Raw genomic sequence first — 284,775 nt, 5'->3', positions numbered from 1 at the left:
ATATATATATATATATATATATATATATATATATATATATATATATAAAGATGGATGACATCTTCAATGTCCAAAAACAGATAAATGGAGATGGTATATGTACACATTCTGTCTTTGCTGTGGGTCTGATCCACAGCTACCAGGAACCTCATTTCCTTCAGCTTTCACATGATGCCATTGCTGAAAAAAATTCAGTTATTAATACACACAGAGGCAAACTAACAATGACATGCTTGGAGGTGGCCTGTGAGCCAAGACAGAAGGAAGGCACGCACACAGCTTCCTCTGCAACTGCTGAGCAATTTCAGCTTCTTGCTTGCAGGTGGTTTAGTCAGAGGTGATTCACATTTGTCCATGCCTGAATCCTTCACAGTGACTCAGGCCCTCTTACCTTTAATGCAGTGAAAATACCAAACATACAACAGCCAGCTTCAGTTCTAGTAGATCAGCATGATGAACAAACTTTTCTGAAGGTTTGAGTGGTTCCTGCCTCCTTGCTATCCTGCAATACCTTTTTCCTGTCTTGTAATGTTTTTTGTTACCATAAAGTCAATGTTTCCAATCATTCTATTGCATTCTAGAATTAGCTATCATCCTCTGCAAACAAATAAATATATCTACAGCTGGTGCACAGGGAATCCAATTTTATTTAACCTTTAAGTTAAATGCACTCACAAACTTGCACAACCTTTGGAACAGCAGCTTAATGAGACCAGTTTATTTGAACAGTGTCAATCACACATCTCATTAGAATTACACATTAAAATATGGACTGATGCCCAAAACTCAGACTCTGTAAGCTGACAAAAGATAGAGTTAGCACTGATGTTAATAATATCTATCTAGTGAACTTGTAAATCAAATCAAATCAAGTCTTATAAATATTTGAATACTTTTACATATGGAGAACATGGGGAAGAGGCTCACAAACATCTATTTATTAGTCCCCTTTTGCTAGAAATAAAACCGAGTGACTTCTCTGTTTAAAACAGCCAACCTGATCTGCATTTAACAACATCAGGGTGTCAACGTCAGTGTGAGATTACTCACCCAACTGTTCCTGAGTATAAACTGGAACATTATTCATTGTAAAAATAAATTACAGCATGTCCTAGCCAATCAATTCTATTCAGGTAGAGAGATGAGAGAATGAGAAGAACAAGAGACTGCGGTTTTGTCTGTCTACTCTGCGTCAAGTATTATAGGCCTCTCCTCTGTTAATACCCATTCTCTATTTCCAGCAGGGGAATTGTTTTGGAAAAGGTAACAATTTTCTCCATAAAACAAGGGGCTCTGCAGTATGAGAGCATCATGACAGTCTTCAAAGCAGACTGGTTTGTTCCTGAAATAAGCAACCTGCCCTTTGATGGGGACAACAATTTATCAGAATTCAGAAGGTTGTGCCCCCATCAGCAGCCTTTGTTCAGCTATCACTTGGTGTGACTTGGGCAATGCTCTCCTGAAAGGAATGACTCTTGGCTGTAAAAGCTGCTGCTAAGTGTCACTCAGTCTCAACCCTGGTGCTGCTTACTGCAAAGACATCCTAAACCCAGGACTCATGCAGTTGAAAACACAACAGTAGGGAGCAGCCTGATCCTGAAGCCTCCAGGAAGTCAGAGGAGTCCCAGCCCAGTACTGCCCAAGAATCACATTTATCAAAATGCTCCTTTGTGCTGGGCTCACTGCCTGCCCGAACATCATCCAAAATTATATTACCTCAGCAGGCAGTTTAACTACAGGTACTTAATTTAGTATTCCTTTCCACTATTTCTCTTCCCTCATAGCGTATTAGTCATTTCAACTCCTTTTCTTTATTAATGACAAGAAAAAAGCCTGTGCTTGCGTAGCTGGATCTTCCCTTGCACTGCGTAAAGGTATCTGTTAGGACTGTGTAAGTTCATATCCGTCTCTCGGTAGGAGTGTGGATGCATCGATTTTTTTTTTTAGCTCCTCTTGTCACTCCTCTTTGTAGTACTATTGTTTTTTATTGGAAGAGATTGGAGGTATTCCTTGGATCTTTCAAGCTAGGCCCTAGTGATGGCAATCTTTGAATTTCTTTCCATACCTCTTACTCAAACCATACATTACTTACAATTATTCTCTTCCTGCAGCAAGAACTTGCAGTGACCACCTGACGTGAGCTTGCGCAGACCTAACAAATACCTTTACATGGAGCAAGGGAAGATCCAATTAAGCAATCACAGGCCATGCAACAGGCTGCACATCCCACTCTGTATGGAGTGGAAATCCTCAGAGCCTGAATCCTGTGCTGTGCTATCAAAAGCACAAAGTCAAGTCTCTGTAGATGGAGACGATGCTGATTGGCATCACCCGAGGAATACTGTCTGCATATAAATACTTATTTAAAAATGTTCCTTTTGAAAGTACATTAACACAACAACACTAAAGATTCATGAATTAGGAAGTGTTAAGCTAAAGCTACTTATATGGATTTTAGTTCCTTCCAATAATATTGTCTCTACATACACAGCCATACATTTTTTTTCAACAGAATCCACTGTTTTATTCAGGACACAGAATAGAGGAAGATAATTTAATGTGAAATTATTCATCCTTACTACTGTGAAATGTCAAATCATATTTAAGCAGAGTGAATCAAGTCTATATCAAATACAGCATTTTCTGATTTGTATGGTCCATTCAAAGACTACCAACAATTCAGCTCCCCAGTGAACACTAAGGGCTATTATCTTGTATGTGTACAGAGATGACGCAAAAAATAAAGAGCATATTTTAGTCACATTAAAAAAGTCAGATTTATACAATAAAGATAATTATGCAGCCCCAAAATTTGTTCTGCATGGACATATTCAGTTCACCTAGTGCAGAGATCATCCTTGTCAGCTCTGTAATATCTTGCTTCACTCAAAACAAACTTCCTCAGTTAATGAGGCAATGATCCTGCAGAGAAGAGCCCCCTTTACTACATATCTCACATGTAAACCCATTCTTCATAGCGAAGGAATAAAATCTGTAAAAAAAAAATATACAGAGACTACAGCCAATAAAGGTTGTGTGAGCAAACAGAACTATGCCAAATCATAAAGCATTCATTAAGTTGCAAAGTTATACATCATTGGGTAGAACTTGATATCTCATAAAAATTAAAATAGCTTTCTGAAAAACAATACTGTTTTTGAAACACAGAGCATTACCTTAAAAGGAGTTATACCCTCCAAGCATTTAATTAGAGTAACTTCGAGGCTGTATTACCAATGCTAGACCACACTGACACCTAATAATTTTTTGAAATATACTTAAAAAAAAAAAAAGCATGCATGTATGTGTGCATCAGGTTTTTAATAAAGAGTGTTTATGAGCTATAAAAGATACGTGACTTAATGTAATAAAGGGAGGTGATTTATGAAAAACATGTATTTATGATAACGGTACAGATTTGTCAAGGTTTGGTAATGTACCAAAAAGCACCATTAAAAGTTTTGTTCAGAATAAATACAATAAATTTATTGCAACAATAAACGTGATTTGTAGCTTAAAGTAAAATAAACTTGGAAAAACAGTGCTAAGAGGTTTTGTGTTTTAAAGTTATTGGATCGGTTAATGTAGTTAATAGAAGTCATCTCAGAGACATTAAAATGAAGCAACAAAGTTATGCAATAAAAAGTTTACTTGAAAGGATGCAAGAGACACAACTGAAGTCTTCGCAGGGCAGAGGAAGGGATCTGTTTCACTATGCCCATGCCCTAAGGCCTTATAAAAATAAACAAAAACACTCCTAAATAAAAAAACAAACAGGCAGACAGCGAAAGGAAAAACAAGCTAAAAGGAAAGGAAACAACTAGACAAATCCTTGGCATAATGCTTGCTGAGCTAAAGCTAGGAAAAACACCTTTGAGAAAAACCAACAGACAACTAGTATGTTAAATATGCGCAGCTAGGAGGGAGAGGGAAGTAAACATGCAAATAAACATCAGTTGGTTGATGCTGCTTCTGCACGAAAGAAGAAGCACCAGAACATGAAGGCTAAAACCAATGCCAGGTGCTGCAAACAAACAGCCTATTTTCGGCAAGAAGGAAATCAGTGGTATTTAGTTATCCTCAAAAACAATGGTATACAGAACTAATGATTCAATAATCCTAAATTTACCATGTCTCACAGGACAGTTATAAAGATAGTCCAAAAAAATCCTAAAGAATGGCACGCTTTCAGCACAGACCCTTGCAAAACATATCATAAAAAGGAACTCAAACCATCAAACTTCATTTAGAGCTGACTATAATTCCACAAGTATTACCCACTACCTACAGAAGGTAAAAAATGTGGATACTTCAAAGCAGAACAAATACAATGAAGCAACTCATGCATTTCAAAGACTGAAGAGAGATGTTTTTATTGAGCAAGCTGTGCACTCTGGCATTGGTTAAAAGCTTATTACCTCTGTATACATGAGCTAAAGCATCTGAAGCTCTAAAGAGAAATTGTATCAACCGCTAAAGGAGTTCCTCAAACATCACTCTTACACGCTCTGAAGACCTTGTGTTACAGATATAAGCTGCATCCTCATAGAATCATAGAATGTTAAGGGGTTAGAATGGACCTTAAAAATCACCTAGTTTCAACCCCTCCTGGCATGGGCAAGGACACCTCCCACTAGACCAGGTTAGTCAAGGCCTTATTCAACCTGGTTTTGAACACCGCCGCAGTTGGGGCATCCACAATGCCCCTCGGCAACCTGTTCCAGTGTCTAAACACTCTCACAGTAAAAAACTTCTTCCTAATATCTAACCTAAATTTCCCCTCTTTCAATTTGTACCCATTATTCCTTGTCCTATCACTGCAGTTCCTGATGAAGAGCCCCTCTCCGGCTTCCCTGTAGATCCCCTTCAGATACTGGAAGGTTGCTATAAGGTCTCCATGCAACCTTCTCTTCTCCAGTTTGAATAGCCCCAACTTTCTCAGCCTCTCTTTGTAGGGCAGGTGCTCCAATCCTCTCATCAACTCCATGGCACTCCTCTGGACTTGCTCCAACCGTTCCACTTTCTTCTGATATTGGGGGCAGCAGAACTGTACGCAGTACTCCATGTGGGATCTTCTCAAGAGCAGAGTAGAAGGGGAGAATCAACTCCTTCAACCTGCTGGCCATGCTCCTTTTGGTGCAGCCTGGGACATGGTTGGCTTTCTGGACTGTGAGTTCACATTGCTGGCTCATGTTGAGTTTTTCCACCTCAAGTCCTTCTCTGTAGAGCTCCTCTCATTCATGTCTCTCCCCTGTCGGTAGTATTATGCAATAAAACCCCAAATACACCGAGCTCAAATATAAAAAGAAATACAGTTCTTACTTTATCACTCAGGACTCTGCCCTGGGCCACATCAAAATATCCCCATGCTTGGCCAATGGATTTCTCTGCTATACAACAAGGGAAAACCGATAATCGAATTTCAAGCTCTGTTACATTTCTCTTCCTTCCTGTCCTGAACTGTTCCTCTTTTCTCTGCCTCTTTTGCCCCACTCCTTTCAGCTACTGTCACACTATTCTTCTCTCCCCTAATTCCATTCCCCTCCTTGATTCTCTTCAGCTAATTTCTCCAGCCCTTCCTGTTGCTGCAATGCTTACTTCTATGCTGTATTACAATGTATGAAAGCATTAAACACTTTCCTATTTCTCTCTCAGCTCCTACTCGGGCTTGCCTTTCTCCAAAACCACCGTAATTAAAATTGCAACTTCACTCCAGCCTCTCACATCTCCTTTCTCACCAGTCTGTTCCTCAGCCTTCCTCATCGCACCCCAGCAGCATCTCCTCCTCCAGTCAAGCAGTGAGGTGGGGTGAAGTCAATTAAGAGCTTCTGCTCTCAGATCTGGAGTCTACTGCAGCTGACAAGAGCACAAGAAGTCCCGCTCAGCCCATGTGCCAAAAGCACATCTGGCCCCAACAGTTGCACAATATTTAAAGAGAAAGGAACACTGCTCCACACTGACGTATCCTCTGGAGACAGTAGGTACAAACTCAAGGAAGTCCAGGGAGCATACATAAGGAATTCATCCCCATGAACAGCAAGAGTCAATCTATCACCAATAGCATAGGAGCCATATTACTCTTCCTCATCCACATGCTGAAATACAGAATAAGGTTTTGAAAAAAAATGTTCTTGAAAAACATCAGCCTTAAAACAGAGTTTGATTTTGTTGAATCTCATCAAGCAGAGTTCTACAAACCTGTAAGCTACTAAATATAAGCTCTTACAAATAATGAAGAAAGCACCAAGTCATTTTTATTATGAAAAACACCATCTTTTCTGTCAATAGTGACTGGAGACCACTAAAGCTGCAGGTATGTCTGGATTTACCTTTCCATTACAAAGCCAATCTTTATATTAATCTCACTGATTCTTACCCTCCAACCCAAAGTTGGGACCTACCCAACCCAAAATTGGGACCTACCCAACCCAAAATTGGGATCTCTTACACCATTTTATTGGTAATCTTCCCCAAGAGTTCTCCACTCATTTTTGTTTCCACTCAATTTTCATTGCTTGAAAGGTACTTGGATGGACATAAAATCCTTTTGACTTAAACTTTTCTTTTCCTGCCAAGGCACAATCCTTTCCTTGAATATCCACTGCCAACGTTACCTCACATTTTTAAAAGATTAGAGGCCCACTATCATTCATCAGCCACACCAACACATTTTCCACATTTTACCCATGCTTTCATTCTGCTTAAAGGAAATTGTTGATGCCCTGCTTCATTAAGCTCCAGGACAATTATCAGGCAGGTTTTGTGTGTGAAAGCCAGTTTTTTGCCTTCAGAGGAAATACGCTGATGAACACTTGATCCTTTTTTTGCCTAACTCATTTCTGCCCATTCCAATTGTCAAAAAGTAAATTAGAACCAGAAGGGTCAGACGACTCTGCCCAGGCACCAACCATAATTATTATTGTCAAACAAGTCATGTACCCAGGTCCTCTCATAAACATATTGTCCAGAAAAACTTTGTTCTTATTCAAAGGAAAAATAAAGTTATGCATGGGAATCCTGACAGTTAACATTTGGAGCATGTTTGAGGAGGATTAGACACACTTTCTAAATTCATAGCAGGGTCCTAGGTCTCTCAGGGGAAAAATCTAGTGTATGACAGAAAACTGTCAAGGCAAAAGTTACCAACAAAACACACAAATGGGAAAGGATAATACTGCTAAACAAATAAAACCAGGTGCATGATTAGGAAGTGCAATCATTGTATAGGTTAGCACATTTTCAAGTTAAAGTTGCATTTGCAAAATAGCATGAAAGGGAGGATGTTCTGTAATTGGACTACTTACATGCAGACACCTTTTAAGGCAGTACAAATTTTTTGCATGACTACCCTGTCAAATGAAAATACTATTAAAAATTCAAAGAGTTAATAACTTCAAGAGGCAAAGACTGAGTCGTCTTTACACTTACTTTTATATAAAACTATAAGCAGACTAAGTTGTATCTTCACCATAATTTAACTAAGGGTATTGGGAAAAAGAAGTGCCAGGGATTCCTGACAAAGGGAGGAAGAAGTGAGTTGCAGGCCATATGGCTCTTGAAGCAAGTTGCTCTCCACCTACACTGTTTTAAGATCAGACATTCATATTTTATCCCATCTTTTGGGACTTCAAGGGGGGAGGGGAGGGGAAAATCAGTAATTTACTAATTAGCAACATTTAAGTAAGCCAGATAATTAATAAGCTGCTTTCAGCAAGGCATTTAATTATGTAGCACACACAAGCGCTATGTTTATCTAGGCCGTTAATTAGTTCAGTTTACTCCTTGTCCACTGCAATTAAAAGCTGCAAGTTCTTAAGTGCAAGTAATGTGAAGAAAGGTTTGAGGTCCCTCCATTTAAGAATATACTGGTACTGCAAACAAATAAAAGTGAGTAGATAATATATACTTCAGTTATGCAAGTGTGTACTGAGAGCATAGAAGAAGTCTAAGGTAATTGGTAAGCTCAAACATGTCTAGCTACCTGCTAGACTAGCATGGGCAAGGCATAGAGGCAGTCCAGTAACTTCCTTGCAGCTGGATCTAATGGTGCTCATTTCTCATATCCTACTCATGGTCAGATCAGCTGAGGGAAACTTCTCAAGCAGTCGCAGGATGAGGCTCAGCTAAGTCTCTGCTGAGGTGTGCCTTGACATCCTTGACAGTACTTTTCAAGGAACTACTTTAAAAGAAACAAAAACATGATACAGTTATAACTGAAAAATTGCTGGAAAACATGAAGTCCTGCCAGCTGCTCTAAATATCATAGCAAGCTGATATCCTACAGCAAGGCTGTCCAGCATTAATATAATGTCCAGCAATACAGAAAACTTAATTCGTCCTAGAAGGCCTCAGGTGACCAGATGAACCTGACATATGAACAACATGCAGCTGCTCCCATCACCCACTCACGCACTTCAGTGTCTGATCACATGCAAAGTCTCCTTGTGTTCCTATAACACATCTGATGTATTTTGTTTGCAGTAGAAGAGGAATCAGTAGATAGCTTTTCACTGTCCCTGAAGGACAGTCACATCTCAGCCCAGCTGAAAGGTCATAAACCACTGCTCTATTGCATGTAGCTCAATCTGAAGTTCACCAGCAATTTATTTAAAAATATATTTCATTTGCTTAAAGAAAATTGATAAAATGGAGAATGGCATTGCCACATGGCCCAAAATAAATGCATGTTAATAATATCTATCTGTTAGTTACTTCAAAAATTATTTCTGCCAACAATCCCTACATCTACTCTTGAGATAAACAACATATGTTAGAGTTCTCTGGTGTACTACCAGATGGAGACTGGCAAACACAGGCAGAGGTGAACTTGAAAGGCTAAGATTTTATTATTACTTTAAGCAAACTGAAATTGCCAATTAGCTTGAGACAGCTTACAGTGCAAGGAAGTATAAATTTTGAATTGCTTATGGGTTAGCAAATGCAAAGCAACATCTTTTTCACTGAAAAAAGGTCACATCCCTCTTCAGCATTATGGAGAGCTTTCTGGAAGCTTAGTTTTATTAATGCAAAGAATGAAAGAAGTTTAATAAATGTCTAATCATCTTCACCTTATCCAATATTTGAAGTGAAATTTATTTTCTTGCATGTAAAAAGACAAGCAGGTACTTTAACTATTCACTCACATAGCCATCTGCTACCTTGGTTTTTAGACTATCTCAAACTGTGAAACTGGATGATTAAACAAAAAATGAGAGAGATTAAACCAGACAAGGTCTAACTTGGTACCTTAAACAAAATGTTCCTGCCATGCACATACTTCAAAAACAGTCTGAAAGAAAACTCACACAAATGTCTGCTTCCTTGCCTGTAGGGCTTTCCATAAATCCCTCTAGAAAACAACATATATTGTTTCCTTTGGTCTGCTTTTCACAGGCAACAGTAGAGTTTCACCACTGCAGCATCACTACCCACAGGAGGTCTCACAAGCAAAAGCAAGCATCTTTTTGTTTGTTTGTTTTTGCTGGCACTCTGTCCCCAAACTCCCTCCCACTCTGCGTTTGAACCGTGCCCAAACACAGGCAACTCAGGGAAAGGGAAGAGGACCAAGAGAGTGGATTTAATCCTGCGACACAGCAGACGCCCCTGGAGTGCAGCAGTTTGAACATCAACCCTCAATAACCACATTTGATAGCAAGGGGATGTGGGGAGCACTAAACCACGTTTAGGAAAAGGTTAGCTTCAGAAGCTTTTCCAATGGCCCACAGATGGTTTGCCTAGGACACCAGTGGCACCACATTGCTCATGGGACAACATTTGAGCAAGACATACAGATACATGAAGTCAGTTATATTACACTTCCAACCCCAAACCAGTGCTTACCACCAGCCTTCTCCCCACCATGCTGCCACCTGTCCAGCCCAGAGCACTCTGCTGTGGGGAGGGCATTGTGCTACTGGCCACCCCATCTGCAGTCAATAACAAAATCCCTGCTGAGGCAGAAGTCTACTTGAAAATTTCTCTCACATGGGTCATGATTGAGCATGCCATAGACACAAAGCACTTGTGGTAACACCTTGACAAACACAACAAGGTTCTGTTTCCTTTCCTTGGTGGGCACAACAATCACAGATTAAACTATCTGATCCCAAACGAAATCCATTTCAACATTTACATTTTGGCTGCTTGTATAGCAGGGAATAGGATCTGCAATATTGCTGTATATGATGTGATTACAATTGTGTAAGTCTATAATTACAGCTTTTGGGTAGAGGAAGACACCACACAAGAAGGAAAGTATTAGTTTACAATCCAAACAACAGCCAGGACTAAGCTAGAGACTAATGCTGGGTGCGGACTGTGCAGACAATTTCCCTCATCTCTGCTGCACCACAAGGTTTGTCTATCTCATAGCCCCAGGGAAATCACTTTAAAAAAGCATAAAATCCTCAGGGGCAAACTGCTAACCTCTGGCACTTTGGAGTTCCAAGGTAATGCCCCACTTCCACCCAAGGCCTCATGCAGCGTCCACACCTACCTAAAGACACATCAGGTAAAGAAGTTCTGCCACTGGAGAGCACCAGGGAGTGCTGGAAAGAGGATCTCAAATGTAGATTACAGCAGGGGAAAGTGAGAAGAAGCTGACCTGGATGTATTCTTGCAACTAAAGGTACTCTGAAGCAGCAACCTGGTCTCTAATCTCTGCATTACCACAGCCCCACACGAAGCTTGGTTCATGCTCTGTGACCAGGCAAAATTATTGTGTGAAGTACAGCTGTGGTACCAGATCTCCACTATTTCATCAGACTGACTGCACCTCTAGCAGCCAGAGGCAGCCACAAGGTTACTATCAGAGATCATCTGATATTACTGTTGGGTTATTCTCCCACCAGAGAGACTTTCAGGTCTTTCACGTCACAGGCTGAACAGCAATGTTGTTTCCAGGGGTCCCCAGCCTGTACTTTGCCTGATGATCTGGGAGAACAAAGGAGCAGGTGTCAGTATTGTAACACATAATGTAGTGAAAAGAGGATAATATAGATAATAAAGTGAATTATAGGAGACAAGTGATTCAAGCAAAGGTGAATGACAACAAAGTTATTAGTTAAACAAAGAAAAGGATTTCAAACTAGGAGAAAAGTGAATCTAGAGAATATAAGGAATCACAAAGCATTGAAGCTTCACGGACAACATCATTAAAAGGCGTACAAGCCACCTGGCCCTTTACCTGGCACAAGAAACATTCATGATTTAATAAGAGTTTGGTAGTTCAGAAGTTCTCCAATGGCCCATGTATGGTCATACTGGAAGACTTCATAGTAGTACAGATAAATCATTAGGTCCTGGACTGAAAAGAATCCAATGCACTCCTGGGGCACAGCTTCTGGTTTCATTTACTCCAAAGAAACAGACACCAAAACTGCTCAAACTAACTCAGTCACAGCAAGCAAGACAATCAGGATGGTGCTTCAAAATTCACTACAATGCCATAACATGATGCCAATATAGAGACAGATCAGTAGTCAAGCCAATTTTGGTGTCAGACACCTCAAAACTATAGACAGGCCCTAAACTGAGAAAAAAGCATTCAAAGAGTTTAGAAGATTTTGAGTGGAGATCCCAGCAACATCCACATCTGGGTTGATGCAAGTCTGCAGCCAGACTCTGTGCAGCTCAGTGCATATAGGAGCAACTGATGTGGTTACTGTTCACATAACTCTTGTCTGAAACTACTACCTCTGGAAGGTTTTTTAATTAAAAAGGATTTAGTGCTATTAAACAATAAAATATCAGAACCCCAGAGGAGGCATAATTGCAAGATGAATTGTGCAGCTCCACAGTTTCCAAATCCACATGGTGTTACTGGCAGCCAGCCTTCAATTATAAGAAGGTAACAAGAAAAAGCACACAGCCAGTGACAGTGAGGCAAGGTGCCCACCATCCCTTAAAGGAATACTGCTCTCCTTGGAGCTTCTGCACTGACTGAACTTTGAGACATCTGCGTCCCTAGGATTTGCCATAATCTCACTGGTTACAATGTGGATAGCAACACCACTTGTGGAAATCAAGTTTACCTGGTGTAACTTCAATGCTACTATAACCTAAGTAGGCTTCACATACGGGAGCAAAAGCTTCAACTCTGTCAGCCACAAGTAAGTGACATTTGCCTTCAACAAGCTTTGGCTGTGGTCCAAGATGTGTGCTGGCAACTTTACAGAACAATTCATTTAACAATAACCTCTCTCTTGCTACTCAGTATCTCCCTGTAAAGACCTGCCCACAGTGGGAGTTGCATAAGAACAAATGAAAGCCAAAGAGAAATGGAGTAAAATTGCTCATATGGGTTTGAAACTTCTGTAGTTTGCTATTTCAAAGATTTATAGGCAAAAGCTTTGCTTTGGTTCTGGGGGCTTTTGGGGGTTAAGGAAGCAAAGCAGGGCATAAGTCAAGCATGTGGATGTTCTGATAGTCCAGATATTTTGCTTCATATTTTCAAAGCATTTTGAAACAATACTTAAAAACTAAGAAGTCTTCCCAAAGAGAAAACTTAAGAATTTCACTACAGAGCACTGATCAGAATGCTTTGTTTGACCAGAATTAGATTCCCTTCCATCTTCCATTTGCCCCAATGACACTGCTTCTCACTGTCCCAAATGGCTTCCTCACTAGAGGCACAAAGGCATTTTATATGGCACTCAAGGGGCACAGGTGACTTTATGAACTCTTACTCTTAGTTGTGAATTCTTATTTCACAATTTCCCATTAAGAAAATAATATAACCACCAATACACTTGAAGCATATGAATACTAATACAGCTGCAATCACACCAATCAGAAAACTGATCCACGTGAGAGAAAAGAGACAAGACTCAAAGGAATGAGGAGAAAAACCCACATTTCAGTTTGGTGAAATTCCTGATCTAGTTTGCTGCACAACTACAGACGGAAAAAAGACAGCAGTGCAGTGCCACTGAAGAAACACATAATAAGCCAACCTTCAGGTCACATCTCAAAGCCGCACCCACAAATGAATACCAAGTATTTCAGTGCAACCTATAAGCCAAAAAATCCTCTAAAAATTCAGGCTTAATTTACTTGCCTGTCACAAGCAGTACAGGGATACATGGCTTCAAGCACAAAATCTGGGTCTAATGTGATCTTTCTTCTATTCAATTATCACAAACATATTCCCAACCCTTGGAGTCCATCCTTGCAGACAGCACACCAATACTGAGTCTGGCAGGGATGCTGATACACCTGCTATGTAATACTACAAAAAAAAGAAGTCTCAGTCTCAGCATTTCTAAAGAGATCTGACACATGAGTAGAACAGTATTGATTGTCTCTGCTGTACTTTATAGGCTGCCTTAGCAAGCAGCACTTTCAAAAAGGACAGAAGATGAATGTTGCAATCATAAGGTAAGTGGTACTGTAAGAAAAAAAACCTTGCAAGTGCACGCATTGCTTAGCACAGAAGACCTGCAGACCCATCCTCCATGGATTTGTCTTGTGAAAGGCTGGTCTTGAGTGTCTGTATACACATAAGCCTGAACAGGCATACAGCACTGAACACCAGTTTAACTCCCAAGTTTTTCAGTGAACAGATTCCCATCTCCCTGCAATTGCTCTTGTACTTGGAGATAAATGAGCGATTCAAAGACCCGGAGAAAGCATTACTGCTGAACTGTGCCCACAATGCAAGCAGGGATTCAGAAGCTGGCCCATTAAGCAGCTTCTTCATGAGCAAGAAGAAAGTTACACCTCAGTGAGCACCTCTGTGGCAGCAAGTAAAGACAAGAACCTACTAACATCATGTGCAGTTGGATTAGTGACACAGCACATACCTGCTCAGCAGGTAAAAAGTTCTTCACATTTTCAGCTTGCCCCTTTGCTAGGCAACATGCTGAGCCACATCTGCTGTTGAGATGTGCAGAAGGGCAGGCTCAAGACTGACAGTCACTAGGACAAGAGCGGTACACAGAGTAAGAGATATTAAAGCATCAAGTTTGCAAAACCTGTAATTCACCAAGGAACACTCCAGCTTTTCAAACATTTACCATACAAATTCTTTTCCTCATCTCATATTCTAGCTGACACACAGAGAAATTCGTAACACCTGACAGTAACTAGTTACCAAGAGTTAATGTACTTTTTTAATAAGATGATAATGGACAATTACAAAACAGAAAACAGACAAGGACTCTGGAGATTTCCTAATACAATACCCTGCTCAAAGCAGGGTGAACTAGGGCAAGTTGCTCACATCCATGTCCAGTCAGACTGTCATCATCTTCTTCAAGGACAGACTCCAAAACCTCTCCAGGTCACCTATCCGAGGTGTTTGACCAACCTCACAGTAAAATAATTATCTTAAAAGGAAATTTCCTGTATTTCAGTTTGTAAACATATAGCTTGGTAAAATTTTCCCTGAGGCTTCTCCTCTCCAGGCTGAAGAATACCAGCTCCCAAAGTCTCATCTCATAAGAGAGACACTCCCATCCCTTACTGATCTTCATGATCATTTGCTGGACTTGCTGCAGTATGCCCATGTCTCTCTGGGGAGCCCAGAACTGGATGTGTCATGCGCTACAGGGTAGAGGGGAAGGATCATCCTCTTGAGCTGCCAGTGATGCTCTTCCTAATACAACTACTACCAAGCTGTAGGGTACGCTACTAGGGTACTGATTTCCAACTGGACTTTGTTCTGCTGACCACAACCCCATATGCCCATCAGCTCAGCTCAGTTTTCAGTTCATCTCATTGTTCTTTTGTCTAACCCAAACTTCATCAGTTTAGCCATGAGGATGTTATGGGAGCCTGCGTCAAAAGCCTTACTAAAGTCAAGATAAACACATCCATTGCTCTTCCCTTATCTACCAGACTAGTCATCTCATCAGGTTCATCAAGCATGATTTCACCTTCATAAATCCATGCTGACTACTCCCAATCACCTTCTTGTCCTCTATATGCTTGCAAACAGTTTCCACGATTATTTGCTCCATTAACCTGCCTGGGGACTGACAGAAGGCAAATCTTCTGTAGGTCCACAGACTTGTCTCCTTGCACTTTTTGAAGAGACTGGTGACAATTGCAGCAATCTCTCTCAGTTGCTATGACATTTCCAAGATAATAAAGAGTGGCCTCACACTGGCATCAATCAGCTCATTCAGCACTTGTTACTATATCTCACCAAGTGCTGTGGACATGTGTATGTCCTGTTAAAGTATTCTATATTCTAAGCCTCATCCTGTAAGAATAACTCTTCATTGCTCCTGACTTCACCACCGATCTCAGTGGGATTGCTGAAGGCAAGTTTTAGCGGTAAGGTAATGGTAAAGAAGGCAGTGAATACTTCAGTCATTTCCCCATCCCTTGCCACAAGATCCTCCTGCCCCACTCAGCAGTGGATCCAAATTTTCTCTCATATCTGTTTAGAAGCCCTTCCTGTTGCTCTTCACATCACTTGTCAGATTCTGGGTGGGCTATGGCTTTCCTAATGCTGTCCTTGAACAATCAGTGTCTCTATATGCTTCCTGGGTCACCTTTCCCTGCTTCCAGCTCTTCTATGCTTTTTTCACAGAAGTGGTCAGATCATAGGGACTTGCACTCAATGCTACCTTCATTTCAGTACCCCGTCATAAACAGCATTCAGTTTCAAGTCACTCAATTCAATCCCCAGAGGACTTCTGGGGATATGGCATGAAGTCCCCCAGCAAGGTTTTTATGAAAACCTGACTCTTAATCAAAGGAACAGTCTTAAATGAGTACACTTGGCCAAAGCACTTCATACTTAATGATGACCTTCACTGAAGGTTTGAAGGTGCTCCTCAAACAAGGTCTCATCTTTTCATTTTCTCTGTTTTCATTAGGTGATGAGATGGAAACCCTGCCGTGCTAGAATCTATTTCAAATTCCAAGTCGGGGCCAAGCAAGAACAAGTAATAAGCATGCTTTAGTGGCCACTTTAAAGCACAGGGTGTTCAATTTCCTCTTGCTCTAGATCTTCTATTATAAAGACATTAGCTCTTCATCATGGCAGCTCATTAGCATTCACTTCGAACACAACTCCACAAGATGTCACAGAATACTGTCAGGTAATTCAGGTTCCTAAATTGCACAGATGGCACCAATACAAACTTCTTGTTTTATATTAGACAATGAAAGGCCTCTTTGTTCCATTCTTATTCCTCGTTGATAAAACAGAGGTTGAGGTTTATGCGCAATACATACAACAAGGGAACACATCCAGAAGTTGAATGAATTTCTGAAGTATTTCACAGTCCTCCCTAGCAAAGAGTTTACAAAATGCTGCTATTCTTTTCACTGAAACAAACACTGTTTTCAGGATAATTAATTTAAAAAAAACCCTTATTTCCAAAAGTATGAAAGATATTGCACATTCCAATAATTTATTAATCTGCAGTACTGTGTTAAACCTTGGCTCTTTCCAGCAGTGATGTTTCAAGAGCAGTTGGAAGTCAAATAACTGTGTCCAGGGTCTTAAAAACTGAAAGTAAACAGGTTAAAAGGAAAGTTAAATTCTGTGAAGAGTTTTGGGTATCCAGAAAGAAAAGCACTATTGGAAAGAAATTCTGCAGCATCGAATCATTTTATGTTAATGAGATATAAAGTAAATATCAATTTAATACATTTGTAAAAGCTTGTTTACCGATTCTTAAAGCATAACACCTTTAATAGTAATCTGAAGAAGATTAGCAAACAGCATTTTAACTTCTGAGGTCACTTAGAAAGCAGGCAAGGCTGAAGAGGTAATTCAGGGTGGCCTCTGCAAGGAGAGGCTGGAGCTGCCCCATGCTTGACATGACTGGCTCCAAAGACCCACTGCGGGGCACAGCTGAGCGCCTCAGCCACGATGGTGCCACCTCAGGGAAAACATATGCAAGGAAGGGCCAAACACTGCCTGGCAGTGAGGGGTGAGAAAATAAGTGTGAGAAACAGCCCTACAAGCACTATGATCAGAAGGTGGAAGTGATGAGATGCTGCAGGCACCAGAGCAGAGACTTCTTCACAGCCCCTGGAGCTACCATGGTGGAAACGACGAATTTACTTTGGTTGGCTGACAAACACCCATCCAGCCACTTTCCCTCCTCAACAGGATGGGAGAGAAAGTAAGATGGAAAAATCTTATAGGTCAAGATAAATAAGTAACTGGGAGAGGTAGTGGGAAAAACTGGGACTAGATGTTGCCACATAGTTATTTCTCCATGGAGAATCTTTCGTGGTTAGCAGTGAAGGGATAAGGAGTGCAGTATTACTGTGTGTGTAAACTTTTAACCTTTGTTGTGATGATATTCTGATATTAGTGTAGAGATTTTCACCTGTACATACCACCAACCCTTCAGTAAAACAAGGAATTTATTCACTGCTTCCCATCAGCAGGCAGATGTCCAGCTGCTTCTTGAAAAGCAGGGCCTCAGCATGTAAAACCATTACTTGGGAAGACAAAACACCACCATGAATGCCTCTACCCTTTTCTTCCCCCTTTCCTTGAGCTTTTATTGCCAACCACAACATCCTGTGGTAGGGAATCTCCCTTTGGTCAGATGAGGGTTCAGCAACAGCCACTGGTGCATTATCAACACTTTCAGCTGTAAAATGGGCCCCTGCAAAGGAAGTTGTCTTCAATGCAGCCAGACCCAAAACAATCTTCACCCCTTATTTCATACCACTTGTATTATGCCCAGGTCCCACATTATCCAACACATCTAAGTAACCTCTGACCAGACCATCCCATCCCTTTTCTTTGTCATTCCTGAGGTCCTTCTATAGCAACACTTACATGTTCTCCACACTTACACCATCTTTATGTCCATCAGTCAGATTTATACATACTCATCAACCAATATCCTCTGTCCAAAGCCAAAGCCAATCTCCTCACCAAGGTAGCTAGCTAAAAAACTGTTTCATTTAGGCTTCAAAACATGGAAGTGTGTTTACAAAGAACTAGCTATACAAGTCACTGGTTTCAAGGACAGAATACAAGACAAAGTGATATAGTACATATTGCCTTCAAGTATACAGGTACATAAGGGTGTAAAATCTAAAGGCAACATTCAGTCCCTCACAGACAAAAAGTCTTTGCAACCACTGACAGTGCCTTAATCTCGCAGCATTCTGAGAAATAAGTTTTTGCGCAGGAAGTAGCATAAAACACTTTCGCTTTAGACTTGTTTGTCTGTATCTACTACAGGATGACCTACCAGTTAGCTTTGTTACTTTTATCTCAGTTTTCTATTTCTATCTCAGCCATTATCATGGTGAGATAGCCTTCAACAAGCACCACAGAGCTATTTTATTAATATTCACCACTACTCAAGCAGCAAAACCAGATGAGAGCAAAAAAAAATCCAAACTAAATGCAACCTTTAAGAACCATCTCTTCTCTCATTTTCATTTTTTCTGGCTAAACAGGGATAGAGTGTATCATACTAATCCCCATTCCTACTTTTATGTCACAGAAAACTGCCTGCACTCACAGCCATTTAAGCCAATCTTATCCCTGCTAAGACTGTGCAAGGAAAACAGTGTTAGTTTAAAGCTCTGCCTAAAAGGAAAGGTTCTTACCTGCATTAGCCCAGGGGAGATACCAGGGGCAGCTGACATTCACATAGGTGCCAGGCAGTCCATCTGGCCAGCAGGCATAGTCATCAAATGTTCTGTTGCAAAACTTGCCTTCTGCAGAGAGAGAAGAGAGGGTTGTGCCACTGACTTGTATTAATACTGCAAGAAGGAAAAGACTAAAGAGCAGAGTATAAAAGAAAATACAGACACATGCATTTAAGCCATAACAGCATTATGCATTTAAGCTTTGATGTGCAATTAAATGATATTTAGTTTTCTGAGAGTTTATTCCCACACAGGAAATTGTTGTTTCAGGGAGGAACTCAAGAGCAGATCAGGGTCTTAGACTAAAACAATAGGCAAGAAAGATAAATTAATACTAATCCATTACCATCTTTTCTCTTTTACACACTTCTGTGTCTCAGTTTAATTAAAATAATTTTTGCTATGAATACTAAATAAATTCCTCAGAATGGTTCACAGTCATGCAGTTGGAAAGTCTAGCCTAATATATAGATCCATCAACAAAATACACACACACAACTATAACTTTGCATTACAGCTTAATCAACATGATAATATTTCAACTTCAGATTTATTAAGCTGTCATTCTTAGAGGGCAGCACTCAACTGCTCAACAGGATAATGGAGCAGAGGGAGATGAATGTGTCCCTGCCATTGCTGTCATCAGCTCCTGCTCTCATTCTGCCATAATAACATAGTTAAGACAAGGAATATTGACAGTTTTTAAATAATTCTTTACAGACACAACTTTAGACCCATCTTATCTTTCTTGAGTGTGTCACAAATGCACTGAAGCACAGGAGAGGTTACATGATGTCCAGTTGTGAGTATCACTGACAAGGCACCAGTGTCCTCTAAACACCATGATGCTGGCACATCACAGATGTTCTCAGCACATTACAGTAGCCCAAAAACTACATTCTCATTTTCTTAAGCCACTTGTTTTTTTCCAAAGCCATTTCAGCATTTTACAATGCTCAAAATAATTTATACCAACTTTACAACCCACAAAATCCTAGTTCAATTGGAACAGCAGGGTTCCAGATTTTTTAATACCTTGACCCCCTATAAAAGTTACAGGGGTATTACATTAGTGGGTTGCTTGATGTGCTACAGCCACCACTTGCCACTGCAAAACACTCTGGACCTAAGGACAAACATCTTTACAATGAAATTTTTCTATGAAATGCTTCCTCAGCAGAGGGAAGAGTACCCCAGAGAGCAGGCAGAAGCAAATGAGATAAAGAAGCAATGGACCAGAAAGTAAGCTGGAGAAGTATTTTCAAGTTCATAATCACTACCTTGCTACTGTTATCATGCATTTCAAAAACTAATATATCCTATCCTGACCAAACTAGCTTACCTGCCACAATAGGGGGTGTCTCATATAAGTATTTTTGGCATTGGAGCTGATATTCCTTCCACTTCTGCAAAACTTCAGAGAGAGACCCATCTGAACTCTGAAAGAGAAACCATGAGTCTCAGACATTGCAGGAATTTAAACCATATGGCTTTTCATGTAGACTGAGTAGGTGAGTGTGAAAATGACTACAAAAAGACAAAACAGCATTGCTTCTCATCCCTTTCTATTTGTATAGAAATCCCTTTCTATTTGTACCACGAGGAACTGAAAAACCCACAAACTATATCCTCATACATCCATACCCTTGCTGAAACCCAAACTGAGTTAGCCTTGCTCTCTTGAACATGCCCCAACTGTGTGATTTATCATCTCAAGAAAAGACAGGGACAGCAGTAAGCCCTTTATTAGTAGAGATTCTCTTTCCAAAAGCAGTATTTCTGCTTTCCCATAAATGAAACCAAATTAGTTCACTATATTCAGCAGATATTCCTCAAGCATTCTTCCAGAATGCGGATGAAAGCTTTTGCAACTCATCTTTTCTTCCATAAGCAGCTTTTCTCTGCATCCAGCATATTTTTCCTGAAACTGCAGAAAGAACAGGGACCTCCTTTTTGCACATTTCAACAGGCTGCAGGTTCCACCATCAGCTAACCCAAGTAGTGAGGGGGCAGGGGAAAAGTCTGTACAAACTTCCACTGAGGACAAAGGAAATTAGCTGTTATTAGAATGAGCAGCTAACTCAGCGCTGGCTGCTCACTCAACCCTAGCAGATGTCCCACCTGCTTCACAGAGATCCAGCTTACTCACTGCATTTAAGTAGAAACTTAATCAGTTTCTAGAAATCAGTCCTTCTCTCCTCTCTTCACATTCGTATAAACCAAATTACTAATGTAATGTACAGGATTAGCAGGCTGGAAGTGATTAACAGTGCAGCTAACTCAACCTTCTTTTTCCAGAGAAAGGCCCAGCATGGATGTCTCAGACATACAACCAACAGCATGAACGTAGTGGTACAACACACTAACACTGAGTGAGGGTACATTCATTTAATCCCAGATGTCCATCAGTTTATTTAGTGAAGCATGAGAGTAAATAATCCTTGCAGTTTTACCCTCTCAGCTTCAACTGCTAATTTTTATTTTCCGCTTGTGTGTCTAAACCTTTCTCAGATGGTTAGAATAAAACCAGGGCACAGGAAGAATTGTTTTAAAATGAAGAAGTAATTTTAAAACTATATTGCCCTTCAGGAAAGCCAAACCAAATGCTGTCTTCTACAACCAATGTGACCAAAATTTAGACACTAGTGGAATCACCTTGGTATAAAAGAACAGAAGTAGAACTGATATTTTTGGACTACAGCCACCTCAAGTTCTCTTCATTTGTATCCTTCCAATTAAAAAAGTGTTAGAAAAGAAAAAACCCCAAACACCATATGCATAATGCTTTTGCCTGGATTAAGCCACCACATTTACTTACAAATATGCTCTTGTACATGTGATAAGTACAACACTTAGTAGATACCTGTGTTGTGCTTCAAGAATAACTACCTATAACTTACCTGTAGCTAGGGCCTCATGGCCATAATTTAGAATTCAGCCAGCTCTCCCTGAAGTCAAAACAAGTACAAGTCTGTGGATCTTGGAAACTCTGACCCTGTGTGCCTGATTTTATTAATCTGATCTATGCCAATAAATGCTGCAAAGCCTGTCTGGGCTAAAGTCCCTATCATAAAATGAATGGATTCCACTGAATTTTAATTCCTTGTGCCTATGGAAACACAAACCTCTAATGTAGTGATCTATGCTCAATATACCTGAATGGGAAAGAAAACGTCACCTAAATTAGGTCGACAGGTGTGTGTAGAGAAAGAGATAATCAGTAACTAAAACTAAAATGCCATTTACAGATCCACGTAGGCCAAAAAAGGATAGATGACCAGAGTACAGGGAGAAGAACAGCTTTCAAAGTGTAGTTGCTCTCAGGCAGTCTTTAAAAAGTGACTTTCAGGTTATATGTAATTTAGAACCATAGAATCATTTAAAGGTCTTCATCTTACAAAGGTGGTTATTGAAGTTACACAGGACTGTTTCACTGTCCTCTCATCACACGATTAACACTAATAAAGGAATCAGAAGGACATTTTCTGGATGAACTCTTAAATTACAATTCAGAATAATTTCAGAAGTCACTAAATGTCACACATCTTCCAAAAAGTAACTATTGATCAAGCATGTTGATGACTACTACATCAAGTTAATCCAAATTCAGCTTTTAAAATCATTACAAGATAAAGATGCATACAGAATTTCATTTAGAAATGAGACTCTATCTTTTAAAATATCCTGACAATACCCTAAAACTGCTTGCATTAAGAAAATTTGCTCTTTTGGAGTCAGCAAGCCTTAAAGTATCTTTTGCTAAATCAAGTTTTCATCTATTGCCTTCACAAATGCAGGAATAACCAGCTTTAATTACAGCTGAGGAAAAAGCAAGCCTCTATCCCTTCATTTAATGAAAAAGTAAAAACATTCTACTTATATTGGTTTTTCATAATGTGAGAAGAAACTCTAACAGGAAGATTAGCAAACTGAAAGAGTAAAATTAATTAGACATGCCTTTCTGCGGATATGACGAATTTGGTAGACAGTTTTCTGTTATCTATAGTTGCAATAAGACAATCAAATACAAATTCCAAGACCACATCATTTGTTCTCCCTATGCAACAGTTCACTCTGGTTCAGCTAAATACCATGCTTTCTTACCAGACAAATTGACTTAAACTTGCTTTTAATATATGCTAATCTCTATTTCCAAGGGCTTTTGGCCCACATGAATGAGAATCACATTACACAGTGCCACAGATTTACCATGTGAGTAGTTACTCAAATAAGAGATACTGTATTTTCTTGAAAAGTTATTTAATTCCTTCTGCAACAAAGCACTAAAGGAACATATAAAAGCCAAAGGTTAATCGGTCAGCACCTAAAATTTGGAGCAAATGGAAAAAACATAGCTTTGTTAAACTCAGAACTATATTTTTTGTTGCTAAAAGCATGTAGTTGTGGCTTTGTTTGGGATTTTTTTCCTAGTTATACTCAACCACAGGAGGAAAAACAGCAGTAGTTTTGCTGTGGTGAAAATATATCACAGAAGGATAGCGGAGGAGAAGATAGAAGCACAGCTGATTGGTTAAGGTGGAGGAGTCAAAAGGCATGAATGGGTGAAGGACATTAGGGAGGTGAGTAATGGTGCAGCCAAAGGAGCTTAAAACAGATGGAGAAAAATTAGGATGGGCAAGAGGAGAGAGACTGGGAGTCTCTCAGTGTATGTATACAATTAAGTGTAATTAATCTCTAGAGAGCACACTTTAAATTAGCACATTGAACAGTCTGAAGACAGAATTCCTTAAAAACCCTTAAAAACTTCATAGGAAAGCCTCTTTCCATAGCCATCATTTGTCTTCATAGGACCTACTGAAACAAAGCATTTTAATCACTTTTCAACATCTTTGAAACGATTCCTGCTGAAACAAAAACAATATCCATACAGACCCAAGGTGCTCAATGCCACAAAAGCAATATTCTAATACAGTGAAATCTGAGCACACAGAATATAAACCTGCAGGAAAAATACACCATGAAATGGCATCAAAGTGGAAGGGAGAGTTCTCAGAGCTTCATAAGCAGCTGGTGACTCCTGGGGTTGTCTTGTTTCCTCTTCTCCCATCATCACATATAAGGTCTCACATGCAATAGAATGAGAAATTCCTCCTTACATTTGTATTTCTTTTGTCTTTGTTTGTCTGTTTTTAAATGGGAACACTTATGTTACAATATTTTCATACTTCTAATATTTCAGAATAACAAGCAAGACTTCACCTTGCCTTTAAAGGCTCACATCAAGTTGAATATGAGACAGCAATGTGCCCTGTCAGCCAGGAGGGCCAACCATGTCCTGGGGGGCATCAGGGAAAGCAACACCAGCCAGTCGAGGGAGGGGATTGTCCCGCTCTGCTCTGCACTGGGGCAGCTTCACCTTGAATATTGTGTGCAGCTTTGGGCAGCACAATACAAGAAAGATATTAAGCTCTTAGAGAGCATCCAAAGCAGGACAACAAAGATGGTGAAGGGCCTTGAGGGGAAGCCGCATGAGGAGTGGCTGAGGTGACTTGGTCTGTTCAATCTGGAGAAGAGGAGACTGAGGGGAGACCATCGCAGTCTACAACTTCCTCATGAGGGGAAAAGGAGGGGCAGGCACTGATCTCTTCTCTGTGGTGACCAGTGACAGGACCTGAGGGAATGGCTTGAAGTCGTGTCAGGAGAGGTTTAGGTTGGATATAAGAAAGAGGTTTTTCACCCAGAGGGTGGTTGGGCACTGAACAGGCTCCCCAGGGAAGTGGTCACAGCACCAAGCGTGACAGAGTTCAAGAAGCATTTGGACAATGCTCTCAGGCACATGGTGTGACTCTTGGGGATGGTCCTGTGCAGGGCCAGGAGATGGACTTGATGATCCTTGTGGGTCCCTTCCAACTCAGCATACTCTGCAATGTAATCTTCGAACCACTGGAACCTCCAAATTGCTAATCATAGTGTTCAAAAGCAAAAGATAACCAACTTGGTACTAAACAACACTTTGGCATGGCCTTGGTATTCTTCCCTTGGATAGTAACTATGACATACCTACCTTGTAAGAAGAGGATTCAGATCATATTTCCTGCCTTTTATCTCAGCGGCACCAGCAAGTAACTTTTAAATTTCACTGCCCTTTTTGAAAAGTCCAACGCAACATTATTTCAAGGCTATTTTGCTCAGGATCAGCACAGCAACTAAGTCCAAGATAGGTGAAGATTACACATTACCAGATTTATGCTCATTCTGACTTAAGATTCTTTCCTGTATAATATAGATCTTTTAAATCATCTGTTATGTAACATAAGATATAGGTTTCCATCAATAAAAGCCAATCCAGCAGTCAGCTAATTGAATTGTTTATTCAATTCATAGCATGGACATAAGCTGCAATTTACAGTTTTGTCCTCATATCACAGCCCAAATGGGGCAAAACACAACATGGCTACCCCACAACAATCTGCTGGGACCCAATAGCATCTTTCATTTATTGGGATGAGATTCCTCCTGTCCAAGAAAGAATTATTTTCAGGTTTCAAACTTAAATAAATTAATTTGTGTGGGGCTTAAATATAGTCACCCTCCTGATAGTGCTTTCCCACCTAACAAGATATTTCAGCCTGCCACAACAGCCCTCTATAAGCAGAAGTTTGAAAACAGGGGCTGTAGCACAGCACAACACTGCAACAGGACCAGCTGTTCACAGAACAAATTCACCTTCCCCTGGAATTAGTCATCACATTTATCCACTTCTAACTTGAAGTAAATATGAAAGCATATGACTGGCAAGATGCTACTACTACCTCCCCGAGCCCATCAGCCAAGATCCAATTTCTCTAGAGTTACTACAAATTTGTAAAAAAAATTCTACAAATCTTGCTGCTACAATCACCAGTTTGTAGGGTTGATTACATTTCCTTAATTGTTGCAGAAAAAAAGGCAAACTCAACACTAAGCCAAAATACCCAACACCAGTTGACACTAGCAGAGTCCTTTGACCCACTGTTTACCACACGACAAAGCAATCCTATTGAAGATTAGTCCTTCAAGTACAATGCTTTTTGAAAACCAAAAGAGGTTCTAGAAAGACGTTATTATGGAAGCAGGGTTTATTGTTCAGCTCTCACTCTAATCCAAGAGAAGATATTCAACCCAGTATTATAACTGCTTAGTTCAACTTCTATGTAATAAGTGAACCTAAACCCACTATAGGCAACATCTGACAGTCCAGTTACTCTCCTTTATGTACTGAAGGTATGCCAAAGGACAAGGAGGTACATCAAAAATTACACTGTTGTCTCTATTATAGATAGTTCAAAAGACATCATTAAGCATACTCAAGTTATACCTTTTCCAGAAATCATAAAATAAGATCATACTTTAGGACATCTGACATTCCCCCGATTTCTGTATTTATCAAATTCTCTTCCCATATTATGCTGCCCAGTATTGAGTTTAATGTAGTTATCTGACATTACACAGCACTAAGTGACCCTCTGAGGTAAAGTCATTTATTCTTGGTCCCTTCTGTAGGGCTGTTTGACTGATCAGATGATATAATACTAATTTTGCTTCCCAAGTAATATTTTACAAGATACTTACTTCATCAGCAGTTGGATCACTCTGCACAAATTCCTCACCCTTCATGAAAAACAAACGGGATCAAAACAACTTTTCTTTCAGAGGGAAGGCTATTGCCAGCTTCTAGGAGCTTCTCCTGTAAATGCTTCTGCTCCTTGGTTACTAATGAACCAATGGCTTCAGTAGCTCAAGAGCACCAGAAAAAGAAACCTTTCAGTGTCCTTCCTGATAGTGAAACAGCAACAAATGAGCTCTCTCAAAAGTAGCTACCAGATTCAGGGAGAAACTCCCTGATGCCACCTGCCAGCTGTTCTTTCTCTTAGGCTGCAGCAGCTTAGTACTTTACAATAAATCCTTCAAGATAAACAAAAAGTCTCAGGACTTTGATAAAGGCAAATCTTGAGAACAGTGTTCCATCAGCTGCCAATGCATGGATACCCTTCTATTCTGCAACTGCTTCAAGTTTCATGATATCAACCTTCTGAAATCAAAGCTGCAAGAGCAAGCTCTCAGACACCTACATTTGATCAATGCACAGAAGAGACATTCCTCTCCCTCACTCATCAGAGCCTCTCAGCCCAGGCTGATGGCAGACTTCCAGTACTGAACAGTAACATAGGGCTTTCAATAACTTCCCAAAACACACAATATTCCCCCCGTTGCAGTTCATCCTCTGCCTGAGCAGCTTCAAAACAGTATTTCAGATAATTTAGAGAGCATCCTGAAAGAACAAACACCACTCCTGTCAAAGACAAAGAGTACGTATAAAAATACCTGGGTGGAGGTTTTAGCTTGATTTCTTTCTTCTTGATTATTTTTCTTTTGGTGGTGTTTGCTGCTGTTGTTCTTTCTGTTTGTTTTAAACCAGAGGCCGAATGTCAGCATTCCTCTCTCTCTCAGCTGAAAATAACCACTGGACCACATGGTCCATCATCCTGGCCTGCCTGCCCTCATGCATTTTTCTTTCTCTTCTACACACCTGCACAGCTTCAAAAGGAAGATTTGGCTGGGCTCAGTCCCATGGCAGCCTATAATAGCACAGGGCACTTATCACCACCACCACCCCTCCCCCACTCTTAAAACCTGTTCTTTCTGGATTGAGGACAAGAGAATAGGCATATGCATCTCCTAAAGGTTTGAAAATGCAGAATGTTTCTGTCCAGTCTCAGATAAGGCATTTTAAAGAACAAATTCAAAACTGATTTAAGGCACATTCCTGTTTCTCAGTACTTCTGCGCAGGCAGCTCCACTTCAGCTGACTTACTGCTTCAAAAATCATTCCAAATATGTAAACTGTCTGAGCAGGCAGCAGAATTCAGCTGTGACCACAAGGGTTTCCACTCCAGGACTAAACGCTCCAGCTCTGTCCTGGGATCCTTCATTGGTGCTTTGAAAAGAACCAGTTTTCCCAACACTGAAATTTTTGTTTTTACAAGGTGCCTTTCAACAAGAAAAATTTCCTTTGGCCCCTATAATTTTCTGGATCAAGACAAAGTATTCAGCATTCAGAGACAGATATCAAAGCAAGCTTTTTTAAGACATAAATCAACTTGCATGGTATACAGTCCCAAAATAAAGGGAATAAAGTAAAGCCTAATATTTCAGCATGCTACAGAATTTACCATTATCTTTAAGGGACATAAATAAATAAAATCAAACTCCTATAGTCAAGTAAGATAATCTGAAAATGTGGTGCAAACCTGTGGGGTACAAGGTTCTAATGTTTCTGTGTTCAGTGGTGGACAGACCTGGGACAAGAACCTGCAGAGTTTTTCTGTCCCATGAAGGACTCTCCCAGCCCAGAAAGATGTTTCCTCTTTGATGACTGTAGGACTCATGAATCCTTATGCTTACAGTTGAAGCAGATACACATTTAGACTGGCAGCTGCCAGAAAATGTTATTTTCATTACAATGTCTTTCATCTGTTCTGGTAAGTGTTCCTGTCAAGGATGTATTACATGAGTCACTCAAAAATGCCAGAAGAAACTATAAGCAACTACACAGAGGCACAGAAAAAAAAACAAACAGCAAAATTCAAAAGCAACTATAACTCACAAACTCTTGGAGAGAAGATCAAAATCCAACAATTTTAGCGGGAGACAGAGTGCAGCACTCATGAGAATTATGTTATACAAGGAGATTTTACTATGCATTGCAAATCTAGACAAATACTTTGTGAAGTGCTCTTTAGAAGAGGACTTTATTGATGCAGTCATACAACAAAGCAGGCAAAAGAACAGAATAGCTTAAATGCGTTTTTAGGCAGATAAACAAGGCATAGCTCTAGAAACATTATGGAAGGAACAAAGGCAAAGTTCAGGAACATTGTGGGAACAGGGAAAGCTAAAAAGCTGAAGATGAGAAGAGCACTACACATCTAGCAACAAAATACGGTCTATGCTATTGGAACGGAAACTCAGCGTTTCACTAAAAATGTTGTAATAATATAGAATCATTGAATGGTTTGAGTTGGAAAAGACTTCTAAGAATCATCTAGTTCTAATACCACTGCTGTGGGCAGAGACATCTTTTACATAGATCAGGTTGCTCACAGCCCCATCTAACCCGGCTTTGAACACTTCTGGGGATGGACATCCGCAACTACTCTGAGCAACCTCAGTAGCTCACCACTGCCATACTAATTCTCATACCAAATAGTTTCTTCCTTCTATCTAATATAATTCTGCCCTCCTTAAGTTTAAAACCATTACCCCTTGTCCTACTACACTACAAGGCCTGGTAAAAAGTCTCTCTCCACCTTTCTTATGTCTCCTTTAATTACTGAAAGGCCACAATAAGGTGTCTCCAGAGCTTTCTCTCCTCTAGGCTGAACTGCATCTGAGTGCTCTCAGCCTTTTTTTGCAGGAGAGGTCATCCAGCTCTCAGGTCACTTTCACAGCGCTCTTCCAGACTCAGCCTAACAGGTCCGTTTCTTCCTTGTACTGTGGGCCCCAGAGCTGGATGGCGGGATATCATGAGAACAGAGTAGGGGGCAGAATCACCTCCCTCAACCTGCTGGCCATTCTGCCTTTAATGCAGCCCAGGATATGGTTGGTTTCTGGGCTGCAAGTGCACATTGTCAGCTCATATCCAGTCTTCCATCCACCAGAATCTTTAAGTCCTTATCTGCAAGGTTGCTCCTGATCTATTCTCCACCCAGCCCGTACTGACACTGATGATTCCCCTGTGATTCAGGTGTCAGACCTTGCACTCAACTCCGTTGTACTTCATGAAGTTCACACAGGTTCACTTCTCAAGCCTGTTGAGGTTCCTCTGGGTGGCACTCCTTCCCTCCACTGAATCAACTGTACCACTCAGCTTAGCATCACCTGCAAACTTGCAAGGGTTCGCCAAGGGTGCATTCAATCCCACTGTCTATGTCTATTAATAAAGATATTTAAGAGTACTGGTTCCAGTACAGACCCATGGGACATTGTAATCATGTACTATCAAATGGAGTAGAGGAGCAGTGAGGGATATATAGGGCTGAAAAAGCAAAGGAGATTTAGGGTGGAATTCAGATGACTAATCACAGGTACCTACACTTCCCCTCAGCACAGACAAATTCTGTGTTTTGTCACAGCTACAGAGAGGTGAAGGATTCCCCTAGATCCGGCATCATACCCGTTGGTCCCATATAGGGTCTTGAATACTGAGAAGTTTTGAGCAGCGCTAGATGCCTACATTTGGGCAACTGACTTATCATCATCGCTGAGCTGCTGAAGCAAAACAAAGCAAAGAACATCTGTCAAAACTGGACTTCTGGCTCCTCTTGCTGAGGTTTAAAATGCAATTAGTTAAGCTGGTTCTTGAGGACATACTGAGCCAAGCACATTTAAAAGGATCTTTATTTTATGCTTATAACTGACTGGTTTCTCTGCACCAGCCGGCAATTGTCCAGTCCCAGAGCTGGCTGGGCAGAGAGGCAGACTGAGCCGGCAGTTCCACAGAGCCATGGAATTGCAACATTCAAGTTTCCAAGTAAAAAAAAAATTTTTCACAAAAAAATCCAAAAGTAATCTTCACCACAACCTCAGGGACTGAATGAGCAACACTTCATTGTAAATAACCTGTATTTTCACTAGGCAGGAAAAACTCTAAATCTTTTCACTTTCCATACCAAAACAACCCAAGGGAGTTAAGCTCCCCCAACTTTTGAAATTACTATTTAACAGTCATTCTTCTTAAAGAGCTGTGGTGCAAGGTGTAGAGAGCCCACAAATCCTGTAGCAACTTAACCAGTTTGTTACTCCATCACTGCAATCCCTGCAATAAGCTTAACAACAAGAAAAAAACAAACAATAAATCACACACATTAACCTTCACAAACCTTGAATTCACATTTACACTTTAATTTGTAAACAAACTTAGTTCTCCAGTTAAAAAATTTATTTCATAGGAAAGCAATCACCACAAAGCTATTTAAAAAAAACACCATCACACAAACCCCAAAACTTCAGTATACAATTTCATGGGTTCTGCATACCCCAAAACTTCAGTATACAATTTCATGGGTTCTGCATCTACTATTAGAGATTGCTAGGGAAGAATGCAATCAAATCTGTACTGCTTTTGCAGTTCTAGTTGAAGGCAGTAGCTTATTTTGGTTTTAGGGACCCCTGGTGGTCTAGTGGTTAGGATGCGGCGCTCTCACCGCCGCGGCCCGGGTTTGATTCCCGGTCAGGGATACTCCCCTGGGCAGATGGAGCTCGTCAGCCCTGTGAGGCCATCCATCTATGAGAAGGTCACTCTAAACAAACCTACGTCCTGAGGACCTCACTGCCATTGTCCAAGCTCGCTTGGCCCCGGCAGATGAACCTTAGGATTAAAGGGTGGGCTCAGTTCAGCACATGCTGTGTCTCACCTAAAAAAAATCCATTGCGCAGGCTTGAAAGGTAAAAGACCTTTCCCAAAATCTTCGTTAGCGAAGACTGGCCATATGTTTTGGTTTTAACAAATGCAAATTAACTCCCTCAGCAGCTCAAGGTCCACTGTCTCGCTATCTGCCATATTGCCTTGTCCCTGCCAAGGCAGTTATATGTAGCACCTTCGCAAACTGCCAGTGTTTCCATCAATAGTTACAACACATTTGAGAACAGAGCATACAAGAGAAGTTCTGCCAGCAAAGCTCATTCTCCAGACATCATCTGTTTGCCTTCCAAATCCTAAATAAAAGGCAATGCAGAGGTACACCTTTGCATTACAGAATGACAGGACAGAACCTCTAAAACAATATCCTTGCAGTATCATATCGTATATAGCAGAGTTCACATTTACGTGGTCGGATGCAGTGTGGTGTTTTACAGCCTGCATATAATCTTATACTTTCCAGCATTCAACCCAGAAGCCTGCCAAGTGTTATATTCCAAGGGCTTGATTTGTCAAAACCAAGACAGGAGCAATGTTGCATAAAGACTACAGTCTTAACTCAGTCCAACATGGAGAAACATTTAAATTAACAAAAAAATGTAGTAAGACAAATGAAAATGGTGTATCACAATGCTACCTAGGGACTGCAGTCTGATCATGGGAAACACCAAAGTAACACAGGTTGACAAACAAGGACAAAATCAGCATGCCTGAAGTTAAACTTACATTGAATGACCATATTATTCTATCCAAAGTTTGGGGAGAAGATCTTGCAGTCTCTTGACATCAAAATCAGAGGGCACAAGTTAGAAGAAAAAAATCTGGCACCACAATCAGTAGCAGCATCCTCAGAGCTGTGTTCTCAGGCAGAGTGGGCCAGATGACATTACCACCTCCAGAGGCTACCCAAACATGGAACTTGTATTCCCACCATCATCCCACTGCCCATGTCCTTCCTGTCCTTTTCCTTCTTTAAAACAGAAGAGTTAGCTCCCTGGTGGTTTTTTTTTTTGTTGTTTGGTTTTGGGGGTTTTTGTTTGTTTGTTTTTTGGCTATGCTTCTGAAAGCCTCTCAGCAGAAAGGTTCTTTAAAGCATCATCTTAACTTGACAACAACCTGCTGTATTCGTGAGGTCTTGGTAGCTAAGGCTGCATGATCATCTTTACCCAGAAGTGATGGCACAAGAGTCAACAGCAGATATGAATGCACTACAGTGTTTGCTTTCACTTCTGCACAGTTCTACATTAGCTTTTATTTGCAGAGGCCAAATCAGCTTTCTTGAAGGCAGAAATAAAACAGCTCAAAACTGAAACCTAAATTTTCTGATTTCTCATTTTCTGAGGACAGTCATCACCATCTTCTACAATATTTAAAATTACAATCAAGCAGAAGTCATTTAGTTGCTGGATACACAAATGAAAGCCATTAAAACTAGAAGCTTTCATTAATACATTAATTGCCATTAGCTTTTTATTCTTTTGTGTTTTGGGTTTTTTTGTTTGGTTGGTTTTGGTATCTGTAAAATAGGGCTGAAGCTTTCAGAGCTTTCAATTGGAATGAGCAGGCTGAAGACTTTGAAATCAAGGAATTCCAAACAAGTCTTAGCTCCTCGGTGTTTCACTCTGCTACCACCTTTGACTCAAATTATTTGGAAGGTAAATAACACTGTCCCCTCCTCCACCTTTACACTTGTAAAAGTACTTGACAAACTCATCCAGCATAGATTTACTTTTCAGTTTTCCTGCAATCCTTCTCAGGCAGAGAAGCTGACTACGGACATAGAGGCAAGTCAAGTTGAATCACAGACTTCGCTTACTCTAGGATTGCAAAGCAACTTACGAACCACACTATCACTACAAGAATCAGATCAGTTTTTTCTTCAAGTCTGAATTAATCTACTCCAATGCCTCTTTCAAGAAGATGGCCATAGTTCCTACATTTCAGAAACACAGTAGAGTGAAAATATGAGATGCCAAGTGTGACAGCAAGCAAATGGATGACCAAAACCATACAGACCCTGGGAGTTTTCTGTCTTCTAGTTCCCCAAAGAGATGATGATAGTTAGTACACAACACCAGCATGTGTAGATCAGACAGTAGTAAAATTAAAAATCCTTCTGTATGCTTAATCCTGAGACCTTGTTTTAGTATACCATTTCCTCGAGCTTAGAGATTTTGTAGTGTAAGAGTTTTAATAAAAAACAATCCTCAAACATTTCTTTCTGTAGTCAATATTGGGCCATTTTATCAGACATTCTACACTGCAAGTCTCTCAAACACACAAACTAGTAATTTTCCCCAATTCTCTCTCCAAGTATTTTAATTAGGTAAGAAATAAAATGAGTGAGCAACCTCCAACCCATTTCAGGATCATGTTCACAGCAGCTCACTGTTCTCCCCATACCTCTACATTCTTACTTCTGCTGCATTAACCTTGCATACATAATATTCAGATACTTGGTCCCTCTTGTGCCCACAGATCCTGGCACTGACTGCACAAGTTGAATCAGTAACAAAGGATCTATGCATTAATTCTGCAAGGTAATCCCACATGCTACCATGCTTCTGTCCCCAAATAGTAGCACAAGAGAGGAACTCAAATGCAAGATTTAACTTCTACTTTTCCAAAAGTTTATCCCTACCCCATCCTCAGGCCACTTCTAGCAGACTTTGATCTTCATCACTGGAAACTCACAACATTTTCCACTATGTGGGAAATCTGTTTATTTTCTTCATTCAGAATCCTTACCAGCTCCAGGACTGGATCTTACTTCTTTACTTCAGTCAGGTAGCACAGCCTTCAGCCCTGCAGGTCTGCTATGGCAACAGCCAGTCTGAAAGACAGTCATAACTCTCCACAGAAATCAGCCTGCCTCCTCCTCAGCCCTTCTTTCCTTTCCATACTCTCACAGAGGTATATGTAGCTAAAGAGGTTTGTGGTTTAAGCTACAGAATTGAAATGTGATTGTGTTGATGTTAAAGCTGAGGGGACTTCCACTTTTCCCCGCTCTTCCTTGGTGGCACCTTCAAAAGAAAGGGGAAACTGAGCAAGAGGAAGATTGCTGTTAAGGCAACAAGTACACTGGTTTTCAGAAAGCAAGATATAGGATAAAGCCTAAGGGAGAAAGAACTTCATAAGACAAGCAAAGAAAAACATGCAGAGAACTTGAAGTAAGCTGCCTAGGCTGGATAAATGGAAACATGGAAGAGAGAGCTGCCTCTCCAGTCAAGTCCCTAAATTATTCATTTTGAGGAAGGTCAAGTTGTGCACAAAGCTTCTCCTCCCTCAGCTCCAATTTTAAAAGCACTGAAGGAAGCAGTGACCATGCAGTAATAAAGCCGAGAATGGATAGGTCACTTAAAGGAATTAAACTCATTCCATGTTAGTAGTTTCACAGCTACATATTTCCCTTTCTGACATTTACTTTAAATCAAGCAGCACTTGTAGGAACAGAATAGATTCACAGAGAAGATGCTAGAGAAAAAACACAGGAATTTAAGTAGCAGAGGCTTGACATGTTGCCTTTTTAGAGGAAAAATCTGCTCTCTGAGCTAACCTGCTCTGCAAAGGACTTATGTTTTACATCTTAGTTCATCTTTAAGATGTACTTCTGGAGTATTGAGTCATCTTACAGCATAACTACTTGTATTTAAAGTAGCATAAACCAGCACTACTGTTGAAAGCAGTGTTTTCTCTGTCCCCAGAGAAAGGTGATTTTTCTCCCCCACACCTCACTCCCCTCTTCTCCTTATGCCACCATAAGCACTCATAACATCAACACTGTAAGCAACACAACCAAACTCTCCAAGGAAAAATTAAAGAGGAAAAAAAATGTTTGAGAGAATAAGTTACTGTGAAGAAGAGACAAATGCAGCACAGATCACAGCAAGGCATAAGAATAATCTTAATTATCCACCACATTAGAAGTAAGAGGAGCCTGAAGTAAAGTCCTCATAGCATTTAAAATGAACTACCTGTATAAAAATGTTAAGCTAGGAGTTCAACGTATTACTCAAAGAAGCAAAGATTTGAGGACTTTGGCAACTGGAGAAATAGCCTTTACATTTTCCTCATCTATGCTCCCACTATGCAGGTCATGATTTTTCACCTTTTGCAACTATGGTGACCTTGATAACAAACCCATCGATTTCCCCCATAGCGCCTTCTAGAACCTCACAGCAACTGCCCCACCCATCTCACACACGCCAGCTTAACCAGAAGATACCATTTAGAAACAGTTCTAATCTTGACTTGAAGACTCCAAGTGATGGAGAATCCACTGCACCCTTAGGTAAGCTGCTACTGTGGTTGATCACCCTCAGTATTGAATTCTCCACTTATCACTGGTCTGAGTTGAAATTCTCAAGCAAATAACTCTCTTTAAAAGCAACAACTTTGCAAAACATGAAGTATGGCACAATAGTTTTAATTAATAAGATAGAAATAACATAATTATGTTATACTTGACTGAATTTTCCTTAGATAACAGGTTGGTTAATATTTACGAAGTTAGATAATTTTTCAGTTTTTTCACAACACTGTTGGATGAGTATCAGATTAAACACCTAATAGTTACTACCAAAAGCAAACCCAAATGGAATTTTTCATAGATTGCAGGGCTCTAGAGCAGAGTGTTAGCATGGTACTGAACGGTAGCAAAGGAGAGTCCGGGCTCCTCCACCCCACCACCATTATGGCTGAATTGGTTTCCGACAAAGGAGCCAGTTGTCCTTTAGCCCCAGAGCCACAGACTTGTCAGATACTTTAACCTTCACTAGCATTTTTGAAATGGTTGGTTTGTATTTGTTGCCACCAGCTTCCTTACCTTTTTGTTATACATAATTGCGGGAGTTATTTTAGCCAGCACTTCAATTTCTTACAAGAATGGTTTAAGTTATTACAGAAGACAACTACACAGCTGGAGGTACTGGGGACACTATCGGCATCATTATCACCTCAGAGTTACAAATATTTGTGCTTTTATTTGATAATATTTTCTTTTCACGCAATTTTCACTCTTTCAATTTTGCAGCTGAAGATGGTAGCTTACATTATTTTCCTGCTTTTTCAATTAGGAGGAATGAATTGGGTAAACAAGTCAAAATCTGTAGATGAAATTCTGCAGTATCAGGGCTGTGGATCACATCTGCTTCTAGAGATTGGTAAAAGCTTTCATGCCTGACTACCTTGCCAAAAAAAGTAAGTCTGTTCCTCACAGCTACCAAAAGTAGCACACTGTTATACTACAGACAACAGTCCCTCTTCTGCCTCAAGTCTTTTTTTCTTTTTCAGTGTAGATTTTGAGGGCAGAAAGTTCACTGAAACATTTAGGTTTAAAATAGGTAAATAAGCCACTGTATGTGAAATTTCTGCTCAAACATTACCCCAGTCACACACACATGTGCATACACACTCCCCTCTCACATCCTTCCAAAGCACACAGAAAATAATCATTACATGTCCCATTGCCTTTTTCCTCTCTTATTGTCTTCTTCTCTCCCTCTTACAGAGTGCATGTGGAGTCAAGAAGATATGACTCAAAGCACAGGAGCTTCAGAGGATTCACAGTATAAAACAATAATAGCCTCTATTCACTTTCTGACTTCAATTACTGAATCCTGCCCACATTTCTCAGCTGTTTTATCCACCTTTCTTACACATACACCCACATATAATACTCAAAATTATATTTACATTATATCTTGCAGAACGCAGCAAACGTCAATCCAAGATTAATATCTCCAAAGCTGTTGAGATGCTCTTGCACTTTAGTTAGGAGAGCACATTTTAAAAGAAACTCACTACACAGCTTCTCTCTCCACATCTTATTACACTTTCACCTAGCTCTCAACAGGCTGAAAGCAATCATCAATACTCCATAAAAATAATAACAAAAAAGATAAAATAAAAACTAAACCACAAAATAAACCAAGTTATTCTTCATCACTAAGTAAAAAATCACAAATTTTAAAACCATATGAAGGACTAGTTAGGAGATCAGACAGACCTTTAGGATTGACATGGTACATAAACACCACAGAATATGCTGCAATTAAGATTTTACCAAGTGAGCAAAATATTCTTATTACCCACGTAGAATTAAACGCACTAAGTGGAAAAGAAAGGAAAGGTCAATTCTGATCATATTCTTAAAGCCCATAGCCAAAACCAGGCTAGAAATGGCAGGTAAATGAAAAACCCTGTGTTCCAACAACTTGCAGGAACAGCTTCTGTTCAGGTCACGGTAAGATGCATCCTCCTCCTTTACGGCAACCAAAATTTATTTAGATTCAGTGAGTAAGTGTTTGTGCATGCAAATCTTCCACAAAATCCTTTATTGAACAGTCTCCAACTATTAAAATGAGCAAGTCACAAATTCATTAAGTTACATCCTTTACAATTCCTGTCTCCAAAATGAAGGCTCATTTAGCTACACAGTGTTTAAAAACGAAGGGGGGAAATAGAAAAAAAGACATTTTTATCAGCTTTTCAAAAGAAAAAAAAAATACAAATGGTCATCACTACAACTTCATGAGACTCCAGCTGAGCCCAGAATCTCTCTAGGCTGATCACTATATAAACAAGTGTTGGGCTTTTTCTTTTTTTGGGGGGGTGGGGAGGAATAAAAATCCTAAAAGTCTTGGTCTTAACTGGAGTTGTTCAGAAGCGTCCACTTCATGGAATTCAAGGGAGGAAACAACACAACCAAAAAAGGCAGTAACTCACTACATGGAGGACAGGAAGACAACACTGGCCAGAGCTGGGACATGCTCCCTGGAGAAGCCCATTAGACGAGCAGCTTGGGCAACCGTACAAACATACAGCAGACAGGACAGCTCGTCTGCTTTGTTTCTACCACAACTTTTAATGGAAAGGACACTAACCCACAGAACATCTCTCTTGTCAGATTACTTGGACCAGAAATAGTCAAAAACTTAAGAAGGCGCCAGGGTGGAGGAAGAGACAGATGAGAGGGAAAAGAAGGTTAAAGAGAAAATGATTTAGTCAAAACCAAAGTAAGCTGACACTTTCCATTCCCTACTGTTCAAATAGTTTCTTTTCCAGTTTGGATCATAAAACTAAATAAAAGATAAGCATTGCAAAATAAGCGCAAAGGAGTTAGATCACAAAGGTAGTGGAAGTTGAACATTTCCACGTCTGCTGCTTGTCATCCTGTACTTGACAGTGTTCCAAGCTTGCTACAAATTTGCTATGAAACTATCTTCTTCTTTCCCAATGACATAGTCTGCTGTCCATGCTGTCTTTCACAAAATACTTTTCTTCTGTGATGATCACAGCTGTCCATTGAGCAGGATACAGATACTTTGAGCAACGTAATAAATCTGTTTTTTACCAGAATTTGATTTTGCTCCAAATATTTCCAGCATGACAAAACTAGGCGAAAGAGGGAAGAACAGTTATAAATTAAAAACAAACCAAAAAACTCCAGAGACCATAAAGCAGCATCAAAATAAAGATCAGCATCTCAGATGTAATTTGGGGACAAAATAAAGTATTTGGAATTCAGGATTTTTAAGCAAGTTCTTTCTAGCACACTAACTGGAAATTCAGTTTCTCCTTGATCAGTCAGTAAAGGCTCTCTCTCCTTCCCCTTCTTTAAGTACAGGCATATTCATGAATTACTTGAGCGTGTGAATTTTCTTTAAACCTTTACTTAAGCATTATGTCAAGCAGCTCAGATTGAATGGCAAAGCCAAGATCAAAGAAGACTGTAAGTCTTTTGGTTGAAGAAAAACTGTTGAGTATTTTCAAAGAAAACAGGAGACACCACCCAGCAATGATTAAAGCCAGGCTGTGAAACAAGCTGCTGAACCTGAGAACTCTACATGTAAGGGGCAATACAAAAGACAGATATGAAGGAAACTAATCATTGAAAGCTTGAGCAAGTAAGAAGTTAAACTCATGAACTATAGATGATGTTTACATTAGCTTCATTCTCCCAATATTACAGCCTATAAGTTCCCTAAATAGGATGTGTAGCACCAACAATGAAGACGTCTACTGTGCAGCTCTAGCCCCTCCTCCCCCGGCAATCAATTATACAGGAACTGAGAACATTTTCAGACAAACAGTCCTTCAACCCCAGCTCAATATAAAAAGCAATTCATACTCCACTTTCATACTTATATACTACTTTCTTTAGTTATTAGGTATTTCCAAGGCACACAGACTTGGTGAATTAAGTGCACACAGAAAAAAGCACTACCAGTCCTTCCCCATAATAGGTATTTGGAAGGGGTCTTTTTACTCAATGGATTATAGCAACATGCACATGTGGTCATCCTAACTTATTATTAAAAGCAAGAGTGACAACAGCTCCTACTTTCTATGCAAAATGGAGGATAACACAGTAAACCTTTTCCATATTCAAAAATTAAAACATAAACCCATAGGAATGTTACTCACCTGACTCAATCTCCCCAAAATGAAGAGAATAATATATTAAAAGTCTGCAACTTTAAATATTTCCGTGTCAGACAGTCAAAGAAAAAAGCAAACACTCCCCCTAAGCCCAAACCTGGACATTTTTCGTCATCTATCAGCCACAAGATGTTCCACCAGACTTGCATAGAGGCCACGGAGACACATTTCAACACAGATCTTGAGACACCTCTGTTTCTTTTCTCACCTGACTATTCCATTTGCTATTTCTGGAAGAAAGCCTTTGTCTGCAAGTGCAGGCACCATATAAGCTAAAATAAAAATTCTAACAAAGAACAACAGCTTTTGAGTGAGCCACAAGTTACAGTTTGGCCAGATTCCACACCACCAACAGCCATTGTCTTGGATGGCACATCTCCCTTGACTGCTCAGACTAACCACGACTACTACAGCAACAAGATAGACATCTAGTTATCCACCTTCTCTTTTTTCCTGTGTAAAGAAGTCAGAGCCCCAGCCTCAAAGAGGGCCCTAATTGCTTTCTGTAGCTGAAAGCACGTGCTTCCCACCCACCCAGCCACAGAAATTACAGTTTTCTGTTGAAAACAAGAAACATTTTATCCTGAACAGGTTTTGAAAGAATTTCCCCACAATACACCATACAAACCCCTCAAAACAAACCAGCAATGACAAAAAAACCCAAGCCTCTTGCTATCTTCCTTCTAGGAAAGGAAAAAGCATCCTGGAAGATCATCATAAAGATCCAAAGAAGAGAATGCTGTTCACATTTGACACCCTTTTGCTAAAACCAAGCAGAAGTAATCAAAGCTGCACTAACTCAAGGCTTCTTTTACAGAAAATTAACAGTCTGCAACTGTAACAGCTTCCTCTAGAATTATATGTAGGGGAAGAGATTATTTGCCCATTTCCCTACTCACAATGTTTAATTGCTGGTGTGATCATGTAAAGGCCTATTTGAGTCCAATCAGCTGATTATAAGTCTACTGTATGGAGATTTATTAGACCTTTACACCTCGAAAAAAGCTTTGATTGGTGAAATACCACATGCAAATTCAGTTTATAGTTAATTAAGAAAGATGAACAGTGGCAGAGGGCAAAAGAAGGCAGGAGTGAGGAGCAAGATGAAAGCTTCCTTCAACCATTAGAGGATGTCCCAACACTTATTTACTCTAAGAAGCAAGTAGCAAAACAGATTCGGAAGTACACGAGTAAATAACTAGGAGGCTCTGCTTGAGCAAGAAGGTTGGACCAGATTACCTCCAGAGGTTCCTTCCAACCTCAGCCATTCTGTGGTTCCAGCCCTGAGATACCAATATTATTTAAACATAAAAAAGGGGGGGGGGGGGGAAATGCAGCTTTCAACTCCAGCTTTGTTTCCTGCAGCAAGGCCAATAAGTTAAGAGTTCAAACTATTAAACCGGCATTCCTTTATCATTACATCTCATTAGTAATAAAATCAGTTTTATTCTACAAAGCTTTAATAGCCTCATTCATTACCACCAGGTGTCTTAATCCCCAAAGAGCAATGAACAAATACAGAGCATACTGAATAGTTATAGAATAATTATTCTAAAGGTATCTTCTAATGCAAGTTTATCCTTTAACTAACTAAGTTAGTTAAAAGATAAAATTGCTGCCCCTTGGATGCCCGTAGAGAGCAAAGCTGAGTGCAACTGAATGCAGGTTTTTGAAGTTTCCAGTGTCAACTTTTAGCTCAATTCAACTAATAAACAGAATTGCCAAGATGGAGACTTAAAGCACATCTATCACAACAATAAATGTGTTGGAACTTAGTTTTCTGAAATACCGTTTGAACAGGATATTTGTCACCATCTTTATATCTGAAACCCATCTGTGCCATCTCTGTGATGCTCCGTGTTTCCTTTAGAGAAAGGAACATATTAATATATAAACATAATAAACACACATATTAAGAATTTAGGGCTTTTTGAAAGATGTCCACTACAAACACATCCTAATTTACTTGATGTGCAATTCATAACTACACAGTGTCACTGTAAACAGAACATAATGTCTTGTCTTTTTTTCCAGAGTGTACTCTGCCTGCAGCGCCACCAAGTTTAAAAGGAGTGGTATCTTTTTGTTATTCTTAGAGTGATGCATTTCAAATGGGACTTGATGAATTTGTCTTCATTAAGAAACAGTAACAGAAAGAGCAGTATATTACAGGGCATCACAGCATCTGACAAAAGCAAAGACCAATTGCTATTTCAAATAATTTAGACTAAATACTACACGCTTAATTTTCCCATTTCAAGGAATAAAAACTAAAAGCTTCATTCATTCTGCATGACTAGCTTTTTACAGCAGAACATTTTTATTTGGCAGGAATGAGACTGAAGAAAGCAGATGCAGATTGACCTAACTGAGTATCATTGATCCAGCGATACACAGCTGTATATCTTATTTGTAACCCAATATCCACAAAACATTTAGAGGTGACTTAGGTGAAAGTGTAGGTGTTTTTACAGGGTCTGGCTCCTTCCAAAACAGCAGTAGCAACTCTAGTGATACTAGGGCATATGAGGCAAGCTGTTACCTTCCTAGATGTTGGGGCTTCCCCCCCACTTTTCACATACTGAGAGAGAGGGAAAAATTCAAGCACTGATCCTCTTTGAAAGGCACAAAATTTGGATTTCTATGTACAGAACATCCCAGCACAATGATCAGTCTGTAGAGAAGTCACAGCCAGCCATAAAGGCAACAGGTTTCTGTACTTTGCAAACTTGACAGGTACTTTGCTCTGACACTCTATTCTAGCTTTCAAGGTGCTCACTCAGTCTGAACAACACAAAGGTCATACTGGGATGAGTAAATTAGTAATTTCATAAAGTAGTACTTAAATACAGCATTCTCTAACCTATAAACCAAGACTTTTGAGTTTCCTGGTTTCCCCCTCCAATTACGCATAAAGACATCCGATATTTGTCAATGCTTCTCTACACCCAACCCTTTCTGCATATCAAAATGAATTGCAGCAACTCTTCTGTAGCCTTTGTACAACATTCTAGACATGCCAAAGGAGCAAACAAAGTTATCAATTTCCATCCTGAAGAAAACCTATGAAGAGTCTACTGCATTGCCAGGAGTCTGTGCATATCAGGAAATTAATCTTATGATAGAAGCCTGCAGATATCAGGCAGGTCAGTCTCTCCCAGAAGGCTCACCAGGCAATAATTACTACTTTTTCACACTGCAGCGTAATAGTTACATTAACTCCATACTTCAGAATTTCTTCCAGGCACCTGCAGAAGGAGAAAACTAAACCAGAAACACCATCCAAAGGGAGTAAGTTTTCTGCAATTACTTTATCTGCCATAGTCCAGAGTTAGCCTCTTTTACAGGAGGGGGCAAAAAAAATCTGCTGTGTTGCTGACAACACACACGGCACACTGTGCCTAGGATTTATCTTCCACTCAACAAAAAGCAAAGAAAGAGTCAAATATCATAGAAGGGTGCTAGTCAAAAGTCAAGAGAAAGTTAGTCTAATGACTGCAACCCTTTCCCAGAGATAGGGCTTTAGAGATGAACGGCAGCACAGAATACAAGATTTAGCCACATCCACCAAGGCTCCTGCTAACACAGACATCAAATGTTTTCTTGTATGCATTGTGCATACAAGGCCTTGAATCTAACAACTAGGTTAGAAACAGTCTCCCCATGTAACTCAGCACAAACCCTTCACCCTTTCTTCTCTCCATTAAAAGCTGACTATGTCATCTTGGAAAAAAACTAAAGACTTGGTCGTAAGATCCCTGCAATTGCAGGGACATACCATACCCCCTCACCTACTATCCTTCTAATGACTTATACAGTCACAGGAAACATCAAAGAAAAAAAAAAAGTTCTAGAATGCTTTTGAAGTTCAGTTCTGTTTTAGGGTGGTTTTCTGTTGTTTTTTTTTTTTTTTTTAAGGTGGTCACAGGTCTTTACACCCATCAAGGTAATAAGGTATTCCTCTGATTTATTTGCTCTAAGAGGTTCTTAGAGGACTGGATCCCCCTTGCTGCAGTTGACAAGTCACCCACTTGTCATCTGTACTTTATATTCCCCAATCGCACTCTATATTGTCATGCAGTCCAATTACACTCATTACACTCAGGGCTCTTTCAGATGTCAAGAAAGACTGAGTTGATAAAAGACACGAGACATTCAACATTTGACTCAGTTTGGTCATATGAAAAACTCTTTGAAACTCAGTTGCAAAAAAGTTGAGCTGCAATGAAACAATTGGAATACGCTTTAAACAAACAAACAAAAATTTCAGTTTTCATAACGAAATAATACATAAGAATGAATTGCATCCAGGAGATGTTGGTCAATACCATGAGCAGTGAGTGCTTTTAACTATGGAGCAGAAAGGGACCTGGGGATCCTGGTCAATGGCAAGTTGAATATGAATCAGCAGTGCCCTGGCAGCCAGGAGGGCCAACCATGTCCTGGGGGGCATCAGGCAAAGCATCGTGAGTTGGTCGAGGGAGGTGATTGTCCCGTTCTGCTCTTCACTAGGGCAGCCTCACCTTAAATATTGTGTGCAGTTTTGGGCACTACAATATAAGAAGGACAATGAGAAAGCACAATGAGAAAGCAGGTTTGTTTTCCTAAACTTCTCCCACAGTGCAGCAGAGAACACATAAGAGCAGCAACAGAGCAATGGAAAGGGCAGCAACAAACAACAGCTAAAACCACACTTCAAGACTAGAATGCAAGTTTCAAAAATTGTTCTGAAGGTAAAGAAGGCACTGGAAGACTAGCAGGGCATGTGCGCAAGCAAGATCAGAACAGGCGAATGCAGATGAGCGCAAGGGACAGATGAGCACAAGACGAAAATACAGTAATTGGAAATGCCAGCATAAAACAATTGAGGAAAAAGATGGCGAGACAGTGAACTAACAATGAAATGCAATCAATTTCAAGAAAAATAGTAGTCAATACCAGACTGCAATAAGGCAGCAATCCATTATCAATCAATTATGGTGAAACAGCAATAAAATGTAGTCAGTAAAATGACCAGCTGAAGGAACTATTCTTTTCCACATGTATAAATTACAATTTCCCCTGCCCAGTTACCATTTTTTGATTGTTCATTCGATTAAATTAAGCCCATGTCTTTTCTATACATAACTGCAGTATTTATAAGGCTATTAAGAAGACATACTTGAACACGCTGTGGGGGCTGCTCACAAGGTTTCATGTAAGCATTTGTGAAAGAGTTGCTTATGTTATCACTGTATCGATTCATTCACAAGCATCATAGGGCAGCGGGAGTTGCTTGTCTCTTTAAGACTAGAAGACCATAAAGATTAAGAGGAAGTCAACTGGTGCAAATCCACTCATTCTCCACAAAGACGTGCCACACTGTACCCCAGAAACACTGGCAGGCTTACTGAAGTCCCAGTAAAACTGCAGGGGGTTCTTTGCATGGATCCATATCCATAGCAGTTAAGAGTACAGTCATCTACTTTCCTCCAGCAGTGGAAGAGGTGGGGTTTCCATTTCTATGCTTACAAACCACAGATTATGATGATGATGCAACTTTGCCTGGAGATTCTCCTCCTGCTTGTGAAGACCAACATGCATTTCATAAACATTCACCCCAAAGGATCACCGCAATGCAGCGATCACAGGCCAGTGTGGCTGAAATTTATAAATACCAGTTTCCAACGCTGAAAAAAAAGAGGCATCAAAGAGCAGTATTCAGCCACCAACAGCAAACTTTCTTCTCCCGTTATAAGTTCTACTTTGCTGCATATAAAACTAGGACATTTGAAGGGGTTACCTTCCATTTGACAAGCTAGAGAACCCTAGCTACTGTTCTCCCTATTCCTCTTCTAATAGGAAGCATTGGATAGAAGCAATAAACTTGGTCTTTTTTTTTTTTTTTTTTGTAGGTAAGTTAGGAAGATTTATTTATTTAAAGGAGTTCCTGTCTGATGTTTTAATTCAGGCTCACAAGAAAATAATATTGTAGAGGTTAAATAAAAGGTCTCTTATCTACTGAGCTGACAACTTTTTTTTCCAGAAACAGAGACATACCTGCAATTGTGTACACTTACTTTTGTTAAGACACAAACTAATAGAACTGATGTACTGCACCAAGGAAACGTCAGCAGGCAGCCTTGGCGGCAGTACCTACACTGGTTTACCACAGAGAAAGAAACACAAAAGCCTTTATTGAAAGAAGCCAAACAAAAACATAACAGCTTTAATTTCTCTACAGCATCACAGAAGGAAACAATCAGTTTTGAAAAGGACTTTTCCAAATTATAAACTAGCGAAGGCCCTGTGATTTCAGAGATAACAGCTCCTCCTGGTGTGTCCTCTCAAGTAACTGGCAATCAATCAATGCAGCAAATTAAAGCCCTGTTTAGTCTGACAGACTAACAGAAACAGGATATGATACAATACCTTTAAAAATCTGTTTGACAGCCAGCAGACAACTGTTTATGCTTTGTATATCAGGCCCAGTTTCACTGAACTTTATCCCAGCTATAGAGCTACAACTTTTGGAGGGCAGGAGTTTTAGTTTTGCAAAGCTCTATCACTTCCATCATGTTGAGAATACAAGTTTTCTTCTCACAGAAGACAGCTACATGCACTTGTACAGCCATGAAACATGTCGTTCCATGCCCAGATGTATCTGCCTACACTTTACCTCAAATACTTTTCTCCAAACTCTTTCAGACTGCTGCCTAGTCTGGGCAGGAGGCAGGATGGTGCATGTGGAGTGGTGCTGGTGCAGTAACAGTGAGAGAATTATGGGTAAGGTGGCAGGATTTAAGAGCTGTTTCACTAACTTAAACTTTCCTGGAAAAGACATCAGAGCTTTAAAACAATGCCAAGGGCCAAGTCATTTTGCTGTGTGAAATACAGTCTATTCCTTTGGCCTGGGCTGGAAGAGACCTTAAAGATGATTTAATTCCAAGCCCTCTGCCATGGGCAGGGATGCCACACACTACACCAGGTTGCTCAGAGCTCCATTCAGTCTGGTTTTGAACATTGCCAGGGATGGGGCATCCACAGCTTCTCTGAGCAACCTGTTCCAGTGCCTCACCACCCTCACATCTCCCTAATATCTAACCTAAACCCACCCTCTTTTGGTTTGGAACCAATCCCCTTGTCCTGTCACTGCATGCTCTTGCCCTAGGCTCCTTAAGCCTGAAATGTCATATGCCATCCCTTGTCCTCCCCAATGTAGTTATGTTTGGGATATTATAACAAGTATCTCCTTTATAGTAAGTATATCCTTTTTAGCTTGTATAACCAGATTTGCTATGTTAGGCCATCTGTCTTTGTAGCAAACACAGTCACTAGCTTTATAAAACTTCCAGAAAACTAGAGTTGTTTCTAAAAAAAAAAAAAAAAAAGTAAAAGCAAACAACAACCCCCTCCACACATATTGTTTTATGAATACATAAAGATTTTAGTCATTTGGGATAGCAATTTAATCTGTATTGAATTACTTAATAGGACAATCATCTAATTTAAGTTTTACACCATACTTATACAGTCATGAATTTAAGTAGCCTACAAATATTAAGTTTTTAAGAATCTGGCCATATTCCTGGGAAAGAAGCCCATTACCTAGAAGCCAGCCAACTATCCTTGAATAATTACTACAGCAAGGTGGCCCAGTGTCAGACCTTGTCTGTTAAGCCTTTCCTCCACTGCTTTCTATACCTCTGCCAGTACATGCTGCTGAGACTGGTTTGACATATTTTGATTTGCAGAGAGCAGGCAACAGCTTTATGCAAGCTTTAGGGAACAGAAAATGAGGAAAGAAAAGGAGTAACTCAGAACTTCCAGCCAACCTAAGTATGAAGGGGTTTGACCCTATTAATCAAGATGTAGTTCAACTCCCCATCTTTGCTTCTGAAAGGAGTCGCTAGCTTCCACATCACTTTTCTATTTGCAACATCCACATACCCTTACACTCTAATTACTGTTGATATTGATGCGAGTGCTCTTCTATTCTCATACCAGAGCACTTCAGAAATAAGAGGTGAGGAGATCAAAAGATGTGTAACCTTTCCACTGAATTCATCTGTTTGTACTTCCATCCAGTTGCCTGTATTAGTCACATTTAGGCTCTGGAACAGAAACATCAGGGTAGTCTGAAGAACAGAACCCCCAGCTAAGAATTGTGGCACAGCTCCTTTCTGCTCTTCACTGACATTTAAACTACTTTCTTCAAGATTATCTTATCAAACCTTTGAGCATAAGTACTACATAGAAAACCAGGATGCAAAATCCAAATCCAGTAGAGAAGTGGATGGTAGGGAACCAGTGGCCAGCTGTATGTCAGCTCTCTCAGCATCAGGGCATCGCTGTTCAAGGCCAAGCAGGTAAAGGACATAGGCTTGTCATTAGTAGTAAAATTCTGCAATGCAGCCATGTGCTACCAGCTCTCAGTCATTTTATTATCCTCAATGCTGTAAGGAAGATCTAGACACTTATTAAGGAATTTCCAGTCACCCTGCATTTAAGATGATGGCATGTAAGCAGCACAAGCTCAGATAAAAACGCTGGACTTAAATTTTTCTTCCTTCTACAAACATTCTCAGCTTACTCTTCTTCCCTTTCTCACTTTTTTGAGGAGTTGATGGGAGAGAGAGGGAAGGCCAAAGTAAAACAGCAGTCACAGCACCAATAAAATACTTCCTCCCCAACTCTGTATCAAATTATTCTACCTTCCTCTCACATCTGTCTTGTGTATTTAAACCAGAAGACCTTGCAACTGACTGTCTTTTAACCAAGATTTTACTACCCACTACTGGGTTTCAGTTTCCCTTAAATATTACCTCTAATGCTATTCTAAATGGAATTAGAACAAAGAAACTGAGTAGCCAAGATCTCGTGCTTTTGTACAGTCAGGATTGAGCAGAGTACTTTGTATAGTTTCTCAGAATACAACAAGCACCACTACTCTGGAGAAGTTGTCAGATAAGACCCTCTAGTGTCAGAAAAGGCTATAAAAGTACACATTTTATTGCATGACTGAAGTCATAGTGTTGAGGGCAGAGAAGACTCTTTCTTCTCACCTGCCCCCAGTTCTGCATCCAGCTAAAGGAGACTCCTTTGCCAGAAAAGGTACTGCACTTTGATTCTCTACCACTGGTATCCCTACCATTAGTTTACTCTGTGGTACAAGTTCAGGTTGCTCAGTGCCTTATCCTGTCAAATACCAAACACCTCCCCAGATGGAGTCTCCCTGGGCCTCTCTGGGCTCCCGTTTCAGTCTGATCATCTTCATGACGAAGAGATTTTCCTGGCTAGAATCTTCTCTCATGCAAATTGTGCCTGTTGCTCCTTTAAGGGCCTGAAGTAGATAGCATGGAAAACAAATCCACCAAAAAAAAGAAACAAAAAACAACCCAGAAGCCAATACATAAGACAACCCTACAGACTTAGATCTAGTTGGGTATTAAACAGATCCTTAGTGCTGTTCTGTGTAAATCTGTAACCTCAAAAACTTTTAGCAACTGAAAAGGAACAACATAGGCAGTACATTTGGTTTATCATCAGCTACACTGTCCTTTCCTTCACCTCTGGAGCCCACAACCTCCACTTCGAGCCTGTCCTTGTTCTCTCTATAGCAGTAGCCTCCTGCTGCCACCTCCAACGCTGTAATCTCCATCCCTCCGAACCAGTCTCTTGTCTCTCTCTGTCCCCAATCCACCAAATCACAGTCAGCTTTCTCCGTTGATCACCCCTTGCTTCATCCCCCCCTCTTACCCATCGCCTCCCCTTGCTCTTCACACAGATTATACTTTGTTTTCCCAGCCTCGCGCTGTGTCACAGCCGACCCTACAATCGCCCGCCACGACCCTGCTCTGGTTTTCCCACGGCACTACATTTGTTTGACAAAACAGACACGCGTGTTATTTCCTGTCGGTAACGGGGGGAGCGTTACCTCGAGGGCAATGCCCTCGCAGCAGCAGCATCTCATCTTCTTTCCTCACTCCGTTCGCTTTAAACCCAATCTCGCCTCCCTCCCATCCCCGATCCCCCGGCGGGGGCGCGCGCGACGGGCGCGGGACCCGCGCAGGGACCCACGCGCGGAGAAATCCCCGCGCTCCAGCGGCCGCTCCTTGTGCCGCAGTTGTTGGCGCGAGCATCCAAAAAGTCACGCGTTTAAACTTCCCACTTCTCTTCGAGGTGCGCCCGGACCCGCGGCCACATGCCGCAGCCCTCCCGCCGCTCCCGCGTTCCGCTCCACGGGGCGGAGCGCAGCCCCCACCCCAGCATCGACGGGGGGCGCGAGATCCCTTTGGGGCTCCGGGCGGGGCAGCGGCGGGGCAGGGGCAGCACCCCCCGGGCAGGGGCAGGGGCAGAGGCTGGGGCCAGGGCGGGCGCCGGCGCAGCCCCCGCCGCTCAGCGCGGCACTCACTCACCCGCCTCGCCGGGAGGGACCTTCCCGCGGCCGCCAGCAGCAGGAGAGCGAAGCCGAGCGGCGAGAAGGGCATGTCCGGGGCGGCCCCCCATGCGCGGGGGCCCGGCGAGGCTCCGCTGCGGGCACGGTGGCGACGGCGGCCGCTTTTGTATCGGCGGCGGAGGCGGGGAGGGGCCGGCCCAGGTACAGCCCGGCCCGGCCCGGCCCGGCGCCGCCCGGCGGGGATGGGGAGCCGCGGCCGCCGCCGCCGTGGGGGGGTCGCTCCGCGGGGCGCGGGCGGGTGTCGGGAGTCGGCAGCGCAAAGGGCTGTTTCGGCGAGGGGAAGGGAAGGGAAAGGAAAGAAAAAAGCCGAGAAAGCGCCTTTGCGACGACGCCATCCCATCCACCTTCGCAACTTCTTATTTTCTTTTATTTGACTCTGAATCTTTTCACGCTTGTGCATCTTGGTGACCTTCATGCTGTTCGTGACGTCCGAGTTTTATTAGGTTTTAATAACAGTAAATGCAATTACCCATTTATAACATGAATTTGCAGAGCTGCACGTCAGATCAGAGCTTGGTTTTTAAGCTGAGGACGGGGCACAGGTCAGTCCTGGCAGAAGTATGATGTGTAAATTTGGAGGATTTAGAATACTTACTTGCCAAGCTCTGCAAGTGCTTTTTGCTAGATTCGTATTATTATTCTTATTTACTCACTTTGCGCTGACTCGTAAAACTAAGCTTCCACTAAATCACCTATATTTTATGAAATTATACACCAGAATCCAGAAGAAGAAATCGTACAGAGCCATCAGAGTTAGAAGTAAAGCTAAAAATTGAACCAGGAAGTGGGGAAAATATTTCGTGTTGGTCTGTTAGATGCTGCTGGAATATAAAAAAGTTAATAGTTTAAATATTAATGATGTGTATTAATTTCAAATACAACACAGCATCATGCTGGGAGTGTAACTAGTCAGAGCGTCGATGCTGTGAGATCATGAAGTCATGACATTGGCCAGAGTGTGAATTGCCAGGGCAATTACATCTCAACAGCTAACTCCAGAAGAAAGAATTTCTCATGGTAGTTTGGTTGACAGAAGACTGAAAAGATATTTCTTTCAACTTTTCTAAAGTGAGAGAAAAAAAAAGATTGAAGGAAAAAAATTGTTACTACCTTCAGGCCAGGCAAAGGAAACCTTTAATAAAGAGAAAGAGACCTCTTCCACCCGGATAGCACTGTCAGCCTTAACAGGGTGCACCTATTTCACATGGAAATCTTTACTGCTCTCTATTGTTTCTGCACCAGGCTTATTAATTAAGTTTTTCAATTAGGACTTCTGCTCCCAAGACGTCTCCCAGCATTTGTGCATAGCAGAGGTCCAGCTGCTTTTGCAAGACCTTAGTAGGCTCACCTCTCTGTTGAAAAGCCTTATCAGGGCTACAAGGGTGACACATATCAGGTTGGAAGCAGCAGTTTTACTTTGAAATAATTCTGTTTTCCAGAAATAATCAAAGTAACTCTTCAGGGATGATGACATCATAACATGGGATAATGACCAAGGAACCAGGCAAGAGTTAAGGCTTACTACCTGCAGCCTACACTGTGTACCCTCTGTGTTATCTTTGTGGGGGGTGGTCTGCATGGCTGATGTCAAGAAAGGATGAGTTGGCTGAAAAAGGAAGTCCTGTGGAAATAAGATGGTCCTTTTTAGGCTAACAGCACAGGACAGAACAAAGTCATATTACCAGAATGTTGAAGGACACCATGGCCAAAAGAGAAACTTTCCTAATTAAGGTGCACTTAAATATTAAAATGAAAACTCAGTATATGCTAATAAGCTCAGTGAAGTACATGCTACCACATATATGACTGTATTACTCAATTCTCCCCTTAAGTCATGCTATACATAAGCAGGAGGGAAAGTATAAAACTGGGCTAAGCAGGGTAGAAATATCACCTAGTTAGGGGGAAGACCCAAAAGGACCTTGTAGACAGACTCTGGAGACAGACTCTTCTCTCCTGTTCCTCCTCCCAAGCAGGAATGCCTTCTTGGCAAGCTTCTGCATACAATTATTATTACCTGGGTTATCATAATAGTAGTATTATTGGAGCTCTATTGCAGCAAATGCAATTCCAAATTTGTATTTCTGTTGCTTCACTAAACCACACTAGTTGTGAATCTGTGATTGCACAAGTTCCAGTGAACATGGACAGACGTACCATGTTGAAACCAGTATTCATGAAATCTGTGCTTGTGGAAGTTCCTATTGAACAAGACCAGACTTACAGTGCCAAATTGGCTATAAGCAGAAATTAAGCCCAGCCACACCCAGCCCCTGTGGTCTCTGAGGAGCAGCTGGAGCACAAGGGGGTTTATTTTTGTGCTAAATTTCTATACTCTTAACACAACAATACACTAGTGTTATCTACATGACAGGAGGAAAAAATCAAAACTGATTGGAGTAAACTCTGAACATGCACATTTTCACTGTGCCATTAAGAAACTGTTAGTAAATTTCAGAAGACTGAGCAAATCCTTTTGACCTAAATCACTGTATTAAAAGACAGGTCATTTTCCTAGAGATGGAAAGGTGTTTATTCAATAAATTCAATTTTTTTTTTTGGAAATGCTGTTGAAATTTGTCTCTCAAACCTGGGTCTGCTAGATTTTTGTTATATTTATTCATTATTTTATTTATACTAAAATTTAACTTGATATTTCATTAGTGTTTATGCAAGAAAAGAACAGTTTGAAAATAACCAAGTGCAGCATTAAATTGACACAACTTGAATTTGAAATTTGAAAAGAAGCTGGGGTCCTTTCAGTTTGAAAAATAAAATGCAATGAGTTGACAAAGCTTTGTTCAACTTCAGAATTCTGTTTGTTTAGGCAAGCACTTCTTTTGCTGTAGCTGAGACTGTAGATGTTATTTAAAATGCAGAACTTTGTAATTTTTCTCTTGTTCCTTTACCTACCGGCTGGACCATAGCTCTCATGTATTAAGGAGGAGCTGCCTTGCAGTTACACTGCAACACAGGCATTATTGTATGCCTATAACCAATAAGCATTATTAATGCTGTTTACTTTTCATAGGGGGCAAAACTGCATTTTGAAAAAAGCTCAGTGTCTGTTTTACTAATCTCCTCTGATAATCCCTTTCTATGGAGGCTGCATAACCAGTCGCTTGCCATGGGAGGTTTCTGCAGGCAAGTGACAAAGCCTTCACAAGGGTTCAGGTGCTCTGCTACCTAAAAATTGTCACCACTGGACTTTTATATGCAGCAAGTAACACCTGTCCCATGAGAGACTGAATGCTTTGTCTCTTGAAATTTTCTAAAGAGAAAAATCTGTTGTGGAGAAACTGCATGTTTCTGCTTTGACATTTGCTGGGTAACAGACATTTTCCTAAGCTGCCATAGGCAGTATCATAAGGAATGTTGTCAGTTTTCACTGCAAGTCACCCACTTTGTGCTTCTCTGTGACCAGTAACTACTATCTTCTATAAACATCCTCTTTTATAGCAACTTTTTTGGGGACAGAGACATACAACTCTCGGAAAAAACCTCAGTGCAAATAGATCTAAACTCTTAGTTAAATTTTATTCCTTTCTATCTTGTACGTGTGTATTTAAAGTTGCAGGGTACACAGCTGCTGAGATTTGGAGAATTTTACCGAGACTCAGGATTTATATGAAAACTGGAGGGAGTGGCTGCCCTGTACAGGGGTTGTGCAACTGTTGCCCATGTGCCTGAAAGTCTGTTAACCATTTGCTCTTGTGTTTTGTACCTGTAGTGTGCTGCAGCAGTAAATATGGTTTGGCTCATTTTTTTCTTTACAAACCCAAGAGGAACTGTCAGTAAAGATCTTTCCAAGCTCAACAGAAGCTAAGGTGTCTGAGCTGAGCACTAGCACCTATGAAGTTGTTCAAAAAAATCCCTCAGGCGTTTGAAATATGTGCCTAGGAAAGGAAGCAGAAGAATGTTAGTGTTGAATCATTGGATTTAAATGGTGTTTGGAGAATTGTAATTCATATCGATACCTATTTAACTGAAATAAAAGTTTATCTAAGCTGAATCCTTCTCTAGGCCTCCTAGGGAAAAAAAAGGTATCTCTGAGCAGGATTATGCAAATGAGAGTTACAAACATATAAGCCACAACTGTGATTACAAGCATCTATTGGTGTTTAGAAAGTACATCATCTTGCCTTGGAGCTATATATACTCCTACATATTTGGAGAAACTAAATCATATAAATTACACCTTGAAACTTGAACTTTGGGTAAAACTCAAAATGATCTTAGAGTATTCTGTATCAGAACATGGCTACAGCAAATAGTTACGTGACAGATCCATGTACAAAACTTTTCAGTGTTTTAAAAGAGCATTAGGAAGCAGGAGCATTTCTTCTGGTTACTGGCCATAAGTACACATTTTGCATTGAATCTCATTATTTTTAATTTAGTGCTCATAAGCATTAATTATTCTTGTTACTTAAGTCACGTGCCCACATGCGGGACACTGTGCTCAGTACATGAAATGTCTCATGGTGGCTGCACGGGGCTGGAATGCAGGTGTTGAAATTACCCACCCTTCCATAATTGTAGATGCAGACTCAGAATGAATGAACATAAAGAGTTGCTAGATTGCAGTACCAGACATAAGAGACTGGGTTTATGTAAATATATGAGAACAGTGCTTGATCGAAATGGACAGCTCCATTTTTCAGCTGTCAGATAATATGGCTTGTACACTTTGGGCTATATATTTCTTGATGACAACAAAGAAATGGGTGCAAATATATTTTTTTTTAAACTAAAGTTTGTAAACTATATAATGAACTGAAATAGTTGTACTTACTTTTGGAACCCAGCTGCCTTCTGGAATTTATTCTGTGTAATGATTATATGGAGGGAATTATTTAGATAGGTATTTAATTTCAATACAAAGCTTAGATTCTCTGTCTTATAAAGAAGAAATTGATTTCAGTCTTTTCCATAAGGTGTTGTTGAAGGATTTGTATGTCTCTGTGTCTGAATGTGACCCAACATTCCTATATTTAAGATTCTTAGAAGTATAGAAGTGTCAAGGCTATTTGCAGTCATGTAATATAATAGAAAATAACTTTATTACAGTTCGAATTTTCTACCAAAATCCCCAACTCCTAATTAAAATTTCCTGATTAAAAATCCTGTGTTCAAAAAGGTTTGTTAAGAATTGTATTTTGGACTATAGGACTGCTAGGATGAACTAATGAAAAGATGCTAGCACAAAGGAAATGATTGTAAGAAATTCTCTTTCTCTCTTCATTTTTCACAAGAAAGTAGGAAGCTATGAATCACAGAAAAAAGGAGGAAAAGAGAAGTCAAATTATTCTTTATTAAGTAAAACTGACAGAAGTATTACTCTCCCATCTCCTTCTTTTTGTAGTGGTAACTTTTTCCTGTGAGGAAGTTATTTGGAAATCACTCCATTCAATATTTTCCCACCAAAGGAAACATCAATACAGAAAAGGAAAACTTCCTTGTACAGCTTGATATGCATCTCGTGCAGTGATCATAATATTGGCCTTTTCCAAAGAAAGAGATATAACTTCTGTCTACTCTGCTGCTAGATTCCTAGCAGATAGGACCTGTATCCCCTTGGTAAAATGCTTCCCAAATGCTGAGATGAGCATTTAGTTGCTTGTCTGCAGTATTTGATAGATTTTTGAGAAAAATAACATTTGAAGAGGGACAGGATGTGTCTCTTGAGAAACAAACCTTCATAGTCTAGCATTCCATATCAAAATATTCCCCAGATGAATGAGATTGGGAACCTGTTTCTTGTGTTTCCCACGTGCTATCGTGGCTATGACTAAAGAGAGAGAGAAGAGTACTGTTTGGATTAAGTTCTGTAGACCGTAAATATGCAGGTTTAATAGTTTTTATTTACGTTTATATGGCTATTTGCATTTACTTTTTGTACTCATGTGCCCAGTGAGGAGATCACAAACTGCTAATCACGGTGTCTTTGAGGCTTCAGCTTGTCACATCATAAATATCTCCCCAAAAAGAGAGGGTGACCCTAACCATCATTCATTTCCATTGCTATACAGCAGCCTGCTCATAAGTCATCTGAAGCTGCAAGGATGAAGGGCAGTTATCTGTAATTACTGTGTCTGTAAGGCAAATAATCATTCTGCCTTTGACCGTCCGGTCACAGAAATCCTGCTTTGCCATTTTGCCAAAGACTTTGAGAAACTAATATTAGGAGTTTTAATTAACTAACCTTTTGAGCAACCACTTGACTAATCTGAATATCAAACATAAACATATAAACACTGGTAGGGGGAATTACTGATTAGTGAATATATACAAGAAGCTGCAGACAGTTTACCTGTTAAGACATGCTGCCATGATTGCTTTGGAAAACAAAGCGTAAGGTGAATTGAGGGAGACAGCCTGTTGATATTGTAAGGCATTTGAAGTTGCAAATCCACAAGGAAAGTCCAGGAGTTGGGACACGAATGGGGGGAAAGGCAAGGAGTCAAAGAGGAAATTCTTTAACTTCAGGTGTGTCATTTTGTCCTGGAAAGAATAAAAGGTAGTGTTTTCCTAATGTCCAGAGAGTGGAATGACATATGCCTGGTGCTGAATAAGACTTAGGAAGAAAATACAGCTAACTATATGTTAATTAAGGTAAATGTTGGCACTGACATTGAGCATGAATTTTGGATGAGAAATCAGTATTTGTGAGAAATTACAAAATAATTTTGATAAAGATTGAAACTCACAGGAAAGCTGAGAAGAGTATCTTGTTTAATAATAAAGGATACAAAAACATAAGGTAAATTTTCAGATCTATCAGCAAGATAAGAATTAGATTAAATTCCCAAAACTAGAGTTTTTAACTGGCAGAACACAACTACTAGTCCTTTTTGACATCTGGGAATGTGAAGATAGTGAACATTGGTTAACTGGGTCTTATATTTCTGGATATTACTTAATTGCTAGTCATCAAACTACCGAATACCTTGGTTGAGTCATTCCTTTGTTAAATAGTCAATGCAGTGTCAGAGACTGTTCAGATGTCCCCAGTGACATTATTAGCATATATTTATATTGAATAAATTAGAAATTGTAATGGAAATAAAGAGGCATAGAAGTAAGTCATACATGTTAGCAGTGCCTTATTTCCCCATCATAATATTTCCTACGTAAGAATTATGTGATATTTCTATTTCCAAAGTCTGTTTCTCGATTTGACCTTTATCATGGACTGTTGCTAAGTTAAAAAAAAATTTCCTGGATGTCTAAGAGTTAATGTATGCATGCCTCTTTGTGCTCTGAATGCAGTGTTAATCATTAGAAAAGGCATGAGGGTTTGGCTTTTATACAACTGGACCTGCCTCAGAAATACCCTGCTTGTGTCGTGCATATACAGGCATCAAATCTTACAATGTTTGGTATAGTATTTGTAATGTCTGCACTAGGAGTATAAATAATACTAGTGGCTTCTAAAGAAATATGAATGAGAGACTGGTCATAGCTATGCAATTACACTCAAGTATTTAAAAAATAAGCAAAAATATTTCCATACATTTGATATTTGCATTGACAGAAATACACTTATATACTGCTGACAGATGTTTTTCCAGACTATCAAAATACAATGAATTAGTTTAAATATTAAGAATAGATATGATCAATGAATGAGATTACTGATTAGGAAAATGGTAGGGGTTTCCATAAACTGTGAATATTCTCAACAAATTTTAGTTAATACTGACCAGAATCTAGAGGCAGAAACAGGGACTATAGATGAAGAAAATTATTCTATGGAATTAACAAATCTTTTAGGTTAAAGCTTAGCTGAAATGTTACCTTCTTGGAACAAGCTCATTCCAATCAGTGGTTTTATGAGATTTAGAAACCTGAACAGAAGACAAATCCCCCCCTCCCACCATTTGCCAGCTCTTTTCTATAGGTTTTAATTCTTAGCCATTTTTACATAAGACCTTATCGCACAGCCATGCTCCAGGCTTTTTATGAATCATCACCCAAGAACAAACACTTCTGTTAAAAGTGAGTATCCTGACATACCAGCAGATCAATGACTCCCAATTAATGTGTCCACTCTAAAGCAGCAGGAAAGAGTGTGCCTTCTCTTGTCTCACCTGCTTGAACTTACCTCTGAAAATCAGAGGAAATGGGTAGGAAAGTCCTTCTGTGTGACAGTTCCACCAAGGGAGGAAAGAAAAATATACACTGTGGATGCTAGTTCTGGACATGTTCTTTACATTCTCAAACACAGATCTTCCTGAGTTAGGTTTTCTCTCATAGAGACTAGTTAAATATCATATTTCAAGTATTTCTCTTTTTTTATCATCTTGTGTTTTACTGACATGGTATTCCTGTCTTTGTCAATTCAGGCAGCACAATACTGTCTCACAACTTGAACAGCAGTAACTAGAATGGCAAGTGAGCATAAAAAAGTTCAGAAAGTTAACTTGTTTGGTTACTTGCACAAAACCCCCTGTGTTAGAGTAATTTAGGAATTTGAATGCTTATCACAACATCCTGAAGGTATAGAGAATTCCTGGGAGTGAAGTCTTGACTGGAGGTCTTTAATTCCTATGGATTATGACAACTGGAAAGAATGACTTGTGGAGATTCAACTAATTAACTGCACCTCACTAAATGTTTGAAGAGCTGGCTGTAAACAAATTAAGTGTAAGAATACTATCCTACATATAACCAGCATATGAAAATACTTCATAAATATTCTTAAAGCATGCAGAAAAAAAGAAGAGCTTTCTAATATATAGTAGTAGATTGTGTTGTCACAAAACACAGATTATTTCCATAAATTAACTGCAAAGCTATCTGGAAATTAATAATAATAATGGCCCATCTTCGCGAACGAAGATTTGGGGAAAGGTCTTTTTACCTTTCCAGCCTGCGCAATGGATTTTTTAGGTGAGACACAGCCTGCGCTGAACTGAGCCCACCCTTTAATCCTAAGGTTCATCTGCCGGGGCCAAGCAAGCTTGGACAATGGCAGTGAGGTCCTCAGGACGTAGCTTTGTTTAGAGTGTCCTTCTCATAGATGGATGGCCACACAGGGCTAACGACCTCCATCAGGCCAGGAGACCGGGGAATCGAACCTGTGGTCGCAGCAGTGAAAGTCCTGCACGCTATCTGGAAATTAACATTCACTGTAACCTGGGAGTAGTGAGCTACTACATGGTATTGAGGAAAGAGAATGGAACAAGCCCCTAGATAGGCTCAGAAAAGATGGGAAGTGGTGACTGGACTCTGACAAACGTAAGAAACAGATGCTCTCAAGAATCTGCTGCCATATATGATATAGCTGAGATAACAATATACTATTCATCTCTATTCTTGATACTATATTAGTTGGAGAATAAAATCATCTTCCGTGTAAGTTGTATAACCTCAGCACATTAATTTGCACTTTCCCTGCTATTTTCCTCTACAGACTTTCACTTGTAAATGTGACAGTGCACATTTTCCACATGTGCTTCACAGGGTTTCCCCATTGTAATTAAGCTGAAAGGCTAGACCAGGAAAAAACTTCAGGCATGAATACGTTATAGTTATTGTGCTGGTTTTGGGATGTGAACCTTTTCCCCCTCAGCCCCCACAGTGATTAGACTGGGAATGTGAAAGAATATGGGAGAGGAAAAAGTCAGGGCAACTGACCCAAACTGTCCAAAGGGATATTTCATGCAATTTGATGCCATGTTCAGCACCAGAGACTTGGGAAAGGGAGAAGGTTGGGAGATACATTTGTTCTTATTGAATCTTACCAAGTAACCATTATGTGTGCAGAGGCTCTTCCCAGAAAGTGGCTAAACATCAGCTGCCAGTGGGAAGCAGTAAATAAATTCCTTAATTTGATTTGCTTGTGTGTGCAGCTTTCCTTCACTTATTAAACTGTCTTCATCTTGATGCCCATGTTTTCAGCTTCTGCTCTTGCAATTCTTTCCCCTGTCCTCTGGGGCAGGACAGCAAGGGGCAAGAAACTGGACAGGTACTTAGCTGCTGGTCAACTCACCACAAGAACTGTCATCAATATTTTGATTACTTGGAGCAAAATCTCTTGCAGTTGCAAACTTAGATTTTTTTTTCCTTCTTTGCAGGTGTAGTTCTGTGGTACAACTTTTAAAAATACAAAGAAATCATAAAAGTTATCTAACACCTTAGCTGGTTTCTTGTATGTGGACCTAAGTCTAGAGAGAAGAAATGATTTGCTTAATTGCATTTGGAGATCTTCCTTTTTCTTACTCTGCTCATGATTTTGTGTCTTTGTATTGTAATTTTCTGTATGCCGTAGACTTTCTGCAAGTGGATATCCTGGGATGGTGACCTCTAGCAGATAGCCACAGGATTCTAACTTGAGGAAGAAACTTTTACCATCCCACCAGATGACCAGGAATTCAAGTAGTAGCTGCACTTTGCCACAGCAGATGCATTTGAACACTCTTGAACAGTAAAAGGAAGAACAGAGTCCAGTCATGGGGTGTAAGTGAAAAACCATATTGCCAAATAAAGCTGTCTGAAGGAAGAAACTTTTCTCAGATTATTAAAGAGAGAGTGTAGACTGCATATCTTGTTAAGTATTAGATAAGTAGAATTAGTTTATTATTAACTATGTCTGGAAAATTCATGGTTAGGATCATCACAGAATAATGCTGTGATAGCCATTTCAAGTATTTTATAGCTAAAATGAAATGCAGACAAAATTGTAGATAATCTGGTTCTCTATTTTAATTTTAAAACATCCATGTTAAGTAGTTGGAACTGTTCTACTTCTGTAGCTGTTCCCATGCAGCTAAACTTGACAGAGAACATACTGGTGGTCTCTGTCAGATATTCCAGGCACAAACATTTCTAGTGTATTTTTGCTTAATCTAGATAGTGTAACAAGAACAAGTAAGCCCTGAGAAAGCCCAAGTGAAAAATATGGATCAAATATATTTTTCTGTCCTAAAGTTTCCTCAAGGCTCAAAGAAGATAATGTGTGTATCATGCAGAATCCAGGAATTTAAATTTGCATCTAGGAGATTTTAAATTTTGTTATGTTTTATTGTCTTCTGTTGTCATCATATGTCACTGAAACACAAGCTAAAAGTTGTATGTGTGAAAGAATGTGAAAAATCAAAGTTTTTCTTTTTTAAGGTTTAACACCATTTTATTTGACATTAATTATATTATTTCCTTTTTAAGTAATACAATAGAAATATCAAAGACTACAATCAGTGAACTTATTTGGAAAACTTTAAGACTATCAACAAATAGCCAAGGCAAACTGAATTTACAGAAAGCAGAGAAAAAAATCAGTAAGCCAAGACTGAAATGAAATTTCTAGTATAATGACAAATAGCCACTAAAACAAAGCAGTAGAAGAATTACACATATAATTTGTGACCTGTGTCATATATTCCATTTCTGTTCTGGTATGAAGAACAGCTTACTTGATGTCACACAGAAGAGCCACTCCTCTCAATATCCAGTGGTCTGGAGACTTTACTGTCTTTAAATAGACCTCTGTAATGTAGTTCAAATCTGTCCTCATGGGCTTTTTGTAAAGAGGACAAACATAGAGCCTGGGATCCCTGGGTTTGGTTGAATCAACAGCAAACATATGCAGCACAGGCAGCTGGACAAAAAGAACCTTTGGTGTAGATTCAACGAGAATGCTTCTTCGTTTCTCCCAGCCTGCACCTTCCAAGTAGAGCCCATAGATATATACTCCTTCCTGTGTGAAGGGTAAGCAGACACACCACGTTAAATAAAATATCTGTTTTCTAAAATGAGGTATTGTCTTAAACCATTAAAAGGAATATATGTTTTATAGTAAAAAATATCTAACATTGAATCTTTTCTAACTATTTAATCTTAAACTATAATATCATCCTTTTTCAGAAAATAATGCTACTGAAATGGATGGCAATAAAAGTTGTTTAATAAAGTCTATATCCTACCAAATTTCATCTAAAGCTTACTATAAAGAAAAAAATTAACAAGTGGTACAATTAGATAGTTGTTTTTTTAAAAAAATATTTTTCTAGCTTAAGAAAATAAAATCTTCATACTTAGTATTTGTCTTCTATGCAAAAACAGCAAGATGAAGGCAAGAGTAACTTTGTCCTCTGTCAATCCAAAACGACTCAATGATGCATAATATAAACTAAATACCAAAATTAATACTGAAACATCTCTGCATAGCATACATACAGGAGGAGGTGCTGTGATTTCTTCTCTGGTTTGCTTTAGCACTTCATTATGTACTGCGACTTTATCTAGAGCCCAGTCTTTATGTGCTCGAGTTGCTTCTTGTTTCATTGCTGTCAGGAATCCTTGAGAAATTAAGCCAGAGATTTAGTATTTATCTCACGTGACCAAAAAAAATTATCTTATTTGGTTACAAGCATGGTTCTGCACTGAACTTAGAGTTCTACTGAAAAAAAGCACCCTGGTTAAGATAGAAATATTGCTTTGGGACCAAAATAGGAACAAATGACAAAAGTGGTACAGAATGCATTACACCGAGAAAAAGATTTTTAAATGGCACATACTTCTGTGGAGTTTTTTCCCTTTTTTCAAATTAAATTAGTCTTTAGAGGTAAAGGGCTGAATAGTTTAAGCACAAGGTGACAAAAAACTGGACAGCAAAGAGGTTTGGGTGTGTTGTAAAAGAAAAAGCTACAAAAATAGAAACACTAGTAGCAAATACCTAGTTGTTTCTATGTGTGTCAGAAGATGTCAATGGAGTCACTAAAAATTTAGTAGCTGCTATTTTATGCTACCAGATGAAGTACTACTTGGAATTGTCGTAAAGAGATTGAGACAAAGAAAGAGAAGTTAAAATAGAGAACTGTACACTTTAGAGTGAATTTCCTGGTGAGCGGTATTATGATTACAATAACTATATTTACTTCAACCCTACCCATAGCACACCTTTTGCACTTAGACCTCTCTCCAGCTGCAGGACTACTCTTTTTTTTGAACACAGATGTTGAAGCAATAGTAAAATTCAAGACTCTCTGTGTCTCAGGTTTGTTGGCTATTAGGCTAAATGTTTCCTTTGGTCAAAAGAATTTGGTCCATTATCTTACAGCATGAGTGCTGCTCTCGAATCACCAGAGATCAGTGTGCTTACCAGCTGTGCCATTTATGATACAAATGGAGTGATGTTTTGACTGGCATCTCAATACCATCTTTTAATGATAATTTGGATGTGCTCCAGGCGCCTCAACTGTTTATGAGAGTGACTCTAAAAAAACCTTTGATATTAGTACTTTCTACAGTCCTGGTCACAGGAAGCCCGGTAGGAACAAAAGCATCACAAAGCAAAGGTAACTCATAAAATATTCAAGAATTTCAGAGGTTAATCCTAGTTAAAAAACCACCTCATAGCTGTTACACAGAAGTTTCTCACAAGAATTTTGTATAGACAGTTGTGTAGGATAAATGAGATTCTTCTATGAATACACACCTAATAAAGTAATGGAGTTTTTTACTCATGGAGATGGTTAAAATTTATTTTTCTTCCTCCTTCCTCTAAATGATAAATATATCAAGTTATAACAAATAATGACAGATAATGTTTACTTGTACTTTGCAGCATATCTTTGATGAATTTGAATAAACTATTCATGAAATAACCTGTGAAATGGGAACATTGAAAACTACATTTTGATGATTCCCTGTGAAAGATAGATAACGGCTATAAATGCTGGTATTGTTGCACATTCATAGAATCACAGAACAGTCCATGTTGAGAGACCACCTGGTCCAACCTTTCACAGGAAAGGGAGACTAGGTAAGATTATCTAGCACTCTGTCCAATTACATCTTGAGAACCTTCAGCAATGGGGATTCGACCATGTCCCCGATGAGGTTGTTTGTTGTTCCTCTGCTCTTACTGTACTGTAAAAAGTCATTTTGTTGCTACTGTAACATCTTGTTCTAGATTAAAGCTCTTGCAACTTACAGTTTGGAATAAGTTAAACAGTTTGAACCAAAAATAATATTTTCTTTAAAAGCTGGATAATTATCACAGAATCAAAGAGTCACTGAATATTCTGAGTTGGAAGGGACCCACAAGGATCATGGAGTCCAACTCCTTATCATTAAGTATACTTTCTTTAGAAGCTGTATATCATGATACAATGTCAACAAGATAAATTATTTTATTTATTAACTACATGTTTTCCTTCTTGTAATATAAAACCTGCATTTGTGGGTCTGATTAAAATACCATAGAATCACATAGCATGGTTTGGGTTGAAAGGCACCTTAAAGATCATCAAGTTCCAACTCCTCTGCCAAGGGCAGAGCCACCAAAAAAAACCCCAAACAAACCAACAAAACCCCAAAAAAACCCCAAAAAACAAAACCACAAACAAACAAAACACAAACAACCAAAAAACCCAAACAAACAAAATCCAGAATTCCTCTAGGCCAGGTCCCATCCAACCTGGCCTTGAATACTGCCAGGAATGGGGCATCCACACTTCTCTGGGCAAGCTGTTTCAGTGTCTCACTCCCATCGCAGTAAAGAATTTTGTCATATCTATTCTAAACTTACCATTTTTCAGTTTAAATCAGTTCCCCCTTGTCCTATGTAGTTGTGAAAAGTCCCTTTCCATCTCTCTTGTAGCCCCATTTAGGTACCAGAAGGTGCTATAAAGGTTGCCCCCAGAGCCTTCTCCTCCAGGCTGAACGGCCCCAACTCTCTTAGCCTCCAGCCCTCCGATCATCTTTGTGGCCCTCCTCTGGACTTGCTCCAACAGATCCACATCCTTTCTATGTTGGGGCCCCCACAGCTGGATGCAGCACTCTAGGTGGGGATTCACAAGAGTAGAGTAGAGGAGCAGAATCACCTCCCTTGATCTGCTGGCCATGTTTATTTTGATGCAGCCCAGGACATGGTTGGCCTTCTGGGCTGCAAGTGCACATTGCCAAGTCATGTTGAACTTCTCATCAACCAACACCCCCAAGTCCATCTCCTCAGGGTTGGTCTCAGTACCTTCTCCACCCAGCCTGTACTTGTGCTTGTGCTTGCCCCAACCTTGCACTTGGCCTTGTTAACTTCACAGTGTTCACACAGGCCCACCTCTCCAGCCTGTCCAGGTCCCTCTGACTGGCATCCCTTCCCTCCAGCATGTCAACTGCATCACAGAGCTTGGTGTTGTCAGCAAACTTGCTGAGGATGCACTCAATCTCATGTCCATGTTGCTGACAAAGATGTTACACAGCACCAGTCCCAATTCCAACCCCAGAGGAATGCCACTGTCACTGCTCTCCACTTGGAGACCACCTGTACAAGCATTCTGTCTCTGATACTAGACATAGGCAGATGCTTAGTGAAATAATATTACATCAGGCAAAATGACACATAAATCCTTTCCCTTCTATGTTCTTCCAGATTCTGGCAATCTGGAGCTTAGGGACCTCACAACTCAAAGGTCAAGTTTGGACAATCATGTTTATGGCTACCATTGGACCTGTTCCCCAGGACTTTATCTAATCTCTTTTTTGAACCCATTTGTCTTTTGGCTTCTATGACATATTCTGGCAGCAATAAAAATATCTTTTCTACATATAATATTAAATGAGATATGTAGTATAATCATTAAATTATTATTACATACATTACTACTCAAGTCCTTTCAGTAACCTTACCTTGTGGATTAAAGAATCCAGTTATCCAAAACACATTTGGTCTTCCTTGAAATATCCAAGTAGACAATTGAGCATTTCTTTCCAAAAGTTCAGTAAACCAGAAGCCAAGTGTGGAAGAATCCCAAGATACTCTTTTCCATACTTGAGGAATTCGAGCATCATACATGTTGTCAAGTGCATCTCTTAAATTCTAAAGCAATGAAACAATAATATCCAAAGTAAAGCAATCAAGGTAATAGTTTAAAACACAATATTCCATATGTAGTAAATATGCTTTACTTGCCTCACTCATAACAATTGTTCCTTCTATGGCTAATTTCAGATCATTCAAACTGTTGCGGACAATGGTGATCACTTTCTGCATGCGGTCAATTTCTTGACGAAGAAAAATATTCATAGAGTTAAGGTGCCCCATTTTAACTAAACGAGCTTTTACCTAAAATATAAAAGCACAGAAGGAATTTAATTAAGTCTAAATTGTTGAAATGCTGTTGTCGTATACAACATCCTAACTTTCAGTGTGTTCAGAAAAATAAATATTAGCTCTGTATATTATTCAATTAAAATTTATCCCCTTAAAACTGTTGCAGTTTTTATTTTTTGTCAGATACTACCTAATTACACATGATTTTGCTAGAATAGGACTTCACCCAGAAGGCCCAGGAGACTGCTGCACAAAAAATGAAGACTGATTTTATTCTATGTTTTCACAAGTAGATTTGGAAGTCCAAGCATAGTATCCATGACATATCTGCATGACCAATTGTTAGATGCCTTGATTTTAAATAGCAAAGCCTCATACCAGTTCATACTGACAGAAATAATATTGTTGGTTCCTTACTTGAATCTGCTACTAGCTATATGACCTTTTGTTACAGTTCAGTGTTTCTTTTTTGGGATATCTTATGTGAAAACTCAGCAGAGAGAACAGTAAGACAAAACTAAAATTAGCTTGCCTCATGAGGTATGTAATCTGGAGGGAGTTTCTCTAGCATGTCTTCAGCTAAACGATAAACAACTGATTCACGAGTTTCTCCAGATCCTGCACCACTTTCTTTAGGCTGAATGTTGGTAATAGTATCTAGAACATCAGCTGATGTATTTCTTTGGTATCTGAGAGGATAAGAAATATGTTATAAATTACATAAGATTTTTTAATAGGTAGTCATAACTTTGTAGAACACACAACCTGCAAGTTGAGAAAAAACACAGTGTCATCAAGTCAAATCAAAACTCGCACAAAATTGTTTTCCTTGGCATCCTGCAACAAGTTTAACACACTAATCATGAACAGTGTTTGGTTTTCCATGGTTGTAAATGGTATGAGCTTCCCTCTACACACCTTGTTATACAGTTGATGTTTTCCTAATTGAGGGATAAGAAGGAGGTCTGCAAACTGAGATTGTGAGGTGGCAGAAAAACCTATCACAGCATTTCTAGAGATTCTGAGGGAAGGGAAGAAAATGGCATATTTCTGATAAGAACTTCTAAATAGCTATTTGTTGGGAAGAAGCAACAAAAATTTCATAAAAAGAAACAATATTTCCCTCAGCTACTTCTTAAAAGTGAAATACAGAAGAAGGAAAAGGTGGAGGTATAACTCTGCAAGCTGCCCCTTTATTAATTAGTAAATTCATTCTGCTTTGAGGTATTTCCAGATTAATGATAAGAGTTGCTAGATTTACAGCACTCCAGGTTGAAATGTTGTGTTCCATAATGAAGCTTGGGCAGGGCTAATGTAAATTTATGTTCTGAGTCAGTACAAAAAAAGTGAACTAAATTTGTGTGGCATTGGATGATAAAAAATAGTAGACCACGTCAATCCTTCAATACAAGCAGAATTATAGGAGTATTTTTGTTACAATGCTATCCAGTGGTGTAGAGCTATGAGAGGCAATAAGAAAGAAAACAGATACTGGAGTACTAGCAATACCTACCTTTACCTTATAGAATCAGGTATACAAGGAACATACATCCCGAGTCTGACATAGGACATAAATTTACACTGATTCAAAGCATAGTTTTGCATGTCAGTTTTACTTTTCAACTTTCATGCAACACCCATTCCTTCTATTACTTTGTCATACCTAATTATATAAGACATGAAACCAAGGATAGAACATGTGAACTTCTAAAGCATCTAAGCTTTGGAGATAGTATCACCAAACTAAAGAAGCTACATACCACAGTAGTTAAACTAATTTTTTTTGTGAATGCAATTATAAAAACTATAAATCAGAAATATAGAAGAAATACTAGTGGGTGTTTGCTTCTCAGAGAATATAATTTCCGCTTCTAAATATAGGAATGGTGGGGCTTTCACAGTTTTTAACAACTCTTGACTTTAGACTCAAAACTCTCAATCTTTTTTTCAATTTATGGCCCCATTTAAAGAATGAAAGATTTATTCAAGACCACATATGAGCAGCAAAGATAAAATAAAATTTCTTTTGGACTCGTGACTTCATTGCTAATTTGGATGACATACTGGTGCCTGTGACCTTTGTCTGTGTCTTGCTTATTTAACAAGTAGTGATAAGAGAGATGTGAAACTTCCTCTTCACACTGTGAGTACTGTTCTTCCAATACTGCTGTTGACTATTTTATGTAGAAGGAATAGATTCCCCGATTATTACATCAATTAAATTATAATATATTACAGAATTATAAAAATAGTCTTTCCCTGAGTCTAAACAAAAGTAGAAGCAATTTTAAAAAGAAAAACTTTGGGGACAAGGAGAGAACAGCTTTTGAAAAATAACATTGAAGTAACAGAATCAAAGGTTAGCAATACTTCTTTGTTGAACGACACAAGGTAAGAATCTTCTGAAGAGGAGAAATTATGTGAATATTGTAAAAATAAAAATTACAGCTTGAAGAAGAATAATTTTGTTGTAAATAAAAATAGAAAAGACAAAAATATGTATCTCAATGTGAACATAATTAAAAATAATGTTCCAGTGTGAAAGTGAGATTAAAATAAAAAGAAGAAAATTCATTCACATACCACTGGGACTCATTGAACATAAAAACCACTCTGAAAGAAAATTTTTCTGGGCTTTGGAAAACCATTAGAAACTTTCCTTTAGATTGCAAATAAAATGTTGAAATATAGATGCAAACAATAATGAAAAAAACCCATCTCATAGGTTTGTAGAGGAAGTACCATATTCCTGAGAAGAAAATCAGTTATACATGATGGGGTGACCCTCATCACATGTAGACATCTAAGTGTAGATGCCTACAAAACAGATTTTGTCTAGATAGCCCAATTCAGCTCATGTATTTTAGATGTCTGCTTTGTGACCAGAGAAATTGCACTTTACAAGGATTTATTTTTCTCTGTTACAGTAAAGGAAGTCTTGGGTAACCATGAATGAAGCTACAGCAACATTAAGTTAATATCATTTATAGTGTCAGTGTTGCCTAAAAGTAGGTATGTAAGATGAAGCACTCAATACCTGTTTATATTGTTTTTCCCTGAAATAGTATTGTAAAGCAAATTGTGTCATAAGAAGAAAAAAATAATTAATTTTCTATGAATTTTGATTTACTCCAAAAAGCATTATTAAGAATATTTTTCTAAGAGTTTGGATGTGAAAACCTAGCACAGTTAGATAGCTGGAGTCAGTGCCATCAGGAATTTTCTGTACTGGAAGTTAAAATTGAGAAAAAGTGCAGTGTGACAGGAACATTGCCTCAGCTTTGTGTAGAAAACAGCAATATCTATTGCAGCAGGGTGTTCAAAACCTTGCATTCACCAAGGGACAATGGGAGATTCTTCTCTATCTTCAGTTGGTTATAGCAGCTTGCAGTATCTTTACAAAAATTCAGTCACATTTAAGGCTTCAGTATAGAACCAACTGGGACGGGGTTTTCACAGAAGATTGTCAGAATATTCCCTTCCCACTCAGGTACCTGTTAATGATGTTGGTTTTGCAGAGCCTATGATTCACATAGCAAGTTAAAATCATTCTCTGACTTCAGGTGTTAAAATAAGTGAAAGCATTGAAATTCAGTGAAGCTTTACAGTTAGAACCAACAGATCGAGCTTTTGGCTGAACTGTAAAACTGTCACAGTAAATTGGTGAGAGATAACATCCTGTCCTCAGTAATAGGAACTTGGAGAGGTCCTGGCTCTCTCAGGATTCCAGTTCTAGCAGTTAGCCTTTTGCATACAATGAGATGACTTGATAGGATATTTTAAGGAGAATTTGAACTTTTTGTACAGTATGGGATGCTAATCCATTTGGTTTGTATCAAAAATGAAATTCAGACACAGTATCTGTGCATAGTTGCCTATAAGAGATTAAACATGTGATTAAACATGGAAAAAAAGCATGAAACTGTTGAACATTTTCTCCAAACTCTAAAAAAATACCTATAAAGGAAAATTAAAAAAAAAATAAAATAAAAGAACTAAAGTAGCAGGAATATGCTGAGGTACCAAATGGAAGAAAAAAACTCAGTAGTAAAGAGAAATCAAAGCACTGTTCCTATTCACAAAAGCTCCACCAACAGTGTTAGTCCCAAGTTTCCTCCTGTAAATTAGCTCTCCTATAAGCCTAATTTTGGATCTAAAGCAGGTATCTTTTCAAGACTTTGTTTAGTTCTCTGTAAAATCTTGGCTCTTCTTTAATCAATTCTGCAAGGGAGGTCTTGCAAGTACCAGAGAATGACTTGAAACAGAATCCACTCTTAGATTCTTTTCTTCACAAGTATATATTAACAATGGTATGTACTAGGCAGAGCTGACAATAAAACTATGTACTGTTCTCACAGCATGCTTAGAATACTGGGTTCTTGATATGGCATCAGCCTCTCAACTTTGAGGCTGAAAAATTGTGGGAAATTATTGTTTTGTCCAAAAATGTTATATTAGGTTTTCACAGCAGCTCTGCATTTGAGTAACATTAGTTTTGTTTAAAGTACAAAAAAAGCTATGTTAAGAAACAGTGAATGTGGACATAATGAAAAGGCAATAATTCATGGCAGAATCATTGTGAACTTCAGTGAAAAAAGTATGATGATGCTTATATCCTTTCACAGGGCATGTAATATTAGAAGGAAATAAAAGTTAAGCTGTTACACAGATTATTTGGAATGAAAGTGAATCAAGCCAAAGTTTAAACGGAGTTAGTAGTTGGTGCAGTTGAAAAGTCTTCCTTAAATAATGGAAATGGCAGGACTGACGGCAACAACAGTTTGTAGTTACATCCAAAGACGTGCTTGTAAAGCAAATGACAGTCCAAAGAACCATTTAACAAGTGTGCACAGAAAAATAATATACTACTTCGGAACAGAAGGCAAATATTAGAAACTTTCTCTAATTGAACTGTATAGAACTTTGTATCATATGTTCATTATAATTATTTTATCTAAAAAAAATTGTAAAACCATGAAGACTAAGTAGCAAAAATTCCAACTGCTTCAAAACAACATGTAAAATGTAGCTGAAGATACTGCATTCATAACCACGTGCATACACAGAAAGTGTTCCACTTCAATAGTGAAATTCACATGAATCCTAAGTTTCCTATGAAAAATATACTTTACTTGAACATTTGATAGGGACTTGTTTCCAAACACTAAAAGAAAGGTTCTCTTTTTTCAATATGTTGAGACATACTTACGTAATATCAGCATTAGGATGGAGACCAAAGACCTCTGGGCTGTCCATGGCAGGGAGTAACTGGATGTATTCAAAGTACTGTTCCAGGGTTTTGCACACTGGAATTTTATATCCAGTGTAAAAACAGAAATCGCTCTCAAACATATTTTCATTAAACCATACCTGTGAAAAATCCAGGGGAGAAAAAAAACCAACAATTACTTTGCTACTTAGAGAGGTTTTTTAATTTCATTTTTGTTCTTGGACAATTAGGGTTCTTGTTTCAGCTACTACATCTAATTTTACTTGAATACAGAAGTAAAACATTTAGAATTCTGTCTCGGAAGTTTGAATTCCAGCTAAGTCTTTTAAGTTTCTGCTCCTCACTAAGGAGGAACCTCACTGCCAAAGAATGATGTTTTGAAAAATTCATTTTACTTTGAACTGTCTTATAAACTGGTGAAATGGATATTCAGCAGAAAGAAGGTATTTTGATTTCTGTATTGCAACTGCTAATAAAAATGACAAATAACTATTTCCAAGGTCTCCTACCCTTGCAAAGCAGTTAAGAAGACGCTTATCATAGTCATCTGTGACTCGGCCTCCATATTGTACTTCTCCAATCATGTAGCGTACTGTGTTCCATGATATCCCCTGGATTAAAGTAAAGTAAATGAAAGGCTGTAGTTATAATATGTAAGAAGAAGGTGTCCAGTAATTTCAATATCATCTGAAGCTCATAAGGCTCTGAAATGCAACCTGAAAAGATCATATGAAAATAATATTTTCCAATGTATTTTTTGAACTCAACTCTGTAATTTAATAGAAGAGTTGGGCTTGATCCTGCTAATACAAATATATAATCACAGAATCATTTAGGTTGGAAAAGACCTCTAAGATCATCTAGTCCAACCTTTGACCAAACACCAACTTGTCAACTAGACCACAGCATTAAGGGCCAAGTCCAGTAATTTCTTTAACACCTTCAGGGATGGTGACTCCACCACCTCCCTAGGCAGCCCATTCCAATGCCTAACTACCCCTTCTGATGCAGCTTGGGGCTATGTCCTCTCATCCTGTCTCTAGTTCCCTGGGAGAAGAGGCTGACCCCACCTGGCTACAACCTCCTTTAGGTTGTAGAAGTCTCCCCTGAGCCTCCTCTTCTCCAGACTGAACAACCCCAGCTCCTTCAGCCTCTCCTCGTAGGGGTTACTGTCTAGAAGCAATATGTCATATTGCATATCTAAAATATATATAATTTATTTCATTATTTCTTGCGTGACCTGAAATCACTCTCAGCTGCTACTGCCTCTCCCCTTTCTCTCCACCTTTCTGTACCCCACCCCACCCCTTCTCCCTATTTCTCATCTTTCTCTATTAGCCAAGAGCTGCTTCGCAAGGAATGGCTATTCCTTGCTAAGTAGAAGACCAAATGGTAGCCCTTTCCAAAACAGATAATGTATAGACTTGGTAATTTTAGATATAGGAGTAAGAAAAAACAATATCAAATTCTTAAGTTCTTAAAAGCTACGTATTTTTACACGGATAACAACACACAAAATATTTAAGCTTGATTGTCTTGCAAAGAACTTGAAACTTTGATCATTAGAAGTTGCACTGAAAGGATAGCAATGAATAAACTATGACAAATAGTAACATGAGGAAAAAACAATTGCTGATGCCATACAAAGCAATTAAATATACTGTATGCAAATTGTAGTAGTATATACCTTCCTGATGTCACATTTTTTTAGGTGATTTTGTATAAACTGAACACTGGCTGTAAAGTCTGCTGAGTTAAATTCATACGGAATATTCCAACCCAAAGGCCCAAACTTGCGTCGCTCCTTAGGAATAAAATTAAAACCAAATATATTTATGAAACAACTTATAATTTTCTTTCCTTATTAAAGTTCAATAATAATAGTAACAGTGGAGTAAAGAATTGAACTGGTGAAGAAAGGTAGCATAGAAAATGGTTTTCATACATGTCAATAATATAGAAAAATTTATAGAAAAAGCAACAAAACAATTTATTGTTAGCTTTACTAATCAATCTATCAGTCATAGGTTTGCAATGTCTCATGTCTATTTGGATGATGAGATTTTTATACTAAGTAATTAATTAATTTCGAATTTTACAGTTTTCAACTTCTTTTTACATATACTGCCTACTAATGATAGGTGCAAATTTTCGAGCTCCTATATTTATGTTCAGTCATGCAAAGGCTTCTAGGTTGCTTCTTATGTCTTGTTGTATCAATGTATGGTTTCAAAATTCACAACTTTATTATAGCACTGCCACCATTACATTACTTAAATTTATTATTTCATATCTCCTTGAAAATAAAATTATAACAGTTGTAGTAACAGAAAAATAGTTGACTATAAAAGTAAGAGAATATGTTCTGTAGCCCAAACATTTTAAACATTCAACACTATTAGATTTCTCACAACTTTGTTACAGTCACCTTAGTTAAATTGCTCAATGACTTTTTTTCAGAAGGTAGAACAAATTAATACAAGAAATTAAGAACTAAATTGCTAAATAGTGCTGACATTTATTAAATGCATAAATGACATTTTAAAATTAACTAAGTGATAACATAATTATCAGAGTATATATTACCAGGTCACCAATGACTGACAGTCTTTGACATCTGAAGTAACATTTAGGTACCCTAGCTACAATATTTAAAAAGATCTAGAATTGGGAAAAAAAGCCCTTTTATTATTTTTCAAAATCAAATATTGCTTATAAGCAGATGAGACAGCATTAACAATAACACCCTGCAGAAAGGTAAAATGATTTTCTGCCAAATTTTATGAATTACTTCTTAAGCTACATTTATCATAATGATCTTGTCACCAAAGGATATTAAGAATTGGTCAGTTTAAAGGCAGAACAATGTATATTTTGCTTATTGATTGGCAATTCATAAATAAAATTTCTTAACAGATGAATAGCTGTCATAGTTTTAAAAATACTGATGGGTTGAAGAAGCTTAGATCTTCTAGTTCCAAAAGAACAGTATAATCCTGAGGCAGTACACAGAACAAATTTTTCACTGTTTAAAAGGTAGAGGAGGAAAATTATGCAGAATACTGTATCTTAATAGAGAACATCAACAAATTGTCCTTCTCTCACCATCTCCCTGTAGTGAAAATACAAGCTGCTCAGTGGAGCTCAAGGCTCAAACAGTGGTTTAAAACTATTTTGAGATCCTTGATGAAAAGAAGGTGCATTCAAAGAGCTCAAATTTTTGGTATGTATTATGAACTCAAAACTTATATATCTTGAAAATACAAAGTATAGATATCATTGTTCTCACATTGGAATTAATGTAGAAAACACATTGACACAGATAAGATAAAAACTAGATGCAGAGTGATAGAATTTTATTTAAATATAGCCATCTAGAAAGTAGACAGCTACTCTAAGCTAGGCATCTGGATTGCCTTTAAAATCAGTGGACAGAAAGAGTGATATACCTCTAGAAAAATATTAATTCTTAGGGAAAGACAGCTGCAACAGATCAGCTAATTTTCTGTTTCAGAGGGCTTATCTATTTCTATTGACTACAGAAAGAGAAATTTTTCCCTTACGCCAAATGACTAACTTTTGGTCAGACAAAGTTAGATGAAAAAACCAAATTCTAAGTGCTCGTAGTATGAAAATTGTTTAAAATTTAAAAATAAAAAATAAAAAGAGAATAAGGAACCTTGAAATACAGATTATAGAAATTAAAGCTTCAGCCCTGCAGCATACTACAAGAAATATCAGAATGTGTTTTTTCAGGAACCTCTATTAAAGTGACTCCATATACTATAACACTATTTGCAAACTTTTTAAGAAATACCTGAACAGTAGAATGCAGGAAAGCTACAGTGTAAAGCAAAGGTTTCCACATAGGCAGGTTGCTTGCATTTAACAGATCCTGACTAATTCCAGAAAATGTTCTTTTCAATCCGGCACGCATACCTTGGGGAGGTTCATTTGTGAACTTTATAGCAATCTGTCATGTGAAAAAGATAAAGGATTTGCTTTGTTTACTGAAACACAAGTAGCAACACATGAAAATGTCAAAACTATTAGTTATAAATAAAATGTAAATAGCTGAAGCATTGTAGAGATGAAGTAGATATGTAGCTATAAACTGCATAAAATGAGTACATAGAATCATAGAATAGTTTGAGTTGGAAAGGTCCTTTTAAGGGGGGGGCATCTGATCTGAACCCCCTGCAGCGACATCTTCAACTAGATCAGGTCAGTTAGAGCCCTGTCCAACCTGACCTTGAATGTTTCCTTTCTGGGTGACCTGCCTTACTGCCCCTATTGTAAATAACTTCTTTCCTATATCTAATTTAAATCAAACCTTCTTCAGTTTAAAACCAGAACCCCTCGTCCTATTGCAACAGGCCCTGATAAAATGTGAGTTCTCATCTTCTTTAGAGGCCCCATTGAGTACTGGAAGGCCACAATAAGGTCTTCCCAGAGCCTTCTCTTCTCCAGTCATACCAGATTAGGCCACAAAAGGTTTTGAACATAGACCTTTAACTTATGTGGATCAGAACCATCACTGACACTTGGCCATGGATCTGAGAATTTTCATCTGAGAATTTTCATCATTCTGAGAATTTTCAGACTGCTTCATCAGGAAGCAGTCACCATGTTTCTCAGAAGGTAAAGGTTCTCTATCCCTAATTCAATGACTGAATGATGGAAGAGAACTATCCAGCATATATGACAAAAACCAGGTTGTATTTCTGGTCCCAGAACTTCACAGTAAGTACTAAGAAATCTCACCTTTTCTCGGATCAAATCTTTGTGTTCCAGTGGCTACTCTCGACTCTGTGGCTATATCTACAGCAGTAAATTAGATTTACCAGAGAATATTCCCGAGGACTCTGGTCAGCAGGCATTGAATCCATGTTTATGACACTAAATTGCCACAGCCCCTTAGTTCATTCAAACTGCCTAATGGGAATAGTGGCTACAAAATTTTAATCATCAAACCATACCTGGAAATTATTTGGAAGAGTGCTAGTAAGCACAGGTTTTCATGTCAGAGAATGTTGTAACTATTTACCCCATGTGCTATGGCATTCCAGTGCTGGATAATGTTCATGGGACACACTTCAATCTATTAGTTCAGACACAGACTGGCCTTACCAGAATCTCTATTCCTTGAGACACTAACAAATGCTGGAGGAACCAAATAAAAACTAAGAATTTTTTTTCTCCAACAGTATGTACTTGTCTGTCTGGCTTGGGTAACATGGTAGTGTGGACAGAAAAGGTAGTAAATGTCAGGCAGCCCAGGGGCAAAGACCTGTCTGCACATATGTACAACGTGTTGTGTTCATGTGACTGTTGGACTGAATGGGAACACTCAAAAATCAGTGTTTCCACATTTCAAAGGAAATCCTGTTCACTTTTTGATGAACACTATATTAAAAAAAATCAAAAAAAGTTATTATCTCCCTTCTTCTGAGAACGAGCTTTGGTTTGCCAGTTATGCATTTTCTGGAACCCCTGAATATGCTAACATTTTAACAGGTAATGTGACACTATAGATTGGGAAATCACATTTGAAACATTTGAGATAAATACAGTGAAGATTCATCTAGCAACCCTCTCCGTTCTCTAGTCTCACTTTTAGCAAACTATATGTTTATATACCTCATTGTTCATAAAACCCTTGAAGATGCAGGATGAGTTCATTTTCTGTTGAGAGAATATAAGAGGTCCATATGACTACCTTTCTATACACAGTCCATGGTGACAAGACACTTGTTACTGGAGGTTGTCTCTAGATTCATTCAAGAAAGGAACACTTCTTCCCTTCTCATCCTAGATATCAGGTATGGTATCTATTTTTATTCAGACATAATGAGAAACACTAAGGAGACTTCCACTGCTTTTAAGAGGAAAGGGAACACAGAAGTGTCAACATACAGATATTACAGTACATATTAGGTAGCATTATCCCCCACTGTGAGAGTGCTGGGAACCACCATCAGTGACTTAAATGTACTTTGTAACAGTTTAGGCAATTTTCCTGGTACTGATGAAAAATATATCCTTGAGATCTACAGAACAGCCATTTATAGTTCATCCAAAGAAAAACAGGTTACTTTCTGGTATATGATGTTCTCTGAGATGTGCTATCCATGTGTGTTCTGTCCCATTTATACTTTATTTCAGATAAGGGAATCTGGAATATCTCTCTGTAAGAGACTAAGAGCAGTTGTGGGCATTAATCTGTTCACAAGGCATCTGGTTGGGCAAAAAGGGATACAAGTAAAGCCAAATAGTTTTTGTTCAAGTGTTTCTGTGTAACCTTCCTGTTTAAAGTGACATTTTCGTGGCAAGATAAGTCCATTTTTTCTTGGGTTTTGGTTTTTTCCCCCTCCATTTATTTGACTGCCATTTACAGGATTAATTTGAATAATATTGATGGCATGAAGTATCTGAATTAAATATTTGAACAAACCTGTAGCAGTGTAATTGGGAATTTAGGATGTTGTTCAGTAGTTATCCAAACTCGAAATGTTTCATTCTGGATCTCTGCAGTAAGAAGTGTCTCCAGTAGTTCATCCATGAAATCCAGTCCAAGATGACAATTCTGGAGTAGCACCCAGCCTCCCTAAATAATAATATCAACTATTACCATATACAATTTAGAACAAGTTATTCATAACACTAAACCCAACGGTCTATAGAAGAATAAATTTGATTTTCCATGTAACTTTTTTTTTACTTTTGTTCTGTTCCCGAATATGTATTATCATTTGATATGCTGGGATATTGGCACAGTTAAATCAAATAGGAAAAGTTAGTGCTAAAGTTATTTCCACCAGACTCAATATTCTAAGCAAAGTATCAGTGCTATCTAGTGGCAAAAAGAAGTAGTTCCTGTATGCTCCCAGCAAAACACCAGTGATAAGCAATCCTTCATCAGATCCAAAAGAATGTGAGTGGAAAAGTGACAGCTGAAATTTCTGGAATACATATTTCTTTAAAAGTGATTTGTTCATAACATAATCTAAAGTAAGTGTAAAGAGGTGGTAATAAGACTCTGAAAGTTTTTAACTGCAATTAGTTTATCTGCAATAAAGGCATTTGCATGAAATTCAACCTCAGCTTATTTTGATCTCATTCAGCTCTCAAATTCCATGAAAGCTTTAGTTTGATTATTATCTCTCTGAACTTCTGCTTATGAATTTAAATTCAATCAGCTTTTATAGCATCACTTTTGAAGCCTGATGAATCAGAAGCCCGATATTAAAATGGAACATGATTTAATCTGTTCTAAACAGTGATGTGTGGATTTCATTACAGCTTGTAATTTCATTTCAGCAATTTTGTTTTAGCTCATTTAAAAAGAAATCAGTAACTTTTGGTGACAAAATATAATTGAAATATTTATGGTGAATTGATGGATACAAAAAAAAGGAGGTTTTTTTGTTTCTTTTATGGGGATCCACTTTTTTGAGCTCTTTAATCAATTTCTTACATTTACAAATGAATCAGACCTAGTTTTTGAAAATATGAAAAATTTGAAAAAATCTGTAACACAGCACAGCAGTTTTAGTCATATTATATATTCTTGGCTAAAGATACAAAAACACCCAGACAGATATTTGTCTTCATATTCACTATTCTGTTTTGTAATTTCAAATCTGATGTTCACATAACTCCTTCCTCCATAAAATCTTTGCAGCACTTAGGCATGTAGTTCAGAAATTGTTACTAGTAGCTCTACTGGAATGCTGTTTAGAGTATTCTTATGTTTTTAATTAAGGGCAAAAGAAAGGAAGGGATGACCCAGTTTTCACCATTGCAATGAACTGGAAGTTGAAAATGACATTCTAGACATACAAACAAAGAAATATGAGATGCATGAGTGCATTTACACATAATAAAAAATGCCATTTGCAATAGAGATTTCTTTTTTCTCTTTTTGCAAAGTGGTGTACATCTATATTCCAATACTCATGTTCTGCTCTCTATTAGTGGAGATACTCTAGGCCTCCAAAATACAGGCCATATTTTGAGTTTGCAGGCAACTATGGCTGTATGTCTTCATTTGCAACACTGTCCACAACTCTTTGAAGTGTCCAGCTAACCAGAAGGTCCCACCTGTACACCATAACTTTTACATCATATTTGAGGTTTCAATTACCATCTTTCTCTAGCTGCTACTTAGGTTTTTCGTGTTTTTACTGTTTGAGCATATCATCTGCCATAACAAAATACAATATCACATTTAAGAGAAAAATTCTTATATATTGATTGGAAAGTCTTAGATATCCTTGAGACTAAAAGCCAAAGGATTGACAATTAAAGAAACAAATAATGGACACCAAATGGTGGTGAGGAAGAGGTGCTCTCACTAGCACAGGTGTGAGGAAAATATGAAGCATTATTAGGAGGAGGCATATCCTTCTGTATCTACAACTTCAAACTTTGTGCGCACTCATTTTATCTAGTAGAAGCTATGCAACATCTAGGTATTTCTTACAGGAGAGGGGAAAAATGAAAAAAATATTCCAGTAAAGAGGTGGGATGTGCAGGATAGGACTAGGACTCAATGTCATTTTACTCTTGGATAACAGTATAGTGATAAGTAAGGAATGTGCTGCTTTTGAAATGCTGCTCAGTAGCACTGCTGCCAGAAGTATTGACTTGGACTTCACTGTCACATACACATCCCCCAGGGGAATGTTTTTCAACTTCAGCATTTAAAAAGACGTGTTCACCCTGAGATATGCCTGACAGTAAGATGAAAATATTAAAGAGATTGCATGCTAAAGTTTTTTCCCCACCTGTTCTTTTGACACCTCTATGATTTTGCGTGCATGAACTTCTTGTCCTTGACCCATAGAGATGGTCCTACATTCTACAACATATTTGACAATAAAATTAATGAACTTACATTATTGCGAAAAAGTAAGAATTCCAAAAAACAGTGATACAAATACATCATAATTAAATACATTTTATGCAAAAATATGTATGTACAAAAGTAGAATCCCTTCATCATCATATTATGCTATAATGTATAAATTTTCTAAATACTGAAATTTTGTAAAATAACATTGAAATATACATCCACAATATTTACAGAAGTGAAAAACTGTGACTAATATTACTATTGTCAATGTGAATTTGTGCCAAATTTTAATGATACTAGAGCATTTGAAATATGAACAGAGATTTTTCTCAACATGTACATAATGAAGCCACGTAAATGGGCACAATGCATAGTTGTAAAATTGCATTTGTGAACATAATATTGTGACTAATATAAAGAATATATCTATTTACTTCCAACTCAGTTTGTATGCACAACTTTTCAAAACTTCCATATAATATAAAGTCCAGAATATACAAATGCAGATCTTGTGGCTATTTTTTTTTTTTTGCAAAGTAATCTTGCAAGCAGATTGCTGATTTTACATGACCTGCAGTTTAGAGTTAAAACAAGAAAATACTGTTGTCACCCTAACAAAATTTTTTAAAAAATGAGCTGTTGGGCAGATAGGGATTTAAAAATTTATCACCACTGGGAAGAATGATAACAATTTATAAAAAAAATAGAACTGAAAACATTACTGTCCAACTTTACACAGAATGATGCTCAGCATATTGTCTTTTATTTAAAATATTATTTATCTCTAAGATAATAAGGAACAAAAAGGAGTACAAAAGAGTTTAAGAAATACCTCTCAGAAAAAAATATTACTGAAATTACTTACATTACCCCTCTTTATCTTAATATATGACAATGAATAATTACTTTCATACCCAAATTAAGCTTCCTAGACAAGGAATCAATCTGCATAGTTGGGTCAGATCCCATAGACAAAAAACAGATGAGAGGTGTTCGTGGGTCACTTTCTTCCCAAGTTTTTTTTAAATTCAAAATAACTGGCTCTGTATATTTCTCATCCAAGGAACTTGCAATATATTTCCTGGCTTGGGAAAGTGTTCGGTCTGGACACCAAGACCTAGAAATTAAAAAATATACAAAGATAAAAATTCTCTACCTCTTTCTATTGCAAAGACCAGACTTAAATTATAAATTCTATTTCTATCAACTAGAGGGTTTTTTTTCATAGCATACATATATATGTATATGTATATATACATACACACATTCATATATATGTTTGTAGGTTTGTCTTTACAGATATTGTAATAGACAGAGCTGATAGTCTTCCCTTTACTTATGACTGTTCAATACTTTTCAGTTGCTTACAATTTTGCATTGGAATTTTCTGTTCTAGGTACCATTATAAGGTTGGGACAGTCTCCATTTTAAACAGAACTTTTGTATCTGAGAACACAAGTAGGGAAATGTAAGGGATTGTTTTTGCCCTTTAGTAAAATTCTGCAGAATGATTCATTAAGTCTGTTAGTCTTTTAGGGTACAGACTCAAATCTTTTGCACTATATTGCATTTGTGTTGGGGATGAGTATTTTTCCCATGGAAAAAACAAACAAACAACTACTTTTGGATAAAATATATGACTTCAAAAAACTTCAATTCATAAACTTATTATTTAAATACTTAAGACTTAGGTGCTTGCCTCCCCCTTTAGGGTGTGGAGCATACAACAATATGGTATTTCCATCAGATTCTAGTCTTTTTTACTGCACAGGTTGAATCTCCTCCAAAAACAAATCATGGTCTAGTAAATAATGTTGCTGGGGGTTTTTGTAGTGTCTCTGATTTATTTGTTGCAGCACTTGGAAAGTATACAATGAATGTAGGAAGATATGATCTCATGCACAAGGCAGCTGAATGCTGCTTTGTGGAAATCCATTTTATCCCAAGCTCTGCCACAGAGATCTTACATGATGCAAAAGAAGTCATTTATAGCACACTTTTCACATGGGGCTTTGGAATACCTGTTTCCCATTTTCACAATCTTTCTTTCTTTTTTTTTTTTTAATTACTTGTTTAAAGCTATTTAAAATAGTTAATTTAAAAAGAAATTAAATTGAAAACTATTTGAATGATTCAACTTTTCCATGTGCTTCTCGCAGGAGGCTGCAATGTGGTTCCCAGTTTCCATTTATCATGACATAAAAGCAAAGCTATAAAAAATATTTTCTATAAATAACTCTAGATGGCAGAGGATAGCTCTGAAGTGAATAAAATCATATTTCATGTGAGCGAATTAAATAATATTTAATGTCAGAGATAATTAAAATTACACTGTTATGGTAATAGCATACCAATAGATTGAGACACATAATGCAACTGTGTAATTTCCCAAAATTTCTGAAGATGCTCACCTGATGAGTAAAAGCTTGCGAAAGGTATCAAGTGAATCACTGTATCCATCAGGTATAATTTCTTCCTCAGGAGCATCTTTATCAAACCAGTGTTTCCATGCCTTATCGTTTTTTGCTACCTAAATTTATTACATTAACACACATATGAATATATTTCGGCTGCACTAAAGTCCCCTCGTAAATGTATTATTAATGAGAGGTTATTATATTAGGATATATTACAAGTAACATTGTCTATAGCATTTAAGACATATGCCACATGAATTGCTATTAAAATATTACAGATAGTATTAATTAAAATATTACAATTAGTATTAAGATGTGGGCTTTAAAGCCAATCAGTTATCCATGGATTTCTTTCTCAAACACATGCAGCTACTTGAGAAAAATCAATAATTAGCAGAAGGTTCTATACTACAAGAGGAACATACTGTGATTAATTCATTCCTTTTGGTCACAAAGTATGAGGAGGACCAGAAAAATCTGTCCCAGTACAGTCTAGCCAGCCAAGAATCACAAATTAAAAGTAACATTCTAGTATGCTTTTGACTTGACAAAGAATAAATTTGACCACAAATATGATCACAATTTTAGGCACCTCTTAGAATCCATGACCTACCAGTGGATGCCAGCGGACAGAACATAGTGAAAATGCAATTGAGCATATAATGAAGTGACTGAGAAGAGTCAACTACTACAGTATTCTCAGATCACTGGAAAGAGAACAAGGAATGCACTGATAAATGTTTAAAAAAGAAGATGTCTATATTAAATTAAGTCAGGCATCTGCAAATGGAGGACTTATTTTTTAGAGGAGAAAAAAAACGAAAATACCAAGAAAAAAAGAAAAGCACAGGCAAGCTTTTGAGACCTGGGCATACCATTCTTAGGCTCTTTTTTCTTACTTTAACTAATTTTCTCTTTGTATCTAAGTGAATAATGATACAGTTGTATTTAATATGATAAGTCAAATAGAACAGCATATCTACTTGATGCAAAGAAATATTAAAAATATTATTTCCATATTTGCATTTTTATTGATATCCTAGTTGGGTTCCTCCCATATTCCATCCCTATCTATTACTAAAATCACCTAAGTGTAACTTTTCAACTTGCAACTATATGAAAAATGTAAGATAGTGGTAAAAAATTACTTTAAAACAGAGGCCTTTGGGGGTAACATGGTCACCTAAATATTTTGGAGTCTAAAATTTTGTTTGCACCAATTCAAGGAAAGTCCTAGTGAAAGGACCTTTCTAGAAAGGGTTCTGGTGTCCCAACAACCCAGAGTGAACAACCGAACTAAAGTTTCTCCAACTTTCTTCTAATTCAATATCCTAGTTTGATACCTCCAGAAACCAAAAACTGGAGGAATTGGGCTGGTATGTGTCTAGATCTTGCCTTGATACAGAGCTAGGAAACAGCCAAGATCACTTCCAGATAACCATTTAGCTAAAATCTCTGCTACTCTTCAGGGCAAGAAATGCTATCACAAAATGGACTTGGCTGACCAATGCTGTAACAGCAAGAAGAACTTACTGTCCTGGCTATCAGCCTGATTAACAAGGAGTGCTTAGGAGTTACAGAACACGAAATGCTTAGGAAGTGTTTTAACTACACTGAAAAGAAGATAAATGTACCAAATTGAACATGTCATAAGCTTATGTGCATGTAAGTTCATGTATGTCTCAATAAAATAAATAATACGTTTATGGCTAGCTCATCGTATCTGAATGACATGTTAACCTTGGAATGGAAATGAGTATTTAAAAACAAGCAGCAAACAATTTACTTGGAAAAATATACCAGACTTAAGACAGAAGACATTGTAACTTAGAACATGACACTCAGATAAATTTTATGAACCATTTTGATACCTCCACCTTTTTATCCTTTCTACTTATTTCTCTTTCACTGCCTTCCCTTTTTACTAGTTATTTGCTCCTGTTCCTTCTCTCCTCTTTCTACCTCAATTACTATAATACAAAATACAGTAAAGCAGATAAAAGATGTAGAGCAAATAAACATGCTCCCACTCATGCTACCTAATTGCTGATCCCTGTGCCATTACTCTGCATCCTCTCTGGCCTTGTTTTTAACTACATCTCTGGTGCATTCCAAATGTAAAATATGGGAGTACAGTTATGATGATGAAAGTGGTTATTAACATTAAAACAATAACTAGCAAATATCACCTGATCCATAATTTCTGCAAACTGTGGAAGTTTGTTCAATTCCACTAGGTTTAGCCATATCATGTCAAGAATCCAGCGGGATGGTTTGGGTGGGCAAGCCTGTAGATCCAAAGCAGCACCTCCTGTGGATAAAAATATTCTGATGAAGTACATGTGATATTCCAGGGGTCAAGATATATTTGATATTTCTTTTTAAATTATGTTTTCTGACTAGTGGGACCCCTGGTGGCCTAGTGGTTAGCATGCAGGACTCTCACCGCCGCGACCCAGGTTCGAATCTAGCCAGTCCCCCGGGCAGATGGAGCCTGTTAGCCCTGTGAGGCCATCCATCTATGAGAAGGTCACTCTAAACAAACCTACGTCCTGAGGACCTCACTGCCATTGTCCAAGCTTGCTTGGCCCCGGCAGATGAACCTTAGGATTAAAGGGTGGGCTCAGTTCAGCGCAGGCTGTGTCTCACCTAAAAAATCCATTGTGCAGGCTGGAAAGGTAAAAGACCTTTCCCAAAATCTTCGTTCGCGAAGACTGGCCATTATTATTATTACTATTATTATGTTTTCTGACTTAAGTATTTTTTTTCTGGAATACTAATTGTACTCTTGTGTAATTAACATTTATTTCATATCAAAGGATAATTCAGTCTTCTTAATAGACCTCTCATAATTGTTGGAAGGCTACTATTTGGTCTCCTCTAAGGCTTTTCTTTGCCAAGCTGAACAACTCCCGTTCTCTCAGCCTCTCATCTTAGATCACAAGTTCTCTACAGTTTGTTCTTGTAAGTTTATACTATGATACTGATTGTATTTCACGTATTGGAAATTTTAATAGTCTCTGTTCCTTTTCATTTGTGCTGAAAATATGCTAGAGATAATTTTGTATTTATCTGAAAGATAAAAATATTCCTCTGAAGACCTTCCCTTAGCTGGTCTATTTTTATCTCACTATTCCTAAAAAAGAAAAGAAATTGAAGTGAAAGTCTTATCTTCTCAACTGCAAACTTCTACTTCTTTTCTAATGAAACACATAGCTATAATATCTAAAGAATATCATAGATATTAGCACAGTATTCTCCTGAGATCATTGGAAAAAAAAATCCCGTGCACCACAAGAAAAGAAAAAGTCTGGAGTAATGGAATCAATCGATCCTAGACCAGTACGAATTATTTTAAATAGCTGAACAGCCAGTAGGACAGTAGAGGATGTTTTATATCCTCTGATATGCAAAAGAAGAGGAAATAGAAAGGAATGCCTCTAGGATTAAGACTGCAATCCAATTTTAAACAGACAAACTTTTAACTTTTTATCATGATTAATTTTGTATCATAATCTTTTTCTTCTTGTAGGTGTCTCTTTCTCTGTCCTCCACAAATTAGTTAATGCTACTTCTTGGAAAAACTAGAGGATGGTGTTACAGTGGCCCCCAGAACTAAGATCAATTATTCATTTTATTAACTACTATAACAAATTTCACCAACTTGTAACAAACAGACTAAAAACCCACCTTGGAATAAGTGCTATTATTTTTAAGCATGTGGAGGAATATACATATTCTATATATATATGAGCTATAATTATTTCAATACTTTCAAAATATACATACATAAATATATTTGTAGTTCTTTTTCAATTAATATAATAATACTTCTTACAAACTGTTTATTTATTCCACAGAATAATAGAATAATAATCATTATTTAATTAATTTAATTATTATTTAAACACAGAGATCCTTCTAATCCTGCACCCACCTCCATGAACAGGATGTAGACAAAATGAATCATGAAAGGAAGAAGGAAAAGAATGGAGAAACATCATTGAAATGACAAGGAGTTAGAATATTAATTTCTTAGACACTAATTTTGTTATTTAAAAAATTATTGAGAAAGACTAAACATTTTCCTAGTTACCTGTATATCTTTGAGTAGAAACACAAGAATCACTTTGTTGAACTGGACATTAGTATGCCAGTGGGGAGAAGCAGAGCTCAGGGAAGTTTTTCCTTTTGGGGAAATTCTTAAACCTTAACTTTTTGAGGCAGAGTTATTTAATAGAGAATGAGAATTACAAAATTCTAAACAATGTGTTTCTCATTGTAGTACTTTATATTCTTGTTATTAATATACATACATAATATTTTGATAAATCCTGTTAAAATCTTATGGTTAATAATTTTTTTATTGATAAGTTAAATATACGATGCCAGAAAAATTATTTCTTTGTTTTAACTTTCACTTTGCCAATCATAGGCATATGAGAAAAGTTTCATCATCTATAAAAATTTATGCAATGCTTTCTTCCACAGATGAATAGAGTGAGATATAACCAGGAAACCGAATTTTATATGATTAATATATTATATTAATGTTTGCATGAACTATTGAAGTAGTTTCAGTCCTGGTGCCCAGCTAAAGGCCAAAACTCTTGTTCAAGAATCTGGAGTCCGTACAAACAAATCCAAATTATTTATGTAATCTAAAAATGTAAAGCTACTTAATTTGCTTTTATGACAAAGTTTTCCTTCTGTTGCAATCTTTCTTCTTCTTCCCTTCACCTCAGGGATGACAAGCTTCAGTAACCTGAAGTAACCACAGAGAGAAAGGCTGCTTCATGATACCTGAGATGTAAATAGTGATTTTCCTTAATTTCTTGTTTAACTACCTGTTAAAAGTTCCTTCATACATCCTCTTATGTCTTTGTCATTAGGATATATAGTTTGAAATAACTGCCTGGGATCCATGTATGGATCCCAGAACTTCCTCTTAGTCTCTGCAAACTGAAATAATGGAAATTGAAGAGAGGTAACAGAAAGTGTTAACACAAAACTGTAACCTATTATTGGCATTTTTATAGCAAAATGATACCCTATACCAGAATCACGTCTTTCTCAAATTTAGTACAATAGGCCAACAGGAATACTTTTGCAAATTTTTGAATTCTGTGAGAGAATCGTAATCACTTTACCCAAAAAGACTTGCCTTAATTTTAAGACTTAATCATGAATTGTCCACGAAGTACCATACTTGGCAATATTTCTGCCTTTTATTTAGGTCAACAGAGTCAAAGATGTTTTGCAGTTCCACTGTACCATGCTCTCTAATATTTATAGACCTTCTTGGTAAAATACATCTGCTAGAGAACTTGGTATTATTCACTCGTGGCGGTCCCTCGCTTTCTACTGGTGAAGGACACAGCTTATCTACGTGTCAAGATACCTACAAAATCATCAATTAACTCCTTAGATATTATCATATTTTTGGATTTTGTTCCTTCCTAATGCTTTAATAAAAATTCTACACCATTGTCTTGGGATGCTATTTGCCTATAATTTGGGGATCTGCTTTTTTAGTCTTGCTGACTTAAATTTACCTCCAAGCTATAGCTTAGAATATTCAGGAAGGGTCTAGTGATTAGCTTTGATGGAACACAGCAAATAGAAGGAAATTCAATTTATGTACTTTAGCAGAATGAAAGACTTAAAGTTGATAATCTCTTGAGACTGGCTGAACAATGTGTTTTAGAGACCTTTTCATTTCAAATAGCAATGCTTATTTCACTGAGACATCCCCTGATAATAAGCAATGAAATCTCTTGGAAAAGAAATGGAAAGAAGAGGAATAGAGATTGATTTTCCAAATAAATCCTTTCTTCAGCTGCTGTTTGGTAACACGATGTTCATTTTGCACAAAGAACTGTTCATCCAAAGAGGACAAATGAAGAATTCATTCATTTGATAAGATACCTAAGAGTCCAGGACAAATTGGCTGGGTATCTGCCTACTTCCCAATCTTATTTAATATAACGTGAATAATTAAAGAAAATATGGTGCTATTTTGGTGTCATTTTATACATCAGAAAAATTTCTCACTATCAGATCACCTGTGCTAAAGCTTGGCAGGAAACTGCAATCGTATGTTCTAGACAAAAATTGCCAAAAGTATTTTTATTACAGATTCTCATCAGCTAAAAAGGGGTGACCCCATTCTGCTTCAGATGTCCAAGGTATGTTTTCCTCTGCAAAAGAAGAATCCATGAGCTGAGAAGCCAAGAAATATGATTCCTTGCCTAATGCCTCACTAAAGCAGTCTGTTAATTTTGAAAAAATTTCCAAGCATGCCTGACATCAGTGGTAAATTGGTAGGTGGATACCATTCTCAAAGGATAAAACCATTATGACAAACTGAAAGGTAAAACAGAAAGTGAATTTAAGGTTGTTTCCTATCCATTTCATTGCTTAAAGACAGATAATTATCTTCAAATCTAGTTTCACTACTTTGACATTAGACTTTTGCAGGATTCATTTGAACACTGTAAAATTCATATAGGTTTCTTATGGACCTCCACATAAGCAATCCTGATCACATTTTTCAGGGGAGGCACAAACCCGCAGAGTACAGAGGAGGCAGACCTGGCCAGCTGGGCCACAGAAACACCTTATGTTCTTTAAAAGTCAAGGTCAGGTGCTTGGCAAAAGTCAGAGAAAGCTCAAGCTGAAACTGATAAAAGACTGTTTGCAGCACGTCCTCAACTTTATGTGGAACAATTCTGGCAACTGAGGAGATAGCTTTATTCAGCTCTATCAAAGCAGAGAAGCAAAGGACCAAAAAGGACCACCTAATTTATAAAAATAGGGATACAAATATAATACAAAAATTTACAATAAACCAGTTGATGAAGAAAACCAGAACTATCATCTTGATCTCAGGACAGAACACAGGCTGGTTAAATGGCAGAAGTAGAAGTGAGACATAGAACTGCATCTATCTTTACAGGACCACAGCAGGCGTAAGGACAGAGGCAGCTCTCACAGAACTGTTGGGAGAAACAATGTAGCCAAAAAAATCACACTTTGAAATGGCACAAAAATTAAAAAAGTTGAATTAGCTCTACACATAACACAATTTTTAAAAATTACCTCTAATGAGTGTTTGGAACTCTCTGTTTTCCACATGTCCTCTCTCAAGATCAATTTTTAATGCCAAGAGGAGGGTAAAGAGGAATTTGTGGTTTTCATGCAAGCCTCTAACTGAATATGCGTGAATTTCAAAGGTAAGATGTTCAATAATATTTGAGATTCTTTTCTGAGGTACAGGAGACTTCTTAGATCTGAATCATGAAAACAAAGCACAGAGAAAGCCGTGTTAATAGCAGCAAATACATTGGAAAGGCAAACATCTGAATAGTAGGAAAAATCTGTGTCTTCCTACTTGGCTATGGATTGATCAAATAGCTTCAAGAACTGAGCCAGAGAAGTTTGATACATATTATTGACCATGCTCATTGCTGTAAGAAGAAAATAAAGAATGCTTCCACGGGTAGCAACAGGTCGATATTCCTCCTGCGCAGTGTTAATCTTCACTTCAGTTTCTGCTGCCACAGACAACTTTTCAGCTATTTCAGCAGCTGTTTGCTTAGTTGTTTGCAGGACACCAATTAAGGATTCATCATCTACTAATGAACCTAAAAAGTAAAATAATGGATGTTTAGGTCATTTTTATAATAATTTTTTCATTTCATATATATATAAAACAAAGGGCTAAGTTACAGGAAATATTAATAACAATAGAAATTATCTACTGAATTACAGAAAACTTTTAAAATTGAAATCAAACAGGATATGTAACACTAAAAATTATTTTTATATTCAACATATTAAACAAATATATTCAAAATATATCAAATGTATTTATACCAACAGCTTTGCAGAGAAGTCAGCCATCTTATTAACATAAAACACATACGCATACATAGTACTTCAGTTATTTTGAAGTCTATTCACTGGTACACTCAAAGTAAAGAAGACCTAGGGTCCTAAAGGAAATGGTCACTCAACAGTACTCATGCATCTCAAGCAGTTACTGATCAATTTACTATTACCAGATTCTTTTTCCACCTGAGATAGTAATGGATCATGTTCAGGCTCCTAATGTGTTGTGAAAGACTTTCAACATCATTTTAAATTAGTCCATTTTACTTTGCATTTTCAATGGGTTAAGAGTTTGCCCACTATCAGATACCTTATGTCATTTGAGGGGCAGAAATCTCTCAAAAATGGATTTATTTCACAAAACTTGTTTAGATGTTAAACTTAAGTATCTAGAATTGTATTCAGCCGCATGCTATAGTACTAAATTCCTCATACCCCTCATTCTCCTACCATTGGATGTTCTTTTATTGTATCTTAGGTGGATAAATCAATTTCTGTATGGAAAGGTTCTAGTGTGAATCAGTTTAATCTGCCTAATCTGAATAATCCTTTGATACAGTACCTTTGGTTGCACTTAGTTTGTAAAGGAGATTGTCTTCCAGTTCTTTCATCTTCCTCTTATTAGAAGTTACATCTTCCATGAGTTTAATTCGTTCTGCCTCTAGTTCCTATTATTAAAACCCAAGAAAATGACATGACACTTTATGGACTGCAACTATGAGGGATACTTAAAATTCAGTTCTGATTTTTCAAGTTCATGAATTGCGATTGAAGATACAGGTGAAGAGTTGGTTCCAGTCACGAAACGTGCAGTTTTCTGTTTTGGGTATCTAAAATGTCGCTTTAATAACAATTTTTTTTAAGCAGTGCTTATTCAGTATCTTGTGACATATCTTATCCATGAGAAATACTTAATTGTTTGTGTCATACTGACAGTCATATGTAGAACAGCCTCCAGATGTACTTTTGTTATTTGGAAATGTCCATACTGAATCTGAATAGAATTTTAGAAAATGGCTGATATCTTTTGCCCATTTGAACATTTCGTCTTCCCTACATACCAAAACCTGTTGAGTGAAAAAAAAGAATAAAATTAAGCATCACTATAGTTTATGTGTACTGTTAACTTACCTGTTTTTCAGTAAGTATTACTCTTCTCAGTAACTGATTCTCAAGTCCTTTCATTGTAACAGTAAAATCAATAATTGATGTTTTTGCATTAATTTCAGGCGTGAAAGCAGGATTAGGTAGCTTTGTAGTAATGTAGAGTCTAAATGAATTCATAAGATCTACTTCCTTATCACCAACTCTCACCTGTGGAGTAAGTTCAAATAATATTAAACAGAGGAAAAGGAGCTTTATTAAACACAGTAATATTGACAAGAAAAAAAATTAACCTTATTTGAAATGCCAAAGAGAGGAATTTTATTTTATAATTCAAATTTGTCATGAAAATATCAGTCAATGACCAAACATAGAGTATATTATAAATGCAGCATTCCCCTCTAGCTAAATATAGGGATTACTTTCACTGTGGGTTCTGATAAACAGCTTAAGAACTATGTGGTTTAGGCTTTGGGTTTCTAATTACACATCAAATGAAGATGGTAGAAACTGCTGACCCTTGTAGAAATCATTATTCTCTTGTGTTCAAGAAAAAAGAGGAATTGCATGATCCAACAATGTAACATAAATTATTGGAGATAAATTCTATCTTTATCAAGATTAAGCAGATTTCAAAGAATTTTTCCAAAGCAATTCAAAATTTATTCAGAGTTTTCCAAAGAAATTTTTACAGAGTTAAGATATTCCAAAATAGCAGTCTAACTCGAAAGCTGCATGTGCACATGGAAATCTGATTACTGTATATCATAATATGAATCATAGAATTGTTAGTGTTGGAAAAGACCATCCAGTTCCAACTCCACTGCCATGGGGCGGTGGAGGGACATAGGCAGCTCCAACATATGAGCCTCCAAAGCCACTTCAAATACCTGCCTTACAAAGGAGTAGGACCAAACTACTCCCTTAAGCATATTTGCACTAACATTCAAAATAAAACTACTGCACAAAAATAGCAACCATTTTACTTCATTATTATCAGCAATCTGGTCTACCATCTCTCTCATATCCCAGGCACTTAATTAAGATTATTTGATAAAAATAAATTACATTATTATACATATATGTACATTTTATATATATATATATATACACACATACATTACAACACGTTATTTGGAAATAATACAGCATTTGCATTCATTTTATTTCAGAATGTTTGAAGGGGGTCTGCTGTTAAGATTTGGGAGTGATTTATTTATCTATTGAAGGTCAGAAAGATTCATGATTTTTCAAGGCTGGGAATAAATAATATTAATAAATCTTTGTGCTTTTTGGCTTGTTCCATCAGAAAACAGTTAAAACTGATTAAAGATTTTTGCAGTTGCCACAATCAGTGCTTCACACTAAGAAGAAATCTTTTCAATTCTATTAATTCTGTTAAAGTGTGAAAATCAATAGAAAATATTTTAAGCGTTCAATAGGATAAAACTAATTGGTTCCAGTTTGGAATCTTCAGTGATAACTTTAGCAGTTAAACTCAAATTATAGACTCATCAACTTACTATACAGCTGAGGCTCTGTCTCCTATATTTTATTAGTTCTGTTTTATTCTTTAGACTTTACTGAATACAAAGTTTACCTGATTCAGCAGAGGTTTGGAATAATGGTAAAATATCATTTTTTACAAAACTACCTATTCCACTTCTTTTGTTTGATTACTAACTTTAAATGCAGATCCAGATTTCATGAAATTCTTTTCTAATACATTATCAAGGACTGGATCCAACTCTTCCTCTATATCTTCAATCAGGAGTGATCGGCCCAGTGAAAGACTGTCTTCTAGGTGCTGTCGGAAATACTTGTCATTCAGAGTTGTTACCTCAAAAAGTAAATTATAAATTGGTGTAAGGGCAAAAACATTTCCTGAAAGTTTTACATGAAAATCACAGATCTAACTATGGAAACTTTTTCCATTGTTTCTGTTAATTGCATTTTAAAGAAAATAATATAAATGTTGACTACGCAGCAGTTTATGCAGAAATACTTCTTGTGTGTACAATGAAAAGTACCATAAAAAAGTTGGCTGTAATCGAATCCTCAAAACTTAATTGTGAGAGTAATAATGTACCAAATAAAACTGGTACAGCTTTTTGTATATTGAAGATGTTATGTATGTTTTTGAAATCAGAGACACCTAACCTTAAATTTTCTGTTCTATGTCCTAAGGACTAGATTTTCTGATTTTAGCTTTGAAGTTTTGAGAAATTCTTTCTGGAAATATGAATTCAGTCTAACAAATGAATTGCTCTTACAATATTTTGAACCCAGACTGACATTTCATGAAGTGGGATTCATAAAACCTGCATAAATAAACTATATATAATTAACTAATACTAAATCCTCCAAAATTTATTTATATTCAGGACATAAGAGTTTTTGCAACATTTAGGTTAAGGGTTTTAAAATGCAAATTCCCTTCTTCATGCTATATCACTTGGGAAAATTCATTTGTGATGCAAATGGTGACACATGAACTTTTTTATATTATACTTCATGAGCAGACATTTTACCCTGTTGGATTAAGCTATAAAAGAGCTATGAGGATTGCAGTAATGTTAGGACAGGCAAATTTTTATTAGGTTTGGTTTCAGTTGGTTGTCCTCAATTTATTTTTGTAGCAATAACTTCATGTATGAATATCCTCTCAGGTTCTAAATTCTGGACAGCATCAGTTGGAACTGCTTTGCTTACATTTTCAGAGCTGTAACTTATCCTGCCTTTGTCTGTAATGTTACTAATAGTTGCCCAATTTACTCTCATTTAATGATTTCATATTTTACTCTTTTGCTGTATTTATCACATCTTTGCCCTCTTTTGTGTAGGGAATATACTCACCAATTTTGAACAAAAGGCTACATCCTTTTCTTTTATGCTTCTTGATAGATTTTATACCAGTTATATGGTCTTTTTCAAGTCCTTGAGTGGGATTTACAGCTCTTGTCAAGTTTCCTGCTGATGCATCTACATAATTGTCAGTCTCTATATATGTTAAAGTTACCTCAGATTACACTGACTCAAATGCAAACCTCCTCTAAAGTAATAATGTTTGAAGGACTATAATAGAGCACGTTATTTCTTTGAAATCCTGTTTACCTGCAATTCATTATCCTGTTCTTTATTTTTAACCCATGTTTTCCCTTGAGTTTGTGGGTCTACCAAAAGTGGGTATCTAGATGCCTTAGTGACAATGATACCATTCTGAATCGAGAGATTATCTCCAGGTAGTCCTTGAAGATTCCACTCACTAATCTAAAGAACAAAGTAAAAAAAAAAGAATTAAAAAAGGTAGTTTGGAATAAAATATCACCGGAATTATCCTTCAATTACAACTGTTCTAAGAGCAGGGACATCAAGCCAAAGGAGATGCATATCTAAACCTGCTGGAAAATTAGTAATGTAGATGTAAAAATATTTCCAGGAATTTATTTTTATCAATCTTTTTAACTACATAGAATCATAAAAAATATATTTTAAAAGTGTAAAGATGTCAAAAGACAGCTTGACAGACAAATGAAACATTGGGATTAATTAAAAGAAAACCAGGCTAAGAGAGTTTTTGAGGATTAATATTTACTGAAGGAAACTTTAAGATTCTGGCATCTCTGTTTGATTTCTCATACATTCACATTAAATGAAAAGACTTTATGCATTCTTTTTTAAAATTACAACCAAACCCACTGTTTTAGAAGTATCCTGGTTTTGGCTGAGACAGAGTTCAATCCCTTCCTATCAGATGGTACAGTGCTGTGGTTTTTTTGATTTAGTATGATAATAATGTTGATAATACTGATATTTTGGCTGCTGCTCAGTAGCACTTGCCCAAAGTCAAGGACTTTTCAGTGTCTCATGTGCTACTAGTGAGGAGGTGCACAAAAAACTGGGAGGGAGCATGGCCAGGACAGCTGACCCAAACTGGCCATAGAATGCCAGTGAGGAATTACCCAAAAAAAGCTTGACTGTGGTTTGAGGATGGGCTGGGTGTTGGTCAGCAGGTAGTGAGAAATTCTACTGTGCATCACTTGTTCCTCTTGGGTTGCATTATTAATATTATTAGTAGTATCAACATTATTATTGATATATATATTTTCAATTATTAAATTGATCTTATCTCAGCCCAAGAAGTTTATCTTTTCTTTCCAATTTTATTTTCCAGTGGCACTTAGATGCTGATTGGGGTTAAACCACAACAAGATATGCATAGCTGTGGTGATGGGCTCTCAAAATAAGGTACTCAAAAGTGTGCTTACTGGGAATGGTCTCATTTTATATGTCACTTATTTATAACTTTCTTACCTATCTAACCCATTGCTCAACACTCCAATGTTTAGTGAAAATTGCCAAGAGCATTTGGAACTACATAGCACAGCAATATTGAGAATATTGGGGATTCTGCTCAAAGCAAGCATAATTTCTGCTAACATTCACAGAATATGCTAATAGAAATTCAACCCTCCAAGCACCAAGAACTTACTGTAGGTTGATCTACCAACATAGAAATGAGGTTCAAATCTTCAGAAAAGGGGATTTTATGAGCTTTCAACTCTGCTTCCCATAAATCTTTAAGCAAAAGATTCCTGAAGTCTTGATTAAAAGGTCCACAGTATGAAAGAAAGCCTGTGCAGAGCAGTATATCTCCCACAAGTCTAGAAAAGGAACAAAATCATAATTAAAAGGTGATTTACAAATTCAATTCCTATTGATTTAGACAACCAGCTTTTGAAATATAAGAAGATTTCAAACAAACAGTTTCTTTGTGTTTGCAAAGTATTTTTGTGGCAAAACTTAAGAGTGGTATCATATGAAAACACCACAAAACAATAAAACCCTGATGACGACTATTTCTTCTCTCATAACTGAAGCAAGAAAACTGTTTATTTCTTAAAAATATATACAATATATGCATATATACAATATATATGCAATATATATGCAATAAAATATTTATCAAGGATACAAACCTAGTTCTATCAGAATGAGTAGACCTCACCAGAAATGCCCAATTTCCCCACAGGAAATTTTTGGTGATATAAGTGTTCTACAGAAGCTGAGCCTATCTGAAGGTTTTACTTCCCCAGTGACATTGGAATGATGTGCAATATTAGGGGGCTGGAGAAGCAGCTCTTATACAGGCACATAACAGCACAAGTAATAATCTCTTTGGAAGTAAATTCCAAAATCAGAGATATTGTTCTTAACTGAAATACAAGCACTCAGCACTCATTTATTCACTTATGGGAGGAAAATTCAGACTTCATGATAGTTCATTTGATTGTGTTGCTATATTACAATTTCCAGGAAGAAAATTATGTACGACCATTAAAGCTACTAAATTGCTTACTAGCACTTCAATTTTTACATGTATTTTCTTTTTTTTTTTCTGTAATGAATTCGATACCTTTTAATCTGAGCTTTAAATTCCTTGCTTTGCTGAGTCCACCTAACTTTCTCTCCACTCAGTCCATCTATAAGCGCAGAGGCTGCTTGCATCTTTCTTTTGCATGTTTCTGCATCATTCTCCAAGTCCTAAAATTGAAAAAATGTCCTACATAAATTAATCATAAAATGGAAAACTTTAGAGTTACTTTATATTTTTTCATCCTCTTATATTTATTATTGCTATTTTATTTATTTAAAACTCATTCATGAGAACTCTTATTGTGTATCATGCTCCTATTCACCAAAATAAGGGAATAGGAGAGAATATAGATTTAAATCTCTTACTTTTATACCTGAATCTCATCTATACCATGCTATTCAAGGTAGCTGGTGAATATGTGTTTGCAGCAAATCCTGCCAGTATTGTATGTAAGTATTTTTCATAGGACTAAAATACTTTTATCTCACCATTTTCTCCTTCATTGCTGCATCAAACTTTGCTTGCACTTTATCCAGTTCAGCTTGCTTTTCATCTAATTCTGCCTGAGCCTTATCTTTTTCTGCATTAGCTACTTTCAGGCGGCCTTCCTGTTTTGCCAGATTAGCCTGCAAAGAGAAGAAATATTAAAACAACGATCATATAAGATTTGAATATAAATCAATGAACTATTTAAGCCTGCTTAGCTGGTAATAATGAGACAATAATACGTCAAAGTAACTTTTATATAAATATCAAAAACATTTAATCTGAAAACTATATCACATATGGACTGCAGATAAGATTTTTTGTTAAATAGCAATAGAGTTCCTACTGTATGTTGTCAACATTCTTTAGAAAAATTTACATTTCAAGAAGCTGGTTAAGAAGGCAAAGTTTCTGATCTGTATATATTGATTAGACTAGAGGAACAATCACTCAGTCTTCTTGCTTGACTATATGTTTTATTTTCTTTTTTATTTGTACATTCTGTAGTGACCAGCAATCACAATAGGAGATTGGTCCTTTATCATGTAACAATATTGCTTTGAACCACTAGAAAATAATAGTCCTAAAACAGTGAATCTTCCCATTGCTCCTAAAGTCATATTTACAGTAAATGCAGGAAATTGATGAAATAATTTTTGAATCATTCATCTGTATTATTGTTGCTTCTGTAAATAACACTTCTACCAGAGACAAAAATGTGCAAAAAATTTGGAATCAACTTATGCTTTGCTCTTTTTTTTTTTTTAAAGTGTGCTACATTTAGGGAATAATCTTTCTTTAGAACCAAAAATCACTGCCTTTGAGTTTCATAAACATGAAAAAGAACACCCACAACAAAGTAAAATTTATTCTTAAAAATGTTTTACTTGATTTGCTTCCTACTATTGCAACATAGCTCCTTTATTGATGTGAGCTCTGAATCTCTTCAGAAAGCCAATGTTTGGGCAAGATATCAGTCCTCCACTGCATTTAAGTTACTGTGTGAAAGCAAAGAAGGTAAAATAGCTGCAAAGCTCTGTTTGCAGGACTCTTTAGAGAAGGAATGAAGATCCTGGTACAACCTTTTGAAAACAATTATAAAGTAATTATAACATTATAAAAACAGAGACTGTAAACACCTTTCCTATACACAGTAAACCAGAGCACATAAATTCAATCTAGGCTAATTTTTTGTTCTGCGTTCTGCCTAGAATCAAGAGGAGAATACAGTTTTTTTCTGTTCTTATCATCTTTAGCCACTAACATCACAGGCTATTATGTCTGAATAAAATTATCTATATCTATATTTGTAGAATCCTATTAAACTAAACTAAACTAAATTACATGGTAAGCAAACACAAAGCAAGAGATGTTGTATTACCTTAAGAGGTAAGACTTCTCTGTTAACACCATAAAATACCACCATGGCTTGTGTCCAAGAGAGGAGTCCTGCCACATTGCCACACACCTTTTTAGCATTCATCAGTGTGTAGTCTTCCATTTCAAAGTAAGGTTGGACTAATTCTACTGTCTCATCATTGATTGTATCCCTAGCAAAGTTCTGTAGATTGCTCAAGAATGGGCCACTCATAAGCTGCAAAACCCAACATATTTATGAGTTATTTAAACATTTTACATTCAAAATCTTGTTTACAGATGACTATTTTAAAAAGTGTTCCCAAAATTCTTCTGCAAACAAAGATAATTCACATAGTAAATATTACAACTGTGTTAGTCAGTTGTAAATCCTCCCACACGTCTTTGATTATTTTGGAGTTTTAAGGAGGTACACTCCAGTAACTAGGTTGGAAAGTTATTGATATACTTTCCATCTTCCATATTCCTGTGTTGACATTTTGAAAGCATTTAAGAAACACCATGTAATTAAAAAAAAAGAACCAAAATAAAGCCTCAGAGATATAATTGCAACTTACCTGAAGAATGCAAAAAACTTATGCATTTGGAAATGCTATTTAAATTCTGAAAAGTGAAATCATTGGATTTAACTTTTTCTAACAAGTGTTTAAGCATTTTAAAGACAATTCATGGAAAAACTGCTTAACCCATTTTATTATGTCAGTGGAAAACAAAAGATTTTGATGATTTCTTAGTTACTGTAAAAGCATAAATAAAAAGCAAGAGCACTATTTGTATCCAATATACATAATTTTTCATCATTTGCATGAAAAAATATCAAGGTAATAATATTGGCATATTAATACACTAAGAGACATAGAGAACAGAATTTAAAGAATGGCAAGAGAAGCCATGGAAATCAAGGTGTATCCTGAGAGAAGGTCAAAGTCTGGGAGGAAAAGATGGCTGGCTAACCAAGGAATTTGGGCCAGGAATATTGAAACACAGAATGGGAAAAGCTACTATCTCTTAGTCGTTTAATTAATCTTTCAAACAAACAAGGAGCTTGAATGGCTCAGAAAGGACTTTAAATGTGAAGATACAAGTTCTCAAAGAGAAAGAGGGCTTTTCCAGAATGTCTTTAGCTCATGTATGGTTAGCATGACTGGTTTGATTTCTTTATTTGCTATCAGGCCATGTGCTAGGAACAGGGCAAAGAAACTCTAAAGCTCCTACTGCAAAAGTCTCTAAGCAATTCACCTGCTATTTGTACCAGATGAACTTCATCTATATACTATCTATGTCCATCTTGAAACTATATGTTTGCCTTTTTACAAAATTCTGTCATGTTTTCGGTAAACAGCATAAGTTCTCTGATATGCAAATTGCTATTTCTGATGTTTAAGAAACACTGTTTGAAAACTCTACTTACTTTTAATGATTCCGCCCACGATGGCTTGCAGCAAGGCTTTTCTGGATCCAGGGTGACTGCATCCAGTTTCTTTTGGAATAGTAGCAGACAACAGTCCATGATCCTCATAATCAGGTGAGGAGGTTTTGCAAGTTTTCTAACAGTAGCAATATCCTCTGGCTTGATAGTCTATTTGAAGAAAGATGCAACAGAATACTTCATCAATACCATTATTCTGTTTTCCTATTCAATATCTTGATTTTAATATTTGTTTGCAATGCTTTTCTCTGAGTTAGATTTGTACTAAGTACATACCAAAAAATGCAAGAAACTTGGCTTAGTTTAACAAACTTCATAGGTTCATGAAACTTTAATAATTGTAATGAATATTAGACAAGAATATCTTCCCAATACTGAAAACATCACTCAAAAATAAAATTTACATGCAGCAGCATTAACTTAACTCATCAGTCTAAGTGTTTGAAGAAAAGTACATTGTAATATTGCATAGAACCTAATTAAAATCAGTTTCCTTGATAAAATAGTATTTCAGATTTTTGAGCGTTAAGTATTATCATTTATTCTGAGATGGATTTGGTTATTTGTGTTGAGTTTTAAATTATTATAAGTATGAGATACCACTTTTAACTTAATTTCCTAGAAGAATCACTGTCACACTTTGCTTAGTTCAACCATTACAAAATTATTAAATTATTAAAAAATAAAAAAATAATATATTAATTTTTGTATAAAAATACAGGTATAGCACTACCTGTCTAGAAGGAGTAGTTACAGACACATTACAGAAACCATTCTATAAGCCCACACATTTTATAAGTGAACTTTGCAACCATTTTTGGAAGTTTCATTCATCTCATTATCTAAATGACAATGTAAGAGCAAACATTGCTCCTTTTTTTTGCTTTTTCCACTCAATCATTTCTGTCACATAAATTCTGGTAACTGGAACAGAAGGTCTTAAGGATATAATACATCATTGATTTCTGATTCCAGAGTTCTTTACTGTTTAATTTTTCAGGGCAGAATAATGAAATTATGTACCACAGCAATGCCTCCAAATTTCTGAACCCTGATTCTGATCCTGTTTCCTGTTTCTCTCAAAATAAAATGTGGCTTTTTGGTGAAGAGACAGCCTTTTATTTGTCTTAAAAGACAGGTAAAACTACTTAAGTGTAAATTAACATTCTGTTAGCACAAGGAGTATTCTCTTGAATTCAGAATAACAGATCCTCTAAAGGCATCTGTAGCTTTTACAAAGATTTACACCTTCATAATGATCAATTATTAGGGTGGAAGCAAAAAATAGTACAAAATAGTTTCTATGTGTTTAAGGTAAAATGTGAGTGCCATAAATATTCATGAGAGACATGTCCACCAACAGGGAAGAGCTGATGACAGCAGTCAAAACCAAGTGACAAATGTATGTTGGTGGCTCCAGCCTTTCATTGGTGATGCAAATAGTACTATACTAATAACAATGTAAGACTTTTATTCACTTTCAGTGCTTCTTCTGCTGCTTCTAATGCTGGTTTAGCTGCCTCCAATTTTTTCTCTGCTTCCTGTTTTTCCAAATCAATTGCATCTACGATTCTTTGTGCTTTATCTTTCACACCCTGGACTTCCTGTTTTACTTTAGATGCAGCTTCAGCACTTTCTTTGACTTCTTCCAGTACCTGTAATTGATAATAAACACAAAAAATGCATAAATCAAAATGGTGGAACAAGTGATTATCAGACACAAGATAAAACAGGTATATAACAACTACTAAAAATATAAAGCTAACCCTAACTAACTACAGCTAACTATATATGGCATAATATAACTATGGAATAAAAATTAAATATGAGAAGTTTAATTTCATCCCTTTCTATTATACATTTCTCTCTTACGAGATTAAAGGCCTTGAGGAATGGAGGCAGTCCCTTAGCAATCACCAGCCAAAAGTTTGCTCTCCATATTAAATATGCACCATCATAGCATTATGGTATCTGCCAGAAAACAGAAGGTCTACATTAATCCATTCCCTAGCACACCTTCCCAAAGAGTAATTTTGGCAACCAGATTTCTGCCAGACCACAAATCCCATGAACACATGGATACCTTGTTAACGGAAAAGACAAAATCTGAAACTGAAGTGTGATGAACGTTTTTCTAAGGAATTTTGAAATAAGTAAAGGCCATTATCACGTTAACTTCTTATCTGCTTGTAAGTGCACATATAACCCCAAATTTAACAAATGTTAACCAAGCACACACACACACAAAAAAAAGCCATGGAAAAAAGGGAACATGATACTTATATGAGTGGGTAAGAAATGGTAGAAGAACAAGGAAAGCACTCAATCTCTGTTGGTTGAGTGAGGTGAGGCAGTCTTAAAGCGCCCCACTTTCAGAAGCAAATGCTGTATCAACAGGCTACAGAGAGAGGACTGAAACCATAGAGAGAAGACTGAAGCCTCATTTTAGACAACAAGACAAATTTTTTGCATTGTGCAAATTATGAGAAAATTCTGCAATAGCATTTTACCCCACTTTATATTCTGATACTACTTAATACTCAAGTACTTACTTTATCTGCCTTAGCAGATGTCACAGCCAGTTCCTTCTCCTTAACAGCCAACTCCTTAGAGAGCTTAGCAACAGATTCACTGGCCTCCATTAGCTTGGAAAGACCTATTAAGAAAAAGACAAAATTCAGAAAAATTGAAACATCTTTTTTTCCTAGTTAGATAATACAATCTAGCTCCAGATCTCACATGCCTTGCACCTTGTGCTCTCATTTAACTTTATGCAAATTTAAATTTATGTCTCATTTAATTTATATAAAAGAGAGAAAGTATGTGTAAGCAGTCATATTATCATGATTATGTCTATATTTTATATTGTGTCTATTTATGTCCTATGGATATAAATTATTTCACAGGCACAAAATTATTATAAACAACCTTAATTCTCCAAAGGAGAAATCCATACTACTTAGTTTTAGTTTGTTATAGCTATAAACGGTATCTAAAATTTTATAGCTGGGATATTACCTGCAATAAAACATGTTTATGCTCATATAGACTTCTTAAAAAAAAAAAAGAGGGGGCTATGTCAAAGATATGTTGTGTCATAAAGTCACAGGACAATCAGAAAATCCAAATGATACTTCATTTTTGTCATTGAATGAAGAAATGACATAAGGACCCATGACTGCCTTCTAATGGGCAGTTCATTCCAGAAAGATGTGGGAAGAAGTGAAGCCAAAAGTGGACCCAAAGATCACAGCAAGATTATGATCTCCACCTCCTGAATATTGATTTTACCCTCTCCGAGTGACAGAGAGTGTAGAAAAGCACATATGTGCTTAGGGCCAGTCTCATCGTAGCTCTTATATATGCTGAAGAAACCATCCATAGAGGCCACTCAGTCTAACAGTTCATAGAATTGAGTCCAACTCCTGGCCCTGCACAGGACACCCCAAGAATAACACCATGTGTCTGAGAGCATCCAGAAAGAGATGAGCTTGGTCCCTCTATAATTATTATATATTCAATCTTTCCCATGCATTCATAGATTCTTTTTTCTCTTCTCTCTTGCTCATAGACTTGTGCAAAGATATTTTGGCTATTCCTGAGCTCCACATTGCATGCTGAAACTTCTCCTCACCCCTTTCTTTACCACTGAATCTTTAAATCATACAAGTTGCCTGGAAGCAATTCCCCTTATTGCCCTCTCTCCCTAAGGGCTTGAGTCAGCACACACTTGCATTTACACTTTTGATGTGCACTGTTTTTCTGTGATGGCTCACCAATTTTCAGCTACCGCATTTCACACACACATGCAGTCTCTTCCAGTATATCTCTTGTTATTCCGAAACAGTTGCCTCATGATTAGGCTACCGCCATTCTTCAGAATCACAGAATCATCAAGGTTGGAAGAGACTTTCAATATCATCTTGTTCAACTGCCAACCCAGCACCACCATAATCACCCCTAAACCATATTCCCAACTGTCATGTCCTCTTGAAGACTTTCAAAGACAGTGAATCCATCACCTCCCTGCGCAACTTATTCTAATGCCTAACCACTCTCTCGGTGAAAAAATATTTTCTAATTTCTAATCTGAATCTCTCCTGGCACAGTTTAAGGCCATTTCCTTTCATCCTTTTACTTGACACATGGCAGAAGAGACCAAACCCCACCTCACTGCAGCCCCCTTTTGAGTAGCTGTAGAGAGAATTGAGGTCCACCTTAAGTCTCCTTTTCTCCAGACTCAACAACCCCAGCTCCCTCAGCTGCTCCTCATAGGATATGTGTCCTAGTTACAGGGGCTGGGACCAGTTTATCACTCTGTGGATATAACCAAAACTGTGTATTCTACACCCTCTATGTTATTTCTGATGGACTGTTAATAAATGGATCATTTGCAGCAGCTGCCCAGGGCACACCTGACACTTTTCTAGAAATTAGTATTGATTGAGATATTTCTTAGAATTTTCCCATTTCACAAGAAACTTGAATTGGCCCAGACATCTTTACGTACAGGACAAACATTTCAACAAGGAGATGAAAAGAGTGATACTATCTCAGCTGAGCTTAATAGCGTTAAATTGAAATCCCATATCAGGATATTTTAACAAACCGAAACAACTGTCAAGGCTGATCTTTTTAACCTTCTAATTCTTTTTGGACATTAGATGAAGAAGACTAAGGATTAAAAGATGGATGTGTGAGATGGTAGCTAAATAATTTACAGTAAATTTTTTGAGAACGTTCCTTAGGATTCAGTTAACAGTGGAGCACATTTGTAGTCAGCGATGACCAGTGTTTTTGTTCTTTTGTAATACATTTTATCTGTGCAAGTGAAGCTAATTAGAATATTTTCTAGCTGGCATGAGTATTGCCTATAAGCTGAGACATGGTTTTCTAAGCATCAGTGATATAGAGGTGCTGCAGTAGAACATATACATGTACATGTTCACATGCACACGATCATTTTGCTTTGAAGACCACATAGGAAACTTGTGATGACACGTCAGAGGCTACTAAAAACTACATGACATTTTATTGACAGTGCTGAAGCTACTTACATTACTACTTCTGCGTTATTTTTGGAAATAGAAAAACTGTAGAAAGAATAAAAAAAAAAACAGAATGAACCCCACCATCTGAAATCTTCAAGGTTCTCAGACTTTTACCCTATCTCAAAGAGGACTGATAATAAGTCCTGATTTCAGGAACTGGCAAGAGACCCATAGAGGAAAATTTACATAATGTGAAAATATTGAAAAAATAGATTATTTGAGATCATACATGGAAATATACGCTTACCAGTTTGCATGCGTTCAGCTTGTTCACTAATACTCTCTAACTTTTCAGTATAAACTTCTTTGTAGCCATTGACAAAAGAGAGATAAGATTTAGGTGTTACATAAGCTCTTCTCCGATACCTAAACCAAAGAATATTGGCAACATCAACTTCGCACATATTTTTGATATGTACATATGATTAATTCCAATGAAAGAGGAAATTATATAAATCAAGTCTCAGTTCATTCAAAAACTTCTTCATAATGCAAATCCTTACTACCAATTACATTGTTTTTATCCACATAAGCAATATTAAAGATTGTTGAATAGTGGGAATGAAGATAAAGACTTTGCAACATAATAATTCTTTTTCATGTCCTTAGGATATAATGATACAACAGATAAATTTTTAATTAGTCTTAAAATACACTTACAGATACATATAACACAATGAGTTCAAAAATACTCTCATGAGCAACATTTTTGGGATTAATTATTGCATTTGTAGAAAATATTACCTTTGGAAATAATTCTCGCAGCTTTCTGAAACTATATCATGAAAGACACCCATGGTTTCCACTATTTCTGTTCTAACTGATGGAGAGCAGACTATATTAAATTCTGAAAGAAAATAACTGGATACAGCTACAAGAGCTTCCTTGGGCCATCGGCTGAACCAATCCATGGTGCACCCTGATATCAGACCAGGAAATTTCAAAGAACGTGCACGGAACTTCTCACCAACCTGAAGAGAGTATCACTGTTAATCTATAATATGATTCTTAATCTAAGGTCAATCAAACTGTTTAATTTGTACAAACAACTAAGTAGTATATTTTTTTGACAATTTTCTGCTTAAAACACGCTGAATTTTTTTTTCTTTTCTAATGGTATTTTGCTACATTTTCAACATTCAATATTTTATGAAATTTGAAGAAAGAAGTTCATGACAAATGTATATGTTTTAATATTTTAAAATGTCAAATACTTTTTTTTAGTTTCCAACAAAATATTGTTTTCAAGTAACAAGCAAGGATTTCAAAAAGATACATTCATTGATGTGTATTAAGAAAGAATATTGCAGGGAAATAAAATAATAATACTTTAACGTGTAAGGAATTATTTAATTAACTATTTTGATGTTAAGTTCTGACAACTTTACTATTTTTTTTATTATCTCAGCAATTACAACTGGACTTCGGTAATCTTATTATGCATCTTAAAACTTCCTTAAAAATATAAAACTTGACTAATCTTCTCACACCATATAGGACAGTTTAATAATGGAAGTAAGGAAAAGAAATACAAAGAAAAAACTTACTGGAGAAAAGCAGAGGACAACATGCAAATTCCTCTTTGCTCGAGTTAAAAAATATTCATAGAGATTATCAAAGGTAGGAGGATGCCGAGGCATCTCTTTTTTCATCACGGCTATTAATGCTTGGGTGATTTCATCCAATTCATCCCGAGGAAATAAATTAGAAATCTTTTAATAAAATAAAAATTGATAAAAAATTTAATTGCATGGATGTAATTATTATAGAATTTATAAATATTTTTCTGTTTATATGTGTATATCTCTCTCTACACATACACAATTTAGACTAAAAACCAAATTCTTCCTTGATTTGGACTTATGTAACTCAATTAAAAACTAGGAAGTCTAACTCTGGAAGAGTATAGATCTTGACTGGCCACTGAATCATCATGTACTTTTATATTGTCCTGGCTTACATTGAAATAGAGATAAAGGAAATATATACCCAGATTACTCCCTATTTTAGAAGTTGAAATATTTTAATCATTCTTGACTCTGCAGCTTATTACCAAAATAAGTAAGCTAGTGAGAACAAATTTTACAGTTTCCTGCTTCCAAAGTACATTGCCTGTCAAGTTAAGACACTTACCTCGCCTGAAGACAGCAGATTATTCACATATTCCAAAAATGACTCCTCTTTTATTTCATTATCAGTGAAAATAAAAGTGATGCCTTGTCCATCTAGTCCAGCTGTTCTATACAACAATTTTAGATCATCTGCCAGATTGGTTACATTATAGGATCTAGGAGCAATAAGGAATATTACCTCTTAATTAAAAACAACTCATAATACTGCTATTTTTTGGAATATAGCATTTTATAAATGATAATGCAAACATCTTCTGTAAAAATACATATTTTGGCACAGGAACAGCTAACACGTCCACCCTTTTCAAGTCAGACTAAATCCAATGTTGTATACACATCAGACAAGAATTTATTGGGAATAAAAAACCAAAACACCAAAACCCCCCTAAGCCCCCCCACAATACCATAACTGTGATTTATATATTTCTTGCATTTCCTACCTGGTTAAAGTGATCTGAAATATTTTATAGCCAGCAATGAAGGAGGCCAACTTTGCAAGACTTTGTTTTCCAGAACCACCAACTCCAACAAGTAAAGCATTTCCATATGCTGTTCGGATAATCCGGGAAATCTATATAGGAAATAATGAAAGAAAATATCACTAATAATTTTAAATTTAAATATTAACTAGCAGAATTAAAAATCTATTATGCTTTACACTTAATTTCCCATATTACAATGTAAAGATTATTAAAAGGATACTTGCAGAAAATTTTTCCTCTCAAAAGAATATTTGTAAATTCTTTAGGAATTTTGTGTAACTAATGAAGAAGATGCATATAAGAATATAGGATGGTTATGATCAGTTACACATAGGATTTAAATACATAAATACATTTAGAACTCCATTTTATGTTAAAGGCATCATCCTGAATGTGTTTAGAAATATCAACAAAAAACTTTAGCTAGAAGAACAAACATAATACATTCCTAATTTTAGGAATCTGAAAGACTTGGACAGAGTTAAACTATCCTTTAGTATTACCTTCTATTTTATCTACCTGCAACATTTCCTTTGTGATAGTTTTCTTACCAAGTCTCTCTGATACAAAAGCTGGATTACAAATTTACTATCTTACTGCTTTTTCACACATGTCCTCTATATACATCATATCTTCTTCAGTTTTATTATATGTTAGTGCACTATTACTTTTCAGATTCTTAATTATGCTTTGGTCCTCATGTAAATTATGCATGAAATGCAAAAGATTGGCATCTACATCGAGCCTTTGAACTATAATAATTTTTTCCTTCTGAGAAATTTTGGCTTAATGCACAGTTTCCTCTAAGCCTATCCAGATAACTATATTAAGGAAGTCTCAATATGAATTATGAGGGTGACTAAATTTATTGTCACTTTAGCACAATTGTCACTAACTGCACAGAGACTTCCAAGGTCTTCTGAAATTCACCTAGCATCACATGAACTATATTTAAAAAGAAAATCATTTACTTCTGTTAAAATGCAAAACAAACACTCATTTACTTCCTTTGAGGTCAGCTAGAAAAGAACAAAACACCTTCATCTGGTTTTTTTTAAGAGCAGTTTTTAGGTGTCTTTCAGTAAACAGATCATCCAAAGTAATTCCTGAGATAACTAACACAACTTCTTAAACCTGAGACACAGTGCCTTAAACAAATCTCATACTTTGTCTTTATTTCCCCCCATGAATTAGATTCTGACTTCAGATGAATTTCTTTCTTATATATTCCTTTCTGCAGAGGGGTACAAATGATTGTAAATTGAGAACCATACTCTACCCTAAATTCGACCGTACACACTGATTCTACTGAAGCCTTGATTTATATTTCTTTTCATGCCTCCCACCCAGTCAGATTCTAACTCATGTTGTTTTGGTCACCTGTCATGTATAGATACCTTTGAAGTGTTCTCTGAATTCTAAATTATTAAAAATCATTCCATATACAAAATATAAATGAAAGACTTTATGAGCTCACCTTTCCTATCAAGGAAAATCTTCATACCTCTGAATAAGTGGAAGGTTAAACAAATATATTAAAGAAGGAATTTATTATAAAACATGTAAACAGGTAAAATGATTGTAGCTCTTTTCCAGTTCTTGAAAATGACTAGGCAAAAATGGCAAGTAGGTTTGGGGATAAGAGTAGCTTTCCAGAATGTGCCCTCTAAGCATAGCTTGCTTATATCAGGAACACTGTTGCGATATTTAAACTAATAAAAAAGTAACAATACAAAACCTTTACAAGATGTGTCATTGCATCCTTGAAAAACACCAAGTCAAGAAATGATCCTCTAATATTTTCATTGTATTGTCCCTGATACGCCCGCAATTTTTCACAAAGAAATTCAAAGCTTGGAACCTGAAAACAAACAAACAAACAAAATCAGTAACAACACTAGTATGGTCCTTCACAATTTATAACTGTACTATTTTTACACAAACTTCAGTTTATACATTGGCCACTGTAATGATATTATCTTGCTAATTCACTGTAAAGATTGTAATTGTGTTTAAGCAGAAATTTTTTGCTAATGGTGGAAAAAAAAAGAAGCACAGAGAATAGGAATGAATAAACCACACTTATATGGCATTACTAACTCTAACATCACTAAAATAATTTATTGCATACTAACCAGAAAAATCTAGATATATTTTCACAAAAAATGTGGTAGGTATTCAATAAAAATTTCTGTATTATATGGGTTCAGCAACATAACATAAATTAAAGGAAAACTTCAGTGCCCAGTATTTTATGTGTAAAATGAAATACCTCCTCATAAACCTTTGGTGCTTGAAGCTCAGCATCTTCTGGTTCCTCACCAGTAGCTTCAGGCTCATCCCGTAAAAAGTCTACAAAATACGGTTCAGCTTCAAGAACTTTGGTTAAATCTGCATCCACATATTCCTCCATTGTTTTAGCAATAGTTGTATCAAACCAGACTGTATCTTCAGGAGTATTAAATCTAAAAATCATAAATTATTACAACTTTCAAAAAAAAATATTTCAAGTTATGTAGGGAGAAAACAGGTAATTAAATACTAAAGAAAACCAACACAACATTTCAAAAAAAAATACATATTAGACAATATATAATAGACAATAGTCGCAGAAATGGATTAGGTAACATTCACAGAAATCAAATGCTTCCATACTCTAAAGTATGTCAGTCACATAAAACATAAAACAAAAATAATTTGACTTCCAACTTTCACCTGGAACTAGGCAATGACAGACCATTTAATTTTTCAGATGAGACAGAATGAAAAAGGGTGAATTCTCTCCCAAAAAACCATTGCTAAGTGACCCTTAACATCTTAACCTGCAGTAGAATAGCATAAATTATGTTATTATAGCATTGCCTATGAAACTGCAATGAGACAAGGAATAGTTAAAGGAAGATAACGTTATGTCGGTACAACCTGACTCCATTCTCAACCTCCCTTACACCAAAACCCATAAATAATAGAGGGGAATATACGTTGGGGTTGGAGGGAGTAATAAAACAAAGTCTGCAAACAGATACTAGTGACTACATGTCATAGTTTAAACAACTTTATTTGCTTCCCTTGATAGATTCAATCTGATTTTAATACAGATCAGACCTTTGATTACTCTGTCAAAGTAGTCTGTTGCTGTGATTATCTGAGAAGCAATCAAGAATTCTACTTGGTAGTTACTGACAAACATAAAAGGCAAGAACCACATAGACCCCAGAAAAAGTGAATTCCAACTGTGAATGTCAAAGTACAAAAAAACCCAACTTTCATTTATTGACTTCTTTTTCTTTTCAGTGATACAACTGAGAGGAAAACAGAATAAACATGAAAAAGCTCAGCGCTCTGGGTTTTCAAATAAGAACTGAAGAACTGTAGTGCAGAGACAGCCTAGATATACAATATAAGTTTCATTCTTGTTAGAGGGGTTTCATGATGACATTATAATACTAACCACTACGAAACCTAAAAGCTGTGTGCAGGAAGGGACTGCATGACTACACTCTCTCTCACCCTCTTTCTAGTGTATAACTTATCTGTGCAAATTCATATCTTCCATGCATGTTTAAAGTCCCCACAACAAATAAAAGAAATAAAAGACTGTTTCAGTAAATGTCAGTGATATTACTCCTAACTTGAAATCAGAAAATAATACACTGTATAGTGCATCAGTGGGTCTGATCCTAACTTTAAATTAAAATTAAACATTTTTGCCCTTTTTATATCAACAGCACTCTGTGGTACATATAAATGCATATGTATATGCATGTATATGTGTATATATATATTTCACCCAATGTGAAAGTTTGTATAATACATGATAGTTCAGGTAGTTAGAAATATCAGCACTCTTAAGACTTTGAGGTGGATTTACACTAAGTAGGCTTTCTCTGGTTACAATAATAATAACTATTAAAGTCAGCAGAAAAGTCTGGTCTCAATTTTTGTGTTCTTGAAAACTGATGAATAAGATTTCCTTCTAGATTTCCCGCATACATTTTCTGAACTTAGCATATATATCTTAGGAGAGAGGAGGTAGTGAGCAGGATTAGAGTTCTTCTTGGGATTTTGAAACTGGTCATAATAGAAATCTTCCCCAGCTCTTAACTCAAGTTTGTTAATGTACTTTCTGGGGAAAAGTGACATGGCCTTTGTCAGTGATTCAGAACTCTCATGCAAGAAAATGAGGGATTCTAGAAGATACAGGTAGAGATGGTAAACAAAACTTTTTGACAATGGTCTATGTTTTGTTTGGAATTGTTTGTAACATTTACATGAAATGGAGGACAGTTGTTTCATCCACAGGTTTTGGCAGTGTGCAATTCAACACTAAGTTTCATATATATTGGTTTTTTTCTGTTTCCACTGAGTACATGCTAAGGTCCACATAACAACATATACTTAGGAGGACTTCCCTTTGTCCCTCTTATATTTCAAAACCAGAGATGAAACTGCTTATAACGCTTTTATACCTCTGCTCTTGCCATTATGTTGAAAAGTTACTAGAATAATATGATTAAGTCTGACTCTGCTTGAATATAACGCAATTGTTATGTATTCATCTTGCCTGCTACCATGCTAAATCATCGACAATAGAATGTATTCATGTGGTCAGCATCTTAAAGTAGAGAAATTCCATTTTAATCTTTTGCAGCTATGCTGAATATTGAAAAAATTCTGGTCATGGCAGGTAACTCCTAATTACTTTCCAATTCAAAATCTTTAGGTCTAATTAAAAGCAAAAGCACTATAATATGTCCTCTTGTGTCCGTGGCAAAATATTTCTCAGTTCTTTCATTTTGTGATAGCTTTATAAAATAAATGAAGGGTAAGAAAATAAGAATACATATTTTTGAGAGTAAAATTTAATTTTAATGCTTTAATTGTAAAACATTAATTTAATAAAAATTATGAAGGTCCTTCCTCAGGACATCAGAATAAAAAAAATTATATTAATTATAATAATTCACAGTAGTAGTAGGTATATATCAAGTTTTTAGTGACAGCTATAGTGCTACTTAGAATTGCACAAGAAAATTAGACACTATAAATAGAAAAATAATACTGCTCTCTAACACATACAGTTCATAGCTGTATCTGTTTTATGAATATTTTGACAGAGATTTAGAGGAGATGGGACAGTTTTTAGCCACAGGCATGCAATCCTGGTTTGTTTGGGTTTTTTTTTCTGTGAGGAGATCAAAGCAATTTTATTTTATTCTTTGCGTATAAATTTAGGACACTGTACAATTTTCTTTTTTACAGTGTAACTTGCTGAGTGTAGCTAAAGCACAAAAAAAAAAGTAGGTTATAACATATAATATGCGCATATTTGGATGTTGTCCACCCAATTACTTGGTTAATCTATCAAAATATAGCATGATATTTATTGGGATAATACCCCAGTGCAGACTTCATGTAAAATAAGACAAAATTTTTCACACTGACCTAATAAGGTTTATCATATTCAGAAGTTATACGGATATATGAGCATATATGAAGTAAATGGCTAAATCTACTAAATATAAAATGCTATACTTATTATACCTGTCAGCAATTACTCTGGTACATTCATGTTTAAAAAGCCTTAAAAGGACAGTGCTGTTGTTGCATTCTTCTGCCTTTATAGTTAACATTCCTTGCCAAATTCTAGAAAGGTCTCGAAGGTTGAAGATATAGTGGAATTTAGATGGTGTAGGCAGCATCTTTATCTAAAGAAAAATATTGTCAATAATAAAAATCAATAACATTTAGATGGAATCAAGAATAATATAAATTATAAATTTATAATTAATAACACATATAAAACATAAAAATAAAAAACCAACTAATCTTCACACATAATAATGTGGGAAAACTCTGCAAGAAGTCACCAAAAGCATCTAATTTGTTTGAAAGCAGAATCTCGCACTAAATGTAGAACACCAACTCTTATAAGATGCAATTGTTTCATATGTTGCTCTGGCTTTATAAGTTAAAAATTATAATTTATAAAGAATTTCGCTCTGTGTTCCTTAGCTATACTGATTAAAATTTGGGTAACATTGATTATAGGAACAAATGGACTGATATTTCCATTCATGTGTTGTATATAGAAATCTGATATTTTCCAGGTTTCATCTCCAAGACATCTTTCTCCCTTTTATTTGTTTGTTTGGGTTTTGTTTTTGTTTGTGTGTTTTTGTTATAGATATGTTCTTAGAGAATAGTCACTTAAATTACACCAATAGGCACTCTGTTCAGACTGATTGTGATAAAACTTTTCCTGTAATTTATACCTTTGTCCGCTGCCACAATATTCTGCCTGTTGAGACCAATTTTTCCACCAGACCACATACTTCAGGCTGGAATTCTCTACAGGAATGAAAATATCCACAGGCAATAACACCTGAAAATATAAAATGCAATATAAATTAATCTCAGGTTGTAGGATATAATAAGGTAGGTTGTGAGCAAGACATATTAGTACTTATTTAAAACACTAATTGGTAAAACATAATTTTATATTACAGGCTAAATGATTTTTCTTTGCTGCCTATGGCTTTTCTGAACTGGCATTGTAACAACGGGCAGTACGTGCTGGCTTTTCACAATATACCATATTGACAGAGCTAACAAAATTGAGAAATTTAGCAACAGAGTGCATTTCAGACAGTGCAGAGGTAGAATGGTAACCTACAGAGTAATAACAGTGCTCATAGTCTTCCAGGAAATGTCATTACTTTCTTAACATTTGTTTGTCCAAAATTAGAAAAGCAAGCATTTAAAAGGGTTAATTTCTCTTCCATAGGACTATTTTTGCTGTAATACAACTTCAGATTTTTCATTGGAAGTACTCTGAATTTGCACAATGAAAGTGAGAAAGAGAGTATACTTTCATACATTTTAAATCAATTATTGAAAAAATAAATTATACTAAAACAGAAGAAAGAAGTACCAAATATTTTGTCAATGGATGCGTTGGATGGCAATGTACAATTGAACACAGAAAACTGTCTTTTTAAACGCTGGGGAATATCATTACGGCCTCCTCCAGGATGTATCATTGCTGCTATTATTTGTACATCTACAATTGTAGTGAAGTCTCCAGGTTTATCCAAGCTGTACATTCCTCTCATTTCCATCATCTGACGGACAATTTCGTTTGTTATCTGCAAGTTTATGCAACTTGTACAAATTAGAAATTCATGCAAGAAAAGAACAAAATATACCATGATAATTTAATTTTGTCTTGTAACTTTACCATTAATCCATGGAGAAATATTTTCACTTTAATCTAAAACCAGATTAAACTTCCTTCCTTAGTCATATGGGTGATCTTGGATTTTGCAATTTTAAATTGCAGAAAAATTCTTTCATGGCTGTACTATCGTATAATATCAAGAAAATGAAACTAAAAGTTAAGGCAATGTACTGGGGGGAAAATTTCTCTGTTCCTTATTTTGCTGCTGGACGTTTAGCTACAGATGTTCAAACTACGCTTTTCAGTTCAACCTTGGGTCTCCTTTGAAGCAAAACAACTAATTCTTTTCTGAAAGAGGAAGATGTTTATTTTGAAAAGGCTATTCACTCTACATTCCACTCTACAGCACCTGAGTTAACCCCCATAGCAACTGCTCCAACAATATTCAGCAAGCCTTATGTATATGCCCACACACCTCACCAAAACCAACATGATATGCAGCAGGGCACTGATTACAAACCATCATCCCATAAAAAATATTTCAACAATGTCTTGGGGCTATAATGCAAGACCTACTGGAGATCCTTTCCTAATGGAGATCCTTGCTTTCCTGGAAACTGCCTGAGCCTGTAAGAGCTTTTCCTCAAACAGAGCCACCCGCGTTCTAGACTGTGTTGACAAAGTAGCTAGTGTTGTGGGTTATTCAACAGTAATTTCAACTTTTTTTGAAAAATTGCAGTTCTCTAAAGTGAGAGCAAATGATGCAAACCAAAGAACTGATATAGGTTGGCATTTGTGTAGAAGGTCGGGTTCCACTTCAGAGATACTAAAAACTCACGCTTGGCCTCCATTTTACAAAACCAGCTTTCTAAAGTGAAGAAGAGGAACTATTCAGTCCACAGAGACCCACCTAAATCCATACTGCTACTTAAATACATGCCCGGGCCCACTCTCACAACCAGACCTACTAATCATGCTGTTAACAAACCCACTCAATGCTATCAGCAGCCTTAACACACACTGTGAGCTTCACAGAAGGCAGAGAGACTGAACATTCAAAAGTGCAGAGGCCTCAGGTTCCTCTTTTGTTATTTACTCTGAGCAAATTTTAAAAAGTCATAGTAAGCATATTTGGTCTTTATATTAGAATAGACATTTCAGAAGACCTAACATCATGGACTTCAAGTACTTCAGACTTACTACAGGAAGAAACTGTGAAAGACTTTTGCCTGTTCTCCAAAAGCATATAGATACTACACGACCAAACTGTAGATGGGCTTATTAAAAGCCAATGTGTTACCCTTGAATTTTTCACAGCCTTTATTTCTTTCTCCAAAGTATCACAATTACATTTCACTGAAAGTTTTTTTACTAGTGTTTTCAAATTAGTGTCAATCTTGAAAGTAATAATATGCTACTTTAGTACACGGATGCTTTTTATTTAGACTTACAAAAATGAGGAAGAGGAGATTATGTAAAATATGGTACCATTATTGTGCATGTCCCTTCAGTAACTCTAATTTGCTCTCTTTTCTTTTTTTGTCAGTGTATCATAATTAGAAAGCATTTCCAATAATTAACAGTTAATTAAAATATTAAGAAGTCCACTGATTTCCGTGTGTATGTATATAAAAAGCACAACAATTTGAGAATAAGTTGTATATGTTAAAAACCAGTTTACCTGATCTCCCCATTCATTGATAAACGGCATATTGATATCATCAATAAAAATAGTCATTTTTCTGCCTCCAGGAGGTCCATAAGTACTTCCAACACGTTTGTCCACATAACTCTCTATTGTCCTCTAAAAAAGAAAAGAAAATCCTCATTTTGCATCTAAAGCAACAATATTTAAAATGCATTGTTGAAAAGTGTGTTTCTGCTTTCTGCTACAGTTCTTATCCAGTGATTCCCTCTGTTTGTAAGCAGTTTCACCTTTAATTCTATGATTAAGGAACCCAATTCCTAAGGAATCCAGTTCCTGTCCTGCAACCTTCTGGTTAGCAGAGAAGTTTTTAAAAAGATTTCAAACTTAGAAATTATTATTTCATTATCAACATTATTGTTCCTCTAATATCAATTGTTTTATATTTGCAATACAACAGCAGACCATACACAGGCAACTTAGAGTCCTTTCACAATGATTTCCCAGATGTCTTGTGAGTGATGTAATGCAGAATTTTAATATTTTGGTGGCAAGAAGCTGAATGCAATAAACAAGTAACACTGATATACAATTGAAATGTTTCTTCAAAGTTCTACAGCTCTACAGCCTTTCTAAAGATACATAAGCAATTACAGAAAAAACACCTTACAAGGCAGCAGATGTTTTCCTTAGACAAATAGGTTTTTCTCTCTAAAAGCACAAATGTCATCCTATATGAGTAATGTGGCATGTGCTGTCATAAAGACAGAAGTATTAACAGCATTTTAGAAACAGAAAATAGATATAAGTTTTGTCCAATGTTTTTGTCCTGTTTTTACAACAATATATTAGCTGAGTATTTTAAAGGCATATAGAAAATATATGGTTAAGGTGAAAAAGAGAAACTAAGTGATTACATAAGAAATCAAAAACTTTGTAACACATCTAATGCATCCAAAATCATGCAATCTTTCAAATATCCTCAGAATGATGACTCAAAATTAAAAAAAAAATATTTTGAGTGTAACCCTTTCAAGTGCTTAGAAGGATTTCAACTGTTTTTTCTGCTACATCTCTCTCTTGGAAATCAGCTGAGTGAACTATGTATTCAGCTAGCTAGCTGCTAAGAGGGAGCATATCTTCTGAGGTAATACAGGACTGCAGCAGAGACAAGACATACTAAGATCCTTTCACAGACTCTCTGTACCAGAGATAAGGAAGCCTGCAGTTTGTTTGCAAGACAGTAATGTTCTGGGGACCCATAATAAACTAAGTAAAGGACACCAAGACAGAAATACTGACTGTTCAACAAATCTTGTATGCATGAAAGGATGACCGTCTTATTCTGCCATCCAGTTGATACAAACCATGGCCAAAGATCTTATACATAGAATACCTGCTGAGAACAGCTGAGCAGACATTCTTTGAGTTTGGTATTTTTTAAAAATAAATGTTTAATCCATTACTTTTCATCATTTTCTTAATAAAATTTACATTAGCTTCTTAAAAAATATGTTTGATTTTGGGATGGAGTTTGCAAGACCTGTTCCGCGAGCAGATTTTTCAATCTAGAAATATTCCAAAATCATTTCTTTATCCTAGTGGAGGCTTGTCATCATGAATTCATTGCATTGAATTGGTAATGAAGCCAATTCAACTTACAGGATCACATCTTAGCAAATCAGTAGTATCATATCATAGCACAGTGATATAAATGATGCTTTTGATCACTTGAAAAAAACCAAACTATCTACAGATTTTGCCTCTACTTATATGGATTTTTACCAGTTACATTGGGAAAGAGAAATTTCTACAAAAGTTGTTTTGCTAGAGGTCCTTAAAGATTGAATTTCTGATGCTGTAGTCGCTCCTGAGCTGAGGAAAAATAAAATCATTTGTAAGTTGAAAGCTGCTTATAAAAAATATAGTTGTATACTAAAGAAACAGGAAAAAAAATGAAGTATAACCAAAAATCTAAAAAGAAAAGGTCTTCAACAAAAAATGCACACAGTAATCATGGATATATGTATCTCTATGTCAGTGGCTATATTTCATTCATTTTTAATAGAATTTTCTGAAATGTTGAAGTTACTTAGATGAAAAAGATACTTTAGACTTTAATCCTAAATCACTTATCATCAGAATGAAGTACACTTTATACAATTAGCAAGGAAATTATATACAAGATTGCTTAAAATCTATACTTTTACCTGAAACATAAATGGTTCCGTGGCAGATGAAAAATTTAAAGATTTTGACAAGTGCTCTTCTGGGTCATATCTCTTCATATATCCCTTAATCATGACTGTCTTTGCAGTTCCCTGTTCTCCTATAAGCAAAACAGCCTGTAACAGATATTTAAATCACATAAGTAGTACAAAACCTTATAATTATATATGCATAACAGATCTATTTTAGAGAAAGGATTAGTCTCTGTGTCTACTTTTAAATGATATATTTTCTGATGGGTTTTTCCTGTGACTCCATATGCAGTGATACAGTATGTGTTTCATGTGTTTTTCATCTCACACAGATTCTCCAAGAAAATTATTTACAGAGTCAAAAGAGAAAGGAAGAAGCAAGATTTTCTTCCATTTGCCTCACTTCTTCCAGTTTCCAATATATTCACTGCAGCAGTCTCTTTTAGTGGATGACCCTAAGGTGGCTTCCTTTGTAATGGAAAGTAACTTCTGACATCTAATTGGAATATAAAATTTCTACAATTTGTTTGGGCTATAGGTATCCTTTTTGACATGTGTCCTTCTTCCCAGCACTGTTCTCTCCTCTTCTACATTTGTGCTATTAACTGCACTTAACTGCTATTAACTACAGCTTTCCTAGTGTGAGGAAAAAGGTTAGAAATTACAGATCTTAAGTGAACTGCCTTGTGAAATTTATTTACCTTGTTTCCCTGTTCTAGAAAGTACAAATCCAAAAAATGAATATGATGTAAAGACTACGAACATAGTTTTCTATCTTTCTCTGAGAAAAGTGATAGGTTGTTGAAGGCAAACTTTTATGATAAAAATTATTTTATAAAAAGGGTATTTTGAAAGTTTTGTCCGTGCACAGAAAAAAGTACGGAGAACTCATGTTAAGAAACTAAAAATAAAGCAACACATAGATAATGATACATCCAGGAAGAAATTACTAGAGACCAAGAACATGAAGAATATTTCAACACACAGTTACTTTATAAGTAACTTCCTATTTATTTCATATAGTAGGTATATACTTAAGTAACTAATCCTGTACTTACTTTCTTTTGTTTTGCAATTATGTCTATCAAAAACTGAGTTCTGGTATTATCAACATTCGGAACCAGAATAGATGCATAGTCTGGGACATGATCTGTTGGATAAACGTATTCCTGGACTCTTTTACTCCAGTGCTCCCAGTTACCTGAAAGGACAATAAAAACAAAAACAAACAACAACAACAAAAAACAAAATCAAAAACAAACAAACAAACAAACAAACAAAAGAAAATATCTCACATTTTGGTCATGATAAATATCTTGTTAGCATAATAATTTTAAAAATATATGTTATGGGTAAAATACTACAAAATATAAAAAGGGATAAAATTTTTCAAATCCAGCTAAAAGGCATGTAACAAAGGACGAACTTAGTCATGACTCCTAATTACTCCACAATCCTACCAAATACAGACATATTTCTTAAATTTATATATACATATCTAAATAAAAACCCCAAAACAATATTTATCTAGAAACTAATTCTCACACTGCTGGTGAAAAATTACAGAACATCAGAGTATGGATTGCACATGTGTACACTAAAACAACATTGTTGGCAAAAAAAAAAAAAGAAGTGAATTTGGATAAGAGAGAAATCGATGTATTCAGGGGAGGACATAGTCTGGCATAGTTATAAGTTTTCTATAGCATTGGTTGTGTGGGGTATTTAAACTAAAAAATTTGTTCTGGAAAATAGCACACTATCCAAAATATCAAGAATCACAGTTTTCAAAATATCTCACCAGTCTTATAGTTTTATAATCTGTAAGATTTACAATTGATTATTGGATGTGGATAAATAATAATTACTAAATAGAATTAAAATCAAATTTTATTCTTTTAACAAAAACTACTAGCTGTGAGAAAATTAAACATAAGATTAATATTAAGTTTGACTAAACCAGCCTAAGGATAAATTATCTAAAAATTGTAGGATGTTTAAGTTAATAGAAAAGTAACCTGTATCAATGAAACTAAAAACAAAAGAAATAAGAAAATGCTAGTAATGAGCACTTTATCTCGTTCCTGACTTCTTACATCCAAGAGGTGCTGGTACTACACAGTTACCAAAAAAACTCCACTCATATGGCTGTATAATAAGGACTGAAGGAGTAATAGAGTTTTAAACCAACAGTATAAAAAAGAATGTTAGTGATTTTTCTTACCTTGCTCAGAAACATAAAATTCATACATCGTTTGACTGCTGCCACGGGGGATTTTCGGTAAGTCTAATTTGTTATCATGAGCTCTAATGAAGGCTTCAAGTTTATCTCTACTATCCAACTCCAGAAGGGCACCTAAACTCCACATTATTGCAAAGCAGAACAATTTTTGCAGACGAACTGGATTACTTCCTTCCTTTGGTGAAATCAAGCCCTCCAGAAGATTAATAGACTGAAAATATTTTAAAATATGCCTTAAGAAACTATTACATAATCACTTTTTATTTCCATATATATGTATGCACATGCATTTTTTATATCTATTAAAACATTAAATCAATACAGATTACAAAGGAATAACACAAAATTCAGAACTACAAACCCAATAAAATTTATTAAATATATCTATATAAAACTGGATAAAATTTTCAACATACTGAAGTAATTTGATCATCAGCTGCCCTTTGAAATTATGCCTGTATAATAAACGTTATTTAAGAGCTAGGGTAACAAAACAGCTTTTTAAGGGATTTTATAATATTCAGAACTCCAAGAGTAGGTGGAGCCTTGCCATTTTCAGCATCTGTCTGATGTATTTATCTCAGTTATGGTCAAATAATGCATCTATCATATTAACTTCTATTTTGTGCTTTTAAAAAAAACAGATTAAAATACTGAATGTTAGATTGCTTCACTCTGTTTCTAAGGAACTAGAGTCCAGATTGCAGAAGACTAGTAACTTGCTGTCTATAACTCTGTGATGTTGCTCATGAAGTCAGATGCTTGACTGTCTTTGAGAATATAATTTGTACTCCCTTTCTATATAAGGTAGTGTCCAGCACATTGCTTCAAAATATGTCCTTTTAGCAGTGAAGCTGATTTCAGTCAGCTCTTGGAATTAGTATTCTTTATGCTATCTTGGATCTCATACTTGAAGTGGGAAGTAATGCAGTAACACATACTTTCAATGCAGTCTAACGGACATAAGTAGTTAGAATATTTTTGATCAGTCAGTATTAATAATGCTTCATAATGTTAAAACAATGTCAGTCTTTTTCTTTAGAAGACAATTGATTTATCTAATTTTTTTCCAGGACAGGCTGTGTTCCAGTTTATCTGAACAAAATCTTTTTGTTCGCTCAAATACAAGCTTGAGTTCAAAATTTCCAAAGATGTTTTGGGTCTTGGTAATATTCTGTAACAAGTTTTTGAAGGAAAAAAAAAAGAGGAATTAAACTGACACAAAAAGACACACATAAAAGGCAAAAGTTCAGATGAAAACTTCCGCTTGCCCAGTATCTCATGTGCAATAGTGACCGAAAGTGGAGAAGAGTAAAAGTAAAGAAAAAACTCTTGGCTCGTGGTGGTGCTGGGTGTAGTACTTCCTGTTGGTACTCTCTTCAGCTTTTGACATTCTGAATGATATAAGTTTTTTCTTTTTAGTAATCCTCTATGGTTTTTTCCACCCTGAAAATATCAAGAGTGGTCTTGAGCATTACATAAGCTTTTATTGTCTATAACAACCTTTAGCAAGATGTTCCATAGGTCTGCTATTCATGGCTTTGAACAGTTGTTTTCTCCCTGTGTGAACCCCTTCATGCTTATCTTCACGCAATTTCATTTGCCATTTTATTACCTATTTATTCAGTGTCATAAAGTCTGTCTACAGTTCTTCATGGTTAGATGTTTTGTCCTTACTACCCTGAATAATCTAGTATCATCAATCAACTTCTTCACCTAAAACTTTTCTGAATTGTTTATGAACATTTTGAACAGTACTGATCCCAGCAAAGGTGAATCAGGATCAGTGATAACCTCTGCCCTTCCTAAGAACTCATAATCCAATCACACATTTCATATCTTCTAATAGGTTATTTATCTAGAAATGAATCTCCTATCTTCTGCTATGACTGTTTAGCTTTCATGTAAATCCCTGGTAAAGAACTATGTCAAACACCTTTGATCCTTCATGCAGGCTATATCAATCAGATCTCCTTTAGCTACAAGTTTAATCACTTTTGGAATTGACTTGTAAGGCAGGACAACCCTAAACAAAAAAAACTGTATTGAATCTCCTAAGGTAAATTATATTTGTCTACCTAATGAAGTGGGCCAGAGGATGGTAAAATGTTAGAAAGTTAGTGGAAATTACAAGGAGGAAAGCAAGGGTGAGGTCACTTCTATATAAAACCATCATAAAACTATTATAGGTGAATAGGCAGCTTAAATTGTGAATGCTAACAAATGGAAGATAATTGGATCCATGTGCATGTTTGGGTGAATGTCCAAAACTGAACGTCAGAACTGAAACACAAGTCTGCTAGATGCAACGGGTTTGATTTGGTTGTAAATTTTGAAAAGATCTGAACTTAAACAAAAGCATGTCCTGAATCCTACAATTAATAGAGACGTAAGACCAAACCAATCAAGAGGCTGAAAAGGTACAGGGCTTCTGCATATAGATCATTTATGGCAAAACTGGAATGTAAAGATTCTTTTCAAGCGGGATAAAAGCTCTGGTCTCACTGGCTCTTAGGTAACCCCAGCATGGAGACCCCTTAAGACTTAATTATTCTGTCACACGTGGGACAGAAATGTACTAGAGATTTTCATTCACAAGAAGAAACATTCAATACAGCTTAAATCTGGGAAATATTTCCTTGACCAAGCAGTATGAGCAGAGCACTAATTTGCTGACACTTCCTAACAAGCGCTAATCAAAAATAACATAGAAACTTTTAATCATAGAAAAAGTATTCCATGAAGACAAGCTCAATTCAGTCAGGTTTCACAGATAACAAATATAGAGGAAAAACAATATATCACCCAAAAATGTTGTGCGTAGCATGTCAACCTATCATCAGAAAGTGGTAAATTACATAGTTTCTGCCTGTGGACTTCAATCCTATAGATACATTCTATATCTATAATTCTATAGATATCCATTTGCTACTGCACAATTAAGCTTTGCAGCATTTACTGTGGCTATTAATTTACAGCAAAATACTTCACAACCTAGAAAATCTGAAGCTGACTGTCTAAAGTACAACAAAAAGATATTAAACTAGCCAATTTTCACCCAATACTAAATTGAAGTGTTATCCAGAACATGATCTTGTCTAGCCTCTTATTCAAGGGCACTACTGAATTTTTTATGTGTGTAAATATGAAACCGAGATTACATGGACAAATGAAAAGTCTGGAGACTTAGAATCTGCAGATGACAACAAACTCATTAACAAATCAGCTGGAGACATGCAGTACAGGAATTACAGTCTTGCAAAATCTGCCACATATTTTTATTATTAATAAATCACTGATATAATTTCGACTCACTCAAGATAGCATTCCAACTATAAGAAGGGAGAGGCAAAAATTACTACATTGACCTTGGATGAGCTGATGGACAGAATAACATCTATTACATCTGGAGATAAAAAGATTCTCTCCCTCTGCTAACACTACCAGTAGGGTTACACTGACCCTTATCACAATTTTTTTGGTATTAAAAGTACTGGACTGAGTCCACTTGCTTATTAAACATATGCTTCTGAAAATTTACTGAAGCTTACAAATTCCTGTCATTTGAAGACTAGCCTAGGTATGAAACGATAAAGAGAAGTAAAATTTTCTTCTGCACAACTCTAACCATTCCTTTTATATTGCCCAAGAAACAAATATTGAGTTTGAGCTTTTCTTTGTCAGGAAACATTGAAATTAAGTTTTGTTGCTATCGAATGTTCGCTTTGCTAATTCTGCACATTTAAGATTGTCAGTCAATTCATACAAATTCATACTGTATCTGTTTTACCTGCATTATGTAGTTACATTCCAGAAGCTCCATTTTTGGATTAAGGTTTAGTTTCATATATGTATATGCTGGTTCAAAGATTCTATCATACAAACTTTGCAAAACTTCAGCTTCTTGAGCAGAACGTTTCTTCAGCCATGCCTGGAAAAAACATCCCCAATATATAAAATGTATAACAAGGTAAAATTCTGTATAAAATATATAGCAAGGTAAAACTAGAAGCAGCCAGCAATGATTATCTTACTTGCAATATTGGTTTCCAGTTGAGGACAGAAGAACTGATGAAGACCATACCCATTCGAGAAACTGTTGCTGGAGAGGCATTCTCAATGTTGTGGACCTCAAATAACAGTTTACATGTAGGAGACATAGGAATTCGATCCCCATTTGCTAGAGTGAGGGTCTTGTTATCATCCAAAACTGAATTTAAATTCTCAATCCAGATTGCATCTACAGGACCATCTAAAATCAGAAATATATTTTCACCTGGAAAAAATAATCAAAAGAGATATAGTTCATACCATCAAGCTGAAATAGCAAGAAAATAAGTTTACAAAAGATGGTCTAGAACTTAAATGTACAAAAATTTATTTTATTTATTGTAGTTTCTGCCATCTCCATGGATGCTCATTACTGAATAAATTGCATATTTAGGTAAGGAACTATATTTGAAATTATTAGTAGCAAGTAAGGGCACAAATATATCTTTATAATGTTGAATATTTGTTACCCTGGCTGGCTGCCAAACAGAAACTGCTCTACTCTCTCTTTCCCCGTCCTCAACAGGACCGAGGGACATAAGGTGAAAATGTTTGTGTGTTGAGATAAAGACAGGTAGATCATTTGCCTGCTGTCATGGGCAAAACAGACTCGGCTTGGCAAAAATTATTTTATTGCAAATGACATAGATTTGGATGATGAGAAACAAAGACAAACACCTAAAACACCTTTCCCCCACTCCCTTTTCTTCCTCTGGACTCAACTTCTTTCCTCCCAACATAATCGAACTCTTCCTTCTCCTGCCCCACCTGTGCTCCAGCAGCACAGGGAAGATGGAAAATTTCTCATTTTGCCACTAAAATAAGGGTTATTTGGGCAACTAAACAAAAGGCATTGAATATTCACAGATCCCACCCAAGTTAATGAAATCTATGATCACTCATCCATTCTTAAAATCTAGTTACTTTCCTTTTATTTTGAAATACAGATGAAAATACCTAAATTTTTGCAAGCAAATTTTATCTTCATTTGGAATATACAAAATTTCCAATTTCCAAGAAAAAACATATACGTTTCCAATATAGAAAATTCAATTTTAAAATTAACCTCCTTCCAGGAAGGTTCTCTAGAAGAATTCTCTTTCTTTAATGTAAGTATTTTTATTTTTTCAGATACAAATGAAACTCTGTGAAAAAGAATTCAGTATTCCAATAATAAAATATTGAAACATAAAACTGGGTAATCAATGTGTCAAAAACCACAGGATAAACATTATTTTAAAGATAGTGCCATTAGTACAAGTAAATCTAAACTATAATTTATTAGTTTCCAAATAACACATCTGCACTGTAGAATTGAAGCGGCAAGAAAATCATCAATTTTTTAATGTAGATATACTACTTAAATAATAAATTTTTAAACTGTTGCCCTTCTTAAGAAGTGAACTGTAACCTCATCTATGTTCTCTATAGTTTCCCTCAACAGGGAACTTCACCACATTTGCAAATTCAATACACTTTTTTCAATATATCATTCCAGATGTATTTTTATGATACCAAGCACAAAGTATTTATATACCCTTTTTGGTTTTCAGTGTTTTCCTCCACAGTGTAGAAAAGATTCCATCTGTCCAATCATTAGTTGCAGCATCTAGTTTTCCAAACATTTGAGGAGCAGTAATAGCTTTGGGGTTCATTCGCATTTCCCTATGAGGTTGGCCACATTCTGTGAGTGCTTTCATTAATACAGTTATGACCATTGTTTTTCCAGATCCACTAGGTCCAAGTGTCATCAACCCATGACGTACTAGAGAAGTTTCATACAACTATTAACAAAATCAAAATATTTCAATTAAAAAATCAAAATAAAATAAAACAAATATATGCTTTAAAAAGATTTTTGCTTGCACTTAGGAGTGATGAAAAATATACCAGACATACAAATTATATGCTCAGAATTAAACTCAGCATGCATTTGCTGAATTTTAGTGTTTTGTGGAATAGTACATAACATTCTAATCTTCTAAGCATCAAGAAAGTCTACTATAAACAGTTTACAGGACTAAATCTTACCTAAACTTTTCAAAGCAACTGAAAATAGTTTTACCAGATTTTAAAAAGTATTTTTCATATTATTCAAATGAAAAAAGGAATAGTAGCAAAACATTAATGCAACAGAAGTATGATTCATCACTAGTGCTAAAATACCTGAGTATATGAAATAAACATAGGGACTGCACTTTCTCCAGGACTGTATTTGAGTTTAGTTTCAGAAGAGTTCTTTACTGAATTTTCTGTTTGTCTTTTAATATTAGCATTAGGCTTGCTACGGAAGTGTCAGGGTCTGCCTATACAAGTATCTCCTGTTGAAGGAACTGAAGGGATCAAAACAGTGATAGTTCTCCTGGATGCCAGCAGCTTGTAAGATGAAGCTTATATGGTTCTTCCTCTGCAAGCCAGATAAAGGCTTATAATCAGTACAGGAAGAAGACCTACAGGCACCACAGTGAGTCACTTGCATAGATCTTACACATACAACCTTCATTTTTTCCCATACTAGATGTGCAGTTTTGAGTGAGACAGTGGTTTAACAACCAACATGTTGTTCTGACTCCTGTTTCCGAAAAACGTTTCAGAAAAAAAATTTACCTGAACAAGCTTAAGATTCCACGGTGGATGATTAACCAATCCTGCCTCTTCAACCTGATGAGCTACTGCAGTCTGAAGCTCAGCATAAGTGCTACTGTCTAACTGTATCCCCGGAAAGAGATCATTGATAAGACTAAGAAACAAAGGTTCATCTTCATCTATCTGAAACAAAAAAATTTATTAAGCAGTTAAAGAAAGTACAGTTATCCAAAGAATTTTTTAACCAAAATTAGTCTCTGTTTTAAAAGAATAAGTAGTAAGAATGTATTTTCTAAATACAGATGCTTACAGACAGCCAACAGGACAGCTTATTACAAAAATAGCATTTTGAAAATGTCATTCACATGCCACACAAAATATAAATTCAAAACTGAAGGAAATTTGCCACTGAGTAGACACTGGAATCTAGTTGTAAAATTGATTTGTAAAACACTTCCAGCATATATTGGAAAGAACATCCTATCTGTAAATAAATCTTTAAAAGTCTAATTCCATGGATATTCATTATTAAATTTAGTTATGGTAATCAGTCTGCACACAAGTCAGTACATAAAAAGTCTCATACACAGGTAAGCCACTATTAATCTATTTGAACCTTTGCACACTGAGCACTGTTTACAAGTCTAATAAGATCTCTTTGCTGTTTAATGATAACATGAAGATTATCATGTTTCAATTTCTAAAGAACAGGATGCTTGAGATTTTTTCTATTCTAACACAAAATCCATGAAAAATCCAGTAGGCTTGCCTTTAAATGATGCTAAAACATTAAATTAGATTCTTACCAGCTTAGAAAGATTCATATCTCTTAGCCCTCTCATAACAATACTTAATTCAGTGTCATCTGGCCTGGCCCTCTTTTGAGTTCCAAGAGTCCTCAGTACTGAGAGGATATTCCTCAGACCAAAGTCATAATGGACCTAGAGCATGGTAGAAGGCTTATGCATCAGTAACAAATTCTCTAGCTTCATTTCATCAGTATATCAAGCTTTATTTCCATATTGTATAGTATAGTTGTCCTACCCAGAAAAAGTAGCTAAAATAGGAATTGTTGCTGTTGTTTAGGAATTATTCTATTCAAACAAATGAAGGATAATAAGATTGTTTTCAGGAAGGTTGGGGGGATGGAGGGAGAAAGGGAGGAGGGTGTGGTGGTGTGTGTTAAAAGGTTTTTCTTTTCTAATTTAAATTTATTGATTTCACAATTTATAATGCCACATAGCAATTATTTTATAGCTCTGTATAGCAGGGTTCTAGCAGAAGAAACTCTACCTGAAAGTCAGTGTGGCTTCAGAGCCAACAGGAGCACCACAGACATGATATTTGTTCTCAGACAACTGCAAGAAAAGTGTAGGGAACAGAACAAAGGTCTCTATGTAACCTTTGTCGACCTCACCAAGGCTTTCGATACTGTGAGCAGAAAAGGTCTGTGGCAGATTTTGGAACGTTTAGGTTGTCCCCCCAAGTTCCTTAAAATGATCATCTCACTTCATGAGGATCAGCACGGCCAAGTCAGATATGGCAACACACTTTCTGAGCCCTTTCTAATAAAGAATGGTGTGAAACAAGGCTGCGTTCTCGCTCCTACCCTATTCACAGTCTTTTTCAGTGTGATGCTCCAAAGGGCCACGGCAGACCTCGATGATCAGGATGGTATCTACATTCGATATCGTACTGATGGAAGCCTATTCAACCTAAGGCGACTGAAGGCCCATACTAAGACCCTAAACCATCTTGTCCGGGAGCTGCTCTATGCTGATGACGCTGCCCTTGTTGCCCACACAGAAGCAGCTGTGCAGCGTTTAACATCCTGCTTTGCAGATGCTGCTGAGCTCTTTGGGCTGGAAGTCAGCTTAAAGAAGACAGAAGTTCTCCATCAGCCTGCACCTCAGGAAGTCTTCCATCATCCCCACATCACCATCAGCCAATCAGAACTCAATTCAGTCCAACAGTTTAATTACCTAGGCAGCCTCATCTCCTCAGATGGTAAGATTGATGGGGAGATAGACAATAGGTTAGCGAAGGCATATAGTGCTTTTGGAAAACTCCATAAACGAGTATGGCGTAATAAACACTTGAAGAAAAGTACCAAGATCAGTGTTTACAGAGCCATAGTGCTGTCTACTCTTTTATATGGTTCCGAATCATGGGTCATCTACCGCCACCACCTGCGTCTCCTAGAACGCTTCCATCAACGCTGCCTCCGTACAATCCTGAACATCCACTGGTCAGACTATGTGACCAATACATCTGTTCTCGAACAGGCAGCAATTACAAGTATTGAGGCCATGTTACTGAGAACGCAACTGCGATGGGCAGGGCATGTCTCCAGGATGAAGGACCACCGCCTCCCTAAGATCCTGCTTTATGGTGAACTTGCCTCCGGCTGCCGCAAGAGAGGAGCGCCAAAGAAAAGATACAAGGACTCCCTGAAGCAACAACTCAGCCTCGGGCATATTGATCACCATAACTGGTCCACTCTGGCCTCTAATTGGGAGGCCTGGAGACACACCATTTATAACGCTGCTGATGCTTTTGAGAAAGCACGCAGGATCACCCTTGAGGAGAAAAGACAACGCAGAAAGAATCGAGCCTTGCAGAATATACCCTCTAAGGAGTCTTTCTGCTGTGTCTTTTGCAACCGGACATGCCTTTCTCGTATTGGCCTTTTTAGCCACCAATGCGCTTGCAAGAAAAGTGGGTAGAGCCCTTCCCAAATCTTCGTTCGCGAAGCCTAGCCATGATGATGAAAAAACTAATAGTTCAATTCAAGACTCTGTCTTTCCAACTGAGGCAGCTTAAAGCATAAACTTCAGAGCAAGGCAGTGCTATCGGGATATGAGCAACTTAAATCAAACTTTAGACATTTCTTTTGTAGTTTCCAGTTTCCAATTTCCAACTACTTACTCTAGCCCTAGACAATTCTTACAGAAAAACAACATGACCGGGATAATTTTTACCTGGCTGCCATGTTTAGGCAGAGAACCTCATGCATTTGCAACTAACCACAAATTATCATTTTTAACAAACTAATGTGCCTATGTGACTACATATTAATGAGTTAATATGGCTATTTGTTCAAAAATTTTATAGAGATATTTGTTTGAACTACTTTTAGATTATGTCAATATTTTGTAAAAAAGCATAAAAGTTATGCTTCAAAAACAATCTGTACAACCCAAAATATGGGGTTTTATTGTATAAATACGAAGACAAAAAGGAAAGGAATACATAACACTACCTGTTTAGTGAGCTGCTCCTCACAAAGTTTATAAAGAACAAAGAATTTCTTAGCCAAGACCACATTTTCAATAAATCCATAACTTGCAAGTTTAACTCTTATAATTATCTGAAATACAATTTTTTGTAGAAATTCCATTAGTTTCTCCAGGAGACAGGTCATCAAAATAAAACACATTTTTCCTTTCAGTTTATTCAAGATTTTTACCTGTCTATCTGGAACCATCATTGCAACGGTTCTAAACTGAATTTTGAGATTTTCTGGTAGCTCTTGACGTCCAGCATATCCAGGATTCTATATAAGAAAACATACTGCATTATTATTTACAATAGTGAAAATAACAGTAAATGCATGTATAAATACGTAGATCAGTTCAGAGTTAGAACTCTTGTCTACCAGTTATTAAAATTTTAATCTCCCAAAAAGTCATCTTGGATTGTCTTCAGCCTTGGCGTTAGGAAACATACACTTTAAAATTTCCTGCTGATGAGATTACAGGAATTAGTGTTATAAAGCCTCAAGAATCCTGTGGTAACAAGACAGCATACTCTGAATGTTAATATTCTGTATCTGGGAGCTTGAAGAATTTTTACATTTTCATGTAAAGTACCCATTAGTCAAGACATATGTCCCCAAAGAATGTCTTTGTTGTATCTCCTACTTTAAGTGAATGTTCTTTCCTCGCCCTCCCCACAGGTATCATTCTCATTAATACTATTAAAGCATTTCAAGGTAAGGTTGTAAAGTGTGTTAGTGTTTCAGTCCTCTCAGTGAGCACAGAGAATTCTGGGAGTTTGGTCAAACTGTCAGTCTGCATAATTAATTAAAACAGACATAATTATGAACTTTTGCAATAATATTAAAGTCAAAATGAAGGCATGCCATTCATGAATAATCAGATTATGTGTTGAACATTTTAGTCTAATTCTATAGTGACAGCATCACTTAATTAATAAAACTGGTTATTTTCACCTTGCCATTTAACCTCTATATAATATAATTTGTCACTTCTTTGTAATTATTACTACATTTACCATAGTTAGGAAAATTCCAAACTCTGGATTTAAATCTACACAGTCTCCATCAGCAAAAATGAACTGCTTTTTTTTTTCTTTTCTTGCTGTTAAAATAATATAGATTTGTTGTGCTGCTACTGACAAGACAGGCAATTCAATTCGGTTGAATTCGTCAAAACATCCCCAAGATCCGGACTGGGCAAGACCTATAAAAAGGGACAGAAGAAAATCTTATCTGTTGTTCTCCATGCATATTTGAGATATCTGGCCTAAATTACTTTTCTTGCAAATAATTAAATAACAGTAGTTTTATTTATTGTCCCGTGGTCAAGGCCCATCTTTCTCCAATCCACCTGACTATTTCCATATCAATCTGAATTAATATTAGTTGATTTATATACAAGGTTTAAAAATGAATCAAAGTCTGAAAAAATATATTTTTATATTTTGGGGCAATTGGTATATATTTTGTCCAGAACTTTCTGTGAATGTAGCTTTTTATTGTAGAGCACCATCCAATTATTTGGAAAAAGTTGTACTGTTAGTCAAAAAAATTAAAAATAAGTGATTGAGAGCTACAAAAGACTAGCCCTAACTGTCACAACAACAACATCCTCTTTTTTATTATTTTCATTTGGGTTTTCCAGCTTTCACAATGCTTTAAAATTACTTTTTACTAGCCTGTTATAAATCATAGAGGTTAAAATTAAAAATTGAAATTATTTTCACACTAACTAGAGGTTTAAATAAAACTGAATCCCAAAAGACAGAAAAAACTTGGAGCATGTATCTCTATGCATAAGCATTACCATTTTACGTCCCCACTAAACTACAAGTTTCTCATGTAATGGTACAGGATATTAGCAACGTTCAAAGTGTAGACATGTCTATGGAAGTTAGAGAGGAGCATAGAGAAAGAAGATTAAATGGAAAGAGAAATCTAGCAGCACTATATTAACAGCAAGAATATTTTCATAAAGCATTATTTTCACAGTTGCCTAATTTAAGTTTGGAAAAGTAACATGTATTTAGTAACAACTAGGAGAACTGCTCTTCCTTTCACAGCATTTTATGAGAAAAGAAGCATCTTTTTCCAGATGATATTAAACTATCAGTAAAGCAATGGTTTTCTTTCATGTGTACTGGAAGATAGCTATTTAAAAGCGAATAATTTATGCAAGTCATTCAGGGTACACTAGTGTCATGCAGTTAAGGTTAAATCACTTTAAAGGGATTCTGTCATGAATTCTCTCACACAAAGATTTTCTAAAATTGTAATACCTTGACTGTCAAATTGGCAATATCTTCATAAACCCACAGCTTCAGGTTTTTTATGCCCCTTGCTTCTCAATACATACAATACCATAACTTTGAAAAATGAGATGACAGAAACCTCGTGAAGTTCAAGTCCCTTATCTAGAACAGAATAACGCCATGATGTGTTGAGCCTGAAGAGGAAGCTAAGGGAAAAGCCTATTGCTGTTATCACTAACTAATAGAAGGCACTGAGAAAAGAGCCAGGCTCTTCTCAGAGGTGCAGTGGAAGAAGAGAAGACAATGGACACCCATTTCAATGTGGGACATTCCAAGTCAGTGGAAGTACAAAAACTGTTAAATTTAACATAGTCAAAACACTTGAACAGAGGTGCTGCAGAATGTCCGTCCCTGGAGTCAGTCAAAACCCAGTATGAATAAGGTACTGAGCAACCTGCTCTGATGGCATGTGCTAAATGACCTCTTAAAGTCTCTTCTATCATATGTGAAGAAATCTTACCTTTGAAAATCCTACCCAAACCTCTGAAGTCCATTTGATCAGAGCAGTTAAAGACTACGACGTATTTTCCCAGAGCCTTTCCCATGTCTTTCGTTGTTTCTGTTTTACCAGTTCCAGCTGGTCCTGCTGGAGCTCCCCCCATGTTCATTCCCAAAGCCTGTGCTAAAGTTATATAGCACCTACAAAAGTTAATTGATATGGATTTATTAAATTATATGAAAGATATATGTGCATATATATAACAATCGAGTTATGCAATATATTCTACAGCTCCTATGTTGAAATGCTACTTCTTCATAAAGCAGTTCCAATTATTTTTGTGAGTGCAAGAAGTTCAGAGAGGTAAAAGGCACAAAATACAGCATTTAAACATTACTTTTAAAAGAAAAAATCCACAAACTAACAACAACAACAAAAAAACCCCCAACCAACCAAACAGAAAACCCCCTGGTGTTAACAAGCTAAAAAAAAAAGAAAGTTAATGCTTATCCCATAAAGGAATTTGTCATTAACTCTTTTAACAGCTGTAAAGACCAGTTGTTGAGTTCTGCCATGTCATCACATTCTGCAGCATCTTAACCGGTATACATTTCATTATGTTACCTTTGCCTAAATTCTCAAGTGTGAAAGAATAAGGATATATGTCCTCTTCCTCAGTTATCGGTAAGAAATATTTACAATTCTAGGAAAAAAACTCTGTAAGTTTTACCCTTTTTCTTTTTTTTAAGTCTTAAAAAGTCTAGACTTTTTTACTTATATATGAGCCTTACTTATGTTTTTCATTCATGGCAAGGTCTGGAAAAGTAATGCTAAAGGAATTAAAAAACAAAATTCCTTTACAAATGATGGGTTGTCTTCAGTGTCAAATCAACATACTCTGAACACATTTCTAAATGAAATATTTCTGGTTTTAATCCATAATTGAATAGAGTTTAATAACTAACTGCAGTTTAGTTTGAATGACTACAATTTATTATGTCCAATTTGCACTGTGGGAATTTTCATGTTTTCTATACAATAAGAAACTTCGAAGTGACAAGAATCTCTACAGTTCTACTGGGATCAGTTTTGGGGTAGCTAACAACTTTACATCAAAAATACTCATTTGCTGATGGCAGTACAGTTCACTGCAGAAATCTACTGAACTTTCCATTTTGCCACAATAGCAGTCCTACATTTTCTGTAAAAATAAAGGTGTTCAAAAAGTCATAGAGACACAGACACCACATAGGTAGCAAAGGAAATGATTGTAGGTTGAAAGTTATTTTTAGTTCTTGTGGGAGTCTTCTTGCAATCTTTTGGCCTTTTTTTCTCATTTGGTCAAAAGTGACATTTCAAGACAGGATTGAACGGAAAAAGAATTTTGACAAGAAAGGAAGCAAAGAAATTCTGAAGAGGAAAAAGAAATATAGTTCTTATTGTTAAGCCACATTTGAAACAAACTTGCCATTTGCTTGCCTAGCTACAGAAGAACAGAATGCAAGTACATACAGTTGGGACTTTTTCTTAGACTTTCAAAGAAAGTAGCCACAGAACCTTTATAGAATCTCTTATTACAAAATTTGAAATATTTGACCTAATCTTTCTTCAGTATCCTGCTAAACTATATGTTGCTATATAACCTTAACACAATTAATTTCCGTTACTAAATGTTTTTTTTAAGACTGGGCAATGATAAGGGATTATTAAGTGTACAAATCAGTGAGACTATTTTATCTTCTCTAAAAGATTATATTAAGCAAATTTTTGAGAATATTTTCATGAATGGCCTAGCCTACACAGGACTTAACTCAAAATGTACCTCTTTAAAGATAAATGTTAAACACTAGATATTAAAAGTATTCATTATCCATAATTATTTTTCTAACCTGTCCGTAAGAGGTGTTATAACCAGACGATCAGTGCAACCCAGAAATTCATTTTGGTAAATAAAATCAACATCTGTAATTGATACAATGACATGATCTGAATCCTCTTTATAGTAGAATCTAGACTGCTTTAACCACTCAAAATCATTTCGTGATTTGATGTTCATTTTTACCTTAAAAGAAAGTAAATGCATATGTTATAACCAAGCATCTAGATTTATTGTCTTTGACAATTGTGATAAAACACTTATTTGTATGTGAATAACAAGTGATTACTCAGGTTAAAGTTTCTCTGTAAGTAAATTTAAATATATCAAGCATCACATAATATGTTCAGATATAAGCTAGACTGATACTAAAAACCAACCTGATCACTTGACCTGATCATCCCAACATCTGTGTTAACCAAATAAATCTTAAATTGCTTTGGTAGTGTAGTCCACCTTCCAAGTGAGAAATGTAAATAGCATACTTCTTAATCCACCAAACACATTGCAACAAAGGGCATGATGAAGGAAGGATGTGACTGAGGCATGGAAGGCAAACGCTGTATAAACTAATAAGCCTATGTCATCAGCGGTAAAAATGTGAGAGGTGTAGTGTTGAGGGATGCCATTACTCAACAAATAAAGTAATGGTAACAATTTAACACAGTCTCAAAAGTTCAAATATAGGATTGCAACTATTTGCCATTTTTAGTAGGAATTTATGTTTATTTCTCTTATATGTGCTCTCCTTAGTAAAGTGCAGTCCCATGTCAACTACTGAGATTCTGTAACAAGCCATGGGGAAATTAATTATAATGATACAGTTACAACATCCTCAGCAGTCTCAACTTTTTAAGTTATGCAAGTAAGACTAATACAACTTTTTGCAAAGGAAAGAAATATGAAAAGGGTTTTGTCTATCGAAACAACTTATAGGAAGAAGTGAAAAATTTAAATATCCAAGGTGTAGACATTTGGTAAAAATGTTTAGTTGACAAAACAAATTAATGCTATTCTAGATTAAGTAAAATTGTACTGCTTTGATTATGGTGAGGTTGTGGACATCTTTTTCTTATAAACACATACATACACATGGAACTGTAGCTGTCACATATAAGAAAGAATATTATGACAGAAAAGACATTTAATTGTCAGAAATCAAAATCTATACTTTACCAAATCATCAAAAATGTCACGCTGATGCACATGAATGGTAATAAGCGTTTCAAATTTCACTCTCTCAAACTTGGAAAGATCATGTGTGGTCTGGCCAATCAGCGTATTCAGAATATCCAGAAATCTGCCATTGGTTACTTCCATTATTTTTTTGTCCTCCTTAGCATTCTTTAGAGCTTCTTCTGAATCACGTGTCCACAATATTTGAATTCCCAGTAATCCAACCTAAAAATGTAATATGTGAAAAATATACAAAATAATCACTTGTTGAACTCAAGCCTTGTTATAGAAGCCTTGGGTGGGAACAATAAATTGTGGTGTAAACAGTCACAAAATATCACTATATCCAGCATGAATCTATCTCACCAGGATACTGTGCTGAATTAATTGGCTCTGCTGTGCCTTTCTGAGAAGACATTTTAAAATTGTTCCAAAATTTGTCATGTAGTGAGATACACTCAAACTAAGGATAAGTGTCAGTTTCTCTAAAAATCCTTTAGAGTGCTCCACATAAACATTACATAACACAAACATAAACTGGTCCTGCGTGTGGAAGACCCTCTGAAAATTTCCCACTGCCAATTTGTAGCTACTTCAAGCACATTAAAATTCTGGGCCATTGCTACTAAATGTAGGATGGCTTGCCTTCTAACATTCTGTCATGACTGGAGTACAGCCTAGAGAACATTGAACTAAAAGTTATTTTGCTTCCAAATAAATCTAGAGAGTTAGAGGATGTTGAACATAAACTACCATCTCAGATTGATTTTGATTTACAACACCCACAACAAAAAATGATAGATGAGCACTGTATTCTTTCATTACCTTTATTTCCCACATTTCTATATTCACAAGGCACTAAGTCCTAAAAATTTGACTCAACTACTCTTATTATTTTTTTATCTCCCTATACTTGCAGTGAGTTCATGGTTACAGAGTTTGTCTAGAAGGAGATATCTCACCATTGTAAAATCACCAGGCTATAATAAATAGAGTCTAAAACAAATTTATTTTAGAATGAATGGTCAAAGGAAAACAAAAAATAAATATTTGTATGTGACTTTTTCGTGCTACCTATAACAGAAGCTTCAGAGACAGGAAAAAGGCAGTTTGAAGAAAACATTTTGTGCTTATCAGTATTTTGCCCAATTTCTTCTCTCTCTTTTAACACAGCTTTTCTTTCTCTGTAAAAATTTCTTGGCCAAATCCTTCTAGCACAAAAAATTTTTTGAATGTAAGAAAATCTGGATTAGCAAGACATGTGAAAAAAAATCTTTGCACATGGTAATAAATCCACTTTCAAATATCTGACAAGCTAGATAGTCCCTATCTGTTTAAAGCAGTGAAATTTTTCAAATAAATAATGGTGACACAATACATAACTACATCATAAATACATGTTTAAGATAATTCTCCTAGATATTTAAATGTACTGATATTTTTTTAATTAGCAACATGCTGGCCGGTTTTAATATTTGCAAAACTTTTTATTCAAAAATTACACCCAAGATTGAACCAATTAGCAAATTATAGATTCAGAATTTGTACAGGATGGGAAACAATTCATTATTGTTAATGATATTAATGAATTATCAGTAAGACGGAGGAGTTTTCTAGGCAAACCAGAATACTTCAACATAGGCTTCTACCAGGACTGCATTATCATAAGTGACAAAGACATGAACTATGAGGTAGATCTGGTAAATTATGAGATAAATAATCATAATCACAGCTCTTGCAATCTTAAATTATGAGAGAGAAATCAATCTGCACATGAAATTTTATTTGCTGCTGAAAGGAGTTCAATATCCATCACAGAAAATACAAGCTGTACTTTATATTCTCCAAGAAAAGAAAAAAAGTAATTTTAAAGTAGATTGCAAGAAAAATATTATGATATAAACAGGGTACCAAAATTTAAGCCATTAAGGATTGCCTTCTACTGAGTAGATCTTTCCCCTTCTTTCCTCTATGAAAACTTTCTCATATAGGCAATTCCATATGCTCTTTACCTTCCACCTCCCCCCACACACAACTCAAGACTACACACACATATCCACGCCTTGTATTCTTACCTGTGCTGGGAATTGATTAAGAAAACTCAGCAGCTGACATCCTGGGTCACTGATTTGGTAATATGCTGCCCTAATTATGCCATGCAATGACTTCTGCTGCACTTGCAATAAAATCTTCAACCAAAGTTCTACTGGTCCTTTTGCAAGTACTGGAGTGTCCAACTGAAAAATTAATTACAGTAAAGGGTATAAAATAGAACATAGTTACCAACCTTCTGTTTCAGAACATGAGTTACTACATAGTTACTAAATTTCTATTTACAACTACAGATTTTATTTCCATTAACGTACCAGAAATATGTTTAACAAAGACATATTTGAGTTTTGTTCACAACAATCCTTGAAATATTTATTTGTAACTAACAATAATTCAACTTACTCTATCTTAGATGTTCAATAATAAAATTATTTATCTATTAACATTTCTGGAAAAAAAATCAGATAATTACTGGAATTTTTTCTCCTTCTCTTGATATGACTGCCAGTATGCGATCATAATCCTTTGGGTGAAAGTCTACTTCATTTATATTGTCAGATATGGAAGTCAGATGCGGCTGTAAGGATAATTCAGGAATTATTCAATGTAAATATTTCACATTAGCAAACAGAAAAATAATCTCAAGTAAGGTTATCCCACAAACGTTCATTTGAACCTACAGATGAATATCTGACTATTTGTAGGTAATAATTACAGAAATGATTGTGTAGAATTTTATCTCCATCTACTGTGTTTTTACAGTTTCCAGATGTGATCTAGAAGAGATCAACTGGCTTATCTCAATCAACCCTCAGTAACAATACAGACTAGCTGGATGAATTTTGCAATATGAAAAGCAGGAAAGTTTCAGAGGATCCCTTCTATTATGTTTAGTTGTGAAAGGAACCACCTGCAAATCACTTGATGAGACCACATTCCAGTGTTCTGCATTCTGAAGATTTTTTTAAATTACAGGTACCTATTTCACACTTTGTTAAAGATCGAAGAGCAAGAAGAGAATTTTTTTCTCAAGCAAAGTTTGTAAGAAGAAAATGTTTATATTTTAATTTATTAAATGTTTCTCCATATTCTAATTTTTTATGTTATACGCAGAAAAAAATCACAAAGGTTGTACCTGAATTGTATGAGAATCACTTGCTTGTCCAAGAATTTCAACAAGTGCAGGATCAGAAATAAAAAAGAATCTTGGAAACAGTAGCCTTTTCTTCTCTAAATACCTTTAAAATTGAACAAGATTCTTTTTAAACTGTTTCAGGGCATCATTGTTTTCTGTAAAAGGGTGTAAGTAAAACTAAACTACAATTCATCTTCAATATAAATTATTTACAATATAATAATGCAATCAAAAAATCAAAAAATTAACTTACAATCACTTACCCTGTAAGTGATTTCTGACATGATTCCAACTGTTCATGTAACTGAGGGAGAATTTGCTCCATAGTATTATCTCCAACACAGCAGGCTACTACATTTGGGTTTTCATGAGCTCGTTGCATTATTTTTACCCATGATTTGTCAATATTCTGAAAACGCTTTGCTTCCTATATATAGCAAAAGCATAAGTCCTTTCACATCATAATCTGTTGGAAATTATTACACAGCTTTTAATACACAATAGTAGGCCAGCATTGTGAAGCTTACCTGTGGTAACTCTTTTGCAATATCTCCCGCTATAAAAACAGCTTCAAGATAAATCCAAAGGTTCTGCACAACCAGCCATTCTTCAATTATGTGTGCAGAGTTGCTTAGTTTAAAAACCCAGCTCTGAATTTGCTTTTTAAATGCTGTATTGTATCTAAAAAATTATGAGAAGAAGCAATTATTTAATTCTAAATAAAGCTAATTTAAAATAAATACTTACAATGATGAAAAAAAACCCGGAACAAACGAACACCTGTTTTACTTAGAACAAGAACAACCTCATGGATAGGTTTTACCAGCTCGATTACATTCAAATATATTGAGAGAGAAGTTTGCAACTGTTTTTTCATTTAAAAATATTTCATTCAAATTTGTTGCTAATTTATCTCATTAATAGTACTGTTGCTATCTTGGTATGTTTCTGAAAATACCATATATAATTCCAAGTACCTATTGGACAGTAAAGAGTCAAGAATCATTAAACTGTCCTCCATCAATACTAAAAGTTCTGATGATTCAATTCCCTTTAGCAGTAATTCTCCTCTTGTTTTGAACGGTGCAAAGCTCAGAATTTGGTTTCCCCACGTCTCAGCTACTTGAGATAGTTTGGCTTCTATATCCTTTTCCTTCATGGCAGATATGCATATATCCTGCAAAGAAAGAACCACTTTTTAGACTCTCCATTCTTCTGAAATTAAATTTTTCCTGATACTGCTCATCTAGTAACAGCATATTAAAAAATGCAGAGATCACACTACGAATTTTACTCACTCAAATTACTTGTATGGGTAACTCAAAAGTGCGCACTTGGAAGTGGATGAATAAATATTTTCTGTGGCTTCACATTTTGTTATTTCTGTGTAACAAGATTTCTGAATCATAATTTTACAAGGCTTAGGGAGTGTTGTGATGTAGACTCATCACCAACTGAACTCTGACTCTTACCACATTTCAGTTTATAGAATCACAGAATCTAAGAATAGTTTAAGTCGGAAAGGTCATCAAGTCCAACATTCAGTTCAAATCAGAGCTTAATTCAAAATTAAGCAGATTACCTTGGAATGCTCCCATATAAATCCTTCCATATAAATCAAGTATGGCTATATCTATATCTATATATGTATCTATATATATCTTTTGCATGCATATTTATCATATGAAACATGCAAACCCCACTGAGTTTTCTCAAGTTCAGTTGGGGGTTCTTTTGAAGTTGTATGGTTCAAAAGAAGCCATAATAATCTATAAAATTCTTAAATATTATTATGCATTAAGCCTTCCTCTAAAATTTGTGATTTACCTACTAAACTTTAAAGAATCCAGAGTTAAAAAATTAAGTGGCCATAATCATTCAATGTTTTCTTTGAGGTTTTTTGCCTGTTTAAAAAGAGCTAAGAAAATCATATACAATAATAGCAGAAGAATTTTAAGAGATTATCTAAAAATAAGTGTCCAAAGATTCCAGCTGCTACCTCTATCTTTATTCATATGCATAAAAACTTCTAAATAAAATCTAAATTTGTTTAAACTAGTGTGGTATGATTAAGAGTTGAGGACTTTAATTAAGTAAAAAATATTTTAAAAGAAGGTAATAATTTTATAAGTAATCATATTATTTTTGTTAATAGTAGAAAATGAACAAGGGGGGAAAAAATGTATGCACCTACTTCAATATCTTCTTTATGTTTAAGAATCGGTGCTTCCATGATGTTTCGAAGGCAAAAGGTTTCAGATTCTACATCAAATTCATGTCCTGTTGTTTCAGCAATACGTTCCCAGTGTCTTTGCTTCATTGCTTTGTCAGACATCATTTCCAGCAAAGAACAAGACTCAATAAAATCCTCGATTTTTTTCTTGAGATCTGAAAACGCTTGCCAGTGGTGGAGACCTTTAGGCAGTCTACGGCACCTGTAGTTAAATTAAATTGATACAGTAGTAAATGCCTCTTCTCTCAAAATAGGAATCATTTAAACAATTGTTTAAACAAGGAGATATGAAGTGGATTGGATTGTGTTTAACATTTTCTATGTAAAATTCCAATTTGTGTCAGCCTACCTTTTTGGGAAAAACTGATGCAAATGCCCTACTAACAAATAATAATATTTTACAGTCTCAACCACTGATATGTTCTTTGTAAATAAAAAAATATTGTAGTTTCCATTAAAACATAGCTTATCTGTTCCTTATCATCAGAAACTCTTTATTAGCAAAGAAAAAACAAAATAAAATTAGTTAAATTTCACATATGAAATCCTTGTATAAATACAATATTTACTCCAATTTAAATACCAGTAATATTCATTGTACTTAGTAACATACCACTTTGGAGATAGACATGAAAATGAAACAGATATGACCACCTTCTCCCTCACTTTTGGTTAGTGGTCCAGAAACTATTCACTAATGAAAATTATATACTTCTAATGTGGAAAAACCCCCAGCAGAACAGTTAAACAAATATTCATCTCTTTGACCACACTTTTACAGAGCCTACACACTAAGAGCTAAGCAGTTGATCTACCACGGAAATGCCCTATTGTAAATGATAAAGTATATCTTTAGCAAAAAAAATACTAAAGCCTTAGTTTTGCATCATTTATCACTTATTTCTCTACCTTCCACTGATATAATTTCATATTTTCAGTAATCAGGTACAATACAGCAGTCAGCCTGTGGTTTAGGGCTGTGTCAATGCTGGGTGGTTGCCAGTACATTTGTGTTGGTTAGTTCCCCAAGTGCTGTCAAACTGGATGTTTAACAACTGCCTGAATTTCTCTGAGGGGTAAAGTATCTTGTGTCTGTTATTCTTGTATTCAAAACTTAAAATAAATGTGCTAATCATCCTAGTTGAAGAACTTACCTTCTACAAATAAAATTTCAGCCCTCCTGACCTCTTGGTTGGTTTAGATAAGGAGATTGATGCTTCAGCTGACTGTATGCCCTTCAGTTATGAAAATTACAGGTAAAAGATGCTTAACTAACAGTATGGTTTTATTTCCCTCTTTCATGAATAATCTTATTGTTTTATGATAAACCTTATTCATAGAAACTTTGTATTTAAATATATCAAATGGCTCTACTGAACTCACCTAAACCTTAATGCATTTAACATCAATTATTAATATCGTAAACATACTTGTTTTGAAAATCCAGAAGTTCAGCACTAATTTTTTCAATATCTACTTCTGTCCAAAGGATGTCATAATAACCATCGATAGTGCTTACTACAGTATCATATAATCCATATAATTTCTGAAGCAAGGCCAACTCCTTCCTGGGAAAAAAGAAGCAATTATGCCAATAATTCACAATAGTTAAATACTTGGTCATGTAATGTTATTACAAAAAATAGAGATAGATCAATCAGAGTACGTTTCTTAATGTAGAAAAGAACGTTTCATAAAAGAAAATCCACAAAAAAGAGAAAATGGTTGGTGCTCAGGACCTAATATCTACACTGAACATATTTGGGGAAGTTTTGCTTTCATCTAGTTCTCCAAAACTTCCATTCACCCCAAAGGAACCTAGGTTATATATGCTGAGCTGGCTCTGCAGTGCAAAACAAAGCACGGTAAGCAGGAACAAGTAGTCAATTTACTTCAGAAGCACTCTGAATCCAAACTAAATAACAGCCAGAAAGAGTCAGATCTTCATGTGGTGTGAATCATCATCAAACCATTGAAATGTGCAAACATTTTAGAATCTGCTCCCCATTTCTACAGCTGCTCAAAAAATTCTAATTTTCACAAAAGCTAGTTAAATTCTTCATATATGGTGAGACTTTCCCTTGCATCTTCTTCAGTTTCTACATTACCTTAACATATAACACTATATTTACTCATCTATTTATATAAGGACTTTTATTTATATCTATATTTCTAGAACAGAGCATATTGCTACTTTATATAGTATATACACACACTAAAATGTTCTGATATGGTTCTGTTACAATAATAAATAAATAAAATTGGTTTTATTGGCAAATACATTATATCTGCAAAATTTTCATTCATCTATCTATCTATCTATCTATCTAAGGCAACAGAAAACTTGCATATTGTAATATTTCCCCCTTTGGTATATGCCTAAGATTTTCTAACATACTTAATAAACACTTAAGACAGCTTTATTTCACCGTTACCTGACTTTATGCAAAACTTCATACTCTGTGACAGGCAATCCAAACAACCGTTCACCAGATGAGTACGTGATAAACTTTCTCCACAACTCATCAAAGTCAGCCTGCTCAAATTACGTTTCATACAGACAAAATGAAAATATAAGTTTATAGGTTTTAATTTTAAATGATCTAATAATAAATCATTAAACAGTTTCAAACTTGTCTTAATTCTTTTAGCAGTATATGTAAAAATCTGAAAATGTTTTTGATCTAAAGTTTTGAACAGTCTTCATGTAACATAATACTCAAATCCACATAGTGAATTCAAAAGTGAAGGTTTACATAAGAAGCAATCATTCAAAGAAGCATCTTCTAGAAATGAGATGTGAAACGAATTCCACATAATTGACAAAAAAAAAAAAAGGAAAATATTTGTATCAAATGGTAAAGTATATAGCCTGAAGAAAAACACTAGAGTGCTAAAAAATTTTTTTAACAAATAGTATCCATAAGTACAAAGCATTCTCTTGGCAAAATAAGAAATACAGCAAATTCAAACAAAATCACTCAATTTTCACTACGTATTAGGTGCATTAGAATATTTAAGCATCTTCTTTCAGTTACTCAGTGCTTTTCTCAAACTTAGAATTTACTTAATCCATACAATATATGACTGACAAAAGTATTATTCAAGTTACTATAACTTGCAGAAAAAGGAAGAAGGATGAAAAATAATCAAAACCTCCTCATGGACCTGTGAACTGAGGTTCATAGTAAACAAATATCAAGTTGAAACACAACTATCTAATGGAAAATGTGATCTTTAAAAGATTAAAAGATTGTCTCATATCTGCTTTGTAAATTGGCTTCTTTTCAGTAATTATCATGGTGTCATAATTGACTCTTCAATTTTCTACTGATTTTATTACTTCAAGTTGACAATCTCTGCTTAAAAACATGAAGGGTGAAGAAAGGCTATAGATCAATCAATCAATCCTTCCCATTAAGGGAAGCTTTGCATGAGAGAAACTAAAGTATAGTTAACATAATATTACACAGAACATCCAAATTATAATTTGATAAACTTGTTATGATAAGCAATAACAAATCTAATTTTAATTATTTGGAAATTCAACAGTTTACTTTCTTACCTGAAAGATCTGTAGCCTCTTACTGGCTTCCTGAGGTGGAATATCTGGAACCATAGGCCCTTCCTTTCAAATAAGCAATTTAAAAAATTTGAATATTAATTCACAAAGTGACTGAAGTCCCCTGTATATTTACAGGTCATCACAAAATACCTATTTTTTGTTAGTCAAATTCAAATCAAGCTATGTATCTTGGTAATGCAATACTTAAAATGGTAAATCTAAGAAAAGATAACTTTTATGCAATTGAAAATTCTTTACCTTAATTAAAATCAAGAGGACTAGACTGTAACTTTTCATACTTTGTTATTTTGCTGAAAATAAAATACCCAGGCCGTGGCCTAAGACTGTCCTTTTTAATGTTGATATGTTAGCAAAGAGGCCGCAGCATGTGCTACAATTTCTGAATTAATTTGTAATTTAATTTATAATTAAGATTTCATTACAAGTTGTACCACCAGGACTACTTCTCTTTCTTTACAGAGTTGTGTACACTGCTATTTCTTCATATTGAAAAGTCTGACCTACAATGATGACTTCTTAGCAACCATAGCATCAAACATCAGTAGCTGAGCAGAATAAAATTCTGGCAACCAAATACTGCAAACCAAAAATATTGAAAAACTAAGTACAAGTCTTACATGCAACTACTAAATTCATTTACCGTTTCATATGACGTTTCAAAGTTTGATACATCCTCCTGAAAAACTGCAACTGATTCTAGCAATTCAGTCTTAAATTTGGGCTGAACTTGAACCAACTCATCTTGAACTTCGGTCTTACATAGAAAAGATTAAAATCAAAGTTATTTCTGTAAAAATTAGGAGCAGATATTTGAGTATATAATGCATATAAATCAAAACCACAAATAAAACACACCAAATTTTTGAACAAAAATTGAATATTTGAAGCTAAATATATTTTTTCCTCTTATAGTGTTATATTTAATTTTTGAGAGTAAAGCTGAAGAGGAAAAAAACCAACCACGTCAACCAAAAACCATAACAAAATCTCCATCTTTAAGGGAATGTGTTACATTTCAAGGGGGTGACAAAACAAAAAGGTCCTTATTCTCTTTCTTTCCTCCCTCTAAAAACACCCTCAAACCCCAAAGTGTTAGAGTCACCTTCCTCATGGATGGCTTAGCCTTCTCTTTAACAACTTTCTTATACTTTGTTCAAAAGCTTGAGAGAAAGAACCAAGAACTGCACACAAATGTAAAACATACTCTCAAGTCCTTTCCTGAGTGATTAACCTGCGGGACAGGATGTACCTTAATGGGCTCAATGAAATATCTACTTATTTCTATCTAACCACTTACATTACCTAAAATAATAAACATAGAGCTGTTGAGGGATATAAGGCTGTCCTAAGTGATAAAGGACAATCACCACTTATGGGTAAGGGCACTGGCAGAGTATGCATTTCTTAAAAACAGGTAATCTAAGGGTAATAAACTCCCTGGTAAGAGAAGAATGACACAAGAACTGGAAATGAAGGCGAGCAGAAGCACAGAGACACAATAAACTTCTCATTTTCTTGCAGGTGTTAAACACATATCTAAAAGCTACAATAATATTTAAATATTAAAGATATGTATTAAAAATAATTAGAAAATTAACATACTAATAGAAGATATAGACCCTGGTGCACAACTGAGGCCAAAAGTGAGAAGTCAGAGAGCAGTGACAATTGGTCTCCAACTCTCATTTACAATCTGAAAAAAAGCACATGAAGACAAATATATGACATAATTTTATATACTTACAGCAATAGTCTGTAATTTCTTAAAAGAAGTTCTCATTGTATCAATGCCTTCTGATTCCTCTTTTGTAATCTCCAGTTTTTGTGTATTTAATATGCCATAGGCTTCCTAGATGGAAAAATAAAACCTTAGGAATGATGCATTGGAAGTTCATTTGCGGGAAATAGATCAAATTTGTAAAACACAGGTAAAAGGAAATCTGTTAATATATTTTAGGCATTTTTTTAAAATAAGGATGATGAATGAAGAACTAGGAAACAACAGCAAAAAAATATTTCTTCAAAGATTTCTTGGCTGGAATACTAGGAAAACACATACAAACAAAATAAACTTAATATTAGAAAATATAAAACTTTATCCTCTCTATGGTATTTTTATTCCACTTATTCAAATTCCACCTGAATGTAGATTTTAATGAATTTTTTCAAACTCTGAATACTTGTGCACACTGAGTTACGCATTTATAAAAGTTTTGCTATATCATCTATAAAATCTTTGTTTCTAAGTTTGCCACACTGTCAAATACCTGCATATGTATCTGAAACTGAATGAACCTTTCTTATTTCTTGTTCTCATTTGCAATTTGTTTGCATATCTTCTGCTTTATTATGCTCCTCCTATACACGTTGCATTATTTAAAAATAAGTTAATTTTCATACTTTATTCAACTTTTGCTGGACTAACTCCAGTTGCCGATGTCTGTCTCGTATTGAGAAGCCCAGCACTGGACACAGCATTCCAGATAAGTCTCATATCCTGGAGTAGAGGGAATCATGCCCCTCAATCTGTTGGCAACAAAACTTGTAACACAGTCCAGGAGACCCTCAAGAACTTTTGTTGCAAGGGCACTTTTCTGGCTTACATTCAACTTGGTGTACACCAAGAAACTCAGTTCTTTTACTGCAAACCTAATTTCTACCCAGGCTGCACTGGTATCTAGGGTTATTCTTCTCCTGGAGATGGAGAAAAAAAGATCTGAGAGTGACTTGTTAACTTGGCTAACCCTACTGACATAATGGGACTCATTACATTAATATAGAAAGGGAGTAAATGTTTGCAAGATAATTTAGAATATAAGTGGGTTGGGAAAGAATATTATCCTAAATATTCATCTCAAATTGGCAGAAGCACAATAATAATAATAAACAAGAATGTTAATACTGCTTAATTTTTTATACCTTTAATTTATTTATTTTAAAAGTTTGCATGATCTTCTACACATGTAAAACCTGACAAGTAAACAGTGCTGATCTCAGTTCCTTTAGTTTGCTTTATTTAACATCTAAGAAATAACATTTAATAGATCTAAATACTACTTTAAATGTTTAAATTATTGTTCAGGTTCTTCTTTTACTTGTTTAACCTCTATGTCTTTTGGATCACAGAACTGATTGTTTTATAAAGACCACCGCATAAATTGTTAAGACAAAACCCACTTTCATATCAAAACTAGTAAAAGAGATCGCTGAATGTTAATAGAACAGTCTTCAAGAAAGAAAATGTTACTATAGAGCAATAAAATTTCTTCTCCAAAATGTGGATGAAAACATAAAACTAATGTCTTCTACTAAGTTGACTGCTTCAGAGCATGATAATAAATACCAAGTACATAGAAAACTTAATAAGCTTCTTTTAGCTTCTTTCTAATAGAGAAAACTAAAAGAATGTTGCAAGATTTTGGCAGCATACAATGATATGTGACACCATAAATATTCTCTGGCTATATTTCAAGGGGTAGATGATCAAGATGTTTGTTTACAGACACAGAAAAGTTAAGAAGAGGATTAAGGCTAATGGAAAGGCACCCAGCAAAAGAGAGAAAATTGCTCCCTCGTCTTGTGCTCTCATCTTCTTATTTCTGTATGTTGTCTCCTAGATTGCATTTATATTAAAATTTATTTGAGAGAGAATAGTTTTTTATGTTTTGTATTAACACAGTATCTAGCAAATTATCTAATACTGATTCATAATATAAAATAAAAGTAACAACAAAAATAATACTTTGTTTCCCATCTTCAGCCTAGTTCCTTCAAGACAGTAAATTCATTGTTAGAGTTCTCACATAATCTTAGCTTTTGACACCTGTTCTATATTATTAAATATTAATAGTTGTAACAATAATAATGGATGATACATATAAAATAATATTTATTCAATGAAAAAATTAAAAGTCATCTTACTTCAATAGGTCCCAGAGACATATCAATTTCTATTTTATTTTCTTGTACTTTAGCTAAAGCTTCCATTGCTAATCTGACATCATCTAAGGTACGCAGAGGTTGAGACAATTTATTTATGTATTCAATCATGAATGACATCATGTCTGTCAATTTCTTTTTGTATTGCTCATTTAAATAACGACAGAGAAGCATTTTCCAGGCTTTGGCTTCACTTGCTAAAGCTGTTTTCAGTGGTCCTGATTAAAAAAAAAAAAATGCAATCCAGATATTAATTTTTTTCTGTTAAAAAAGCCCACATCATCATATATGGTTCTTTAACAGCAATAAGAAAAAAGCAGACAAGCAATCCAATTACAGCATTTTAAAAGTTTCAAAGCAATTCTAACTATAATGAAATATATTTCTGTTGTGTTGTTGTATACTATGGTAGCCGTAAAAAATACTGGTAAACTTATCTAATAGAATACATAGAGAAGATGAATAAAAAACAGGATGCCTACTTATTAATGTGGATTTTCAGAGAATACCTTTGATATATATTAACCAAATGCATAAAGATTGGTGGTATTTAAATGGCTTATACCCATTGAGGAGGTGGCATCTTGGGATTTCAATACTGGGATTTGGAATAGTTCACAGCTAAAACTGTAAGGTGACACATCAGATGCAGTTAATATATAAACACAAACCAACAATGAAGGGACAGAAAAGTCAATCACTGGCACTCTAACTTATTAACAGAATAAATTAGGATTTTAATAGACAGTGTTTTGTACTGTGATAAAAGAAAGCAAAACATACTAACAGCACAAAAAGTTTCTGCTCACAAAAAATATTTTACAGCAGATACAGATTCTTCTTTAATAATGTGGCTATTAACATTAAAGAGATGATTCCTGAAGGCCACAGGTAATTCAAGAAAAGTACCCTGTCAGAGTCTGTAAATCACAATAAATCAATTCCCAAATCTAGCAGTTTTGGGAACAAGAAACAGTCCAAGAAACTAACTGCTGCCTCAGATTGTAAAAACATTTAATAGCCTTGTTCCTTAATCTAGAGGATTTGGCTCCCTCTGATGCAGTGGTCACAGATGAGGGAGTACTGCGACCATCAACAAAATCCATATAATTTTGTATACATTGGTTATTACCACTCTTGTTCACTCAATAACAGGCAGTGTTTTCCAGAGTGGTTTCATTAAGAAGAAACTGCATCCAAGACCTGCATAAGGATATGTAGTCAGCAGTTTGACATTTTTGCCTATTCACTGAAAGAAATAGGGTCACACCACCAAGATCCTGAAAGGAACTCTAGTCTTCAAAAATAGGCAGCTTCTGCTTCTCTGATGTGCACTGAAGACAAATTTTAGTTTATTTCTTAATCTAATCAAACAGATCTGTGACAAGAAGAAGGTTGCTCTTTAGAAATGTGGCCAACTGATATTTCAAAAGGGACACGTTTTCTTCTTGTCCCTAGATATCAACCAGAGAGTTGGTCCAGAGTAGACACGTTAGCCCTGCAAGGTGAGAGGCCTAAGCGTCATTCGAATCCTTAGCACAAACAGCTATGCCACAAATGCCATAGCATAAACAGCTTAATTCAGAACAATGATTTGGAATTATTATTCAGAGAGAGCTAGAGATACTAAACACAGGAATGGCTAAGTAGCCATATCTCCTGCTGAAACACACGCTGAAAGTGAAAAAGATGCTAATGCGGTTATGTGCTAGTCTTTCATCAATACCAAAGAAGATGCTTTATTCTTTCAATGCTCTTGAGAAGCACTGACTGACCTGGTGCCAGAGAGGAGTGCCAAGGAGGATTAAATTAGTGTCAGTACATACCCATTAACTCTTTGGCAAGCCTCCATAACAACTTCACAGCCATGACAGAAGTTACTGTCCATATTTACACTCCAAAGAAAATGCAAGGGGAATAGAGGTTTTTTTCAAGTCAGATAGTCAGTGAGGTCTCTTCAGTGATTTCTATTCATATTGATATATATATATATTTGTACTCATATTTGCAAGAATAAACCAAATAACATGACTATTTTACTCATTATCTTACTGTACATACTAAGATAAGAATATGTCATACCTGTATGCAATTCAATTGGACCAAGAAGAATAATGGGTTTTAAACTTGCCATCTCTTGCTGAAACGTATTATAGTGAAGTATTTCTGCTTTAATTTCAGAGAGAGTGGGAGAGCTAGCCAAGAATTCCTGTGTGTAGTTTAAAAAGTCAGTCAAAAAATGTCCTTTTCCATATTTCTGGTAACACATGTTGCAACTGTTATTCAGCAATTACTGAAAATGTATACCAATATTATACCTGTTTTTAGCCTTCTGTAGCCTTGCTAACATAGTAAAATACATGTTTATCAATTTTTCTGTCAGTAACTCTCAAGCTTGTTCAGAAATTCCAATCAAATTTAACAGAGAAACAGATATCCAGGACATATTAAGTGCCTACTGGTTTTGTGAAAACAGGTGACAAAACAGATCAAAAAATATGTGCCCACACTTACAGAAAGACTACCTCATTAGCCCAATTATGTGTAAAACAATCACAAGAAAATACATCTTCTAGGCAGTTCCATGAGCAGAACTCAAGTGCAGAAAAGTTTTGCGATTCTGAGAAGCTGCATTTCAGAGATGTTACTTAGGCCCTCTATTGATTATGCTTACATTGGCATGGGCAAGTAATAAATGCTGAAACCTTTTTCCCACTTCTACTCTTCTGTCTGAGAGTACTCGAACAGGCAGTGGAAGAGTTAGCACAGTGGTAAAGGAAGAATGCAGAAATTAGAGCACATGTATATAAAACTTAACTGCCTTATTCAAGCTTTCACTGTAGCAGTATCCTTTTCTTCAGTAGTAACTACATCAAACTAATAGTATTTATTCGATTAGACTTAAAATTCTAATTAGAGTAACAGCAAATTTTCAGCTCTGTATATGAAGTGGTGGTTTTTAGCCCACATAAACTGCTCAACTTGCACTGAGACAAACAAAAGAGGGCAGTGCCCCCATATTAAACAAAATTATGTGACGTATATATAGTGAAGTCTATTAAATAGAAAAGATAAGAACAGAAAATTCTATTAAGTCAAGGTTAAATAAAGACTATATAGAAGACAACTTTCTTCTTTTGAATATCTAAATTCAAATTCTTAATTAAAACTTTATTGTAGAAGAACAGTTTGAAATACTCTGAAGCAGAAGTCAAACCTCCAATTCCTGGAAACTAATTTTTTCTTGCTGTAGCACATGCAAAATATTTCCATTATACCTGAGGATTCAACTAACAGTTCAAACAACCAAGAGTTGCATAGAGGATTCTTGCTGGAATATAGAATGCAGAAACCACCTCCTAAAATAACTACAGGAAGATTGGTGAATAAAATGTTCATAAACTCAAAGTAAATGCTTTCCATAGACAAAAGTGAACACCTATCAGCACTGATCCTATGGGAATTTCTATGAGTTGTAATATAGAATCACAGAATGTTTTGATTGTGAATCATCTAGTTTCAACTCCCCTGACATGGGCAGGGAAATCTCCCACTAGACCAGGTTGCTCAAACCCCCATCTAACCTGGTCTTCTAAGGACGAGGAATGCACAATTCCTCTGGACAACCTGTTTCAGTGCCTCACCATTCTCTCAGTTTAAAGGCATTCCCGCTTGTCCTGTCACTCCATGCCCTTCTAAAAAGTCCCTCTATATCTCTCTTGTCACCCGTTTTAGGTACTGGAAGGTGCTATAAGGTCTCCCTGGAACCTTCTCTTCTCCAGGCTGAACAACAGCAGCTCTTTCAGCCTGTCTTCATAGGAGAGGTCCTTCACCCTCTGATCAACTAAGTGGCCTCCTCTGGACTTGCTCCAGCAGGTCTCTCTTATGTTGGGGGTCCCAGAGCTGGATGCAGTACTCAGGTGAGGTCTCACAAGAGTGGGGCAGAATCACCTCCCTCAACCTGCTGGTCACACTGCTTTTGATACAGCCCAGGATACTGTTGGCTTTCTGGGCTGCAAGTGCATATTGCCAAGTCATGCTGAGCTTCTCATGAACCAACACCCCAAAGTCCTTCTCCCCAAGGCTGCCCTTGATCCATTCTCCACCCAAATTGTATACTTGTGCTTGGGATTCCCCCAGCCCATGTGCAGGATCTTACACTTGGCCTTGTTGAACTTCATGAGGTTCACACAGGCTCACCTTTCAAGCCGTCACTGTCCCTCTGGATGACATCCCTTCCCTCCAGTATGTCAACTTGCACCACACAGCTTGGTGTCATCAGCAAACTTGCTGAGGGTGCACTCAATCCTACTGTCCGTGTTGCTGACAAAGATGTTAAGCAGTGCTGGTCCCAGTACTGAGCCCTCAGGAATGTCACTCGTCACTGGCGGCTGCTTGCACATTGAGCCATTGACTATACCTCTTTGAGTGCCACCACTTAGCCAGTTCATTAACAACAGAGTGGTCCATCTATCAAAACTGTGTCTTCAATTTAGAGACACAGATTTCATGCGGCACCATGTGAAATGCTTTGCACAAGCCCAGGTAGGTGATGTCAGTTGCTCTTCCATTATCCACCAATGCTGTAACCCCATCATAGAAGGCCACCAAATTTGTCTGGCATGATTTGCCCCTAGTGAAGCCATGTTGGCTGTCACAAATGACCTCCACATTTTTCATGTGCCTTAGCATAGTTTCCAGGAGGATCTGCTCCACGATCTTGCAGGGCACAGAGGTGAGACTAACTGCCTTGGAGTTCCCCAGGTCTTTCTCTTTTTTCTTTTTAAAAATGGGGGTTATGTTTCTCCTTTTCCAGTCAGTGGGAACTTCATGAGATTGCCATGACTTCTCAAATTTGATGGATAGTGGCCTATCTACTTTCTGGCCCAGTTCCCTCAGGACTCAAGGATGCATCTTGTCAGGTCCCAAGGATCTATGCACCTTAGATGTTTTAGAACCTGATATTCCCCTACAGTGTGCAGTTCTTCATTCACCCAGTCCCTCCCTGCTTTCACTTTCTTCAGCTTGGTGGTATGGCTGGAGCACTTGTCAGTGAAGATGAATTGACTTGAGTACTTCAGTCTTCTCCATGTCTCAGGTAACAACATCTCCCGTTTCCTTTGGAGAGGGCCCACACTTTCCCTAGCCTTCCTTTTGTGACTGACACACTTATAGAAGCTTTTCTTACTGCCCTTGATGTCCCTGGCCAGATTTAATACTATCAGGGCTTTAGCATTTCTAATCTGATTGGACAATTTCTCTGTATTCCTCCCAGGCTACCTGTTCTTGCTTCCATACTCTGTAGGCTTCCTTTTTATGTCTGAGTTTGAGTCCAAGAGGTCCTTGTTCATCCACACTAACCTCCTGGCACTTTTGCCTGACTTTCTCTTCATCAGGATGCATTGCTGCTGAGCTTGGAGGAGGTGATCCTTCCCTCCAGTGCTTTATCCCATGGTACTCTACCAAGCAGATCCCTAAAAGAGCCAAAGTCTGCTCTCCTGAAGTCCAGGGTACTGAGCTTCCTGTGCACCCTCCTCACTGCCCTAAAGATTTCTGATTTCAAAATAGAAGATTAATGGAGAATAGATCTGTAGGTGATCATCGTTAAACTCACCTGAATTTTGGCATCTTTATCTTCTGTCCATAGGACCTTATATTTCTCAAAGTACTGCAGAACTTCAATAGCTATTTCTTTTATAGAATTCACAGAAGAAGAGAGGAGCACAACTAATTTAGTGATAGCTTCATGTTCTGAAACACCTGCATGAAAATTCCTTATCTTTTTGCTAAGCGCATCTTCAGTTCCTTCTGTAAAATAAAATTATATATACATCAATGAACTGTTAACAGTCTGACTAGAATTCCCTTTAAACCTATGCATACCAAATTAAGCAATGATGCTCTTCAATAAGGCTGAATATCCTCCTTCAAACATCTGTCTGACTACTTAATATGAAAGTACCAGCTGCTGTTTCACACCAGGCTCTATACAGCTTGAGTAAATTCAGTCTAAAATGAAGGTTTGCAAAAAGAAAGAAAATAGTCTTTTTCATTCACAAATTTCATTTTCTTCACTGTAATTTAATTTTAACTGGAACACCAAAGGCCTCATAAACTTTCCAAGTTATTTAATAATTTTTTTAAATTCCTATATATAAAGTTTTTAAATTGCATATACCCCTTAAAGTAGTGTAAGCCTCTTGAACTCTTTGATGAATTGCTGAGGCAATCAGGGTCAATATAGAAATGGATAGTATTGAGATCTAATGAGCTACTTCTGTCATAACAATGCCTGAGCATTTTGAAGCAGACTTCAGAGAACAGAGAAGAAAAATCCACTCTTCCCACCACAAACATTGTTTAATGAGGGGGATTTAAGGCAACTCCAAATTCTCTTTTACTCTGAAGACCTTTTCTGGGGTATACTCAATGGAAACAATCTCAGATTGATCCATCATTACCAGTGTACTCCATAAATCTCATTGCCCAAACATTAACGTACACCCCCAGGTGCTGCTGATGTTTAGTTAAAGGTGATGAAAATGGTTATTTGCTGATGTTATATTTTGGCACAGCAGAGGCAAAAACTATGACTGTCTGATGAGGATTGTTTCCTGCCACCCTGCTTGAAACCCATTTAAAGAGGTTAAAATCATACAAGACACATCAGAAGAAAGATAAAGTTCCAGCTCCAGATTGTCAAAAAGAAAAACTTTCCTAGATGTTACAGATTTTCCAAAGGAATCATGACAAAGATATAACTACATTGCAGATCACTGGTTCAGCCAAACAGCTAAGAGAATCCAATGCTAGAAATATATTTAGGCTTTTATGGATGCTTTCAAAGCATATGGAGAGATACTTAGAAACAATATTAAGGAATAAAGTATTTCACTAAAATGGATGCAGGTCTATCTCAGTTTGACTATTTACATGAAAACACACTTGAGGTGTTTTATAATCCAATCTAGGAATACATACAGCAATTAAAATCTTTACAGAAATCTACTGATTGAACTAGCTCTTATTCTATCTCCATATTTCAATGGCAGCTTGTCTAAAATCATTGTTCATGGTTTCAGCTATATCATTATGACTACATTAAGTAGAAGATTCAGATCTAGCTAGTAATTTTTCAAAGATTTTTCTGCTTATTGTTTCTCAGAGTTTTAACATTTCCATAAGCCTGAAAAGCTATTTCTGAAAAATACAGCTAATTAAATAAAAATAAATCAAAAAAATAATGCAAAATAATCCACAATTGGGTGCTTTGAAGAAAAACTAGCTTATTTACAAATATTTATATATGGTATTCTTATTAAAGTAAAAAGTTGAAAGAAGTAAAAAAAACTCCCACACTTACTTTCACCTCTTTTAGCCTTTTTTCCTGGGAATCCAGAAGATGCTTGCTGTGTACCTGGTTCTGGTTTTAAAACAGATTTTTGCAAATGTCTCTGTCCCCACTGAGCAACTCCACGACTTACTTCCAGTATTAAATGAATCATGCGATTGATGGCTTGCTGTATGTCATCTAAACTGGGAACGATTTCCTATTTAAAACAGTTAAAGTATTGTTGAAATAAATGAAACTGATTGGCATTTTTGAGACCTCAGTTCTTCTTCACTCATAGTGAATTGCGGAGCTTACCCCAGAAGAGAAGCTGGAAAATGCAACTTTAACAGGTTGTCTGGCTCAGAATTGCCTCTGAAGAGATGAAGCACATGTACTGACCTACTATCTATTTATACAGTCCTACTGCGTGTAAAATGACAATAACATATATAAGCAGATAGATTTACTGGCTTTTTACAATTATTTTTAAAATTTCTACAACGTTTTAAGCAGCATTTTTATAAGGACTTTTATATAATGTGTGGTAATACATTACTAGCCATGCTTTCCTTCTAGATTCAAAAAGAATTAGAAATTGCATGCTAAGGTACAACTGCCACCTTCTACCCCCCTTGGGCCTCACTGTGATCTCACAAATGCTCATTAGACCTTGGCCTTGATGAACAGCACCTGGGCTAAGCTTCTCTTAAACTTATCAGAAACACTGTCTGCTTCAGGAGCTTAGGTTGTGAGTTAATGAACTCCTGTCTTTTAACAAACAGACTTGGAGATTTATTTTTCTTGCCTCAATAACAACCCAAGTGGAACAGGATTTTGGTTATTGGTTATTGGCTATATTTGGTTATTATTATTACCAACCCAAATTGTGGCCAGGATGGAAAACTACTATGACTAAAGCCAACGCTCTTGTGACCCTATATACAGCAGTTTGGAGACCCTTTGAGCTCTCCTGCACCACAGTGGGCTGTGATCAGCAATGAGTGGGACACCTTTCAGAGCTGGTGAACTCTCAAGTTTGCTGTACTTGGAGGACCATGGCCAAACTCTGATGACGGAGCCTGGGCTGATACCCTCACTTATCAAGGCTCAACCCTTTGCCTGTTGAGAAGATGCAAAGGCATCTGACCTAAGTACTTCACTGAACTCTTGTACATACTCCTTTAGGTCTGTGTGCACGAGTGTGAATATGTTATAGCAAATGTATTATGTTGCTCTCTTAGAATCTTAAGTACATTACATTCGTAAGCTAGGCCTATAAGAGAGATACTGCTCAGCTCATAGTAAATTCTATAAAATATTTTATCTAATTGTTTAAATTAGGCTATCAGTTCAGTGCTGTTAAACCTTTAGGCCTAGACTGCTGGTCAAGTCTGGAACTGAGTTTGGCAAGGGGGTCCACTCTGAACCTTGTGACTCAATGGGAGGATCTCCCTCATTCCTTTTTAATCCTTATCCTTTTCCATCCTTAACCCTTTTGCTGTGCCCAGCCTCCAACATTTATTATTTTTGGTTGACTTACAATTTAGATTGATTGGTTTTAGATTTTTGTCTGATTTTTCTCTGTATGCTTTAACCAACTAGTAAGTAGCAGAGTGAACCTTGCCAACAAATTTTGTCATGCTTTCACTTTTATATTAAACCTGCTTTTGCTGATACCTTTACAGGTGATTCTTTGAGTGACCTAAAACACTCCTTTGCAACAGGTACATATATTCACAGAGTGGGTAATTTCATACAAACAAAAATCACCTGGATCAAAGTGTCCAAGGTCCTAATTGAAAAAATACTGAATGTTTCTTTTCTCACAAAGGTAGCATTACCTCAAAAAGTTTTGCAAGCACACAGTGTTTAATAAATTAATGAAACTCCATGCAGTAGCCTGAAGTTTTCAATTTGTATATTTAGCAAAGATTTTGTAACATAAGTCAGAGAGTAATCAAATACCCAAGTCAGAAGAGGAAGAGAACTCTTATTCAGCTATCAGAGCATATGATAAAGAGAACAAGAAGGAAAAGAATTACTCCTGATCTGAATCAAGAACAACTAGCAAATAGAATAGGATCAAAACACAGGCTCTGGTCTGCCATCATCCATATTGTATAAATGCTAGTATGCTCCCATATCATAGCTCAGGATGGTGCAAAAAAGCACTTTCCAAGAAAAACATCAGGCACAGTTTGGTGAACAAAACACGACAGGGGTTGCTCCTAAAACATAGTTTGAATGCAAAGTCCTGGTTTCAGGAAGAAAAGAATTTACTACTGTGTATACATAGCGTGCCATGTCAGCTCACTTTGAAGTCAAAGAACAGACTGCAGCCTGTTTTATGTAGTAGCACACAAATAGCCATAAAGTCCCGAACCCAGCACTTTTTGAACTGTAATGTCAGCAATAATGTTAACTGTGGCTTTGTCCTGCCCCTGGAGGATAAGGTGGAGTAAAAGCACACATCAGTTTCTCCAAAATACTGAGCAGGTAAAAGAATTTATCTAAGAGTGATCCAGGAAAGAAAAGAAAAGAAAAAGAGCATTTCTTGTTAAACTTCAGAAGAATGATCAATCTTGTGATTTGATCAATCCTTGAATACAGTCCTTAAAACAACATCTTATTGCTTTCATGTTCAATTCATCATTTTAAAATGATGGAATCCATGAAAGTGTTCAGAACTGGGATATAAACTAATTAAAAGTGACTCTGATGACCTATAAATCACTTTCACAGATTGAGCAGTTGCATACATAAAAGCAAGGCTCTTGCAAAATCCTATTATCATTAGCAAAGTGGTATTTTACCCAGCATTACTGCCCTGGATCAGCCACACATTTAAGAACTGGAAAGAAAGATAGATGTACTTCCTTAGTGGGTAGAGCTTGGAGCTTTATGCTTCTACAAATATCAACAAGGTAAACATTCTACACTTGGACAGAACTTACCTATCATGTGTACACACAAACACACAGTGTGAATGTACAACAGAATGCCAATATGAACACTGGTTCAATGTCAAAGGAATATCACCTTAGAAGAGAACCTCTCTTTTATTATCATTTCATTAATATAAAACTTTTAATCTTTATAAGACATTTGTATAATATTAAGTTACTTTCTCATATATAAAATAAAAGAAACACCATACATACTGCTGACACATAGTTACTTTCCTCTACAGAAGGAAATCAAATTAATGTTTTAGTTCTTTGCAATCAAGCTGCCTTTTTGTCCTCGGCACATAGAAATCCACAGTTCTATTTTTTGGTTTTGAATCTTCTAATTTTTGTTCAGTGTTCCTCATTCTGGTCATCTAAGTTCGTATTTAGGTTACTAAAGCCAAAATGAGTAAAGATAATATTCATTATTGCAATTCAACAAAGGATTTAGATCACACAAGTAACAGTTAAAATAAATAAAATAAAAAAGGAAGATAAAGGATCTATTTCCGGAATGCAACTGCTACATGTGAGGAGAACAGTAATCATTCTGGAAAGAACACTGATGAACAGATTGCAATATAATTGCTAAACCACACAAGAACAATAAAAGGCCAGTATGACGGAGACAGAAGCCAGAACACTCTGGAACTGTGAGCACATTTCCTCAGTTCTCTCAGTGCACTGAAAAACCCGAGCAACCGTTCTCCTTGGAACAGATGCTGGTTCAGTAGAAGTGTGCCCACATCCTGCACTTGGGCAAATGAAGAGATAACTTAAATACAATGTATTTTACCTTACGTATATGATGTATAACTTACCAGATTGGGAATAGCAAGGTGTACTTCCGCTTTTAGAAAAGGAGTGACCTCTTCAGGTTTGCTTGGATGAACAGAAAAATTTGTTGTCTTGATGAAAATAATTTTGGAACATATCATAAACACTTTACAATAAAACCTCCTCAAATTACCTGAGAAATATAATTTTGACTACCTTTTCAGGACAAACCCACATAGAGAATTTTCCCATTAAATTATGTACTATTTGACAAAACTTACAGAAGCTTCTTGTCTAAAGGATAAGGATAATAACCAGAGCTCCACCATTCAGACAAAGGTTAGCTTGAATCCAGTCATTGCTTTCAGAATTTTTATTCAGAACATTTTCTTATTCTGGATTTTAATCTCTCACTTTCAGAATGATGGAACTCTGCCAGTGCTTTAAATAGGGCATAGGAAGGTCTCCCTATCATTTCATGCAACAATGTATCACGAGTAAATTTGCCCCACTACATTTTAGATAAATACTCAACAGAACAGAAAAATATTTTTGAAAAACAACAAGTTAGTGCAAAATGATAAATACATGTTCTTAACCTACTCAAAACTAAAACTAAAGCCTAAAACCAAAGAGAAAAGTATAATTTAAAATGCTGTGACGTGACATGGTGAAATAAGGAAGGATCCAACAATATGATACAGTAGACAAATATAAAGGAAACAACAAAAAAAAATCCTACTGACTTCAATAAGATCAAGATTTCAAGACAATTTTTTTGAAAGATATCCTCAGAAGACAAAAAAAGTAGTTCAGGCTTTAACACATGTTAATGACAAAACATCACAAACTTCATTTGCTTAAAATAGATTCTCTTAATAGAATTCTAAGTAGGCTTTTCAATCTACAATATATGTTATACTGAAGCAATGCTGTCTCTGAAGCTTATGCCCATTTGAGCAGAGAAGAATCTATAGGGATTATACTGAATATGGGAGAAGGACTTTGTATGGATCTTGCCATTATCATGAAGACTTCATGAAGAGTGTGTACTATTGAAGGAAATCTTCCATTTGCAACTTACTTGGAAACACTTATTCTTTTTTTAATACTAGCCAAAGACAGTCGGGTCGCTTTCTGGAGGCTGAATAGCAGCCGGCGAGTGAAATAGGCAAGTAAGTCTTTACAACTCTGCAATAAATAAACCACACATTATTTAGGATTGTGTTCAGATAGGAGCCTGAAGATTATTTCAAAAATTTTTAAGTCAAACACAGGAAAATCCATGTTATGTCTTAGGAACAATATCCTCTCCAAACTTGTACCATTACCGCTTACATATAAAGAATTTGTTTAATAAAGGTGTTAATTGGAATAACATGCAATATAATTCTGAAAGCTAAAATCCATCTTAAACTCACTTTTTAGGAAAGCTATTTCATCACTTTTACATTATGTTTGATGCAGTCAATGTGATATCTTTCTGTAACATAGATATACAACTATCAAAACTCAAGATACTTAAAAATCAGATCAGTTTGAAAAATAATTTCCTTATTTTTAGAAAATACCTTTTTAAACTCTTCCTCTTTTTCATTGATCTTGCTATCTTCACTAGGAGGTGCTTCAGGAGTGTTTTTTTCTTTCTCCTTTTCATTATTTTCAAATGCTATACGCTTTTCTTTTGCTGTAAATGAAAAAAAAAGTATTTTTGTTAATTGCACATTGTGTTTTACTTCAAAGCATGCTGTCCCCTCTTTAGAGGCAAAAGAATATTGACTTTTATTTTAGTAGTACCTGGATTGCCAAAAATAGGGTTTATTTCACAACATTTTTTCACACCAGGAACCTGGTTAAGAGTCCAGCCTGTAAGCCTTAGCCTAACAAACACCGTGCACTACCAATCTGTTATTAAAGATAGATAGGCAGACATGGATATATCAGTGAAAATGACAAAAAAAAAATCAAAATCAATATAAACAATTTAACAAAAGACAGAGAAGTATCTTTGCATCAGGTTTTTCTGTTTGCATACTATTGAACTATCTGGAGTATTTTGATCGTGACTACGCCTCTATACCTGGAGAAATCTGAAGCCAGAAGGAAAAAAAACCTATGTAGGAAAAGAGCTCCATTTCTTATTAATGTTCAGAATAAATTTTCTTAAGAACAGAATATTTTTTCCAACTATACACTCTTCCTCCTATAAGAGTACAGGACCTTCTAAAATCTTTGTAACATACCCCAAAGGAGTGGGTACCAGCCATATATATGTTAGCAATTGACTATAGTGATTTAAACTGACCAGCCAGCAAAGCACTGGTATTTGAGATACAATTCTAATGTGGCAAAAAAGTGAAAAAGAGAGGGATGGTACTAAATACCTGACATAACTGAGAAGAGAGGAACATTGTATTCCACTTACAGCAGAGGGGTGAGCTGGGGGAAAAGGTTATAATGAGTGACTGAAAGAAATGAAACTTTAATGTTCTTCGTCTAGAGCAAATTCCTTGGTAATCTATACAGAAGGACAGAGTTTAATTCTAGAAATACCACCAAAACTGAATTATCTCTGTATTTCATAGCCCAGTGATTTAGTTTAACAGTAGTAAGTAAATGAAGGCAAAACTGTGACACAGATGAAAAATGTAGTGGGAGGGATAAATCTGAAGAAAATTAGCTAAAACAAATCAGTTTTGATAAAAAATAGCTAAATCTACAGATTTTTTTAATTTAAATAACCAACATTAACTACCTGGTGATTCTTCTTTTTCTGAGGTCTTAGAAGATGGAAGGTCATAATGCTTTTCAAATAGAGCTATTAGCTCTTGAACAGCATCTTCAATTTGCATGCTTTTCACGTTCAATAATTCAGCACATTCTTTAGTATAAGCCTGTTAAACAAAAATATCAATGAATTATCTTAGTATCACTGATTATCTTATTACTGTTCCTTTTTATGGAGAGTCAAAACATTTCCCTGAATATTGCATTCATTAGACTGAAACAATTTCAAGGAAACATACATATATTTATAAAAATGTTCTGTTATATTATCACTGTATTTTTAATGCCTAAAACAAAATATCCATTTTTTAAATGTAATGGTACTTTTAAGGGCCAGAAGAAAATCCTGAATATCGAAGGGAGGTCACAGTCTGAATTCGAAATTAACCAAATACTCTTTCAACTCTCCTTAACAATTTTATTTACTTGCACTCATTTTCTAATTAATAGATTTTTAGACTCTTTTGGAATCAAGAAACCTTTCAGATTTTCAAATATACTTGTTGCAAAGTATTTTTTGCCTTCTCCTTCAAAAAAGAGTTTGAAAAAAATAGGGGAGAAGAAAAGGCTATATATGTCTGAGTATCTTCGTACACAAAAAATCTCATTTAATTATGAAGCAGTTAAATTAAAATTATCTATGAAATACCACAGCTTAAGTATCTCAAATACCTAAGAATCAATTTATCTTTATATAAAATGTGTTAACTAAAATATTTTCATTACAAATAAAGTTCTGTATTTCCCCAGAGAGAGGAATTATTTTTTAGTTTTATATTCACTTACTAAGGCATTTTTTCAAACACGCACTAGAATTCAAGTTCAAAGATGTAAAGTGGCACACACCTCATTGCAGGTCAACATATCCTCTACTTTGATAGCACCATCTACTGGTAAGATGACTAAAGCGGTATCTGATATATCTTTTAATAATGAACCAATTCGCACTTCACTTGCAACATTAACCTAAAAAGAGAAAATCATATTAATACAACACACTAATCTTCAAAGCATAATGTATTAATGTATTCTATTTTTGAGAGCTCTAACAGGTATAAAATGTTTTGCAGAAAAATAAATGCTAGACTGTTACAGAGTAGAAAATCCTCTAAGAAAGTTACTGCAAGAGTTGCAGTAACTTAAGGGTTATTTACTATGGCTAAAAATAGTCTGCTTTTACAGTGATTTAATTATCCTCTTTTTTCTATTATCTACAGAGGGGAATTTAGGGATACAAGTACCCTACAAAAAAATCCAGATATTTTTAACTCCATTGTAAACAATTTGGAAAGAACAGATGTAAATCTGGAAATTATATGATTACGTTGCCACAGGATCTTGAATTGCTGAGACTACATGCACTTAAATCCAGTTTGATAACACATTTCTAAAAAGATCAGTAGTGTGCACAATTTAATTTCAGGTAGCCCTTTAAAAACAAAACCTCTTAATTCTTAAGTATTTGCACGTTCCACATTGGGAAACTGAGACATATGAATTCTTGAGAAAGTGAAATCTTGAGAGGAAGTTGGTGTTTCCACCTACTTCTTCACAGATTTCTTGTTATCAACACCATATTTTAAAACTCATTGTATAAACGAAATTAATTCACAGACAGTGTAAGCGAAGACTACTTCTGCACCATAACAGTAATAATCTAATTTTTTTAATGAGCTTCTTTTGGCAGGTCTTTGAACTGATTAGTCTTGAATGTTGGATTGATGAGTGACAATGGAGAGAATTACCTCCCATGCCCCAAGAAACTCTTTAGAAAGTGGACCAAAGACTAAGAATAGCATCTTTAAACTTTTTTTTCTTCTGTTCTGAAAGCTTTGGAACCAATGGAATAGAAGAGAACTCTTGTTCCATGATGTTATCCATGCTAGACTCCCAAAGAATCCTTGCTGGTTTAACTGCAGTTTTAGGCAGACAGGCAGTAATAGAAAGTCAGACCCCAGATCATTCCTGTCATGCAAGATACACTGCTGCTAGATTAAATAAAACAGAGTAACAAAACAAGCTACATCAATATAATTGGATTCTTGTTGATCATTTTATAGGCCACAAGTCTAGCAGTAAGGGAAGGGGGAGCCTACGCAACTTGCTTGATGGGTTAGTCTTCAGTCCTTCTCCTTTTAATCAAAAACCTAGCTTTTTTTGCTGGGTTTTTGATTCTAAATTGCAGCATTGTTAGTGTTCAGTCAACAAGTGAATTATTTTTGTCATGGCAGAATCCAAATAAAACTGACTTCTGTCCAATCTATAATTTTTTACCTGAAATAATCTGCATCTGTCATATTCCGCATCTGTCATATTCCATCTTGTTTTTCACAATATCACTCATGTTTCTGTTTCACATCACTTTTTCCCTATTTGTTTACAATATCCCATTAACAGCAATAAAGGGTCTAACCCAGGTTGAATTTTTTTTTATTGATATGGGAGAGATAAGAAAAGTAAAAAATGTATACAACATACATATTTAAAGGAAATAGTTTTTCTATATAAAAACATGGTTATTTCAGATATACTCACGATCACGAAACTGCTAATCTGACAATCTTTTTCCAGCTTTGGGTTTCAGTAGCAAACAGAGCACTTGATCATAATTACATTTTTCTGCCATACAGAAAAAGAACTAGATATACCCACCACTGACTAACAATCTCCTGTCACAGGAGACATAATTTATGATAATTGTAGAAGAGATAATAGCGTTATGGTTCAACCATCAAGCCAGTAGGGGGATCTGATTATCAAGGTAAATTCCTGAGAAAAAAACCAAACCAACACAGGTACTCAAGCATGTTAAATCATAGAATGATAGAATCATAGAATACCAGGTTGGAAGAGGACTTCAAGGATCATCTGGTCCAACCTTTCTTGGTAAAAGCATGTTCTAGACAAGATGGTCAGTACCCTGTCCAGCTGAATCTTAAAAGTGTCCAATGCTGGGGAGTCCACCACTTCCGTGGGGAGATTGTTTCAATGGCTGACTGTTCTCATTGTAAAAAATTTTCCCTTTTGTCAAATTGGAATCTCCCCATGAGTAACTTGTATCCATTATCCCTTGTCTTTTCTGAGTAAATCCTCGTAAACAGGGGGTCTCCATCTTCTTTGCAGCCATTCTTCAAATACTAGACCACAATGATAACATCTACCCTAAGCCTTCTTTACTCAAGGCTGAACAAACCCATTTCTCTGTCTTTCCCCATATTCAGTAGGCGCTTCCCAGTCCTTTGATCATCTTTGTGGCCTTTCTCTGAACCCTCTCCAGCTTGTCCATATCTTTTCTGTATAGAAGGTACCAAAACTGAACACAGTTTCAGGTTTGACCTGATCAGTGCTGAGCAGAGGGGGACGATGACATCTTTATCTCTGCTGGCGATGCCCTTGTTGATGCAACTCAGCATCTCGTTGTCTTTCTTTGCTGCAGCAGCACACTGCTCACTCTCAAAGAGCTTGTTGTTCACCAGCTGCCCAGGTCATTTGCCACAGAGCTACTCCCCAGCCACGTAGATCTGAGCCTGTGCTGCACTGTTAGATTATGTTTGCCCAGGTGCAAGACCTTACATTTGTCCCTGTAGAACTTCATAGGGTTTTTGTTAGTCCACTCTTCCAGCCTATTCAGGTCTTCTTGCAGGGTGGCTCTCCACTTCCCCACTCAGTTTGGTATCATTGGCAAACTTTGTCAGGGTACACTTGATCCCACCACCCAGATCACTTACGAAGATATTAAATATGAAATAAAAATAATTCAGAAATTATGTGACAAACATTAAGAGAGTGTGGTGGGGGGAAACAGTTTCCCCCCCCCGGGAGCTAAGAAAAGTGGTAACCCCCGAGGGGGTGGTGACCCTTTGGGGTCGAGCCAATGAACGCTCTTGCAAAATATAAACATATCACCCAGACTGGAAAAGAAGAGTAGTGCTAGTTGTTGTTGGAGAGGAGGTAGCCATGTTGTAAGGCCACGAGGAGCAGGGGCAGGAGCCCCTTGGGGGCTCTGGTCCCCCCCCCCACCCCCGGCTTGGGGGCTACAGGGACTTGGAACAGTGTTAAAGCTGGACTGAGTATCTGTAGCTGAAAGCTGGGGGAAGCTTCTGTACCGGGAGCAGCAAAGGGAGCAGTGGCAAAACAGCACTGACCGAGAAGTAGTGGCAGAGAGCCAAGAGATAAGAGCAAGCAGCTAAGACAAGATGCAGCTAAGCAAAGAGACACAGAGTTGTCTGAAGAAAAGGAAAGCAGCAGCAGAAAGAGAACTAAGCCACTAGAGAGAGAGAGTTTGGGGTAAGGACTGCAACCAAAACTCCCCCAAACTCCTTTGAGACCCCTCCTAGGAGGGAGATGGACTCTTGCTTGAGAAGAGTCTCAGAGTGCTACAGCACTGCTGAAAGAGGAGCTAAGAAGCTCAGGTGTACCGGGAAGCTGGACCGGGATGGCCGAAGGAATGTGGAGGGGGTGACCTTGGCCTTCTCCCCTCGCTGCTGCTAAGCTAAGAAGCTAGCTAGCAGCCTGAGATCAGAGCCAGAAGCTCTGCAAGGGGCTTGAATCCCCTGAAGATACAGACCATCACGAAGACCCCTGCGCTTCGTGATATGACTGTGGTGGAGCGACCTTTGTCTGGGTGAACGCAGCCCACGGAAGACCCTTCGCCTGCGTCGAAGGGCCGAGAGGGGCTTGGACCCGCCTCTTGTGTACTGGCAGAGATCCAGCTACAGCTGCTGCATGGAAGACAGAGAGAAACTGCTGCCCTAGGGACTGCTGCTCTGAGAGTGGAAAGCATCTTTTCCTTCTTCCCTCCTGGACTTTTATTTGGGAGAAGAGATTTGATCCATTGTAAATACTATACTGTTTTGTCATGGTAGAGATAGTTAAGATTGTATATGGTGTATTATACTATTTATTTGTACAGTGTATTGTAATATATATTCCCTTCCCCCCATTTTGAGTCTTGTGTGGTGTCTGGAAAACCCATCTCACACTGGGCTGAGATGTGAGAGGGGGGCTTGGACTAGGGAATTGGATTTTGGGGCTCTCAAACCATGACAGAGAGTAAAAACCCTCAGGCTGAATCAGCATGCAGAGGACCGAGGGAAAAGCATGTTCTTCTCCATTTTTTTCTGGGCTGCAGAAAGCGGATGCAGTTTCACAACATGCCTGCTATGAATAGAGTTAATGTTTAAAAGTTCTACACAAAAATTTTCACATGGAATTATCTTTTGTGCAACTGCACTCATGGACAAGCACTCAAAGAGAAGCAGACGTCTCTGAAAATCAGAGTGGATGTCACAGAATTGGAAGACAAGAAGTGGAAATACATTCTACTTCAAAAACAGAAGGAAAACTCAAACACGTGAGGGTGATAATGGGAGAAAATCATTGACTATATCACTCTCCATAAAAAGAACATATTTTAAAGACAACAAAATTTCTATGTATGGTACAAAAATAAGTACAGATTAAGTTCCAATGCAAAGAGCAGTGTACTAGATATAATTTCCCTAAACTTATAGTTTTTTTATATAGTAAGTGGGCATACCTTTCTCAAAAGCTGTTTATATAGATGCAGAACATGATCAGCTTCTTGAAAGAAACTTTCCAGCGTCACAGATGACCAAGTCAACATGGTAAGTCCTTGCCTGAACACAGCTTCAGTCTAACCATAAAAATATAATTTCATTGATTTAAAAAAAAAATAAGAAAGAAACTATTTAAAACAAATGCCATTATTATTAGAATTACTAACATCACTTATTAAACAGAATGATATCTAAGGTTTGGAAGGTTACAGGTTTTCAACAGAAAAATCAAAGATATTTATACAATGTGGAGGAAGAGGATACTAAAGCCTCTAAGGGACATGCTCAGCAAACATCTTCCCTTTCCTGTTCTCCTTGATACTGTCTTTTAGTGGCTCTCACTGCTTCCTGAAATTAAAATCAAGTCCACTATTGATCATACAATATATCTGCTAACACATATCCTGAAACCTCTCAAGAGTATAATTGCTTCTCTTTCCACCTCATGTGTCACTACATAGACATTTTTCACTTTTCCCATTTTGAATCACACTGATCCTCTCCAAGTTTTCTTATAGTCTCAATGCTATTTTAAAGCATCCCCTCTTCCCTAGTATTTCCATTATTGAATTCTTAGTTCTCCATGGTCTGTTTCTTCTGGATTTGTCATCAAGATGTTCGGCATGTAGCTGAAATAATCTCTTTTCCCTGTCACTGTATGATCTACACCAAGGCCCTTCTTCCACTGCAGATCCTGTACCTTTAATGGAGATGGGACTCACGAAAAGAAATACTATTGCCAAGCTATGAACATCATCCTTTCCAGACTCTCATAGAGCTCCTATGAAATTTTTGCCTAATACTCGAAAACTTCTCACTGATTTGCCAGTATACAGCCATCACAGTTTTAAATGTTGTCATCCCATCATCCTTGAAGAGACATAAACTTAATTTTGCTTAATTGCTGAGAAACTTTGAACTTATTTCAGTCATAATTGATTTTAAATAGCCACCTATCATATCTGCTCTTTCATCTTGACGTTTACCAACTCACTGCCTAGAATTAACCCAACCTCTTCATCCTAATACTTCTTTTTGTGATGTCTATATCACAGCTAAAACAACAAACTAAGCTCAAACAGACACATAGCCATTTGCAAATGCAGCCAATATTATCACCTTAACTTATGTGGTTTTTGGGAACGTATTTAACTCCAGTATATTGGGACAATATTGTTACTGGTAACCAACTGGTAACTGGACAATATTGTTACTCGTAACTGGTAACATAGTCAATCTAGAAACACTGTAAGGCTCTACATAGGTTGCTGTCTTACTATGGCACTAATCTAGTCAATAGCTTAGATTTGCTTATTCCATCTTTGGATTTGTGCTTTCCTCTCTTCTTCCTATACACCAAAGGCTTCTCTCCCTTCTTCAAAAAACATTTTAACTTTCTGTTGTTTGTACAATACTCACCCTTCTCTTCTGCCAGTTGTTTTCTCTAACACACAGAGATGCATGACTCCCTTTATGGTATAATCATGTTTACAGTAGTATCATTAAAGTGAAAACTACCATTACTTTATCTCTTTATTATTTAAGTCTTAAGAGAAGGACACATTTTTTGGTTCTCACACTTCAGCATATGCCAGCTATGTAGTTATACAAACTTACACAAACTCTGCCATCTTTTGATGTTACTACGTACAAACAAAAAGGGGAGAGTTACGTAGAACAACCACATACATACACTTGCAAATGTCTGGCAAAATGAAATGGCTTGTGGGACAGATCTCTAATAAAACTGTACCTTTAGTGTAGCATATAACCTTTCTACCCCACTGAAGAGACTCAATTCACAAGGCTAATAATTCTCTCCAAGCAAAGACAAGGATCATGACACTTAGTATTTCAGCTAAATGAAAAGCACAGTTAAAACCTCTAAAACTGGAATAAGTGATAATTTACTTCCATGTCAAAGCTAGAGATTTGTGTAGATAAATAGACCACCAAAGTCCATATTTTTTGTTCTACTGCGCTTATATCTCATAGGCACTAAGATTATTCTATTGTAATACACATTATTTGAGCACTACATGAGGGATGCAAAGAGCAAATTGTTGGTCTTAAAGGTTTTTGTAAAGTTCATTAAATTGGCAGTATGCAGATCCATCTCAATATTTAAGAATTTTAAATCATAATTAAGTTATTTTAACTTCTTATGAAGTATACTGAAGTGCATTTAGCAATACCAACCTTTTGCATTTTTGGTGTCAGTAGATTTACAAACATACTTGGTGTTTCTCGACACAAATCTTCATAACGCTGGACAAGACCCTGTTAATTATTAGAAAGGGTAGTATCAAGCAGAATATTTCAAGTGTTTCTTTATTGAAGCAAACAACGTGTTGTACAATCAAATCATCAGAAAAACATGGAAAGCAGCACAAGGATCTATTTGAAAACAATTTTAGAATTTAACACAGACATTACATACCTATGAACACAATTTCTAGAAAGTAATGAATTTTTTTCATATTATAAAAGGAAGAATGAAAGTCACCTTTGAGCAACGCTGTCTTAATGCACAAAGCCAGACAAAGCATGATCTTTCTCTAGAGCTAAAGAAGCCTTGAATTTTAGTGACTGTAACTTGCAATGCCCTCTTAAAACTGAGTATAATGTGCTTTAGATACTTAAATTAACGTATGAACTCAATTTTAAAATATCATCTTGTCTTATGCCATACACCCACAGGGAGAAGTCTTGTAAGGTACACCTCATCCACAAGATATAGGCTTCTCAAAATACTACAATAGCAAATACTACAATAAGTATCAGAAGTGTGACTTCTCTGGCAGGTAAACCTGAAAAATTCTTCATGTTTTTGTGGCTCGCCAACTTTCAAAATATTCCAGACTAACTACAACCTTTCCTTCTGAAAAACTCTATAAAACTTTGTTTTACTGATTTTCAGACAGTGAACACTTTTTGTGTGCGTTTAATTATTTCATCACCAGAGTATATTTAACCTGCCATGGAGTATAAGAAGTTCATATTTTTATATTTAAGTATCTACTAGCCCCCACAGCAGTTAGGAGGGGGGTTTCAAATGAGATCCTCTATGTCCACCTGTGCATTGCGAAAATTTACTTTAAACTACCTCATACCCAGCATTAGTACTTATATAACTATAGAAAAAATTGTATGATGAAACAGATTTTTTTTTAATTTTTTTTAAACAGCAATCATGATACTTTTCGAGTTTACCTCTAAGCGTAACTTGGTTGACTTCAGTTTATTTTCTATTATTACTATCTTTACTGCTTGCTCCGGTACTTCCAGACCCAGCTTTACCATACATTTGGTCTCTCGCACAATCTCTGGAATCTGAGGATCAAAATTAACCAGGAACTTCTCGGATTTAGGATGACGCACAAATATTGTGGCTTGTAAGGCTGTAAAGACATTCTCATATCAGTTTCTAAGACAAACAGTTGTTTCTGTTCTATAAATTATAATGGAATCCAGATGTGTAATATTATTATACAGGGCTTAAGTATGAATGGTTACTTGTGAAATAGCTTCACATTGTTTTCAGTTAAAGAAAATATACAACTGACTTCCACCATATTGGCTTTCTGCCTTTCTCATCATAAACTAAAGGCTCAGATCCAGTCTTATTTGTGGCATATTTTTTCTGAGCTCAAATTAGAAAATTATGAAATTAATTTTGTAAGGACCTGGAAACACAACACTTGAATATTAAACATTTCTAGGCATAAAGTAATACTTGTCCTTAGAGGGACTGGGATAATACAACTGTATAAATTATTATAGTGGAAAGAAAACAGAAAGAATTATTAAATAGTACACATAAAAATTTCAATACCAAAATTATCATCTTAAATTTGTATCAGTACTGTTTGCAGTCATCCGTCAAACAGTGTAACAGATCTGCAACCCTCTGTATCAAAATCAAGTGTCAAGGCACCACAACTGTATTACTGAGCCTGCTTATTGACTCACGAATAATTTGCACATTTTAAGGGTAAACGATGCTTTAAAAACCTATCTGATTGTATTTGTGTTAGCTCAGTATTCAGTAACAGTTTAAACAAGACAAGTACATATTTAATTACTTACGATATTCTAATTGTGACATTTCCTTCATCCACGCATTATAATAGACTATCTCATATTCCACCAATACATACGCAAGTTTGTTGTATGATTGAACAACTGCTTTACCTTCTGGACTTGCCAAGATATTTGAATTTTTCTATTAAAAAACAGTGCATGAAAATTAAAACTATATCAAAAAACCCCCATACCACTTGGATTTTTCTCAATTTAACTATTGATTATGTATAACTTAATATGAATTACACTTACAGAGTTCTTAAAAACTGTATGATTCAAATTCATAGGGCAATAAAGTCGGTAAAAACTTGTAAGGAATAAATACTAAATAACACAGGTAAGAGCAATTACTTTATTATACTGTGATAAATACATGCAATTCACAGTGAAATAGATGCTCAGTTTTACTCAAAATTGAATAACTAAAAACTTATTGTAAAAGTTTCCTTTTTTAATCAGTAATGATATTTATGCCTGTTTTCTTTGGAGCAGATCAGATGATTCATATTCACATCTGAGGAAAACAGGAAAGCATGCAGTTCTCGGCCCTACAGATTGAGAAGGTCCTTAAATGCATTCAGAGAAGGGCAACAAAGCTGATGTAAGGGCTGGAAGGAATGAGGAAGCAGCTGAGGACTTAGAGCTTGTCTGGAGAAAAGGAAGCTGAGGGAGACCTCCTTGCTCTCTAGAGCTCCATGAGGAGGGTAAGTGGAGAGGGAGGTGCTGAGATCTTCTCCCTGGGATCCAGTCATAGCATGTATGGGAATGGTTCAAAGCTAGGGGAGGTTCAGGCTTGAGATTAGGAAGCATTTCTTTACTGAGAGGATGATCAAACACTGGAATAGATTTCCTAGAAAGGTGGTCAATGCCCCAAGCCTCTCAGTGTTAAAGAGGCTTTTGGACAATGCCCTTAACAGCATGCTTTAACTTTTGGCCAGCCCTGAATGGGTCAGGCAGTTGGACTAGATGGTCATTGTAGATTTCTTCCAACTGAAATAGTCTAGTCTGTTCTATTCTAACATGACATCTTGGATCTACAGCAATGGTTACTGCAGAGCAGTATTCCTATACAATTAAACATGTTGCCTAGCATATAACAAGAGACATTATCATAGCCAGAAACTTTATAATCACTCTACTGAAGTAAGACAGTTCACTGTTACACAAAACACCGAATTTTTCCTCACATCAACTTACATGGAAATAGTTGATTGGTTCGTTTATCCTTCTGAATAACTGTCTCACCCACAATATCTTTCCTGCAATAGGTGGCATGTTTCGAGCCAGAGGAGGGTCATGTTTCTGACTTTGGTAAAGCTACAGTAAGAACAATATCATTAAACACATGGATTAAAAAAATTTGTTGTAATGTTAAATTGTTTTCTCTGGTACCACGATTTCTTCCTCCTCCCAAAGAGATTAAATTTGTGTGGAGGCACACAGCAGTTTATGGAGAGAAAAACATATTTCCTCCTCGACTTGCTACGTTTCTGAGGTGGACACATTGGTATCACTGCCAGTAAGTCTCCATTCTTCATTAACTCATGATAGTTTTTAGCTGTGCTTACTTATGACAGAGCTCTAAGTACATCAGAAGGCATTGCAAACCTAGGAGCTGAGCAGCCAGTATTTAAACCAAGCCTGACAGGTGCAGCTATGTGACTTTAGAGCCATCTGCTGTGAAAGCAAGCTGTTTAAGGAAGGGTTTTTGGGAGAACCCTTGTGAGGCTTTTCCTCCTTTGCTTGGAACTGTCATCAGGAGAGGTCTAAGCTATATTGTTAACTGAGAGTTTACCTGAATAGAAATGTCGACATTGTTCTTCGGTCACATGCATCTGACTATTAGCTAACATATCAGGAGTTGGACTCACTGATTCTTGTGGGCCCCTTCCAAATCAGGATAATCTAGGATTCTATGATACGCACTTTGCTACTAACTTCTAATCAATATGCATGTAGATACTCCTGGGTAAGCAGCCCATGCTTTTATCTGTGCCCAAGATGAGAAAAAAAAAATGGGTCCTCCTCACTGAATGGCTATATTAGAGTAAAAAAAAGTTGGCCTAAAATGATCTCATACAAAATTTGCATTGACAAATTAGTCAATCACTTTGGAACCAGTATTGCAGTGGGAGCAACTTTTTATTAGAAATAACTTTCTTGGGTAAAAAGCAATCCAGTAACACCTAATAAATAACTAGAGCTAGTCAGTATAATTGAGACATATTCTTCAACAGAAGAAAGGAGTATTTGTATCCACCCAATTTTCAGCATCAAAACTCACGCTGTGACAACACAGACTCTGTGATGACACAACTCTTCACTTACTGGTATGTCTTCTTAACCCTACACTGTCTCCTGCACAGTCCCAACAAAAGAAATCCAAGTAGCTTCACAGTGAACTTAAGAGAGGAGCTGACCTGGATGAAACCCTCTCAGAAAACATAGCTGGTTTTGTTTTGTTTTGTTTTTCCCTGGGAAAAAACAGCCAGGGGTAGGCTACATGATTTTTTGAGCAGGCAGTGCTGTGGTAAATATTTTATTTAAATTGAGCCAGTAATTACAGGTTCAGGAAGTGTATATACAGTGTGTAGGTAGAGAAAGGACACTGTAAAGAGTAGTTGAGAGCAGCTTTGCTAGGCTACAATTTCAAGACACTGTTTGGAGGAATCATTTTCTAATAAGCGCAGAGTTTATAGACACTTGGCTCCTCATGTCAACTTTTGTCATTGATCTCACAAAATGTAAACATCTCAAAAAAAATTTTCATCAGTCTGGTTTTCCAGATTCCTTTTATAGTCATTGAAGAAAACGGCCATTTGGAGGGAATTATTTAAATCTTCATGTTACTACGTGAAATGAATCAGATTAACCGACTCTAGAATACTTCCTTCTTTCGTGAGTAGAAAGGGAGTTTAGATATCTAGTTCTGAGGCAGATGTTTATTTTACAGACAAATAAAGTCAGGTTAGATCAATTCTTCTCTAAAAGATTACAACCAAGTTATGTGAACAGTCACCAGAAGTTAATTCTCGTCCTACAGTCATGGTGCACCACACAAATCATGAAATATTACTTTATAATCAACATAAACACAATTTAACTTCATTTTACATGTATTTTATGCTGTCATAGCTTCGATAATAGCAACTTATAAATGCAAATTAACTCCAGAGATCTCATATAATAAAAAAACTAACAGGTATATGCAAGTAATGTACACAGCAAGTAGAGAACACGCTTTTTAAAATTTAATTGATGAAGGAATAACAGAAAATATTTTGGTTTAAAAAGTAAAATTGTGATTACATATTTGCCTTCAAAAGCATGTTTATTGTGTTGCCCACACACTAAGGTCTGTTTGCTGTAACAGGAAGTATGATAATTGAGCTTTGATAATCAATTAGTGAAATAGGCAGAATAAATAAAAATTCATATTAAAATACTTGTGCCTATTTTAACATGATGTTTACAATTTATTGAAAAGAAATGAAATACCTTTTTGGTAGCTTCAAGTTCTGCTACATAATGTTGAAGAATACAACCAGCTGTACGTACTGTTTCTTCTTGAAGGCATGGCATATTCAGATTTTGAAACCTGTATTAAAGATTAGTACCCAAAATTATATTCCTAAAACACAAATAATTGTTTTAATTTATTTTGGGGTATATGAACATTACTTAAAGTGAAAGAAGCACAAATCTAGGAAATGCTTCTGAATTTGGAAAACTTCTTTGCTTTGAGCAAGTTTAAGTAAGCTGAAAATTTCTGCCTTGCTGGGTATTTTTGTTGTTGCTGTTGTATTTTTTCTATGTTTTTCCTTTAGTATCCTCTCATATATACAAAATAATCTAATGAAATTAAGAAACAGAATATATTGATTCACGTAGGAAAGCTACAATATATATTTCATGATTATTAAGTGGTTCAGAACATCAGTAATGAAAAATTGTCAATTAAGCCCTTTGTTCTAAAATTAGCTGTGTTACTTAAATTGCGTTAATCAATAATTTGAAGTCAGTTTAAAATATCTTAAAACATAGTTGCCAATACCTTTGAAGTAACTGAAGTGAGTTCTGTGAAGACAAAATTCTCCCAAAACAGGTACGCATAAAGGTCTGTAGCTGTGTCTAAAGAATAATTTAGTATGTTTAGTATGTTTTTTCTGGTCATAGAATACTATTTTGATGCCTGATATTTTGAAACTGTTACTGTTACTGCTTAAAGCACAAAATAGCAGACTTCACCAGTCTATGCTTAATATAATTAATGAATAGCTAGTTTCAGTCAAATAATCTCTTAAAACGTCATACAATTCTATGAAACAAATCAGTTGCAGCTTTGTTCTGCCCAAAATCTAACCATGTTTCTCCAGGCTAATAAATGGCATCCATGCAGATCATTCTCTCAGGACTCATGATTTTTTCATTTTGGCTGCAGAGTGACAATCATCAGTGAGGACTCTTTGATATATTTTACACCTTCCTTTGAAAGTAGAAGAAAGAACGGAAAAAGCCTCCCTCCAGACAAACACAAACTCCTGTTCATTGGAAGAACAACAATATAGCCTATTCACAATCCAAAGTCTCACTGACACTCAATTCGATACTGAGCAAGTAGTGATGACATTCTTCCATGAGTAAATTATAGGTAGCAATACTACTTACCTCTAAACGTTCAACTTCTGTCATGAATTTCACAAAATCCACGTCAAATTCTGTGTTTTGTGGATCAAGGACGTCATATTGTTTCTTTTGAAATATGTGGAAGATATTTTTGAATTTTACTGCCATAAGATCTATACCTTCAATTGCACACAGGCTCAGTGCACTAAAAGTTTTTTCTACAGCTATCATCTCTGTAATCTGAAATATAGACATTATATTCATGCTCATAACAAATTATTTGTTACTTCCTCTATAAACTAAAACATGAGTAAAATAAAATAAACAACAGACACTTCTCTAGCTACTGCATTCACAAATGTGGAGTTTCTGAGCTTCTGAATCAAATATCTTCAATAAAGCATTGTTAATCCAGTTTTCAACATCAGTTCTCACCACAACCCAACACAAAGTAAAATAATCATTGTTCTTCTTTGTGATAGGGGATTTATTTTTTATGTGGAAAGAGTTAAAACATGACATATGCATACTGATAACAAAAAGATAATTCAAAGAATAAAAAAACCAATCCTACAGATTAGTATGTATATTGCATGATGAAGAAATGCATCAAAGACTCACGGAATTCCTACGCTGTGATGACTGCCCCATTATCACCTTATCCCTAGTCTGACCTTATTCTGCACAAGAAGCACCTATTATCATTTCCACACAAACTCTATCAATGCTAGTTTAAAAACCCTTCATTGGGTTACCAAGCTGAATGTTAAGACCACACCAAAGAGCAGAATCATCTGAAGAATTGTATTTAGCAGTAACAGGATACCATTCAAAAAAGCAAAGGTGCCTTATTTTTCACATAATTTTAAACCTCCTAGAATAATGACGTAAGTCTAGATAATTAGGTTATTTCTCTCCGCACTAACAGAGACAAATTGACAAGCTCAGAAGGCAATTGTGAGGTAATTGCCCAAAGTATTGGGTTGACTTACTCTGTGGAAGTACCTAGTTTCTCTCAATAAAGAGTTACAAACTCTTTTACAAGATCATTAGGAGCATGTATGCTGACAAGTGTCCATTTTGTAAACTGCTCTTTGGAGAGGCGTTTCTTTACCAATAATAACAGCACACAGTACACTCACTTTTTCTAATCTCCTACAAAAAGCTTCGGATTTTCCAAAAATGTACATTTCCGATACTTCAAATGCCTTTTCTCCTAGAGTTTCCAAAATCTCTTGCTTAGCTTCACGAAAGCATTTCTGATATTCTTTCAACAGACACGTGCAGTCCTAAAAAGTGAAGGAATAAATGCCATACTCATTACGCTACGCTTATGGGTGAGAGACTAGAGAACTCAAACCAACTCTCATTCCAAAGTGGTTAATTATCACTGAAAATAGTTACAGGCAGTAACGACTTACATACAGTGGTTTTCTTTCTGCATCTGTAGCAAATGTTTGCAACATATGAACACACAATAGTACAGTACAGTACAGTAAAAGATGTAGCATTGGGAAATGAGTCACCAAAAAAGAACAGGAAAGTTTTAGTTCATGTTAAAGTCAGTAGTGGTTTAGAGGCCCACAAAGAGCAGATGATGGCTTCTGCTCTAAATGAGGCATTTGGAGATGTCCAAATGAACAGAATGAACAAGAAAAGCCATTAACTTAAGAAAGGTCAGACTGTCTGCTGAATAAGGACAGAATATGGCATAACAGAGTAGTCTGTTTGGAACTCTCAGAGGACTTAAAAGAAATTGGTTATTCAAATTAATGTATGTTGACAAGTCTGAATTAAAGGGATGTTGAAGAATCAGTTGATTATTTAAGACTTGTGCCTCTGAGACAGGGTCACTGACATTCTTGTTTACAGATCCTTTGGGGTGGATTAGAGCAAAACAACACCGAATGACTTATGAATATATGTGGCAGGTATATTCTGAAAACAGTTTGGTTGCAGTAGAAAGAAGGTATGCAGCCTTATTTTCTATAAAAATATCACAAAGAAAATATACAAGGAAAAGAAAGAAAGAGAAGGAAGTGACAAGAGTCACTCAGTAGAGAAGAAAGATATCACCACCCATGGATCCAGCGACAAGACTTGATTGTTGCCATTTCAACATCAGAGTGATGGTCACAGTCTTGTTCCTTTGGGGATGGGGGCCCCCTAAACAAGGAGTTCTACACTAAGACCTTATCAGATGTAAAAACTGTGACTGATGAGAAATGTGAGAAATGTGAAGTCTATAGTCACTGGAATACAAACTTTTCTGCTAGTTCTTGTCAAACAGAAAGCAGATTTTATCACACATACTGGAAGTTACCAGGCTGTCTGAATATGCAGGTATATATAAAACAAGTGGCTATGAATCACAGGAAATTGAAAAAAGTCCTCATTGAAAGAAATGTTCAGATCTTCAAAAATATACAAATACTAGAATGAACACTGAGCAACACGATTGGAAACTGGGTGTATATTTCTCTCATTGAATAATGAGGGCTTGTCAGCTGTACACCAGCCTCAAGATTTCCTCATTGAAACAGATGAATTATTAGTATCAGATCATCCTGTCAGTTAGGAGAGATATATTTAAATATGTTTTTTTTTTTTAGCTCTGGACCTAATTTTTAAAGGACTATGAAATTCTATGCCTTTTGGGGAAGGAACTCAGTAGCTGAGGTCTGATAAAGGAGAAGGTGGAAATGATGTCAGAATTGGCAAGCAGTAACCTCACAGCTGCACATTTTGCCCTGGCACACTGCATGCGCTTGATTTGTTCTTCATAGGTCACCATCAGATGAAGAAGAGGAAGACTATCTTAGCAATGAACTTTCATGATATGTCAAGAAAATCTTGTATTGGTAAGAACTACTGTAACAATGTCATATCTATTCAAATATCAAGTTCCCCATGATAGAGGAAGATGGTACCATACCAAAGGTATCTCCTCTCCCATGTCCCCTCTTCCTCAAGAGGGAAGAATGTGGATTATGCAGGATGGAAAAATTCCTTGGCTGCGCATATGGTGAAGATGCCAATTCCAAGGTCAATAACAGACTACACTGATAAAGATGAAGCCATTCTAATTTCAACAACGCCAACGGGCTAAGAATTGGGAAAAATATTTGAAGTATCATGAAATAAAAGAGCAAAGACGTGAAGCATTTAATACATATTGATATGAACTTCCTTCTGATATCAATAGGTAATCAATAGGTTTGATAGGTAAATAATAAAACACCAAAATACAAACCTTAATTTTTTCAGTGATTGTTGATGTCTCCTGTTCCCAGACCTGAGACAAGCCTCCATCTGTAATATATGCTTTACATGTTATGACCATTTGATTTGTAACCTAGACAAAAAAACAAAGTAGGTCTCAAGCTTAATAGGAAATTCGTCTGTTTCACAAAATCTAACAAAATTCCGACATGCATGTATTACTATCAGATTTTGAATAAATTTTGTCTTTGGGAATAAGAGTAGCTAAATATTATATGCAATAGGCATAACAAACACCCTATAAAAACCCTGAGAACACTCTCAGAAACGCATTTAAGTCCCAGGACATATTTGTAAGTCCTACAAGTTCAGCAATACATATATATAAACACTGAAGGTTTTCAATCATAATTTAAGAACAAAAAGAATTTATTTAATTCCAACTATTCTTCCCCTACATTGTCATCTTTACACTTTGCAGCATGTGCATCCTTATTTAAAGACTGCCCTTAAAGACTTTGCTATCCTAGCAGTATGTCTTTACCTTGGCTTCCCATGCCTATAAAAAGGAGAAAAGATTCTTCTACTTCTCAACCACAAAACTCCAAATTTAGTAATGACAGAAAAAGAGAGAGAAGTATGTGCAGATATAGGAGACGTATCACAGAGAACAGCTACAGGTAGATAATTTTTTTGTCTATTAAGTAACATGAACAATTCAAACCAGTTCTTCTGACATTAGAGTACTGTAAAGCAGGTCTTAAGAATCCCTAACTGAGTAAAGACTGAATATTGCACACCAAAGGCAGCCTCAAACTGTAACAAAATGACTGATGAAGTTGTAGATAGGATGTCACCTCTAATGATCATTAAGTGGAAACCAACAGTAAGGAGGACCTTAAACCACTGAAATAAAATAGAGATTTTTCCTTGTTATTTCTTGGCACAGCCTCATGTAACCAGTTTATTGTTAGCCTTTGTACTAAAATGCACACTCCTTTGGGCCATTAAATAACAGACGCTAGCAAGAGTCAATACTCAAACATGTAAAAAACCACTATATGACAGGCAATATATACCTAACCTATGATATATGGAAAACAGCCCCAGCCATGAATAAATATGGCCTCAAAAGAGCATGTATTTCTTAATATCCTAATTCAAATTGAAGTGTAACAAAACTTGACATTAAACTCTGGACTGTTGAAAAAAAAAAAGCAAAGTTGTGTAGTGAGGATCACTGTGAATTTCCTCTGTATGCTCAATGGAGGTGTGTGTTTTAAAGGATTTCTTTGCTATAAAACCATTATCCAAAACAGTTTTTCGTGCAGTGAATACCTGGATTCTGCAAAAGACATAAGTATAAACACATAGCCTGTCTTAGTTTCTGTTTTAAAGTGGAAAACTTTATGACCTGAAGTTTAATGAACTTTTCAAGTATGACTTTGGAAAACAGGAACCTTTTGTCTTTCACGCCTTTTTGAGGAATGGCCTGGTCAGATTGATGGCCATCTGCCAAATTAGGTCTTTGAGGCTGATAATAAAAGAATCTTTGTGGAGTCTGTGATTTAGGAAACAACTGATCAGATTAATTCAGGTCAGAAGATTAATCAAGAACATAAGAAAAAAACTGACAGAACCAAGAATAACAACGAAGTTCCTTCCAGAAGACAAGTCTGTAATCCAAGTTTAATCTTCTCCTGATCAACAGAGTTCTCTTCCATTCCCACGCAGACCCCCACTATTTATTATAATTTTTTAACAAATGTTCTCCTGATTTAAACAAAATTTCTCTTCTGGAAAATTACATAATTTTTATAATTAATATTTTGCTTAATATATTTACCTTTATAAGCAATGATGTCATTCTCTCAGAAGTATTGTAATATTTTGAAACACCATGAATCATTTGTACAGCCTTTATCAAATTTGGTATTCCATGTGTCATTGATACCTTAAAGCAGAGTTTTGAGAAAAATTTTACTTCCAATTCTTAGCAAATATATTTCTATTCTATTGACAACTTTTAATTCACATTTTTCCCTAAATCACATGAACAAATCTATAAAATGCCATGGCATCTTAACAAAAGGTTTCTTGTAAAAGAAAAAAACTAACCATGCTCAATAATGTTTCAAACCTCAACTAATAAGAACAATAAAAATACTTGATCAGTTGGTAAGAAATGAAATTAAAGTTATTATAAGATATGAATAATTCGTATGTGTTATTTTGATGAACAAAACTGAAAACCGATTCAAAAAGTACAGCTTGGATTTTTTGGCACAGTCAGAAGTATTTTTCTAGCACCTCACAGCAGTTGTCTGTGATGAATGCTTTTGCTTTCCTTCAAGTAGAGCTGCTAAATATACTTATGCAATTTCATTGTGATAACGATCTTTACATAAAATGTTTAATTCAGACATTTCATAAAACTAATAGAATAATTGTTCCAATGTTAGTTTCATTAACAAATGCCTAAATCATTCAATTATCATATGAAACACCTAAATCATTCACATATTTCATGTAATCAGTGTTCATGTCGTTAAAATCATATTGTGGAATTACAAGTACTCTGCAACTCAATCACTTCTGAAGTATTTGGGAGGAAAAAAAAAGAAGAGAGGTGAAAAATTATAATACATTAACATTATCAGAGGCTTGTCAAAATGTAATTCACAACATCAAGAAAAGTAATTTTGGCTGTCACCCCTCAATGGAGAAATCAAGCTCCTGGAACTAACTTTGGGCTGCAAACTCAAAGTAAACTTATACTGTGGGTAGACATAGCAGGCATTTGCTTTTAGCAGGAGTGTGAAAGAAATGCTATATGGTATAAAAACAATCATCTGTGTCCACGTTGTTCATCACCACTACCACTCCTGAAATGGAATCAGGAGATTCTGAGTCTATCGGTTTTCTTTTTCAATTCTTGACAAAAAATAAAACCCCGAATACCAGATTGTACAGAAATTTCTTTGATTCAAAGCCTTAAGTTAAATGTTCAGTCTGAATTTTCATATATTAACCCACTTCAGCTACAAATCTCACCATGTGATACTACACACACAAAATGCCGTATTTTATTATACACACACTAAGTATCATATTAAGTCTGCATATATTCCATTCCTCATTCACTAATAATGTAAAACAGTTTTCCATACCAGATATTGAATTCAACTCAATACAGAGTGAAGTTCTTTTTAAACAAGGGTATATTTAGCATCGTTTTTTAAGCTGAATACCATAGAAAATCTTTCCTAAATTAACTTGATCTCTGGAACATGTTCAAAGACATTAAACAGAAATTCAAATACATCCAAATTGTTCCAGACTAAACAAAAAACAGTAGTTAATTATCTTATATTAGTAAAATTATGAACTCTTCAATGGGTTTCCACCCAGAAATGGAGTGTTTGTGATAAAAAGAATTTTTGTCTTCTTAACACCTACGAAGTAGCTCATCATTATGGCCTGGTACCTGGCTCCCTCTAGTGATACTTTGAAGAGATGAAGATAAACAGGTTAGTAATACTGTTAATCATACTTGTCTCTTATACTATTCCATGCAATATCAGTTCTATGTCATATATTATCAGTCTTCTTGCTTCCCCTCAGTTCAAACTTCATAGTAGGATTCTAAGCTGCCAGAGGTTCAAAAGAAATGCAACAGAGGACAGGAGGCATATAGGACCAAAACACGAAGGACTTAAAACAAAAGAGCATTATTTTTCTAGAGTGCTTCCTCCTTTCATCCTATCCTGCATCATTAGGAAAATTCACCTGTTATAATAATTAATGATTCCTACACCTATTAAATAATATCTTGAACTAAGGCCAAATAGCGTACATTTACAAGTAATTATTTAAATGCTGACTAGCTGGTATTTCTGCAAACAGAGGCAGCTAATACTATATTTGATATTAAAACATTATTTTACCCATTTAGGACCTCATTAGGTTTCATTATCGTCTACACAACTGAAATTTTGGTACTTTGGTTTCAGCTATGTGATCATTCATTGACACATATGGAATTTTCAGTGGAAGGCGTACTTTGAGATTCTTGTATTATAAAATATGTACCTTGCTTAATTGCTTTTTAGAATAATATTGGTAACAGAACTGACTTATTAGGCAATAATATGTATTTATGTTTATTGATTAAATACCTATTCTAAAATACTATATTTTATGTAATATATAAAATAAACTAATGCTTCAACATTTAGCTTGACAGGCATTTAGAAAAAAACCAGAAAAATAGGAATGTAAATCAGAAAATATCACTTTAAACCAAGTACAGGAAGATTTATTTTGCTCTGGGCATTCTAGGTAAACTCATAAACTATGCTTAAAAAATGATGAAAGGCATACTTACAACATCAGTGATATAAAGTGGCCGACAAACTTTTTCAAGTGTGTTTAAGTATTTCACATTATCCTTTGACTCATTAGCTGCATCTGTGATTCTGGCGTCTAACTCTTGCCATGTCTAGTGGGAAAATAGTACTGTAAAAACTTCATACATAGTGAACTATTCCCTTAATTTGCACTTATTTGCCAGAAGTAAACCTTGGTAAATGAATTTTTAAAAGGCATTGTCAAAGCAAGCAATAAAAGTTATTTTATTATATTTTTATATATATAATATATTTTATTATAATTTTTGGCTGTATGTCTGTAATGTCTTGTGCTTTATCTTAATACCTTAAGCACACCAGCATCATACCTAAATTTTTCTCTTTTAATTCTCCTCAGCAAATCTCTTTTAGATGCAATGAAAAAAACCTGAAAACATAAGCTTTACCTACTATAGTAAAAAACAACATAAAAAAGAAAGAAATAATTACCCTTAGTAGTTTAGAATGTCCAACTCTCAGAACACTAATGACAGCTTTACAGTTTTGTCCTTTGATCTGCTCGATAATAAAGTTCAATTTAGCAGACATATATTTCCAGTGCTCCAGTTCAGTCAGTGGACCTGAATCATTAGCTTCTCTCCTTATCTCCTTGCTCTCAAGCAGAACCTGCAACCAATTTAAAAAAAAATAAAAAATCAAATGTCTACTACAGAGAATAGACAACTCACTATAAAGAAGAAACACTCTTGAGGATAGTCATTTAATAAGGAACAAGCTTGCAGTTCATGACACATGAAAATAGGTCCCATTTGGAAAAGCATTCTAAGTCTGAATTGCACTTAATCATATTCTTAAACTGAAATTAAGGCAATTAAAATGTATTTTCAACTCCTGTCATAAACTGAGTGAATATCAGCATATACCTATATTTCTCTCTTTAATCAGAATCTATGAATTGAAATGCACCAAATGTAACTTCACTAGTAAAAATCTTCAAGAGCTACTTTAATGAAATTATTAAATATCACTCATAAATGTACCCATTCTTATGTGGATAAACATGCAGACAGCTCTTTTTATGTCTTTTACATTTTTATTCTTGTGAGCTAAACACACTAAACAGACAGATTCTCATTTTGACAAAGGATTCTGTGTTTTTCATGGAAGTCTGAGACACTAATTTCTTGGATAACTGAGACCTTCCCACGCAATACTTACGAAGGACAAAAAATGTCCTGCTGGTCCTCGTCAAAGATCTTTCTAGGAGTAGTATCTCACACCACGAGTGGCAGGAGACACTTCACTGGCAGTGTACATTTAGGTATGTTCTATATACATATATGGTCCTCACCAGTGTTATTACTCCTGCATCCTTCTGTTCTCTTTTTCTTACTATTTGTGTCTTGATTGTTCAGAAACTCTTATTCTTGCTAGACTGTAAGTTCCTAAGGATAAGGACTATCTGCTTAACTTCACTTGTGCATGGAAGCAAAGCACTTGTCTTAACTTAGGTGGAGAAGCAGTTGAGGCTTTTGGCTAACTATAGGCAAGTCTCATATATCATCTATGAACATCTATCTATATTCATGCTGAATAGATGTGTTAAAACAACAACTTACATGTTCAATTTGTTTATACCATATCATAAGTACTTCCTCTAATTGGCGAACTGTGTCGTAATTGTCAGCTGCTGCAGCTATTTTCTCAAAGGATCGGAGTTCAGAAAAATTTATGTAATCTATTTTTTTCAACTCAACAGTTCCTTCAATGCTTGCTGCAGCACCTGAAAAAAAGGAAATTACAATATAAAACCAATTAAGACTTTAAAATAAATTTCTACCAGTCTAAGCAATTTAAATTTCAAAATGTTTATGTCCACACTCAGTGCTGTTTCAATATAATAGCCACTTTACTGTACTCACATAAAGCAGAAAATTCTAGTTTTAAATTGTGATCCTCCTTAAAAGTAACATATCACTATTTTCTCAAGAAAATAATCAACCCACGTATTTATTATGCAAGTAATTGATAATTTTATTTTTCTTGCAGAATGCGAAAAGAACCTTATCTATGTGCTACTGCCTTTAAATGGAAATCTTTAAGTAGATTTGATCTAGTATCTTTCCTAAATGCAATGCTTACCTTCTAAAAATGAAAGGTATCTGTTAATTGTTTCCAGAAAATTTTGTTTGTCTTTTATATCCTCTTTGGTCTCACTTAAAGTACCCCAGTTGCTTGTTGTGAGTATAGCAGGGAGAAAAACCTTTTCTATCATATTCTTAAGACCGCGTAGGAGTCCTTCTGTGGCATCGAAAACACCAAACAAGATCTCCTGCATTGTAACAAAATGATTGTTAGTAATGTAGTAACTTAATCTAGAAACAGTATTTTAAGTTCAGTGTATTTTCACAAAAGCACTCCAATATGCCAACTAAAACTTTAATTTAAGGAGAGAAAATCTTTAAAAAATACACCTCCAATGTGCCCATAAGATGGTGTTCTCAATAAAAAAGGGAAGTCAATAATGATTTAATAGAGTTTTAGAAGGCTGTCAGGTTATGCTTTTGTAACTTCAGTTATTTCCCTATCATACAGGGAGTTTGGAAATTTTTAAATCGTAGAAAAACATCCCCACTTAAAATTAGCTACTAATTCATGAAATGAAAGTAGCAAAAAGTGCTCTGAGTGTTTATATCTGAAATTATATTAGAAGCAGTTATCTGACCGAATGTATACTACTTTGGATGAGATGAAATTTTTTCCTACTCTCCAAAACTAAACTTTACAAGTTCTGATTATTTTCAATATTCCAGTATTTTAAATGTCTTTCAAATAAGCAAGTATTAACATACTTCATGCAACAAACTTCCTAGAACATAAATTGCCCTTCCTTATCTCTTCAGTATTTGGAATGTATTTGGAAGGGACTTGATGCAAAAGTAATATTTATGACCAATATTTAAACTCCTGATAAAAACAGATTTTGTATCTCACTTCTAATGGTGCTTTTCCTCTTTCACCTTCTTAGCTCTCCAAAGGAATGGAATATTTTAATATAAAATATATAAATTAATATTGGATTTTCTGTTTGAAGAATTTGAAATTATATTAATTAAAAGATATATATGTAAAACTGTTTCTTTGCAATTCACAGTCCCTCAAATGCTGCATGAGTATTAAGATGTGTAGCTATAAAAAAGAACAAAGCCTACACTTATCCAAGAATTTGTCTTGTAAAGCAGAAAAACTCATGCTACCTAATTTACATAGGATAACTGTGTATTTTGCACATTCAAAGACATGTAAAACAGAATGGTACAGGTAAACTATTTGTCTCCTGGTATTTGCAATAGTCTTCTGTGTGTCCTTGTAGTTTATAGAGATTTTTATCACAACTAAAATGTACTTAGTGGCTTTAACTGCTTCAGAAACATCAAGGGGAATAAGAAATTAATCTAAATGCTGACTTCTTTAGCAAGAATCCTGTAAGACATTAGATTCACAAGATATCCTGAGTATTTGCTGAAGTAATACCGCTATCCATCGTCCACCAAAAATGGAGAGCAAAGTGTGTGATAAAACTTAACATTCAAAAAATGCAGTTACCAGTAATTTTAGGTATGTGTCAATATTGAAAAAAATAATGAAACAGAAAATAGCTACCTCATGTATAGTTTTTTCATTTACGGCACTGTCATTCTTACAACGAACAAAAAATAAGCATAGTCCTATGATTTTGTCTGGTGCCTTGTCCACATAAAATTGCATCACTTTACTTCCTTTTGCAGCACCTGGAATTATCCGACCACACTCTGAAAAGGAATTTCATAGGTGTCACTATTTTAAAAAGTGAAGGTATTATAAAATGCTTAAATCAATGTAGGAAAAGAAAACTGAACACATAAATAATTTATTTTCTTCTTTTGTAAGAGAACAAAAACCAGCAGAATTTGCAACTGTAATTAACCACACCACTAGAAATGTACACCAAACAAATACCATATATCTTACAAAGCTATTTTGGCACATTGTACTGCATAGAAAAGGTAATTTGTTCAGGCTTATCATTCTGGAACAATTTGCTGGTGACTAAGGTACTTTGTTTATTCACATTCATCCTATCAAACAAGACATCAGGTCTGAGTGAGAACATAGAGACTATGAATACCCTTGGGTCCTCTGTGGATATAATCCTATGCAATTTGATAGTTTAACATGTATAGGTAAGGGGACAGCATGTGGAGTGATTAGAGAATCATTAGGGAATTCAGACATTAAATTCTACTTCTCTACCAAGCATCTGAAAACTGAAAAATTTCAAATATTTATAATAAATGCAAATTCAGACAGGTTTTATGAAAGTGCGTTCTAATGAACTGGGGGCAAAATTCCCATATGAAAAAGTTGCAACCAATTCAGCATTTTAGGAGAATGTTTTATAGCCTTCCTCCCAAGAATTGTTAAAATTGAGAATTTTTTTCTAAACAATTTAAGTTGAAACAAGCATTTAAAATATTAATTTTCAGTTCTTAGAGCAAAAGGTTGCAAAATTCTGAACAAGTGAAAAATAGATTTTTTCTGGGAAACATCAAGCAAAATGAGCAACACAATGCACTATTACATTTGCCTGTATTAATATTGCTAAACATGTACCTATTCCTGGTGCATCTCCTTCTTGATAGAAAATTTTCAGTGCTTTTCTTCCTCGCTTGGCAAAAAAAGAATCAAAGGCCTCCAACTATTAAATCAAAAGTAAATGCTTGTTACTCAAAATATTTTTATGTGCCTTTAGGACACGCAAAACTAATTTCACTATGCTGCTTTTTAAAGTTTTGTTGGAATGCAAGGTTTATCCTCAAATATTGTGAGAAGATACAAAACAGCGTATTAGATATTTCAAACATTGCCTTCAAGTACTGAACCACACATGGGTGGCCTAGCTCCTGGTAACTGTGCATCAAACATTTATGATCTTGTCCAGTAACACAGAGATGTTGGAGAACATTCTGCCACTCACAGAGATCAGTAAGTACCAACTTGAAGTAATTCTTCATAGGAGACTTAGAAACATGCACAGAACATTTCCATGACTTGACATACTTTGCTATTGCTACTGTAATGTAAAAATGTAAAATATTAATTCATATAAGAAGAGTAACGTGACACGTGAACATTTTATTTGGGAGACATGAACTGGCCACATTGGCTCCAAAACTTTTCCATGATGACAAAGATTTTGCTGATCTCTGGAAGGACAATGAGATTACATCTGAGGGAGACCATGATGTCTCATAATTAGCTTGCTGTACCTGAACATAAACTGGCCACCCTAAAAGGTGTAGTAAAGATTACAGGTTTCCAGATGTCCATTTTGATTTTGTCATGTTACATAAGGTGCTTTGGATAGTAAGGATGGAAAGTTTTGTAACAAACATTGCTTGTGTATGGGTTGTCATTCTGAAGAACTTGCCTGAAATTACAGCTAGAGTTTCCAAAATCCAAATTTTCAAACTGTCCCAGACAATTTGCGTGTCCTGGTAAAACCAGGATATGGGATTTAATAGGAAATGAACAAAGCTTTGAAAAGCACTGAAAGAAGGCACAGAGGAGATCAGAAGATATTGACTGATCTGGTCAAAATCCAGCTTCTTTCACAGTCTCCATAAGTATCTGCAAGGACAACTAGCTCAGCAAGATGTGACTGGGCATTCAAACTGAAGGGCTCAGCCTTGGTAGTGAGACCTTCTGTTTCCACCCCATCAAAAAAATATCAGAAATTTAGCAAGCATGTCTGGAGATAAATCACCTGTTCAAGGACAAAGGATGCACTTCTAGATGTGGTATATTCCTTAGGAGTTTATATTTCTTATAAACAAATATAAAAACTGAATCAGAACAGTGATAGGAAAATGAGTGACACCCAGGTGGACAGGATTTAAACCCACTCTTGTCAGAAGACAACACCATGTGAAAATAAAAGAACCAAAAGCAAGCCAGCTCTAGAAATCAATTTTGCTTTGGTTACTAGGCACTAGTGAATAACAAGGTTAAAACTGAGAAAAATACATTAAAAATCCCCACCCCAAAAATAGGGAAAGAAAAAGAAAATTGTTAAAGTACTGAAAGCTCAGTGACAAAAGAGAAAGACAAACTAACTCTTGGGGTTGTATGGTTCTAAACCCAAGGTAAGACATGAGCTGTCACTGCAGCTACTGATTCTGCAAAGAGCTTCTGGTTCAAGTCCATGTGGTACGCACACTCCCTGTGTGAATACATATGTAGGCTAATATTTTAAAGGGTTAAACCTGGCTTATGGATGTCAAAGACATGACATGTATATGGGAATTTACTAAATGACAGTTAGTTGAAGGAGAGTGTTAACACAGCCCCAACAGCCTAAATTGTTTATGAATAAACTAAAACTGCAAATGGGAAAATTTCCAACAATAAAAAGTTTTCAGATAGTCCTGGTGACAGCAAAAAAACCCCCAAAACAAAAAATAAACAAACAAAAACCAAACCAAAACAAAACCAAACCACAAAAAAACCCAAACTAAACAAACAAAACTATCAGCCACACCTAAAAACAAACAAATAAAAAACCAAACCAAAACCAAATTAAAACAAAGAAGCCTCAAGAATCAAAAATGTCTCAATTTTTGAGTGTTTGCATCAGTCAAAGTTGGTGCAAAACAACAGTTTCACATGAAGTCAGGATGATTTGAAACTATATACCATTTAGCACCTGTAAAAAAGGGGCAATAGTTGAAGCACTTCTATGCTATGTATCACAAAAAAACATTTAAAAATAAACAAAGCACTCAAAACTGAAATTATTTAGTGGGTCTTTCCAAATGTCATTATAGTATTAAATGGTGCAGGATTAATTAATTGCCCTTCTTATTACTAACAACACTCTTAATTTTCAAAATTTTCCCATGAAGTTTTTGCAGAATCTTTGGAATTTCAGTGAGAACTTGCTTAACAAATAAAAATGATCATCATTAGAACATCATAACTTCAGGCTGAGAATAAAATTGTTGGAACTGGTAGATGTGACCAGAAATTCTTCGGTCAAAACAATAGCAGTATTTATACTTTCCTTGAGATAAGAAAGATGAAAAAGCCACAAACAAAAACCTTGGGGATATTTGCAGATCTGCCAGGAAACTAAGCTGAAAGATTTAGTCAGGTATCCTTTTAGATGAGTTGTGTGCCTTAATAATCACATTTTCTGGCAGAAACAAACAAAGTGATGAATAACAATTCAAATTAAATGGGTAATCTGCTACATATTTTAACTAATAATTTAAATCAACAAGTATACAGAACAGACTCACCGAAGGGGCATCCAAAATCATTTCTTCCACAGTTGCTAAGTCTAATCCTATCCTGGCACTGAGAACTTCAAATATGTATTTATATGAAGCATTAACTTGTGCTTTTCGATTTTCTCTTGCTTGTATGTATTGAGCCTAAAACATGAAACATATCTTTCAAACTAAAAATACACAAAGTGATCACAATAATGACCTATTTAACTTGCAATTAATGCTGAAATCTTCTGTCTTGTATTATATAACTACATAAATGTCCTACTCTTTAAAAATATCTAAACTTTCAGAGGTTAACAGAAGAACAAATAATTAATAATTATTATAAGGTGTAAACTCAACTCTAAGGATATGTCAAGGAAAAACAAATATTAAAAATACTACTAGCTAGATTTTAAAATATTTTTGTGACATATTAACTGGTTTTATTTTTCACTATCAAAATTTTAATTTATTATGTTAATACAGAAAGGTCAAAACATGGGTAAATATTTGCAGGAACAGAGTGGAGCTTTGCTTCAATGTAAATTATTCAATTAATATCTCCTTCTTCCTTCCTCTATTACTTTAAAATAAAATCTTAGAATATTACTAACATTGAAAACAAATACACACTTTCTACCAGAAATAATTTAGTAAAAGAATCTAGTATAAGGAAATTTAAAAATAAAAAAAATTAAAAAGAAAACTAACTGTTAATATAAACTATATTTAATGATCTGAGAAAATTTATTACCTGTTTTGCTTTGGAACTTTGTAAGTTTGTAGCTACACTAGGGCGGTAAAACTTAGACAAACTTTGACTTTCAAATGAGAAAGATCCCCGAGAAGAGGAAACGCTTCCTGTTCGTTGAGCAGGGTGAGCAGATCTGGTTGCAGCATCTTCTGATTTAATGATAGAACCAGTGCGATTACGCCCAGCATTTTCTTGAGTGTTTGAACCTCCTTTATTACTTTTTTGTACCCCCTCCATTCTGAAATCTGAAATTTGCAAAAAAACCAAAATGTTTATAACAATCCAGACATTTAAAGTCTACCTTTCCAAGAAGACAGGAGCATCTCAAAACCGAATTCCCAAGGATATAAATTCAATAGTTGCATGGAGTCCTCTTCCAGTTCTTACCAGATATTTAGATACATTTTATGATAGCTTGCAAATGTCAAGCTGAAGATTGAAAACATTTTTTAAAACCAATTTATCATACATTTATGTTTTGTGGAGTGAAAATCTTTCTATATAACAAATATCTTTTAAAATATTAATACTTTCAGTGCATATCTGACTATTGAGGAATAGAAACGGTTTAGAGTACAAATGGTTTGTTTAAATTTTAGTTTCTAAAATATATACACAAATTCAGCAACTGATCTTACAAAAAGACTTGCATACACAGAAATTGCTATTCTACTCAGTGTACTATTACAATAAGGATTACAATAACTATCAAGAATTCCTTAGTAGCTCTTGTGAGGCCTCAGGGCAGCCAATCGCAGATGTAACAGTGTTATACACTCTCTTAGACACTATTGCCTGATTCAGGAAATAAACAATCAAAGGTGAGGCTGACCTGAAAAGCAGCACTTGGTAGTACACTACTAGCTCCTTATTTTTCCTGATGTAATAGGTGACAAAGTGGCCACTATTCTGTGGTCTTTGGCATACAATCACCTGCTAGAGAAAATGTTAATCTCTCTCTTGAAGTAAAAATACTACCGAAAAAACCACCCAAAACAAATTTCAGGGGAAAAAACCTTAATTATATCCCTTGTGTTTTCTTCATTTTTTTCTATGACTGGCCTGGTCGTCTACAAGGTTAGCAGGGATACTTTCCTCCTTGGTTATTCCACTTAAGAAGAATAGGTTGCATGTTAATTTTCTTGCCTTTTAACTAGTTCTCTTTTAGCTGATACCTTCTCCTAAAGCCTCTAAAGCCCAAGATAAGAAAGGTGGGGTTCTCACAGCTTTCTTTTAAAAAACCCCACAAAGACTACATTGTATACTGGCATCCTCCCTGGCTCTCCAAAATCTGTACTCAAAGATATCTGGTGGCTCAGCTGAGATTTTCACTTTTCAAAAACCTGCCTGAACTCCAGCTGCCCACCTCTCCCGTCTGGAACAGCAGATGTGCTTTTATGCCAAAATCCCCTTTCTTCCCCTCCAGGATGCCCAAAACCTTGTCTACAGGACCTATTCATGCAAGGAGAGTAGGTCTGGCTTCCAGCATATATCTTAGGAGAGCTGAAGAAGGATGAGGCGAGGGAGGAAAAAAGTGGAGCATTCCCAAGCACAGAGCACGGAGAATACGGCCTTTTGGCTCTCCTCTGAAAAGTTGAAGTGCCTTAACCGGCACTTCAGCTTTGGCAGAGAGATGCAGGCGAAGAGCTTCACCGACCTCGCCGAAGCGATGCCTCCTCGCACGGCGGGGAGCCGGGAGCAGCGCCGGGGCAGCGCAGCGTCCGCCGGCGCTCCCCTCAGCGGCCGGAGCGGGCGGAGCGGGCGGTCCAACGCCCAGCGCTCGCTGCGGGGCGGCCCCTCCCCGCCTGCGACTGCTTCCGCGCCCGGGCGTTCGCCGGGCGGATAAGATCCTGGAGAGGGGTCGCGGCGGACCCGTAACAGCTGCGGGGGCTCGGGCCAGGGTTCGGGCCAGCGGCTCCAACGCCCGCTCGGGAGCCGCGGCCGCGGGGCTGAGGCGGCGCTGCCGCCCGCGGGCCCCGCGCCGGCCCGGGAGCCGCAGAGGCGCTGCCGGCGCCCGCTCGCTGTGCCCACGCGTCGCTGCGGCCCCGCGGAGGACCGGCCGAAGTTCGACCCCCAGAAGCTGTCATTCTACCGTAAAGGTCTCGTGTACGGGGTCCCGTGGGTTCCCCCCTGCCCGGGGGTTGGTGTGGTTGAATGCGCCGATGGAAGTTACTTGAGTAAGGCAGACGGAACGCTGCACTGCAAGTGCTTTCCTCTCGATTATCAAAAGTTAATTTTTAATTTTTTTCCCCCCACAGAGTATTCTATCCTTTTTTTCGTGCTGAGTTTTTGAGAAAAATACTATTCATCTTTGTTAGGCCTGAAATGATTGATTATACTAATGGTCACTGCATAACTCTGAAGGGTGACAAATGCTACTTGGAATCTTCTCCCAGTGCCTGGAGGCAAAAGCAGAAACCAACCTCTGTCAATATCAAATCACAGAATCAGAATTGGTAAGGTTGGAAGGAACCACAGTTGGTCATCTGGTCCAACCTCCCTTCTCAAGCAGGGTCGTCTTAGAGCATATGGCATAGGATTGCATCCAGGTGGTTCTTGAATATCTCCAGTGAGGGAGACTCCACAACCTCTCTAGGTAACCTGTTTCAGTGCTCGGTCACCCAACCAGTAAAGAAGTTCTTCCTGATGTTCAGGTAGAACTTTCTGTACACCAGTTTCTGCCCCTTGCCTCTTGTCCTATTGCTCAGCCCCACCAAGGAAAGCCTGGCTTCATCTTCTTGGCACCTCCTCTTTAAATATTTTAATTAATAAACATTAATGAGGTAACATATTATATTGAGCACACCATATGTATGTTTGTGAACAGGGCAAGGCTAGGATTCCCAACCAGCCTGATACCACCAGGATTTACAAAAGCATCACCATTCAAATGGAGCTGGGTTACAGTGCCTGTGCCTGCCCAGGTGCTGGTGTGGTACCCTCGGCCTGCCAGTGGAAGATGGAAGCTGGAGGAATGCATCGTCAGGTGAGCATGAGGGATCCATGCTTTCATTCCACGCTTCAGCTAAGTAACGCCACAGTCAGGGAGGCTCCTTCCTCAGGGAGGCTCCTTATGTTGTCCTGAACGTGGGCTTGCTACTGGGTGCACAGCACCAATTCACACATCAAGGCAAGGTATTTCTATTTTTTATTCTAGTTTGTGCAAACTAGGGAGCTGGGTTGTAACTCATGAAGGGCTGACTCCCTGATCATCAAAATTTTACACTATTCATACATTTCAACAAACAAAGGCATCAGCATTCATTGGTTACAAATTACATAACTTTTCTATTAGTTAGTATTTAATCCCCTATTTGTTAGTTGTAGCTCTCTCTTCTCATGCTAATTATTCCGCAGGCACGGTTCTTCCTTCCATTTGAGTTTGGGGTCTGTTTTGAGTCGGTGGTCATGATTGCCCAGTGCTGGAATTACCTTTGTCCCAGTTATTGCTCAGTTTTGCTGACTTCACTCCTGATGGCTATCGTCCAGATAGCCCATTCATCTTGGGATTCTCTTCTCTTTCTCGTAAAACAAAAAGATTAGCCAAGCATACGAAGTTTGATTCAAATCTTGAGAGGCTCGATATCACTTACGGAACGAACAGGCAGAACCCTGTTCCGAACCTGACCATACACCCTCACAGCGTTCCACGGGCTCCCTTGCGAGGGAGAGGCGCGGCAGCAGGCGAGGCGGGGCGGGCCGCAGCTCCGCCTTACCGCCGCGTCCTGCTCCTCCTCTTTCTCCTCCTCCGTCTCTCCTTCTCCCGACATGGCGGCCCCCGCAGAACTCAGCGGTCTCACGGACGAGGCAGCCTACGGCGCCTGCTCGGAGCCGGATGCCAGCACGAAGGTGGGAAGGATGGGGGTGACGCGGGAGCCTCAGGGCTGCCGGCGGCTGCTCTGCGGCGGCGCCGGTGCCCGCCTTTCCCCGGTCCCCGCACCGCTCTTTGCAGGGCGGACGTGCGGTGGATGGGAGGCGGCATGGGGCCGGGAAGGGTCCCGGCGGGGTCGTTCGGCACGGAGCTGCCCTGACAGCTTGAGCGGCGGGACCGGCCTGGCGCGGTTTGAGGGTGGTGGCGAAGGGGGCGGGCGGGCCGGGCCGGCTCCTGTGAGCCCCCGAACAAAAGCAACCCCAAAACACCCCAAACATTGTTATTTTTTTATTAGGAGAACGTAATTGCATTTCAGTGGTTCTACATCTGCCTTCCCCCCCCCCTCTCATCACCTCTGTCTACTGTCCTACCGTTCACTTTTTACCCACTTAGTCGTTCACAAGTCCCCTGGTATTTGAAGTTGCCTTGTGGCTTCAAGAAAATATCCTTACAGAGTTGGAGCCTGGTTTTGCTGCCGAGATATCATCAAGCTTGGCAGAAATTCAACACCTGTGCAATGAAATAATAAAAATGATGAGTTCAGGAGTTTATCTGTATTTAAATTCTATGTCTCCAGTGAGGCCCAGTATTGAATATTCACGTCTGGTCTGCTTGCATGTGAAGTTGTTCATGTGTTCTACAACCCCATAAGAGAATAATAAATGTAAGAAGAATACCCTTTTTTGATACCACTGATAATATATATTGAGTGATATCAGTCATGGTTTTGTTTATTTGTTTCAAACATTATGTTACAAAGGCATATTGGTTTAACAAAAATCTGTATGTGTAGGATCAGGACAAAAAGTTTTATTTACCCTTAATGTAGTACTCTTTGTTACTTCTGAACCTGCTGGTTTTAGATTCATTACTAACTGGCATCTTTGTTAATACCCATAATTCAATTTTGGTTGATGTATAAATAATAAACCTTTCTTCCCCACAGGATTTTATGTTCCAGCAGACAATGTTAAGAGTAAAGGATCCTAAGAAGTCATTGGATTTTTATACAAGGGTTCTTGGAATGACGTAAGTAGAAGTTACATGCCACAATAAGCCTAGGTTTTCCTCCCCTTTGTTTTTTTTTTTTATTTTGATGTAATTATACTAATTGGTCCAACTACATAAACAATGCTGGCCCATCAGCTGATGCTCAGTTAGACAGTCTGGCAGAGTCTCTGAGGACTCCAACACCATAGTTAATGCCTAAGCTGCAAATGAACTAATATGGGCCTTGACTAGAAGTTTCTTTTTTTCTTAAATAGGTCATTATTTATCAGTGTACAACTTGCTTACTTCCTCCTCGCTGAGGCTGCAGCTAACTGGCAATTGTTATGACAGTGCTTATAATCAGGAGTCATTGCTATAAATCTTCAAATTAAGTTTTCTATTAGTTCTCAGAAGTGGCTGATGACCACCTCCAGTTATAAAAGAACAAGGCAATAGAGGGTGGAGAGAAGGTCCAAACTCAGTCTTTTGAAGAAGGCTTTTGGGAGGCAGATGCCCTGCAGTAGTCTAATGAGTTCATGCTGAGCCTCTTTGCACTTTCTTGCCATTTGATGTGAGTTATTTCAAAACAAAATTCCACTGTGTTTTTAAATATATTGAAAAGAGTCCAGATTAAAGTAAAATAAAGTACTTCCACTGTAGTGAAAATGTGTCGAAAAAAAATTAGATACTTTGTAAGCTGAAAAAGAAATTAGATTCATTTTGTGTGCCTACTTGTTCCAGTTAAATGTTCTACATGCGAATGTATGCCTCAAGTATTTTTTAGTTGACTAAGTTGTCACATTGGAAATCAATTTTATTATTATAGCTAGCTATTGAAATCGTAAAAATATGTCATCTAAAGGTATGTTTGCTGTGTTCTGAAAACTTCGTCTGATGCCAGTGACCTCTTCAAAATGCGTAAGTTTAAAATTTCACCAAAGAATAAGTTGTTAAAGATCTTCCTGTGGAAATACAGACAAGTAGCAGAGTGACAACCTCAAGGCCCAAGCCTATGTACTGACTTTGTTATTTACTTACTGGTACTCTGCTTTTAAGCATTTATTTCTTCTAATGTTTGTAGGTTTGTAATAGGTTCTGGATGGGTTTATTCGATAGTTTTAATGTAGCTACTTTAAGGTGTGGATTACAGAAAGGCAAAAATTCACAGAAATAATTCTTCCATAGCAGAAGCATCTTGAATTATTTGCAAGCTATCTGATCACCCTTTTAAGTTACTGTTTCAAAATAATTGTTACCATTTAGACTGCTTCAAAAATTTGACTTTCCTACTATGAAGTTCTCACTGTATTTCCTGGGCTATGAAGATAAAAATGATATCCCAAAAGATAAAACGGAGAGAACACCTTGGACCTTTTCTAGAAAAGCTACACTTGAACTGACACAGTAAGTATTTATATAATGAGAGATGACATTAAGCTAACCGTGATTAAACAGAATTGGATAAGTGTAAATCCTGTTGGATTGAATAAAAAAATTAATCATTACTGTGGATACATCTTCACTGTCATAGAGCCTTAAAATATGACTGAGATTAGATACTTGGAAAACTTAATCTGCCTCACTTCAGAGCTCTTTCAAACTGCTAGGTGAACAGTGGTACATAAATATGAAACAATCCTTGCTATATTTTGAGTATATGAGTATGCCTGGCACCTAGGTGGGGAATTTAGGAAAACCTAATGTGATTAGACCTTTTTTTTTGGATTCCCAAAACATCCTAGTAATAGATAACTATTGCTTTTGGAATCTAATCAAAAGAACTATTGCTTTTGGAATCTAATCAAAAGAGGTATTAAGTCAAAACATACACTTCCTGTAAACAGGACAATTTGGTAAATGCTACTAATCATTGTAATTGTGCAGATAGAATCTCCCAAATCTCCCACTCTTACTTAGCTCCAGGACCTGCTACCCTCACTTTTTGTTCCCCAGTGATGGTAGATAAACTGTCTCGTGCAACAAAACCTTTTTTCTAATCTGAATGAGACAGGAATATTTCTGGCTCATTCAAATGTGGACCCTGAATACTAGTGAAGGGCTGTGAACATGACTGGATTAGCCCCGAGCTTATCCCGAGAACCCATGACTAGGGAAAATCTTGATTAATGAATGCAGCCAACAGATGAAATTCTCTGGTTTCTTAGGAGAAAGAACTTGCCCTCCTGGGGAAACTGAACATTTATGATTTGTTAATTTTGATGCTTTTCTTTAATATGTAATAATTACTTCTTACAGCAACTGGGGCACTGAAAATGATGAAAAGCAGTCTTATCACAATGGCAATTCAGATCCCCGAGGATTTGGTAGGTCTTTAATTTCGTGTTTATAGTTTTTAAACTTTAGTTTATCATGGTTGCATTTTTTCTCTCAGGTGTTGGGTGAAAATGCAGTTTCAAATGTTTTTGAGAAAACATCTAAATCAATTTTGTGCAAAGATTATTGGGTAAGTATATGCTGTAGAGTTTTTTTAAATGTGAATTAGTAGAGAAAATATTTTAAACTTGTTTGGATAAAAAAGACTTGTCTAATAGGTTACTTTGAAAAATCAAACTAGCTGTAGGAAAGAGGGGAACTTGCATCTCATCCTTTCTCTCTCTTCTTTCAGCATATATGCTGTGAAGGATGGTGAAAATAAGTAAGCAAATGTGTTTCAGAGTAATGAGCCACAGTTACATTCTTTAGGAAGAGTCTAATCATTTGACAAGCAAACACATGCTAATTGTAACTACTGAATGAAGAACAGCAGTTCTTCCTGTGTATTAGATTATCATGGTGTTTAAACTGATTTACACTTGGATTTCTAATTTATAATCCACTTGTTGCCCATTTTAAGCTAGAAGGACAATTCTGTTTGTCTGTAGCACTGAGGATATTTGTGTGGCTTGATTTGATACTCTTGAGTGCTTGAAAGGTCACTGCTTGTAAAATAAGTTTCACACTCAGTCTATCCATTTGACATTTAAAGCCTCTGAATTGGTTTATAAGCTCAGGCCTTGCATAGCACTAGTGTCAGTCTCTGCAAATACAGCATTAATGATAAACTCCTTGTACTGTTGAACTGAGCAAATGCAACAAAATTCTGTTATGTAGCTGTGCTTTGAGAAAGGAAATACAGATAAAGCAGTTTGATTGAAAAATCTCATTTTTTCCTACTCTAGATAATATTCTTTTCTAAACAACTAGAGATATTTCAACTCTAAAGTTCTTATTTTAAAAGTCATCATCAAAGGACAACTCTCTGAAGGAGAGTAATGTTAATACCCAAAATGCTCTTCTTTTTGGAAGCTATGTTTTTCTTCTACAAAATCATATTTTATATGAACTACAGCATGTGACAGTTTTGCAGAGGATGAAATACTGAGTAAACTTTTTCCTGGAACACGCAGCAATATTTACAGTCTACTTTGCTCTTTTTGCCTTATTACACAGGACACATTGGAATTGCTGTTCCTGATGTCTATAAAGCTTGTAAGAGGTTTGAAGAACTAGGAGTGAAATTTGTGAAGAAACCAGATGATGGTAAGTCTTTTATCAGAAATGCAAGTCAGTCTTTTTCTCTGTTTTTAGTATATTCTGTCCAGTAGATCTTCCTGGACAGCTGGGTAATGTGTTTCTAGTAGTTGCCACTGCTTAGAAGGTTCTAGAACCAGTTACACCTGCACCTCCTAATAGAGTGGGCAAAACTGGCAATAGATCCATCTCTGTAACAGTAGCTCATGAGTCTGCTATGTGCCTTCTGTATGCAGCCTGACTGTCAATAAAATGTCAAAATAGCCTAAAATGCAGAAGTGAATGGTGAGATCTTGCATTTTTCAACTGGATGCCCTTTAATGAAAATCTCGTGAGAATTTTAGGACTGATGCGTTCCAAAACAGACATTTAATACTAGTAATTGAAAAGAGACGTAAGGCATTTTCATCTTATTCACTGTGTTCTCAGCTGAAACAAATATAGGAAGTATAGCTGAAAACTTAACTTGAGCACAGATTTATCGATTTAAGAACTGAACTTGGTATTTCTAGCCTTTTAGAGTTTGAACTTTGTTCAGCACCTGTTAAACCTTGAGAGACTTGAAGTGAGGGCTGCTAATTTGGAGTTGTGAAGTGATATGGAATGAAGGTATGTAGGACAGGAAGCTTAGACTATAAAGTTTTGTACTTCACATTGTTTGTGGAGCAGGCTGAGAGATCCAGTGTGGGTTTTTTTCCTACATTACTGAGCGGACATGTACTATTCTGTCCTGCATTTCTCTGTTTTATGAAGTGGATGAACACTTACAGGGGTTTATGCAAAAAACTTCCGTCAACAAAAGATGGAATTCCAAAGTGACTTTAACCTACAGCTTTGAGAGTATGATTGACAGTTCAGCATACAAAGATCTAATGCTGATTAAAAACTAATCTTGATATTTTTAGAATTATCTGTCTAAATTTGAACTAATTCTCATGCAAAACGAAAAAAAGAAAAAATATTTTTCAAAGTAGTAATATTTGATATTAAGAACCAGTCATGTAGTCTTAACTTGATCTTTTCTTTTTTTTTTTTTTCTCTATAGGTAAAATGAAAGGACTTGCATTTGTTCAGGATCCTGATGGCTACTGGATTGAAATTTTGAATCCTAACCACATGGTGACTCTCACTTAATTCTAATGAAGTACAGTATATAAGAGATGCCCACTTGCAGTCCCCTGGCGAAAATCTGTAACAGTGTTGGCAAAATTCTTGTTTAATAGGATTCAGTCACGTTCAGAGTCTCCTCTAAAACTATCCCCTGGGACTTGACTGTGCTTGGATTCCTTTTTTTTCTTGTCCTGTGATGCCACCACAATTTGTTTCCATGTAGGAATACTGAACCATTTTCTGGAAGAGCACTTACACAGATTCTCCTCTTGAACATTGATTATGTTAATATTTCACTAAAAACTGTCAAAAGATATGTTGACTGGAAACTCACTGCATCCCACACTGCTTAGATTTAAACTAACAACAAAAAGTCCTGTGTTACTATTGATGAGCTTCAACAAGGAAGAAAAAAAGAATATTTTTGAAGTAAAAAGATCCTGAAGATTTCATGCCCTATCTTGTATACTAGAAAATAAAATGTCAGACGAACTTTGACATGAGTAGTAGCATGTTTATCGAAGTCCTAATCTTACTTATATTATGCCAGGCAAACCTCTTTAAGGAGCAGCCTTAAACAGTCTTGAAACAAGAAACTTTGTGGAGGCAATCAATCAGTCCAGCAGAAAGAATCTTGCAGCTCCTGACTGCTGATTTACAGCCAAGATAAAGAGTTCTCAAAGCTGCTAACTCACAGTGACCCTTCTTGTCTCTTTCAACACTAAGAAGAACTTGCTCATAATTTTTGTTTCAATACAAGGCTAGGGCTGTATTTATCTTCAATGCTCTGTACATTCTGCATTGGGAAATTAATACAAATAGTATTTGAAACAACAGTTTCCTAGTACTAGACTTTGTGATCTAACCTCTCAAAATGAGTGACGGTACATACCTGTAAACAGCAGGAAAACATGTAACATTTACGTGTGTTATACAAATTGTTTGATTTTATGCTGTTCCACATCTTATAAACAGTATAAAAATAAGGAGAGTTCTTGAAATCCTGTTGTTCTTCCAACAAGGAAAAAAAAGCCTCTGCCTTGTCTCATTTTGGTTTGAATAGCACTTAACTCCTTCAGTTATGTGACTATTGATAGTGTAATGGCATTGTAATTCACCTCTCAGTAAAGCAATGGGGAAAACTACAAAATAATTTTAAAGCACTGTGACCAGTTGCTTTGCTGATTGTTGAATTCTGGATGACTGAAAGGTGGTTTGGTTTATGGATTCTTTTTTGAGAAGAAATCTGGTGATAAAAGAACATGAATTGGGAGTAACAGTGAAGAAGATAAATGTGTGACTTGTTTAGCAGGATGTTTCAGTAACCTAATGTACAGAGTTGATAATAATTTTCAATAACTCCCTAGCTTATAAGTTAAATATAGAAAGTATTGCATTTGATTTCTACTTTATTAACGTAGATGTTAATGACTTAAATGCTAAGTGTTGCTGTCCTGTCTCCTTCTCTGAAATATCTTTAATTTCATCTACCTCATCTTAACAAGTAGCATATATAAACTCAGGAGTTTTACAGAACTCTACATGAAAAATCAATTATGAAACCTAGTCCAAAATAATTTTTTTACCCTTGGAAATGAGTAAAATAGATATGCTTCTTCTGAATCTGAGGTGTTGGAAAAAGGAACGTTAAAACAATTGCTCTGCTTTATACCCCCTATGGATGTACAAGCAATCATAAATTCATTAGAAGGTAGACATAGCAACTCAAAAGATTTTTTTTTCAGTTTTCTGTTTTATGAACTAACCCTGATATTTTAAGTTGTCCTTTGTATGGTATTTTCTGTCTGGCCTCTACAGTATCTACAGATACTGTGCTTCAGGTGGTGCCTTATCAGTGCCATTCATATACGGTAGATTCTTTTCTCTTTTTGAATATTTGCCAAGTTGCCTTTTTCTGTGCCAATAAACACTGTTGGTTCATAGTTGCATTCTCTATTTCTGCCCTCTTATAGTTACAGAATTAATACTTAGCTTGTTCCCTCTTTTGCTCCTTGTGCAGTTGATTATTCTCCTGCAAGTTAAATCACTTTGATAGGAACGATAATGTTTGGAGTGAGTGAGATCTCCCAAGTGAGCTGTCGTAATAGCTGTAGGATCACCAATGATCTTAGTCTTCTTCCTCCCAAATACAGGGGTTTTGACATTGCACTCCCTGCCCCAAGCAGGCTAATTCAGCTTAAGCAAGTGACAAAGGTTTTCTTGAATGCTTAGTTAGTTTTATGCCAAGTTTATTAAGCAGGAATGAGGAGCCAGTTCAATGCTCCTTGGTTTCCCAAATGAGTAAAGCTGATCGTTCTAGCAGAAAGTTGGATGAGCTCAACTAAATCATGAAACCTCACCATACTTTAAAAAAAGGTACACAATATTTCAAAATACAGCAGCAATTCAGAGAGCTCTTTATTCTGAAGCCTACTGTAGTGTAACTGTAGCATGGTCTCTTCTGAAGTTAGTAGGATGAGTATAGTGCCGAGAAGCATCAGAGCTATGGCAATGAGACAAAGCACTCGGTTGATTGCAGCTTATATAGGTTTTGATGGCTCAACTGTGTTTTTCATACACATCTGCTGCTGGTATTCTGAAGTAAGAACTTAAAATTAAGTAAAAGAACTTAAACAGGTGCTAATTGCAGTTCCTTGCCATTCAGAGTGTCTCATTAGATTGTGTGAATAGAAAAACTTATTTTAGACTAATAGTTTGACGAGTCCACTTAGAGTAAGTTTTATTTTAGTCAATACAGGTAGATCTGACCAAGGCATTGGTTAAGAAAATCTCAAAAGTTTTACAAGCATGTCACTTGGTGGTTTATATTTTATCAACATGCAGTGTCTCATTCAACCTTGTTTCACTACACTTCAAAATACAGGTGTGACTGGAAAAGCTATTGACCCAATTGTATGGAATCCAGTAATTAAAACCAGGATAGTTCATAAATCAGATGAGTAAGTCAAAGGGTGCGCAGATGTAGTGCAGTGGATAACTACATGAGTGGGAGCAGGCTATGCCATAGCTGCTCTGCATAGTAATCACATAAAAGTTACTCTAAGCATGTTTGTTAATCTTGGAATGACCCTTGTTTTTTTTATATGCTTGACAAAGTGGAGACATGATAGATAATGAAGTAATAAAGAGGAAACTAATAAAAAAACACTGGCATCTACAAACTCGTTACAGCAACATCATGAAGGGGACAAGGTATGGGTTTGTTTTTTTCTAAAAAAAAAGTTACTGCTGCTTGCCATACTGAAAGCTAATTAAAACTAGTATTCTCAGTTATAAAATCCAAGAATAAACTATTAAAGATAAACGCTTGATGATTCTTTTAACATGCAACAATATTAAAATATTTTAGATGTAGAAAACTTTTGAAATTATTTGATGTTCTCACTATTTACAGACTGTTGTTTTTACTTCTTCCAAGTAAGACTTCTTTTTTGCTAAATAAAGCATGGAATTAAATAGCATGTAATGCTTTGCCTCTTGGAGAGCCTAAATTTAGCTTTGTGCAGTACAGTAGAAGTGAATCTCATTGTTACACAGAGACAAGCCCACATTCTGTGGGAGAGATTCTCATGGCTCAGGAAAGCAGAACTCATACTGAATGAAAAGAGGCAGGTAAGCACACGGTTATGAAAGAAACATGTCCATCCTTGGGGTTTTTTCAAGACTTGGTCACGTAAAGCATAAGTCACCCTCATCTAGTCTTAACTTTGAGCAGGGGACTGGCCTACAGACCTCTTGTTTTGCTCCAAGGACCGCTCCTCAGATGGATGGAGCTACACCTGGCACCATCTCTCTGGTGACCAGTGGTAGGACCGAAGGGAATGAATGACATGAAGCTGTGTCAGGGGAGGTTTAGGCTGTATATTAAGAAAAGGTTTTTCTCCCAGAAGGTGGTGGGGCACTAGAACAGGCTCCACAGGGAAGCGGTCACAGCACAAGCATTTAGAAAACGCTGTTAGGCACATGGTGTCATTCCTGGCGTGTCCTGCGCGAGGCCAGGAGTTGGACTCCATGATCCTCTTAGGTCCCTTCCAACTCGGCATATTCAATGATTCTGTGTATTTTGAATGTAGCCACCGAACAGCAGATGAAGCCGACAGGGAAGGTTGAGCACCACTCGCTATTTCACAAGGGTTGGGCACCCCAGGCCCGCTGCCCGGACGAGCGCACAGGCCCAGCCGGCGCCGCCCCGCCGCTGCCGCCCCCGCCCCGCTGCCGCCACAGGCACGGCCGGCGCGGCCTCAACGCTGCCGCTCCTGCTCCGCCGGCGCGACCCGCGCGGGGCGCTGCGTCACGCGCAGCCTGCTGCTGCCCGGTGACGTCAGCGCGCCGCCGAGTGACGCAGCGACGGCGGCGGGGCGGGGGGTGAGGCCTCGGCGCGGCGGGGCCGGTGAGTCCCGCGGGAGGGGCGCGGGCGGGAGGGGCGCGGCGGCCGCGTCACCCCCGGGCCGAGCGGGGCTTCGGGGCCGCCCGGGCTGTGCGCTCTGGCCCCTCGGCGGGCAGAGGTGCTGCCGCTGGCGGCTCCCACCGGGCGCGGGCAGGGCAACCCGGGAGCGGGCCGGGGAAGCGCCGCCGCCCGGGGAAGGCGCCGGACGCGTTTGGCGGCCAAGCGGTTTCACCTGGAGCGCCTTCCCGCGGAGGCGAGGGAGGGGGCGACCGGGCGGCCCGGGTTCGCCTTCCCTGGCGCCCCCGGAGCTGGGGGACGGCGGTGGCCCGGGCTCTTCGGGCGCGACCTTGGGCGCATCGCCGGCTCCGGCCGCCCTCTGCTCCGCGCCTACCTCGCCCGCCGCCCCCTGCTCCTGTCCCCCTGGCTGGTTTGCCCTCTGGCTGGCTTCTTAAGGCCCTGTTGCAGCTGCCTTATTTGAATCTTCTTTTGCTTTAACTATTAGTTTAGTATTTTGATGCTGTTATGGTACACCGTTTTCCCTGGTCCTTCTGGTGTCGGAGTAGTTAACCAGTTACACGCTGCTGTGATTCACTAAAATTATTTTAGATTTACAAGACGTATTATCAGACTTGAAAAAAAATAAGTTGATGCTAACTCGTTAGCAATCTACTAGTGGTCTCACTTGCCTAGCAATGCTCTTTGCTCTTGCTTTTAAAGTGCAGCACGAAGACGTAGCTGTGTTTGGCATGTCTTCTGTTACACATCTGTAAATCAGATACTTAAAATATACTGTTCTTTTTGAATGTTTACTCATATTTAAGCAAAAAAACCCAAGAATTTTTATGAATGGCTTTTGAATATATTTTGATAATAGAGGCCAAATTGATAACATACATTACTGGTAGGGACAAATATTTACACATTACATTTTGTTCCTCAAAACCGGGAGAGATTCTTTGTCAAATGCCTGGTTTTGATTTGCAGGATTAAGGTGTGGTTAGTTTCCAGTTAATGAGACTACTGAAAAGTATCTTTTTCTGCCTTCTCCTCCCTTGTTCTCTTATGCATATATTCTAAAAAAAGATTAGATGGCTCTTAGGAGAGAATTTGTAGATCAAGGTATCATCTGTTTAACAAATTAAATCCAGTTTATTTTTCCTGCTGGCAGGTATGATGGGAAAGATAACAATAATTTATACTTGTTGAGAGAGACTCATTATGTTGGTTATGTATTTAAACAAATAAAGCCTCTATATTTCTGTATTTCCTCACCCTGCAATTTTGTTTTGTTTTCCTGTTTATAAAATTAAAGGCTTGCACAAGAGAAAGATCTGCAACTGCCTTAAGTGTTGTAAAAAAACCAACCACCAAAGCCAAACAGAACCCCCAAAACCTTCAGCTAGGCAAGAGATTTGGCTGTGTAGGGAATAAAGCATGTGTGATACAGTTGGTATAGATCTGGTTTAATTAGGACACCTATATGTGAAAACGGTGTCTTCAAGGACATTGATGCTGTGGCAGGAAAGTCAGGATGAAATTTTTGTGACTTATGAACAAATGAATGGCAATATGTTACCATCTTCTTTGATGATTAAAAATGTGAATGGTCAAAATTCAGTGATGATGACTCAAAAAAGAAATTCTTTTGCTATATTCTAATGTTATTAGAAGTTTTCCCATAAAATTGAGGTGTTTTTAAAGAATTTATTTCCACAAAAATTTGATTTGAGAAGTACACATCTCGCTTTTTTTTGTCATAATGCTCAGCGCTCCCAGTTTCTGATGGTATGTATTTCGTGCGTTGTTTCAGGAAATGGTACAGTTGTTGCTGTGCAGCTGCATGTTGCTGAATAGCGTTTCTATGAGCTTGCTGTTCAATCTGTCTGTTGTTCAGAATGGCGAAGAACCCTAATTTTCAGGAAGCTGGTAATGTGCCTACAGGCTACGTTCACTGTAGATCTTCAGAGAGTTTTAGTGGTGAGTGGACCCATGTATTTTCTTGAGATTTTTGACTTAGTGGTTTAGTTGTATGCCATTTTAAGCAGGTTAATTTATATGTGTGTTAATATATAATCTGCACTTAGTATATTCTTTTTTGTACCTAGCTAAACTTACTCCTCCTCTTCTATCACAGGGATACGTCTTAGAGCAGAACTTGAAAAGTTGGCGCTACAGCACTTAAATGATGGGAGTGTGTTTGCAGATAAGCAGGGCATAACTTCCCATATGCTTTAAGTCAAAACATTTTTTGGTACTAAATTGTTGTTTAGAATGCTGTCATTGAATGATGTGGTTAGTTACCATTAATGCTACCATCTGCTTTTCTTTTAATCCTTTCACAACAGAAGGTTTGGAGATGAGACTTGAAAGTTTTGTGAATTTCATTTTCTTGAGCTTTCATATTCTATATTTATAAAGTCAGATTGGTTGATTATGTTGTTATTATTAATGGCTACTAAGTATCAGAACATGCTTTCATTTTTTTCCCTGTTAAAATTTTCACTCATAGTCAATTTTGTTATGGATACTTAGAAGTGCAAAGGAGCTGCTGTAGCAAGGGTTCTGACAGAATCAAAGTATTTACTCGGGTTATACTCTATGAATGTTGAAATATTTACTAAAAATTCCTATTTCCTGAGATATTAGTTTACTGTACCTGAACTTAGGAGAACAAAATATTTTTTTATAAAAAGACATATGCGTGTTCATTAAAAATACAAACCATATGATTTGAAACAGTGGTATGTTTGTACAGTAGTCTTACTGTCACACCTATCATATTCTGGGAGTCTACAGTAATAGAAATTGAAACATAAAGTAATGTTTTGCTGGAATATATTTACAGTACAGCAAATTATTTTATGAAGTAATGAATTACAAAAAATTTTAATACTACTCAAATGCCTTCTGATCAACTGAGAACTAATTCCTATTTCTAGATATAATAGTACTGTAAGAGAAATACTTTTAAGAAAATTCCCTTTGTGCAATTCTGACAGAAATACTGTCTTGCTAGGTACAAACTAGATGATGAAGGAATTAAGCGTTTCAAGGGTATGAAGTTATTTACTCAGTTATAGTCCAGACTTATTTAATAAAGTTTTTAATTCCAGCAATAGTCTATTTGCTTGCATTTATTTCTAAAGTTTTGGTAGAGTTATCTGTTATATAAACATTCTTTGCTCATCTAAATAACCTTTTTTTTTTAAAGTATTCATGATAAATTTCTTGTATTCTTTTTTCTGTGCCTGCTATAAAAACAACTCTTCCATGTCTCACTGAAACATCACTGCTTTTCGGAGGATTCTTTAGTGTTAACCTAAATGAGGGAGGGAAGTGACTGAGTATCAGTCATCATTGCAGCTCTGGTTTGAGAGTTGTTTAGTAAGGATGTCATTGGTGTTCTGCTGTTGTTGCTGCAGTTTCTAGATCATGTTTCTCTATGTCATAACGTGTTACAGATTACTGTAATAGAAATATAGCAAATCGAAAGGGCCTGTTGCTTTTCTAGCCATGACACACATTGTGTGATATAGCACGCTGCCTTATGTAATAAATACTAGGCTGCATTTTTCACATGCTCTCTGTTGAAGATGGACACCAAGCAGCGCGTCTTTCCGTGAGGTCTTAGAAGTGGTTTGTAGGCCTTTGGACATATCAAATGCCTTTCCCAATTGTTGCAGTTTTAAGGGTGCCTCAAATCCACTGAAAAGACTGTTTTGCTTGTTTATTTCTGTGGTGTGAACAAGGCTGCATGACTCCTGAAGCAGTTAATTAGCTCTGAATACCTCTTGGAAATAGGTTATGGTGCTGGCAAGAGGCTTGTAAATGCTTGGTGTTCTATTCTGAAGCTGGTTACGTGTTCTTTGACTGCCAGGATGAGTAAACACCGTAGTCTCTGAAAGGGTGATGTTTGATGACAGAAGATGCCAGAGGGACCTTCAGGAAGGGTTTCACCCAAACTTCTAGCAGGATCTGTCTTTTTTGTCATAAATAATACTTCTGAATTACAACTAGAAAAACACATGTTTAGCTATACAGGGAAGTTGTGAGCTCATAGTGACTTGCCACAACTAGAGAGGTTATTATGTTTTACTTCCTCGAACAAGAAGTGTGCAGATCACCTCAAGGGTTGACTGAATTCATACCAATAATTAATCCAGTCTGGGAAGATCTGAAGTCATGTATTATTTGGTTCTGTATTTTGAAGGCAGGACTGTCTCACTGGGCTGCTTTGTATGAAAAATTCACAATACAGACAAAACTTGCATTGGAAATCTGTGGTAGTAAAAAAATGAGTTTGTTGAAGGCTTCTTCAATGTATTAGTCTTACCCATAGAACGCATATAAAGCATGAATATACTTTCATAAAAGTGATAATTTTCCAGCACTTTGGGTCCTTCAAGCATTTGAAAGGCTTCTCAGCTAGAGGCTTGTAGCCATGATTTGAGTTCTGTATTCCCTGTGATCAGCATGTTCTTGTTTGAAACTGACAGTTTAGAATAGTACATGGTACCAGCAATTTGGAGAACATTAAACATCAGAACAGATTTGTCTTGCTGCTTACACACGGTGATTTCTAAATTTCTGCTTTCATTGCTTGCTGTCGTTCAGGGTCTTGATGTTCATAAGGACTGGCATCATTGGCTTAGTAGCAAATGTCCCCACTTAAGACTTTGCCCTCTTCTATGCATTGATTCTTGTTTAGAGAGAGGTTTATGTGCCCTTGAGAGGGAAGTATGCTTTTGATTTTATTTGTTTATTTAACCTGAAATAGAAACAATTTCCCCTGAACTTTTCACCCTATTGCCACGTGAAACATCCACAGCTACTTAGTAGCAAAGTTAGTATGCAGCTGATGGCATTTCCTTGTCTTCACCACTTTCACAGTCTCTTGGTTTTATTCAGACAGTATGTGTTCTTAGTTTTTAGAGATAAGAGTGGATTCAGGAAACAAAGAAGTAGACAAAATGGAATTAAAAATAGATTTTAAAACCAAAATGTGTCAATGCTTGTACATGTGTGAAGTATCATAAATCAGTTTCCCTATGCAATCAAAGTTGGAACTAACAGAAGAGAGATAGTACAGAGTTCCTTGATGATGTACATGTAATTTGCATTTGTTGGGTTGCCTGACTATTGCAAATGAAGATCAACAGCAGCAAATACGGACGTGTAAGGTACAGAACTCTTCAAGGAGTATTGAGACTTAAGATTTGCAGCTGAGTAACAAACACATGCTTTTATTTCTTCCCTGGTAATAAAAAGTTTTCTGTTTTGAGGGTGTTAAAATTTTACTATTGTTTCTAAACTCTCAGATAATTATGTTGTGATAAATATTATTCCTGGGATAAATAGATGCTGCTGGACTGATGTGAGTGAAGTTAATCTTGCTTGTTACAAAGTAAATGTTACTGGAAGTGTATTTTGCATAAATTTGTCTTACCTAATTGTAAATTAACAAGTGCAAATTGAAGGAATAATCTATTATTATGAAAACCCACAAAAATTAATTTACTATCATGTCAGAATGGAAGAATGACTGTACAGTATTCTATGTTCCCAGGGTTACGCTGCCTCCAGTATCTTGGCTAGTGTTGCTGGTTCTGTGCTGTAATGGCTACATGGACACACAGCTTCTAATTCAAGTGGCAGAGACAGCCTGTGGAAAGCTGGAGTTTTGTTCCCATTTGTGCTGTGATCTGTATTGTCAATTCAATATGCTCTATTTTTCTCAAATTTTATTTTCTATTTCTACCACTTTTCCTAGTTTAATTTAAAGTTTTTTGAGACCTTGTTTCTACAGTATTTGGATTTTGGGTTAAGCATTTCTACATGTTAAAGTGCAAATAATACTTAACCCCGTGTGCATGTGTTTTCTTTTTTGGGGTAGAAATGCCTGGAAACAGATGCATATTTTCTCATAATATTTTTAAATGAAGCATAAAAATGCAGTGGTGTCATGAATATTTCACTTGAAAGATGAATGTGTTAGCTGTGTGCAAGGTATGGCCTCATCATTTTTCTGCTTCTTATGGTACACCATCTTTCTTCAGCACTAGGTATGTGCCCATTTCAAAAAGTGGGTAGTTGCTGGAGAACAGAGGATTTCTCTGAAAATATGGATGGTTATTATCTGAAACAGCCAACCTCTTTTTAAATAAAAATAAGCCAAAGTGTAACAAGAGAAAGCCTCTGTTGCTGAAATAAACCAAAACCAACAAACCTGTGGAATTATTTTGTTTCTTCTTAATTCACAACAGAAGATATGACTAATGCCTTAATCTATATTGTACATTAGTAGAGTGTCTCCTAATTTTAATGACTGAGAGATATTAGGGGCTTTGTTTTCTTAAATATATGAGGGAACAAGAAGGCATCAAGAAAACTGAGTGGGAAGAGTAAGAAAATTGAATTGTTCATTGTAAAGAACAGGTTTTATCCGTTATTTATTAAAAGTTATCCTGATTGTTTATTTTCTCCCAGTTCTAGAAAGTTGATTAGAATCCTGCAAAAATGCTGATGTTTTCACTTGTCACTGATTTTGGTACAGACTTGAGAATTAAGACTATGTTTAGTTGTTCACATTACTTGTTTATAATTGATGTGCATTTTAATTGAGATAAAGTTGCTTTCTAATTGTAACATTATTTACAATAGTTTAATTCTTAATTCCTTTTGTTGGAAGCTTTTTCTTTTAAGTAAATGTATTGACAGAACAACAAGGTGATGGAATTTTCTGAAATATTTTGTCAGCTAGAATTGTAGATGCAAGCTGCATTGAATCCTGTTGTAAATGAACTTTAATAGAAAATCTCTTGGATTACTGTTTTCTTGTAATATATGGTTACTTAGACTAGTCACTTTTTTTTTGTAATTGCAGTTTTATGTTTGCCATTTTTAATGGTTTTTGCCCTGTATAATACTAGTGGGTTTTTTTTTCCCTTTAGGCTACCAATATCACCATCCCTCCAAGATGAGTAACAGCCATCCACTTCGTCCTTACACAGCTGTGGGTGAGATTGACCACGTTCACATTCTGTCAGAGCACATTGGTGCTCTAATGAACGGGGAGGAATATAGTGACGTTACCTTTATTGTAGAAAAGAAACGTTTTCCAGCACACAGGGTGATCCTGGCTGCTAGATGCCATTATTTCAGGTGAAGTATAGCTTTTTGTCAGGCTTACAGGAAATTTTTATGCAGATAAGATAAACATTGTTTCTCTATGAACTTTTCAGTGTGTAATCATCTGTCCATTGAGTGTGACCTTTTCTGTGTGAATGGTTCCCAGCACATCAAATCATTGTGTCCAAATAGAAAAAGATAAATACCATGTCACAATGTTATTCTTTTGACCTTCATTAAATTGGATTTTGAAGGTAGTTTCACAAATTCAAGAGAAAGATAACTTGAGAACAGACAAGTTCTACTGCAAAATTGTTTTGATTTCTCAGAGTATAAATGGTGTGCCTCTATGGAATATACTCATTTAGAAAGTTTCATTTTGATGCATTGGAATTGAATGTTTAAAGAGATTTGGCTGATACAGATTAGAATATGTATTTTAAAACTAGGAGTAATTCTAATCCAACTTTTTTTTTAAGAGCTGGGCATTTTTAACTCTAAATGTATTTAATAGAATTCCTGGTAATCTTCCAGTGAATTTTGTCAGAGGGATAAGCTAATAGCTAAACTAAAGTGTCATTGCAAACTTTGTTCAAACTGTCATTGATTTTTCTCAAGATTCAGGAGTTGCCATGTGCTGGGTTTGGGAAGAGGAGATAAGAATCCCGAGATTTGCTAAGATGCACTGCAAACTATTAGTTTCACTTGCTTTATGAAATTATTTTTTTAAATTTTCTTTCTCACTGATAGTACTATATTTAAAAAGCAAGGCACAAGAACCATATCTCAATTTCTGGTTCACAAGCTGTTGTTCAAAGTGGAGATGCAGGTATTATTGTGTAGGATAAAAACATAATGCATTAGAAGATTATTCTTGTGCAGTTGCTTTCAGAGCAGAGCTGCACTATAAATACCAAGCATAAGGAGTTTTCTTTTGTAGATTCTTAAGCCATGTCCCCTTTGTATTCCCCTTGCTGCAAATAGTTATTCCTTTCTTTTTCTACTTTTTGCATGGCTTTTGTCAGGATATAAATTTCTCAATTTTTATCTTCCTTATAGAGCATTATTGTATGGAGGAATGAGAGAATCTCAGCCTGAAGCAGAAATTCCTCTTCAGGACACCACTGCAGAAGCATTTACCATGCTGTTGAAATATATTTACACTGGTCGTGCTACACTACGAGATGAGAAGGAGGAGGTTCTTCTAGACTTCTTAAGCCTAGCACATAAATATGGATTCCCAGAACTGGAGGATTCTACATCTGAATATCTTTGCACAATACTTAACATTCAGAATGTCTGTATGACGTTTGATGTTGCCAGTCTTTATTCTCTTCCCAAATTAACTTTTATGTGCTGTATGTTCATGGATAGAAATGCCCAAGAGGTTCTCTCCAGTGAAGGCTTCCTGTCACTTTCTAAGGTATATGTTATGTTTGCACTTTCCCCCCCTGAAATGTTTCATTTTATCTGTGTATAACTTCATGATAAAATACTAATGCAGGCACCAAATAAAAATTAATTTGTTAGTTAACAGTTGTTGTTTTATACTACTGAAACGGTGACAGTTGGGAATGTTCAAGCCAAGCTGAACTGGAAGTTCTGGTGATTGGTTCTGAATTTTTTAGGTATTTGATTGTGGCCAGTCAGTATAGCTAAATATAGTAAATCTGATGGAGTATTCTAAAAGATGGGAGCAGGCAATCTTAATTTGTCTCGTTTCATCTGTTCTTGATATAATAGAATTTGGCTTCTGAATGCCACACAGGGAATGTAAAGATTTGAAGATGGCAGGAGATACTCCATTCCATTATTTTCTTGATATAGGTTGCATCAGTGATGGGGGATTTTCTACTGTGTAAACTAAAGCATTCTGGAGATTGCTGTGATTTATGTTGCTGATTGTTATTATGTTCTGAAGCTGCAGAATATGGTGGTGTGGTAGGGTGGTTTTGGTTTTCTGTGTGTTGGTTCTGTTAGATGCATATTTGTGGTTGAGTCAGGCTGGTCTATGAAGTACAGATTTTCCACTTACTCTGGAGTGGTCTTTGAGCTGTTTATAACAGTGACGGAGTGTTTTCAAGTGATGTTCACATGAAGTAGCAGAGGACCTTAAATGATGGTTTCATTTTTTTTAAGTGTTTTTAGTGGAAAAGCTGTGAATGGTCTCTTCCTTGAATGAGTATGAGACACTTTGGCTCTGCTAACTTACTAGTTGAGAAGGGAAAAATATTTTTTTCTCTACACTCTCATCTGTCCTGTGCAGTGTGTCAATCTGAGCTCTGAGAGCATATTAATGATAAAGAAATGAGGAAACATCATTCATCGGGAAGAGCATACTTTGATGTCTTTGGTGTAGCCAGTCCTGGTATATATGAGAGATTTAGCCTTTTTCTATGCCAGCTCCTGATTATTCTGCTAGCTAAGTGAAAATCCAAAAGCTGTATGATTGTTCTTGTTCTCATTTTGCTGTCAGTGGTTTTTCTGCATGAATAAGAGCCACTGGAGTTTTTACTTGCTGATTCTAAGTTAGTACCAAAAGACAAAGATATTGTGGGGGGATGGAAATCCCAAGTAGTTAGAAATGGTTTAAAAAAGTGATTCTGAGCAACACTTTTTTCTCATCAGTGTTCTTATAGCAGCCTAAGTTTAAAGGAATGTTTTGAACTATACTCCCAAATCTGTTATAATATTTCAAAGTAAATTTGAAGTAGTGAGTGGTATTATATTGATTTGAATAGTTCTCTGCATTTCAATTCTGATTTATTTTTTCTAGTGGTTTTGTAATATTACTTATTTTGTGGTGGATTCTGTAATTCTTACATAACTAAAACAAGATACAGTTTCAGGGAGTCACTTCCATGGAGATTATTTTTAATAGCTACAAGTTAAATACCCATTAATTTTATTTTAATTTCCCATGATTAAAAAAATAAAACTAAATTTAATTTCTGTTTATTTGTGTGGTTTTATTTTGTTCTTGTTTCTCTTTTTCAGGCTGCTCTTCTAAGTATTGTAGTGAGAGACTCATTTGCAGCTCCTGAGAAGGACATTTTCCAAGCTTTGATGAACTGGTGTAAACATAACCCCAAGGAAAACCATGCTGAAATCATGCAGGCGGTACGTTTGCCACTGATGAGTCTAACTGAACTACTGAATGTTGTAAGACCTTCTGGATTGTTGTCACCTGATGCCATCCTAGATGCCATTAAGATTCGTTCAGAGAGTCGGGACATGGACCTCAACTACAGGGGCATGCTAAGTAAGCATCAAGTTTTTTATTTGTTTCCTTTTCATTCAGTGACTGTAGTTGTCTGGAGGATATGGTTAGTGTGTGCTTTTGAGTTTTTATCTATTATTACATGTTTTAAAGGTCTGACAAAAGGAAATATCTTGTGTACTGTTCACGCCATTTCTATTTGTCAGATAATCTTAGTCAATGTATTTTTTTGCTTTTTATCTCAGATATTGCTCAAACATGAATGTTGTAATAAGAGTGTATTTTCCTAGAGGGACTGCTATTTTAATAGAAAAACTTTTACAAAAATATTAAAAGTAAAAATGCATTGGCTGTGGGATATATGATATTTAAATGGTTTTATGTTGATGGTAACCTGTTTTCTACTTCTGTGGAGATTCTCATATTTTCTCCACTACTTATGACTTTTCTCTTACTCTTTACATGCTTGCCCAAGTAGTATAAACAAGTCTTTCAAAACTGTTTTAATGGAAGCCTAAAAAGTGTGAGAAGCTTTGTGCTTGACTTGGGTCTGTGCTCCTTGTTAATTCAACAAGAGTACCTAGCACTTGAGCTTTAGAAAGGTATTGTTAGTTCTCTAATGTGTGACTTATAGAGAATATTTGGCCTACAGTAAAGAATAAAGTTAAATATTCTCTAAGAGCTTACACTGTATTCTCAGTCATACATGATGAGCTCTGAAAATGTTAACTGCATATTCCCTTTGTTCTCCTGTAGAAGTTACAGATATTAATATTTAAACATATGAGTTTAATATTAGGTTATTGTAAAAGTCTTGTCATGCCAGATATTCTATTGACACTGCAGTAGATAAATTTGAATAAGTCAGATGGTGTTTTCTTTGACTTCTTTTTCTGAATATTTATCTCTCCACAATAGCATGTTCCTAATCACAGCTTTTTGGAGAGTGGAATTTCTTTGTTTTTTAAGTACTCGTTCAGGCTCTTGGAACTTTTTCTGTTTGTGTAAATGTTGACAACCAGTTACAGTTTCAGTATTGTGCATTTGATGTAGTAGTGCTACAATACAGTTAAAATTTCAACACTTCAAATTCTGTTCTTTGGATGTCAAACTTAACACCCTGTTGAAATTCATACTTCTATTGCCAATATGCCTGAAGAGTTCAGGGGCAGCTTTTTATCATTTAGCTTTCAGATCATGTTTTTTCAGGTCTCTCCTCAAAGAAGGTTTTAAAAATGTCTTTTGAAGAGGGTGGTTCATCAGTGTATTGTTTTGTAGCTGAAGGTAGGGATAGTTATCTCCAGTTATCTTGATGGAATGTGTTCCTAGCATGCAAGAAGTTTATTACTGTGAAATGATAGCATAAAAAAACTTGCTTTACCAAGTTGGTTCAAAGCCCAAGTAGCCAAAACTTTCCTTTTTCACTCAAGTTCATTTAGCTGTGCAGAGTACTAGAAGGCAATATAGCTATCAAAAGAGCAATACTACCCTATATACCACCCTGCAAATTCATGATGCATCTTGTATATTTGGTCCACATCTTGTACATTTTATGTGATTTTTAGTTTCTTTCCACTTATGAAAAACAAGACAAAACAAACACCCAAAACCAAAGTGAACAACAGTTGAAATCAGAAAAAGAAGACGGAAAGAAAGGGCAAAAAAAAGTGTTAGAGGTATGGTGAGAAGCTGATCACAAGGAGAGACTAAACAGACCAAAACTTTAAAGCAAGAAGGAAAATATTGATTGAGTGAGGAAGGTGCAACAGAATTCTGTAAAATCACAAAGGGGACTGAGAATATAGCTATTACAAGCTAGTAAATTATCACAACTTTATTACCATAAAAGACCTAGGGGGTATCAAATGAAATTGAAGAAGCTAAATTTCTAAAATGCCTTTTTTTTTTTTTTTCACTTGAGCATGTGTTTTTGGCCAAGAAAGGATACCAGCAATAAATCTTTGGTCTGACCTAATAGAGTTGATGTTCAGAATACCTAATTTGCAGTATGAGAGTGTAAAAGTTAAACAATTATTTCCTTTTCTTCTTAGTACCAGGGGAAAACATTGCAACAATGAAGTATGGAGCGCAGGTTGTAAAAGGGGAGCTGAAGTCTGCTTTATTAGATGGAGATACTCAGAACTATGACTTGGATCATGGCTTCTCTCGACACCCGATCAGTGATGACTGCCGTTCTGGAATTGAAATTAAACTAGGCCAGCCGTCAATAATCAACTATATACGAATACTCCTGTGGGACAGAGACAGTCGGTAGGTGCCAAGTTGACATAAAAAGGGAAGGTAATGCATTTTGTACTAATGAAACTTTACCAAATATGAATTGTTTTAATTGTTTTCTATTTACCATTTATCAACTGCTATTGTTTTAGTTTGAAAAACAATTTTCTAGTTCGTTGGAAGAACCCTATTTTTTACATATTTACATTGTAAACATTGGATGAATTTTTTTCAGGTTTTTTCAATATGTCAAAACTTAAGAAATGACACACTTTGTCAATAAGGTTGGACTCAATCTTTGAGGTCTTTTCCAGCCTAAATGATTCTGTGATTCTGTAATTCAGAGACAGTAAAATTTATTTAGAATGTGAATTACCAATAAGCTACAGTAGTTATTAGAAGCCACTTCATGCTTTTTAGCTATCTAATTGTTTCAAGTAAATTCTCCTAATTCAGTTCAACTGAAATTTATGTTTCTTCTCTATTTCTTTTGGAAAGATAAAAAAATAAAACTCCGAAGGTACAAGGAACTGCTTCATATAATATTATACTACTTGTCCCAGAAGATCAACCAAATTAATGAACCAATTACCAACCAACTTTATAAAATTTGAAGGAGTATTAGAAATATACTAGTAATGAGGAGTTCTCTAGCAATTTTTAGAGAGCTTGTATGACTGGTAAAATGCCCCTCATCTGCAAGGCATTAATTAGCAGCTGCTGAAACTCAGAGAAAAAATATTCTCTGTGGGACAGCTTAGTACAGAATTATCTGTTGTTCAGTGTCCTGTGCCCTTGATGTGAAATTTTTAGAACAAACCATTGTTGCTGGCAGAATATCAGACAAGATGGACCTCTACTCTAGAGATTTTTGTCTTCATAAAATACAGTGGTTTAGGATCTAGTTTCTGTGTCATCCTCATTTTTTTTCACTTTCTGTGGAAAGTTTGCTACTGGGCTTTCTTTTGCTTCCTATCAGATTCAGTACCAGAATGAACACTGACTGTCCTGTGCAGGGCCAGTAGTTGGACTTTGATGATCCTAGTGGGTCCCTTCTAACTCAAAAATACTGTGATTCTGTCAATTTTCAGGCTTTTTCTCTCCGATAGCTCAACTGTCTTAAGATAAATGGAAATGGAGGCATTTGGAGTACTTTGTCCATTTGTGGGCTCCTCGGTATAAGATACTGACCTGCTGGAGTGAGTACAGCAGGACACCAAGATGATGAAGGCTTGAGCCCATGAGAACCTGCAGTTTTAAGAGGAGCAGGCTTAGAAGGGAGAATTTGTTGCTCTCCTCACCTATTCAGTGGAAAAATATAGAGAATACAGGGCCAGACTCCGCTTACAGCTGTGTGCTGAGAGTGCAAAGAGCAGTGGACACAAGTGTTAAATAGTAAGAAAAAAATTTATAATAGGGTAGTTGAACTTCGGAAGAGTTTGGCCAGAGAGGTTATGAATATTAGCCCTTGGAGGTATGCAGAGTTTTACCAGCCAAGGCCTTAAGGACCTTGCTCTGAGATTGTCCTTGCTTTTTCTAGGGATTTTTCCAATCTCTCTACACTCTCTTAGTCTAACAATTGCCAACCACTTACCTACATCTTTCTTGTGGGATACATAATAGTGTACAAGCACATGGTTGCTTCTTCTTGAACATCTTTTTAAAATACTCATTCATTTTAACTCTCTCTGTGAAGGTCTAGTCTACTGGATATTCTTAACAGAACCAAATAGAAGATAACAGGTGTTTTGCACCTCTAGTTTAGAGGTGTTATTAACAGCTGAGTCTTAGATATAAAATTGCTAAGGAGAGTAGCTGTCCAAATTGCCTCTGCTAAGAGATGCTATCTAGCCTTAAAAAAAAAGACATATGATAATGTGACTGTATTTTTGAGATAATATTTCTTTGTTTGGTACCTTCAGAAACCAAGAAATAGCATATTATATATTGGTTACAAGTTTACATTAATCTACCAATGACGATGTGAGAATCTCTTAAATTTTCTCTGCACAGAGGACTGTCAGTAACTTTTGTATCCAAACTGCTCAAACTCTAAAACGTTGGAGTCTAGTATGGTCAAATATGCATAGGCTAGTAATAATAATGTTGCAAAACCACAGTGTATTTATATGGGTTGTGAATATTACACATCTGATTGGTGTGAATGTGAAAGCCGATTATGCAATTGACATCTTAAAGGCTCTGCATTACCCCTCCAAGTGCGTCAATTGCTATTAACAGCTCTCTAACATTTTAAGGATTTTTTTAAACAGTACCACTTTAGACACCTACTCTTCTCAGTCCTCAGGAAAATTGGAAATATTAACAAAGGCAATTATGTTTAACGAGAAATGTTTCTGTAGAACTCTGGAGGAGCAACTCCTCTTCAAAAATGAGCATGGAAGGATGTTAAGTGCTGATGTGGTGCTGTTGAAATGCCTGTGAATGTTGCAGATTAGTACATTAGGAGAAAGAAAATATGCTGAAACATATATTTCAGGATTTGTTGCTCCACGAGTCAAGTTTCTACTTAATTATAAGTGTCACTGTTGTAGGTATAATAGGGAATTAGCTATGGCTTTAAAGTTCTAGTTTGGATTTGTTTTCTCTTAACAGCAAACTGTAAGCTAAACATAATTGATAAGCACAAGAGGAAGACAGAGATTTTGTTGGTGACTTTTCTATTTTTCATGAGGTAATTTTGGAGTGTGTAAGGAAGTAGTGACAGGCTTAACAATGTATCATGAAGAACCGAAAGGGTCAAAAGTGAAGAACAGCATCAGTGAGAATGACCTTAAAGTAAATTTGCTTTTTTTTAAGTGAAGGGTTTGAATTTGCGTTTTTGATCTGCTAATTGTTTTGGGTTTTTCCTTTATTGATTTGGCAGTAGAAATAGTATTGTATCTCTGGTGCTTTAGTTTTATTCCATGCAGAAGGAATACAAATTATTATTGGTTTTGTGATTGAGTTGAAAGTCTCCATTGCATTTTTTGAGGGACAATAGTATCTTATAGTAACTACAGATTGTGAATGTAAGGATGTTTTAAATCTTTCTAAAAATGCCTTTACTGCATGAAAGTTTATTTTCAAAGATAGTTGGAAAACAGGGATCTGGGTAGGAATAAATAGCCTTCTCTTCAGCACAACTGAAAATCCAGAAGACAGTGTAAAATTTAATACCTAAAATGTGTCAACTTGTGTTCTAATCAGTGTTTTCTGACAATCCATAGGTCTTATTCCTACTACATTGAGGTGTCCATGGATGAATTAGACTGGATTCGGGTTATTGATCACTCTAAGTACCTCTGTCGGTCCTGGCAGAACCTGTATTTTCCTGCTCGTGTCTGCAGGTTAGTTCGTAAATGTAACATTGCATGGCTAACATTAAAGAATGTGGGCACCAGAATAAATTGCTGGATTTTGCTACTGCATTATGTATTTCTAAAAATGTATTATATGCACAACTTTCATCAGCTATCCCAAAATTTTCTATCTTGGTGGATGCTTCTTTAATGTAAATATAGTTGATAAAATGTACTTTTTTACTCTGGTTCTTCCATATCTACTTTTTTTTTTGACTCATGCTCATGCTTTTTTGCAGCTGATACGATTTTTTTCCACTCAGTAGTAAAAGTTATTCCTTGACTGCCTAAATGTTTATAATGCATTTACATACTTACTATAGAACTTGAAAATGTACCTTTATATATTTTATATATTTTCTGCTGATGCACTGAGAGACTGTTTTAAAGTTGTGAAAGAGTGAAAGGAGGTTTGAGCAATACCTTGTGTAACCCAAAATATCTAGATGGGTTTAAGCAGTATTAAGGTGATGATGGTTTTTTTTTACTGTAGGTGCTGGGAATTCTGGAAAAAGCTTATAATCAGATTGAAGCTATTTTATCCAAAAATTGAATTGAGCTCATTGAGGGAGAGGCCGCAATCTGTAGATATCAAAGATACTGTTGTCATTAGGTTTTGGGTCATAGGCCCAAGGAGGAAATTACCTGTACTGTGATTGTTTTGGAGACGCAAAGTTTTTATTCAGCACAGCAACTCTTGGAATCCCCAAGGAGGGAAGTCCTTTCTTTTTCCCAAAGAATGACCTCTTTCTCTGATCCTTACTGCTCTGCAACACTGGATTGCAGGCAAGCAGTTGTAGTCTATGGGGAAGGGGTCTGGTGGGTCACTTATGGGTCTCTCCTCCTCAGATAAATCTTTCTCAGCCTTGCTGTCCTTTTGTAAAGTTCATACTGAATGTAAGTGACTTGAAATTTATTTTTCCTTATACAAACAAATACATTCTCACCTTTTCCCTGTAACTTTTTTAATTCTGGTTTTACCGTTTTCTCTTTCTGAAACGGTTGGTGCAGTCCCTTGGTTTGTCTGTGTATTGATAAATTTTTGCTTAAAGATGTCTGTGATAAATCACCTAGCATTGATAAAATGTCCGTGAGTTGGTAAGTGTTTTACATTTCCTAGGGGTATTTTTTTTTTGTATGTGACTTTAGCTTAATGCAAATTGGATTGATTGTTAGTATGCACAGGGTTTTTTGCTTCCATCATGTTACCAAGATAATGTCTAGGGACTTCTCTGTTGTGGTGGGACTTCCCTAAATTGTTTTTTCAAAATGGCTGCCATTCTTCAGCCTCATTCAAAGACTTGTCCAAAAGTGGCTATTCTATTTCAACAACAGTTTATCTGTTTGCCGTCCCCCCTCCCAGGTGTCTTCATCTGTGTTTGAGTGTGCGTGTGCTGTCTTTTGAGTGTGTCATTGTTCTGTGTTGGTGAAGGCTCTTTGTAGCTTTGCCTGAAAGTGCAGAGAGGGAATAGAGGAGGGGAAAATATTATTCCAAAGTTTTAGAAGATACATTACTCGTTTTTTGGCACAGAAGGATCTCTTGTACTTTCTAGCTCTCCAGTAAGCTCTTAATCCTCTGCAAGTGACTCTTTTGGAGGAGCAGATTATCAGGAGGGAGTTCATTTCATGTGGTGCTTTCATATGCACAGGGATACAATTTCTGCATGCACAAGCACATCTGGGAACCTCCCCCTTGCAGTTTTATTGTAGCACATATTGGAAGTATACAGTTGTCCAGATATCTAAAGCACAAATTTCCTTATCACATAATCCTCATGCCTCAGATTTTTCCTGTTCTGCTCCATGATCCACAGGAAACATGTTCTATTCCATAAATCTCTGTTCCTCATTATCATATCCACAAAGCGGTGGGGAATTCCTTGGAGGTGCAGCTTCTTTGAAGAGCAAGTGAAAGAGATAAAGTCATGTAGTAGCATAAGTTTATGAGTACTTATTGTTAAGGAGCAGTAACCTTAAGGCACTCACCTTAAGGTGAGTTCTCAGTTAAATCAACATAATAATTCTTGGTAGTTTAGATAAGGCTGTTCTGTAATCTCTGCTTACATCAGTGAATTGAAGCCTACACTGTAGTAAGAATACATTTGCTAGTCAAAAGTAAAAGTGGCTATAATTTACTGCTCTATTATGTGTTTTTCCTGTAAATAATGCGAAATTCTAAATGTAATTAGAGATGTAAAATTGCTGACAAATTTTTGAAGAGTTGCACTTCAAGAACTTTTTATTAATTTATTTATTCATGGTAATATAGATAGTTAGGTCTAACTTGAAGGTTGGCTCTGCTTTGATCTGGGATTTGGACCAAATTCCCTCCAGAAGAGAGGCTTTGAGCAGTGGAGGGTACATACACTTACATATTAGTATTAGAGACTTCTATTTATCTGTCTTTTAATTAATATTCTGTTTAGAAAGAACTAAGGAAGGACTACTAAACTTTTTCTTGTCTCCAATTTCAGTGTTTTGTGATTATGTTTTTAAAGTAGTTCCGTTTACTTAAATGGGTTACACTAGTTATTTCTAGGACACTATAATGCATAAAATAGAAATCTTAAAATGTGTAGCAGTTTTTTGTCACCTAAAAACAAGATGTTCTCTAGTCTTTTGAGCGCAGACTTAAAATATGAGCTAATATGAGGTTATGTGAGAATGTATTCTTTTATTATTTGATATTCTGTTTTTACAGATAAGTTATGCATGCTTATCAAAGGGCACACATGTTTTAGGTGTTTTATATGCCCTGTTTTATCAGCAGATAATAAAAAGAAACTAATTTTTTTAATTTGAAGATGTAAATGCCTGCCCCATTTTTAGAGAAAGACTATAATGTAACTCAGCAAATCACTCATATTTACTAGTACTTGGTTAATCAATACATTTTTTAATCCAAAGCTAATTATATTTTCATGTTGCTCAATGCTGCTTCTGTTGTATACTCAAGTTAGTGTGGCAAGTCCCAGTGCCAAAATTTTCTTGTTAATCAACAAACAGTGCAGAGGACTGGATTGCAAGTATCATGTTTTGCTCAGTCGTCTTGCCATTAGTTTTCACATTTATTCTCTTTTTGCCTTAGTAATGCAGATAATATTTTTGGAAACAACCACATAGGGAACCATGCTGTGATTTTTTTAGAGCGTTTTGTTTTAGCAGAAGATCATGGACTATGTGTCTTATCAGTACAAGCTTGAGATAGGTGGTGGTTTGGTTTTTTTCATTTTAAAAAAAAGGTTATTTTAGCCCAAAGTGCTTTATGACATCACTGTATAGGATGACATTTTGAGGAGCAACAAAGAATTGGAAGCCAGAATTACTGGCTGGGTGTTTTTATTCACACACCATTTTTCAAAGCGAGGGAGTAGAACATGTAAGATTCTGTACAGGTTGTTGAAGGACAGCCAGTTTGTGTCTGATACACTAGAGCAATTGTTCAAACAGATTATAAAGAGGATATGAGCCCTGTAACATTAGGCAAGGTTAGTTGCCTTTTTGAGTTACCTTCCACATAAATATTAGTTGTAAAAGGTGAGAGCTGTCAAGGGCTGAGCTGATGTGTTCATCTAAGTTTTAAGAAGCTACTCAAACATTTCCATGGGCGTAAAAATTGATGTAGTGTGTCTTCTATTTGCATGTATGCCAGCTGAAGTTTTTGTTTCTCTTTGAAAACCTTTAACCTTTCTCTTAAGCGAATCTATCTATGTTGAAATCTGCAATCAATGCTTCTTTCACACTAGATGGATGAAAAAAAATGCATCGTTCTGGCAGGTAGTTGTTAAATAAAACAAGTAATTTATACCACAGTGAATTAAGACGAATTCACCCTCCTTAATGAGTCATTTGTGTGTGTCATAGTCTCTGTCGTGACTTTGATTTTTTTGATATATGGAGCATTGTGAAATATTTACAGTAGTGTTAGAATTAGGGGCATTATTGTGCTTCCCATGAAAGATAATTTCTGTTTGGCAAAGCATGTATCAAACCATCCAAACTAATTGGGCAGAGTCAAGTGAGTAACATGATAAGATTATTTACATGCTTTCCTTCTTCCTGTTACTACTTACATGCTCCAGCATATAGATTCAGAGTAACTTTTGCCAGCCATAACCTTTGTTAGATTAATAGATGGAAAAAATGGAGACTGAAATGCTAAAATAAAAAGGAAATGAGAAGATTATTTATGCTTTCTCACACTCATCAGATGATTTATTTGTTATTTTTAAAATGTAATTCCTGATTTAGATATACGAGCTAATTTGTACCAGGAAGATTATTTATTTGGTGTCAAAGCTTAGTACTACAAGTGAGGGATGTTGTTGTACTTAGAGGGCTTTTAGTAAAAAAAAAAAAAAGTAAGTATAATACATGGGGGTTTTATTGACAAATTGTGTTTTAGACTTTTAATTTTTGCTTTAAATGCTTTTAGAATACATTATTCTACCACCTTTGAAAATTGAACAGCCCTATAGTATGCAGAAAAAGCAACTAAGAGAGTGAGATTACCGGGCAATTTTTTTTCCTTTTTTTAATATTGTACTGTATTTTTTTAGAATTTCTTTTGGTCCTACTTTCATTGTTTATGCCTTTATAGCAATTGTCATGTAGAGCTGAAAACTCTTTAGAGGGAAGACAGGACACAGAAAATATTCATGTAATCAGGTTCTTGTCAAAGTTAGGAACATGTGATGAACCCAACATGTGTTGGGTTCATAGTTCTTCCAGCTTCCTCTTGTAACACTGAATGTTAATACTGGTGAAGATCTTTGAACAGGTAGTGCTGTTTTCTGTTTTATCCTGCTCATTTTTTTCATCTTTTCATTTTTGTTTTGCATTTTCATCTTTTTACTTTGTGCTAGACCACAAAATATGAAAAAATTCATTAAAAGAATTAGAAGAAAATGAAAAATTTTGAGGTCTCATAGTAAGTCAAATGTAGCCACAAGATGTCACTACAATAAAAGTTTAAAAGTCTTATCTTCTTTCTGTTTAAACTCCTTTGGTGAAACTGTTATTCCTACTGTATGCTTTGTTTGTGTATTAAAACTTCCCAGATTTACGGAATCATTCTGGTTTGCTGTTTATGCTGTAGAGGGGCAAGTACAGAGATGGTACATCAAATCAGAAGGAAACTCTCGATTCATTTCTCGTTTCATCTGACATTGGATGATGCTGAGTTTTGATTAGGGGAGTATTTGGCTCACTGTACTAATTTAGGCTTTGAAATTAATGCCATGTTATCAGTAATATCAACATTTGAAAAAGATAATGAAAGGGGAAAGAGGTCAATTTTTATAGGCATTTACTACTATTTTAATATCTTATCTCTTTTTGAGATATTATAATGTAACTTATCAAAAAGAAATATTAATTATTGCTGCATAAATTTTTGTCACTAAAGCATTTTTCTATTAAGAGAGCTGACAGATCCTTGTAGAATAATGCTGTGAATATGGGAAATTATTTAAGCATATTGTTTTTCCTGTTTTTTAATTTGCTTTGAACTCAAAAATGTTGAGGTCTTCTAATACTAGTATGTTGAATTAATAGTGATACAATATATCTAAATGCCTTAAAGCACTTGGCTGCTATAGGAAGTGTGGCATTACAGTTATTTTTACTTTAGAAGGTGTACTCGTGTATTAAATGTATTTATGGGTGCAGAGAGAATTACTTGCCTTTCCTTTTATTAAGCGTTAATGCTGCTGGGTGGGTTTCTTGTTTGGTGCTTTAACAGTTTTTGCTACTAATGATTACACCATTTGTAATCTTCTGCCTGAGTGAAGACAAATTAAATTGTAGACCCTATCTCCTGAACATTGAAGAAATGCAAAAAGAGTAAATGTTTCAGTACTAATGCAGTTCTAGACTAAGAAATACCAGTAATTGTGCACAATTATTTTGCACATAATGATATGCAAAGAGATTTGGTTCTCAAGTATAGTCTAGACAAGACATTTTTCTTTAATTCTGTTCTTAATCAGATAGCCTCACATAACTGTGCTTTCTGCTGGTGGTGGTGCAGTAATTTTATTTTTCTTTCCACCTGGAAAAGTGATTGAAATTAGTTACTGATTAAGCAGCAATGTCTCATTTTCAGCTTTACCAGTAGGTCTCTGACATTCTTATCTGTAGTAGATACCCATTTTGCAGTTTTCCTGTGCTTGGTGGAATCTCAGTGGACAATAACTTGCCAAAAGGCATTCCAAATACAGTTCGATTTAAAATGTTGAAACAAGTGAGGAATCAACTCTTGAGGAAAAAGCAGTTGAAGCATTGTCCCAGGTACTGGAAATAAACTGAGGGGAAAACAGTGTCTGAAGATCTAATTTAGTGCTAGTTTGTTTTTTTTCACATGTCCTCTCCCCTTCCCTAGTAGGGAATGCTGGTGTTCAGAAAAAACATGCAGACATCCAATGGAAGCTTTTGGACATTGTTTTAACTTAAAATGAAACCCTACTACATCACTGACCTAACTGGAAAACATAGGCTGAGAATTGCTGGCAGGAGCTGGGTAAGGCCTTCAGTCAGGCTGAAAAGCATTGGAAAATTTTTTCATCAGTAAGTCATTAGTATCTTTATAAAAAGACTTCCTGCAAATGGAATGATTAAACTTGGGGAACTGAATCCATCTTTACCTTAGTTACCACATTTGAGAACTACAAATGGTTGCACAGGCAACATGTTGATTAGTTATTTTGTTTATACCGTTCTTCAGAAAGCATTGACTGCTATGTAAATATTTTATTTCCAACTGTGCAAATGTGCTGATGTTTCTGAGTTTAGGCAGAAACCACCAACCTCGCTACATAATTCAAATTAGCTTTTCTTTACTTCTGGATAACTCAAATTTAAAATCTTTTCCTGATTCTAATATTGTAAGTAATTCAGTGATAATGTAATGTCCAGAGATAAGTAAAAATTATCTTGGTTTGTATTACAAAAACATATTAATAAATGAAAGCAATTTTGAAATGTTACTCCAGACCTTTGAGGCTTTTCACTGACGTTCTTTTTAAAAATATATTTTCAGTGCAGCCATGCAGTTTGCTTTTTTGTTTGTTTTGGGAGCAGAGAGGAGAGCTAATCACTCTGTTAGGATGTGATCATATTGAGGAGTCTTTATTGATGTGTTTCCAATGCCTTGTTTTTTCACTGTGTGAAATACAAAGAAATGGATAGGTAGGTGCTGCTTGTCTTTCTATGTATCAGTGCTTAAACATCTTTTTTTTTTTAATTTTTGCAGTACATGTTCAATCTGGCATTTTTTTCCTTTCCTAAGATAATATGGTAGCCTGAGATTTTTCAAACAATGTAGATTGTCTACACAGGATCAAGAAAGCTGTTGCCTCATCTGGGATGGAGTGTTTATTGATTTAAAAGGTTTCTTTTCTTCATTCAGGTTATGTATACTTTCGATCTTAAGCTTATACTTCTAATTTTGGCTCCAAACGTGCTTCTAGTGATACAGCAGCTCATTTCTCTACAGTAATAATCAATAACATTTTTCATCAAGAACTTTATCAAGGCAGCTTTTTTCTTCTCAAATTCCTTCTTCTGTCTGTCAGAGCAGTTTCAATTACCCTAACCTAAAGAGCCCAACCCAGCTTTGAGGAAAAGCAAAAAAGCTGGTGTGTTTAAGCTGTTGATGACAACCTACCAGACAACTTATCCTCTGAAAATGAATATTTGTCTGAAAAAGTGTGTGCAGAGGGTCAATATGGCTTGTATAGAAATATCTGAGAAATGTGGAGAGCCTGCCAATGCAGTTTGTTGGACTTGAATTATAAAAAGGTGTAATATATTCTATTCTTTTTGCTTCATAGTTTAGAAGAAACAATTAACTTTTTAAGAGACATAGATTACAATATTTCTCATGTTTGACATAATAAGTAGGTTTTTTGTAGTATGGTTAGAATTTTTGTAGTCTGGATTTTGACATATTTATTGTGAGTTTCCTAAACTCCAAATTGTCTATAGGTCTGTTTTCAACCTGTTTCACCTCATAAATGAGATCTGACATAGGTAAAAATTATAAGTAGTTATTGAGCTTGACAGTGATACATAAAGATACAGCTAAATGTTGTTATCAAATTGTTTATAATAATTCTACAGCAAGTTGTATATTAAAGTTAATTTTGCATAAGAAAAATCTATTTATAAGGCATCTTCCACAGTCCTTTTCTTTAAATCCTCCTCTGTGATTTCTGTTACACTCCAAGAGCTAGAATTAACTGTGAAAACTTGCCATATATATTTACAAAGACAGGCTTTTACAAAAGGAAATCATGTTTTGCCAAATTTGTAAGAATTCTGGTTTATTTTAGTTTGTTGATCAGTGATGATCATCTGTTGAAGTTGTTTGATGCCATTGTATAAAGCATTTCTCTCTCTCTCACCATTTCTCAGCAGATAATGGTCATGCTTTGTCAATGTGTATCTGAAACACCATACCACGCTTACAATTACACACTATGAATATTCAAATTGTATACGTGAAACCAATTAACACACTTCTGTGGATTCACTTTTCAGTCTTCTAAGTCTATAAAGCCATCTGTCAACCAACACTACGCCAATCTCAGTTGTGGAATAATTTGGATGATGTTAAAAATTTTGTAGTAAAGCAAATTTGTCTGTGGTTAAACTTGATTCTTTGTTCACAAAGATGAAGTTATCTTCTGTGTAGCACTTTTTAAAGCTATCAATCAGTGTATGAGTGGGAAAGCCCTAAAGTAAACTACTTTTCAATGTCCTTTTTGTCCTCAAAAGAAGCTTCTGCAACTCATATCGGAGTTAAGCTCCTTGGGCTTGGTCTGTATTTGCTCTTTCTCATCTCAGTTTCAGTTGTGAGGATGAGACTGCTGGTTCCATTTGATGCAGCTTTTAAATAGTGTTCTATTCCACAAAAGGTATATTCACTCTCCAAAATGGGAGAAGATAAGATACAGACAGTCAAAAATGAAAAATCAAGCTGAAAATACCAATAAATGATCAAATTATGTTCTATGGAAAATCCAATTTATAGAAAATAAGCCATGAACACATCTCTTCAATTGACAGAAATGAGTGAGTGAAGGAAAGAAAGCAATGGAAGAGAGATATCACACAGAAAAAATACAACGTTTGGGAAAAAAAGTCTTTGCAACTTAAAAATGTTGTAAAAGAGTTTTTTACAGTTAGGTTAATTATAGGAAAACCACATGTGATTTATCATTTTCAGGCTGCTACTGGAAACAGTTATTTTATTTTTTGTAATGTCTTCTAAAAGAAAGAAAGAGTGATCTTTTTGTTAAACAGCAGATTCTGCATTTGGGTTTTTGATTTTTACCACAAAGCAATTTTTACAGCTTTATACTTTCAGGCTAGATTTGCATTTGTTAGATCAGGACAAATATTTTCATACTACACTGGAGATGTAATAAAGATCTTGGAAATTTTAGATACTGTGAGTAACATCTTCAGTGATCAATAAAGTAGTGGCTTCATTACTTTTCTTCATATCATTGTCTTTCTCATTTCTGTTGGGGAATAACAGCAGTGATGGAAGGGGTATTAAATATTGATTTCTAAATCTGTATTCTGTTCAATTTAATTATCCTGTCTCTCTTAATGGCAAATTGCAAAGTTGGCTAATCAAGCTGCATTTTCATTATCAATGCAAGTGCCCTGTTGAGTCAGGTCAGTGGGCACCTCACCCTGTGTCCTATTTCTGACCTTGAGAGCCGATTTTTCAGTTGTTAAGTATTTGTGGTGGGGTATTTTATACTAATTTTCCATGTGATTTGAGATTGTGTGTTCATTTTCACATTAACTTATCAGATATCCTTGCTCTTTTTATACCATCAAAATTTGGATAATAGAGTTTAAAAATAACTTCAGTTAAAAAAGCTACTGAAAAATGTAATGTGTTACTGTTTCTGTACCAAGCTTTTTAGAGTAGAAATTGTGAGTTTGAATGTCACATATTGGGACATTTGAAAATTTTTAGAGTAAATTACGAGTACATAGTGTTGATGCATACAATCAATCTTAACTGTGCCTTAGGGAGTTTTCATGCAGCAGTTGTGTTCCCTCAGTGCATATTAATAAGTTTTTTATCTGATAAAATTTTCTTCTAAAAACTATTGAGCTTGGACTTTTGAAATTGTTATTGTTTTTATTGCAGTATTGGTAGCAGCACAATTTTCTGTGTAAATGAGTATTTATGAAGACTTTCATTGATGTTGGACAGTTTAAACTAATTTGGGTTTTTTTCAGTTTTACTGGCAATGTTAATGTTTTATTTGGAGGATGTTATTTTAGCTTTGGGTTTTTTACAAGAGAGTTTCTGATTTTGACTTAATAGGTAGAAAAACTAAATCTGGGTGGAAGTCTGTGTATGTATATATATATGCATAAGCATTCTTCCCATTCAGATTGTATTTCATCCCTTTTTTTTTAAGGGAAGGATTTAATGTATATTTAGATGAAAACTGATTTTAACACTTCAATAGATCAAAACTAGTGTGAAGGGCTGGAAGACATTATTGCTGATGATTCCAGTTTGTAGTAAATTATAAAGCATATGTAACAGCTGTAAAGAGGGATGACTTCCTGTATCATATTTCATCTTGCCTTTGTAGATAAGTGTGTAAATGAAAGGGAAACAAATTGTTTCAATAAGGCAAATCTGTATTATTTCTTTGGAGTGAAAATGAATGAAATTGAAATAGTTCACTCTTGGGTGAAACTAGAAACTATAAATGTATTTTATCCTCTTGGTGTGGATTGACATAATGCAGATTAGTAGTAAGAGAATGTTCCTCGTATCATCAACAGTTGTCAGACGTGTTGGCGAGTACTGAATTATAGTAAAGTAAAAGGGGTTCACCGTACTCTTATGTAATTTACACAGAAGAGCATGCAATTCATCATTTTAACAGAAATTGCTGTTCACTGCTAAAAAATTTATTTTTTTCAGGCTTCCTAATCCTTTTTTATCTTTTGTATTATGGAAACTTTGTAGTCACCTGTGCCTGTATCATCTATGCATCACCTGATTTCTAGGCAGATAACTGAAGGTTCTTTGCCATCTTCGCACATGGGCATGTGTTGGCATCATTGTATCTAGCACCTAGGTAGTTTTCCCCACAGATGTCTGGAAGTAAATATAATAATAAGGTTTGAGGTCAGCAGCATACTTAGAATACTTTGTTTCCACATCTGACTGACAGTCTCTTGGAATTTTCCAGGCAATGAGACATCCTTGAAAGGTTCACAGCTCCATATGCAAGTTGAGTTTATAGGGTTTGTTATAATGGTGGATGAGCAAACTAGCAGGAAAAGTATCTGCAGCCACCAAAACTGCTGATGTATATGGTGATGTAGCTAGAAAATGCCTGTCTTCTAGAAACTTTAGTTGTTTTGTTTCTCAATTCTAACTTGGACAGTCTGGTTTACAAAGTTTCACAGAAATAGTCTGATGAAGGATGAAGGTTGTCTGACTTCACAGCAAAGTGATTGCAGAGGCTCATGTAAGGTAACACACATTGCCAGAGGAGGCTAATCTTGCTACACTGAACTTATAATTAATAGAGAGCAGAGAACCTCTTCCAGGACTTGAGAGCATGAACCCAAATGTGGTGTTTTGAATGCCTTTGAGAGGAGTCTTTTTATATTTGCTGATAGTGCTGAGAAACTATTGCCACAATGAAGCTCCCTAAGTTGAATACCTGTAGCTTAAATGTGAGTCCTTTTTCCTCTGTCAATTGTTTCTTGGTCAGAGCATTCATGTTATGAACTGGAGGTATGCGTCTGATGGAAGCAATTAATACATCTTTGGAGGTATGTTAGTACAAGGGCAGGCTGCTGGTGAGGCCTATGCTTAGGAAATTACTTTTGGAATAATACTGGGGAAAAAATTACTATTGGAAGGTATTTCAGAAATATTGCTCTGAGTTTAGTTGTGCATCACAAACTTTTGAGGAGGAAGGTCTGTATCTGGTAAACTGGAGAGATGATGGGACTCCAATTCATCTTTTAGATGGTGATGAGTCTGGACTTTTTATTCAAAGAGCAATGGATGATCTACATTTTACTCTCATTTGTTTCTGTATTTTGATTGTTTTGTATTTGTCATCAGAAACAAGGCAACTGAGAGAAGATACTTGAAGCTTTGGGTTTTGTGGGTTTTTTTGTGACAAGTCTGCCAAATTATCACATGGTTTTAACAAATTGCTTGGGCTTGGTGAATTAAAGAACAATTTCTAAATTGGAATTCTCAAAAGATGCAGATTATATACAATATTGGTTCGTGTCTAAAATGAATCTAAAAAGGCATTTAGCAATTGGGAAGTTGATTGAACATTTTATTCTGTTCTATAAGCTTGTTTAGTGCACATTTCTTCCAAAAATTATTGCTTATGAATCCTCCAAATCATAGGCTAAGGAAAACTACTTAAAGCAATGCATGGAATGCAAACTGTCTGCCTAGGTTGGCCCATTTCCTATATTAACTTTGGCAAATACTGGACTTCAGTTGAAAATATGGTGCATTGTTCTGTGTGTTCTGGGATGGTTTTATGAAATATTTCTTATGGAAGGTGTAGAGAGTAAGAGCAAGTGGAATCATAGAATCATTTAGATTGGAAAAGACCTCTTAAGATCGAGTACTACCATTAACCCAGCACTGCCAAGTCCACCATCAAGCCATGTTCCTGAGTGCCACATCTACACACATCTCTTAAATAAGTTCAGGGATGCTGACTGAACCACTTCGCTGGACAGCCTGTTTCAAGTACTATTCTAACACTGTTCTTGACCAACCTCTTGAGTATTTGAAGGACTTAATTTATATCTTTTTTTTTTAATAACTCATTTAAAAATAGATCTTATCTGACTAACTACCCTGTTTGAACCTACTTGACACTTTTTTATTTTGTACTGTGGATGACCAGTGTTTGAGCTGTTCAAAACCAAACCATTACACTTATTTAGTAGCTACATTTGAAAAAAAAAATTGCAGAGTGGGAAGAGGCAGCTAGGCACTGAAGAACGTGTGATATCCCATTTTATTTTAAGGTAAACTCAGTGGTACATTATTTAAAATTGCCATTTTGGTGAAATTCATAATCTAATCTTTATCGTACAGTTTCATGGCTTACATTGTATGCAACTGCTGTGATGCAATTTTAAAAGTTAAATATGTTTGTTCTCTTCTCTATTACCTAAAATGGAAATGTTTCAGTAAGAAAATGTAATAGTTGTTATATCAATTTCTTAAGTGCACGTGGGAGGAATTACTATTGATCTAATAGATTTAATAGTTCATATTCAAAAACTATGAAATAGAAGTAATATTTTGCATCTGAGTAACTGCTGAGTGTAATCCTTCAGGCAGAATTCTGAAAGCAGCTGTAAAACTGGAAAATTACCTTCTTTTCTTTTTTCAGGCATAACTGCACTTGAATATCTTTGTTCATTTTAGCTTCTAGTGAATTATATCTGCATAAGGAGCTAAAATATGTATTATATTTCATTCAGTCAGGTAAAAATTTGTTTTGGCTATTAAAATTAGGAACTGTAGGCAGTTACTGTGAAAATTACTTGAAGTAGTTGTAGTACTTAAAAGAAAACAGAGGTCACCACAGTAGTCACAAACAACGGAGAGTGCTTTTACATGAGGTGCGTAGGATCAGGCTGATAGGATCGCTTTTTGGTGATCTATGCAGTGTTTTTCCTGTTTCTAGTAGCCTTTTTAAAGGAGAGAGGAAAGTTGTTTCTGGGGTCCTTTGAATATCATCTGGTTTGCTTCCTTCCAGTTTGCTCTTTCTCCTTCTGACTTCTGGTTTTCAGAACCCATCAGTGCTACTTCAAACATTTGCTAGAAGACATGACTTGACAGCACTATGGAGCTTTCCTACCACCTAGTCTTTTAAGGAGAACTTTTCTGTTGACCGCATAGTTACCTTGATTTATGGGTCAAGAAGGTTATGTGCTAATATGTCAGTTCTTCAATTCTTTATAAGCTCCAGCCTGGTTAATATAGTGGTTTCATTGAAGTTATCTAAAATGCTCCTACACTGAGCAAGCAAAAGTTCCATGAAGATAGAATACACTAATGTGTCTTATCTTAATGATGCAAGATTTTTCATAGAAGATATATATATATACAAATTAGCATCACTCAAGGGGAAGAAATTCATTTTTTTGTGGTTTATATTTTCTTGTGCATGATACTTAAGGTGTTCAGACGTGGTGCTTAAGAGTGGATGTACTCCATAATAATTATAGGCAAATATTTTCAGAGTTCTGTTAAAGAGATACGGAAGATGCAATGAGTATGTAAAATAAAGCAGTAAACACCAATATCAGGAACTAAAATGGAGAATTCTTATCCAGGTATTCTGAAATATGCTTGTCCTTTTCACAAGGCTTAGAGACCCCGAGGGAGGGTGTTCTTAAAAATAAAGTTGAAAATTTTACTCTTTGTAGAATTATGGTCACACTTCAGTGTTAGAAGAATTGTCGTTTATAGTTACTGCGACATTAGAGCTTTAATGAAGAATAATTTATTCCAGGATCACTGAGTAATTTTTGTGACCTGTTTTCTAGAATGCAGTTTCGGACAACTTCCAAAAGTACAAATGGAAGAAGTGCCTGCCCTTTGGCACGCTTGGTCATCTGCAGCTAGAATATGCTTTTCATTTTGATACTGCTTTTCTCCTTGCAGTTCCTGTTGAGCAAGTTAAATCCAGTAGTTCACTTGCACATTAAGAATATCTTGATGCTCACATTAGTCCTCTATATTTTTAGAGATCTTTGTAGTTAGAAAAACTGCTAATTTCTCATATTAATCCTTTAAATTCTTTTGCAGACTAGGACTGAATTATAGGTGATTCATTCTCATTCAGAAAACCAGGTGTTAAGACAGCTGGTTTCTTGGCCTAGTGACTAACACACATCTCCCATATGCTGTGCTGTCACTACTTTGTCTTTCTTCAGAAGATCTTAATTGAAACGGTCCTGCTGATCTTCCTCTGCCCTGAGCTCAAGGTTAGCACTGAGGCGGGGATTTTTGAGGCTGACTCTTACCTTCTTCTCTTAACCTCATATGCTTTAATTAGAAGTTTGTACTTCTGGACTGAGTGTATGGGAAACTGCCAGTCTCTTATTGAAAGAAAAACAATTTGCTGAATTAAATGTAGACAGGAGCTGCAAGAATCAAGCTTGATACTTCCTTTGCTTTATTTCCCCACTTTTTTTACAGTGGCAGAGATACATGGTGCAGTCGTCAAATTTTTTGGATCATTATTTCTGTTCCACTGGCCATGGGTGCTTGACAGGAGGATCATACCTAGTTTGTGAGTGAAGAATAGTTCTTGTTCATGTGCACAGTAATTAACCAGGAAAGCACACTCTTAGACTAAACATGAATATGCTCTTCACCCATAGCACAGTCCCCTAGTGACTGTTTACAGGCCAGTCATCAGTCAAGTGGGAAAGTGCAGTCCCTGGAGCAGGCTGAGCCTTCGTTTTGCTGAGCTGCTCTCTTCCTTCTCTCTGCTGCTTCTGGTAGGGTTTCTGTATTTTGTCACATCAATCTTTTTTCTTCTGTGTTTTTGATGGTCTTAATTCTCTGCTGAGCTAGTGCCAGATAGTAATGGTTTAAAGCTGTCTCACATTTGTGCCTTTGCTTTGTTTTTAGTTTACCCTGCATGGCTTAATTGCTTAAACTTGTAGACAGAGGTGGTATAGACAAAAAAACCTGATCACTGATTTCTCTTAGTAAAACTGAGACCTGGTTCATACTTCGGGAAGAAGGGAGGGAAGAATGAAAAGTTTCATAATTGGCTTAGGAAAGGCCTTAATTCCTCACTGGAACCAGCTGTTTTTATTTTGGCAGCATCTTCCTGTCCTGAGCTGGAAGATACTAAAAAAAATTTGGACAGCTAGGTGAATTCTGTGGTCAGCTATGATGCAATAGCTTGTAAATACCGTGTTAACTTAAGGTAAAATGGATCAAATGATGTCAACAGAATTAGAAGGAATGTTTTGTTGATTTGAAAATGATGCTAGATAAGATTTGGAACTGTGTTGGTAAATGAAATGGCATATATATGGCAAGTAATCAAGATTATTTATAAAGTTTTTTTTTGCATCTTTGGACAATATAATTGGACTAAACATAAATGCAGGATAATAAAGTACTTGTCAATGTCACTCTGATTTATTCTTGAAAGTTTCTCTGAGATCAACCTGATAATCACTTCATTTAAAGGGAGAGAAATTCTGCACTATTTTCTTTCTTGATCCAAATTTTATAGCTCTTACTTGAAATAAAAAAAAATTATTTCATCCTATTTAAAGGCAGCTGGCATTCTCCAGACATTCTTTAAACGTACACTATAAGCCTGATTGGGGGATTGCATAAATTCTTAAGAACTGTGTAGCTCATGAGTTTCAGAAGAGACTAGAGAGATTTAGAAAGCCTGGTCAGAAGAGGAGAATAGGAGGATAAGCTTTTAAAGTAAAGAAAACCTTTTAAAGTGAGGGTATTAGGCAAAGGGCAAGGTAAACTATATATGGAAGATAGGATTAGGAGCAAGTGTCACGTGCAAAATGTAGAAATATGGCCATGCAAGGCAAGTCTAGAGAGTGCTTAGGAAAGCTGAACAAATTTGAAATGTATCATTCTGCCTAGAAAGTATGTTTGTTTCTAATAACAATTGTAATAAACCTCTGAAACTGTTTCAAGTAGTTTATAGATGTATCTAAAAATTAATGGACTAAATACTCCCAATGCCTATTCTTTAGTCCTATAATGACCTTTTACACCTTGACCATCCATCCTACAAAACTCCTTTCAGCTTACAGAGTATGTTGACCATCTTCATTGCCCTTGGGTGGAACAGCTTTTGGCCCATGTAAACCCTCACTCAAGTAGTGCTTGAGAAGGGAATGCTAGTTGGGCTAGGCTGGAATTATGCCAGCTCTAGCGCTTTAACAGTGCAGGCAGTATGTCTGCTTACATTTTCAGATGACCTTAAAAACGGGTAGTGTAGCCAGAATAATCTCAAGATTTAATTCTGGAAGAGTTTGTCCTGTGCTTTTGTGCACACTGATTGCTGTGCAGAAGAGGGGAACAGCTTGGAGGTAGCAGACCTAAAATGGGGGCCGTCAGATCTAGTGAGGGCATGGTTTCTGTTTGCTTGAACAGAGTGTTGTACAGAATGTGAAAGCTCTTTGCATGAGGTTCAACTTGTTTAATTTGGAGAACTTGGGTTGTCGCTCTCCTGATACATCAAAAGTACTTCAATCTAAGCTGTTTTATGACACAAGAGATATGTATGATCTGTATAGAAATTTTTGTTTTCTGTTATGATACCGAGTGAAGCAATAAAGGATCTAGCTGATAATTTCTTTAGGTTTGGTAGAGTGCATTGCTAATTTTTTTTTTATATAGGTTATCTTGACATTTCCTTTAGCTTGTGGTTATTGTCCACATATAAGTGAGAAAAATAAAACTAAAAGATATTGGCTAATTTGCTTTTGTTTATAGAATGAACTACAAATGCAAAGTTTTATTTTTAGTGCTTGAAACATTGGGATGGTGTATATTAAATAGATTCAATGAATATTAGTTGCTGGCTTTTTAGTAGCATGTAAGATGCATAAGTGAGTGAAGCAAAACGTATTCAGCAATTACCAAATTCAAGATCACTTTGTTTCTGTGGCATGTAGGGAATAAGAAGTGCAATATCAGTTACTTTTATATGGAGTGTTTATCCTCTAGCTCAAGTTGAGATTTAATATTTTAAAATCTTTTATGTTTTGGTTCTTTATGGCATTTTGTTAATCCCAAGTTGTCTAGCATCTCTGGACTGCTTTTAGGATGATGGAACGAGTGATAAACCTGCAGAGATCTAACATCCTCTCAGGGGGATAGCAAAGCATAAGACTTACTACCTCCACAGAATGAGAAACCTTGTGGTAGCATATTTCAGTGATAGAGTTAATATTCAGTTAAATACAAGAGGAAGAGGAGCAATAGTGCAAGGGAAGGAGTGAGAAAATAAGTGGTATCTTTTTAGAAGTCTGCCTTATTGCTGTTTATATTGGTCCTTTGGGATTTTTCTATTGAGAGCAAGAAAAACAGCAAGCTCTTCTTGAAAAACACAAGATGAAATTACTGCCATAAATTTTTATTTTTTTTCTGTGGTGTAAAAGCTTTATTTAGATGGGGAGGTTTATTACCAGTGTTTTCCTGGCATGGCTAAGTTCAATTAATTTCAGATGACAAGCTCCAGGGTTTTCTTCCTCTCCTCCCTCACAACCCCCACTTCCCAATGTGTGGAAAGTACAATTTGTTATTGGTTTGCCTTGGGCTCTGGAGACCTCATTAAGAGCCCAAAAAGGGGTTCCTGTCTCTGCTGTTGGATGCCTTTCTGTTTTCTGCTGAACTGGGGCCATTTGCATTCTCACATGGAAAGGAATGCAGGGACCAAAGGATGAAAACTGTTAGGTTTATATTGCTTGCCTGTTGATAAAAATGGTGATAAGAGATTAAAAAACTGCTGTTTCTTAGGCTCTAGTGTTATACTAGAGTTTGCAATGCAGAGGCAGATTAGCTTTGAGAAAAGAATGTAAGCAGGAAATCTCAAGTTATTTTTTTGTTCTGACAGTTTATATGCAGAATGTCTATTTGTTTGATGGTAAGGAAAGGTGCCGACAAAATACCCCATTTAGTCACAGTTCTGAGGTACCATGTTAACTTTTCAAATTTGTATTCCTATCAAAGTACTCTAAGAAGCATTTTGGAAGCAAGAGACTGGGCTTTTAGTCCGCACAGTAGTTCAAGACACTATGTTGGAGCAGTGAGCATATAGCAACTATTATTTAAGTACAGTGTATTTTCATAGCAAAAGTCAATATGCTTGTGAGAAACTATTTATTCTATCCTTACAGTAATTTTAAGGTTTAACGAGAAATATACAGAATCACATCTTTCTTTGACTAGCAAACAAAACTGTGTGTCTTATGTATTTAACCCTAGGCAGAGTACTGAATTCTAATTTAAAGCATTCTTACTTATGTAAAATAAAGTAGGAATTCAATAGAACTGACTTTCTTATATAAGCAGTTATTCCTTACTATTTTTCTCTGGTGTTGCATTGTAATAAAATAATGTGTAGCAAATGTAGAATTGATTGTGCCTTTAGTGTCTTCACAGTATTTGACAGTGTTTGCAGTTTAAAGCACCTATAGACACATGCACACACACATTTATATGTATATGTACAAAGACACACATATAAACCTGTTTAGACAGATGTTAAGACTACTCTCAGGAAGATTAAATATTAAAGTTCCTTTATAAATATAATTAATAATTGTTTTAATTGCACATTGTATACTGGTGTAATACTCAGCTTATACATGTAATGCAACATAAAATTCAAAATGTTACCTACAATTAAGATCAAACTGGGAGTGTTGGATTTCTAGTTAGGTAGATGCTACATGTAATAATATTTTAAAACAAATGTTTTTGTAATATAAGATTTCTTAAAATTGTTCTTTCTATCAAGAGGGTTGTGTACATAAGAACTAGAATTTCTTTGTTAAATAAAATAAGAAATTCAGAATAAAATGTTGATAAATTTCCTTTCCTAAATTATCACTCCTGAAAACAACTACAGTCTTCTTGAGCATGTACTCTTTAGAATTAATTCAAAGATCAAAAATGCTTCAGAAAGTCTTTTGATTTAGAATAAATGTATGACAGCCTGAAATAAGAGTATTTTCTGTGAAGTTTTAAAAAGGGATAGCATGGATTTTTATGTTGTTAAAAAGCTTACTTAATTTTAGAGAAAATCTTCCAGCATTTTCTTCAATTTTTTTCTTGAACAATGAAAGCTATATAGTAGAAACTGTTCTAACAGAGACTAGCTAGTAGGAGAAGTTCTTTATGGAGAAACAGTTCATGTTTTAAGCTTGCATGTTGACAGTAATCAGTGCTTTATCGTATTGTGGAATTAAAGGGTTTAGATTCCAAGAATTCTGCAATTTTTAAACCATCATTATGTTTGTGGTACAACTCTTGAAGGAGTAAGCTGTACTTCTGAAGCTTTTGTGAGCAATGAGTTCATACAGAAATTCTGATGCTGTGCTCAGCATAGTTCTCTGGCATTCTGAACACCAGTTAAGACAGTGATACATTCAAGGGCTGGTTTTGTATCTGTGTTGTTTTCCAGAAGTTGTGAAACTGCGATATTTATGTACCAGAAATACCTGTTCATTGCCAGGGTAGCTTTTCAAAACAATAAATATGCACCTTTACCTTCAGCAAATAAATTTGGAAAAAGCTAACAGGAACTGCTAATAAAATTGAGTCTTCAGAAGGGTGTTCAGAGACTGTATTCCCAACAGGAGCTGCTTATTCCTAGTTAACATAAAGGGCTTTAAACAACAACAATAACATCAGCAAAAAAAAAAGTTAAGAAAAATTCTGGTCTATTAGGATTTTTTTATCTAGTCTCTGGATCATACATCAGCTGGTAAAAGTATCAGAAGTCAATAATGCTTCAGAGCTCGTATGTGTCTGTACATTCCCCCAGCACTAGGTGATTCCTCGAATGTAGGCATTTTGGATTGTTTTCTTGGAGCAAGATCAATATTTAGATACATACGTTCTTTTTGCCTGCTGGAGCCTTTTGAATCCATGGCCCTTGAGTTTGTTTTGCTCAGATCCTACTTGGCCCCAGCTGTCAGCAGTTGCAATTCACTGTTTGCTCCCAGCTGGCGGCAAGCCCAGTGAGCCTGTCTAGGGACATGCCACACCAAACAGTGGATCTCTAGTTCTCTCTTTGAAGGTTTGGGTATGAGATAATAAGTAGGCCCAAATGTACTTAAATAATTACAATGTTTTTAAACTGGTTTTATTGTGTAAAAAATTTTGTCTAGAAAGCATAATTTTGCATGTGATAATTAATGCTTAAGAATGGGCCTTTTAAGCGAGAAGGAACACATTTATTTACAATTTTGTCATGAAAATGGATTAGCCAGGCTTTATCTGTGCTTGTTCTATTGCTAGAATGAAGTTAGTATTTTACTAATCTGCCAGAAAAGATGCTTGTTCCTTGAAAGTAAAGCTAAAATAAGTTTGCACTGAAGTTCTGGCATAAAATGGGAGTTTAGGAACCAGCACACCCTGAGTCATTAAATAATAAGGCAAGGTTTGTTCCATTTCAAACACAGTTCAATTTCAGATTAATTTATTTAATGAACATGAAAATGAGTTGATCTGCATTTGAAAAATAAAGGGTTTTTTGCTTATATCCCAAATATTAAAGGAAATCTGCACTGTTGAACATAAGGATCTCATTGAAAATTTGCTGCTAGAAGAAGAGGTAGGGAGTGAGCTGATTGAAAGACCAGTAAACTCCTCTGTACTTTTTGCAGAAACAAACCTCATGTCTTTGTTCTCAAGTGATGGGTGAGGGAATTTGGGCTGACATGTGCAAAGCTAATATTAATCTTAAAATAAAATTACTTACTTTAAAAAATATAACCAAAAATATTATAGCTTATGTAATTTTTGTGCAGATTAATGGAGATAGATGATCTTTGTCTTTATATGCATTAGGTATAATTTATTATGTACAAAATACAACTTGGCTGCATGTGTGGGTATCCAAATCTTCATTTGTAACCTATGAGTCATCAGCCTCATGAAAATATACTTCAGAAAGAAGTATATATGCAGACTGTAGAAGCTGCTTTCAAGCAGTTCAAAGTGTTTTGTACTTACAGGCTATGCTTGAAGTCAGAGAACATAAATGGAGAGTTATGCAAATGCTTTTTGGTTTGTTGTTCGTGGAATATCCTGCATTAGATAGAAATTAAAAGGCGTGATTTAGAGAAAGATGAAAGGTTATTAGATTTAGCATTAGTAGTCTTCAGATAGATTATATTCGAAGCATTACTATGAGAAAAGTTGTACGTGAGAGATGGCAGTTTAAAAGAAAACCCCAAAACACAAAACTAACAGAAACCATAACAAATGTAAGCATTTTTTCCGAAACTCCAAGGTAAGAAGCATATATATATTGTCATGTAAAATTTTTATAATTTGAATGATAAATTCCTTAGTCAGATAGAATTGTTCCGAAGACTTAGTTGACTTGAACACCTTTTACCACTAGAGAGTGCTGTGCAATAACTAAAATCTTTTCTCTCCAGAAAAAAATTCTCCAGTTGCATCTTGTCTTCTTCACATTAAACAGATAAATTATTGATATTCTTCAAATGGCAAATTAATTTACACTTAACATGCAGACTTTACCTGTAGAAACTTGTTTGAGTGACAGTAATGGTCTCGTTGCAAGTTATTTAAATTTTAAGGTTATAATTTACTCAAATTCATGTAATTCCTTATTTGACTAAATCAAAACAAAATGCTGCTGACGTTGTTTTTAGCATTAATTTAATGACATATGTAAAAAAAACCCACAAAAAAAAAGCTCTAACATTTTCTGATTCTTATTTTGCAGTCAGGTTCATGAGAAGTTACTTGGAAAGAAAGTTTGAAGATAAATGTAGTTTTTAAAATTTTATTTTTTTAAATTACTATTTTCTCAATTGATCTTTTGCTTCTTTCTCTTCAGTTTTATAGTTCTTTATCATTCTTCCTGTGTTTCCTTTTTAGTAGACCTATGGACAAGGTTTGAAGCAAGTGCTGATTCAATGTAGATGCTATTTCTAATAAACCTTGATTTTGAAGATTTATTATATAGTCTTTTTAATTTATATGATTCTGTATGTTGAGCAGAAGTGAATGTTGTTTGCTGAAATAATGACATCAGTGTAATTGCCAAGTAAGGGACTAAAACATGGACTTACCTGACAATGGTATTCAATTCATGTCTCCCATTGCTGAAGTTAAAACCTCAGCATTCAAGCTGAGAGATCTCATGAGGAAATTTTTTACTATTTGGTATACAGTTAGTAAAGGTACAAAAGTACTTTGTTGTGCAGTTTTATAAGGTTTGAATTTACTGAAATTAGACAATGCTAGAAAGCTGCTTTTCTTGTTTGTATTTCAATAGCTTACATTGTATGAGTGCTCAGTAGTACAATATTTTGTTATCAGGAGTCCATGGCTATAGCAGTTGGAAAAAATGCTCCCTAATGTCATAAAAATGTTGGTAAAAACCTTTGCATAAGGTCTATTATTTCAGTTTTAATTACTGGCAAAGTTGTGGCAGTTAGGATTCTCTCAAATTCTTCTTTACTGAAGTTCCCCCTTTAGAGTCTTCATTAATAACCTTTAGTTTAGGTGAGGAATAGCAGTGATGGTGCAGCCACTTGATCCAGTTTTCCAGGTGCTCAGGGCACTTCAACAGGCCTGTGTTTTTCTTGTCACGTCCAAAACCAATATTTAAGAAAGCTTAAGACAGAGTGAGCAATGAAAATAGGAGTGAATGTTACTGTGTGTCTTCCCATAAACAGGTACATGATAAAAAACTCAGTACAGCCCATTATGATTATGTATTGAATGCATTTCTTACTGAGCCATGGACTTACTTAATTTTATGATCATCTCTGACAACAGTGAAGTTATTTTAGGGTGAATTTTCATACATACTAATAGATGACATACAGGTTGTTTGATAAGAAATACAGTGTTATCACAGTTAGACAGATAAGCTGTAAATCGTGGTGTAATATAGTCGTAACATTTGCTAAAGAGATTTTATACTTTAATCAGACTTGAAATGCCATTGCACGAATATGAACAATTGTGTCTTGGGGAAAGAACTAATGAATGTCACTGCTAAATTTTTGGCAAAGGATAATTTTCTTAGTTAAACATCTCTTTTGTCATGTATTTTAATGTTTTGTATGTGTTTTATTGGATAAGTTTCCATTGCAATTTGTCTTACACTTGTATTTAGCAATTTTTGAAGGAAATGCATGCTTTGTTTCTTTTTTTTAAAGAAAAGGAAAGGGACATTAAATGTATCTGCAAAATAATGCTTGTGCCTAGGATTCTGATACTTAGATTCTATGAAATTCTAAATAATTATATTAAATTTCCTTAGTTAGGGTTATGTGGGCTCAAGTCTATAGGGATGTGTAGGAATAGCTAGGGTAGCTTAAATACTGGAAAACATGTAACATGCCTGTGGTGTTCCATCTAGGTCAGTTGATCTGCAGCTTGGTATGACCTGGTGGTTTTGGAAGCACAGCTGCCTTATTTCTGATAGCCGTGTTATTACATCTGTCAGATCTGTCGATGACCCTTTGCCTTCATATTTGTTTTTGAAGGTTATTCTGCTTTAAGTACTAATGTGGGAGTTAAGTGTCTTGGGTACAGTTCTGTGCTTTAGGTGCCTTATGTGATTCCAAGCATGGCATGTATCATTCAGATATCTATGTACACTGGCTTCACCATATGGCTTCTGCTCGCTCCCTGCTTCAAAGCAATGCTGTGAGGAAAAGTGCACTGAATTGGTGATGTGAATTGTGTCTCCTCACTTCATGTCCTGAGATGCTCTATGTTCGAGTAATTTTTCTTAGCAGTGAGGAAATACTTGTTTTCTACTGCTTTGAAGCAATTCAGGAGACTAATTGGTTTATAAGATGGGTTAGGTGTATGTGCAAATACAATCTGTAGCTGCATATCAGGAAGGTTGAAAAGGATGGAAGATCTTTTTCCTCATTCTAGGGTGAACATAGTTGCCCCTCTCCATTGTGCTGGCTCTGGTGCATCTCTGCATGAACAGATTCGACTCAGTGATCCATGACAGGGTAACTTTCTACCTCTGGATAAGTTAAGTTGATTAAGTGAATAAGCTCTGTCTGTTAAGCACCAGAAGTGTTTCGAGATGGAACTCGGCTGGAAGTAAAAAAAGTGATGGGAAGTTTGAAATAATGAAATTGGAAATGGAGTGAGACCTACCCTTTCAATAGTAGAAAAGTTGCCAGTTTGATCATCATAATACAGCAGTCTAATCACCTGACAGTTTGTCAGATGATTAGGCTGCTGCATTAATTCTGTCTTTGAATTGGATTTCTTTCCCCAGGTTGAGAGGTAGAGCTCTTTACCCTTAAATTTAGGAGATACATACTGAGAGACTTGGAGAAAATGACAGCTTTTGCTTTTTCTGCACTATGGGTATTATAGAAGTAGCTGAAAAGTAAAGAGTAGCCACAGCTGAAATTTCCTTTTCAAGGAACTGTACCTTAATTAAATTTACTTTTTTGTTTGATTGGTAAGGTAAACATGAAATGACCATTATTTGTTGAAGCATTTATTTCCAGGTTTTTTTTCTGTTTTGTTTTTAACTCAAACATGAAATGGCTGTAAATGCGGGCCATTATCTAGTGTACTGTTTTCTCTGCTTTTAAATAAAAGCTTATATTTTAAAGTTTATGTTCATGTCAGACAACTTTGCAGTTATTACTGGAAGAGATGAGCATATTTAAGTTTCCATCACAGAATTTGTCTTCTGTTCCTTGGTGTTGGAGGGTGTGTAGTTTCACAAACTTAGAAGAAAAGTATACAGTAATAAATGAAGGAAAAAAAAAAGAAAAATATGAAGAAATTCTGTGGCAAGTTAAATACCAACATGCTTTATGTAGGGGAAATTAGAGAAAGAGGAAGTTAGGAAAGAGGAATCTGGCATCCCAGGACTGTATTAAATTGGGAGAGAGGAAAAAAATCGTACTATGTACATGTTAGGATTGATCTTAAAAAGAAATCCCTGGGTCATATGAATTAGTTAGGAGAAGCTCTGTCAAGTTGTTTTATGTGATCCTGGAAAACACCAAACCCTCTGAAATTAAGGTCCTGCCACCCCAAAGACCTGGAAGTTCTACATCACATCCTTTTTCTCTCTTTTTCATTAAGTGACTGGCAAGAACTTCAGAAGTGTTGTGTAGAGGTTTGTAGAAGTTAAACTCCCAGTGCCCTTCTAAGACTTTTCTGTGGACCAGTTTTATGGTCTTGATTTCACCTGAGAGCCTACCCACCATTAGAGCCTTTTTTTAATAAAGTAGAAGTTCTGCTGATTAATTTCTATATAATATAGTAGGTTGAGAAGCTGATGGAGGACTTTTCATTAACCATACTATCCTCCTTATTAAGCTGCTTCCTTATCTTGCAATACAATATGACTTCATAAGAATGGCAGTAATAAAAATTTTTTTCTAGGATAAGCTTCCGAAGCATTCAGGATAGGAAAATCACAGATATTTCCATCCTGCTCACACTTTCATACTTGCTGTGCTGTTTGTGAGTGAAGTGCAGCTGGTTTTGCTTTGTATACTCTGGGTTTGTCTCCTGAGCCTGGTTTATGACAACAGCCTAACTATTTTGAGTTTCGCATTATTGTAGGTGCATTCATATGTTTACATAAAAATGTAAGGGTTAATGTTGCACGTGTGTTGGCAAAGAAAATTTGAGTCATTTGCTGCATAATGTAATGAAAATAGTTTATATGGGAAGTCAGTCAAAATAGAGCTTTTCTTTAGGTATACAAGAAGTGATGGCATCCTTCAACCCTCTGAAATAAGGGAAAAACATTTTGTATTCTTGTAACTTGAGTGATTGATGACAAGGGAAGTTCTGCTTACTCTGTGTTACTTGGTTCAACCTGGAAGTTGCTTTTCTTTCTTAGTCTCCCATCCCTCACGGTTTTTGTTGTTGTGACTTATACCTTAAATAATAGTTGTCTGACTACTTCTTCATCTCAAAACGTTATGGCACTAGAGGATCTACTTGCTTCTTCCCAGGATGTGTTGACATACTTTCATGTGTGATAGAGAGGAACAGACAGGGGAAAAATGTATTTGGAAATGTATTTTCACAAAAATTTTGGTTTGAAGAACAAGCCTGTCCAATCGTAATGCTGTTAAACTGTATCCTGTAGTCCTTGTAGTCAGTTTGCTTTAGTGATCCCTTGTGGCCTCCCTTTCTTTGCTTTTTTGACAAAATAGCAAGGAATGAGATACTTGACTTTCACAGGATTTTTTCCTTGCCTTTGCAGAACAACCTGACTAGCCAGTGAATATCCTGAGTGGTAGACTGGAAATTATATATCAGGAGGTAACACAAAAATTATGGTCTGTTTGGCCATGCAATAATCTACTGATAAAGTGATTTTTTTTTTTCCTGTCATGACATGGGGGTCAAGGTATGTGTCGATATGCGAAGAGCACTTCGATTTTTGATTATTCCAATCAATATTTTTTTAAAAGGGGATTTTATTAAGGTTTTTAGAAATCATTATGTCTTGTATTGATAGTGTGAACAAATTTACTGTGCTTCATTTTTACTTGTCTTAAAATATTTTACCTTCCAGCTGTATTGACTTGATGTTTTGTTTTCAGATGAAGATGCACTTAATACAATTGGTCCTACCACTTACTTCATTCAGTTCAATTTGGAGTCTTAGTAATTCATAGGCTAATAGCAGAGTGGGTGGATAGAATGAGTTAGAATATCAGTATGTTAAGCATGAAATTAACGTTTTTATTTCAGGTTGGTGGTGTTTTTCTACCTTTATTTTGCAGTTTATAATTAGCAACGTGGATAATGTTTAATGGTAAATATCTTGAGGATTGATGTCCTCAGAAGCATGTATATTCATTTAAAATACAGGGGAATTTTCAACACAAAGGGAATTTAAAAATCAAACTAAGAAAAATCTTGCCTTTCCAAATCTGAAATGTATATGAGCATAAATAAATGAAAAAGAAGAAAAATCAAAACCAAGACTGTTGTTTTTGCCAGATTTCTGTTTATAACTAGTAGTACCTTGATATATCTTGAATTTTAATAATCAAGTAAGGCACTGGTTTGGAAATGGTTGGGAGGGAGTAGGCATGACTGACTTACTCTCTGTCTCCCTCATCCACCTGATTTTAAAATAGCACCAGAAATTCTTGAATGTTGGCCTTCCTCTGTTGGCAACAAATATCTGTGAAACTTGCTGAGTGTTCCATTCATCTGGACTGCTGATGGGGTGGAGAATGAGTATCTGCTGCTGTTCTTAGTTGCTCTCAGTTAACTTTTGTTAACAAGCCTGCATGACAAATGTGTACGTTGTCATCTGAGTGGATGTTAGGTCTATTGGCTTTAAAAGTCAGAAATAATTATTTAATTTTCTGTGTGGATTTTCTTTGCAAAGTTGCAAATTCAGTAATTGGACGTTTAGAAAGGCCAAAATCAAGGTGTTATATATAAGCTTACTTATAGTCCTTAATTTTATGTTTATAATACAGTATTGCATTTATTGTAGTTGCCATTTCATGTTGATCTCAGTTTACAATTGTGAATGTTAAGTGAAGCCACAGGCTTCAAGTATTGAGGAGCCCTACTTGATGGGTGCCTGAGAAAACCCTACTTTACTTGATGTTTTGGGTGTCACATGAGAACTGCAGCTCGTAAAGGGACTGTTCTACAGTGCAGCACTGAATCATGCGATTTTCTCCTATTATGTCCTTTACCCTTGTTCATGTTCTACTCTGTGCTTTCATCCTCAGCAATAATGCAGCAGGTGTCCTGCGGTCAGTCTTACACTTTTTTAATGTACTAGCCTTGTTTCTCAGCTCCAACTGTATGCATACATCATTTGCTGACTTCTGTTATATTTCACTTTGAGGATCCAGGGAGTATTGATCACATTTGGAGGAATGAACTGCTCTCTTCTTGGGATAAACTTAGTTAATCTAGCAGACTCAAAATCACACTGCCAGCACCAAATTATCCCTTCTAGCTAGGGAAAACTCCTGCTTTTTGTAGCATTATATACAATAGGAAATTAGTTATTAAGAGGATTCTAAATTGAATACTCCAGGCTTCATTCAGTTAAAACTACAACTTTAGGATTTTGTTGGGAGTTTAGGTATTTTGTTGGATATTTTATTTGATGCAGATGCCATACAAGTTTCTAAATCTTACAACTGATGTACAATTGCCTTTGTGCCCCACAAGGAACTTCTAAATTTGACTTCTATAAATTTATATATTCTATTAATATAGAATTTTATAGAGTCTATTAATTTATGTCTATAAATTTAGCTTATTCACTTCTATTTGACTAGATGTGGCTTTAATGTCTTTCCACTTTCAAATTGTTGCCTACTGACATTTTAGCTGGTCTCGTTGAGCTGAAGTTTTTCAGGAGAGCTGTAAATGCTTTCAAAAAGTGAAATAAGTGAGGGAGACTCATACTGGTTCAGTTTGATGCTAATATTAGCTTAGCTTTGGCTGTGCTACTGGAGGTTTTCTGGATTTTGGGTGACTCATATTTCTATCTTGAATTTTTTCTGGGAAAATTTGTATACAAGTTAATAGCTAAACTCTCTAGGTGATGGTATAGAACGTTCCTTCTATCTAGCTTATGCATCTAAGAGCCTCAATTTCACACATATATGTAGTCTCCTACTGCTTCTAAGAGGAATAAAAATCAATAAATGTAGGGGAAAAGATGGGGACGAACTTGTGCTCTTCGACAGTGACTAAACATAAGCCAGCAGTGTGCCCAGGTGGCCAAGAAGGCCAAGGGCATCCTGCCCTGTATCAGAAATAGTGTGGTTGACGGGACCAGGGCAGTGATTGTCCCCCTGGACTTGGCACTGGTGAGGCCACACCTCGAGTCCTGTGTCCAGTTCTGAGCCCCTCAATACAGGAAGGGCTTTGAGGTGCTGGAGTGAGTCCAGAAAAGGGCAGTGGAGCTGGTGAAGGGTCTAGAGGGTAAGTCCTGTGAAGAGTGGCTAAAGGAGCTGGAGATGTTTACTCTGGAGAAGAAGAGGCTCCAGGGAAGACTTTTTTACACTATACAACTACCTGAAAGGAAGTTGTAGCTAGGTGGGGGTCGACCTCTTCTCCCAGGCAGCTGGTGACAGGATGAGAGGACATAGCCTCAAACTGTGCCAGGAGAGGTTTAGGTTGGACATCAGGAGGAATTTCTTCATGGAAAGGGTTGTCAAGCATTGGAATGGATTGCCTAGGGAGGTGGTGGAGTCATCATCCCTGGAAGTGTTCAAGAAATGACTGGACTTAGGGCACTCAGTGCCATGGTCTAGTTGACAAGGTGATGATAAAAGTTTGAACTCAATGATCTCAGGGGTCTTTTCCAACCTAAATGATTCTGTGATTTTGTGAACTCCGAGCTCTGCCCTTGAGCATACTGTGTTACCTGTCTGAGCATAGAAGGAAATGGTTGAAGCACATGGATCATGTGTCCTAAGAAGAGGGAAATTGAGGAGAAGTGGAAACACTTCAGGCTCCATGGGGAAAGGTGAATGAGTAACTCAGTTGGGCAGGAGTGGGAAATTGGTGTGTATGTAGTTCCTGGATCATGAAGCACAGGGAGGAGTTTTAGTTGAATTCACTGAGGTGTGTGGGTGTCAGAGGCACAGGAATCTTTTAGGTAAGGATGCAGGGCTTACAGGGTTTTTATGTGCAATGCAGAGATTTAATGCTTCTGTTCAGCTTTATTTCTGGACTAAGGTGGTACGGAAGTTATTTTTTCATAGTTTTAGACCAGGCCTATTGTGGTGGTTTGAAAAACCTTTTCTCTGGGGCAGTAATGGTTTGCCTCACTGATAATACTAGACCAATCAAAAGTTCATATGCGCCCTACGGAAATTACATACCCACAGCAACGGAAGAGAAGGTGGTGAGGTAGTTTTTAGTAGGTTGGTAGCCATGATCTGAACCACGAGGAGGCAGGGGGCCGGTGAGCCCCTCTGGGGGCCAAGAGCCCCCAGCCCCAGCTGAGGCTACGGGAGACCCGGTGTAGTGTCAAAGCTGGACCGGGTCCCGTAATCAAGAGGTGGGAGAATTTCCTTACTGTCAGCAGCGGCAGAAAACATTGAAAGCGGCAGCGGAGCAGTCCTGAACAGAAACAGTGATGGCTGAAAGCCAAGGAGATAGCCAGTAGCAACAAGATAACATGAAGCCGGCTGAAGGACGCAGAGATGTTCCTGCAGGAGGGAGAGCTGCAACGAGGCAGAGGAAGGCTCAACGGAGCTGGTTTGGGGTAAGACTGTGTTACTTTCCCAAAACCCAGACACCTGCTGAGGAGCAGGGGTGGACTTCCAAACCTTTAGGGAGTCCCAAAATGCAGCAGCAGCTAGAGAGAGGGAGAAAAGAGCCGAGAAACCCGAAGCCGTCCTGAGAACTGAACCAGGACAGAGTGCGGAGGAGGTGCCCGTGCCCTCTGCTGCTGCTTCTGTCGTGCTGGGAAGCTGAGACAGAGCAAAAGAGCTTTGGTAAGACTGAACTGAAAGCTGCCTTCAGTGTTCTAACCCAAGAGGAGTGGAGATCTACAGGGAGATCCCCCGAAGGCTCGGGCTCGGGGTTGAAATTTCCACAAAGTAAGAACCAAAATCCTGACTGCCATACTTACATCTGCTGCCTTAGGAAAATGAAGGACACTAACCAGTGCCACAAAAAACTGAAACGAAGGAACTGTGGCCTGTGCAGTGACAGAAAGACTTTTCTCTTTCCTTCTTGGACATTTATTGAAGGAAAAGAGGAATTTAATTCAATGTAAATATATATATATATAGGTGTAAGTAAATAAACCTTTGTAAATATTTTTCCCTTCCCCCAATAACGAATGGTTGTGTTTTGTCTGAAAACTCTCCACATGAAGTGAAAAAGATATCAAGTCCATACCATCACTAAACCCTCTCACAGGGGCAGACTGTGGGAGGGGGACTTGAACTTAAAAATTGGATCCTTTAGGAGTTTCAAACCACCACACCTATATACACAATTTTTGCAATAAAGATACCAACTGATAATTTGTTGTGCTTTAAACTAATTTTGATAAAATATGACATTTTGGAAAAAAACACTTTTCATCTGTTGCGCCAGAAGAAAGTGCAGATAAAGTGACATAACATTGCTAATACTTGTAGTCTTCATTATTTAACTCTCAACATGAATGACAGGCAAATACGAGAAGTATATTATAAATAGAAGGTTCCACTATTACCAACAATTTTGTGCAATACAAAAGAGAGCATAGGTCTACTGAAAAATTACCAGAATTTTAAGGGACAGGTAGCTATTGCTATTAAATGTAACAGGGAAAGAAAACATTTGCTTTCAGGAATCTAGACAAATTTCTACACTTTATTTTTCTTTTTCTTTATTCTTTTTTCCCAGTAGAAATTCAGCAGTACCAACCTACTGTAGTGTGTATCTTGTAAGCAGCATTTTCTCTTTCTGGCACAGATTTTGTGTGCTGTAGCACAGTATACTTTGTGGCATGTGGTTATAGTATGAGGGGTGTAAAAAAACTCCTGCTCAGGATGCAGACAGATGGGAATGGCCCAGGAGGACTGCGGAACTGAATCAGTGTAAGTGTGAGAGAGTTTATTTATATATTAGTTAAGGATCTTAAATCACCACAATGATTGTCATGTAGAAATGGAACAACCTTCAATTGCTTTTGCTTAACCCTTCAAGTAAATTTTACTGGCTTATTTGGGTCTTTAACACTTCACAATGTAAATATACCACCATGAAACCTTCGTAAAGGAAGCATTGTTTTCCTGCTGTAGAATCAATTCCATTGCAGAATCATAGAATGGTTCAGTTTGGAAGTGACCTTAAAGATCATCTAGCTCCCCCTGCCATAGGCAGGGACATGGTCTCGCTAGCCCAGGTTGCTCAGAGCACCATCCAACCTGGTCTTGAACACTTCCAGGGATGGATATATTATACTAATTCCCTAAAAATAGTTTGGTGGTGCAGTTACACCTGTTCTGCGGTTTTCCTCTGATATAGACATGTTGGTCAGAGGTGTCATTTGGGTTTGTTTTTATTTTTTTCTGTACACTGACATGGATATACAAAAGATTTGTTCTTAAATATTATTGTGCTAGTCAGGCTAATGTGATAGCAAACAAAGGATATTCCATTCCCTTTCAGAATATTGTTTTTACATTTCCTAAATTCCTTGTAATTGGAAAACTGCTGTAGAGTTTCATAGAAATATTTTCCATTTGAAATTTTTGTTAACAATGAGAATAATGCTGCACTTTTAAACACATTTTTAAGTTTACACTTTGAATAATGAGTTGAGTTTATAGCTGACATTAAAAGAGCAGAAATGTAAATATGTATAAAATAAGATGTGATGTGGTGAACTTGGGATTTGTTTATGCATTGCAGACCATTGCTGCATTTGCTGCAGTATCCAGTTTCTTCAGAGAAAAGAAAGATAAACCTGTTTAATGAAGTTCTGCCTGTTTTCTGAAAGATCAGTTTAAGGGGTTTTCTTATGGACTTTTAATTGACATTGATACTTTCAGAATCAAATGTATTCTATGAAAAATATTCTTTTAATGTGATATTCCTGGTTCAGAAACAATGTGGTGAGTAAAGAACTTAATTGAAAATAAACTTCATTTTTGTCTCATGCTAGAAAGTAATTTTAGAATAAAAATAAAATTGATTTCAATATATTTGCAAAGTGAGGCATTTAGACTCATTGAGCAAGCTTTGTAGCTAGTTTCTTTCTCCGAGTCTGGTAGTGATGGTGGTATTTTCTTTGCATCTTGGTTTTTAACCTTTATCTTCTTTCTCTGAGAGACCAGTGTATTTGAGGCATTGCCATTCCTACCAAGTCAATAGTTTCTGAGGCTGTTATAGAATCGTCTTTTATGTCATCACCAAAATTGACCCCGAACTGAGGACAGTACGATAAGGAAAGTGATGTATCTGAGGTGAGGTCCTTATCTCTGGAAGATAAAATAAACATATTGAAAGTTGGAATGGAATGGTCATGTGCCATTGAATGAGTTTGGAAACCATGTTTTGTTTGGTCTGGAAGTACATTAAATGTATCAAGTGTCTAAATACAGAAGGACAAGGTCAGTTGTAAAAAGTTGTCTACCCACCTGCTTCTTTCCTACTGTCTCAGAAAAATAATTATACTATTTTGAAATTGTTTGTGGAGATGAATTACTGTGACTGGAAGCTGAAGAATGTTTTCTCTTTGCTGTGATTTTATTATTGCAACCATATTATCAGTAAGATAGTGTTGTAATGGGCAGAATAGACTAATCTTTGAGATAAACAAAAGTTGAACTGATTAATGGTTATGCGGTCTCGTGTCAAAACCAGAGTCTGTGTTGCAAACAAAAGGGCAGTATTGTAACTAGCAAAGCAATATTGAATCTGCTGTTGATGTGTTGTCTACCATCCTTTGAAGGTGGTGGGTGATAGGAGCAGCAGCAGAGAAAGTCTTAGAAACATACTCAATAGAGTGGTAAAATAAAGGTAACTAATTCTCATTTTTGTAGACTTACAGTACTTTTTCAAAAGCTAAATTTGTTGAAGTTACTTGAAATTACAAAGTGTCAAAGCTACAGATCTAGTGTTCTTGAAACTGCTTCTTGTCATGCAGCTTATATAGAAATGACTTTCAGGTGTTAATTTGTCATTCAATATTTTTTATTTCCAAATATGCTTTACTTGTAATGAGCATGTTTTGATTGAGCTATTAATTGAAAAGGAACTGATGCTGACTTTGAGATGAAAGATAGTTTTATGAAAATTGAAAGTGTTTGCTGGATTGCCATCTCTTGTTCATCTGTAAAACAAAAACAACAACAAAATGGAAAAAGAGCAAATTACAACTGACTCTTAACAGTGTTTTTTTATTCTTATAATTTTTGTAATGTTAGGTCTATTTTGGTGTATTTTTTTTCTTTATTAATATCAGTAAAGAAGTTAGGGTCACTAAGCTTTGATGGTCAGGCCCCTTCTGTAATGCCCGTAGTGCACTGAATATCTCAAAGTTTCTCTTTAGTCAAGACAGTATTTTGCATTTTAACTCTGTTGGATGAATTGTCAGCTGATAAACTGTGATGAAATGCAGGAGCTTCTTGTTATTTCCCAGGGAAACAGCAAACTACTGGCAGAAAAAAATATGTTTGTATTAAAAATAGAGAAAGAGCTATTAGCAGAATAATAAGGTAAGTAGATGTATGTTGCTATTTTAGTTGAATGTATAGTGAAGAGATATCCTATGAAAGAAAGTATGATCTCAGGGTGAAAATTCAAGTATGAAACAGTGTCTTGACTTTCATTTCAGTGTTCTTCTCCATGACATGAAAAATAGATCCCATAAATTCCTCAGTGGGATCCGGCTATTTTCAGTCTTTGAAATTCTACTACTAAATTTATTAACAGTCTGTCAGATGTGAAGCTAGAAAACTGTTACTGTAGCTTTAGAGCTGAAGAGACTTTTGTCAAAGGAGAGATGTTACATTTAACAATGTGCAGACTGTATTTCTTACAGTGAATTAAAGTATACTAGTACAGAGAAAGACACATCAGTTTTTGCTTTGGGAGTTTGAATATACCTTTACCTTGGATTAAAACTACAATTAGGAAAATGGGAAGCGCAGTAGTAGTAGTAGCTATTCATTAATAACTAGTGGTTGGTGCCTGGCTTTTAATTCTGTTTTGCCACAAAGTTCAACAGAGACATCTCCAAGATGTGTATTTAAGAGCTGCTCAGAGCAGAGCGAGTTATCAGCACCATCTCGACCCCTGTACAGGCTCAGCTTGCTTTCTGCAGACTTGCCTGGAAGCCTTTGCCCCTCTGTTCCTTCTCCTCATGATGAGGATGATGAGCAATGCCCACTCCTGCTGTGAAGTCACTTTGCTTTTGCTGTCTATAATACATGTACTGGTCTTGTGCTTGTTCCAATATAATAAGCTTGGGTGGGAAATGCTTGAGCAGTCCTGCAGGAGTTAGCCTGGAGGTGGTCTGAACAGTCTTTGTAGATTTAAGTTAAATCTGTGTGGAAGTACTGCTCTTCCCACACTGGAGTTTCTCCAGAATCGCGATGCTGAGACATTGGAGCACAGAACTTGGTTTGTGACTTTTATTTGGGACTCAATATCAGGAAGATAGAAATGTATGCAAGCAGAGTAGTAGCATCTACGTGACAGAGTGCTTGAGCTGAACAACCTGTACTAAACTCAGTACACTGCGCACAGAAGTGGATTAGTAGCTTTTATGTCTGTAGTGTGGCTGATCTGCTTGGCGGAACACAGGGAAGAGAAGTTACTGAGGGTTGAATACTGCTTCTGATTCTTAATCTTTTTACCTCATTTCTTTAAAATCAAACTTCATTCAGGTTCTGTTTGCTAGTTAGGAATACTTATTTTCATACTTTAATGTTAAAGTTTTGGCTGGGAGTTTGCCTGATCCTCCTTGACCATGTTTGCCCAGTTACTGAAGAACAGTTGGAGAACAAAATGTATATACATAGGTTAGTATTCCATATAATTAGATCATAGAATATGTGTTTATTGATTTTATCTAAGTCATGGTTTGCTGTAGTGCAATTTAGTGTTTGATTATTTCTTTTGATATATGGACTTTGATAGAAACTCCTATGTGTGACTGCTTTTGAGGGATCAAATACTAAAAAAATAAGACCTTAAATGGGGTTAGAGTTTTTTTTAAGACTGAGCTTAATACTTGTTCAGTATGATGCAGAGTTAGTAGTACATAATTTTGTTTATATACAATATTTATTGAAATTTGAAGTGATGTAGGTCATTTGAGTGGAATAGGAACTATTCTTCTTCCTCCTGTTATGTCTGAAAACTTAGAGTCTTATTCTGTTACTGTCACTCACCTAGCATTCTTCCTCATTAGTAGGACTGGAATATCTCAAAGAAAATAATATCCAAGCAATGTCTGTGTGGCAGACCCATCACTCAGTGCCAAGAGGAAAACTTGAGGTATCTTTGAGGTCATGAGAACAGAAGATAGAAATCTTCTCTCCATTAACTTAATCTATGTTTACATTCTATTTTTTCAGACTGAAAATTTTTGAAATAATATTTTACAATCATGGTAGGTTATGTTGGTTTCTTTTAAGATTTATATATCACGTGGAGGAAAATGGAATGTAAAATAACTGAGCTCTAAATAGGAAGTGCTGGTAATTAATCTGTCTCGTGGAATACTGCTCATTCTTCTGTTACCATGGTCATCAAAGGATATTATAATATATCCTATATATATAAGTTTTGAAAATTAAGCTTACTAAAGCACTCAGCTTTTTTCCTGAGGTGTATTATTGATTTTTATCTAGCCTCTTGCTATTTGTGAGGCTATTCTTGTCAAGAAATATACAGTATGTCTAAAATAGCAAACGTAGCTTTCTTTACACTTACTTTAAGTTACTTTACACTTACATATTAAACATATGTTACATTTTCATCTCAATTTTGTCTAAATTGCCTCCTGCTGTAAATTTCTGAACATTTTCTTATTTACTGATTCCTCTGGTAGAGAGTTGATGTCTCTACTGAGATGCAATGATGCATGTGTTGTAAAGTAGAGGAAGATGGCATCATGTGAAGATCCTTTAACTACTGGGGTGGGGGGTGGGTAGCAGTGACTTCATCTGCCCCTGTGGGATTTTAAATGTATGTCTAAACAGAGTATAAATTTTTGGGGGTCCTAGGGTAAGGATTTGTCTCACAGGTTTCTGAGTTTTGTTCTTTTTTCCAAAGATTACTGCATCTAAATAATATATAAGAATACCAACATGAAATATGCTAATATGTTACCAACATTATAGGTTGATGTTAATGAAGTGTAAAAAAGGTAAAACATTTTAAAACAGGCAACCACTTATGTAAAATATGAAGGCAGCTCTCAGTTCTTTGTTGCAAAGCATATAAGGCCTTGTTATTAACACACCTGATATTCTATCTTCTCACTTACCTTGAGTCCCTGAATTTTGAAACAATAGTAAAAATAACCTGCAGGTATTTGCATGAAACAAATGCAATAGATTCTCCCTCTTTGCTTCCCATTTAGCCATGTTATAAAACAGTTATTTCAAATATTAAAAAAATATGACTCCACATCATTTTACTTCAACATTATTACTTTTTGCATACAAGAAGAACAAGTGTGGACACTTTGCATATAACAGCAGATTTGCTATCACATTTTTAGTGATTTCAGTCAGTAAACTAAAAAAAAATAAGGTGACTTGTTTTTCAGAGCTATAAAACTCCTATCATGGTGTATATGTTGAACAGTAGTTCTGCGCTTTTCTGGTAAGATGAGCTCTTACCTACACAGGTTTTACTCTTGAGTGGAATATTCTCAAGAAGCCAGAAAGCTGTGAGATTTCCTTCCTTTTCCCAGCTTTTCCCTCCTTTTCCCTCCTTTTCCTTCATCCATCCATAAAAGGAAGACCTGTATGTTTCAGTTGGGGTGGAGTGAGAAGAAAGGTATCTACATTTTTTTCTGTAGGAAGGTTAGAGTGCAATATGACAGTCTCTCACTTAAAGGTCTTTCCTCCTCTGCCTTCCAGTGGAGGTCTCTGAGAGGCCCTCAGTGGTGTATTGATAAGGACACTATTGCATTTAATGAAGTTAGTGAACAGAGCTGTTGGCATTATGGCTGACGTTGAGTTTTTACCACTAGGTCTGAATATTCTCACAGAAAGGCTTTCATTAAAACTGAGTGTTTCCAAATTATTTTTTTTTCTAAAAAAGTAAAAAGGATAAAAAGGTAGTGTCACCATGTTTACCTCTTTTTCTATATGTTCTTGATTTGTGCCCATTGAAGAATATTATTTAGTAAGGCATAATTTTCCTCTTCTGTTTTGAAGTTTGTTTATTTTTATAATGTACATAGTTTCATGACATGCAAAAGTTAATTCCAAAATTCCATATATATTTCGTTATGGAGCTGTAAGGAGCAATAATTGTGTTAGGGAAGGGGCAGTACTTGTTCTGCCCTTAATGAAATTTTATGCAAACTGGGACGTTGGAATAATAAGCTAAACTTTAACTTCAAGCTTTTGTCCTTAAAAGTTTACAATATGTAAGCTTTCAATTTCTCGGTGGTAATAGTTGCAGTTAACAATTAGTAATTGTAGTACCAGAAAGTTGTTCTGCTGGTACCTGTAATTTACATTTTAATTCCCATTTTATTTATTTATGTAAACATATAACTTGCTTTCTAATCCCCAGAAAACAGCTTTTGAACTAGTAGTTTTTTCTTATATCTATTAGCTGGGAAGACTTATTGATTTTATGAATTTCTGGAAAATAGGCAAAGGGCCCCAAATTTGTTCTTTTCTCATCCTTAAAAGGAGCAAAAAGAGGGAACTGAGGAACTGTGTCATACAGCACAATTTCAGTTTTCAGAAAAATATTGGAGCAAGTAATTGAACCAAATTGTTTGTAGGCACTGGAAGATAAATGAATTTCTGTCAACTAAACTGGATTTGTCAAAAACAGATAGTCAATTTAGTTTCCTTCTGAGGCAGAAAAACGGGGCATGAACAAGAAATAAATCAGTACACTTATATTTTGTTGTAAGTAAAGCTTTTGACAGTAACATGGTATTTCAGTATGCAAGCAAGGGGAGCATGGTCTAAAGGAAAATACAGTAAAGTACATATAAAATTGGAGCAGCACCTGTTGTAACCATAGTTAAATATAAATGGAAAATGGAATTATAATATGAAGTGGGATTTTTATGGGGTCTTTCATGTGTTCCATACTACTCTATATGCGTAATGCCTTTTTCTTAAATTTGCAGATGGTATGAAACTGAGAGAAGATTCATTTATGCAAAAGGACAAAATCAGAGTTAAAAAGAATCTTGACAAGTTGGAGACACAGTCTGAAATAAATAGAATGCAGTTTCCTAAGAACAAGTGCATGAGATGAATATATTTTCCATCTTCTTAAGGAATAAGACAAGAAGTAATACGCATAAATTATAGCAATTAAAAGTTGGATGTGGTGCTAAGAAACACTGTCATTAGCTACATAGAAGCTGTGAAAGCTTCATAAGTGAAGAACTTTAACAAGGTTACATATTTGTCTGTCTGGAGTGTAATAAATGTGGTTTGATCTTTCTTTGTGAAGGGTGACAGGAAGAATGGACTACATAATATCCTAAATTATCTTTTAAACCTTTTTTTCTCCGTGACTTCTAGACTCTGATTTCTAGACTGTGACTGAAATTGGGAGTTTGAGTTAAAGCAGCGTGATGACCATAGGGTCAGTAGAGTTTTATTTCTTAAAAGCTGATGATTCTTCTGCATTCTGATTTTCAGCATTTTTATTGGTGGGATAATCTAGCTCCATGGTATATAAACTATAATTTATTGATCACTGTTTGTGGGGACATAGTATGGCAAAGCACATTTCTTTTATACCGTGTGCACTTAGTTACATGAAGAAACAAAGTCTCTACTAACTGATACCAAATAGAGGAAAGATATTCTGTTAATGTCTTCTCTGGAAAAAAAGCCTAAATATTGCCAGACATGGTAGGATCTTTCAGAAGAAGGTCAGACAGAGACAGATAAAAAGCTTTCTAAATGCCCTGATTTTGGAAAAACCTTATTCAGAGTTTACATGTGTCAAAACCAGTTAAGTCGGTGAGACGCATGAGTAAGAAAAACATGCTTATTTTATTCTGAAACTCATAAAATAATTTTTTTTAGTAAGTTTGATAGAGTATCCAGAGGTCTGAGAAGCTTGGAGAATTGCCACTGTCATCATGTCCAAAGAATCTGAGAACCTTTGATTTAACTGATTTTTAAAATGCAGGTTTTTTCTGCAGTAATATGTAAAATTTAAAATTTTTTTTTAGTAGGATTGTCACAAACCTACTGGAATGTATTTTTACCATTAGAAGATTATTTCTGACTGCTCATGGGAAAATCATACAGTCTTTAAAATTGTGGTAGAACATGCTCATGCTTCTCTTTTGACATCTGTATGATTGTTTATGTGTTGCTGAATAGCCACAGCAAGGGTCATCATCCAGTTTCTGTCAGTTAGATACCTACTCATAAATGTCTGTATGTGACTCAATGATAAAAGATAACCCAGCCTGACTTGGGGTACTCAGAGTTTCCTCTGGTAGGATCCAAACTGCTAACTTAGGTCATGTGAATAGCTCTTTATATAGTCTACTGTATTGGTAAATTGATTTGCTTCACATGAGACTGTGTTCCTGAATAGCAGTATGATCTTTTCAGAAATGATGGCCTTTGAGCAATACATGGGCCAGTTGCTTCAAAGGTTTCAAAAGAGGAGGGGAAAAAAGAGGGTGAAAAACAACAGCAGAAAGTAAGCTGATTCTGTATGTTACTGTGGCAGACAAAACATTTAGCAAAAGAATGAGTTAATTTACTTGTCCTTGGAAATTCCATTTTACTGTATAGTTAACAATTGTTAGAGTAATCTGGGATGAATAGGATATAATGGCTAAAACTTTTCCCTACTGACATTAGTTTCACTGGTCACACGTCATGTTTCTATTACAAAAAACACAGATAAAACACTTTACTTTCTTTATGATGTTCTGTGGATTCAGTCAATTAATTTCCGTGGATTTGTTCAAAATAATAACCTTAACCTTTTAATTTGTTAGACAATAGAAGTAACTGGAAGAAAAATAGTTCTTACACTGCTTTGCAAATAAAAGGATTACATCTGTATTTTTTGCGCCCTTCGTAAATTTTTCTTCCCATTCGATGTGCAATGAAGTGATGTACTGGTTTGATGCTTCTCTTTTCTGGTTCTTTTAGTAGATGTAAGTGCAATGTTTTATGCAATATCTTTCATTGGAATTTTCTTTTTTCTAATCAGAGGGGTGCCACTCCCCCATGTTTCTTCATGCAGTCTGTTGTCTGCTACTTCTTCCCTTTCTTCTTTTGTTTTCCCTTATGCTCTCTTCAGTTCTCTTCCTAAGGTGTTTTGTTGGTGTGTTTTCCTTTTTCAAACCTCTTGTTCCCTGCTAATATATATTTCCGTATTTCTTTGACTTTTTTTCTTTCTCCTGAATCACCTTTGTGGCAATATTTCGAGCTGATAGTAATGGGAAATTATAAACCTGTGTTAATGAACAAAGCATGATGGCAAGGCACATTCTGCAGAGTTTGCAATCAAAGAAAAGAAACAAGCAGGAATAACTGACTAGAGTGAGAGCTAATCATTACAGGTAACCTTTCAAGATGAATAATTTTTAAGAGTGATTTGACTGAGTTAGTAATTTTTAACAAATGAGGTAGAGAGGTTCTTTTCCAATTGTATGGGCAAATGAAGTATGGAGCTTGATAGGAAAAGGCTTGTTAGGAAAAAGTGATGTGAAATGGTTGGAAATACAAGCAGTGTTCAGATATTTAAAAAGATGAAGGTAGAAATTATGTGTAAAGCTTTAGGATTAACTTTCAGTAGTATATTTAATTTGTTCAACTAAAGACCATGGAAGTGCAGAAGAGCTGAAAGCAGGGAGTGCGACCGTCTGTACTTTTTCTCCCAGCTGTGGTTTTTCTCTCTATCGATCAAAGTTCTTCACAGTAAAGAACATTTAAAATATCTTGTCTTGGGCAAATACCAAACAAATTTTATTTTGGATTCAAGGTTTAGACTAGAACTATATGGGAGTGTAACATTTTGATTTTCGTTTCTCTTGGATGTAAATTTAAAAACTGTATGAGCTTTAAAGGCTCTGAAGATAGATATCTCAAATATTCTGTAGTGACCTGTTAAAACCATTCCATGTCGGAAGTGATGAATAGTTTTTGTGGGTTCTGAGCAAGTTCCTGATCGATTGGTTTTTAGTTAATGAGGGAGAAGAAGGCAAGAGCTGAAGTCCAGCTGACTGTGCGAGAGCACACCTGCCTTTTCTCTTTGCTTCATTTTCTCTGTAATGAAGGAACCAATTGGTTTAGAGCGATCAATGCTGACCTGTTAGGATCAGGCAGTGTTCCGGCATTGCCAAGGCAATTAAATTCAGCAGAGCAAGGATTATAAAGGAAAAAAAAAGAAAGGGCTCAAGACTTTGATTTGAGTAAGAGCTACATTGATATTTTAAGGTTGGCAAAAAAACCCAACCCAATATAGTTTAAAAAGAATTAAATCATTATCATGTTCTCTTTTGTGTGAGATTGGGAATGACAAGATCATTGTCATTCGTCCTTTAAGTTCTGCTGCTGTGACTGGGGATTTCTGACAATGTAATCTATGTATTTGGAGGAGGCAGTTTGCTTTGAAATTTCATATTGGTACTTGAAAACTTCCCCCTTTGTTGTCTATTATAAAACTTATAGACTGTGTACCTTCATAAAATGATGGATTCCAATTGAGGTGGATAAAAAGAAAAAAAAATGCCCAAACCCCTAGTCAGTAATTGCAATCCATAGTTCTTGTCAAGTGTTAAGTTTAGAAAATTTGTCATATATTTTAAGATTTAAGTATGAATTTAAATCTCTTGTGTGGATTCCCTTAAAAGAAAATTAATTTATTCTCTATAAGAGTTTTGGTCTTGTCAAAACCAACATATTTGGCAAGTTTGAATTACTTACATCAAATATTGGTTTCCTGCTCCATATTTTAATTTACAAATTTTTTGAATGTGGATATTAACTGGTAACGACTTTAAACAAAATGCCAGGATGTCCTTTCTATGCCTCTTTCCTGCTTGGAAGAAGCTAATGCATTATTTTGTAAGATTCATCCATTCTGAGTCAAGACATTTCTGCTAAAAAAATAAAATAAATCAAACAAAACCCTGAAGGCAAACCAAAAATCTTGAAAAAAATATTAGAAGTATAATATCAAAATATGATTTGTCTTTGTATCTAATTTTCTCACTTTTACTTGATTGACCCATGTTTCTGTGCAAGGAGGGGTAACCTTCCCCTCTTTCCACCTCAGAAACATCAGAGAACATGAATATAGAAGTTCCTTTAATCATCAATTCCATATTGTCATTTTAACCTTTGTCACACGAGCATCGTTTAGTTCACGCTTGCCCTTGGGCAGATGAGGTGCATAATCCTATTATTTCAAGCTTTTAAAGCATTTTTATTGGATCTTTGTAGTGGAGTACTTTGTTAAATCAACTCCTTAATTTGAGGACTGAAGCTTCTTAGCTAATAGGTCACGTTCATTCTAGATATTAACTGTGGCTTTGTGCTGACTTCTGTACATGAGTGTGTATATGCATACAACTTATTTGTCCTTAGAGAACCCCAGTGAATATGATCATGTATTCCATAATGAGTAGGAGGAGTGGACATTTTTAAGATGCCACTTTTGTTATGCTATTTTTGACATAATTGTTCCCCCTGTAGTAGTTTCCACCAGTTAGTTTTCAGATACAGTTGTAGAAACTATTTCTCTTTGTTTGAATATGTTGACCACAGAGGAAATGTTCTACTTGAAAACAAAATACCAAGTGTGTGGACTTCAAAGGTGGTTGTTAGATTGGTGCATTTCTGCCCTTGCGTGAGGAGTGTGCTAATAATGGCTAGTGCTAATAACTTCTCTCCTGAATGTATCCTCTTTCAGGATGCATCGTCATATAATCATTATAATCTCCACTGATAAAGAAACATTTTGAGATGGTTTGGGGTTTTTTGGGGAATTGTATGCTCATAAAGCATGGGACAGGTTTAATGTTACTTTTCACACAGAGTTTATTATAGAATAAGAACACTGGGTGTAAACCTGTATTGGTTATCAATAAGATAAGTGAATTCTGTCTCTCTAGAGGATACTGGTGTTAAACAGGTCTTGAACAAACTGTTTTTAAAAAAGAAGAGCCAAAGAGTATTCATCCATTGACAGTAAGGAAAATTGATTTTGGCTTATCCTGATCTACTGATGCAGATCTACTGTGATCCTATTGCACTAACAATAATGTTTATAAATATAGAAGAAAATTGGTAAAAGAATATTTCAAGTAATATTTCTGTTTCAAAAGGGAAGGGATATGTTAGCCATGTATGAACTCAACTCTTGAAAATGAGTGGTTTAAACTGTATGGTTTTTTGCTAAAACAAGACTGCTTTTTCCAGGTCAAAGCATTCCCCAGATTTTCAGTCTCAGCCTTTTATTTGTACAAAGTTCAGTCTCTAGTCTAAACCTTTTATTAAAGTGCAGGTCTGAAAGGTCTGTTTCTGGAAAGGGACATCACAGCATAAAATATAAGTAATACCTCTAAAATGTATTTTTGATGATGGTTTAATATTTAAAAAGTCATGAAGGTTTGAGTTCTAATTTAAATGTGTCTCAGGCCATTGGCATTAGTATTTATGAGAATGTGAGTCATTTTGAGATTCAGTTTTTTGGTGTAGAGTAGGCGTGCTCATAGACTTCACTAATGCAAAGCAAATATGGTGTGCCATATAGTATAGTAGTCATATTAAAGGTGCAGCTACAATGCTGTCCTTTTGCCATGCCCTAAAATAAACTTTTGCATTTTATTTATTCATTCTAGATATCCTTTTTTGTTTATTTATGTGCAGCATCATTGCTTTGAAACAGAGGTGGAAAACCAAAGCTGAAGATGCAGAACTAAAAGCATATGCACTGGGTTTACATTTTTGGATACCGACATTCTACAACAATAGTGTATTATTTATAATAAAAATAATCTTTGAATTCTTACAAGTTAACATCAGCGATGCAAACCTGACAAGATATTTTCAAAATTATGGTGCACTTGCTCATTGGTTTTGTTTTTTTTTCTTTCTCCTTCACAATGGTGAATGTTTGAAAGTCTGAAGCTAAATCTGTTAAGAGTTTTCACAGTAAAATCAGGTCTCATTTGTATGGGGAAAGATTTTTTTTTGTTACTTTTTTTGCTATGAGATTAAATAATACTTTAAAAGCAAGTTCCTTCAAAAAGATGTGTTGAAATAAGTGTAGAACAATGGGGAGCTTCCTGTTTATTAATTTTCACTCTGCTTCCTCCTTTTTTTTCTTTTTTCTTACTCTTCCTACTATTTTTCATCTTTCCATAATCATGCTTTGGGTTTGTTTGGTGGATTGTGGTGAGGTTTTTTTTGTTGTTATTTATTTGTTCTTTTTGTCTTAAATATCTCCTCTGATACATAAGTAGTTGTCAAGTTTCTTATGTCAGTTGATCTTTTCTTGGCATCATGAATTTTGTTATCTGTTTGGTGCTCAAATGGCTTGTCATGTACAGTCATGCAATAGGATGATAAACAGGATCTAGTTGTAATGTTTTCACCCAGTACTTAATATATGGACTTGGTCATTATATATAGAAAACAGAATCAGACATTGGGCAAATAATTTTTAGTATTCCAGAGATATAAAATTATTAGAGCTGAAATTTGTTTGTGTCCAACTATTGTATTTTTGTTTTACCTACTTATTTGCAACTATAGAAGAATCCCTGAGTAGAAGAGATAGTTCTAAATGCAGTTTGATCACATAGAAATCCTATTTCTATGGTATATGTGTATAGCAAAATGAAAGTGTTATCCTAACAAAAGTTAAGCATGCATGTTTTAATTGTGATCTGGCAACTGTGGATAATAATAGCAGGTGAATTGTAGGGATGCAGGTATTATCTACTGTAATTCTGAGGGTTCTTTGTAAGACTTGTCTGTACTTCAGTCCACATGTAGGATGTTAAACCAATGGTACTGTGGCATTAAAATTACCATAATTTTGCTTCCTTATGCTTCAGTCACTTTCGCTAAGTATTCATGGTCGTGGACTCTTTTTCCCTGAAACCAGCTTAAAACATTTCTATAAACTAATGTTTCACTAATGTTTTGGCATTATTGACTTCTTTGGGCTTATCCATATCTTTCCTGAGTTGATGTTAGGAATCTGCAAATTGAGATACTGAGAGTCAGCTCTGTGTATTTAGATAGAAACAGTGACCAGCCTTGTCTGGACTAATTTTTATTTTTTTTAAAAAAGGCCATATAAAGTAATATTAAAAAATTATATCAGGAAGTTTAAGGTTGATGTAGTTGAGCCACTGGGAGTTGTAGGAGGTCAAGAAAGCTCTATGATGAGATATGAACTAAATGGTTAGGTTATACATCAAAGGACATACATTACATAAATCAATACCACCATTACTTGCTAAATGTAGTGTTCTTAAAGATTAGAGTTCTTAAACATTTTATGATGAAAAGTACACAAGTTAATTATTAATTTCAACTAAAATTATGAGGCTGTATTGTATCAAGATTCATTTTGAATATATCAAGTATATAGTCTATTTCAGGATACATGACATAGTAGGGAAATGGGAAATGCTGATACTAATTCACCTGCCAAGGTGAAAGAAAGGGCATGAGCTGAGAGGTGGAGAGTAAGAGATCTGAAAATTAAGTGTGAAAATATGACTTTCAGCATAGGTAAGGAAGGTCAGACAGGCCAGAAGGTAAGGAAGGTCAGATGGGGGAACCTTAGTTCTGAAGTTCAAAGGTTCCACTCCATGAAGGACAAAAGGAAGTCACAGTCTTCTATTCCCTGTAAATTTCTAGTTAATGAAAATAGAGCAATAAATAATATTGATTGCCTCCATTTCCAAACAGATATTTGTCATTATACTGAGAATAATAATAATATTATGGAGGAAAAAGTACTATTAGCCTGGTAATAGCCTCCTAACTGACATCAATTACAACTAGAAATAAAGCAATGAAGTATAATGAAGAGCTGCCTACTGAAACGTGTTTTCACTGCATTAATATGTAAGAATAAAATGCATTGACTTACCTTTTAGCTACATAAAATAATACAGTACTGAGCTCAAATTATCAGCTTAATAAAGTGAAGTAGATGGTTTAAAAGGTAACACAGGACATTCAGGAAAATCGAAATGATGCGCTAATGAAATTTGTATCTACAGAACTGAGATTCACATAACTGTGTGATAAGATTCCTTTACAAGATACTCTACTACAGAGCACTTCTGTCACTTCTGAGGCAAGAATTGTGGCCTTCGGAGGGAAAAAAAATCTTCCTGAAGAAGATACAATACAACCTAATGCCTTTCAGTGCCAGGTGTTGCAATGTAATGTTGTTATGATCTAATTGGATTTTGGACAGGAGAGGGTTGTGTATGCTCATAGCCACCTTGGGAAGGCCACATACAAAGTAATAACAATGGAGACCTATCAAATATGCTGAGGGTAGATATGGTGAAACAAGCATGTGAATACCACCAGCTCCACTAGTCCCAACACAACTGTGTAACTGCAGGTTTCTGATGGACTGCACAATTGTTAGAGCTAATATCCTAAATCACGAATTTCCTTCTCACTGTCTCACCCGCTATGCAGTATAGGGAAATACTTTTTATTTCTTTTTTTTCCTATTTTTTTTGTTCTGACTTTTTGGTTCAAATATAATGGTTTATTTCTTTATTGAGGAGTCACATTCTAGTGTTAGCCGAGTAAATTCAGCAATAGTCAAAAGCAGACAGAAGTAAAAGAAAACAATTTCCCATTAAACCTAACATCATGGTTTTGTTTTGAGAACTCCAGTTTGTCAGTGCTAGAGATTTGCCGTGTAGGCAGAATTCTTCTTCCAGCTGCTATCGAAGTGAAAACAGATGTGTGACATAGGTTTATAAGGTGGTGTCAGGGATATTGTGGTAAGAATTTAGATGGTTCAGAGCACTTGAAAAATCTTTGCATTTTCTTTACATATAAATATATATAAATATATATATGAATTTTAGAGCTCCATTTGAGTGTTTCTGAGCATAGTACGAAATTCGACAGTAAAGGAAAAACAATCAAGATTTACCTGAATTGAGGTCTAATGCAGCACCTTCATGAGTAATGGAAATATTTCAGAGACTGCTTTAAGCTTGGAAAAGAAGGGTTTCCGAGTACTACATGTCATCTGGACTGAAAAAGGCAGAGGTTTATGGAGAAGAAATGAGTTTGTTACATTAGAGGATCCTAGGTAGATCACTAAATTATTTAAGAAGCCTTTATTTTCTCATGATGCTAAAACCTTTCAATTTGCAACTTTCAGCATTTTCAGTACAATTCTTATGCTCAGTGAGTTTATGTTGCTTTTTAGAAACAACTGATGAAACCCCTCTCTGGCACTGGTTAATATATAGATAGCCAAATGGATGATGGCTTAATGTATTCTGTCTTTAAGTAAGTATCCAGATAAAGCTCTGTTTCATTCCCAAATAAAAGATTCCTTGTTCATAGTGAAGGAAGTTATTACTATAGGTTTTTTTTTTCATGGCCATAAACATTAGTTCACTACAGAAGCAGTCATCTTGCAACTGGTAGAAATATTTGTGCACAGGCAAGTACTGACTTTTTCACGTCCTTTCAATGCTCTGTGGGATCTGTTATTATTATTATTTGAAAGGCATTACAAAGAAAGATCAAGGCAAATTTGTTGTTGTTACTGATACAAATATGTGCTATTGTTGTCTCAAATGCAGGCTTGTTACCTGGTGCGCAGCACCAATTCACACACTGAGGCAAAGTAGTTCTATTTTTTTTTGTAGTTTGCACAAAGTAGGGAGCTGGGTGGTAACTGTCAAAACTTTACACTGCACATTTTAACAAACAAAGATATCAGCATTCATAGGATACATATTACCTAACTTTTGCATTAATTAGTACTCAAACCCCTCTTTGCTAAATATATTTCTCGCTTCCCATGCTAAGTATTCTCTATGCATAGTTCTTCCTTCCTTTTGGGTCTGGGTTCTGTCTTTAGTAGTTGGTCACTGAGTCAGCGGGCGTGATCTCCCACTGGATAAGTATCACCTAGAAGGAACCTACATGTAGCTCACTCAGTGTTGAGCAAATTTTGGACAGGTGAGAATTTTACTTTCTATTCCACTTAAAAGAAATAAGGTTTAAAAGAAAAGTCTTTATTTTTCTAGTTACCATTTATTCTCTTTTCCTTCCATTGCCTCCAAATTGATTTTAATATTTGTGACATTAGATATAAACAATTTAATATTTTTATATGTTTACCCATAGGAAAAGAACTGCATGAGTGGTTATTGTTCTTTGGTTAAGGAACCAGTTGAAAGACCTAACTTCAGTAGCTCAGTAAATATATTTTTGTCTTTTGCAGTCTGCTCACCTGCTCACGAGTTTTAGTAGTATATTTCATAAACATGTCAAAAATAAGTTATTTTCATATTGTAGGAGAACAGGAACAACATTTTAACAAAATAATAAAATTCCCTTTGGGCTGTGGCGCTCAATGTACCACTCCAGCCTGATAGTAATCTTTCAGTGAGCAAATATCTGGGTAATTAATTTAACTGGTGCAATATTGCAAAGTGCTGTTCTGAATTTAACAGTTCTCCTGATTGCTTATTAAATCACCAAGAGAAATGTGGTAAATACTATGTGATACATGTGGTTTTACTCTACAATTAAAACAAATTTCCCCCCACGCCCCCTTCAAAAAAAGAGAACGAGCGAGAACAAGAAATAATTACATTACAGTAGTTTTCTGTCTTAAATGCTCTGCCTTCAAAATAACCATAATTCAACTCTTCTCACAGGAACTTGAGTTTCTGGAAGTTTTGTTATCTTGGTCCAGATATTGGAAGTCACTGCCCTTCTCTTTTGCCATCTCATTGCTGCTGAGGTGTGTAGGAGTGTTCATGCAACTTAATATAGACCTACTTGTAATCCAAGTTTATGATCTCCTTTCATCATGTTATCTATTATTTCCTGTAAAACACAATTTGATTTAAAAAGAACTAGACTATGAAGCTTATGAGGTTGAATTTGCTGCACTGTCCATGTTTGATGAACAGTCCCATAAATAATATTTCTTTTGTCCTTTATTTTATAGCCCAGTTCAGGCCTGCAGTATTTAGGAGTTAGGTCTTTAATATGCTGGAATGTATAAGCAATGAAAATTAGAGACACTGATTAACAGAGGTAGCAACCATGTATATGTGTAGCAAGTGATACAGCTAATTGATATCATGTCCGATTTTTCCCATAAAGACACAACTTGGTGAATTTAGAAGTAATTGGTTGTTACTTTCACTGATCTGTCTCACATCGGACATTTGTTTCACCAACATGAAAAATGTCTTATAATTTCCAGTGAGGCTTCTCTTCCATTTCATAGTGACTGATATATATTTTATGTAAATTTGAGTCTTCATTAATAATTTCTAAAATGCAGCCAAAGAATGATCATAGTTAAAAAGTTTGGCAAAGCTGTGTGTTGTCAGGAGCAGAACAGATGTTGCGCACTTTATTTATGTCATAAAGGAATGCCAAAGCAGTCAGAACTGACATTCCACTAGTTGGAGTGTAATTATTTTTATTTTTTTTAGGGGTTTTGCTCCTCCAAACATTGGTCCTGCTGTTGAACAATTCAAGTTGATGTTTCTTCTAAGTGACATAGTAACTGTTGGCATGGCATCTGTAAATCTGTAAATCACTGGGTAGTACAGGGATATAATAACTGTATCCTCATATCTTTAGTTAAGGAATCAGTTAACAAAACCATTCTTGTCTCAGATCTAACCCACACTTGAATATTAACACTAAATGGTGTATTATAAATGTTTAAAATTTATAAGGCAGACTTAGCTCAATGAATTACCTCACATTTCAGCATTCCAAAATTGCGTAGCCAATTTGAAATTGAGCTGGCAATACTTTGCATCAATTTTCTAACCACCTCCACCTTCAAATCTACACAGAATGGAATCCATAGGTATGAATTTTTAAATAATAAAAATATTGATGAAAAAGATGTATTCTATCATTTTTATGTTGCCAATACTTAGCTGATTTCATTTGAGTATTGCTTAGTACTTTTCTGGTATAATTTTAATGTAACAAATGGTAGGGTTTCTTCCGTATATCATTGGATGTATTGTTCTAATACTTTTAAAGTATTTCTTTGTCATATTGTATATAGTCTGATTCCAGGCTAGATCTAGACACCACTTACTGTATTATCTTTGGAGCAAGAAGTAATTACTGCATGCTAAAATCACAGACTGGTTGAATGTGAGAAACTGGGGAAAATGGAAAACATTCTCAGATTTCATTGAGCAGGACTATCCTGTATTTTCTTCTGTTTCTTCAATATGTTTAAAAATGTGGAGGCTATAATGTATCTATATAATGAAACCTAAGCTAAATTGACCCAAAGTCATGAAACTACATCAGAACACAGGATGATTCAAAGAAAACAAATCCTGTTGAAGATTATCTGTATTTTGGAAAGAATCTGTCTCCATGTCACACCAGCCTGGAAGGTATGCAGAGCCAGCTCGTGTCTGCTCTCTGAATCCTGTGACCAGTTTGGTCTAGAACCAGACCTTCCGAGTAACAATGCTTTCTTCTCTGTTTTTAAGAGCTACTTTTTTTTCTGTAAAATTGGATTTATTAGAGTCCCATTTTATGTATTCAACAAAGATAGCATAAAGATAAATGAAGGTGATATTTGTGTTTGGCTGCAAAGTCGAATCAAGTATAGGGTTTAAATACAGAATTCTTTACATCAAAGTCTTACTATCTTCTTCTACCTTGTTTTTTATTCCTGTCCATTATGAGATCAGGTGTAATTGCAGATTTCTGCCCATATGTAGGTGAGTTCTAGGAAATAGAGCTGTTTTGGGTTGAGGTCTGACCTGAAACAAAACCAGGCAAGCCAAGTTCAGATTTGAGAACTTTAGTGGAACTAGAGATGTGTACAATGTGAAGATGGAGATTCATGCAAGTTTATCTGACTTTGGGTTTTTTGTTGTAAAAAAATAAAAATTGGAAACCAGTAATGAGAAACAAAACATTTGTAAACTCCTTATTCTTACCTGTGGAATACAAAATATCAGACTGTGCAAGTCTCACTTATGTTCCAAAGCACATCAGTGTTAATTTGGTTAAATATGTTGAGAAACATTGGTTGCTTGGTTGATATACTGCTTATGTACAGTACACAAGCAATTACATGTCCTGTCTAAGTATTGCATACCAATATTTTTAGCCACTTGAATGCTCCACCGTGAAATATCTGGAAGCATGTTTTAGCACATTACAAAGAGAAATGTGTTTTCAGACTGCTATCATGTTGGTTGTATTTGCATCAATTGCAAAGGTGAAAATGTTTGTTACTGTACAGGCTTTGCAGGTGTTACATGTACTTTTGCTACTAGAGTTCAATGATTTTGTCTTGTGTAAGTTTTTTGTTTGATTTGTCGCTCTTGTTTTCAATATTTGCAACAGGGATTTCCTTTGTTCTGCTATAGACTTTACTAGACTTTCCTGTCTAAGAGCAGGAAAACTTGTCTTTTGTCAAAAGACAGATATGCTTTTCAAGTTTGTTCTGGCTTAATTCCTTATTTTATATATTTATTTATGTTCACTGTTTTTCCACATGATTTAATGCTGGCAATAGATTTTTTCCTCCTTGTTTTTTCTGTCCTCCTGCCATGGGACTGTTGATTCAGCTGTGTGAGTCTGAAGGATTATACGTTTTAGGGAGTTGTCAATAAATGGAGTTTAGATGGTGTTGAATAACACTGTTTCCTTTTCCATTAAAAGACAAACAGAATATCTTCAAATGCCCTTGTGTGTTAGGCTGTACCTCATGCATCTTTGTGGCAGTGATTGGAACGTGAATGTTAGTGGTTTTTAAGCAGTTAGGGGAGATATAAAGTATGTAGGACTAGCGCTGGTGTCTCATACCAAATGCTCCATGAAGGAAAATGGAATGCCAAGTTCATAAGAGCGCATTTTGTACGTATTTGATTTAGTTCTTTGAGTTTGCTGTTGCTGTTCTAGCTTGCTTTTATAGTAACTTAGAATGGGTATCAGTGCAAAATACAGGTTAGTTTCCATTATCTCTCCTTATTTAGTCTTCTGTCTCAATATTCTCAACAGATTGGAATCTGTGCTTAATATATTTTAGTGTTTGTCTGTATCTTACTGGTGTTATTATAATGGAGGATTAAAATGACCTCTAGAGTATACATATTTTTATATTTTGACACATATGTCCTAAGCACTGTTCTGATGTAGGCAGATGAGCTTTGGTATTAGTAGTCCTCCAGGGTATCCACAGCTGAATCAGTGGTATGCTCTGCAGCAGCTGTTAGCTGAATTAAATGTGTCAACTGTACAAATGTAAAGAGCAGAAGTAAAACATAATTTAGTTGTTCAGAAACGTGAGTACTTGTGGCCACAACAGAGTACCCATGTCATAGTTTCGTGTAAATGTGAAGAATTGCTCTGGGAAAAATGGGGGATAGATGAGGGCCGTTGCCGTGTAGGTGCCTAATTAATCAACCCAGGGAGTCCATTCAAATTTTAGATGTTTAAAATTCTACCAAGCTCCAGTAGAACATATTGTTTTTCCTCTAGTTAAAACAATTTTCTTGTAAGTGCGGAAAAAAACCCAAACCCAACCAGATTATTTTAGTAGTCCCATTCTGGCAGTTTTAGGGCCATGTGTAGCATGACTACCTGTGGCCAGAGAAATCTGTGACATGTGGCTGAAACTCTTATAGCATTTATACTTTCAGTATCCATTATTCTCAAGCAGGGCCAGAAAATAAAATAAAGGGGCAAAATTATCACGCTGCGTTCCTGTTCACCTGCCAGGGAAGTACTTTTAAACACCACGAACTGATCAAGGTTTTCTCTTTAAAGAATGATTCAGAGTTTTTTTCTGTCTTCCCCTCAGTCTTAGCAGTTGAGTCTAAAGTCCATTAACAGTGGAGCTAGTCCAGCCATTGGATTGTGATTCTTTTACTCTGCAATCACACAAAGATTCATAGATAACTTTGTGTTTTATAAACCTGCTTTGCTGCTGACAGAAATTTGAACAATTTCTAGTCTCACCAAAAAAAACAATCAAGAAGTTTACTCGTGTTACAATTTCATAACACGAAAAATCCAAATAAATCAGTTTTAAAGCTAATTATGAAGCAATTTCTTGTGTTCCTATTAATATTGTTACTTTGTTTATTCTCTAAACTCTTTAAAGCAAGGAAGCATAACTGAAGGATGTCAAAGGATCTCTCCATTAGTAATGCTCTGTTGGTTAGCCAGGAGTGTGTTTTGTCCAAGCAGCACAATTCAATCAATACCCTTCTTGCCTGAGAGAGACGAGGGAGTCTCTGTGGCAAGCCAGCCTCCATGTACACTTAAAAATATTCCAAGATTTTTCCTGTATTGAATTTTGAGCTTCTGAGGCTGGAGAGAACAAGAACAGTTACCCTTGTCAAATCCTGGACATTACCTGTGTGTTTAGGGTTCATTAGGGTTACCTGTGCTTGTGAATTGACAAAAGAAAGTAATCTGGTTCACATGGGCAGATCTGGGGAAAGAACTGCTGTTTCCCTGACTGTCAACCAAGATTCCTGTGATGGTCTTTGCAGGCACTTGGCACAGTTATGTAGTAAGGGCTAAGTTCTGCTTTACTCTTAAGACGTAGGTTCAACTTCTTTATGAATAATAAATATTTTCTTCAATTTTGCTACTTTATGTTTTCTACACAGAATAATTTTCGGGATATTTGCTACTGTGATAATTAATTGATCCGCGAGTTAATATTAATTAAGGAATAGCATATAATTCTTTTTTGTTACAAGTCATGATAATTAAAATTTCTAAATGAAATTTGGAGGTTGAACATTAGTACACTAAATAGCTATGAGGGTTGCTTTATTGTTTAAAAAAAAACAGGACTGAAAAATGTCTTGATACAGATTCAAATTGATCTGTTGAGAAACACAAGCAAAAACGATGCTGTTGGGGAACGGCCATGATGTTGGAAATATAATTATACTATGTAAGTGAAAGATTGTTTTATTCCACAGACTGAGGACATTGGTTAAGATTCGTACATTCTGATACTCATTGAAATGAGTTAATTCCATACAAAGTTTTCTGCGGTGTGGGTAACCCATTTTGTGGGGTAGTGGTATTTGGTTCAGGTAGTTTTCTGTGTTGCTTGTCCAGCATTTATTGAGATGGTATACAATATTCCTTTTAAGATTTTTCAAAAAGTATAGTAAGAACTGTTGAGTCTCTTCAGAAAATGCAGAATCGGACCGAATAGAGGTTAATGGTTGCTCATGGAAGGTGAAGCCTTCAGGGTAATACAGCAGGTGAGTAGGTCACAGTGTTCAAGAGCAGCTCTATTCGATTTGCAATTAGAGTGTAGAATTGTAAGTTATACAACCAGGAGTGAAACCCAGAGTTAGTTTTGTTTCATAATGTTTGAATGTTCAGAGATTTTTTTTTTATTATTAATAAAAGATACACCAACAAAGAGATTGATATCCTGTACGCCCAGTGTTAGAATTAGAAACAGTCATAATAAAATGGAATTAATTTTTGGCTGCTGAGGAAAAGCCTGACTGATTTGCTGGGTTTGTCCTGGCTGTATGAAATCTTTCACAGTGCTGAAAATTTGTTGGTGAAAGGATTATTATTTTTGTTATTATTATTTAAAGCCTCCGTGAGCACACTTATGCACTAACAGACCATTTCTGAAGTGGAAGGTCCCTCACTTTACTTTTCTTGGCAAATTAATCCAGAAAGACTTTTAACAGATTTCACATCTCTTTAAAGATTTTTTTTCTTAAATTGTAGTGTAACCAGCATCTCAATTAGATGCAAACTTGCTGTGAAATTTATAGTCTTTTTCCTCCTTTTCTTTTTTTAAAAGGTTACTCAGTTCCTATAGATCTGCACATTTTAGTCCAACTGAATCAGTTACATTTTAGTGCACAGCAGTTTGTCATGTTTAACTTGTGCTATTTACCTTTTTTTTTTTTCCCCTGTAGGTATATTCGAATTGTTGGGACCCACAACACAGTGAACAAAGTTTTCCATATTGTCGCCTTTGAATGTATGTTCACGAACAAATCCTTTACTCTTGAGAAAGGTCTCATAGGTAAGAGATGAAACTATTTTCCTTTTACATGAACTGTTGCGAATGCTTGTCTTTTAAAGCTGACCGTCACTGCACTCTTGCTCCTGTTTCCACGCAGAAATCTCTAATTTGAGTTAAACAATGCTGTAAGCATAGAATTAGTTGGGCAGTCCTTGTAACTTCTTTGAAATTTCAGTTTTGTGGATTAATTAGTGATGCTGCAGGAATGCTGAAATTCAAATTAAATCAACTGCTGCTGACAAAGCTACTGGTAATTGAATCACTCTGTGCTGACAGTCTAATTTTTTGTTGCATGTCATAGTATGGTTGCTCTTTCCTCCCACTCAGTTAGCCCAAATTCTTTTACAAGAATGGAGTAACCAGAGCTATTTATTGCAGTGAAGATGGATTTGGGCATTTAGGGACTCTTATACAGCCTAGTTTCAACTGCTGAAAGTAAACTCTCGTGTGTTGATTTTCCCCCAAAGAGCCGTAGACATGCTTAGCCATGGCAGAACGTTATATTGGCTACTATTATTCTCAGAACACCATGCTGATGGAGCTCTGTTAGCTCTGGACAGCTTATATAATACTGATTTAAGTACCTTGACATTACTTAAGGTAGAAATCCCCAGCAGACCAACACTACTGAATGATAAAATATGTCACAGTAATATCTAATACCAATTTTTTTTAAGAGTTCAGAGTGGCTTGTGTGCTTTCTTCCATTTATACTCATGGAAGTCAGATCCTGAAGTTTATTGGAAAGAGTATTATGTGCCTTTTAGTAGTTGTCTAGATGGGATTTTACCCAGTTTATTCATTCTGGCATGAAATTGAGAATTTCATCAAAATTCTCAAGAGTTCATGCTGATTTGAAATATATATATTTAAAGTATGCACCTATGACAGATCGAAAGGAAAACAGTTTTCAAAATAGGATGAGACATGTTTATTTTTTTTTCCTGAGAAAACTCTAATATTTACCTGTGAAAAACTGAGGTACAACTCTTTTCAACCTGTTCCCTATGCATTACACAAAGGCATTGCACGCTTACACTTGATCTCATGACGTTTGATGTGAAATTTCATAATGTTTCTTTGGAAGCATAGAACGAAGTAGCCTGGCAAATCACACTTTACTGTTTTTTGTTATGTAGCCCCAAATTGCATAAGCTGTCCAATAATGCAGATCAAATCAATCCTCTTTGTTTTAGGCAGTTTGCAAGTGGCATTGCATTGCAAGTAGCATTGCAATTGCTATTGACAAGAAAATAGAATAAGGAGTAAAGAAGAACTGTGTTAAAAGAAAACATCTACCTTCAGTAAGCTTGTTAGCAGAGAAACAAAGTATTTGAAGGTTATTAAAATCTTTAAGTTAAATTTCATATTTAGCACTGCCATATGCGAATTTTTAAAACCTTCGGACAAAATCAGTTCCTGTGTATAAATAACTGTTGCATATGTATGGATTTGATATCAGATTATCAAACTTATTTAGCAAATGCTTAATTTAGGATTCAAATAACATATTTGCCTTCCTTTTTTTGTGTTAACATAAAGGTTTGTTTGTTTGTAGCAGTTGGCAAGGCAGTGAATCCATGCATGTTTGTGGAAGTGTACTTGTACTGTAATTGACTCATCCTTCATAGACTCAATTATATTTCCTGGTTGAGTGATCATTTTGGTGAGACGAACTATTGATCTGCTTTAGCATTTCATAATTTTGAGAGGTAATCTAGGGTATGGAGACTTCACATGATTTTATTAAAATTTCTCCATTTTTGAAAACATTTTTGTGGTTACAGAATCTTACCGGTAAATAAGGTTTGGACAGCATAATACTATCCATTGGTGTGAATGGGGATCAGTGGAACTATGCTGTTGTTCAGTGTGGGTCATAAGCTGTTATATGTGTGAGTCATTTGAAGTGACCAACAATAAGGAAAGAGAGGCCTGTAGGTCTCTCACAGCTTTTTATATTTAAGAGATGGTAGTCAATACAATTAATAGAAAATTAAAAGTAAGAATTTAGTGAGTAGTTAATTGAAAGCAGGATGTGGACCATCCTCCAGTTGTAAATGAGGCAGCAACAGTTGGATACATGACCCTGAAGAATTTATGGTGAGAAAGGTACAAATGGGAAGAGTGAGGGGTTAGTTGAGAGCAGTCCAGTTGTGAAAGAATGCAGGGGCATAATGGCTGTTCCACCAGAATTTATGGCTATCAGTATTGCCTATTCAAAAATATTCTCAACAACTTTGATCCAGCAAAGTAACCTTATATCCATTTAGTACTTTGTTTTCCATACCTCTGATGATTACCATAAGTTACCATATTGTCTGGTTCCTGTGATCAAGCAGACTGTCCAAGGTCCACTTCTGTAAAAACTCTGTATAACTACCAGTGGTGTAGTTAGCACAGATTTATTTTGTTGCTGTGATGAGAATTTGTAATGTTTATTTCTGTTTCTGCAGTGACGGGGTAGGGTAAAGTGAACTGAAAGCAGTTAGGAAAGTTCCACGAAATATATGAAAGTACAGTATTCAGAGTAGATTGCTTTTAAGCTTGACTGAGTATAGAAGCTTTCATCTTCCACCCTTGAAAAGCAGTTCATTGGGTTCATTGCTTATCCCATATGATATTAAATATGGTATTAAATTAGGTTAGAACAAATACAGCTGCTGTTTCTATAAGCTGTTTTATTAAAAAACCGAAATATTGGTCAGCCCTTGAAGGCCATATGGCCCTTTTCAGAAAGACTTTGTGACCCTTACTTGTACCAAAACAACACTGAAGATAATATGCAGAGACTTTGCCATTTGAAAACTCATTCCAAAGAAATAAGGCCTCTGAGGTATTTGTTTAGGGATCTTATGTGAAGACTTAAGAGTAATTTTTTTTTTTGAAAGCTATCCAACTTGATCAGAAAGCTGTAGGCAAAGAGGGTAATTTTTCAGCCATATTACTGATACATAGTATCTATGTAATGGCTGTCACTGTACAGAAGGCTGGTAAACAATAATAAAAATGAAGTGCTGTTTCATGATAACAATTTTATGTTGTTGCGTTTTTGCATACAAGGTTTTAATCAAAAATTATTAACTTGATATATTACATTTAAAAGTTAATGTGGAAGATGATTTATGCGGTTACTTTACACAATACTGGATATGGTATTGGCATGACCCAATGGTAGCTGAGTAGTAGTTTTGAAGTAAAAGTAGCAGAAAATTCTCTTTCTAGCACTGTGTGGTGTTTTAGTGTTGGTTTACGCTTTGCTGTCTCGTGGAATGAGGCAAGTGACAGAAATGAATTCAATCACATGAAATTATTCCCTAATGCAGATGTTAGGGTTGAGATGTAATTTTCTGTTTGGCATAGTATTATCTCTAAATGTGTGAGTTAACAGTTTTACATATTAAATTCATGATATTGGCATAACTTTAATTTAATGAGGATGTAAATATTTTTTAATCTCAAAATCATAGTACTTGCTTTTAATAACTTCTGCTTCTGACATTTTGAATGGTCTTTAGACGCTAATATTTAATCTGGAATGCAAAACAAAAGAATGTTTTTGCAAGCAAGAGACATACTCCTTTGGAGGTAAAAACAGTACCTATTGTGTTGTGATGTGTATCTTCCCAGTGGCAAGAAGTTAGAACAGCAGGTAAAGGACTGCTTCTGTGCAATACCTCTTTTGGTTTCTGGGTTTTTTTCCCCACCTAAATATAGGAAAGGATTCATCTTTTCTGCCTCAAAGGGAAAAATTTGATAACCTCACTTAGTTCTTTAATCACTACTCAGTGCTGAGGGGCAGTCAAGGAAGGACTATGTGGATGTGTGAGTTTGACCAACCTACTGGCCGATTTTGAGCCTGGTTAAGGTCATAGGAAGTGCAATATGGACGGCTTGTACATGAAGTAGTGTTAGTGTGTAGTCTGTCTCAGTCTATCAGACTGTCTTGTAACTTCTACGTTACAGATGAAAGGGAGAACAGTGAATAATGACTGAAAAGCAGAAGATGGATATAAAACAATGGAATGTCCTTGGTCACCCTTTGGGGAATGCTGTTCAGCACTTATGAATCATTCTGAACCTTCTTTTTTGTGCTGTTCAATGCCTCAGGAGAATTTGTTTTAAAAGGGAAAAAATATGAATAAACATTCACTTGTCTTTCACAGTTATTTGAAACAAAACAAAACTAAAGTAAATGTGTAACAGAGAGAAACCAGTCATATCAGTTTCCTAGTGTGTGGTTCAGCTTTGTAAAAGATTGCTTTGTCTCTCTCCAAGGAAGCAGTGAGAGATGCTATTATTGCGTCTAGTTTAATGTTGACTCCACACAAAGCTATCGTATTTTGGTTTTTTCTCTTTTAAAAAGGTTAGCATTCTTCCAAAACTGTGCAGGCTTACCCAGCAGTGTAAGTCAGCTCTGCTACAAGCATAGCCTTAGGAAATTATGAAAATTTGAAGATGATCTAAATACTGCAGGGATTTTTTTTTTCCTCTTTCTACAAGGACAGTCACGTGATTGGTTTAGTTACTGGTATCCGTTTTTCAACAGAGTTCTGTTCATATGGTTCCAGTTCCTTTTTTTTACTTTTTCTTTTCTTTCTATTTTCAGTGCTGCAACAAGGGATATGTACTTCCTAAAACAATTGTTATTTCTGAA

At 36.2% G+C, this 284,775-nt stretch overlaps 4 protein-coding genes across 9 annotated transcripts in view; 2 read left to right on the top strand and 2 right to left on the bottom strand.

The window, feature by feature from the left end:
* The window catches only part of GLP1R (glucagon like peptide 1 receptor), an 88,730-nt gene extending 38,783 nt beyond the window's left edge, over nucleotides 1-49,947 (bottom strand). For both annotated transcript variants that reach the window (XM_027681877.1, XM_027681875.1), the window contains exons 1-3: nucleotides 49,846-49,947; nucleotides 19,928-20,024; nucleotides 18,544-18,654 (exon numbers count right to left, since the gene is read on the bottom strand). In XM_027681877.1, the coding sequence (XP_027537678.1) occupies nucleotides 18,544-18,654; nucleotides 19,928-20,024; nucleotides 49,846-49,917 (280 nt within the window). In that variant the 5' untranslated portion in view covers nucleotides 49,918-49,947. The remainder of the gene's footprint in view (nucleotides 1-18,543; nucleotides 18,655-19,927; nucleotides 20,025-49,845) is intronic.
* An 11,141-nt stretch (nucleotides 49,948-61,088) lies between these two features.
* DNAH8 (dynein axonemal heavy chain 8) lies at nucleotides 61,089-195,285 on the bottom strand. 3 transcript variants are annotated; one of them, XM_027682007.1, is made up of 93 exons: nucleotides 195,166-195,285; nucleotides 193,509-193,753; nucleotides 192,779-192,913; nucleotides 190,092-190,176; nucleotides 189,102-189,250; nucleotides 187,581-187,770; nucleotides 187,058-187,221; nucleotides 185,928-186,104; nucleotides 185,456-185,569; nucleotides 182,915-183,022; nucleotides 181,100-181,201; nucleotides 178,989-179,135; nucleotides 177,889-178,086; nucleotides 177,275-177,351; nucleotides 176,719-176,818; nucleotides 174,418-174,537; nucleotides 173,224-173,359; nucleotides 172,348-172,535; nucleotides 171,330-171,414; nucleotides 169,095-169,207; nucleotides 164,402-164,521; nucleotides 163,524-163,662; nucleotides 162,340-162,455; nucleotides 161,853-161,959; nucleotides 160,813-160,873; nucleotides 157,074-157,260; nucleotides 155,325-155,518; nucleotides 151,793-151,919; nucleotides 149,693-149,928; nucleotides 147,516-147,620; nucleotides 146,412-146,525; nucleotides 145,751-145,813; nucleotides 144,621-144,721; nucleotides 143,616-143,753; nucleotides 142,147-142,387; nucleotides 140,930-141,129; nucleotides 140,480-140,633; nucleotides 140,216-140,379; nucleotides 139,953-140,055; nucleotides 139,290-139,394; nucleotides 138,841-139,002; nucleotides 136,766-136,990; nucleotides 135,603-135,775; nucleotides 133,735-133,913; nucleotides 131,979-132,166; nucleotides 131,152-131,238; nucleotides 130,945-131,052; nucleotides 128,489-128,623; nucleotides 127,704-127,865; nucleotides 126,634-126,880; nucleotides 125,081-125,322; nucleotides 124,837-124,977; nucleotides 121,029-121,257; nucleotides 119,863-120,005; nucleotides 118,814-118,948; nucleotides 116,640-116,762; nucleotides 114,713-114,926; nucleotides 114,054-114,163; nucleotides 113,323-113,486; nucleotides 110,051-110,243; nucleotides 109,517-109,639; nucleotides 107,737-107,867; nucleotides 107,298-107,451; nucleotides 106,712-106,876; nucleotides 105,909-106,135; nucleotides 105,412-105,530; nucleotides 102,666-102,769; nucleotides 101,592-101,768; nucleotides 100,096-100,263; nucleotides 98,689-98,901; nucleotides 97,310-97,447; nucleotides 96,861-96,988; nucleotides 95,937-96,108; nucleotides 94,559-94,714; nucleotides 93,129-93,284; nucleotides 91,472-91,654; nucleotides 90,903-91,008; nucleotides 89,841-90,093; nucleotides 89,549-89,739; nucleotides 84,637-84,758; nucleotides 82,442-82,560; nucleotides 80,945-81,147; nucleotides 79,963-80,036; nucleotides 77,628-77,780; nucleotides 74,991-75,146; nucleotides 72,861-72,977; nucleotides 71,683-71,784; nucleotides 71,153-71,313; nucleotides 66,476-66,632; nucleotides 65,803-65,955; nucleotides 65,520-65,709; nucleotides 62,067-62,188; nucleotides 61,089-61,587 (listed from the first exon to the last, which is right to left on the bottom strand). In XM_027682007.1, exons 2-93 carry the CDS (start codon nucleotides 193,743-193,745, stop codon nucleotides 61,300-61,302), a joined length of 13,941 nt encoding a protein of 4,646 aa, XP_027537808.1. In that variant the 5' UTR covers nucleotides 193,746-193,753; nucleotides 195,166-195,285; the 3' UTR covers nucleotides 61,089-61,299. The 3 variants fall into 3 exon arrangements, with proteins under 3 accessions (XP_027537808.1, XP_027537809.1, XP_027537810.1); XM_027682008.1 differs by lacking the exon at nucleotides 195,166-195,285 and adding an exon at nucleotides 194,961-195,100; XM_027682009.1 differs by lacking the exon at nucleotides 128,489-128,623.
* Nucleotides 195,286-195,576: 291 nt separating this feature from the next.
* Nucleotides 195,577-203,846, top strand: GLO1 (glyoxalase I). Of its 2 annotated transcripts, XM_027682010.1 has the most exons (8): nucleotides 195,577-195,685; nucleotides 195,827-195,964; nucleotides 196,336-196,494; nucleotides 198,326-198,408; nucleotides 199,633-199,773; nucleotides 200,626-200,693; nucleotides 201,820-201,909; nucleotides 202,946-203,846. In XM_027682010.1, the coding sequence occupies exons 2-8, from the start codon at nucleotides 195,881-195,883 to the stop codon at nucleotides 203,032-203,034; spliced, it is 714 nt and encodes a 237-aa protein (XP_027537811.1). In that variant the 5' UTR covers nucleotides 195,577-195,685; nucleotides 195,827-195,880; the 3' UTR covers nucleotides 203,035-203,846. The 2 variants fall into 2 exon arrangements, with proteins under 2 accessions (XP_027537811.1, XP_027537812.1); XM_027682011.1 differs by lacking the exons at nucleotides 195,577-195,685; nucleotides 195,827-195,964; nucleotides 196,336-196,494 and adding an exon at nucleotides 197,229-197,357.
* Nucleotides 203,847-207,334: 3,488 nt separating this feature from the next.
* BTBD9 (BTB domain containing 9) overlaps nucleotides 207,335-284,775 on the top strand; it is a 111,563-nt gene continuing 34,122 nt past the window's right edge. For both annotated transcript variants that reach the window (XM_027681672.1, XM_027681671.1), the window contains exons 1-8: nucleotides 207,335-207,421; nucleotides 209,229-209,395; nucleotides 214,369-214,579; nucleotides 215,606-215,969; nucleotides 217,544-217,808; nucleotides 219,818-220,037; nucleotides 223,235-223,354; nucleotides 280,009-280,118. In XM_027681672.1, the coding sequence (XP_027537473.1) occupies nucleotides 209,314-209,395; nucleotides 214,369-214,579; nucleotides 215,606-215,969; nucleotides 217,544-217,808; nucleotides 219,818-220,037; nucleotides 223,235-223,354; nucleotides 280,009-280,118 (1,372 nt within the window). In that variant the 5' untranslated portion in view covers nucleotides 207,335-207,421; nucleotides 209,229-209,313. The remainder of the gene's footprint in view (nucleotides 207,422-209,228; nucleotides 209,396-214,368; nucleotides 214,580-215,605; nucleotides 215,970-217,543; nucleotides 217,809-219,817; nucleotides 220,038-223,234; nucleotides 223,355-280,008; nucleotides 280,119-284,775) is intronic.

Source organism: Neopelma chrysocephalum, unplaced genomic scaffold (genome assembly GCF_003984885.1).
Source record: "Neopelma chrysocephalum unplaced genomic scaffold, ASM398488v2 Primary Assembly neopelma1_61b, whole genome shotgun sequence".
NCBI classification, from domain to species: Eukaryota; Metazoa; Chordata; class Aves; order Passeriformes; family Pipridae; genus Neopelma; species Neopelma chrysocephalum.
Note: the sequence above shows the minus strand (reverse complement) of the source record. Positions and strands in the feature narration are given on the sequence as shown.

Bases quoted from the DNA above. Each gene is read 5' to 3' on its own strand.
- DNAH8 (XM_027682007.1), bottom strand. From the start codon at position 193,745: ATGGAGGGGGTACAAAAAAGTAATAAAGGAGGTTCAAACACTCAAGAA. The intron at 192,914-193,508 runs GTAATAAATTTT...TTCATGTTTTAG, and splicing joins AAAGTTCCAAAGCAAAACAG to GCTCAATACATACAAGCAAG. The intron at 149,929-151,792 runs GTATGACATATT...TTTTTTAATCAG, and splicing joins TCCAATTGAATTGCATACAG to GACCACTGAAAACAGCTTTA.
- GLO1 (XM_027682010.1), top strand. From the start codon at position 195,881: ATGCTACTTGGAATCTTCTCCCAGTGCCTGGAGGCAAAAGCAGAAACC. The intron at 199,774-200,625 runs GTAAGTATTTAT...TACTTCTTACAG, and splicing joins GCTACACTTGAACTGACACA to CAACTGGGGCACTGAAAATG. The intron at 201,910-202,945 runs GTAAGTCTTTTA...TTTTCTCTATAG, and splicing joins TGTGAAGAAACCAGATGATG to GTAAAATGAAAGGACTTGCA.